At 39.0% G+C, this 288,358-nt stretch overlaps 1 protein-coding gene across 1 annotated transcript; it reads right to left on the bottom strand.

The window, feature by feature from the left end:
• Positions 1 to 81,760: 81,760 nt before the first annotated feature.
• On the bottom strand, positions 81,761 to 271,159 carry SPON1 (spondin 1). Its single transcript, XM_064715683.1, has 16 exons — positions 270,776 to 271,159; positions 264,335 to 264,441; positions 234,910 to 235,043; positions 212,553 to 212,626; positions 211,768 to 211,890; positions 207,525 to 207,673; positions 112,661 to 112,725; positions 94,412 to 94,613; positions 93,052 to 93,192; positions 92,636 to 92,711; positions 92,021 to 92,203; positions 90,502 to 90,672; positions 89,264 to 89,431; positions 88,071 to 88,235; positions 86,570 to 86,833; positions 81,761 to 85,454 (listed from the first exon to the last, which is right to left on the bottom strand). Exons 1-16 carry the CDS (start codon positions 270,996 to 270,998, stop codon positions 85,291 to 85,293), a joined length of 2,409 nt encoding a protein of 802 aa, XP_064571753.1. The 5' UTR covers positions 270,999 to 271,159; the 3' UTR covers positions 81,761 to 85,290.
• Between the last annotated feature and the right edge of the window lie 17,199 nt (positions 271,160 to 288,358).

The raw sequence follows: 288,358 nt of genomic DNA, 5'->3' as shown, positions 1-288,358 counted from the left end.
TTGCTGAAACAAATCTGTTTTTTGTAGATTAGGAAGGCATTGAAAATGTGATTATACATCCTATGGGTTTCCTGAGCTTGGCTGAGGAAGAAAGCAGAATCCTGCAGAGATTCTGGAGTGCTAAAATGGAGAATTGCTAACACAACATACATGTTAGCTTCAAGGCGTTGCTGATGGGCTGTGGAAGGATGGATTTTGGGTCTCAGGAAGGTGTGCCCCATGAGTGCCATAAAATTAGATTTTTGCCCCTGTTGTTGGTTGTAATATACTCTCTGTGCTGCCATGGTGGAGCCTCTCCTGCCTGCTATTTTGCCTTGAAGTAAAGATTGGTAATACCTGTCCCAGAGAGTGCTCTGTTGAAAGGAATCTCGGGAAGGGGACACCAACAGCGAAGCAAACTACCCAAGCTGTTAAACTTCAGGTTTGAGCAGCAGATTTTCTCTGCATCGAGCTACTTTCTTATGGCTTTCATGGCTTTACTTGCTTTGATATGACTTTGATGCACTTGTTAGGAGAAGTCTATAGAGGTCACTTGTCTCCTTGGAAACCAGAAGACAAAATTACTCTAGTTGTATCTGTATTTTGATATAAATAAGCTTTTTCTTCTCCAAAGGATTGCTACCTAGACACTGAAGCATTAACGATTTTGTAGTGATTTTCTGTCTCTTGCAAGGTTGAGGGGGTCTTACAGTAGAAGAACAATCACAGCACTCTTAATTGACCATCTCAGTTGTACTATTAGCTTCAAGCATCTTGCATTCTAATTAGAAATCAAAGCATTGCAAGATGTTCCCTTCACCTCTTGCTCCTGATAGTTTTTGGAGTTTCTCTGTCTTTTTGTCCAGTCTTCAGTGCAAGGTTATTTCTATGCAAATGCTTTAAATAAAAACTTTGTAGAATATGTTCTTTCTATAAAGCTTAGACTTCTGTTGGAAAAGAGATCATTTCTAATCCATGGCACTGAAGCAGCTGTTGTTATGGAGTTACTAGTGCTGCCCTGCAAAGAGGAGGAACATGGGAAGGTGCTAAGAATCCACTAACTGTGGGTCGGAAACACTTTTAGCAGATAAAATAGAAGTAGTATATTTACTTTAAAAGATATAGTGTGACAAGTGATTTTTTTACCTAAGGGAGTTGTGGTAAAAAGCAGCAACTAGACAGATGTGCTCTTAGGAGATTTAGTCTCTAAGCATTTTATTTACTGGACTGTTTCTTGTACATTGCAGTGCTTAATGCAGGGAAAAATGACCACCTGCAGGGAGCCTAATTGATCTGTAGCACAACTGTTGACCTTATGATTTGGCTTCAGGCATTAGAAAGACGGCAGTGTAATAGGAACTTTCTTCAGTGCAATGTGTACATATACATACAGTGTAATGCATGTACTCTGAGGCAGAGAATTGCTCCTGCCGTGCCAAAAATTCACTTTTTGCTCTTGTAGTGCATCTCTGATTCCTCTCCACATGACACTTCTGGGGTGTCACATAGGTTACAGCAAAAGCCTGAGCTTCTCATTTCCTCTAACCTCTCTTCTCCTTATAGAGGGGAAACCACAAGGTTTGCTTCTGTGCTTGGCTATTACTACAACCAGAACAAATCCGTTTTTGGGACTGAGCAGAGCAGTGCATTGGGTATGGATTTTTGACTTGAGAAGATTCCAGGTGACCAGAAATCTAGTATGAAATTAATCTGCTCAGAGGAATCACGTGCTAGGACAGCCTGAAAGTCCTCCTGTTGAACAAACTCACACAGAACCTGTGAATCTCTGTGGGAAAGGATACATCTTCTGTTTTTCTGCAGATGCATTGCTGAATGTTTCCTCTAGCAACAGCCACTTTAATTGCCAGGAGTGTGTTGCACCATTCCAGAACAGCAGCTATGATTTTGCTGTCCCATGTGCCTCCAGAGCTGACTCTTTGACACATTGCACTTTATTGTGGGCTTAGGCTGTCCAACTGGCAGATTATTTCTCCACTACTTATAACAGTTTTGTAATTACTGCAACATGCAATCCACATTGTCTCTTGTGAAAATTCAGTCTCCAAGGCTGCTCTGTTCTGTTCAATTTCTGAGCTGCTGAAAATGAGGAAGAATTTCCTGCCTGGTACAGTGTGTGTTCCCTTTCTGCTCTTGTTGTGTGCCCCTATTTTCAATGGAGGCTGTTGGTGATGACAGAGCTGGAGACACACTGCTCCCAGCAGCATCCTGATTCTCTTTTCCTGATTTTTCCTGGTCAACAGACTTTCTCCTGTCCCCGTGCCAACCAACAGCAGTTCATCACCATAAATTTTGTGGCTGTGTCTGTTGAATTTCAGAAGTTCTGTTGTGTTCTGCTCGGAGCAGGTTGCTGTACAGCTAGAAATAGTTTGATGGGAAACTGAATCTGAAAGTGAATTTGGGTATTTGGGCAAGTTGTGTGGCACATGTTAGATGGCAAGATGGTTTTGGCATTGGAATAGCTTGCAGATGTGTTCTTTCTCTGACTTTATACCTCAGAACCTGATTTTTGGTAACTTTCGTGTGTCCCAATGAGTAATGGCTGGAGCCCAACTTTCAGTGCTACATTGGTTCTCCTGAAGGGTAGCTTTTAGTAATCTGAAACAAAAAATAGGAAAACTTTTTTGTGTCTTTTTGTGCAAAGCAAAGCTTGTTAAGGGATTTCTGTGTGTTCAGGTAAAATTATCCATGGAGAAATAGACATGAGTTTCTATTAGCATTTAATGTTCTGCAGTATTTTTCTCTAGTTAGCCATTAGTGAGTTTCAAATGGGCATGATGATTAAATTATGCACAGGGGTGGCCTTTTATCATTTATATGAAAAAGTTACTACTGCTTCTTCTTCCTGACTTATGTTACAACAAGGGATAACAAATTGAGTAGCACTGAATGTAGAAAGATATGCCTGCCTAAAACTTTTCTCCATTTTTATTCTCACAGAACATTTTGAGTTGGGACCTACAAGTATCTCCAAAGAGCAAGTCCTGACCCTGTGATGGTGTTCACAGGGATCTGGGGATGAGGGAGGAGATGAGAATGTTGACTCCATGTTCAGAAGGCTTGATTTATTATTATTTATATTATATTAAAACTATACTAAAAAAATAGAAGAAAGGATTTCATCAGAAGGATAGCTAAGAATAGAAAAAGAATCATAACGAAGGCTTGTGGCTTGGATAGAGTCTGAGCCAGCTGAGTGTGATTGGCCATTAATTAGAAACAAGCACATGAGACCAATCACAGATGCACCTGTTGCATTCCACAGCAGCAGATAACCATTGTTTACATTTTGTTCCTGAGGCCTCTCAGCTTCTCAGGAGGAAAAATCCTAAGGAAAGGATTTTCCATAAATGATGTCTGTGACATGGCCCTGCACAGGACACCCCAAGAGTCACACCCTGTGCCCCAGAGCATTGTCCAAACATTTCTGGAGCTCTGTCGGGCTTGGTGCTGGGTCACTGCCCTGGGGACCCACTGCCCAACCACCCTCTGGGGAAGAACCTTTCCCTGATACCCAACCTAAACCTCCTGTGACACAGTTTCAGGTTGTTCCCATGGCTCCTGTCACCTGTGACCAAGCAGAGATCAATGCCTGCCCCTCCTCTTCCCCTTACAAGAAGTTGTGGCTGTGGCGAGCTCTGAGTTCAGTCTCCTTTTCTCCAGGATGAGCAGCTGATGATGTCCTCAGCTGCTCCTCACACAGCTTCCCCTCCAAAACCATCCCCATTCTCAAGGCTTCCTCTGGATGTTCTCCAGTACCTTTATATCTTTTTTTCCATTGTGGCACCCAAACCTGCCCCAGCTCAGGGCAGAGTGGGACAATCCCTCCCTTGCCCTGCTGGTGATGCTGTGCCTGATGTCCCCAGCACAGGGATGTCCCTTCTGGCTCCAGGGCACTGCTGGCTCACATTCAGCCTGCCAAGGACCCCCAGGTCCCTTTCTCTGGTGCTGCTTTCCATCCCCTCATTCCCCAGTCTGTCTGTACAGCCAGGGTTGCCCAAACCAGGTGCAGAATCCAGCATTTATCCTTGTTAAAATTAATAAAGCTGGTGATTGCCCAGGCCTCTAATTTATCAAGATCTCCATGCATGGCCTCTCTGGCTCGAAGGAGACAACAGCTCCTCCCAATTTTTCATCAGCTCCCAAAATCCTGTGTCCAAGTCATCCAAGTCATTCAGAGCACAGGACCAAGGAGGGAGCCCTGGGGATCCCCATTAGGGGCAGGTAATGTGGTGTTTGTAGATTTTTAGATCATGTTTTGATGCTCAGCTCTGAGTTTGGGATGATATTTTCAAATGTAATGGATCTGAAGGCAGCCAAGTGCATGGCTGCTGGAAAATGCCATGGAAGCTTGCAATGAAAAAGCAATTATAAAGCAAAAGACTGCGTGTAAATTGTGCATGATCCAAATCAAGTTGAAACTGCCACAGATTAAGCCTTATATGCAGAATTTACAAGGCCAAGATAGAGACTTATCTTTTTAGGCTACTCTGGAAAAGAAGATCAAAAGCCCAAAATTTTTCACTAAATGCTTCCCAAAATAAAAAAGAACAAAATCTCTACGAACTACTGTCACAGCACCTAGATGCCTGTATCAGTTGGATTTTTCTCTAGGGAAACTGGAAAAGACTGTTGTAGGAAGTGGAGATTAGAGAATTTTTTTCTTTAAAAAAGCACACAGCATTGACTTGTTGTTGCCCTTTTTGAACTAGACATATAACTCCATGTAATTTAATTTAGCTTGCATGGAAATCAATTGTGAATTGTCTCGCTCTTTCCCAGTCAGTACTAAAGCGTTTTAATGGTTCAGGATTGATCTAATGAGCCCTGGAATAACTTATATCAAAGTGATTTGGGAAAGACTAATTTAATTTTTCTGTCTAATACTGTCAGGATTTTAGCCTGTTGGGAATAATCCTGGAAGCTGAACGGGCGCACTAAGTGGAGCTGAGATGGGATAATAAAGCCTTTACTGGCTGTAGGTGGTGTGATGTTCCTTCACTTCCAGATAAATGCTTCTGAGCATTCTTCTTTTCTGCTTCTGAGTTTTCCAGCAAAATTTCCAGTTTGTGTCCATGGTTCTGGTGTGAGTATTCAACAGCAGAAAGAAAGCAGTGTCAATAATAGAATTAAAAGGTGTTCCGTGCTAGAAGAGTGTTGAAATGATAATTTGAATTTCAGCTGAAGGTAAAGTTTGTGCTCTGCTTTCAGTTTGAAGTCAGCACTTTGTGACTGGTGATAAATATCTGCTTTGTGGAGGATCTCTACAGCTAGATGTATTTTAATGAATCTGTTTTTCTTTGGTGTGCACAGTTATATTAGTAACTAACTGCAGCTTGGCTTGAAATATTTTTATCCCATACAGAGGGAACTGGGAAAAGAAGCTGAAAAATAAAAGCAAACATTTTGTTCTAATACTAATGCACGGTTTTCTTTGGAGTTTATAAAAACACTGGAACTTTTAAATTATCTCCTGCTTAACGCTGTGAATTATTGACATGAGTCAAGTTTTACATGAAAAAAATTATCAGCAAGGTGGAATTTTCAACATGAAACGTTTTTGAGTAGTTGAGATGCTTTGGGTGTTTTACTGGATTAAGCTAACACTTTGGTTTTGAGAGATTTTGCATATCTCTAAAAAGGCTTTCCAGGAGATTGCAAGTGAGCTCGCTTTCCAAAATGCTTGAGGTGGGCACAGTTGAAATTAATTAGAATGTAAAATGTGATGCAGAACTTCTCATGTTTCCTATGTAATAGATATAATGTGCAGGAAAGGCAGATTAGGAAGCCCTTGTTCTGTGGAAAGGTTTTTACTCTGTTAAAACTTGGTGACTTTGATAAACTATTCATAGATTAAAAGTCTCTTGAGCAAATGCACATTTTTAATATGACCCCAAGGGATACGTATGAAGTTTTAATATTGTCTGAAAGAAATAAATTCATGTTATTTCAGTCATCCCCTCTTACTCAATTTCATCACTTGACGCTGTAGAGTCTGTTAAATTCTGAAACAACCAGTCGGTTCCAAAACTTCTGGTTTTTTGAAACAATGTCTTTGCCCAAATAGCATTTTCTTAGATTACTGGGGAAACCAGGGCTCCATTGGGGTGGTTTTCCAAACAAAGCAACTAATTTCATAATTCTTTCAGTTAATTTGCTGTAGCTACTGCAGTACTAGAAGGTAATTTACTAAATGTTGCACATCCTGTTGATCTATTGATTCTGTAAGTTTTACAGAAACTTAGAAAATACTCTAGTCCTTAGAAATATTAGATTTTTCTTTCTCATTGGTTTAAGAAGAGAAGGATATTGGGGCTGATTGCTAGAACCCATTTTTGGGTAATAAAAATGCTAGATTAAGTTGCTCTGTGAGAGGCAATGGAAGTGCTGATTCTACTTGCATTTTTTTAGGGGAAAGATACAACAGATGTTCAGGAGGGTGTTGGGAAACAGCCAGAGCATTAACATAGCATCCAGTTTCTTCTTTTGCCTTCCCATCTGAAAATAAATGTGGCAACAAGTGCAGCTATTTTTGCTATTTAACACAAGTCTCCTAGAGTAAGTTTGTTTGTGACTTTTTATAATTCGTCATGACTAGTCAGGAATCATTACATGAGAAATGTTATTTGGATAATGCTATTTGGGTTTTACTTAGACCAAATCTGAGCAGTGCATTCCTGGAACATGATAGAAGACCTCCAGAGCTGTTATATGCACATAGACCACCATTAGGCAAACATAAATATGAAAAGTAATTAAATATTAGAGCGTTTGCTGAAGAGTCAGGAGAAATATCTAAAATACTTGGACAATTTCCTGGTTTTTAATGAATAAAAAAAAGACCTTCCTAAGACATGCTGTAATATCAAGATCAAACCTCCCCATGCAGGCAGTTGGGTGCAGTGTGCAGTAAAGAGGTAGCAAATGTTGCAAGTCATCAGAATAAAGTGCTGCTCTTCATTACATTGAAATTAGCCTCTTTTTTCTTGTTCTGTTTTTGTTCCATTTCTTTAAGGCAATTTCTGAATCAAACAGAAGTGGCTGCTCCCAGACATTCAGAAAGCAGGAATTAAAACATAGAAGGTGATAGCTATGTTGACTTCAAAGTAGACAATGTCCTTGGAAAAATTTCATCTTGCCCAACTCCCTCTTGAGCTGTTGGCACCAGCTGTGTGGGATGCAAGCTGAAAAACTCTAATGGGAGATAACTACTCAATGCTGACTGATTTTTTTCCTTGTTCGTTTCTTTATATTTGTTTCTTAATTCTATCATTTTTAGTCTGTACTGCAATATGTTGACCCATGGAATGAGGAGCATTGCAAGGGTCCTTAACAGTTTTTAAGTGTGAAAGGGTTTTTTTTTTACTACATCAGTGATCTGTGCTGGACACTTATGGTATGTGGTTTAGAAATATGCATCATTTGAGTGCATGTGGGGAAAAATACAATTAAAATTGAAAAACACCATAATTTTTTGGCTCTAGCTACAGAATTTCTATCTCAGGAGTTAATAACTGGAGTTTTTCGTCTTCTGAACAAGGCTATGCTGAAGTAGTTCTGTATAGATGTGCAGTGCAAATGTGGAACATCACCAAGCTTTGCCAGAATTGAATGAGTCTCTGGACTTCCCTCAATCTTGTGGTTCAGTTTTATGTAGCCCTGAGAGCAGCAGGAACTTGGGCTTGGTGATCCTTGTAGGACCCTTCTAATCTGAGATGTTCTATGTTAATTTATGTTACTTTTTATTTTTGTTTGGCAGTGCTGCTTTTCCTCGGGCTTTGACATGAAATTCCTTGGCAATACTGTTGCCACAAAAATTTTGAGCTCTTGAGGATCTTTTTGTTTTGGTTTTTCTGTGAAATAGTTAATTAAGAAGCGAGATTTACTTTTGCAGGATGCAATAGGGAACAAAACTAAGAGTTCAGAAAGAAAATTTGATAGAGCTATGGAGAAAAAATCCCCAGGCTGATGTTCCAAGAGGCTTCAAAACAGATTGCCAGAAGCAAATTTTCTTAGAAAAGAAAACCCACCTTGGTTTTTGAAATTTGTTTCTTTGGGTTTTTTTTCTCTAAGATGCTCTTGGTCTCTGTTGGAGAGCATCTGATGAAAATATTTAAGTCTGTGCTGAGGCCATCCTTAGCTGGACTGCCTGGCTGTGTCTAAATATCCTTTTTTCATACCTTAATCTTTTTAACGCTACTGGATTTGGACGTAGAAGGGCTTAAAGAGAAAAGGATGGTGGGGAGAAGGAAATGGTGGTCACATGCCACACTTCCCAAGGCTGTCCTCTCCACATGGAGCCATGGATCTGGGATCTGGCAGGCTCCAGACATCCTGCATCCTGCCATCTGCCACAACTGGTGGAGTTAGAACAGTTTGTCCACTGCTCTGTCTTATTTTGAAACACACTGATGTGTTTAGGGGATAATTTGCTTAAAGTGACATCCGTGTGCAAAACCTGGTAACTCTGAGCCAGATGCTTTTCAAGATTATTTACATATCTGCTGAATAATTTTGGCAAGGGAAATAACTCGTGACAGTATTTCTCATTGCAAATTTGAACTACCTGGATTAGAAAGAAATAAAATTGTGTGGCTCTCCTCCTTGATGGGACGAGGCATAACTCTTCCCAATAGCAAGCAAAAGATGCTGTTGGTTTTTTCTGCCATCATTTTAAGGCTGTTCCTTGCAAATGTGTGCAGCTTCTCTGTCTTTTCGGTGGTGAATTCATCATTCCACATCCCTGACTTCAAAAATGCAGTGGTACTAATGTTAATAATTCATCTTGGGAAAGAGCATTGCAATAGCTATGGAAACGCATTTTGCAATGTACTGCCTTTGTAATTTTGTTATCACTCTAAATACCTACATTTTTTTTCTGAGTAAATATAATTAGAAGTATGTAATGGAGTCTTGTTAGGAAAAAACCAACTACTGTTGGGTTTTTTTCCCTCTTCTATTCTGCATTGAAAGCTTCTCTCTCTTCTTACCCCTCAATATTTTCTCTTCCATGTGCAAGAAAGATTTGGCAAGTGTATTTGGGGCTGACTTGCACAGGAATCTGCAGTGTCTTTAGAGTCCAACAGTGACCTGCTGGACCACCAGAAACCATCAAATCCTGCCTGCAGGTGAGCAATGCTTTATAATGTGACTAGAAATAATTGAGTAATTCGTATTTTCTGTACATTTTTACTTGGCTTGTGAGGAGCCCATTTTTGGTACTGAAACTGGTGAGGACAGTGGGCCCACATGTCCCTAAAACATGAGTTTGTTGTGGTGGGGCAGAATGTTTTAATGGTCAGAAAATACCAAATGTTGTTAAACCACATTCTCTGGTCACACTGCTTCTGTCTTAAGGCAGTAAAATTTCCTCTGAGGTGTGTGAGAATTCCCATTAGGTTGGATAATCATTGCAAAAAACCTACCATTGTGTTTCAAGCCTCTTTGATTCAGCGTGAGAACATAAATCTGTTACCTGTATTAACACAGGCAGGGATTTCAACAGGGGAGGTGAGAGAATAATGCAAGATCATCTTGTTCCAGTCCTTGCAGCTCAAGGCTTAGAAAGGCATCTGTTAAATGCTGGATGGAGATATGAATGCTTTGGAAATGCTCTTTTTTTTTTTTTTTTTTTTTTCATTTTTCAGACACCATCATCCTAAATTTCCTGGAGACATGTTCTGTTTGTCCTGATAGCAGAATTTCAAAGAATGATTGACTGATTCTCTTATTAAAGACTATGCCCAAGAGGAAAAAGCTGCTCAGTCTTTTGTCTGTCAGATTTTTTCGTTGCCTTCTATGTGTTTTTGTTAATGTAATGTAACAGTTTGTATTAATTACAAACTGAAGCTTTATTTCAAATAATGTATTTTTGAAGGTTTAGCAATGATGAGTGTTTGTAGTGTAGCACAAATGTAGGGTCCTAATGATGTTCTATTTTCTTCCTGCTGTTCAGCTGTGACCAAGCTGGTCTAGCTGAAGCCATCCCTGAAGAGAAACACTCCACAAAAAGAAATGGGTTTGGGACAAACTCTACAAACTGCTCCGAAATATTTCAGCTCTAGAAACTAAACACAACCCACAACCCTGCTAAGAAGGATGGTTGGGGTTTGTTGCCTTTCTTTTCTGGATGGCATGGAGCAGGATAGCTGATAGTGCTTTCCAGCTGAATATTACCCAGAACTTGGGGCATCTTGGGGTGCTTTGGGGCATGGGAGAAGTGTCAGAATCATGCTAAGTGTGCACTTTAGTCTGTTAAACTCAGTGCCCTGGGCACTTCAATCTGCTGAGTTGTGTCAGACAAGGCCTCGTGGCTGGCCCAAACCATTGGGAAGAAATGACAAATCCATTGCAAATCTTTTGTATGGTGTTGGTTTTTTGTTTGGCTTTTTTAACCATTCTCAGGCATTTACCTGATTAACTGGGGCCACTGCTTTGAAAGCAGATTTGTTTTATTAGAACGAATTAACAGTATGCTTGCTTGCTGCTCTGTTAAAAAGAGTCTGATTTATAGAAATGGAAGAATCATTTCTAAACCTGGATAGCTTAAAAACAGGTGTGTGTGACTGATTCTCTTGAAGCAATACAATGTCAAAAGATGAGTTGAAGAAAGGACAAATAATGTAAAGTGTTGAGTGCATCTTGTAAAACTCTTTTGGTGAAGCCCTGGTGTCCTTTTCAGCTCAAGCTTAGTTTAGCTCAATGTTCTGTGCTCTGAAAGGCAAAGATGCTCAAGATGACTGACTTACTAAATAGCACATCCTGTTGTGCTGGATCTGCCAGGGAAGAGCCAAACATTGCAAAAACGTTCACCAGCAGTCTTGCAAAAGAAGTTTAGAGAATTAGATATACGGGCAACTTCTGAAATTTCCCAGAAAGAATATCCACAACATAAATAAACTCACTAAGTTGCTAACAGCTCCTTCTGAAAGATGTAGCTGGTAGCAATTTGGTACTTTGAAGAGGACGCATTAATCAAAGTTTCATGAAGCAAAGTAAGTTTATAAAGAGGAATTTTGAAATATTCCAATCCTTTCAAATCTTCATTCACGTGCTTGGTAGCTGCTTTGAAAATTCTGTGGCTAGTAAAGGAGGCATAGCCATTAAACTCCAAACAAAGCTGTTTTATTGAAATTCCTGTTTCTATAAATAGCAAACCTACAGTGCAGCTGAAAGAGTTCAAACTTAAATGATTCATATAATAGTAAATGCACCTTGAGTTGTACTTTTTCAAGAATGCTTTATATACTATTAATTATGCAGATGGAGCAGTAATGCTTTGTAAGGCAATATATGTCTGCTGATTAGTTACTAAGATAAACCTCAGCAGTTTGGGGGGAAATACTGTCTAATAATGAGCCGTAACTTTTAGAAAATAAATATTAATTTCTTGCTTTTTAACACAACACTTTGTCTACTACATGTATGATATCTGTACAGGCTCAAAGAAAATTCAGGAGCCTGTGGAAAGTTGCTCAGTTAGTGAAAGGTAAATGAAAACAATGCTTTGGAAAGCAAACCCTGTTTGGTGGGGAGAGAACTGTCCTGGGAGAGACTGGAAATAAGATTGTTTTAAAATTTTCTGTGCATACCATCTGCTTAAGCACAAAAAAAAAATATTTCCTTTGCTTAATTTTGAAAAACATTTCTTTAGCTTCCCCAGCTCCTGCCCTTAATAGGCAGCAGTGTACATTATGAGGGATGGGCCTGTTACATTAATATCCTGTGGCAGTGTGTGGATTTAAAAGATGGAGTACATTGTTAACTGCTTAGAAGTTTCTCCCACAGGACAGATTTTGCTTCAAGTTACTGTACCAGTTGTAAGGAAGTTAGGTGAAAGTGAAGAACTAGCGAGGAGAGTAAATTTTCTACCTACACTCCAGCAGCTTTCATGCTTTTTTTATTATTTATGTCCCATGAATATTCTAATGGAAGTAAAGCCTGCTCATGAGCATCTGGGTGGGAAAGGGAGATGTTAGAGAAAATATTATTTTATACTCTGTCTCACCACTATAACTATTCAAAGAACAGTGTTTCCACCTAGAATAGTTTTCAATAAAAATTTAAAACTAAGCCAAATAATAAGTAAAAATTAATACAGAGTTAACAATCAGATGGCAAATAAATCCTGACAGCTTCCTTTTTTTGTGAAAAAGGACCAAAGAGGAGTTTGAAGATGTGAGATCAGGGTGTCTGGTCTAACATTTTCCAGCAGCACCGTTGACACAGTTTCCATCGGGAGCGTTTGTTTACCGCGGAAACGCTGTACAAAAATAAATCCTTGGGAAGAACAGATATTTTTGCTGGGTGTGCCACGAGCACGGCGTGGCTGTGTTGGTGCTGAACTGGGGCCAGGCACAGTTTATCTCATCAGCCCCTTCTCAGCTCTCCCTTTCTGGGTCAGAGCCCGTGCGCCCGGGGAGGGTGAGCTGCTGGAAATGCCACAGACACATCTCCTGAAAAAACCCTTTCCTTTGGGTTTTTTCTCCTGAGAAGCTGAGAGGCCTCAGGAACAACATATAAATAGTAATTACCTACTGCTGTGGAATGCAACAGGTGGATCTGTGATTGCTCTCGTGGTTGTTTCTAATTAACACCCCAGTCTCAGCTGCCTCAGGCTCTCTGAGACACAAACCTTTGTTATCATTCCTTCTTTTTCTATTCTTAGCTAGCCTTCTGATGAAATCCTTTCCTCTATTCTTTTAGTATACTTGTAATGTAATATATATAATAGAATAATAACTCAGCCTTCTGAAACATGGAGTCAACATTCTTGTCCCTTCCCTCATCCTGAGACCCCTGTGAACGCCACCACACCTGAGGTGGCCCAGCCAAAGGGAAGCCCAGGGGAAAGCTGTGCCCCTGCTGCCCTGAGGTACAGCTGGGGCATTTCAAATCTGGGCATTTGAGACTTTGAGAAGCGCTGGGTGATGCAGTCTGTGTCAGCCAAATGCCAGCTGTTCTCTGTATCCACTTGTGTAAGGGCACTGAACCCACTTCTGGAGTTGGAAGGCTTATGCCTTAAAACCCACGTTTGAGACTTGTGCACATCATTGTTTCCAGTCCTGCAAAAGACATGGCTGCACTGAAAATACTGATCCAGGGTCCTGATTTACAGAGTTTTGTTTGCTTGGAAGTAAGGGATTTGATCAGATAAAGCCCAAATGGTCCCTTTCAGCCTTAAAATTGTTCTCTGATTTTTGCTGTTGGTTGGATATGTTAACAGGAGGAAATGCTGGCTGTAATAATCTGTAGCATTTCAGGGATTTCTTAAATGCTTTCTGAGAGGCATTTAACATCTATCAGCAAGCACAAATAACTTACCAGGGTCTTTTATCCACTAATGCAAAACATTTCTTTGAGAATTCTAAAGCGAATTCAAAACAAACTCAAAACGGTTCTGCCACGGATCATCATCTCAGATCATTAGCTTGCTTAATTATGGGCTTCACACAGAACTCTGCAGCTCTCTGTAATGTTTTTGCACTACCTGTGAGCCTCTAGAAGTTACTCATGAATGGTTGTTTATCCAGCAGATTTGGAAAAGGGCTTTTTCAAACTGATCGTGCCCTTTGTGTGGGGCATAGAAAAGAGGCATATGGCTTTCTGCATTCTTCTGCACTGCACAGCTTTAATCTGTGTGTCAGATGAGTCTGGGAGTGTGGGATCTCAGCACCTCAGGACTGAGGTGCTGCGTCACCGAGACTACTCTTGGGAGGCTCAGGAGTCTTAGAATGTTGCTAGAAGTGTCTGGTGGCTGGACTTTGATCTTACACAGGAGACGACACTTGTATGAAGATAGGAAGATTTCACCAGAGTGAATGGTGAAGAGATAAGTCAATTAGAGAGTGAAACACAAAGTTTAAGATTTATGTACAGGGAGGTTTAGAGAAGTAAGATAGAAGAATTGGGGCGTGTCTTGTCTTTCTTCTTCTTCTCTTCTATCTTCTGTAGTGATAGTAGCACGTTGAGATTAGTCATTACTGAAAGTGCACCAGACAATAAGAATAAAAAGGATTGAGGAAAAATGATAAATATTGTACACGTAACAATGGGTATAAAGATAGGTGACTGTCCAGAAGGCAAGAGAGTGTGCTCATGGCTGACTGCTGAGCAGAGCTCTGTCGGGCCGAAAGAAAATCTTTTAGATAAACAATTAATAAACATAAAGACCAAAAGAAGAACTGAAGCCTCTTCTCGTCCTTTGATACGCGGGCTGCCCCAAAGCCACTCCGGGCCTTTCCAGGCCCTTCAAACAACCGAAAACCGGACAACTGGCGTCCCTGGGTGGGCTCGAACCACCAACCTTTCGGTTAACTGTGCTGTGCCAGGCAGTGCCTCCCTGAGCTGCTCTGGGGTGCCAGGGCAGTGCTTGGCGATGAGCTGTGCCCCTTGCTCTGCTCCGTGCCTCTGCCTCCACCCAGCGCCTCATCCTGCAGCCCTAGGGAATCCTCCAGGAGCAATGTCTGGCCGTGGTTTCCAGAGCTGGGGCTTCTCCCTGGCGCTGCAGTGCAGCAAAGTTTTCAGTAATGTTTGCACAGCGCTGCAAATGACGGTCCTTGGTGTGAGGAGGAGAAATAACCAACAGAGAGGAGAACAGGTAATCCTCTGCTCAGCTGTCACTTGGCTGTTGCAGAGCGTGCTGAAACTTAAATATCTTTAAGAGGCACTGTGGAAACAGGTAGTGCTATCAAATCCTTTGGATGAAGTGGAAAAAAATTCCCTTCATTTGAAATCTCTTGGCACCCTCAGGGTATCACGCACTGTGACGGTGTTCACAGGGGTCTGAGGATGAGGGAAGAGACAAGGATCTGATTCCATGTTTCAGAAGGCTGATTTATTATTTTATCATATATATTACATTAAAACTATACTAAAAGAATAGAAGAAAAGGTTCTCATCAGAAGGGTAGCTAAGCTAAGAATAGAAAGGAATGAATAACAAAGGTTTGGGGCTCAGGCTTTGTCTGAGCCAGCTGACTGTGACTGGCCATTAATTAGAAACATCCAACACAGACCAATCACAGATGCACCTGTTGCATTCCACAGCAGCAGATAATCAATGTTTACATTTTGTCCCTGAGGCCTCTCAGCTTCTCAGGAAGAAAAAATCCTAAAGAAAGGATTTTTTTCTTGAAAGATGTCTGCAACAAAGCACTCTTTCTGTATTTATGATCTTAAAAAGACCATGCTTTTAGGCTGCTGTTAAGTTATGCTTCTCTCTTTGGGAGTTTGATATTCAAAAGTAGGAAAAAATACTCTAAGCTGCACCATGGTTTTATACAGGATAAGTAGTTTAGTGCTTGTAGGCACGAAAGAATACAGGTAAAATAACTTAGGTTTTAATGGTTAGTTGTTAGGTGTTATTTCTACCAAGGAAAACCATTCAGGTGTAAACCTTGGGAAGCAGGAGAAAGAGAGGTCTAATTGTTATCTGACATTGCTCCAAAAAGAAGAAAGAAATTGGCCCTGGTGAAATGCTAATTGCATAGGCTCCTCCTGAGTGACACGTGGGGTGTGTAAACTTGTTGTGCAACAGTGTTTTCATCATCAGATGCCTGATGAAAATAGAATGTATGTGCAGCCATTCTAGAAAAAGACAGAAAGCGTTTGTGAGTTAAGTTTACTGTTGTGTAAAGACTTCTCGCTGTTTGTGAAATCCCTGTGCATTGCATTATAAACAACAGCTGAATGTTCTTCCCCAGCAGAGCTGTTGCTTTAGGGGTGGTTGAGAGGTGAAAAGGGCCATGAGTATGTTTGGTTCATGGGAGCCCTGCGTTTGTGCCACAGCTCATATTTCTCTGTGTTGCTTGCCCTGTTCTCAGTTAAATGCTCCACCTCAGCCAGATCCTTCTCTGGGTGCACTGCCTGCCTTAAATCCCAGACAAAGCGGATTTCTGCATCCCTACCCTTAAGTCTTCCAGGTTCATATTTGCTCCAGAAGAAAGATGGTGGCAGATTTTTGATTTCCCTTTTTGTGTGCAATTTTTAAAGGCTGCAGCAGAAACGACTCCTGCTGTAAGCAACCAATGATGCCCACCACAACGTTATTTTTGGAGCCATTTACCAGGAGGGAGCCCTGCCTTGAGCTGTGCTGCTTGCACAGCTGGGACACCTGTCCCAGTGCTGGAATTTGCAGTTTCCCTGGTAGGGAACACCTGGCAGGGGAACAAGGAACACCTGGAGGGATTCATGACCACAAACTGCTTCTCAAATCGTGTGCATGGGCATTAGGTGCTGCTGTAGAAGATAATGCAATGATTTAACTTTGAGGTGATATTTTCTCCTTCTCTCTGTCATCTGGTGGTGTTACATCTCATGTAAATTCTTCCTCCTGTGCCTTGGTTGCTGTCTAGAGAAGCTTCAGCCTTTGCAGTGGCCACAGATCCTATTCCTGCAGCTCACAGGGGATCTTTATCACATTCTCAGGAGGTGGTGCAGTGATTAGGCAGCTTTACAGGGAGGCTTTGCAGCCCTTTCAGCTCTGCTGTATCTGATCACTGGGTCAGGACCGTGCCCTGTGTGTTTAGAGGATGCAATAATGCACGCAGTAAATAGAATATTCTGAGAGAATTGAAAAATCCAGTGGGCAGCAGTAACAATGAGCCCCAACTGCAGGTTAAAAGCCTCTTCAAAACACAATACCTTAAGGAGTTGGAGTGAAAAGAGGAAAAAATCTAACACAATTTTCCTCTTGTTCATCATCATGAAACTTCAAGGAAGCTTTTTATATAAATTACCATTTTCCTTGGTTTAGCTGCAAAACAGGTGGAAATGCAGAAGTCCACATTAGAAATGATGTTTTAACTGTAAGGGTGCCAAGATTGTTTGCAGAGTGGAGAAATTCTGTCAAGATATTACAAGGTAATTTTTCTTAATCCTAACAAATTTATGGATGGAACTTGAAGGGTTGTAATTGCCCACGTGGAAGTAATTGTTGCGGGAAAATAGCTGCAGTATGTAGAATGTTTGTTTTTCTCCACATTTTCTCCACATCGTTGTCTAAACCAACAGTTTGCCAGTCAGTTAATCAACCCAAAAATCAATGTATGCTCTTAACCATTATTAGCAAACAGATGTCAGTTTTTTGTTTGTCTATGAGACTCAACCCCTTGGGAGTACTGTGGGTAATTATCCATGGATCAAAAATTGTCTTCTAACATGAATTGCTTTCATCTATTTCAAAGACTATTCAGTAAAAACTTTTCTCTCAATTCACAGGATATTTAAAAGCTCGCTGCAGCCTGAGAGACAAAACCAGAATCACAATGTGGATCCTGGGGACAGAAATCACTGGAAAAAGTCCTGAAATAATGCTTTTTTTCCAGGTAGGATGCTAATCCCATATCCTAAAATTATGTCAGATTAACATTACACGTTTTCCTTTCCTGAAACACTCGACACCAAAACAGTTATTTAAAGTAAATATTTGCCATATGCTATTAAATCCATGCATTTTCTCATTTAATAATTAATATTTTTATGACCAGCAGTGTAATGTCAGGAGTATTTAACAGTGCCAACTTTATGATGTTGATGCACACACCCATAATGTGCTGTGGATGGTTTGCCCAATTCCATTGTGGTATAACCTGAAAGGTCTGGGTCAGTCTTTGAAATATGAAGAAATTTAGGATGATGTTTATAGGATAAAGGAGTTATTAGCAACTTTTTATCTTCACAAGTGGATTAGAAAAAGCAGTTTTAGTGGGGCCTTTATTGTAAGGCTGTTTAATTTTGTGAAGGAGCAGATCTGTGTGTGAGAGCATCATTAAAGAAAAACCAGGGTGAACATTTCAACTTTGTTTTTAGGTTTCTCGGTTCAATAAAACCTAACAATGCTTCCTAACTTTTTGGCAAGAGTTTGCAGTGCCCAAGGTGGATCTGCTTTGCTCTGTTTGAAGTTGCAAATAGCCAAATGATATTTTGGATCCTGTAGCAAGTGCTATCTTGGTGCCCCTAGTTTACTATGGGTGACATTTTAAAAGATTTTACAGTGAACAGCCAGATGAGAAACTGAAAGGATTGGATTCTTGGCCATTATGTGCCATGAAATAAGAGAAAAAAATTCTAGCTGACAAGTGCAGTTGTGTTTAGACTTCAAGTGGGAATATTTCAAAGCAAATCTCTGCTCAGCTATGCATTTAACTGTGATTTTTATTTTGTTTGCTTTCAACACTTCAGCCTTTCATATAGAGAGATATATGTCACAACACAGTGATTAACAGCTGAGTTGTGGAAGTTATGGCAAGGACTGGGAGTGATTTTGTTCCCAGTGCTGAGAAATAACATCTCTTCAGCGTGGCAGCACTGCTTTGATTGATATTGAAGGTATTTTCTGAAAATACTCATTGACATCCAAAAATTTATAATTTAATATGTACCTTAAGTCATCAAAAAAGCTTCTCTTTGTACTCTGCTTAAAGCCATAACTCACTGTAATCTCAAATATATGCTCTCTTCAAAGACACTTCTGAGGCTGGCTATTGAATTTTGGCTCTGTTGGAGCTGGAAACACATTTCACATGACCACACTCTGCAATTCCATTCTCAGGTTATTTACAACATTCTTCATGCCCATTTGCCTGGCAGGCTTTCCCATGTCCCACTGCAGCCTGCCTTTTGAGCATGGCAGACAAACATTCTTTCTTTTATCATTTTCTTTTCATTTTTCTTTTATTATTTATATTTCTTTCATTATTTTCTTATTCTTCCAGCCTCCTGTGCTTCTCCTGTGTCCTGGGAGAAGCTAATGAGTCACCTCTCTGCTTTTAGCTACTTGGGTTTTCAAGTCACAGAGAGGTTTTCAAGTCCTCACACCCCCCAAAATAATATCAGGTGCAATGGCAGAGCACTCTCATGGTGCTGTGACATTTTTGTAATCTCTGAAAGAGGGAAGAGCCTTGAAAAAGGGTGTTTTTTTTGATGTCAAAGACTGTAATCTCACTTCTCCAGACACTGATGGTCTTCAGGGGATCTCTGTTTCAGGTCTGCAGTCTCTCAGGAGTCATTTTAGAGAGAGGAGAATGATAGAAAAGTGATGGGATAGCTGATAAAAGGGTCAGGCTGCATCACAGAAAGCAAAAAGGAATCAGACTAGAGAGAAAATCAGTAGATTCAAGGATGAAAAGATAAATTCGATGATAAAAGAGATAACGTAGGCATCTGGGGGAAGAGTAAACTCAGAGATGTGTTATTAGTATGAAAATGAAGAGAATATAAAGCAGAAATCAAATTAAATCAAATGGAGGGTGTCTAAAGAAAATCACCTGAAAACTGGGAAAAGAAAGCTAAAGAAAGGTGGTGCTGTTAGGCTCCAAAATGAGCTGTAGGGACCAGCTTAAAACAAGGGAATTAATTTTAAAGAATGTGTATAAAACTTTGAAAAATGGAGATCTTGCATGTTCTCTGGAGCCAGTGGTCTTGATGACCTGAGATCAGAGGCTAGACAGAGTTAAAGAATAAAATGGGGATTTATTAAATGGCCTTCAGAGGACACACATGGGGCAGCTCAGGAGCCTGGCTGGGGCTGCCCCCAAGATGGATGACAGGTGATGAGTTTTCACACTTTTGTAAGTTTTGGTCCATTTCCATATTGGGGTTAATTGTCCAAGGTAATGAAATCCCATCCTTTCAATTTGCTCTCCTCGACTCATTATTTTTTACACTTTTTGGGGCTGAAGCTGCAGTGGTGTCCTTGGGCTTGCTCCTAACTAGACTGTGAGGAGAACTTTATGTGAAATTCAGAGTTATATACCAAAGCAGTGCAAAATCTGGAAAATATGGAAGTGAAAACTTCAGGCATCAGTCTCATTCCATGTAAGGAATTCCTCTGCTTCCTGCTCCCCTGTCTGCCCCTCACTCCAGCAAGGATGACCTCTGTTCCTCCACATTGCATATGTTCTTCTGAGTTCTGTTGGAGCTGCAGCTTTTCCCCTTGTCAGTTTGTTCCTTTTGCCTTCTAAATATAGCTTTTATTCCTGTGAACATGCATTATTGGCCTCACACACTGCCAATGGCAAGAAATAGATGGGTACATAAAGAAACCGTGGAGGATTACAAAACCACTAATGTTTTCTCAGGTTAATTGTGTGAGAGAGAGTGAGCAAAATACAGTGTCTAGGCTTAAAGGAATGCTGCTAGGAATACATTTTTTAATTTGTATTCTGAACAACCCTGCAGTGAATGTTCCTGGCTTCAGGTATATTGGAATTTTATTTTTTCTGTGTAAGCCATTGACCCTTTGCTGCTGCAAAAATATTTTTTTAAATTAAACGGAAAAAAGGTAAATTTTATTTCTTTGAGTTTAATCAATTCATAGGAAACTTTATCCATTAAAATATATTTATTTGCACTCTGTCATTTTTAGTCTTCTTATAGATGACCCCCAAGTTTTATTCGCTAACTAAATACTGGTTAACATCTAGAACTGCTGCTGGCATGGGCAAAGCTCTTAAGTGTTTGAAGTTAATGCCTCAGATTTCCTCTATTTCTGTGCTAGGCTACTTAAGAACAAAAACAAGTTTCTGTGGGCAGCTTTACCCTGGGGTGAAGTTTGTGGTACAGGAATATTTGATTATTTGGGGCTGAATGTGCCTTATCCCAACCCTGTGGATGCAGAGCTGCCATCCTGAGCATTCCTGGGCAATCAGAAGTCAGCAGAAGTTTGTGAACATTATTAATAACCTGAATATTGATACTGATAGCTCCAGGAGGCAGATTTGCATTAAGGTGGAGGTTTTAGTCTCTATTACATAATAAGGCATTATATGGGAATGTTATAAAAAGTGTGATTCTTATCGTGTGATTATGCTCACAGCTAGAACTGTTTACCCTGAAGTCTGTTCCTCACTGGTTGTAATGGAAAAAAAAAAACCCAAAAAACAAAACACTTTGAAAATCTCAATATGGATGTTAAATTCTGCTGAAGTGAAGGGAGACGACCCACCTTTGTTGGTCAGCATCTGACTCCCTTTATTGACTTAATCAGTCACTTTTTATAACCGTGTTAATTAAGTTCATGCATATTGCAAAACCCGAGCTCATCATAGGTCAGAGATAACACACCAACCCCTCCTTTTGTTTTCAATACCAAGATTTGTGTTCTCAAAACTTACTTTTACTTTCCCAAAACAGCCAAAGATGGAATATTCACCTGCCATGAGAAAACTGCCTGATAACTCTGGTATGCAAGATTCTCAAGGTCTTCATGTTTGTCACTTTTGCTTTCCCATACCTTATCCAAGGACAAGATATTTACTTGTAATTAAAACAACCTGAGAACTTCTGCTGTTTACAGAAACAGGCTGTGAGAATTTGCTCCTCACAGCTGCCTTCTAAGCCATTTCTGAAAAAATCGCCAACAAAATTCCTTTTCCAAAGACATTTTGGCTTGGGACAGCGCTTTCTGGGGGAAAAACGACCATGCTGGATGTCACTTTGCTGCCTTCTTTGGGTGAAGGCTGCAGGGTGCAGCAGAGGAGGTTTGACAGCAGGGGCTACAAGCAGCAGCATCGTGTTTGGGCTCAGATACCTGAATCCCAGAGGCCAGTGTGAACTGGGTTTCTCCTCCAGTGAGCATCCATGAATTAGCATGTGCTGCAATTAAAGCAAATTTCAAGAGCTGCTTTATCAGTTCTGGTGTTTTTTGCTCTCATGCTCCCATTTTATGTTTGTGTTGGTGTTGTGTGCTCATATGAGAACACATTTCTTCTGCTGGCTTTTGAGGGCAAACTGGAGGGATTTTTATTTGTGCAGTCTGTGACAGAATGTGTTAACCCTACTCAAAGATCAACTTGAGGAAAAATTACTCTTTCAGTGTTGGAACCCTGCTTACTGAGAATTTCAGAATTTTTGTGCTGGCAGGCACTGACCCCCAAGAGATCACTGCATTTGACCTGAGGCTGTGGAGAAGGCTTCCAAAACGGAATGACAGAACTGGAATTGTGGGTGTGGAGTTTGAGTAGAAGGACGTAATGTCACAGGGTGGAAAACTTGGAGTTTAAGGTTTCAGACTACAGCATATATATAAAGCAAGATGGAGGTTTTAGGGTGCAGGCTGTTCCTTCTTCTTCACCTTCTCCTCCATGGGTTTGGGTGGGTTTGTGCAATTTGATAAAAAGTCCACATTGTGGGCCGTGGGTGGTTGGTTATTGGGTTAAAAGTAAAAATAATTTGGGTGTCATTTCTTAATTGGACAGTTTATTCTTAAAAGGCCTTGTAGAGAGGGAGATGCAGCTCCATTTTCAGTTTGTTAGAGTGAAGTGCTGTAGAACTCACAGTTTGTGAGACTGTAACATAGATAAGAACCCATAAACATCTGAGTCCCAACAAGAAATTCCATCTCACACATTTAATCCCAGGCCTGGCAAAAAAGAAGTTAAGACTCCACATTTCAGTTATATTCTTTAAAAACAAACAGTAAAGAAACTCCTTTGTGAAGGGTGTATCCAGGTGTTTATGAGCTACACTGTCATTTTCATTCCAGTGATGATTTGAGCCTGGGTTGGTCCCTGGATGCCTGATTCAACTAAACATTTATTTTCTTCCAATTGTGATGAAATTGCATCAAATATCAGTGCTGCTCTGCTGTTCAAGTCTTGGCTTGGGCTGTTTGCAAAGGTGCAGGGGTGAACCTTGCTATGAAATAGCACTGAAACACATCCAGTGCTCGTGGATTGGGGTGGATGAGGAGCTTGGGAGGCAAAAGTCCTCTGGTTGTCCAGAAAGCACATGGGGGATGCAGTTCTTGGAGGTCCAGATACAATTTTGATCTGGGGAGCTTAACAAAACTGACAGTTTATTTGGGCCACCTTTGCACCCTGCAGCTTTGAAAGGAAATTGTTGATGTTTCCCATTTAATTGAGGACAGAAATCTGCAATCTGAGAGCTGAACTGAAGTCATGAGTGCTGCTCAGGTGGTCAGCTTTTGGATAGCTGCTTCCAGGAAATACCTGGAATTAATAATGAAGGCTGCATTTCAGTTGCTCTCTGAGTGGTAAAACATGTGATGTTCCCTAAGCCCTCATCTGGTGATGAAAGCTTTTAGGGTCAGAAAGTTTAAAAACACAATTTGCTTCTTGATAGGTAGAATTTATGTCTGAAAACGAAGCTCATGTTTTTTGTTCTGGGAGAGCAAGTTCATTCTGCAGCCTTCCCTGCCATCACTGGGGACTGCAAAGGCCTCTCTCCCTGAACATGTGATGGGGTTTATAAACACTTCCAACACCTGGGGATTTTTGCATCTCCATTGCATTCAAGGAAAAATTGCAGATGGATTTATAAGTCATGCAGTTTCAATGCATAAATCCCATTTCCTTAAAAAGATCTGGCTAAGAAAGGAATTTGACTGTGCCTTAAGAGCAAAAAGTTAAATGGGAAAAAGATTTTAGTTTGTAGCAGTTTAATAGAAAGCACCAGCTGAGCCTGATCCATTTAAATGGCAGCAGCAATTATTGTCACTGCTGTTCAGGTAAAGCCTCAGTTGTTTAAAACTGTCCAAAAGTTTTTGCTTTAATCAGAAATGTAAAAGTAGCCACTTTGTTAATCAATGTGTAATGAAGGCAGGAACAGGGGAAGGTGCCAAAGAACATTTGGGAAGGACTGTGCTGGTCTGTATTGAGGTACTGGGATCTAATTTAAGTAATATTTGTCATTTATCTATCTGGTGATAGTGGTCATTGAAGGATTTCTTTTGGGTAGGAATTCTTTAAGGAATATAAACAGATCTTATTTGGTGGACTTTTATTTTAAATTAGTTTAAGAATTTTTCCGAAGACAATTTTCCCTTTAATAATGCAATCTAAAATAGAACAATCAAGTAAAATACAGTTATTCCAATTCCTGTGCCCATGGACTATAACTAAATTAACTTAACTATCTCTTTCCTAAAAAGAATTCCTAGAGATTTCTGCTGGAAGTGCTGTATGTCTTTGTGATCCTTAAAATGCTGGATTTATAGAAGGCTGCTGTGATTCTCCATATGACTTTTCTTTTAATTTGGGTTTTTTAAAAATCCCCCCACTTTTGCCCATATGCTGTCAGATTCTCCCTAAAATGTTAAGAACTTTGTATGCTTGTCTCTTTTCCCTCTGTGGTGACATTTTTGGCCTGAGACTGAGCTTTTAAAGAATACTCTTTTGAAGGACTAAGCCTTGGTGGCTTGCCAAGATTTTTTAATTAAAGCTCTCTTCATCAGATATCTGTATTTTCTTTGAAAAAATAATAATCTGCCAGAACGGTGATTTCAAAACTATATTGGTGGAGTATGCTTTAAATGTATGATTAGTTTTTAGGCACTTGAAATTTAATTTTACAGTTTTCTCCTACCCCTTGAGTTCCCTGCTGTGACTTAATTGTTACTGGCAGTGAAAATCTGCAATAATCTCAAAGACATCTGGTTCCCTCAGTTTTATTAACTTGAAGCAGACAGGAGCAGATATATTGCAGCATACCTATGCCTCAAATACTTGCAATCTTCAAGAATATTAATCATGTCTCATAAAAATGGCTCAGCCTTTTGTGCACAAACTGTTTAGCTTTCTTAATGTTGGGTAAAAAGCATTTAGAACTTGTTTCTTGTCTGAGCTGTGAAAATAACCTGATGTTAAAGTCACATGGGGTTGGAGAGCTACAGAGGGAGGAGGTAAAAATCCAGACCCTTCTTTTATTCATCCCTAGCACTCTTTTTCAAAACCCATCTAATTTCACCCTCCTGTATCTGCATTTTGTCTCCAATGCCACTATGTGCTGATATTTTCTGTAAATATATAAAATACTTGCAGATGTGACTGAAAATCTAATGGAAACAGTTGTGGTAAGCAAAACACATCATTTCTTAACCACCTTTTCAGCATAGACACAGATCATCATATAGAAATGCTTTGGCTTCCTGAGTTGTTGTTGTTGCTATTATTATTATTATTATTATTATTATTATTATTATTATTAATAATAATAATAATATTTCTAATTATTATTAATTAAATAATCGTGGGCTTCTGCTGGAAGTTTTGGAGTGGTTAAATAGAAATACACATTGAAAGCAGCATCACATTGATATATATATGTATGTATATATGTGTGTATATATATATATATATATATGTATGTGTATATATATCTATATATTTTTTTTAAAAAAAATTCTATTTTTTTTCCTAAGTGCATTGTAAAGCTCTTTGGAGTAATAAAGCATTTTAAAGTTGTTCCACATTAGGTAAGCTATATTTGTTATTTAAAACGAACAAATAATGTTGAATGGCAGCAGAGGGTTGTATCTAGTCTATAAAAGGCTGTGTTAATGAGGACTGTTGTTAGCACTCATGATGAAAACAAGCCTGTTTACTTGAGGTGTGAATCAAAAAAAAATAGGCAAAAAAATGTTCTGAATTAAAACAGACTCAGAACTATTTGATTTACTGGAGGAACAGGACTTTTGTTCAGGAAAAAACTCAAAACAAGAAAGTTGGCTCATCATCAAGGCAAGTGGGTTAACAGCTCAAAGACTTCTCTTTTGTTATAAGTTAGGGTGAAATACCAGATTCCTTATTTCTGTCGTGCATTTCGCTGTACATGATGTCCTCTTTGCTTTTGTGGTGTTTCAACTTGTATTTATTTATTGCAGAATCCTAGAAGGCCGTACAGCACAAGCTCTGCAGGAGCCATTTGGCTCCAGCACAACATCTACTTCTGCTTCCTTTACCTTCTTTTAATGTCTTTTGAGAGCTGCCTAAGAAAAATTTAGGGAGCAGAATTTCTTTGAGCACAGTGGAAGCCCTTTTTGAGTTTAGAATAATCTAAATTCTTTCTGTATTATAGGCATTATTCCCTGAAACCAAGTCAGAAATGGGAGAATTTAATCTGACAGTGCAAGAAGGGAGGTTTTGATGACTGCCCAGGTGTCCAGCTCCCAGTTTGGCCCTGACAGGACCCCACAGATTCCCAGTCAGGTTTTTTAGGACACTGCAATGGGAGGAAAGGTGGTTGGAAGCATTTGTGCTTGCAAAATTAAGGTAAATCTCTTGACAGTAAGAAATATGCACCAGTGTTGTGAAGCTCATGAGGGGATGGAGGGAAAGGCACTGCTGGGCACAGGTTCAGCATAATTTAATGGTTTGGGGATCTGGAGCAACCACTGTAATAATTTGCTCAAGTTTGACAGGAATAAAACTTAGGCAGGAAGTGTTACTGGCATTGCTGCTGCTTGTGTCCACTAACTCAGACCTTTAAACCACAGCAAAATAAATAAAATATAAAATACAATAGGATAAGAGCAGCAAAGCACGGTTCTGCCTACTCAGCTACTTGTTGCTGTAATAAAGCAGATGGAGAGGACAACATATTGAATTATTTTGTGTGCAGAGACCCTGATGCATTTTCCCCCATTTTTTCCTTTCCTTTTTCCTGATAGTGCTACCTCACAAATGCCATTTCAGTATCTACCAAATGTTGCATTTGCCTGGGAGAATTTACTCCAATTTTAATCTAATCACTGCTCACACATTGGAGGTGTCATGAGAGACTTTCTAAACATTAAATCAAAATCAATGAGAGACCAAACTTTTCTTCCATCTTTTCCTTCATTTGATGTTGTAATGATTGCTGCAGGAAAGCACATTTGAAATGAATGTGAAAATAGCTCTGTTCAAAGCAGCAGGATGAGTTTGGGATGGGGAACAGTTGAATCAGCACAATGTCTATTACATAAATATATTATATGATATAAGGGTATTATTATATTATAGTGTATATACAATATAATACAATATAATACAATATAATACAACATAATATAACATAATATAACATAATATAACATAATATAATATAACATAATATAATTCAATATAATAAAATAATATAATATAATTATATTATATTATAATATTATATACTATTATATACTATTATATATATTATAATATTATATACTGTACTATAATATACTATATTATAGTATATTAATGATATATGCCATATTATGCTATATTATAATGTATGCTAATATATATTATACTATATATTAATAACATAGTATATAACAATATACTATATTAGTACTATTATTATAGTATATTATTATATTTTATTAGTACAAGAACTCACTGTGTATTTTTAGAATTTTAAAGAAATTCAGAGCAATATTTTTAATAATGATCTGCTTCTGTGAAAGGTATGGTAAAGCCACTGTTTTGAAACAAATGGAAGATTGCTGAATATTTTTTAACACGGGGCTTAATTTTATTATTTATTATTTCCCATTGTGTTCCCTGCTGATTAAACTCCTGCATGAACTGTAGTTCAGAGTGTGATTTTTTTTCTAACAGGCATCAAACTGCTCTTTACTCTGTTTTATCTTCTTTTTTTTCCCCATAAAAGTGATAGGTTGAGATGTTGGCAGTGTCATATTTGGTGGAGTACAACTCATTAGCAGTCCTTTGAGATAAATCTCCAGGAGCTGTTGTGGCTTGGTGGTTGGAAATAAAAACGGATTAAGATTTGCTTCCAAAGGCAGGCAAAAATTGGCACTAACAGGTTCACAACTCTTGGTGTTGTGGCTTGAACAAACTCACCCAAATTAGGCTAATTCTCCACTGGGGAGGTTAATCTGGGATTATTCTGTATAATCACGGGCCACTTGAGGGTTGGAACGAGATTTTCATGCTGTACTTGGCTTTTTTTCAGCAGTGGTTCCCTTTGGAGGTAAACACAGGTAAGGAGATGGAGCAGGAAAAAATTCCATGTGCAGCTGGGAATGTGGGAGAGAGCCCATGGGGGTGAGGGCAGCAATTTCATCAAGGTTAAAGAACTCTCAGGAGGAGTGGAATTCCACACAGGGGAGGGACAGGCTTACCTGAATTCAAAAAAGTGAATAAAATGATGACACTTAAAATGATGTGGAATAGTTTTTAAACCTAAGTAAATATCTTTTATATTTACTTCATGTTATGCAGGCAGAATGGGGACTATCCAAGGATGCTGAACCAGAAAAACAGGGTTAACCTACTTATCAAAATGTTTTGGAAAACAAACCCCAGAAATAGTGTTATTTTTAAAGAGCAGAACAAGGGGGCTGCAAGAAGCAGGAAAACACCCTGCCAAGAGGTGAACCTGTGCTCAAAGAGGAAGATGCAATGGCTGGTGACTCCAGCAGGTTAAACATAAAAGAACAAGAGAGGGAAGGGGGGAAAAAGATGAATAATAAACTCATATTTTTCAAATACATCAGAATTAAGAAGCTAGAGAGTAATGCTGATAGATGATCAAGGTGTAGAAAGAACACTCAGAGAAAATAAACCCTTCACTTTTACCTTCCCTTTTACTTCTGTGTTCTTCACCCAATGTTATCAGGTGGAGACCTTTCCAATAAGATGGCATAAATTCTGAAAGTTTACACAGCTTTACATGTCAGTGTAACTGCTTACAAGTCCAAAACCACGTCTGCAAAGATATTCTCAGTTGTCTTTTATAATTGCCTTACAGCTGGGAGATAGCAGCATTTGAAATGTTAAAACTTAAATAATTTTTTATTAAGCAGGCTGGTTTTGAGACTTGTTATGTGTCTGTAGTACCGAAGTTTGAAGGCTGGGAATTGTAAATGAAATTCTGCTGCTGGGCTTTTTCCTGGTGTTTTTCCTTGATTGTTGTAGGGAAGGGACTAAATGAGGAAAAAGTGCAATTTTAATCTGTTCATTTGACAGTTACCAGACAGTTATCTGGTATTTGAACTGCAGTTACAAGCAAATGAATGGAAATATTTTTGATTTGTATGCTTTTATATATATATTTATATATATATATATACACACACACATATACATATATATAAATAAAAAATATTTTTATATTTTATATAATATATAATTATTAATTTTTATACTTTATATATACACACACACATACACACATATATATATATATATATATATATATACTGAGATGAAAGATGAATTTTTTAATGCTTATTTAACATGTTCAGAAGATCTCACCGTAATCAAATGCTGGAAATTCTTAATTCACATTGGCTTCATTGCTTTATCCAATATTAATGCTGTGCATCACCTGCTAAGGTAAGGAAATAATATTATCTGTGTCACCAGCAGTGGATAGAAGTCCAGGAGGACCTAAGGCAAAAGCTCTCAGTTATTTAGGGATCTGGGCAGGCCAGGGAATTTTCTGCACTGTTGTGATCCTGTTGACCAGGGAGCTCACAGATCTCTCTTGCTTTGTTCAGGTTAATACTGTGGATTTACTGATGCACATCTGCAGCTCAGTGACTGCCTTTGCACCAGTCAATTCTTACATATTCACCTCCTGGTAATTCCTTTCTGAAATCCATGTCCCATATTGTCTTCTACACCTCAGTAACTGCGCAGTGAGAAGAAATTGAGTAAAACTACTTTTTCAACTCCTTTGGTAGTTACTGTCTGAGTGACCACTGTCAGTGCTTTCAAAGCAGCATCAAATAGATTAATATAAATTATTGCCAGTGCTGGTTCAGCCTGGCCTGGCTCAGCACAGAAATGTACCTGGGGCATTCATAAAACCAGCTCTGGTTAATGCAGTCATAAAAACTGTCCTGACTGCTCTTCAGCCATGAATTTCTGCAGGGTTTTCCATTGCTCTACTCAGTCTCCCAAGATGAAAATGAGAGAGAGGCTGCTTTCCTTCTGCCCTGGGCTCTTGGTGGCTTCCAGATGAGGTCAGAGGGTCAGCTATTGATTGCCAACATGAGTGGGTGCTAAATCGATTGGGAAACTCGGGCACAATGAAGAGGTATAAAATTAAACCTTCCCCTGACTGAGTGAGCATGAATAGTGATAAGTGCTCAAGCAGAGGTCATGAGTGACAGAACTATTCACCTATGCCAGCCACTGGGATAAATTATGCATTTTCCAATTAATATTTAATAAATGTCACTATTAAATATGGAATTCAAAACCACAGCTAAGAAAACAGAGCCATCGTCATCTTCGGGCCCATTTGGAAGGAGTACATTATGAATGTTGGCTATGGAGTGGAGTTTTGAGAAATGAATTTTTCAGCAACCATACCAAATTTATGTGGGTCTAAATACCTCTGGAAGCAGAGCTCTTGTCCGGAGTAACTCATCATTCTGAAGTTCCCTGCTTGGAAGTGAGGCGATTGATGTTTCAGTTGTGCACAGACAACAAAATGAAAAGAGTAGAGGATTATTTAATCTGAATTTGAAGCTGGCTAGATTTCAGTGTCTGTGTTTGCCTCTTTTCCTCCAGCTGCTCTTTCCCCACCCCTGCATACCCTTCCCAAGGTGTGCCCATCTGCTGTCTCCTTGGACCGCTCTGTCTTCTCTCATGAGATTCTCATCTCTGTCTTCTCTCCACCTGAAATTCTCATGCTCTCCTCCCTTCACTCAGCAGCTCATCCCACACACCCTCAGTCCCTGCTCATCTGCCCTCTCTCTGCTCTCTGAAGAGGTTCCTGGGAAGGAATATCCTGTTTGTGGGGAAAGCAGGGTGAAGGCAATGCCAACAAATCCCCTGGAGATTCCATTCTCCCCTCCCTAACTCCAACTTCTTCTCTGAGGGAACAGATGGAACCTAACGGGGTGAAGGTGTCCTGCTCTCCACACAACCTGATGGTGATTCAATTTCATGAATAACAGTGAAAAACTGAATGTGCAGCTCCACTGTATGTAATGGCATCTGATGCTATATTTGTTTTGGTTTGGGTTTGGCTCTGGGAGGAGGGTGATTTTAAACATTTTGGACTGCCACAGAAATACCATCTGTAGCTCTCTCTAGGTTTTCTAATCCTTTCCAGGTCACTGATCACTTTTGGTGGGGGAGGTCTAAGCTGAAGAAACTGCACAGAATTCATCTCACCCTTAACACAGGATTAATGAAAAATGGAGGAGCTGTACCAGTGACAGATGCCAAATGCTCAATAAAAAGTTTGATTTGACAAAGGTTTTGTCACACAAAGTTCAGAAGAAGAAGGTTATTTCTTTTTTACACAGAAAACAGGAGTAAGTGTAAGAATGTAAATTTGGTTTCATTCCAATTAATCTTTTCCTAAAGGGAATCCTGGAAAAGTGGAGACAAGGCATGCAGTTACTACTCTATAACTGCATTAGTGTGTGGCTTCTTAACGAGCAACCTGAGGGAGGTCTTGCCTGTTGATTAATAGTTTATACTTTTAAAATGTGTTAAGCACTTGACTTCTTGCTCCATGGGGAATTTTACAGACGGCTGAACTTGCATCAGGGGAGCACCCTGATGTTAATTCAGTCTAAAGATGCTATAATGACCAGGGATTTCTTTAAAGTACCCTGTATCCCAAACAAAAAACAACAAACCAAACCAACCTTCAGTTGAGATGTTTGCATTTGGGTCACAAAATGTTCTTCATAAACTCACAAGCTGTTTTCAATGCACAAACCAATCTTTAGTCCAGGAGAAGCACCACCACCAGGTGGGCTCTTATGATGGTTTTACAGGAACAAGAGAGTAACAAGCAAGGGGGATTTTCTCTTTTCCTTTTCAAGGAGCAGCTCCTGGGTGGGATGCTGACCCTTTGCCCAGTGGGCAGCTTGTGGCACTGCCTTGCCTCTCATCTCTTTGTGGCCTGGGGGCTCTGCCTGAAGAGAACAGGATGCTGATGCCCAGAAGGCACCTCAGGAATGCACCCTCAGAGGTCTGAAACCCAGAATCCTGTCCTCAGAGTCCTACAACCACATGTGAGCCAAGCTTGGGAGGTGTCTGCTGTGAAACTGCTGCTCAGGTTGTTCCTTTTGGGTTTTTAGCATGGGCTGTGCTTCTGGATAATGTTTGAAAGCCTAAATGCAGGGGAAAATGCCCAACTTTACCCTTGGGAAATGTTACATGGATATGTGTATATGGATTTTTTCTTTGTTTCACTTTGTGATGAACAGAGTTTCAGAAGTTGAAAACCCAATTTTCTCGCGCTGAGCTTTGTTATGGAGTTGCATAAACCATCCATCATGCAAATTCCAAACACATTAAGCTAAGTGTTTCAGGCTAATTGACAATGTTCCATTAATTTCCACTGCTGAATAGGATCTGGAACATTTCTAATGCAGTTATTTTTCCTTCCAACTCGTGCATCACAACGGCCCTCTTAGTGCTGCTTTTGGTCCATTCTCTTCCAATTTTAAGAAAGATATCTGATACAGCAGTAATTTATCAGGTTTTTAGCTACCTGCCTGTACTAAAACCTGGGGAGTTGAGTTTTGTCTGCTCACAACAGGATCTTAAATTATTTCTTTCATTACCCTGCATTAGTCTGTTGTCTTGTGATAATTATAGTAATAAAAGATATATAAGGGTAGAGAAAATTGTCTGTAAGTCAAACTTCTTCTGTTGACTGTAAAGAGGAAAAGAGAGAATAGGGTCCAAACCAGCTGTTGTTGGTTTTGTAGTTTTGAAATTTTGCTTTGCCTGAAAATCACTGCCAGAGGAAAAGCTGCAGTGCTGAGAGGAAAATTATGGAGAAGTGGCCTTGACATTTAGAAAGTAGGTCCCAAGCCTTTTAAGTGATAAGTGAGGATGTAACTTCTTAAGAATGATGAATAGCCATAAAGGACATAATTGATTTTTATTTATTTTAGTTTTTGTACTAGCATTTTTTGATGCTGATTTGTTGAAGATCATGAATTGGAAATATGTGTTGGTTTAATGTATCCTTTTCTTCTTTGTGAAAGTCCAAACAGCTGCCACAATATTTGCAAATTTGTACATTGCTGCAACACCAACTCTTTGAATAAGGGTAAGAAAAGTTGATTAAGATTGGATACCATTCAAATCAGTTAGAGAGCCTCCAAAGGAATTTAGACCTGTGATATTATTGCTGAGAAAGTTAAAATTAATAGCAGTTTGTTAATGGAGGCCACGTTCAAGTAGTTACAGTGCAGTGCTCTGGCCGATCCCCATCAAGCTGAAGAAATTGGAAAAACAAAAATATGCTTTAAAACATTTTATTTTGCTAAAGCTGCTCATTTTGTTTAGCTTCTCTTTGAGATGCTAATGAAGGGCACAAAATAAGTAGCAGATCCTGATTTTCCTTTCCCTAACCCTGTTGAGTCGTGCCTTAACATACAATGGCCACATTGAAATGGGCTGAAATCAGTTACAGAATAATACAGAACAAGATATTGCAGAATAATATATTGCCCTCAGTAAGAATGGAGTTAAGCTGCAGCTTTATTAGCAGCAGTAACAGCAGTGTGGAGTTTATTTTAGTTATGGATTTCTCTGTAACATCTGCTGTGCTGGGCTGATTGGGCCAAAGTCTGGAGCTGCAATCTCAGACAATTTTGTCACTCAGTAATAAGAGTGAACAAATTCTCTGTTTGAATTGTGCACAAACACCTGAACAGTCAGTCACCTTTCTAGAAGAGAATAAATCCTTTCTGGGCAATGCCCAGCCATGTTTCTCAAGGTTAGAAGGGTTCTCTTGGATTGTGCTTTCTCTTTGCAGCACTGCAAAGGTGAAAAACCAAAGACAAGGCTGTGGAGACAAAGTTTTGTAACATATTTGTCATGCTAATATTACCTGGTAAATGAAGGTACTTACAGGCCACTGTGAAATTTTATTTGCATTCTTTAGCAATGCTTTACAAAGAAATTCTCCTTGAATGCTTTCAGGCTTTCGAAATTGTATGGATTTTGTGAAACTTCAGGTAAACAAGCTGAAAAGAATATTTTGCAGCTTGTCTTGTATGAAGGCGGGTATGGGATAAGATAGAGCAAACAAGATTGGCAGAGCTTTTGTACTATTTCTCTTCAAAAACCTTTAAAAAAAAAAAAAAAGGAGGCTGAGTGACTGAGTCATATTCAGTAGACCAGAAAGAAAATTTAATCTCCTTTGTACTGAAGTGCATGGATCAGTTACAATGGGCACTTCAGCAGGCTTGTGGGCTTCGGCAGAGCCAGACCTGCCCATCACTGGCAGCAGATTTGAGAATATCCTCATTGCCAGAGTTCTTCTGCAGCCCTTGCGAGTTCAGCTATCCCTCTCTGCTGCTAATTCCCCCCCCCTTGAAAACCAGGGTGAAACTTGTAACTTTCTGTTCAGATATCCAGGAATGCTGAGTTCCAGGTTCAAATGACCAGGAGCTGCATTTAAATTCAGCAAGACACCACTGGCTTTATCTCCTCATGGGAATGCAGGTGAACTCTAATTACCTTCATAAAAACCAATTTTGTGTACAAAAATAATATAGCACTGAGTAATTTAACAAAATTAATCCTTGTGTTGCATAATAAACTAAATGCCTAATAATAAACATAATTAAAAAAATAAAGCATAATAACAAACAAGCATAAAGCATAATAAACAAACATGCCTAAAAATAGGCATGTTTGTGTGTGTGCAGCATAACACAGAGGTAATAGAAACAAAAGTGAAACTTGTGTTCCACAGCTAGGCTGGCAAGAGCCCCCACCTGAGGCATCAAATACTCCCATAACACTTTGTGATTTCTCCAGGCTCATCAGCACTGCCCAAAGTTCTAGATAATGATTTCTGTGCTTCTAAAGAAATACATTATTTTCACTCAGGCATGTATGTATAGAAGTATTTTAAGCAGGTGTTAGGGGCTGAAAGCAGGTGACAAGCCCTCAAACTTATGGAATAGTAATATCCCTTCTGGAATATAGTTCAAAAGCTTCTCAACATGTTTGGAATCTGGCATGTTGGCCTGTTTCTGTGCTAGACACTTCAGTTACCAAAACCCTTTGGCAGAGTGGGTATATGCCCTGTGATATAATATGAACACGTAACACCACTCACTTTCCCTTTTATTCTATGTAGAGAAGAAAAAGCTTTCTTAAAAATTCCACCCTGATCTCTAGCCTAATTCACTCTCCTAAATGTGCTTCCAAACATTCCTGTGTAAATTATTCAGGAGGCTATATTCTCCGGCCCTGAATTTTGAAGATAAATCCTTAAATTTCAGATAATTGTTCCTCCTTCCCTCACTGGAGCCTGGTTTGTCCACAAACCAACTCAAACCCACTGTGCTTGCTGGTGAGAGGCTCTGTCCTCCTCTGCATTTCTGGGGACTTGTAGCCACATTTCTCCTCACAGGGAAAAGCAGGGCACAATTCTTCCCAAGAATATTTCTGAGATTCACATCCTCTGAACCTCAGAGGAAGGTAAAACAATTTTCATTTGCTGTGCCCGTGTTGTGCCACAGCAGAATGCAACATGGAGATTGTTCACCCACAGTGAGGGTGTTTTGTTGGTGTTTTGTTTCCTTGGCCTGTCAGGGCCAGGTGTGTGTGTGGGGCCTGTGGGTGACAGCCACGAGATTTTGGGCACTGTGTGCAGGGTTGGGTGCTTGGCAGGTTAATTTTAGATGTAATTTAATGTCAGAACCCAGGAAATCCCTCTGGCTGCCCTGGATGGCTCCAACCCCTGCCAGGGAGCTCAGAGGCCTTGGCACAGAGGCCAAGACCCCTGTGCCTTTGATCTTGACCCATGGAAAAAATTTCCAACCTTTATATGAGGATTTACAAGCCATGAAAGTTTAAGTAGAATGATAGTTAAGTTTGTCACAGGGTGAAAAGTAGAATTTTGGGGTTTTTAGAATGGGGGCTTGGGGTCCCAAGATGGAGAAGTTTGGTTGTGCCTTGTCCTTCTTTCTCCTTCTTTCTGGCCTCCATTTTCTGAGTGATGGTGGCACTTTTAGATTGGTTTAGAGTAGGAACACACTGTCTAACATAGGTGATAGGTATTGGAAAATAATTGTAAATAAAGTACACGTAGTTTTTAGCATAAAAAGACAACACCGCTGATGGTGGGCAGTGTGCCATGGACTGACCTCAGCAGGTCAGAGAAAGAATGTTATTGATAACAGAAAATAAATGTGACGGTGTTCACAGGGATCTTGTGTTGAGGGAAGAGATGAGAATGTTGACTCCATGTTCAGAAGGCTGATTTATTATTTTATGATATATATTGCATTAAAACTATACGAAAAGAATAGAAGAAAAGCTTTCATCAGAAGGCTAGCTAAGCTAAGAATAGAAAGGAAGGAAAAACAAAGGTTTGTGGCTTGGACAGAGAGTCTGAGCCAGCTGGGCTGTGATTGGCCATTAATTACAAACATCCACATGAGACCAATCACAGATGCACCTTTTGCATTTCACAACAGCAAACAATCATTGTTTACATTTTGTTCCTGAGACCTCCCAGCTTCTCAGGAGGAAAAAATCGTAAGGAAAGGATTTTCATGAAAAGATGTCTGTGACAAGTAAACAACCTTGAAGAGCAGAAAAGAAGAATCCTGACTCAGGCCACCCCCAGGTAGCACTGATGCCCCTGCAGCTCCCAGGACATGGGGTTGCTCTGTGCTGCCTGCCCAGCAGTGTTGTGCAGTTTTTCCGATTTCCCATCAGCAGAGAGGGAAATGAGTAAAATCATTCACAGCTGTGAAAGCACAGTGTTAAAACCTGGAACTGAATATTCATGCTGGGAATGCTACTATCATCCAGGCTTTTAGGGGCCTGCCTGAATGGGTGAAATGAATTCTTTTTCCATTTAACTCCGTGGCCAAATTTACTTGCTTTAGTGGGAATAGGATTAAAGTCTTTGATAACAGAATTTCCTGAGGAAGGAAAGTATAGCAGGGCCATGGACAAATCTAATAATTTTTCTGCTCTAATCATCTTATGCCTCAAAGAGGAACTTATACCCCAGGGGGGCTAGTATTTACATAATTGTAATTTATTGGGTAAAGATTTTCCTAACGCAAAGGAACATCAAAGTGTTTGTCTTTGTCAAGTTCCAGAACAATTTTGAAGTTCACATGGAAACCAAAGGTAAAGGAAAATATTCCTTTTAGACCAATTAGACAGAAATGGCATGCAATATTTGAAATCATATAGGCTGTTAGAGTATTTTTAATGGAATGCAATTAGCATTTTGTGATGAGCACTTATCAGTGCTGTCTCTGGGTATAATGTACATGGCTGAGGGGGTGGTTTGCTGGAGAATCTGATTAAAATAATTGGTGATGTGTTTGAGCGGGGTGCTTGTGCTAACTTTAAAGATAAGGCAGTGCTTGTGTAAAATGAGCTTTTCCTGGCATTAAAGTTCTCTCCAAAGAACAGCATTGGGTATTGTAATTTCAGTAATTCTACTGGAGTATATCTGTTTAGGTGAAATACTGATTGTTTATCTGTTACCTCAGGCTGCAATAACTCTAGCTGTGCTGCTTTTCAGTATGAAATTGTGGTGTTGTTTACTTAATACTTTCACACATCTTCCCTTAAAATATAATCCAAGTAACTCAACCTCGCAGTGCAGCTCAGCTTGCTGTACAACAATCTCGAGGTGTTTTAAAGCCATAAATTACTCAAGCTTAATTGATTTAGCTTCCCAAAGATCTGGGAACTACTTTGCTGTTTCTGCAGGCAGGAAAAAAAGAAGCAATGGAAGGAAAATAAGCAATGGCTTAGGAAACGGCGCAAGATAGATTCTCAAATTCAGCCACAGGCTCTGGCATTCAGGTTTCCTCACAGCTGCAGCTCATGGGTTTTCAGTGTTGAGAACATCAGAAGGAGCTGGTGTTTGCTGTAAGGACAGGAAGGAGGGCTGTTGTGGCCACAGCTCTCTTCACAGAGAGCAGCAGGCACAGCTTCCCAAGAATTTTTCCTGGGAAAAGCCAATGAGAAGCTCAGAGAGAAGAAGAGAAAACAATTCTTACCTCTATTCGCTGCTGCTGTTGTTTTGCACCTGGGGAATGCTTTATATAGATTGTTTAACCCAAGGTGATTTGGTTAATTGGACATGGGTGAAGGGTGTTTCGAGTGATTAGCCAATTCCTCAAAGCTGTGTCCTGGCTGTCTCAGGCAGTCATGGGTTTTCCTTTAGTATAGTATAGTACAGTATCTCTTTAATATAGTATAATATTAGTGTAATATAGTATAGATTTAATAAAACAATTGTTCAGCCTTTCTGAATCCTGGAGTCAGAGCACTTTGTTCCCAGCACTGGGGGCTCCTGGCAATGATAGGATGTTGGGAAATATCTTTTATTTTCATGAGGAACGGCAGCAGAGAGCCCAAGCAGCAGATGCAGGTGGCACAAAGGAGCTGGGAGCAGCTGCCCAAAGGCTCTCAGCCTGAAGTGCATTCCCTTCTGTGAACCCTCAGGAGCTACAAGGGGAAGGCTGGAAGATTTGAAATTTAAGATTTACACTTTAACCTTTTTTTCCATTTGAATGAGAGCCCCATGTTTCTATGGATTTAATACACGACATAACACCTGTATTGTATTTAATGCATAGCATAACAATAGCCTAAGAGGCTGGAACTTCTTGTGCCACAAAAGCAAGTAGCAAAAACATAAGGGGCAGTTAAGCTAGTTGAATTGGAAATAAGTTTGTTTCAACATATTCTTATGTGTTGGCACTTATTGAACACTTCAGTGTCAGACAATCTCACAGAAAAATAACTTTTTGGCTTGTACATTCAGCCCTGAAGGGGGTGGCTTTTAAATTTGCTTTATACTGGCATTTGCCCTAGGGACTTCACTGTGGAATTTCTTCTTTTCCAACTAAGGTGCAGAAACATTGCTATTGATTGGTTTATACTCCAACCTGGCCAAAGCCCTGCACATTCAAATATTGAAGGGAGAGCTTTAGATAAAAGAGATGCTATGCAATCTCAGAATCTGAAATAACAGGGGAAAAAAAAAATCTATTTTCTCTTAGTTTGAGGGCAGAAAATGCCAGCCTTCCTTTAACAGATTATAAATTGCAAACCAAAACTTTCTGTTGATAAGGTACTGTTCCCAAAAGGCTTTTCCCAAGTTTAAGCACCCATGCCATTTAGGATGATAAAAAAGTTCTGGTTTTAATGGATAAATAATGGCTAATCATCTACTGTACTCCATGAGTTACCAAGCAGAAGTAAAAATTTCTACATTTTCCTCTCAGGCAAGGGTTTTGTAATTTTTTCTGGGTTTTTTATTTGTTTGCTTGAGCTGTGAATTTTTTTGTTTGTTTTCTGTAACTCAAGTAAGTTTTTGTTTTTTATTTTTTTTTTAAATCTCACTGCTTTAATTATGGGCAATTCAAAACAGATAAAAATAAAATAGGAGAAAGGGGAATGCAAAAATTAGTAGTAAAGCTGTTGGAAGCAGCAAAGTAATGGTTCTCCTTTTACTTTGCTGCCTCCCCATAAAAAGGATTAGCATTTTCTAATGAGCACCTTGGAAGGAAGATGGTGGCTCAAGGACTCCTGGACCTTGGGACTGCACCAGATCCCATCCCTGGGTGGATGTGGGGGTTTCCAGAACAAGAATTTAACAGAGGTTCACAGTCTGCCCCAGCTCGAAAGGTTCAAGCTGCTCCTGGATGCAATAGATCTCTTGAGATTTGCTACAGAAAATTAATTAGCATTCATGAGAAGTACTGCAGGGGCATTTTTCTTCAGAGTTTAAAAGTAGCTGGATGATTGGGTTAATTTCTCAAACAGTGTATTTTCTCTCTAGTCTTGTTTATTAACAGAAATAATACAGTGGAGAGAAATTTCACTCCCTCAAACATTGTGCTAACATGTTTGCTTTGTTTTGTTATTAATCCTCTCCATGAAATGCCTGCTTTACATCTCAGTAGCGGCACCAGTAATTGCTGTTCCCAGTTTTATTTTCTCAAAAGTTCACAGTTAGTGACAAGTTTTCAGTGTTTTTCAAGGATTTTATTTGATTGGAACTCCTCAATCACCTCATATATGAAACACAGAACTTGAATTTTCCTTTTGCAGTTTATTCTAGTGGAAGATTTAAAAAGAAATGTCTGGCAGAAATAACCCCACAAGGCTTTGGCTGAGCCTTGATCAATCACATACTCTAATCAATAAGTCTCTTTCTATGAATGAGGCAGGGTTTTAAACGGACTCTTTTAAATGGCTGTGTTGTCAGATACTTATTTCCACACCTTCCACTTAATTTTACTTCAAGAAGAGGTTCAGGAGAACAGTCTTTGGGTTTCATGATAAAGTTTTGAGGAAAGATTTTCATCCTTTAACATAAATAGCTCAGGTGGTGCAGCACTAAGGAATGCCTTGCTTTGATTTGTACTAGAAATGCCTCTGGGAGGTTTGCATGCTGTTGGTAAGTGTTTTGTTTGGACACAGTAGTATTTTTGTAGCCTTGACAAATCCTCAAACTTGTGATGCTTGAAGTCTGGCTTTGCCCCTGTGCTCCCATCCAGCCCTGACCCTCGTGCTGCTTCAGTCCTGCTACATGAGAGATTGACTTTTAAATTATTGTCTTCGCTGGCAGAATCTTGAAGTGACATTTCTGAAAAATTTTGTGTTTCCTCTGTATGACTGAATTATGTCCAGGAAAAGCTGGTAGTGGCTAGAATAAAGGAAGGACTCCCTGGAAAAAAAAACCTGGGATTTTCTTACTTTTCCACTACCCTCTGGGTACCAGCGGCAAAATGTCATTTGGACTGGCTCTTCATGATATGATGCCTCAGGTTTAGCTTTTCTATTTTTCACATTCTGTGATCTTTAGTGGGTGGGTCTGGGCTTCCCATTCAGGGATGGTGAGCTCTGTGCACAGAGCAGGGAGACAAAACAATTCCTGCTCCAGCTGGGCACCAAGGACAAATGATCCCAATCTCAGCCCCAGAGCACAAACCCCGTGGGCTGCAGAGAGAAAAACAAGCAGGGTGGGAGTGCCTGGGCTAAAGCTGGAATGGGACAATGAACTGCAAGGTGCAAATGGAGCAGAACTGATCCCAGGGAGAGAGCCCGGGAGCGCTCCTGCATTTTGGGGCCATTTTGGTTCATCTTGGGTGCAGCCCTGGCTGGGCTCTGGTGCTGCCCAAGGTGGATCCATGGAGGAGATGCTTTGAATCAATCCCTGCTTTATCCTTTAGCTCTGTCCAGCCCCTGCTCTAGGGCAGCCTGCACAAGGCATCAGATGCAATTGCTTGTAAATAAGGAGACTGCAGGGAAAAGGGCATAAAAAGTATGCAGAATTCACTATTTACTAATTATTGATGGAATTATTGTTTGGGTGTTGCTTTGGTTTTACCTTCTAGCATTTATTTTAGTGATACATTAATTATCACTTATGTCTATGTATTCTGACTTATTTCACTTTTGGAAATCTCTGTAATTAACATGCTTTTTAAAAAAATTAAATATCAAAGTGCAGCCCTTTTGTCTTCCAAACCCTGTGTTATTCTCTTTTCTCTGCCCTCTGTCTGTACTTTGTGTGTGTCCCTTCTGGGAGGGTGTTTTCAGCAGGCCCCTGGTGGGATGCACAGCTGCCATGGATACCAGCAGCACAAGATGAGGAGGAAATTATCAGATACTGGAAGCAACAGCAATAATGGGTGAATGTCCAATCTTGTACGAGTGTAAATTGTCATCCTGCAGCTTAGGTAAACTGTGAGTGTATCAGAAATTAATTTTCTGCCTCCTCCAGGAGCAAGTTTGTATTTATGTACTTTTAAATAACCTTGGGTTTTATTTGTAGGAAGAACAGCTTTTTTTCATGTAATGACTCCCTTTGATATTAGATTTCTTCAGAAATTGCAAACCCAGTGGTAGTTGCTGAGGTTTAAGCCTGTAAATCAGCAGGAGGAGCTAGTCAGTGAATTGGAGACTTAAGTGATGATCCAGAAGAGCTGTGATGTGTTTGCCTCCTCAGATGCTGAGAAGTGAATGAGTGGGGAGCTGGAGACACAGCCAAAGTGGGATGTAAATATTCAGAGTTTGAGATGGCAGCGCTGACGTGCACACACAGCACACCGTGTGAGCAGCCTGCTCAGTGGTGGGGAAAGCAGAAACCCCTCAAAGCTTGAATCGGGGGTGAGGATGTTGCTGCAGAGTTGTGCCATTTTATAACCACAGTAACATGCTTAATTTCCCTTGCAAACATTAGCATTTTTGCTAATGACATTTCTGAAGAAACTGTTGTGTCATAGACATCTTTTATAAAAAATCCTTTCCTTAGGATTTTTCCTCCTGAGAAGCTGAAATGCTTCAGGAACAAAATGTAAATATTGATTATCTGGTGCTGTCGAATGCAACAGGTGCATCTGTGATTGGTCTCATGTTGGTTGTTTCTAATTAATGGCCAATCACAGTCAGCTGGTTCGGACAGAGAGTCCAAGCCACAAGACTTCATCATTCTTTCCTATTCTATTCTTAGCCAGCCTACAGATGAAATCCTTTCTTCTATTCTTTTAGCATAGTTTTAATATAATATATATCACAAAATATTAAATCAAGCCTTCTGAAACCTGGAGTCAGATTCTCATCTCTTCCTCAACCTGAGACCACTGTGAACACGGTCACACTGTTGGGACAGGTCATTTCAGCTCTGAATGAGGTTAAACGGCCTCATTTACCTCAGCCCATTTTGTAAAGAGAGAAAAAAACCCCTATTTTTTGTTATTTCTTTCTCAGAGGCTGTGGGGTTTAGGCAGCAAGGAAGCAGATTTAATGCTTGTTTGTTGTGGGACTCAGCTTTTTCTGATAATATATAGGCAATTTACACTGCATTTGTTTCAGTCAGCCTCCTCTGTGTACAGTGGGATAAACTCATTCATTTTTTCCATCGTGGGATTTTGCTGCCCTTAAAAACAGAAATGTGGATGAAATGTCCCACAATACAATTGAATGAGTGGTTTTACCCCAGTGGAAGTGGTTTAACTTCCTCAGATCCTGAGGAATGAAAAAAGAAAACAAGCATGGACCTTCAGTTTCCCCAGCTCACCACTTTGGGACTGAAACAAGTGCAAACATGATGCCTTGTGCAGGCTGCCCTAGAGCAGAGGCTGGACAGAGCTAAAGGATAAAGCAGGGATTGATTCAAAGCATCTCCTCCATGGATCCACCTTGGGCAGCACCAGAGCCCAGCCAGGGCTGCACCCAAGATGAACCAAAATGGCCCCAAAATGCAGGAGCGCTCCCGGGCTCTCTCCCTGGGATCAGTTCTGCTCCATTTGCACCTTGCAGTTCATTGTCCCATTCCAGCTTTAGCCCAGGCACTCCCACCCTGCTTGTTTTTCTCCCTGCAGCCCACGGGGTTTGTGCTCTGGGGCTGAGATTGGGATCATTTGTCCTTGGTGCCCAGCTGGAGCAGGAATTGTTTTGTCTCCCTGCTCTGTGCACAGAGCTCACCATCCCTGAATGTGAAGCCCAGACCCACCCACTAAAGCAGCACAGATTGTGAAAAATAAAAAGGCTAAACCTGAGGCACCAAGCAGGGAGGATTTGGCAGGCTCCACACTTGTGCTCACAGAGGGACTCTGAGATGAGCTGCACCTTAGGTGTTCCCCACCTGCAGAACCTGTCAGTGGTGAGAGTTAAGTGGGGTGGATGCAGCACCAAGACAGTGGCTCTGAGGGCCCTCAAGCTCTGCAGAAATCTCTGAGATGTGATTTAAAGCAGCTTCACTCTGTGCTGTATCTCATTGCTCAGTGCACAGGCAGGAGCAGGTTTGGTAAAAGGTACTGGCTCATCTGTCAAAAGATGTGTTTTGAGCTTAAAGCAAGGCTTTGGAACTTAATTTTTTTTTTCCCTTCTGTTTCTTCCTCTCGCTCCATTAGCGTGCTGTGCTCTGAGGGCCAGGCAGGAGCGTCCAGCTCAGCCTGGCAGGGCCTCTGGGTACAGCTGGGATGTGAAGAATGTCCCCATCAGCACAGCAACATCTTTTTAGCCACACTTAACATTGCTCAAGCCAGGCCAAAGTGCCCGTGAGAGATCCCAAGAGCAGCTAATGTGCAGTGAGGATTGAGTCACAGGGAGGCTGTAAAGTCTCATGGAATGGCTGCAAGGGTGCTTTCAGAAGCAATAAAGCTCAGCATATGTCAGCAGGCTTGAAAAAAAAAAACAATCCAAGCATCATCTCATGCTTTTTGAATCTCCAGAAACTGAGTCCAGCCTCACTGCACACAAGTGATGCCCTTTGTTATCCCTTCTCATCCTCTCACACCTTCCATGCAGAGGGGAGTTTCTTTCACTTGTATTTATTTAATTTATTTTATTTATTCTGGCAAATATTTAGTCTAAAATGTGCAGCACAGGGAGCATGTTTTCATAAGTCTACATGGAGTAATTGCAGCAGGTAGACAACCAGAAGGATTTGGTGCCATTCACAGTAAATGTGTAAAAAATTTCAAGGTAGCCCTTTGTCCCCCTAGCATGTGCAAGCTGACTTTTAGCAGCATGATCTCCTGAGAAGGTCGTGTATACAGGCAGCTAATTAGGAGATCAGAATATTGAACATGTGAATTAAAAAGGGTGACATTGGCCTCAAAGATTGAAGTACATCCTTTCAGTTTATTACCTTACAGCTGTCCCCTGTCTTTGCCTTGTGGTTTCTCCAGTCAGCCTGGAGGGAAAAAAGGCATAGATAGCTTGAATGTGTGTGGCAAATGAGATGTGCAGTGATTTTTTGGCTAGCAAACTGAAGTCTGATAGCCACATGAGAGAGATGAAAGACTGTCATTTGCTGTTCAGAGCATTTTCAGTGAGAACACAGCCTCATTATATGGAAGCAGGAACTGATAGACACAGGAAGGTAAAAGGGCTGGAACTGGAGTCTAAGAATTTTGAAAAAAATATTGCTTACTAAATATGATAAACCCTGAAATGGTTTAGAAGAGGGAGAACAGTTATTTAAAGCAAATGTGTCAGATCCTCAGTGAATAGCTGGTATAGCTCTAAATAACTTCTGCTTCAGAAGTGTTTCATTTTTCAAGAAGGACTGTCTAATGTGACAGTCACTGGAATAAGGCTGAAATTGAGGATGTCAGGGAGACGACTGTGTGTATGTTGGAAGCGTTGCTGATGATGCAGTGAAGAGATGTAGGGGGATAGAACATAGAAAGAAATCTTACCCCCTAAAGAGTTGCAGCTGAGACAATTATTCAGGATTAGGAGCAGGCCTGATGTTAACAGGCCATACCTGTAGGCAATAAGAAGAGTGTTGTAAAAGTGTGGGTTGGTTGGTTGAGGGGAGCTGGACTCAGTTGGCTGCTGTGAGGACAAGGAAGAGTCAGTGCCTGGAGGAGCTGCCTACAAGAAACATCAAGGAGGAGCCCCAGGCTGGACCCAGCACCCCAAATGTGCCTCCCAGGGCTGAGCAGAGGGGCAGGGTCACTCCCTGACCTGCTGGCAATGCTCTCCCTGAAGCACCCTATTGGCCTCCTTGGCCTCCAGCACATTGATCATAATAATTTGCAAAGTTACGGATGGAACACAACAAGGCAAAGCCACTGAACAGATCTCTGCCTGATGTAAATCAGCATAGCTCCAGGAAAGTCAAGACAGGAATACTAATTTGTGTCACAGCTGGTAGTTTATTTTGTTGAACATGTATTTTACTTCTTTATTTTCCACGCAGGATCAGAGTTACTCATCTGTTCATCTCTGTACTCCAGCCAGGATTCCCTCAGTTTGATAATCCTTCATTTTTGTGTAATATCTTAATCACTTCTGATGCAATTGCTTAGGATGTTGTGGCTATGCAGAGGATTGTAATTTGAAGCGAGAAGCAAAGCAGCTGGAACAGAGGAATTCATAGTGGTGATACTGAATTTTTCACTCTTTTTCATCTCAGATGCTTCATTACTTTGGTGATAGCAGTAGAGAATATGGAATGTGGAGAATGAAGCCTCTGTCAGGGTGAAATGGCAACCTGTGGCAAAGCATCAGCAGAATTATGACAGAAATAATTGGTTTTGAAATGTTGAAATTTAATGGGGCTATTTCTCCTAAGGCTCTTTCTTTTTTTTTATTTTTTTTTAATTTGGTATATTCCAAGCAAATGCCTCCAGACATAGTTACTGTGGGATTAAAATCTCTTTCCATAGTAACTGTTAAATATATAAAATGCTGTTGTAATCTCTACAGGGAAGCACATTCAAAGCAGGCACTGGACAGGTCATAAAGTGGCTGCTCTCAGACCTTTAAACACAATAGAGTTATTTACAGACATTTGTTCCTCTGAGGAAACACTTTAGACCTCAGTCCTCTGATGTCAGACTGGGTTAGTAACATTTGATCTATCACAAATCTCTGAGGTCTTTTATGACTGGTGCAATAATAGATGCTTCATGTTATGGCACAGGATTGTTTAAAAAAAATGGCTAAGTACTGAAAATATAGTAGAAAGTTTTGTATTTCTATTATGTGTTTCTGCAGGATGGGCAGAGAATGGTACTTTAGAGATTTACATAGCACAGAAGTGCCCTGGGACTATGGCTAGATATATATTATATATATAATTTTTATTTATTTATATATATATAAAATTTACATATATATATAATTTATGTATATATAAATATATGCATATAATATATTGTATATACATCTATATATTTATATATAACATATAAATGTAATTTTTATATCTTTATATATTAATATTAATATATAAATATTATATGAACATATATTAATAATATAATATCTTATAAATATATATTAATATATGTATTAATGTTTTATATAAATGTATGCGTATATAAAGATAATATATAGATTTATATATAATATATTATGTTATATATATAACATATTATATATATTGTATATATTTATATATATATTCCCATTTATTTTGGATAAATAGTTAATTCAACAAGGTATGCTTTAGGTCATCACCAAAAGCCATTGCTATTAAATCAAAATTATTCATAAATGGGGGTCAAAAATGCAAGGTTTTTTTCCCTTTTGAGTTGTGCTTCATTTTTAGAGCTCCCAAAACTAGGCTTTAAGGTGAAAAGAGGCATTGATTAAACAAAATGCGATTTCCAGAAACAAATTCTATTTGTTTCCATGAATTTATTTCAGCTGGAGCAGAGCTTTCTGTTGGGGACAGACACAGGTGCTGCCGGTGGCAGGAGATGGGAGTGGGGAGTGTCTCAAATTACAGCTCGCAGGCGGTTTCCAAAGTGCTTCATCCTCCAGGTGCTTTTAGCTGCTCCCGATTCTCCTGGGGGATTCTGTGACAGCTCCAGGGCTCTGCCTGCCCAGGTGACAGGAGAGGCACCTGGCAGTGCCAGCTCAGCCCTTTGCCTGCCCACGTTGCCCTCTGGCATCACGCACTAAGCCATCCTAAACCAGAATTTCTCTTCAGCTGCTGTTTTCCATCCCGATAACAGGGTACTGTGAGCTCTGTGTAAACTGATTATCTGCCCCTCGGGCCCCTCTTTTGTTTGTGCTCTGTAAGCCCTTACCAGAGGCTTTTGTTTCCTGCAGATGTTGATTGCATTGTGCTGCATCAAAAGGAAATGATCTCTGCCCAAGCTGGATTTGAACGTGCTTTTACTCCCTATCCATACAATGATTGTTCTTGATTCCAGTGTCAGCCTTCAGGAACACATAATCACAGAATGATTATATGCAGGTGCTTTTTTAGGAGTTCTGGGTGTCAGAGGTACACAGACCCAAATCTGACCCTCCATGGTTTCGAGCCAAACATGTTTTATATTCTATTTTACATATTCATTATTAAACTTACATTGTTCTATTGTGTGCATTGATTTCATCCAAGCAGGGATTTCTCATGATTCCCCTCAAACCCCTAACATATTTTCTCATGACTCTTTAAACAATAATTATATCTAATCACATCCAACAATTATACTGTTTATTATATATTGACTACACAGGTGCAGTTTCACTTGATCTAGCAAATACAAGGCCTAACATTTCCCAGGGCCCTACTAAGCCTAACTTTCTTTCCAACTCCCTGAATTTTCTATGATGTTAAAATCTTTTACTATCACCAGGAGAGGAAAATTAACATATATAGAGCCAGTCACCTTTATGTTTGCATGATTCTTTAAGCAATAATTATATCTAATCCCATCTAACAATTATATCATTTATCATATACTGACTACACAGTTTCACATGATCTAGCAAATACAAGGTCTAACATTTCCCTACTTTAACATTTTCCCAGGGCCTACCAAGCCTAACTTTCTTTCCAACTCCCCGAATTTTCTATGATTTTAAAATCTTTTACTATCACCAGAAGAGGAAAATTTAGATATATAGAGCCAGACACCTTTATGTTCATCTGTCTGAGCATGAGCATCTAGTGTAATACTTCTTTGGACTTTCAGCGAAAACAGATTGAATTCTTTTTCTCTTTTGCCAGGAAAAGAAATTGCAGGGAGTTATGTCCTGAAGAGCTTTAAATCCTTTGGTTGAGCTGAAAAGCAGCATAAATTTGTAGATGATAGATGGCAAAGGGATGCCCAGACAGCAGTGGATGGTTCAAACTGCTCTACCTCATGTTCTATCACACCCCCACAGAAATGGAGATGGTGACAGGGGTGGATGAGGTGGGACTGCTAAAACACAAGGTGTGGCTGAACCCTGAGGGATTACAAAAACAGAACTGCAGACTGAACGAAGGAAACTTTGTAAAGATCTTAAATGCGCTTCATTTTCATCAAAAAATTCCCATATTTTTTCCAGCTCCTTGCCTGGCAGCACTGAAAGCAGCTAAGCCTTGGAGGGCTTCTCCCTGCTCCAGAAGAGCAGTGCAATTTCTTTTATTGGTTTGCTTCTCAGATGAAATCACAAGTTGTGTGCTGTATTGTGGGAAATGGATTTGTAGACAGTTTTTAGTTTGTTTTAGATTTTTTTATATAATATGTGTCTGTATGTAAATTTTGAGAAGAAATGTTGATTCAGAAATGTTGTGGAATAGGGTAGATATTTTTGAGACAGAAATGGAGTTAGAAAAAAGTTTTAAAGGACAGTTTTGTAAATAAGACTAGATATTTTGGAGAAATAGAATTATGAAAGATGTAGTGAGGTTTATGAGGGGTAGTTTTAGATGATTAGTTTTAAACTATATAGTATGGTGTGGTAAAAAATGGATAGGTTTGGAAATTGTTTATAGTGTATTGTAATTAAGAAATAGCTTCTGATTATGATAGTGGGGGTTATAACATATGTATTTTCATTTTTTTAGTAAGATCAAAAAGAGAGTAAAAGTTTTTAAAATGTTTCTTAGTTACTTTAAAATATTATCCAGCATTGTATCATAAAAAGTTGATAGGTTTGGAAATTGTTTATAGTGTATTGTAATTAAGAAATAGTTAGCTTCTGATTAGGATAGTGTGAATTATAATATATGTATGCTTTAAAAGTTTAAAAATAGAATAAAAGTTTTTAAAATGTTTTTAGTTACTTTAAAAGATTATCCAACATTGTATCATAAAAGTTGATAGGTTAAGAAATGTTTATAGTGTATTGTAATTTAGAAATAGCTTCTGATTATGACAGTGTGAATTATATATATTATTTTATTTTTAAATAAGATTAAAAATAGAATAATAGACTGTAAAATGGGGAAAAAAGAATAATTATGAAGAATTTTGTATTGAAACAATAATAATAATATATGGATATGAATATCCATTTATATACATGTATATGTAATAATAATACGTGGATATGGATAAGTATATATTTGGATTAACAGACTGCAAAATGAGGAAAAATAAAGAATTATTAAGAATGTTATATTGTAACATCAATGATAATAATATATGGATGTGAATATCCATATATACAAATATAATAATAATATGTAGATATAGATAAATATATAAATGGATTAATAGACTGCAAAATGGAGATAAAGAATAATTATTAAGAATTCTATACTGATTGTTAATAACAACATATGGATATGAATATCCATATATATGTGTTATATATGTATATATATGTGTTAACATATGGATATGAATAAATATATATATGGATTAATAGACTGCAAAATGGAGATAAACAAAGAACAATTATTAAGAATTTTATATTGAAACATTAATAATATATGAATATCCATATTTATTTACGGATATTGATATATATATATTATATGTTGTATATAATAGATATATTGTCATATAGATGACAATATTTATTATATATTGCAATGCAATATATATTATAATTATAATATATATAATAATGCAAAATGAGGAAAAAGAATAATTAAGAATTTTATATTGAAACATTAATAATAATACATGGATACAAATATCCATATATATATATGTAATAGTAATATATGGATATATATATGGATGAATAGACCGAAAAATGAGGAAAACTAAAAATCCACGTTATCTTGAATTTAAGTGTTCCAACACTTTTCAGCACTGATTGTAGAAGCACAGAATCCAGAACCCAGAGTGTAAGATGGTTTCTGCACGAACTGCAGTTGTGTTGGGAGAGGCGCTGCAGAACAAGGCTGGGCACATCTGAAGAGCATTTCAAGGCAGCAGGAGTGCAGCCCAGCCTGTGAGCGCCTACTTTGAATGAGTTGAGAGACAGAGAGCAGGGATGGAAATGAACTCATTGCCATGGAATCAGAGCCCCAGGAGCCTGGCTCTGTGCACATATCCCTGCGCCATCTGCTGAAGCTTGGTACCTTTGGTGTGTGTTAGGAAAGTGCCCAGAGTGCACTCCTCCTAAATTGACTGGAAGTGCAGGCTGTGGAATGGTCTTTGATGTGGTGTTTGAGCCTCAGTTCAGGCAGTGAAACAGCAGCAGGAGCCTCTGGAGATGATTCTGCCTCCCTCCAGCACCTGCAGGAGTGTGAGCAGAGGGGGATGGAGGGGCTGGGGAGGGCACTCGGTGTCGCTGCTCTTGGGGCTGTGTCCTCATGGCAAGGCAGGATCAGCAGAGCTCAGGTGGGAAAATGCATCCAACAGAGAGAGGGTTTTGCTCAAGGCATCCCTGGGGACCTGTGCCTCAGCAGTCTCCAGCTCCCTGTTTGTGTGCTTCCCAAGAAACAGCCAAGTTGGTGTCCCAAAAAAGCAAAAAACAGTGCTGGGGCTGTGGGGAGACTGCAACTGATACCTGGAGAATTTGAAATTCAAACTGGGAGTTGATTCCTCCTGGCGTTACCTGATGGTTTTTTACTGGGACCTTCACTCACCCACCGAAATATTTCAGCTTCCTGCTTCATGGCACTTTAAAAGCTGGTGCTGGTGTTTGAAGTTGAACTCAAAAATCTGAGTCCTGGTAAGCGTTTAGAAAGAAGTGTTAAATACTCCAAGTTTGAGGCTTTATATTAACAATACTTATGTGAAATTAAAAACTATTCCTCCTGATGGCTTTCCTTTATGGCAGAGCTCGCCCTCAAAAGGGTAAAAGGGTTTTTGAAGCAATATGATCAGTACTTAGTTTTCAAATTAGAATATCTTTTAAGGTATTTATTGATATGTTTTTAATTAATCACCTCATGATTTTTTTTTTTTTCAGGCAGACTACTTCATAAGGGAGAATTTTATCAACAGATTGTATTGCCAAACCACAGGAGCTTTGCATATTGTTGTGGTATTTACATCTAAGTTCTGCTAGCTGTTAGCTATTTCTTATTTTTTTACCCGGATTTTATCACATTTTTTGGTTCAGAGTATAAAAATTGACAATGTGAAATGTTAAACCGAAGATTGAATTAATTGAAACTTTTCATTCTCAATGCTTTTAATTTTAGTAACGCAGAAAAAAATTCCAAATCCAGAGTCTTAGATCTTCTCATCAGAAAAGATATACTTCTCAGTAATAGGTTGTCAGGTTTTGAAATCTTTTGAGTGCTGGGGGAATATGTACTGAAAATAATCAACTAAACTGGTTTTGGCCTTATGAAACCAGTCTGTCATGGGAAAGCATTTCAAAATACAAGAGGATGCTTCACCAAGGTGGCAGACAATGTTGTTGGTGCTGACATGTTCTGCAACCTCTCTGCTGAGTATGAGCTCTTACACCCAGATTTCATGCTCTGGAGTAAGGATAAAAATCCTTTGCATGCTCAGAAGAGAGGAGGATTGAAATCAGGGTTAAATTGGCATAATCAGGGAGCTCAGCTGTGTAATAGAATAAGAACTGTGTGTAATATGTGTAATATGATAACAGGGAGTGATGTAAAGTGTTCCCTTCTCCATTCTCTCACAGATCACTGCTTCTTCTCTGCTGGGGTGTCATGTCACATCTTTCCTAGGTTTGCTGGAAGTCTCTTCTCCCCAGTTATTTGTTATTGAAGCTGATCTAGCTTTAGCAAAAAGAGTTATTCAGAAGTGAAAGGTTCTTGTTTTGACATGCTTTCTCTTAGCCTCAAAATCTCCATTTTCTGTTGTTCTGAGAATAAAAACACTTTGTCAGCTGCCGAAAGCAACCACCCAGTGCTGCTCTATGGTGGGTCTGATTTATTCTGCTGCCTTGTGCAGAGCACTCTGGTGCTGGCAGATTGTGGCAGTTCAGGTTTGGTGTGGAGAAGGTCAAGAGCCATCTGGTCCTGTGATAGGGTTTGGTGGCTGCAAGGATGTCCTCTGGCCACACTAAAATCCACTAAAAGTGCAAGGATGTCCTCTGGCCACACTAAAATCCATTAAAAGTTATTTGTGGCATCATGGAGGCCCTTGGTAAAGCCAGACCCAAGATTCTGAGAGGAGGTGTTTGTGTGATGTGTGTTACTTACATTTCAAGGTGCATTGAAGTCTCCTGATCACAGAGAGTGGCAGGCTCTGGGTGAAGCATTTCAGGATTACCCATGGCATAAAATGAGGACTTGCCTGGTGGTGGGGGAATGAAATTGTATCCCAAAATTCACCATTGCATGTTGTGGCAGTCCAGGTTTGGTGGTGCGAAGGAGGTCCAGAGCCATCTGGTCCTGTGATAGGGCTTGGTGGCTGCAAGGATGTCCTCTGGCCACACTAAAATCCATTAAAAGCTACTTGTGGTGTCGTGGAGGCCCTTGGTAAAGCCAGACCCAAGATTTTAAGAGGAAATGTTTGTGTGATGTGTGTTACTTACATTTCAGTAATGTAGGCTCTGGGTGAAGCATTTCAGGATTACCCATGGCATAATATGAGGACTTGCCTGGTGGTGGGGGAATGAAATCGTATCCCAAAATTCACCATTGCAGGTGGTGTGGGATTCTGCCCCATCCAGCACCGCTGCTCCTGCCAGGCAGGGCTGACTTTGCTCAGAGATCACAGAAGGGCAAACTCCAGCTCTAGGGCCAGGGCAAGCCAAACCTACAGAACTGAGTGCCACAAAACACTGAATGGCAATTTCAGTCCATTACTTTGTCACTACTGATTGGCGCTGGTTGGGTCGGTGCAGGCAGATTAAATGTGAGAATGAACGAGCAGAGCTACAAGGAATGGCATCCAGAACCTTCCAGCAGCTGTACTCACTGCACCAGAGCCAGAATTTGATCAAATCCTCTCTTTTGTATCGTTGGAGTGTAGGGAAGTTTTAAGATGACTTGAACAGAAGGTCCCATTGTTTTTGTTTGAATGTAAATACGTGGATTATTTCCTTTAAGGAGAAGAGAATGTTATGTTTGTGGTTTTTTTCTGTTTGTGTACCGGAAGACAGAATATTGCATAAATATTGGCCAAGGCAAGCTATTTCTGATCTCTGCACTCCCATCAAATCCTGGATGTTTGTCATGAAAACCAAACCAGCTATAAATCTGTTATATTTATTGCTTTGCATAGTTGCAAAGACAACCTCTACTGAAAACCCCTCCTTGATAAGTAATTAAAAATTGACTCACTTGCTCATCCTCTTTGAAAATATCTTTGTAGCTCATTTCTGAATTTAATGAGCCTGACTTCAAACTAATTCAGGATTTAACAGTTACTTTTACTGCTGAGAATTGTCAGCAGCAGCCCTGGCCAGGCTGTTGGTAGGAGCCATTTCAGCCTGTGCAGAACTGTCTAGCCCACACCTCTGGCTCTTGGTGCTGACAGTTCTTCTTAGAACCTGCTGGTTTACACTGATTTCTGAGCTTTCAGCCTTTTTCCTGCTTGGTGTGTGTCCATGCCCATGTCTGTAACTTGCTGGAGGTTTCCATGAGGTCAGTGCACAGGAGAAAAAAGGTAAAAATGAACCCCTCTGCCTGTGTGCATCTAAATAATTGTGCAGCTTTTCAGTGCTTCACAGATGCAGGAGTACATACATAAACTTCCTAACGTTCACTCTTCCTCTCAGCTTCCCTGAGATGATGTGACACGATGTATAAACTTCAGTGACAGTGTCTTAAAACTGAAAATAAACCAAAAGGAATCAGGCAAATGGAAAAGGCAGGGTTTCCTGCTGGTTTAGTGAAACTGATGTTGCTTTTTTTTTGTGCGGGGGGGGATTTCATCTTTACTGTGCTATCATTGGCCTCTGTTAACATACTAAACTTCGCACTTAGTAAATTTAAACTTTAAATGTAGTAAAATTAAACTTTAAATTTGGTAAATGAGGCTGAGACTGACATGTTGATCAGCTCTTTGTTTTAAACACCTTTGTGTCTCCAGCTGAAACACAGCCTGTAAGGAGAATAACGACCTTCACTCAAAAATTAGGTCCTGTTTTAACAACTCGCAGCTCACATCTCTTTGGGATCCTGCTCCAGGTGCATGTGTGGGAAGTCAGGTGTGTGAAATGTAAAAATCAGGGGTTGTTAAATGCTGGGGATAATATTCTGCAGCATTTTAAACAAAAGATGTCACTTGTCAGGGCAGAGGAAGCACAGTTGTGTCATTTTTCTTTTCCTTGTTGCTCAGGCAAGGCTGGCAGGCTGTGCTGGAGAAAATAGCACAGCCTGAACATTTTTCCCATTGCTGGGAGCAGGAGACAGGAGGAGATGGGTTTAGGATCTAATGGAATTGAGTTTTTCTAGTGTGCTTGTGCTCAGATGGTTGCTAATGTGACAGCAAACTGTAATTCCTCTTCCTATTTGTTTCTGCATAATAAAGGGTGTTTATCAATTTTCCCTAATAGAACTGCACTAAAATGAAATGTAAAAAAATGGAGTACATGATTCAGCACGTAGAGAGATGAAAGTTGGTAATATTTACTCTAACTGTCCCTTTAAAATGTATTTATTAGTAGGAGAGTCATATGTGAAAATATGAAATGAGCTTGACTGGGGTTTTTTTAGGGTTTTAGGGTTTGTTAGTTTGTTTTGTGGTTTTTTGGTTGTTTTTTAAAATATATATTTTTTTGCTGATTTTCTTCTTAGTGTTGTATGTGTGGCTCAAATGTTCTAAGCTCAGAGTGAACTTAGTTGATCAAAAACTGGCTGTACAAGGTTTTGTGGATGTGCACACACAATGTCCTGACTGTGGTGTGCTTTTCCTGCTGGGATCTGGAAGCAAACTCACCAGGACATCCTTAATCCTTGCTCTGCCTCCCCTCTGCCGTCTGTGCCTGGCTGATGTGTCTGAAGGCCTCTCCTGGCAGAAACAGAATCTTTGTTCTCCTTTTTGTTCAAAGGAAACTTTGCTTGGAGAAGTATTTTAATTTTGTTTCAGGGACTAAAATGAGTTTGGTTCTTTCTTTAATAAAAGAGGGCTTCTTCAATTGTTATAGTGATGTCAAAAGCATTACAACAGTTCACCCCAGACTCCATAATTTATATAGCTGTAAAATAAGGGTTCCTTCTGTAAATGGGTTTTTGTTTTCCTTGGTACCAGCTTTTTCTTGCACAGACTTCAACAGTTCCACACTCACCTTTGTCAAAAAAATCACTATGTTGTTCCTGAGTGGAAATGAATGTTTGTCTTAAGTAAATTGTAAAGTGGGTAGCTGCAGGATTTCTTCCAGGCAATTTGCTTCCATTACATACAGAAGAATCACATGCTAATTTGTATTTTTAATATAAACACACAGAGCAGGCTTGCAGCAGTCAGACTGTTCCCAGGATGATCCCTGCCTGCATTCCTGCTGCTAAAGAGCCAGCAGAAAGGGACAGGAGCAGAAACAGCCTCTCTTAATTTTTCCAAAAATGCTCTTTGAAGAAAGATGGATTTCTTGTCTTTGTTGTCAGACCTGCCTAACAAAATACAGCTTGCAGAGAGCACACAGGATGAGCTCCCCTTGCAAAAGAAGAGGTTGTGTGATTTAAAGCTGAAAGTTTAGAAAGTGAAATGCTCTTTTAGCTGAAAGGGGGGAAAATGGGCGCTGCCTGGTCTGGGTTTGGTGGCAGCCACCCCTGTGACAAAGGTGCAGGGCCTTTGTCCCATCCTTCAGTCCCCTGCAGGGTTTGGGGCTGTGCTGATGAACTTTAGTGTGCTCGGTGCCCTGAGCTGTCTGGCTGTAGGAGCTTTGGGGGGTAGCACGGTTGGGATGGACAGAGATGAGAGATCTCTGAAGCCAGGGCTTGGAAATTTGGGTTTATTGCCAAGGGCCTGGGTGCAGGGCCCTGCTGGGATTTGGGGTTCATTGCAAAGGGCCTGGGTGCAGGGCCCTGCTGGGATTTGGGGTTTATTGCAAAGGGCCTGGGTGCAGGGCCCTGCTGGGATTTGGGGTTTATTGCCAAGGGCCTGGGTGCAGGGCCCTACTGGGAGCTGCCAGGCACAGCTCAGAGCAGGGCCCAGAGAAGAGAGGGGTAGAGAGAATCAGAGGGAAAGAGCGTAAAAGGGTAAGGGAGTAAAAGGCAAGAGCTAAGAGTGCGAAGTTCCCATTACAGTACCATAAATCATCTTCTGTGTTGAATATTCTAATTCTCACTAACCAATCTAGTACAAGATACAAATCCTACAGCATTTACATATAGCCTATAGGAATCATTCCATTACTGTGTTACATTTTAAACCCTAAAAACTCCTCTTTGGGCCCCTTCTGCCGAGCTGTAGGGTCTGCTCTGACCCTTGGGCCTGTCTGCAAGGAGAGGGAGTTGTTCCATCAAAAGGGGATCACCTTCAGCAGCCACACCATTGTTTTCCAGTTATTCAGTAACTAAGGTATCTGACAAAGCTTTCATTTCAATCTTGCTTGTAGTTTCCATATTCTCAAAATCTTTTGCCAGGCAATCATATTTATAAGGCTTTCCTGTTTCATCTTCCCCAACATATGGCAGTTCATAATCAGGGCAATTTCAAGATCCAGATCTTTAATCAGAAGGAAAGAACCCTTCAGAAGAGGCATCTTGAGTGAAAAAGAACTTCTGGGTGGTGATTTATGATCCACTTTGTGCCATGATAATCTCACAAATTAGAACTGAAAGTGTTGGGGATTACTTCAATTTTTTAGATTTTTTTTTTTTTTTTGTTTCTTTCCAGAAGCAAAAGTGCACCATCTCTTCCATGCCCTGAAAATGCGCATGAGAATTTGAAAGAGAATATCAGATCATATAACCAATGTAAAAAAACCATGATATTTTAAATTATCAGCGCATTTTATATAATGTATAACCTTATTTAAGCCAAGATTTGAACAAAAGTGATATAAAAAGCAAATATGGTGAGCTGGGTGGTAACAAAAAGCCTGAAAATTATATTTTTCCAGATTCCCTGTATCTTTTGGGCTTTTCCTCCAGCCCAGACTCTCATGGGTTCCTTAAAATGAAATTTCCTTGCATGAAACTAACAGAATTTCCTGAGTCCAGTTGATACAGTCTTTATACAAAGTATTCCCCCTCAAATTAGATTAATTCCAGCAAGACAATTGAGTATTTCTTGTGTTTCTGCTCTTGAAACCCACTGGGCAGTTTTTAATCAAGTTTCATGTTGAATTTATTAATTCTGCAATCAAGTCATCAGCAAAATTTCCAGTATGCTCTGACAGAAAGAGGGACAATCTACAGAGATCAAAGAAAATCATAAAAATTGACATTTTTAAACTATGAGCTGGAAAGACAATGAACTCTGCATTACTGACACAGCTGATCCCCAAACCTCACAAAATTTGCTCTTATTCTGTATAAGTAATAGGTTTTGGCAGAATTTTTGTTGGAGTTTTTTTTATCTTTGTTTGTTTTTAAATAAATGAGTAGAACATTGCCTGTTTTTCCTTAGCATCAAGGGAATTTTAGTTCCACTTTGTTTTCATGTATTGTGAACTATTGCCTTTACAAATATTGTAACAAACAAATGTATTTTGGGGTTTTGGAGCTCTTATTCCACGAGTTCTCTTGTATTTGGGTGTCCTAATTAACACCCCAAATGAAGGGAATGAAGAATATCTGAACTACACCACAGTGGTGACCTCTTCAAGGCCCCAAACAAAAAAAAATCCTCAAAAACCAAAACCTAAAACAAGAGAAGCAAACAAATAAAATGCCTAAAAAATCCAAAAATCAAACAAAAACCCAAAAAGATCAAACCAACCAACCAAAAAAAAAAAAAAAAACCCAAAAAAACCAAACAAAACTAAAAAGCCAGAAACAAACATCCCAAAAAAAAAACCAAATGAAAAAGAACTAGAAAAAGACCCTCAGCACTGTGTCACTGCTCTGTGCTCTAAGCATTATCTTCTTCTCTTTTCTTTGACAGAGTAAGAAAAAAAATCACCCATCTTCAACAGAAGGCAGAGTCACAAATCATCTGTTCTTCCTCCATTTTTTCCCTTGCAGCTCTTAGCAGAATTTGAATAAATCTTATTTCTGAACAAAAAGTAAATTGACTGACCAAAAATGTCAATTCACCTTCCATCAATGGATTTAAATAGTGAAACTATGCAGAGATTTCCCAGTGTTTGCACACCCAAATTAGTAAATGCTAGAAATGCCAGCAATAATGCCAGTTCTTGGCCTATTTACTTTCTGTATTTGAAATCCTGTGTAACCTTTGCTGAAACCTTTCAGGATATTGAAGTGGTCTGAGTTTAGCTTCCTTTGTCTCAGGGATTGCTCAGCACACAGGTTTCCCTCTGCTCTTCCAGCCTTCAGAAACTGCTTCATTTTTTTTTAATTTTTTTTTTTTAAACGAAATAGGGACATATTCATCCAGTTTCCAAAACCAAAACTTCAAGGAAAACCACTTTAAGAGCAAAACTCTTGGATTCCTGGCTTAATTCAGCCCATGCCTGGGCTGGGATAAGGGCAAAAAGAAGGAGACCCTCCAGTAAAATAACAACATTGCTATAAAGTAGGAAACATCTTTTTTTGGGTTCTTTACTCTTTTTATGAATAAATTTAGCAAAAACCGAAGAGCTCAGCAGAAATTACAATCCTGTGTAATTTCAAAGTACCCAAGTCTTGGGTACTTAGGCAAAAGTCTGGAGGTACAACCCAAATCCTTTTTGTTCACACAGGATTGTGACTTGGATTTGAGCGTCTTTTCCAACCTAAGTGATTTTAGGACAGGTTCTTTATTTTATTACACCACCTGGCAGATTTAGAAAGTGCACTGAAGCTGTGAGGCTTCCTAAATTTTAATTTTTGTCACATCTGAAAAGAAAGAAGAGTCTCCAAAACAGAGATAGCACAGCAGGAAAAAATCCCACATCCATCTAAGCACGGGGACCGAGCGTACTGAAGTTTTACTGCTCTTTAAATTCAGCATGGTTGCTTTTTGGAAATTGGGATAATTAAGCAGATATGGCTCCTTTGCATATTTTTATTATTCTAAAGCAGTGCAGTGGCAGGGCACTGCTAGTTTAATGGGAGAGCTTAATTTTAAAGAGGATAAGATATGGAAAGCAAAAATATATAATTTGTACTTCATCAAATTTTCCAGCTTTATTCCTCTTCTGTCCTTTTTATAGTGTGGTTTTAGCAGTAATAATAAAAAGGGAAGACAGGCACATGTGATACAGTTATAGAGGAAGATATTGCTACCAAAATTTAGTCCATGCACTGACTTTAACACAGAAATTTGAGGAAAATATAAACATTATAATTCTGTTTTTACACTTTAGGGCTGTTTCATTGTCTAACTCCTCAAGTGAGAGTATTTGTTTCAATATAATCACCTTATTATTAACGACACATCTCTTGAGCAATTGAATTGCCAAATTAATAACTCCCACTATATAAAATTGATATAATGAGTGCTTATCTTCTTGTACATACCAAGCAGGCTGGCCTTAATTTTCTATCCTTTTTTTTTTCCTTTTTTCTTGTGATTACAGTTTTATTGCAATATAAAACCTTTAATTAGAGGAAAAGGATATGATTAATATGACATCACCATTAGGAATAGCCAATAAATCAGTGTTTTCTCTCAAGAAGTCTGTAAAACCATTAGCACAGTTCACCTCTGTACATTTGTGTGAATGAATTGGGTGACACCACCCTTTCCCAGGTTTGCTGGTCTAGGTAATTGTACTCCTCTGGAAAGTGCCTTTCCTTCCAGCTCTGTGTTTGTGCAGTGCCCAAATTAAAACCCTTTCCATCCTTGTTTGGAGATAATATTTAATTCTCTAAAAATGCTGGTTTTAGTGAACTGGAGAGAAGGCACAACTTGGTGCCAAGCCCAGAGGCTGGTGTGGAACCCAGGGCAGGGGTTCAGGGGGTGATGCCCAGGGGCTCTGCAGATCTGCCCAGCGCAGTGGGATGCTCTGTGCATTCACATCCTCTAAAAATCCCTTGGCCCAGGATTTTCTCCTGGGAAGCTGAGAAGCCTCAGAGAAAAAGGAAAACAATGATTATCTCATTTGCTTCTCCTGTGTTGTGCTCATATGGAATGTGTGGGAGATTGTTTAACACAGAAATTTGAGGAAGATATAAACATTGTTGACAGGTGATTGTTTCATTGGATTCTGCTGTGAGTTGTTTTCACTTATTGGCCAATTGGGGCCAAGCTGTGTCAGGATTCTGGAGAGAGCCACGAGTTTTCATTATTATCTTTGTAGCCTTCTGTAAGTATCCTTTCTGTTTAGTATAGTATTCCTTAATTTAATATAGTATCATAAAGTAACAAATTAGCCTTCTGAGAACATGGAGTCAGATTCATCATTCCTTCCTTTCTCTGAGGGCAACCCAAATACAATGGGATGCTCTTCTGTTCTCACCTTCATTTCCAAAAGTAAATGATTTCCAAATTGCTGCTCTCTGAAAGCAGCTTCCTGCACATGGATGGAGCTGCTGCTATTTGCCCATCATATTGTCTTATAAATAATAATAATAAAATTACAGAGAGCTTACATGGAGATTAAATGTGTTTCCCCACAGCAATATGAATATTGACTCTGGAAGGCTCCTCCTGCCAGGGCAGAAACATGCAATTTTGTTACAGCCTCAGAGGTAAATACTGGTATTTGAACAGTGCTCAGAAGGAATAATGAAGTGTTTTAGTGGCTCTGTGCTTCGTTTCTGTAGATTCAACAATTTCTGTGAATTTTGATCAAGGAGAGGAAAGCCTTCTCTCCTTCAGAAAATATTCAGTGTTTTAAATGTGGGAATCCTACTGCAGATTTCCTGAAGATTGCAAAAATCCTGAAGATTTACATGATAGGTTTCCATTTATATGGGATTCTTTCACATAAGAAAGTTTGAATTTTTGTTATACTTTGACTGATATAAATTTTGTTATCTTAAGTAACTGTCAAAAAATGACAGAAACAATATGCAGGTGGAACCTGGATTTCTCTAGGAGGAAAAGCAATCCTCAAAACTGTTTCTTTCCTCCACCTAGAGGGAACACAGAGTTGGAAGAAAAGCAGGAAGACTGGATGGAAGGGACATTGCCAAAGGAGACAGGAGTTTCATTAGTGTATTTCACTAGACATGTGTAACAATTTTATGTCTGTAACTAAATCTGCCACAGGAAAATACACCACACAACTTGGAAGAGAGAAGAACAGGTTGTCCTGATTTACAGTGCAAGATCCTGGTGTTTTAGGGGTGCTTCCACCCTTCAGCTGGAGGCAGAAACCGTGGGGAATGGGTCACGGAATGAAGTAGAAAATGGCCAAAGGCAAGAAGAGGTTAAAAACGAGGAGAGCAGGAATGAGATCCAGCGAGGAGCTGGGCACAGGGATGCAGGCACAGAGGCTGGTGCAAAGGGACATCTCTGGTGGCTCTGTGACCTTTGGCAGAACATTTCTCATTCCAGGGCTGCTTCAGCTACACCTGGGGATTTCAGAATGGGGATGAGCTGATTTCCAAACGGGATCTGTGTCATACCTGGACAGCCCTGGGCTCCCCAGCTCACACAGCTCTGCCTTCCAAGGTAGGTAACTTGTGGTGCCTGCTGGGGGGAGGATGAATTTGGGTCTGAAAGCTTTCAGAAGCCAGAGAGAAAGTGCTGCTGAGTGAAAGAGCTTTGTGTGGCCTTTATTCCCTGATGTAGGACTGGGAACCTTTGAGGTCCCCTGTGTTTTGGGGGCTCATCCTTGTGACAGAGGTGTGGGTTAGCAGTGTCAGACCTCAGGGACAGGTTCAGGATATGGCATCTGGGATCCCATATGGGATCTGGGAAATAGGTTTGCTGTTCAATGTTTGTCCAGTTGTCAGCAGCTGAGGAGCACCTGGATAAGAAAAGTTCTTTTACTTTTCTGATCGAAGGGCACGGATGGGAAGGAGCTTGTGCAGCAACAGTATGAGCCTCTCTTGTATCCTCAAACAGCATCTCTGTTCTGTACAGTGATAATGCACCCTTATTGAGAGCAGAATTTGATTCTGAAACTCATTCTGCAAGATGACAGGTATGAGGAAAGAGAGAGTGATCCTAGACAGATAATAAAGACAGGAGAGCTGTGCCAAATCATGTTCCAGAGAGAAAATTGTATCATAACATATTGCACACGTTGCATGAAACCTGAAAATGGATTCCAGTGAGCTGCAGTGAGAATGTCCCCTGGCTGGAGCTCTGGGTGTCACAGTGCCCTGCTTCATGCTGACCCCCAGCCAGCATCCTAAAAATCAGGGCAGGGCAGTGGTGAACACTGTTTCTTGAGAATAGCTTTTTTCTCCCCAGATTGAGGGTTTCTAAAAAGAAAATGTGTGTGCAAATGCACAGTTCCTCTCTTGTTGTTCCCCTTTCCTTGAACTCTGTTATTTTCAGTATCTTTTTCAGTCATTGTGTCTTCAGCTTTTCTAAAGCCTTCCTTATTCTGTTATTTCAGAGATAATCCCCCTCCCCCAAACCTACTTTTTGCCAGCTGTATTCAGCTACTGAGAAACACACAGAAGCTCCCATTGCTAATCCCTGTTTGGAATTATTTATCTTTAGCACCTTCAAAAGCTTTCTGGGGTCGTTAAAGCTCAGTGGTGCAGCCACATTGCATTTCAAATCCAAGAGCCCTTTGTCCATGGGTGGATGGCAGAGGGTTGTTTCAGTCAGGGTGCTGCTGAAGATGTGGGTGCTCTCCTTGGGGCAGCCCTGACCGATACAGGATTTGGCTAAATCCTGCTGCCAAGGGCACTCATTGCAATAAAACTATGTTTTGTTCTGGTGTGGCATTTCCATCCTTTATAAAACTTGGCTGAAACTTTGTTTGCTGGGTTCTGAAGCGCTGTGCATCCTCACGAGGGCATGGTTTGCTGTAATGACTGATGTGGATAGCGCTCCTGTATTTAAATATTCAGTATGGAAACATTCGTGTGGGCAGCATGAAAACTTTCTGTGCACTTCAAATAGGAAACAGACAAAAACATATGCATTTGATTTACAGAGAAGGAAAAAAAAGGAAAAAAACCCAAACCAAACCCCAAAAGAGGTCCTGCAGCAATGGTATGAGAATATTTGAACATTGGATGAGTGACTGGGTGCTACGAGGGGAATGTGAACTGTCTGTGGCTCCAAAAATGCCTCTGGTTTGTGCAATCCTGCCCTTGGCACCCATAAGCCAACCCCTGTGTGTGTTGAACCCACCCTATGAAAGGCAGACAGTTGGGTTTCCAACAAATATTTTATTTCTAAAACACACTGATTCCTGCTGCTCATAAAGAGCTGAAGGATGCAGTGTCTTCACAGTCAAGTATGATTGAATTTCTGATGTATGCACAGCACACCATGATTTTTGGAGATTTTTTTTACTTGTCTACTCCTATATTGTCTATGGAAGTCACAATATTTAACGCTGTCTTCACTGTCTTCTAACTTCTATGTTAAATATAAATATTCAATGCTGTCTGCACTGTCTTCCTGAACCTTCCTTCCACAACATTACAACCTGCTTTTTCAAAGCAAACCAACCTGTGAAAACGTTGGTAATGCCAGAATTCTGGATGTTCCTACCACAGCAGAGAGATTCCCACCTCCGCCTTCTCAGTTTGGCAGGAAAAGTATTCCCTCATTTGCTTGGTGTGATGAAAGCTGCCTCATCTCTTCTCCAGCCTTCTGAAACCAGTGTCTGTAAAAGAGCAAACCATGTTATGGGCCTTGAGATTGGGTGGTGACACGGGCCTCTTGGTTTGCAGTGGTTTTTCGTTTATGCAGCTGTAATTATTGCCTGGTGCCAGCATTTTGCCAACGCTGTGACAAATGGCAGTGGGGAGGGGACAGCACCTTGTTCTTCATGAGTTCAGTCTCATGAGTCACATCCTGGGAGGCCCTGCAGCGTACAGATCACCTCACAGATGTTAGACTGAATAAATATGGATTTGCTGCACCCCTGTAGTGATAAGGGCAGCTAAAATCCCTGGCTGCTTTAAATTGCACCTCATTTCTCCCAGGGAGGGAGAATTTAATGAAATTGTTTAGCAGATGAAGCATTATAGAGATCCCTTTAGACAAAATGAATGGCTTTAGCTAATACTGTTCTTCTGAGATGGAAGAGAGCAGTGAATCCAAAAGCATCATGTTTAATCTCATCATTTTCCTCTGCTAAAGGCTTTCATGAGTTATTAGGTGAAGTTATTTGGATGGAAAACATGCACATAACAGATGAGTGTTTCACTCAAGTATGTAATTTAGGTTTTCAGAGGCACCACGGCTTATGATCCTGCCCAAAATGATGGATTCACTCAAAGGGGTTGAGCTGAAGATACTGTTACATGAATCACCACCAAAATCCAATTGTGCTGGAAATGGGGGAAGTTTGTAGAATGTGAGGATTCCCATGTACTTAAAAAATATGAAATTAATCATCTGAGCATGTTTTCCTGCAGCCCTGCAAGAGACATTTCAGGGTTAGAGAGAAAACACAGCTTCCTTGGAACAACATCCAAGGGAACAAAACAGAGTAGCTGGGAACTTTTTGGCAGCTACAAATTCCACTTTTCCGGATTGGGCAAAGGTGAAATTTCTGCCACTATTCCACCAAAGCTGGCAGCTCCCTGCAAAGCCTCAGCCCTGCAGCTGCATCTCCTGCTGGTGGCACAGAGGAGGTGGTGGCTGGTGGCAGCAGGGGACGGATGTGCCTGCAGTGGGGACAGGGGGACATGGCCCAGCTGGGCTCAGCAGTGTGGCTGTGGCCACACAGCAGCACCCTCAGGGACATCAGGAGTGGTGTTGGTGCGCGGGGGCGTGAACGGCCCTGGAATCCGGCTATCTGGTGAGGGGCGAAGGCCAGGGTCCCTGCGCATCAGAAAGCAGCCCCCCTCGGCGGCTTTGGCCTCGGGCTGAGCTGGGGGGATAGCTCGGAGCAGCGCGGTGAGAGACGAATCAGGAGGCGACCACTTGCTGGGGGTAAACTGTCGGTTTATTACAGAAGAACCAACAAGGAGGGGAAACACCCAGCAAATGGCCCCGAACAAGGGGCAGGAGAGGGTTTTAAGGGAAAAGGGGGGAAGAAGGCAGGGAAACCCAGCTATCCAATAGAAATACATATTTGGAGGTACGAAACATAACTGATATACCAAAGTAACCAACTGTTATAAATCATAGGAGGGGCTCCGGGGCTACAGCCAACCATACCTCCCAGAGAAAGGAAAATTCTCGAAACCTGGGAGGAGAAAAAGAGTGATTGACTGACCCCAAGGAGGAAACAACTTTCACTTTATAAGAGAAACCAAGGGAGGAGCAGTTTCATTTCCATAGCAACATAACTGGCAGGGTATAGCAGGAAGTAATACAGAAAATGGGGGGAGCAAACTAACGAACTTAAGAACACACCACAGCATGTTGGATTAATTCAGTGAGAGGCTGAACAAAGCACGTGGGAGCGCGTGTGTGTGAGGATAGAGACTTTGACAGAGGCTGGGTGTAGGTGCTCTGGTTTGAGAGTCTGAAATCTATCAATGCTTTAATTAAAATGGTCTGCGGAGCAGATGAGGAATGGATCAGCACCACTCTCACAGGAGAAACAGCACCAGGATGGACATAAAGCAGCTGTGGTTCAGATTCTGTTATTTTCCGGTGCTTGTTTTATGCTCTTATATGGACATGAAAATAAAATCTTTATTTTATTTTAGAAAAGAAAGATTTTATAAATAAAATCTTTATTATTTTATATAATAAGATTAATATACAATATTTTATTATAGTATAATAATATAATAATATAAAAATATTATATTATATTGTATATAATATTAAAATATTATAATATTATATTGTATATAATATTAAAATATTATAATATTATATAACATTATGAAATAATAATAATAGAATAACTTTGTATATTCCCTTTAGCATAATATAATACAATATATTATAAATAATATAAATATATATATTATATATAATATGATATATTATAAATAATATAAATATATATAATAGATAGGAATATATATAATAAAATAATAATAATACAATATACAATGTGATATCATAATATATAATATTATAATATTATATACTATATAATATTAAAATATTATAATATTATATAATATTATGAAATAATAATAGAATAACTTTGTATATTCCCTTTAGCATAATATAATATGATATATTATAAATACTATAAATATATATAATAGATAGAAATATATATAATAAAATAATAATAATAAAATATGCAATATTATATTATTACCATATAATAGTATAATATTATATATTATATAATACTAAAATATTTCACTATTATATATAATATTTATATTATAGTATAACATTATAATATTAACATATAATATTATAATATTATATAATAGTATAAAATAATAATAATAATAATAATAATAATAATAATAATAATAATAATAATAATAATAATAATAATAACAACTTCATATATTCCCTCAGCATAATCTTTCCCTTCTCTTCCCCTGCCCTCCCAGTGGCTGAATTCTTTGCAAGAGGAGAAAATTTTGCTATAAGTCATGGAAACTGAAGTAGATGAGCCCACTGCTACTTGATATATGCCAGGAGAAAAATGGATGGAATCAATTTTTTTCTAGGATTTAAGACACCAGAAGAATAACTTACCTGCCTTTTTTTCTGGTAGAACTATGAACTATTCCTTCAGTTCTTCCCCATTACGTTTTTCAATATTTTATTGTCTCCATGCTGATATTGTTTTGTGAAAAGAATTCTCCACCTTTTTCCTAGTAAAGTGTAAGTTGTGGTTCTGCTTTTAAGGCACTCAAGATTTCTACTTAAACCTGTGTTGCGTTAGAAGAGCTCAAGATTTATCCTCTCCTTTCTTCTCTGATCACGTCACTAGCTGGATTAAAAGCTCTTGTCTGGTATAAAATCTAATTTTGTTTCATTGGTGATGACACAAACCATATTTACAGGGGTTTGGCTATTGCATGATATCATTCTAGGACAGCCTAAAAATATATCCTGTCACAGATGTAGGTTGATGTCAGAGAGGGGAGGTCAGAGCCAGGGAGTGGGTGGCCTGAAACGTTGAATTTTTGTTAAAGCAGAACATCTCCACCACCTCCTTCCTCAGGCTCTCACCTCTCCAGGCTTTCCTTCTTCTTTCCTCTTCCCATTTTCCTTGGAAGAGCTGATTTTGCAGGATTGGACCATTTAAACCCTTCGTGTTTGCTCACAATTTAACATGTTTACAAAATATACTGGGTCAAAACATAGACTGAGCAGAGCTGGCCAAAGACAGAAATGGATGTAAAAAATCAATTCTCTAACTCTTAGTAGGACCATAGAATGACCTGGATTAGAAGGGACCTTAAAACTCACCTTGGTTTTTGTGGGATCCAATACCTTGGATTTACTGCACCCCTGTAAACTTATATAAAAGTTTTGTGATATTTTATTTTTAATTTTTTAAAGAATGGTGTAGAACAGGTTCATCTTTGCTGGTATTCCACACTGGAGTCAGTGAAGTTTTGCCAAGAGGCCAAAACTTGCTTTTACCTCATTAGGATGTTAAAGTTAAGGAGTCTATAAACTGTCAAACAAAAACAAGCTACCAACAAAAACAAAATAAAAACCCAATAAACAAGAAAAATAAATCCAAGGCCACAAAAAAATCAAGTGTCCAACACTGACAATGAGATGTCCTGGGGTGGGAGGAGGTTGGGAATATAGAAGAGCAATAAGATCTCCTGGCCTACCTTCTCTTGGAAAAATGTTAAAGAAATAACCCTTCTCCCTGCAAAAAAAAAATTAGTGACTATAAATTAAATTCCAAATTACATACAAATTATGAAAACTCTTTTTGTAGCCACCAAAACTGGTCATGGTATAGAAGCAGAGCATGGGAGGGCTCTGCACTTTTCTGTGCTCCTGTGTGAAATAAAGCCATCCCTGTATCAAGCATGTGCACAACATAACAGAAAACCAAAGGATCTCTAGAAAAATAAAATCAAGTGATTTGTGAGTAACATCCTCGTTTTTAAAAATTTTTGAAAAATATCTGAGTCATCCTTGGTTTTGCCTGTCAAATCACTGGTGCAAGGAGATATTAAAATGATATTTATTATGCACTTACTCTGTTTTCCCCAGCCATTTAAATTTATTTTCTCACATCTTTGGCATTTGTTACACTTCATCCTTTTTTTTTTTGCTGTTTGTTTCCAACTTTATGGCCAAGTAAAATATTAGATGATTGCTGTGGGGATCCAGCACAGATGGCTCAAATCCTGGGCTCAGCAGAGGGCTGTGGAGAGGGAGTCTTGGTCTTCACTGAGCCACCCCATGGAAGCTTCTCCCTCCTCCATCTGGAACCTGCAATCCCAGCCCTTTTTCCTCAGTCCTGGGAGAGCAGCTTGGAAGCTGTGCCTGCTCCATGTGATTCCTCCCTGGATTTCCTGCCTCCTCCCTTCTGCCAGCACAGCCTGCAGTGCTCCCAAAGACCTTGCTTGGTTCTCGTGGCAGGGGAAAGGTGGGGCTGTGTCGCAGACATCTTTTCATTAAAAATCCTTTCCTTAGGAGTTTTTCTTCCTGAGAAGCTGAGAGGCCTCAGGGACAAAATGTAAATATTGATTATCTGCTGCTGTGGGATGCAACAGGTGGATCTGTGACTGGGCTCATGTGGATGTTTGGAATTAATGGCCATTCACAGCAGAGCTGGCTCGCTCTCTGTTTGAGCCACAAACCTTTGTTGATTCATTCCTTTCTATTCTTATCTTAGCCAGCCTTCTGAGAAACTTTTTCTTCCATTTTTTTGTATAGTTTTAATGTAATATATACCATAAAATAATGAATCAAGCCTAACATAAAGTCAGATCTATATCTCTTCCCTCATCCTAAGATCCCTGTGAGCACCATCACAGGGCTGCACCTCTGCATGTTTCTGTCCCAGCTGAGATGACAAAATACAAAGCAACTCTCCATTTTCAGAAGGCTTCAAACCTATTTTTATTATTTTTATTTTTTTCTTATTCATTCTTATGAAACTCCTGAGTCTCACATAAAAAGAAGGGAGGCTTTAATCTCATCAGGTGGTGGGCTCCAAACTTGTTTGAAATGGATGGAGTTTCTGAACTGTTTTGTTGAAATGTGAAATGATGAAATTTCTGTGTTGCTATAGTATTGAATTTGCCCTTTCAGCATTTGTTCTGCGGGTATTCATTCATTCATATCTTTGTTTGAAGGTTTGTAGTGCTTTGAATCTGTGTCCAAAAATACTATTTTGATGGACACCCAAACTGAAACTGTTGTTGCTGCACTCCAAATTCATCATATTCATTCATTAATATATGCCTTAATATACCAGACTAACACAGATTGCTATAATATAATATAATATAATATAATATAATATAATATAATATAATATAATATAATATAATATAATATAATATAATATAATATAATATAATATAATATAATATAATATAATATAATATAATATAATATAATATAATATAATATAATATAATATAATATAATATAATATAATATAATATAATATAGTATTTATATATATAATATATAAATATATATAAATATATATACTCTTAAATATATTTTATAAATATATTAGAATATTTGCTAATTAAATATATATTTACTTATTTATATTTATAAATGATAGAAGTAGTGTGTTTCTCTTCTTTATCCTTCTTCTTTCTTGGTTTCTATGTCAATGACCTCAGTAGGAAATGCTTTCAGGGGTAGACATGGATCCTCTTGTCAAACTTCTCTCTGGCTCACAGCAGTCACTCTAAAACCTCTCCCACATCTTTTACCTCCAAATTCCTGTGAATCAATCCTGCAGGATAAGATAAGAGATAGATAAGAGAACAAACCCCTCACATGCCTTAATTTAAAAATCATGAGATTCATGCTGGTTTTTTGGTTTTTTTTTTTTTTTGTACTGGGAAGGTTTGTTTATTTTGTGTGGCAAGCTGCTGAGATAAAGTCCTGTTGAGGAGGGGAGGAAAAATTTTTGGGGGTTTTTTGTGCTGCAATTTTGCCTGCTGTTCTCAGTTATTATCTGCGAAGTTGTGAAATTCAGTTAAATCATTTTAGTCATCTCTTGGCTGCTGGAAATGTATAATTTGGAGAGATAAGGAATTATGAAATTGTTGAAAAGTTAAGTATCAGCCACGTGAATGTTTTGTTTTTAGACATTTTCTGCTGGGTTTATTATGCAGCCAGACATACACTCAGTTTCATAAGGCTTCCAGGGAGATTGATTAACATTTCTTTAAATCTTGAAACCCAAAACAATAAGAGAGGACCCTGAAGAGTTTCTGAAAGAGCAAAGAAAGCACAAGAAATGGTCTTTATTTCCCCTTAGTGAAATCTTGCTGAAGACACCAAGCACTTTGGCTTCTATAGACTTCACGGAGATGAGAATTCACCCAAGTGAGGCCTGACAAAACACCAAAATTACCTTGAGACCACTCAGCCATTATTTTTCCTGGTAAGATTTTGGCGGAAATATTTTTCTAGTGCTGAACCACCACGTTCTTTATTCTAAAAGGGCTTTTTGGAGGACAAGGAATGTGTAGGCTCTTCTGCCCTCTGTTGTGGCAATGGCTGTAAAATGCCAGCACATGGCACCACCAGCCAGGGAGCTGTTTGGGGAAAAAACTATCAGGAAATAATCTCTGTCAGGAAAATAAAACAAATTGCAGCTGTACATAACAATATAATGGCTCAGAATTTAATTATGAAGTAAAAACTCCTCCCTGTTCCTGTCCTTGCACTCTTCATCACCAAGCTCTGGGTTTTTGTTATTATGGAAGTTCTATTTCATATGGAAGCTTTATGTATTTCTATCTTTTATATTCTGTATGGAAATTATGTTTTGCATTTTTATGATTCTTCCTCTGCATGATGGGTGCTGCCAGGTGCTGTTGAAGCCACAGCAAGGTGTTCTGTGGCAATATCAGTTCAGGACTATTGGTGCTGCCCCAGTTTGTCTCTGCTCCAGGGCAGTCACGTGCAGCCCCCTCAATTTTCCTTCCATTTTAAGCCAGAGGGGTGCCCAGAACCCAGTTTAGCCCCCAAAAATGCTGTGCCAGGTGGGGTGCACTGGCAGCCAGCCAAAAACAAGGAGGTGTCAAGGCCATTAGGCCTTTTCATCCACCCGGCATTTCATGATGTGAAACCACGAGCTGAAGGAACTGTTTCATAATTATGTTGATCACTAACAACATTCACAGCTGCATTTAATCCAAAATGAAGCCACTGTCGTGTTTAAGCCCCACTGAAAGGGCAGAGTGAGATGTTGAGCAGCTGGGAGCCTGCTGCTGGTCTTGTGTGTCAAGAGGAGCTGCAGCACTCAAAAGAGATGGCTCACATATGGCAGTAAATCAGCAAGGACCCAGCCAGAAACCTCCCCAGAAAATAGCAGGGAGCAAAAATCCATGGTTTAAATAAGTAGTATCACACAAATATCCACTGTTCATGCATTAAAAGATTTACCAGCCAGTATGGGGATGACTGCAGTCTAACTCGGATCTTTAGACAATGAATTTTTGTTGTTTTGGCAAATTGGATAATAATATAACAGATAATGATAAAGAGTAAAATAAATCCAGAGTTGTACATGTAAAAGTATTGTGCATATCTGGAAAGTGTTACACTGGAGGCACTGGAAGGATATGAAAGTCAGAGAGTGTGTCTGAAATGTGAACTTCCAGTACTTTCCTGTAAGTACGGAGAACATTTCTCCTCTTTTTATCTTTTTCTCTTGGCTTTTGGTGGTTTTTAGTCCTTCCATGAGTTCCAGACAAAGCCAGCCTAAGTGGGGGACAGGTGTAACTTCTCAGGGCTGAAATGGGGAATAGCAGAACCATTAATCACAGGGCAGGAGCCCTGGGCAGGGAGTCAGAGTGCAGTGCCTGGCAAGCACTTTTCTGCAGATTGCTTGATAACCATATTAAGATTGATCACACAGTGCTGATCTTTTAGGTGATGGGAGCTGACCCACTTTTAAAGGGGGTTAATTTGCAATTTCACTGTACCAAACAGAGATAACATAATGCAATTTACTAACAGGATTCCAAACATGCATAGCCTTAACCCTGTTTTGGGAAGAAAGTATGACCAATTCACTTTGTCAGTCCTGTTTTCTACAGGGAAGGGTCCTTTTCTGCAGAGGTTTTCAGATATTGTTGTATTGATTGTTGTATTGATATTACAGTGTAATAATGTCATTATTACACTGAAGAAATACCTAGTGAACAAGAAAGGTGTAAAGACCTATTGCATAATCTAAATACCAGAGAACAATGCCTGATCCAACCCACTCCCTGACAGGCAAAAATGTGGGAAAAGAAATTGCTGACAATTCTTTACAAATATATTCTCCCTGCTAAATCCTAAGACCCTGCTACAATGCATGGTGGGGTGTAAAAACTAATTGTGACCAGAGCAACACCTGATGATCTGAGAGGCCTTTTCCACAATTCAATGTTTCTATATTCTTTTAATGAATTATTGAAATGCCTGAACAATCCTACATATGTTTTAAATTGGTACCATGACATAAAAATTTAGATTAATGCTCCTATGATCAGAAACTAGAATTTGAAGGGGGAAAGTGTTAAGGAGAAAGTGTTGATGTTAATTTATAGTAGTCATAGCAACCTAGTTCTTGCCTTTGTAGCATTCTGGTCTTACTGGATTTGAGGGGAGGGAAGGGGGATCAGCTTTTGTTGTATCACAAGCAAAGTTTGTTCTGCTGACGCTGTGCCTTGCTCTGGCTTTCCTGCACTTCTGTCACCCAGCTCCCAATTGCTCCACCATAATCCCTTCATGCCAGCAGGAGCAGCTCAGGAAAAACAAAATACCCAAAGGAGCAGCTTGAAAACTGGGGGCTGAGCAATCAAATTCCTGCTGGTATTTATGGGATCCCTTCTGAGAGGCCTGCCCCTTCCAAAAAAATCAGCAGGAGGTTTCAGGTGCCTGAGCTGTTGCTGCAGGGATATTCTGCGGGCGCACACACCTGCAGCTTAAGGGTGACAATGGTGATGGTTTAACAGTTGGTTTAACAATGTTTAAAACTGTTAAACAATGGTTTAACAGTTCGGGTTCTTTTTGGATCTATCAGTTCCTGAACAGGGTGAACATTGTCACCCTTAAGCTGAACAGTTCCTTCAGCTTAAGAGTACCAATACTGATGGTTTAACAGTTCAGGTTCTTTTTGGATCTATCAAAGTGACTCTGCTGCAGAGCTCTGTCTAAATTGAAACCTCACTCTCGCCTTGGCTGGGTCTGACTAACGAAGACCTTGCCCCTCTTTTCAATTTATTGAAAGGGGGAGAGGACCCAGGTTCTCCTAGGGCTATTACCCCAGAGGCACAGAAAGCTCTAGAAGAAGTTCTGATGGCAGTGTCCACAAGACAGGCCAACCGATGTCGGCCTGACCTGCCATTCAAATTTATCATCTCAGATCAGCTGCCACACCTCCATGGAATCATTTTCCAGCGGGAGGAAAAACAAAAACACCTAAGGCAAAGGAAAGACCTAAAAAGGGCCAGGACCAGAGGGACCCTCTCTTGATCATAGAATGGGTTTTCCTCAGTCACCAAAGGTCCAAGAGAATGACAATGCCCCAGGAGCTGGTAGCAGAACTGATCCAGAAAGCAAGGACCCGGATCAGGGAGCTAGCAGGATGTGACTTTGAGTGCATTCACATTCCAACTGAGTTAAAATCGGGCCAAAATACTAAGAAAATGTTGGAACAATTGCTTGGAGAAAATGAGAGGGATGGTGAGTCAGTCCCAGGCCAGAGCTGTGATCAGCAGGAGCCTGAAGGGCCCCATCAGCTTCAGTGCCGCCCTACCCGCTCAGTGTGCCTCAATTTGTGTGGCTGAGCCCAAAAACACCCGTTCCAAAAGGGCTCTGCTGTTTCAGGGGGAGCTCTGCCTGCTGCTGCTCATCTCCCAGCGCTGCCTGGAGCGCGAGGATGCTGGGGAAGAGCAGAGGATGCTGCGCTGCAAAGCTGCTCCGATGCTGCCGCCTGCAGCCGCGCCGCAGCAGCTCACGGAGCTCCATCCTGGGCTGCACACTCAGGGTTTGTCTGCACATCCCTCCTGGAAACACCTCCAAGCTGCTACGTGAAGGAATTCCAGGTATTGATTGCAATTATTTTTTTTTCCTGGAATGAATTAAACACAAAAATGGTGCATCTGGAAAGGTAGAACTTGGGTTGTCCCCACTTAGAGAAGGTTTGAAATGCAAACCCCCAAAAATTTCGTCTGACAGCAAACTTCTTCAGGAAGGCAAACTATTAATTATGAATGTGTTTTAAATTATAAAGAATAGAAATGCCAAGCTCCAGACCAGTTTTGATTGGTGGATTTTTTTTTGTTTGTTTGTTAGTTTTCAATAGTTCCTTAGAATAAATGCAGCACTTTCTTTCCTAGCAATAGAAAAGGAAGCAAATTTTGTGATTCAACATGATTTCTCAGGTGTCCTGTTATCCCTACAGCCACAAAAGGATTTATGGAAGTACAGCTCTGCTCACAAATTAACGACTTTGCCCTTCTTGAATTGGGGCGGGCAGGATGCTGTCTGTAAGCCAGTGCATACCATAAATTTTCAGCTAATGGTCTAAATATAACCTGAAAAAAGAAATCTTGGTGAGAAATCTATTATTTTAAAGGAATGTTGAGTTGGCTGGAAGTTATGTTTTACATTTGAAACTCTAAAATAAGAAAATCAGCTTTTAAAAAGTACTTAAAATAAAAATGTTAGGAGTATTCTTTGAATACTGTGTTGCAATCACCAGTGAAAATTTGTATCTTAATTAGCAGAGCAGTGTCTTTTACAAATTAGAATTAGTTTGTCAGCAGGTACTTGGAATAATAGGAGTACCTGTTGCTCTTATTGGAAGTGAAATTGTGATTTTTTTAATTGAAAACAATAGAAAAAAACAATATTTAATAATTGATGTTTTTTGATAAAGAGCTTGAAATGTTCTGCTTTGTTAGGTGACTCATGCTGAAACCTTTTTTAAATTACATCAAAATAGACAAGGCCCTTGTCTTCTTGACTTGTAAGATGATTCTAATTTAAAAATGTACTTTAGTGTGAATAAAGAGAAAAAGCTGTTTTGAAACAGTTAGCTCATTTGAAATGAAATCATACATTTAAACTTTTTAATTTCAGCTGCAGCAAAATGTTTCTAAATTGGTACTCCCATATGAAGTTTTTCTAAAGTTTTGTTTAACCTCCAAAAAGATTGATTTCTTTTTTTTTTTTAAGGTTCATTTTCCCTTCTCTGATTGAGAGCTACAAAACTTTCAGGGAGCACTGAACAAGCCTGAAATCCCTGCTGGGACAGAACCCAGCCTTTGGTCCAGCCTGCTTTGGTTCCAGTGGGATGTTTTTGATGGAGTGCATCCTAGCATGTGCTGCAAATCCTGCTCACAGGAGGGCAGGGAATTGATGCTGCCTGCAGGCTTAGAAAATGGCTCTGGACGTAAACTGGATGGAATAAGTATTGCAGATTTTCTTATTTTTGCATAATTGATGATTACTGATGATAAATGGTGAATGGTTCTTTGCCATTTTTCAGTGGTGTGGGGGTCATTACATGTGACAGAGTAATTATTCTTGGGTGCCTCTCCACAAAGAAAGTGCTTCCCATAGACTTTTTAAAAAGAAAAAAAAAACAAAAAAAAACAAAAAAAAAAACCAAAACAAAACAAAAAAAAAAACAACCAACCAACCAAACAAACAAACAACAAAAAAAAAAAAAAAAAAAAAAAAAACAAAAAAAAACAAAACAAAAAAAAAAAAAAAAAAAAACCACCAAAAACCCCAAACAAACTTTCCAGACCTGTAAGCTCTGCTTTATCTGAGCACAGAGGAGGTTTTGTGCAGGTAGAACTGTGTGATGGAGCTGCCCACTGCACTCAAATTAAGCAGGAGAAGGCTGGGGCTGCATTTCTTGCACAGGCTCCAGCAAGTTGTTCAGTTTTTTTGGGCAGTTCTAAAGTGTTTCCGCCTCAAAAATACTTATCTTTATACAATATCAGGGAGTAAAATAATTCACCACAACTATAAAAGGTGCTTTACTGTCTCAGTACTGGACACCTTGCCCGAGAGGAGACCAGGTAACAAAGTGACTTCTGAGCCACAGTGGCCTCAAAATCCGATCTGTAATTCCAACCTTGGGCTCAGCCAGGATGTTTTCCTCCTTTCCAGCCCTCAGGAATCCTGGCTCCAGCCCCAGCTCCCCTGGGTCACTGTCTTGGTTTGAAAGGACAGGTGTCTGCTAAGGAGGGCCGGAGCCTCCCTTGAAATGGAAAATGTAAACCCCCTCCCTCTGAATTATTGCAAATTTGAAATTAAGGGGCTCTCAGGCAAAGATATGGAAGTAGGAATAACAGTTATTTCCTAGGAAAATTAAAAATACAAATGCAATAGTACAAAAAGAAGCAAACCACTGCCAGAGTGAGACCCTGCCCTGCTCCCTGTGTGCCAGGGGGTGTCCCAGCCCCATCCATGGGGGCTCAGCCCTCCTGCAGTGCCAGCTGTGGCTCTGCTGCAGCAGGGATCCTGCACAAGGGGGGAGTTTTCCTCTGCAGCTCCAGGGCTGCTGCAGATGGGCCTGGGCTCCCTCTGGCCATGCAGGGCAGCAGAAAGCTGCTCCTCTGGCAATGCAGGGGGCAAAGGCTGCTGGGGTGTCCCAAAGCTCAGATTGGATCCAGGTAGGAATGCTTGGCTCCTCCCCTGGGCGGAGCATCTCCCCATGGGATGCTGGGATTGGATCAGCCATGCAGGGACACTCACTGGCCATTAACCAAAGATAATTATTAATGATTGGCCCATTAACAGCAGAGATCTCCTGGAGGGAGGATTGGCTGTGGGAGAGATAAAGAAAAACATTCCCCATGGACAGCAGAGAACTGCCCCAGCTCTGACAGGTGGAAACAGAATAAACACCTCCATTTCCAACTTAAGACAGTCACCAGTGCCTTGTGCAGGCTGCCCTAGAGCAGAGGCTGGACAGAGCTACAGAAAAAAGCAGGGATTGATTCAAAGCATCTCCTCCATGGATCCACCTTGGGCAGCACCAGAGCCCAGCCAGGGCTGCACCCAAGATGAACCAAAATGGCCCCAAAATGCAGGAGCGCTCCCGGGCTCTCTCCCTGGGATCAGTTCTGCTCCATTTGCACCTTGCAGTTCATTGTCCCATTCCAGCTTTAGCCCAGGCACTCCCACCCTGCTTGTTTTTCTCTCTGCAGCCCACGGGGTTTGTGCTCTGGGGCTGAGATTGGGATCATTTGTCCTTGGTGCCCAGCTGGAGCAGGAATTGTTTTGTCTCCCTGCTCTGTGCACAGAGCTCACCATCCCTGAATGTGAAGCCCAGACCCACCCACTAAAGATCACAGAATGGGAAAAATATAAAAGATAAATCTGAGGCATCACCTTCACCCTGGCACAAAAACTGAGGGATGCCTGGCTTCAAACCTCCCCTCCCTGACCTCCCTTGCAGGAGTGTTTGAAATCCTGGGCCTCTCCTCTTCCCTCTGCCTGGGCTGGAAGATTTCTGCTTCTAAAGATCAATAAAACCACTTTTTTCCTGAAGGAGAAGGCGAGGATGCCTGGCTGGAAGAGCAGGGGACAGGTGTGGCAGAGAATACCAGAGTTTTATTGTGGCTCCTTTCCCTGTTGTCCCTTCCCAGCTGATTTGCACCCTGAGCGTTCCTGAGCGAATTAAGGAAGGCTGGGACAGGATTGCAGCAGCCGTGATGCAGGGAGAGGGCAGCTACGGTGAGAAAAATGCTGATTTAGAGCCTGAGAGTCCCTTCCCACGGTGATGCTCTGCTTCCTTGCGGTTTATATTTTGTTAGGTTTTTGGGGTTCTTTTTTGATTTTTTTTTCTTCTTTTTTTTTTAAACCCACACAGGGCTGTCTGTGTTGGCTTCCAGTGCCACCTAGTGGGATGTCATTTTATTTCTCCAGAAAAGACATTTCAAGCCTTTTTGTGTGTGGTTGCATTGATCCTCTCTGTACACTGTGTCCCCCAGGAATGAGCAATTTACAGACATTTATCCTCATTTCTAACGTTTTAGGTGTGTGTAAACTGTAAAGTTGAGATGTAGCAAAAAAAATATATGTATAGTGTATACATATATAAACATATGTATAATGTATACATATATAAACATAGCAAAAAAGTATAGTATTGTATGTTTGCAAGTAGATTGATTGACAAAAGTTTCTTTTCCTTCAGTGAAGACATTTGAGAATGAGTACAAATATTTTGATTTTTTAAATAGTACAGCTGCTTGTTTTCTCTGGGGGTACTGTTTCTATACTTGTGCACCTTGTTTTCTGTGTATCTTTTTTTCTAAGTACTATAAAATTATATTTAACATTCATAACCTTTTATGCACTTTGAAATCATGACCTAGACCATTTTCAAATTTTTTTACTTATAATCTGTGTGTTTTCTAGACACTGCTTTGGTTCCCTCACTGCCCAAGTGATCTTAAGGATACTCTAAGTAAAAAAATTCTTTTTTTCCCCCCTTTTAACTTCTGTGGATAAAGCAATATGTGATACCATATAAAATATGGGATCTGTTATTTATGTTTTTACTTGGCTCAAGGCTTATGAAGGAGAATAAATACTAACCCCAGTCTCATTAGTTGTATCTCAAAATGTTACTTAAGGAGGCTTTGTTGAAGCGCCACTGGCTGCTCCTTTGTATTCTCCTTGTAATATCACAATATTTTTGGCAGCACCAGTGGAAAGGAGAGCATTGCCTGGAAAGGTTCTGTGATTGAGCCAGCTTTGCTCTTTTCCTTTGTATGCACGTGCTGTCTCTCTCTATTTCAGATAAAAACCACTTCAGGTACAGCTGGTTTGGGGCACAGCAAGCACATTTGGGGTGCTTTTTGCACTTGGGCCAGGTTGGGGTGGGTTTAAGGCTCTTGGTCTTTCTTTGAAGTGCGTATAATTTAAAAGACCTATCTCAAAATACCCTGCCATGTTTTGCTCCTCTGGAATGTGATGTGGAGAATTGTTGACCCAGCATGTGAATTGTTTTAATTTGATGATCAATCCCAGTCCAGCTGTCTTGGGACTCTGGTCAGTCACAGGTTTTTATTATTCATTCTTTTCTAGCCTTCTAATGTATCCTTTCTTTTTCTAGTATAGTTTAAGTATATCATATCATATATCATATCATATCATATCATCCTTCTGAGAACTTGGAGTCAAATTCTCATCTCTCACCTCATCCTGGGGACCTCACAACACCACAAATGCACCCATCAGTTATTGTTGGAACCCTGGATGCTGAGAATTTTAAACTTTCTGTGCTGAAAGGCACAGACCCACAAGAGAACACTGCATTTGACCTGCGGCAGTGGAAGAGGCTTCCAAAATTGATTAATAGCACTGGGATTATGGGTGTGGAGTTGGTTAGAAGTGTGTAATATCACGTGAAAAATGTAAGAGTTTGGGGTTTTTGAATATAGAAATAAATATGAAGCAATATGGAGGTTTTAGGGTGGAGGCAGGTTGTTCTTCTTTAACATCTTCCTTCTTCTTCACCTTCTTCTTCCTTCTTCACGGGTTTGGGTGATGTTTTGTGATTGGACAGCAAAGTCTGCATTGCAAGCTTCGAGTGATCAGTTATTGGGTTAAAAGGGAAAATAATCTAGGTATCATTTCTTAATTGGACAGTTTAGCCTTAAAAGACCTTGTAACAAGAGATTGTTGGCCATTTTGTGCTTTGCTAATGGAAGAACTCACCGCTGTCAGGCTGTAACATTGATAAGAAACAATAAACACCTGAATCTGAACGTGAACTATTGTCTCAGGTGTAAGAGCCTGAATGAGGGATGTGGGACTCCAGGGGCTCTCCAAAATGCAGTTTATTCCACCCAAGAACATTACAGCAGTCCAGGGTGGTGGGTGACAGAGCTGTGCCCACAGCTGTCAGCTCCAGCTGCACCCTTAGTCGAGGTTACAATGCATTATATACTTTGCTGAGCATCTTAATACAGCAGAACCAATCTATACCTTAACTATTATCTATGGCCCATCATAACTACTATAATTACCATATTCATGTTACTGTTCTCCAGTCACTAAAAGTTAGTACATTACAGTTTAAGCTAGGAGTTGTTTTTCAGTTTTCTTGCAGTGGAAAATTCTGAGACCTTTTTTCTACTTGCAACATTTGCTGACTTGTTTGCCTGTGCTGTCTTTCTGCTTGGTAAAAACATCTTGTTTGGGGTGGGTTCATCCTTTGCTCTAAGCCATAAAAACCCCTTCTAACTCACACACCCTTTGCCTCCTTGGTTATCCAGGAAGACTGGCTCAGCAATTCTTTTCTTCTATATCAAAACTTGCTTCCATCTCTATTCCTTCATCAGAATCCACATTTAAAATCTTTCTGGTAAGCACACATATCTGTGAGACTTTCTTGTCAAACTTTCATCCTTGCCAACACTCAGGTGCCTTCAATCCAGACCCAAGAGCGACAGGAGAAGGAAGCAGAGAACCCACAAGTCATGGCACAAATTGTTCTGTCTTTTGGAAAGACAGAACCCAGCATCACTCAGCTCAACAGAATTGCTTTGTTTTGCACAACTGAGTCCCAGGGTTGAAAGTGTTGCAATAAAAATATTAAATGGGTTTACACATGGAGCAAAGACCCCTAAAGTGACTTAAACGTGGTAGTGAGGAATTTAGGGATTTTAGCATATTTCAGTTACTACCTCCAGCCTCCCCTCAGCCTGGTTACAATTCAGTTTTAGGTCAGAGGGGTTTTTGTGAACACACTGGTTGCTTTTAGCTGGCTGCAATTGTTACAGACAATTGGATTTCTAGAGCAGCAGCATTGCTGTGTGGCCCCCTCACCTCCAAAATTTCTGGGTAATTTTCAGTGGCACACTCGACCCACAGTGTCCCAAAAAAGTCTTCCATTAGCACAAAAAATCAGTCGAAAGTTTCTCAAAATCTCAGGCTTTTTGAGAGCTTAATGATTTTTCCTTTCATGTACCACCAGGCTTTAAAATAGTGTTCTTTTAAATAGTTTCTCTTTTATTAAAAACCGACAACAGCAACAAAACCCACATGAGAGTAATACACAAATACATAATGTGATGTTCCTAAGTTACCCTGTGATTTAAAAAGAGAACAAAGTATTTGACAAAGACCTTGATGCAAACACCTTCCAAGTAGAAAGAATGACTGGTTCTAATAAAATCCACTGACTCCTGATATCCTGTGACCTTGAACAGGAAAATGTAAATAAGAACATGACTTGACTCATATTAATAAATGTTTTTTTGGTGTACATAATCATATAAGTTGAACAGAATCTCATACGAGTGTAAAATTCATAGTAAAGATGTCTTTATTCCAAAATAATAATAATAATAATAATTATAATAATAATGTGTTAGGCAGACAGCTACAAAACATCTACACAAGACTTTGGTAAGAAATGTTCATGGTAGCTTTTTTCAAAATTCCACAGCAAACAAAAACAACAAAGGAAATCTAAAATGCAATCAAACAAAATTTTGTTTTACTCATGTGTTGCACAAACAGAGTCCTACTGTACATTTGTTAAGCCCCTAACTTTTTTATTATGTGTAAAGATTCTATCCTTTGTATATTAGAAAAAAAAGGTACTGACACTGCTAGGATCTGGTAGTTGAGGTCTACAAAACTGGTGTGACATCTGTGCTTTGAGTTCAGCAGGATTATTCAGGACATCAGAACAATAACAGTTCTTATTTTTATTGACTGATAACCAGTGCCTATTACACTACTAGAAAGTTTACAGTAACAATGCAAGATTTCTACATATTGTATATCAGAGCTTTTTCTCTTTTTTTTGTTCTGAATAGAAAATCAACCTCTTTTTTTTTTTTTATTTCCTTCGTCTGTTTTTGTTTGTGTTTATTTTGTTTTTTATACAAAATGTAACAAGCCTAAATGTTTCTCATGTATCAAGTTAGAAGAAAGACAAGAGATCTGTAAAACGTTTCCACAGAAAAACAAGTGTGAGGAGCTGAACAGAAGCAGGAGTGGTCACACATCTCTGACCCGGTGCAATTACCTTGTCATTTCATCTGTTAACAAGGTGGGGAAAAAAAGCAATTTGCAACATTCAGAACTTTAATGAGCCTAAGAGAAATGACTGGAAATCACACTGAACAGCCTCCTAAGAGAGAGGGGAAAAATAAAAAGGATTTGGAGAATCAAATTAGTAAGAAGCACAGAGAAAGGAATGCCAGGTTGTTTCAATGGACAATTTTGTGGGCAAGTTCAGAAAAGTGGTGTATGTTTTCTGTAAGTGTATTTGCACTATGTGGCCTTTCACAAAGGGAGTATTTAGTAGACAAAACAGCTTAATGAACTGGAACAAATGTGAAAATGAAAATACAACACTGGGTTTCACTGATTATTTGCTGAAACAGGCATGGTTTTGCAAGATAAGTTTGGACAAGTGGTTGATGAGATAAATCTGGTTCCTGAACTCAGCCAATTTTTTCCATTCAGGAGAAACTTCTGTTCCCTCTGCCCCAGGCTCACAGGTCCTTCAAAGCCTTTCAAAGCACTCTGCCACACATTTTATGGCCAAAGTTTACATTTCTGAGTGAATGGCCTCATTCAGCTGGGACACCCTCTGTCAGCTCAGCCAGAGATGTGGCCCTGCCCTGGCATTGACCATTGTGGCTTTTCTCTGCAGTTTCTTTACCCAAAATATGCTCAGCTCGTCGCTCCTCCAGCACCTATATCACTCAACTTTTTATTTTTTTCATTGGGTTTTCTTTATTTTTGGTCATACAAGTGAAATGTAAGGTCCTAAGTGAACTACTGAGGGACAAGTCTTGCTGCTATGCTGGAGAGACATAAACTGCACGATTTTTGAACAGGCACAAGGAGGCAAACTATCTGAATTAATATTATTAAGTGAGCCGAGCTGTGCAAAAAGTAAAACGTTCGGTTTTAGCATTAAACTTTGCTGTATTCTTTTTTTTCTCCTGGTTTGGTTGGCTATGGGTGTGCACCCATTTCATTTAGCAGCAGCAGCAGGAGAGGGCTCACACTGCCCTTGGTTCCATTACTTCCCTGGCCTTTCCATACCTCCAAACCTGCAGAAAGCAGTAAAATACCTTGAGAGGGGGTGGGATGTGGTGGCTGTGGAAATCCTGAGCAGCCCTTGCAGTGTTCAGTGGGGAATTGCTGATGAACAGCCCCACAATTGATGCCACCAGCCCAACGAGCCTGTTTGGGTACAGAGCATCCCCAGGGTGGTGGTGGTGGTGGGGAAGATGAACAGCTCAGAGGGCCCTGGGGCAATATTTAGCAGCAATATTTAAAACCCAGCTGTCAGGTCCTCAGGGCGGTGACCAAGTGCTAAGGGAGTGAGAAAATTACTTAAGGCTGGTTTAGAGACCATTAAAACAAATTCTCTCCATTCATTTCTCTCAAGCTTAAGCATCAACAATCTTTATTTTCAGTGCACTGCTCTTACTTCAGAAGAGACATAGGGGTATGCTGCCTTGCCTGGGCCAAGAGGTAACCCATCACCTTCCCCTCTTAAAGTTAGGTTATTACAGGAAAATAGAATTGCAGGAAAAGATTGTATTCCATTAGCAAGTGGGGCCCAAGGGTCTCCCTGCTTACACCTGACTCTGTGTGGGAATGAGTTAAACTCTGCAGGAGATGGGGTAAAATAGCAAATAGAAGAGTTGAGGAGGTATTTCATCATCTCAGGCAGTTTTTTAATCACTTAAGTAGTCAAGGAGGGCTTTTAACCTGGCTAGGATATGCACAAATGGGTAATTTTCACAAATTTAGTAATTTTTAGATTACCCTATGCTCTGAGTAAAAAAAGACATAAATGACACTGCTGTAAATGTATTCTTGTGCCAATCTATAATCAGGGTTGTTTTAAGACTGTCATTGTTTCCTTTCAGAGGCTCATTTCAATTTTAAGGGATGCATGAGAGCCTGGCTCACCTTTTCTCTACCATTTCATTATAAACCTGTCTCCCTCTTCTGTGAATGAAATCCTTGTGAAACTGAATCTAATTTTTTGTGTCCCTCATGTGGAAGACATCCTGTGGCACAGCTGCTGCAACCCTCTGGACCAATTTCTACTAGTTCTGTGTCCATTTTGAAAGGCAATGGACTGTACACATATCATGATATTTGCATGTTTTCTTTATGTGCTGTCTTGACTGTGATTGTGTGGTGGTCAGACATCACTGTTGAGCCACAAAAATTATTTCCTTTTTAAGTTTTGAAGAAAAAAACCCCTTCTTTTGTGGACCACAGCATCCATGTGAAGAAAAGTGTTTAGATTATTATAATAATAATAACTATCAGCTTAACCCAATAGTGTAAAAAGATAAACATGCACCTTTAATGTTATTGAACCAGCATTACTGACATAACTCCTTGGCATAGTTGTGTAATCACAGAGGCACTGCTTTGGATTTTCAAAATCAAATCTAGAGAGAAATCCTCCCACAGATGAAACTTCCTGTCACTTTAACTTAGTTTTGTTAATATGCATGCATCCCATGTCTTTACAAGTGGTATTTCTATATGGCTATTCCATGTCCACAGATGTGTCTGTATTTTAGTTAAATAACTCACCATGACTTTACTATTTTTATGCATTAAGGGCTGGCTGGAGTAACAAAGACTTACTCTCAGCATAAATCCGTGAGGAAATATTTATAAAATATTTTTCTTGCACCAGCAAGACTAAAAAGCAAACCACACTGCAAAAATGAAAACTAATATACACTTTATATTTTGTTGTTGTTGTTGTTCTAAAAAAAAACAAACCAAGGTTGACTTTCCATTTAGCTCAGAGTGCATCACTTGGAACCTTGTGTTTTGTTAACAAGGATGGACATTACATGCTCTTAGCTCCTTTTTGTCCTTGCAGCTGGTAAACTGAGTGCTTTTGGACCTCTTCTTTACCATCATGTAGCGCTCCTGAATTCCCCCTCCACAGAGCGTAGAACACTCTGTCCAAGCAGTCCATGGTTTCATCCTACAAACTGAAAAAAAAAATAAAATAAGTGATTTGTTAAAATTTCTAGTAGTAGAAACCCATGCTAAGTATAAATAACCAAGCTGCATTTGTCAGACACTGGAAAAAAGTAAAAAGAAATTTAATATTTACATTAAAAAAGACAGATAAAATGATGAAATTGTTAAATGTCAGACAAGCATAAGCCACAACTTAGCAGTAATTCCTACCCAGATAGTGTTAATTACACCACAAGATATGTCTTGCTGATTTGAGGAATCAGTACTTGATGATACTGTCCCCCTTTGAAAAAGCAGTTTGAGCAGATCTCCTGGAGCAGCCTGAGTCTGAATCAGACTGCTGAGGGGGAAATAAGTTCAGTTTTGAAATTCAGCATTGGATCCAGGAACAAATATTTTAACTGTTTGAAGCTAACAGGATGTAAAGATTGCCACCCAGATTGGCAGAAACTGCCATCAGTCCTTTGCCAGGTGTAAACTTTTTCACACTTTTGTGTGGAGTAGCTGAAGTATTTTTAGTGCTGGGCCATGGACAGATGTGGGCCTTTCTCCATGGTGCCCTGAGCTTAGGCTGGGTGATTTTGGTGATGGGCAAGCAGTGCAAGTGGCTGTGTTTTATTGACTGAAGTGCTGAAGGTGCTCTCACAGAATGTGCTGGAGCTGCTCACAAACTCCTGTTGATGCCTCAGGGTTTGGTTTTCATATTTTTCACATTCTGTGCTGCTTTAGTGGGTGGGTCTGAGCTTCACATTCAGGGATGGTGAGCTCTGTGCACAGAGCAGGGAGACAAAACAATTCCTGCTCCAGCTGGGCACCAAGGACAAATGATCCCAATCTCAGCCCCAGAGCACAAACCCCGTGGGCTGCAGAGAGAAAAACAAGCAGGGTGGGAGTGCCTGGGCTAAAGCTGGAATGGGACAATGAACTGCAAGGTGCAAATGGAGCAGAACTGATCCCAGGGAGTGCTTGTGCATTTTGGGTTGTGCTGCCCAAGGTGGATCCATTGAGGCCTCTTAATAAATTCGTGCTCTATTCTTTAGCTCTGCCCGGCCTCTGCTCTAACTCATCCTTCACAAGGCACCACTGTCATGCAGAAAACCCCTAAAAGTGCTTTCACACTCACCTGGATATTGCTCACTATCTAAACTCTTCTTGGCCTGTTCGCTTCTCCTTTTCTCCCGAGCCTCCTTCCAGCGCCTTTTCTCCATCCCTGCTCCCCTCAGGCACTTCCTCACCCTGCACTTGCTGCGCTGCACGGTCTCAGGGCAGGCTGCTCCCCCAAACTGGGGCTCTATTTTAATCATCCTCGTCCTGATCATGTGGCCCTTGCCACAGGAGGTGTTGCACTCCGACCACTGGGACCACTCCGTCAGCTCGCAGTGGATGGCTGCAGGGAGGAAGAAACACAAAAAAGAATTACACCAAATCCACAGAAACACACAGGTGTGCCTGATGAATCCTTGCACCCCAACTACACTTAAGCCTCCAGTCTTCCCAGCAATTATTTGGAGGTTGCATGTCAGAATTTTCTGAGTCCATTCCTAGCAGAAGTGTTATTTGACACGCTCTTCGATTTCTTCTTCGAGAGTGGTGCTGGCAGATCGCTAAAATTACAAAGAACATATAAATAATTCTCCTGCGCCTTCTTCAATTTTCCCACCCATCTGTCTGTTTTGTAATGAAAAGCTGCTGAAAATTGAATTATATTTAAAAATAATTTGCTACCTCTGAGATCTGAGCTTTGCTTTGCTGGCAGTGTTATGCAATAAGCCACATTCACTAATACCATTATATTTTAAAAGTCTTCATCTTTCAGCACTGCTTAACACTTACAGCCCCAGTGAATAAAAATCAAAATGATATTTCACATTATTTAAGAAAAGCTGAATGAGCAATTACAGTGTAAAAGCCCTTTTAACCCATAATTTCTGTGAAAAATAATGTAATTTGTGATAAAGCCTCACAAACCAGCTGGAAACAGGATGCCAAAGGCAATCATATCTCATTCATTCAGCAGTGCCTTAGGCTATCACACTTCACAAAGACTGAAAAGCAACCAGAAATTTGCTGTACCCAAGAAGTGGGGGATTTTAATGAAATAAGGTAAAAAAAGTCTCTGCAGCTGCCTCCACCCCATCCAGCAGCAGGTTGCAGAGTGATACCATTCAGAGGTGTATCAAAGGTGGAGAAAGCCTCTTTTGTGCTCTTTCTGAGCTGAAAGAATCCCACAGGTGATTTCAACTCGTCTTTCCTTCTTTCCTGGCACACTGTCTGCATTTGAGTGATAAACCAGGTTTTATAATTCTGACTTATTTCCTACTGGGGAGTTGCCTGGAGCCACAGCGTGTCAAACATGCAGAGCTGGATTCCCATAGAAATATTGGGAATAAGCATGGGGTGATGTAGGGCAAGCTGAATTTAAGACACAGTCATATTTCAGCTCTCAGTTACTGAAAGTGTATGATAATTATGATGATAACAATAATAATAAATATTTTTTTAAACAATGCACGCTTGATACCCCACCTATTAAGAAGTGATGCTGAGAAGTGGTGATGGAGGTTTGATCCATAGATTTTGACACATAATTATCCTCCCCTTCCCAGGGAATTCTCCAAACTTACGGCATTCTGGCAGCATGCATTTCTCTGCTTGCTCCAGCTCCTCGTTGCAGTCTCCCAGCTCAGCAGCAGATTTCAGCATCCTCTGCCTGGTTCTCATTCCCTTCCCACAGGTTACGCTGCAGTCACTCCACTCAGACCAGGGAGACAGCAGGCAGGGGATGGTATCTGGTAGCAAGTAAAAATGCAATTAATTATCTTATTGCTAACAATTTATTCCTATAAATAAAGCATGAAGGTATAAATTTTGAAAATAATACAGGTGGAAAATGTGCCATGTTTTATCTGTCATCAGCCAATTATGCTTTCTTGTCACAAGCTGAATGGTGCTGCTGAAGAAGCTCAGAAAGCTTCATATTAAATTGAAAGGTTTGCTTGATTTAAATATCTTTGCTATCTTTTCCTGTATCTAAGTCATATCTCCTGGGTCTCAGTGCATCTGGGGAATAAATAGTTTAAGGAGCTATGTTTCAATACCAACTCCTGTAAAGAAAAAAAAGAAAAGGATTGTTGCAGTGAATAGAACTGTAAGTCAACTTAATTTAGTCTAACAAGTGAAATTTAATAGATATTTAATAATTTATAAAATTATTATACATATTTTATAATAATTTATAAATATTTATAAATAATAATACTAATTATTATTTATTTATTATTTATTGATAATTATTATTAATTAAATAATAATAATTTATAAAAATTATAAAATATATATTTAAGAATTTAATCTACCAAAAATATTTTAAAAATTATCTCTGATGAAAATGTAACATTTCATAAGAAATTAATAGTGACAGTAAGGGTGTGGCTGGCTGATTGCACAAAAGAAACACCTCAATTTCTGACATTTTCAGGGGTTGAAAGGAGAGGGCACTGTTTCATGTGTTTTATTCTAGCCTTATGGTCAAATATACATAACTCAGAGTTGTTTAGGTATGGCTTGCTGATACACACACCTCTGTGTGGGTCATACAGCAACAGGACACCACTGAACATTTTTTATTGAAGCTCTCATCCTGATAGTGAATGTGCTACCTAATGCACAGTGCCCAAGATTTTTCTCCCAGTTTTAGGGAGGACAAGGAGAAGCAGCATTGCTGCTGGCTTAGCTGTGTTCTTTGTGTGCTGGGGCAGTGTGTCAGAAGGGTTGTTTGTTCTCAGAGCAGGGGAGAGAGGAGCTCCTGGCCACTCACGGCACTCGGGCATCATGCACTTCTCTGCCTCCGTGGTTTCTGCCTTGCACATGGATCCATCAGCAGGAGTCATCTTGATCATCCTGTGCCTTCTCTTCATGCCCGTGCCACAGCTGGCGCTGCACTCGTCCCACTCACCCCACTCTGTGACCAGGCAGCTGCTGGGAGCTGTTCAAAGCGGGCAGAGAACATTGCTCATCAGTATCACAGCATCAGCTGGGTGGGAGGGACCCCCAAGACCCCCGTGGAGTGCAGCTGCTGGCCCTGCACAGGGTCATCCCCAAAAATCACACCGTGTCCCCAGGAGTGTTGTCCAAACCCTTCTTGAAGTGAGGTTGGTGCTGTGACCACTTCCCTGGGGACCTTGTTTTAGTGCCCAGATGTTTTCTGATATGCAAACCAAACCTCCCCTGACACGACTTCAGGCCATTCCCTTGGCTCCTGTCACTGTCACACAGAGCAGAGTTCAGTGCCTGCCCCTCCTCTTCCCCTCACAAAGAATTTGGAACTGCACTGAGGTCTCCCCTCAGTCTCCTCTCCTCCAGGCTGAGCAGACCCAGTGCCCTCAGCCACTCCTCTCATGGCTTTTCCTCTGGAACCTTTACCACCCTAGTGGCCTCCTTTGGACACTCTCCAATGGCTCAATAACTTTTGGACACTCTCTAATGGCTCAATAACTTTTTTTTCCATTGTGGCACCCAAACCTGCCCCAGCACTCAAGGTGGGGCTGCCCCAGCTCAGGGCAGAGCGGGACAATCCCTCCCTTGCCCTGCTGGTGATGCTGTGCCTGATGTCCCCAGCACAGGGATGTCCCTGCTGGCTCCAGGGCACTGCTGGCTCACATTCAGCCTGCCAAGGACCCCCAGGTCCCTTTCTCTGGCACTGCTTTCCATCCCCTCATTCCCCGGTCTGTCTGTACAGCCAGGGTTGCCCAAACCAGGTGCAGAATCCAGCACTTTCCCTTGTTGAACCTCATGTGGTTGGTGATTGCAGAGCTCTTTAATTTGCCGAGGTCTCTATGCAGGGCCTCCCTGCTTTTGAGAGAGTCAGCAGCTCCTCCCAGTTTTGAACAATCTGGTAATTTGCTTTGTGTCCCTTCCAATCTTGCCTCCAAGTCATTTATTAAGGTATTGAAGAACACAGGACCTAAGATGGAGCTCTGTGGGACCCCAGTAAGACCCATTTGGGCAGTGCTCCTGCTATTGGCTGGATTTTTTGAGGCTGAACGAAATACTTACAGCATTCCTCGTTTACAATACACTTCTCAGTCTCCTCAGTGGGCACTTTGCACATGGAGCCATCCTCAGGGAACTGCTTGACGTATCTCTCCCTGGACCTCGTCCCCATCCCGCAGGAGACGCTGCAGGGGGACCAGGTGATCCAGTCAGACATCATGCAGGTGGAGCCATCTGGAACACAGAGAGTGCTCAGGGGTGGCATTGATCAATCCGGTGCCCCCTAGCCAGGGAATAATGTGTTCTGATTCCACAATTCAGGAGGCTGAACAGTTGCTTTATTAAGCTAGGCTATATTACACTAATGCTATACTAAATGACATACTAAAGAGATACTGTACTAAAGAATAAAAAAAACCTGTGACTGTCTGGAGACAGCCAGGACACACAGCCTTGACCCAGCTGGTAAATCAGCAGAATCCAATAACCAAATCACTTTGGGTGAACAATCTCCATAACACATTCCACATGTGCCAAACAACAGGCGCAGCGAACAGAGATAACAATTTTTTTCTCTTCTTCTCTGAGCTTCTCACTGCCTTTCCCAGGAAAAATCCTGGGAGAGAGTTGTGCCTGCTGCTCTCTGTGAAGAGAGCTGAGGCCACAGGGATGGACAGAGCTGCTGCCCAGTTGTGTGCAGCATCCCTCCTGTGCTGCCTTTCCCACTGTCCTCTCCTCTGTTGGAATGCATGGAATAGAAGCCTCTCTGAGTCCCTCAGGGAGAAAAAGAAATGCAGGGTTTGAATCAGAACCTCTAGAGAAGATGAAATATATTAAGCCACACACACATGAAATAAAAGGATAAGTTTTAATTTTAAGTAAATAGAAATATATCCCAAGTGCCTTAAGAGACTGTTTTAGCTAGTAAAAGGCCCTAAAGCCAATTTTAAAGTTCAGTAACTTAGCCCCAGGCATAACAAAAACATAGCAGAACATTGCTTGCCTTTCTAGATAGAATAGATGGAACTATCCAGGTAAATATATAAAATTATGTACATAGATTTGGGTAAGAACTGTCACTACTTTCACACATTAGAATGGCGTAAAAAGAATGTTTTAGAGTCGTGTTTTTAGCTGATTGGATAATTTATAAATAAAACCCCTGTACTGGGGTGCGAAGAGGGAAGATGAAAGGAAGGAAGAAGAAGAAAAAAGGTGGGAGCTGCTGCAGCTATTTCTGCTTTTAGCACAGACATTGATACCCTGAACCCCTCGCCTTCGAGACTGATGTATTCATGCAATAAACAACTTTACTACTCCCAAAAACTGTCCCTTTGAAGACCCAAAACCCACAAAACCTCCACAGCATCCCTCACTCCTCTCCTTCATCCTTCTGTGCCCTTCATGCCCTGACACAGCTGGCTTGCAGAATTCACCACAGGCAGCTGCCACTCGTGTTCTTCAGCAATTTTCTCTTGGCCACCACCCGAGCCATACCACAGCAAGTGACATCCCTGAGAACTTTAGAGGAGAAACAAACTCCACAAGGCATTCCTGTCCTCCACCTTCCCCTCCTGGTTACCTTCATCGCTGCAGCCTGGGCCCATGCAGGGCTGGAAGTCCTGGGTGTCTGGGCAGGGCACGCTGAGGTCCAGCTGAGCTTTGAGCATCCTCTGCCTCATCCTCTTGCCCTTTTCACAGGTAGAGGAGCTGCAGGCTGACCATGGGGACCAGTTTGAGTATATGCAAGTCTCAGGGGTGTCATCTGAAAAGTGAGGAAAGGCATTGACTGTTAAAAATGGTCTTTCATTTTCTTCCTTTATCTTGGTTGATGATTACTTTAGATTCCAATAGAATACATTATTTCCTTCTGCATTCTATCCTCTCCATTTTAGCCCAGAAGAAAAAAAATTTCCAACTGCCAACTTTCTTTTAAAAAAAATTATTTGAACCCCAAAAGTCTTCTCCCTTTTATTGCCTGTATTGTTGTTGTCATCTCCTAGATATACATGCAATTTCTTTTCTGTACAAGGGAGAGGTAATAGAAGAGACCAGAAGAGAAGAAAACCTAAATCACTGTTTGACAGTGAGTGGAATTTTTGTTCCTAAGTCAGTTTTGTAACTTATCTAGAAGTGACAGCAGAGACTGGAACGAAATATAAATTATTAGTAGTGCACAAATTAATTTCAAACGTACCTTCTTCTTTTTCCTCTGGTGCTAGATCTGCCACAATATCATCTATGTTATCAGGAACGATATTGCACTGCTCCCCCTGCAAAAAAAAAAAAAAAAGATTTTGAACAGTGAAGAGAGGAAACTCATCCATGAGAGGTTAAATCAGTACATTGTGAGACACTGCTGTGTCTGCAGCACCTTTTTTCCTTCAAATTCCTAGGTGTACATAAAGAAAATCCCCAAATAAGGAAATGCAACAATTGCCAGAATTAGAACTAACACCTTAAGACAGTTTAAATATTTTCTGCCATTATCTTTGCTGTGGTGTTGGTTAAGGAGTGTAGATTTGGAGGGAAGGTGGAGAAAGAATGGATTGGTTTTTTTGGCTACAAAGTGGATTTTTGCTTGCTTGAGAATTTTGCTTATATGAATTCTACCTTTCGTGCGATTCTCTCGATGACAACTCTGGCCACCAGCTTGATAGATCCTCCTTCTGGATCATAAAATGGGCTTTGAGGATGATCTAGGCTTGTAAGAGGTCTGATCTTCTCCTGAGGCACTGTAGGTTTGTTAGGAGACTGCAATCAAAAAGAAAAAAAAAGTGTTATAAAAGAAAATAATAGTTAATCTGCGGAAATTAAAAGTTCTCTGAAATGCTAAACTGCAAAATTCCAGCGTGAGGTGAACAGGGTACACTCATACTTAATGGTATGGGGATTTGTTTTGTTTTAGGGTTTTTTTGTGAGGTTTTTTGTTGGTTTGGGGGGTTTTGTTGTTGTTGCTCTGCTTTGCTGAAAGAAAGAGTTGAAGTTTCCTGTGCCAAACAGAACAGCTGGCATTGGGGTTGAAACAGCCCCACACTGGAGCTGACGATGGCCCTGCTTTGGTCTGTACCAAAAGGTGTTGGAGATTTTTTCAGGGATGGCCTAGAAGGCAGCTGTGAGGAGCAGGTTCTCACAGCCTGTTTCTGTGAACAGCAGAGGTTCTCAGGTTATTTTTAATTACAGGTAAAAGTGACAAACATGAAGGCCTTGAGAGCCTTGCACATCAGAGTTCTCAGGCAGCTTTCTCATAACAAGTGGAAGTTCTATCTTTGGCTGTTTTGGGAAAGCAAGAATAATTTTGAGAACCCAAATCTTGGTATTGGAAACATAAGGAGGGGTTGGTGTGTTATCTCTGACCTATTGTGAGCTCAGATTTTGCAATATGCATGAACTTGATTAACACTGTTATAAAAGGTGACTGATTGATCAATAAAGTGGAGTCGATGGCTGACCAATGCAAGGTGGGTCGTCTCCCTCCAACTTCAATAAAAAGGCACTCAAAAGCTTGGTTTATGCAATAAGTGAATTTAACAGGTGAACATAAATGAGAAATTCTTTACTGTGCTGTGACCAAGCCCTGGGAAAGACTGGCCAGAGTGGGTGCAGAGCCTCCCTTACAGGGGCCATTCAACAGCTCTACAGAACCCTATTACCTGCTCTAGGATCACTCTGCTTAAACAGGGAGATTGGACCAGATTGGACTCACTGTGCTTCTTTCCAACCTTACCCATTTTCACCCCATTTCTGGGGTAAAAAACCCCAGGTGGACCTCACATCATCCCATGAGTGCCAATGCTGAAGGAGCTCAGGCAACACCACCGAGGTGTAGTTAACATCTCTTTAAACAAATAGTCTTTCATTTTAAGAAAAAAATCGAGTAAAAAGTATAAAAAGCATCACAATGGATCAAACTGCTTTCCTAATGCACTGCTGTGAGGGGATAATTTGGATAAATGAGAGGCAGAGCCCAAACCTCGTAGGTGACGCCGCTGTCGGTGCCGGCATCCCAAGGGATCAAATCCTGCACGACCTTCTGGACCCAGCCGCAGTCCTTGGTGCAGAGATCCTCGGCAGAGAGCCCCACGTTCCAGTCGGGGCTGGGGCCCAGCATGGTCAGGAAGGACATCAGGTGCCGGTGGCGATCCACGGAGAACTCAGCAGAGGGAGCAGCTCTCCTGCAAATGCGCGGCAAGAGCGTCAGTGACCGAGCCGCAGCGAACCGAAGCCAGAAAGCTGCAGCAGCATCACCCAAGCAGTGATTGCACTTCAGTACACAAAAGAGATCCAGCGTGGGAAATGGATTTGTAGAGAATTTTTAAAGTTTGACAGAAGGTTTACATAGTGTGTATTTGTATGCAAACCTTGAGACAAGAAACGTTGATCTAGAAATGTTACGGAATAGGATAGGCATTGTTGAGAGAGAAATGGAACTAGAAACAAGTTTTAAAGATAGGACTTGTAAATAAGATTAGATACTTTAGAGAAATAGAATTACCCCTCATAAATCCTACTACAATATATCTTTAATAATTTTAGATTATTAGTTTCAAAGTACTTATACTATGGTATAGTAAAAGTTGATAGGTTAAGAAATGTTTGTAATGTAATTAGGAAATAGTTTTTGATTGTGATAGCAAATATATGTATTGTATATTAATTACAACATTTGTATTGTCTTACCCTTCACATGAGACTAAAAATAGAATAAAAGTTTTGAAAACACCTCTCAGTTGCCCCATCTCTGGGTCAGAAAAGAACTCAATTCGACAACACAGAAATACAGAGCTGCAGACGTGTGCTTATGTGTTAGTGGGATAATAATAATAAAGTATCTGTCAAAACACTTGCAAAAATTAGGGCTAAAATGACAGAGAAATACCTTGATTGTTTTATCCCTGCCCCCAAAGCCAATATGAGTTTCAATGCCAAAAGTTCTTGGAAGGGCTACTGTGTGTGCAGAAAAGAACTCTATATTAAGAGAACTCTATATTAAGAGTGAAATAAAACCATTCCAGTGGCAACGAAACCAGCCCTGGCTGGAGGCTCCTGCTGGCAGGTGAGGAGCTGGAACCCCTCAGGGCGTTTCTCTCATGAGCAACAACAAATGCAGAATTATTTAAAATACTATTTTGCTAATGCTGTTCTAAACTCTGGTCTGATGTCACAGCAAATTTTCCCCAGCTACAGGACTTGGGTTAATAGAGTCAAGTCGAGGTTTTGTTGGTTTCTTTTCTTTTCAGTTTTTGCCAAAATACACTGGTTCAGAATGGTCTACAGACCACATTTATTTTAAATGTGAGATGTTTTTACAGTCCTTATTTGTCCTTTCTTTTTTTAGTTAGGTAACCAATAATAATGCCCCTGCATGCTTACCAGTGCACAGACACTGCTCTACTGTAGTCATAAAGAGTTTATTCTTCCTATAAATGCTTATAAAATGTGGTATTTATTTGTGTTTTTTCTTTTTCTGGCTCAAAGTGCTCTCAGCACATTAAGAAAACCAGAACAGCTCAAAGACCATGATTTTTCAGTAGCTATCATGAAGTTTCAAAAGTAAGATATCTAAAAGTTAGCATGTTTAGTTCTTCACTAGGCAAGTTGAGAAGAATTTGCTAATATGTAAAATGTTCTGGCCACTTCTGTTCCAGAGTCTTTAGAAGTTGTTTCTGTCCTACTGTGTAAATTATCTTACGTTGAATTAAAGACTCTGAGCAGAAGAGTTGCTAAGTATTTGATGTCATTAATCCTGCCTTTCCCAGAAAGAAATGCAAATTACTTCTTTTTTTTTTTTCCCATTAGAGATAGAAGTCTGATTTCAGTTTGTCTAATGCAAAGTCATAAAATAATGAATGACAGTATCAACTTCCCTCAGTGAATGCAGTATCCTGATATATTTGTCAAGCACAGAGCTGTGATTAGTGTTAAAAAGCCTATTAACTGACTTCAAGTAGCTAAAGGATTTACTGCATTACAAGGGTTTCTTAGAATTCCCTACAGGAATTCTATATTTCAAACAGGGTAAGCAATACACTGTAAAAATATCAGAGAGATGTGTGTTTGTGTAGCTGATGTTTAGATGGAGAATATGTCTAACATGGACATGGCAAAACATCATATTCATCATGATATTAATTTAAATAAAAATATTTTTGTACTTAAATTACATCTATTATTTACTATAATATTATTATTTAGTATTAGTTATATTTATTTTTATATTATATATATTATTTATGTATAAATAATAATATTATTTAAATTATAACTATATCAGTGTTGAAACCCTGTTAAGGAACACTTCAGGGTGAGATTCACTCTACCTCCAAGACTTTGGATGTGTTAAATACCAGTAAACTTGAGCCTGCCATAATTTTCCAATTCAGACCACTTTGCCAAAAATCACCTATCTTCTGCTCCTTTGTTAGGGCAGATAACGTTGTGGCCATTTTATCCTGTAAAAAGTTAAGAAAGAAAATAAAAAATTCATAGAGGACAAATGGAGGCTTCTGTCTTCCTCTTCCTCCCTTTCCATTTCCCTTCTCCCTCCACTCCTGTGCAGACATTTTCCGAATGCAAACAGATTTGACAAATTTTTGTAAGGAGTATGGATCCTCACTTGAACAACAGCTGTTTAATGTTTCCCAACATCCAAAATCCTTCCTGAGCTGCTGTGATTTCAGGGAAATGGGCTGATTCAAGGCACCACCCATAACTTCTGCCCAGATGTGGGGATAGGCACAGACTGGGCTTATACAACAGGAAACTCTGGGGGCTTTTGTGAGCTTTTTAACAATCTGATAAATGCCAGCTCTTTCCAGTATCCACATGAATGACAGATTGATGAAGCTGGCAGGAGCCTCAATTCTTCCTGCATCCCTCAGCAACACATCTGGCTCAAATGCCCTAAGACTGCACTGTGGATCTCCGTGAAGGAAACAAGTGCAAAAATTTATTCTGTACACCCCAAACCCAAATTTTTCTTCATTTTTATACCATCAACACCTTGGATAAAATAGGAATTCAGATCATCTTTTTCCTCTTTCAAAATTTTAGAAGGTGTTCTTCTGCAACAGGTTGAGCATGTCTGGTAAAGCCCACAGGAAAGCCTGAAGTGTAAATAACTTGTCAATTTTCTGCAAGGCACAAATGTGTTCCTTTTCCTTCCCCTGTACAAATAAATGCCTAAAACCAGTTGCAAATGGGAGCTGCAGAGCAAATGCTGGCCATGAGGAAAGTGCCAGGTGAGAGCCCCAGGGACAGGAGAGCCCTGCTTGCCCTGGCTGAGGCAGGCAGTGATTTCTTCTTTTTTTCCTTCCCATTTTTGTGTATGTGTTTTGGACTGTGGGGTTTTTTTGTTTGGGTTTTTTTTGTTGTTGTTGGTTTTTTGTTGGTTTTTTTGGGTTTTTTTTTTTTCCCCCTTTTAAGGCTGAAAGAGCACAAACATGATTTTGCTTGACAAGTTTTCTCCCCAAGTGACAACTTAGTTGCTATCACTGCTGGGGGTGGGGGTTAAGGAAGTCTTTGACAAACCATCAGAAAACTCAGCTTGCTGCAAGACACGTTTTTGAGTGTTGAATCAATATTGTTGTGTCCTGCTGAGGTCCATGAGAAAGGGAAGAGAGCACACATATGGAAGGTGGCTGTATAGAGTTGCTGAATAAAAATAGCAAAAATAATATTTGGCACAATAAAACTTTTGTGGTTACTTTTGGTTTGATATTTGATTAGCAAAATAAAAGAAGCAAGCAAAAGAAGAAGCAAAAGGCAGGCTAAGCATATACTCTTTTTTTTCTTTTTTTGAGGTAATAAGACCATTTATAGGGTTGAGATTTTACCCCTTGTTGAAATTAAATTCTAATTCAGGCAGTGTTATAGATTTTATGCAGGGGGAAAAAATCTGATATATACTGACTGAATAACTATATGGAGAGTAAGGTTGTTGGAATTAGCTGACACCTCTCCAGATTTTTTCACAGAGCTATGTTAAGGTATAATCACCCTAACCCCATTCTTAGGAGTTTATGAAACCATTCTTAAATTTATTTGCGTGTACCAGGATCTGATTTCACTTGTGCCCAGGATGGTGCAGTTGCCTTTTCAAATAGGAAGAAAAAAGTGGAAACACAGAAACTATTCTGTTTTCTATTTCTGTTTAACAAAGTCTGATCAGAGGCACTGGGTTGAAAGCACTGTGGACCACATTGCCACTGCTTTCATCTCAGTGGTCCTGATGATCAGAAAACAGTTTAATTTCTTTTTTTAATTAAGAGTTTAGCTGATGACAGGACCATGAAAACTGAGCATTTTCAGAAATACCAAGTGAACTTTCCATCCCAGTAAGCAAAAGTAACATCCTTCTTTTTTTAGACTTGCACTGCATCACAGCTACAAATCCAGGAGGAACATTCCTATTTCTTCATTTTAGAACCTTTTGCTATTGATACAAATAATGCTGTGAGCATGGAAACAAACTTCCCACCCTTGAGCTTCCTACCAGCAGCACTTACACAACACCTCTTTTACTGAATAAACTTGAAAGTCAGAAGATCCTGAAAAGTGAAGTGGCTTCAAAGAAAAGAAAGGAACACAATTAAGATCCCAAACTGAATGGAAAACACCCTTAGAAGTCTGGAACTAACACAGAAAATTAGATTAGATGTTGTTTAGATGTTGTATTACTGAGAAAACCATTTATGAAGGGATGGAAATTACTGTTCCTGCATGGACAACAAAGTTCTATGCACAGGGATCAACACCTGACCACAAACCCAGAGTCTGAGGTTTGTGCCATCACCCCAGGACAAGGCTGCACAGGAGGAGGATGAGGAGAATCTTCAGTTCTGATTAAATGAATGGTATTCGGCTATTGAGTAATTTAAACATGTGTATGTTCCCAAAGGGCTAGGGAAAGGAAAGCTACAATAACACGAGCACTGAATCAATGACATTTGATTGACATCCACAGAAAAAATTGCAAAGCACATTAATGTCAACCTGTTGGTTTCTCTGAGCACCAAACCAGAGGGGGTGAGAGAAGGAGCTTGGCTATTTTATTTCATAGGGAAAGAATGCAGAAAGACAGAAAACTTCTTATACATCTAGCACACAAAACCCCCTACACAACAACCTCACACCTTGCTGTGTGTCAGCTTTTAAACTGAGAATGTTGCTGTAACCAGTTAAAAAGGGTGGATGTGGTACTGCATATTGAAATTGGGGATTATATCATGACCACTGGCATTCAAACCACGGATCAGAACAAATGCTGCTCTAAAACATCAATTATCTGAGGGTTTTTAGAAAGCATTACAAAAGGAGGGGACTTGGTGCACACATGCATTTCAGGCATTTTGATATTGTCCTATAAGCATGCCTGGATTGCTACTGTAGATAATAATGATAAATTTACTCTTTAACACATCAGCTATTTGATTTAATACTTTCCTTCATCGATGGGCGTACCTTGATGATGTGATTAACAAATGTGAGCAGGTTTTCTACGCTGCAAGAAAACCTCAGGTACCTCAAGTTAGGACTGCAGCTTCTGAAACTGAGGATTTTTTGGTGTGTTCTTTGCAGTTTGTCACAAAAGAGGTGTGCTTATGGTGCTGGCAATATTTACTCCTGCTTACAAGAGCTTTGTGCACCTTCTTAGATTATTTCCTGTGCATTTGCAACCAAACCATGTTTCAGGAGTCACTGGATGGATTCAGGAAATTTCTCTTTGTTTTTCCCAGGAGCTTTAGGGCTACAAATTGTGTGCCTGGAGTAATTACAGCTGTGTTTGCACAGGAAATCCCAGCGGTGTTGCAGGAGCACCGTGGCTGTGTCCCTGCAGAAGCAGCAGAGGCAGAGCAGCCTGAAATCATCCCAGCCCGAGGTCTGGTCCTCTCCACCCCATTAACAGCATCAGATAAACAGCACAGACCTGTTCATGACCTGGTTAGCAATCAACTCTGATTTGCCACCAGCTTAACTCATTCTGAGTGTTAGACCACAGCAAAATCTCCTTTTAACCAAAGCTACCATCCAGCCCATGGTATTGATGGTTTCTTTAACAAATGGCACCATCAATATTATTGACTGGAATACCTAAAAAAAAATGTGGATACTCCTTCAAAATCCTTTGTAGAATTTGAAAGTAATACTGTCCTACTTCCCAAACCCATTTAATTTGCAGATATCCTAAGATGAGAATTGCATTTTGCACTTCCCCAGTTTCAGTATAACCTCCTAATAAATAAATGCACATTCCAGTCCATCCAGCATCCCTCTCCATCCAACATGCACATCCCTTTTGGTGTCTGGAGATGGGAACTGGACTAAATGTTTAATTACCATTTCATTAATAAAAAAAGTGCAAAGGGGTACCAATTAGCAGGTTGAAGTATTGCAAGCAGAGTTGTGCTCAGTAGAAATTGAAGTGGCAAATCATGGAAGTTACTGAGTATTTACACAGGAATGAGGATCAGTGAGTGCACGTGCAACTGCACGGAAATGATGCTGACGTGGTTACTCACCATTTTATAAAGGGAAATTATTTGGCTCAAGCAAAGACAGCAGATGGTTGGGAAATAATCATAAAACTGTAACTACCAATGGGAGGAACGTGTAGGGAAAGAAAAAAGGCAAGGGGATGAGATGTTTTGCAGAATGGGAGGAGGAAGTTGGATTTAACTGGATGGCCTTTAATTGCCATGAACAATGAGTATAATGTTCTTGCAGGGATTGTTCTTAGTTAATTCTTTCCTATGTTTTAATACTCAATTTTTTTCCTTGCCTAGTGACATTTGAATTTTAAGTAGAAAGTAAATGGTGACAGAAAATGGAGCTGCCATATGTGCTTGCTCTGACAAAAAAAAAAATCTATACTTTTTTTTTCTTTTCCAACAAACACATATGTTTTTACCTATAACTCTTTTTTCCTTGAGATTGGATTATGAATTTCTTAACGTGGGTGTTGGACCATCTGTCAGACAATGAAGTTTTCCTAGGTCTCAGTAATACCCTTAAAAGACAATTCTTTTCTGTAAGTGTGATGTAGTTTTTGGATTTTTTAGTCAACAAATGTATATAAAGTTATATAAATGTATATAAAGTTATATAAATGTATATAACACTAAATGGCACTCAGCTGACAAGGATTCAGGTAACAGGGTACTTCACAATAGCATGAGAATGGATGCCAAGAGAGGCAGAAATTTGTTGCCTTGAGCTCCCAAAACACAACTCAGCAGAGTTTTGTCCTGATGTCTGGGAAAAAAATAAGAGACTGAGTTATCTTCTCATTTAAATGGAGCTCTGTAGAGAGCATTAAAAGAGAGCAACCAAGTTTTGAATGTTGGGTTCACTAATTCCTGTAAAGTTCCTGAAGTAACAGTAAAATGGAAATTCAAATTATTAAAGATTTTATCTTACATTAATTATCCAGATATATACATGCACTTTGAGCCCAATCTCACCCTGTCTCAAATAAAAATGCCTGTTATTCTAGATGGATTTTTAAAATATGTATTATTGCTGAGATACATCTTCTGAGATTTTTTGGTGTGGACAAATATATCTACTTTGTGGGACAAAAATAGAATTTATATTTAAAGAAACCCTAAATAGAATTAGTTTTTTTCAAGATGAAAGAAAAAAGAATTTGCATTCAGGTCCAATTCTTACACGAAAGCTTCCATTTTGAAGACAGAGCCTTTTAACAAAAGTGCTTTGATTAGGTTTGCTGATGGATAATCTGTTCATTCAACAAAAATGCATCCAGCTGTCAGGAGTTCAGGGACTCAACCAAAGCTGCCAAAATCAGACAGGAGGGGACACCTGAGGGTTTGGGGTCCGTAGGACAGGACACCAACAGTGGGAAGGAATGAGATGCAGCAGGAAGGAAGGATGGAGCACAGGGAATTTTCTGACATAAAATACACTTTAACCATTAGCCAAATGCAGAGCTGGAGCACTCAAACTCTTTCACAGCTCCAGAGAAATTTATGTATTTTTCTTCATGTTATCAAAAGGCACAGCTGACTTTTCCCCTGTATTTTGTTTTTTTTTTATATATATTGGATTGTCCTTTCTGCATTACCGTTCCTGATTAGATTGGGGGTTAGATTCTATTTTTGACAATATTAAAGCTTCACTGGATGAATCCCAGTTATCTATAAAATCATAAAAGGAGAAAATATCTGAGCCAGACACATCACTGTGTAGCCATAGAAACAAGAGACTCTGTCTGGCCTCCTGTCATTTTGTACACAAAACCCCCAAACTTTGGAAATGTTTCATGGTTCCACACTGTCATTTTGGGGAAGGAAACCTAATTTCCAGCAGGATTGACAGATGTTGGCTCTTACCCCATTTTAGGGTAGGCAGTGACAAGGGAGATAAGGATTCCTGGGGGGGAAAAGACCCTCCAGAGATTTACAGAAATAAAAAGTAAAGTCACAGCCTGTAGTGGCACCACTCAAACAAAATGTGGCCTTGCAAGAATAAAAATAGCTGCTGTATAGGACAACACATTTGGGGAAAAGCAACAGAAATCTTTGCAGGCCCTCATTATATTCAATTCCTGGGATGCATATCATGAAGACACTATAGTTAAGATGAATTTTAATGCTCCAGTTCCACATCCACATTCATAAAAGATTACTTTAGAAAGATCAGGACATCTTATTTTCTTTTTTTTTTTTTTTGACATATCTTTTTGTGGGAGTGGGTACCATAGAATGACTAGAAAAATCTGGAAGTGTTAATTGCTGCTTCCAAAGCTTATAACTGGTTCTGTCTGGTCTAACTGGTTCTATTGAAAATCCAAAGCTAGAAATACTACTTTTTAAAGATTACACTCATCTTCCTTTCTGAGGAAAGAACTATGAAACCAGAGTTTTTAAAATACAAAGCATTTTCAGCATCACTGCACAACACCTGGTGAGGAAGCATTTTTGCCACACAGCTATGGCAAAAGTTCTCATCCAAAATTTGAGTAGATAAATCTGAACAAGAATTATGCTTTAGTTAAAGTGCTTTCTTTTTCTTTTTATACAAAATGTATTTTTCCTCTGATAAATGGCTTCTTTATGCCTTTGTTATATTTCCTGAAAATGGTTTTACTTTAAAGAAGTTAGTTTCTAAGGAAATCAGCTTGAATTTAGCTTCTTTTTCTTTAGTTTCAGGGCTTCAAGATTTATTATTTTATGTGTAATTGATGCAAGGAAAACATCATTTTTGTGATAAAGAATGAGGTTTTCACATTTACACCAGTTTGTGCATTACATAAATTCAGGTAGGTCCTGATTATGTCTGGCAAGAGTAATTCTGCCAATAATTCTGGCAAGAGTAACTCTGATACAGGTCTCAAATGCCAATTCACATTTTGGGCTGCTTTCCTCCCCTTCTTCCTGAACTTTCACCAAAGTACCTCACTTTAAACTATTAGAAAATTTTTCATTCCTGAAAGCTTCAATGCAAAAATGTCTCCCACATCAGCCTGAGCTCTGCATTCTGATTCAGCTCTCTCTGCAATTCTTTGCATTTCGCTGTGGCCTCTGCAGAATTTGTGTCCATCCATTTATGGCAGCTCAGATAAGGTCAGGCTCTGAAGGAATAATGAGCCACCAGATGTTAGCAAGCAATCACAGGAACACTCAGATTTCTGTGCATTCATTAAACTCGGTCAGATTTGGAGGAGTTTTTCAACTCGCTCATTGTCAAGTCATTTTTCCAAAGGAAACACAAAACCTCAACAAATAAACAGCTATTAGAACATTCTAAACACAAGTAAAACAGTGTGTTTTCCTCTAGCTTGGCATGAAAATTTCAATCTGCATTTACCATGCAGGGGTTTAAGTTTAGACAAGACATACCTCACACAAAATCTTTTTATAATATTCCCAGGGAGCCTGTTGAAGGGAAAATATGGCCCATACAATACAACATTACAACTTTTATTCTTATAACAGCCTAGCTGGAGCTGGAGAGAGCCACTTAGGGAATTTAAAAAATACTTTCAAGCATCTCAAAATCTAAATCAACTCATCTGTCAAGAGAAAAGCACATCATAACTCTTCAGGAAAAAAAAAAAAGAGTATTTTCTTTTAGGATAACATAAATCCAATGAGGTGTCAAATATAACCACATTTCACTCATTACAATGGCGAGCCTCTGAGAATGAATTTGCAGATCACACAATTCATCAGCCTATTCCTGCTTTCAGTTCTTCATGCCTTAGCTGCCAGCAGTTTTTTATTTCCTTTTATTCTTCGTTGTTATCAACGAGATGGGCTTGTGCAAATGTCATTATTTCCCTGCTGCAGGTTCTGCTTCCCTGCATGCAGCTGCTGGTGATGGCAAGGGTGTTCTTGTGAATTCAGAGCAGCCCAGGCACGGGGATGATGCTGCTCTGATGGCAATCATTTATATGTGATTTATATAAAAATCACTGGGGTTTTTAGCAACTTTCCAACCAAGTGTGGCCAGAGACCTTTAGTTGATGCAAGCTGTTAACTGCAATTAAGAACATAAGATGTTTTTGCCCCTAAGAATCCCTAAAGGTTCATCAAAGTTCACTTCAGGCAATAGTTGGATTCTACTTTAAGAGATTATGATGAGATTCTACTTCTATTATATTTCAGTTTTAAATCAATCATTCTTTTGAGCTGTTCACACTGTCCACTTTACTCTAAGGAGTGATGCTGCTAACTTTATACCAAGAGTTAACACTCTTTGTTTTTATTTAAAAAAACTAAAAGGTAATTCAACCCCAGGCACACATAGCTGCTCAAATGCAGCTATGGAAGGATATAAAAACTTGGAAGGCAAGAAAATGCACCAGCTTTACTATTTTAACACTACAGAGGAAGTGGAAACCAGATGAATGTAGTATTCACCTAGGAGAAAATGTCCAACAAGTAGCATGAAAAAAAAAGCATTATAAGGAATATAAGAAGGACCAATAAAATATAATCTTCCTTATTTTTATATAAGCCTCTGTTGACTCTTAGTCACACAAGAAAAAATTATCCACACGTGATTTATGTTTCAGCTCATTAGGTGGAACAATGTTTGCAATCAATTTGTATAACCAATTATCAATGACATCCAGTGCAGAGATGATTAAAGGGCTATGATATGAGCTTTGCTCATCCCTTTGGAGACAACACCAAATATAATTATTTAGACAATTTAGACAATGCCCATTACAGCTGGTTAATTGCAGTTCATCTGTATTTTGCCTTTCTGAATGCCATTTAAACCCAAACACGAGTGTGCATGTTCAAATGTGGGGGTTTTGTTGGTTTTTATAATCTCATTTGGGTAGTCTGAGGACCTGATTAATTGAGCAGCTGAATAATTTACTCATTGCTATTGTACATTTTTATAAATTACGTTCTGATACCAAAATCACCTTTATTTATGGGCAGCTATTTATTTTTTGCATGGCAAGCCAGAAAGTGATTTCATCCCTCTTAATGGGACAGCACAACTGAAAACGAGCAACCAACCTCAGAATTTACTACCCTAATGCAAAACTAAACTTTTGTGACTTCATAGTATTTTAAAATAAATAAAGGCCCAATTTCAAATATTTTAGGTGGATGGGCAGGAACTGGTAAAAAATTTTGGATAAATTTTAGTTTGCAAGCCCTGAGGAATTTGGTGTGAAGGCAGCTCTGTGGGAAGGCCATTTAAGGTACATTTCAGCACAATTCAGCACTATCTGACATGCATTAAAAAATGTAACTGGCATAAACTGCTTAATTATTTGAACCTGGGCATTGGTAATAAATAACTGCAGTGGACTGTCTCAAAATTAAAACACAATATAAGGGAATAAGCAGCTTGCTTTTACCAAAATCTGAGGCAACAATTAAACAGGGGAGATAGAGAAATCTTTTTTTCCTCCAGTAAAATCACTGATCAAGGCCACAAATCCACTCTGTACATCTGTTTCTTTTTCCTCCAACAGTGTCCACATTAATCTCTCCAAAATAAATCATTTCCAATGTACGTAGAACAAGAAGATACTGATTTTGATTTCAGCCTACAAGTATTTTTTTAATATAGGTCTTACTAAAAGAAAAATGCCAGTTTTTGTTGTGATTTATATAAATCACAACAAAATAAACATAAACATAAACATAAATATAAATATAAATATAAATATAAATATAAATATAAATATAAACGTGAGTGTAAACGTAAACAGAAATATAAATATAAATCACAACAATATATAAAATACGCACATATTTTATCCACATATGCAATTTTGAGAGAAATAGATAATTCACATGGATGAACTGGAAATTAATTTCTCTAATTCAGCAGACAGACAGATAAACAGATCAATTACCTAAATCCTGAAAAATAAGATTAATTCTATCAGATTTTCTGAAAATCTTAAAAAGATTCCTCAAATCACATATTTTGCAGGACAGCACAAAAAGAAATGTCTACTTGAAACTTTGATTCAAAGAACTACTCCATTATTTTGAATTTAATGTAAATGTTGTCATTTCCTCCAGTTTTCAGTGGAGAACAATGAAGCAAGTAATAGAAAATCAATTTCAACTGGATGTAAGTAAATTATAATTTACTTTAAAAGTGCATCTTTGGCTGAACAGCAACTTTGTGGTTTTGAAGTTGAATTCAGTAAATACAAGCCAAAAAAAAGGAGACAAATCTCAGTATTTTCTTTTTAAATTTACCTAATTCATGCACTCTGTTTTAAGTACTGCAAAGGAATTCAGAAGAAAAAAGAAGGTGGAAATAGAGCCAGACATTTCTGTTCTCCAGGAACTGAATGTGGGGTTTTGGTTGTATTTTTTATGCATACGGTAATGTTGCTAATAGCTATTTTAGTATGTAAACACCTCAGGAATTGAATTAGGAGTTTACAGGAAAATAAATGGAGCTTTTTAACAAAGAAGAACAAGATGAGGAGAAGAATTTTATTTCATTTCAGAAGACAGTAAGGAGTTCCAAGTCTGACCTAGGACATTCTCTGTCTAACAACATCACACAATCCAGTGATCTCAGTGTGGAGGCTGCTTTAGGGAAAAAAAAAATATGGGCACAGGATCAGCAGCAAATTATGGTGAAGTAAGGAAAAAAACCCAGCCAAACTTAAACATTTCAGTAAAAAAGGTAAAAAATAAAAAAAAAAGTTTTAAAATAACCTCTTCACCACGAATAGATAAATAAATAAATACATACATTTTATTTGTTTGTTTTAAAATAAAATTAAAATAGGAAGCAAACCAACACAGAAGGCCCAAATATACACATCTGTGGCTTGGCTTCCAATTGCCAAATGCTGTAATGGAAATTTATTGATCCGAGCAAATCCAGTGCAGGATCAAAACCTCTGCTGAAATTTTTTTTGGCAAATGGTGACAGAAGAATTCTGGAAGATTGAAAAGCCTTTTATTCAAGAATAAAGGAAGGAAAATGCAGCTGAGTATGTCAGCATTTTTCCCCTCTACCTTGTATGATCTGTCAGATCAAACTTATTTTGGATCAGGGCAGTTTTTCTTTTTTCCATCAACTTTCTATAGATTACTCTTTGATTTCTGGAACAGTTCAAGTCACATTACCTAGAACAATGCCAAAAACTCATGCTTAGGAATATGCTGTCCCATTTCCTGATATCCTCCATGCCAACCAGGAAAAAAAGCCCCAATATGTTTGCAGTCAGATAAAAGACATCAGAGGTGTGCAAAACTTGAAATGGAAAGAGGTGGATGGGATCATTTAAGCAGATGATGAGGTAACCAGACCAACTTATATAAATATATAAATACTTAGATATAAAAATATATAAATAGATATATATAATATAAATATATAAACACATAAGTCTATAAATTATATTTAAATACTTCCATCCATTGGGTTTATATGGGACAAGGCCTCCTTTTCTGCTAGGCTTCACCAGTGCTTATTGGAGCATTCTCAGGTAATTTTGAAATAAATGGAAAAGATTCCTTGAATGGGTGAGGAAAAGTCAGATCTGGAAAAGCACAGGACCATGACTGCTCACACAAACAGCAGGGAGAGGGGAAATGGGAACAGGGGGGACAATGAGGAAGAAAAGGAGAGATTTCTAAACTTCAGATAGTTCAGAATGGAAGTAAGGAAAAACGCCTTTCACTTCAAGGTACATTGGTTGTAACTAAAAATGGACTGAGGCAATAAAAAGGTTGGAAAGAAAAAGAGGCTTTGCATCAAAGAAAAAGAATAAAGTGAGAGAGAAGTAAGAAAATCCTTGTGTACACTTCATAACAGCTAAACTCTTGATATGTCAGGTACTCTCACCATGCTGTTTGCCAAGATAAAATATCTTGAATTTTTGCATTGAAATATTTTCTTTATAGGTTGACCTACTAAACTTTAAATTTACATACTTGAGAATAATTTCCACCCTGTATGGAATCCATGTTTGTGTTTATCAGTGGTAGGCTGTACATGGAATTTCAGATTCCACAGTGTTGCACAGAGCTACTGGCTCACAGGGAATACAAAAGAGTGATTAGACCCAAGAATTACAATTCAAATACCTCTCCTTTCGTGTCTCAATGGTGATGTCTAGATTTGAAATAAAAGGAATAAAGGAATAACAAGTACAGCCAGAAAAAAAAACCAAAAAAAAGATGGCATATATTTTGGGAAAGGGAATTTGAGGGAAAATTTTAAAAAATACTCCCTCCCAGTGAATTTGATGCATATTAACTTTAAAAGTTCTGCCGCCTTTATCCCACATTTGTCTGTCATGGCTTGTTTATTTCACAGGTGCCAGATATGCAGATTTGGCCACCAGTGGCACTATCTGGTTTTTGATGTATTTTATCCTCCACACCGCCAAAGGCCAACGGTTTGCAGCTGGGTATGAAAATCACATTTTGACTCTGCCTGAAACGCGGCCCCGAGGAAGGGGAGCAATGGGCTGTGCACTTGTTTATACAAGAAAGATAAGAAAAATTACTTTGATTTGACAGCGTGCTGGAGACTGATACCAGTGTGCTCAAGGAAGTACTTCAAAGCCAGAATTGCAGACACAAGACTTGGTGATTCAAATATCAGCAACAGCAAAAATGTTTTATTACTCGGTCTGGCACTCATCCTTCTCGTGCTACCAGGGATGCTCCTTCAGTCAGGGAACCATCAAAAACTGGCTCACAAATATCACCCAAAGCTGTCTCCTATACAGGAAAACTCAGGAGAGTTTTCTGCACGCTGGTGCCCTGAATTAGGAAACTGAAGTGAGGGTAATGAAGAGGAGTGAAAGGAAGAAAAGTAAAAAATGGAAAACAGTGACAAGGAGCAGGCACATGGAGGAGAGGATCCACGCAAAACAGACAGTGAAGTTTGGCAGGATGTATTTTCCACATTATATCACACTGGGAGATGACATGGAATCATGAGGTAAACTTTGAAGTGAGAGCAGGCTGAATTTTACAACTTTTGACACTACAGACCTCCATAAAAACCACCTTTTATAATTGCTGTGAAGCACATTCAGGAGGAGTTTTATGCTGTTCTTATCGTGGTACATTGCAATGCCACTTTGGCACCATTATCACACCCTATTATCCATTACATACATAACACAAAAAATGAAATATTCATGACTTTTAGTCAATTCTTGATTAGCAAGATGGTTGTGCTGTGTATAATAATAGAAAAAAATGTTTATCCTGAGGAGTCATTATTCAGCACTTGCACAGCTCTAATCTAAATTCCAAGAAGGACAAGCCACTAAAGGAAATGTGCAATTAACCACAGTTAAAGGATATTGAAAATGTTGTCTTCTTGTGAAGCTTAGATCATATTTTTAAGTGGAATCAAAAAGCAGGACACCATGTCAAAATATGATAAAATAATATTGTTTAAAAAGCCAAAAATCAAACACTACCTGTAAAGTGAAGGGTTAGGGGAACCCCTGCAGAGCATTTGAAAGCAAAACCACCAAGATTTCTTCTTTTTGATGTTACTGAAAGGTGAGAACTGCCATAGAGAAAAGGTAAGAATTGACTGGAAAAACATGTGGAGGGTGTTGCAAAAACATTCACAGGCATTTCTGTGGAAGAATCTGCCTAAGAAAGATCCTGAAGCTGTTCCCACTCAGATTTTTCTGCAGTTTCTTGGGGCTGTATAAAATTAGGAATAATGATTGGAGCAACACACTTTGATTAGCATTAATTTTTGTGATGTAATACATTCAAGCTGATGCACTGAGACTTTGGAGCTGGAGATTCTCCCTCCATCTTTCTGTGAACAAAACACAAACCTGCTCCAAGTTCCAGGTGGAATTGTTCACTTTGGTAACAGAAACATCAGGCAGAGGTGTTGCTTTGGGACTGGAGTGGGAGTGAAAAAATAAATGGCTTTTTTGAGATGGAGAACTCACCAGAGCAGAACAATGGAAACGGTTCCATTTTAAAGTCTTAATTTGGAGGGAATGGAAAGAAGGCAGCAAGGAAAAAAGAGCAGCTATCCACAGCTGCTCCATGGCAAACACGACCAAATCCAAATCCTGGAGCTCCAGGACAAGACCATGAATCAGGAATGCCATTACTGGGATTACACAGGCCAAAAAATCCCAACCTGCAGCTCCTGTGCAGAACCTGCTGTCCTGTCTCAGGGCTGCAATATATTCCAGGGATGGAAAATCCATCTCATGCTCAGGTGAGCTGCTCTCAAGGTTCGTCACAGTGCTAAAGTCTTTTCCCACACCATTTCCTTGTCATGAATTTCCTCAGCTTTCACGCTAGGAGGGATTTCATACTTTGATATTTTGGTGTTGGCTTTCTTTTTTCATTTGTTTGTTGGGTTGTGGTTTTGCTAGATTAAAGAGGGATCAGTTATCAGAAATCTTTTCACTATTTAAGCTGAGCTTACCTCCTAACCTCTTTTTCTTTTTTTCTTTTTTTGCAGAGGGGAAAAGGATAAAGTGAATGGCTTAAGTCCTAAGCTGCTTAAGAGTTTCTAAGCCCCTTTAGGGAAGGGGATGTTTTCTGAAAACTGAACTCTTTTGCAGGTTTGTTTTTGTGGTTTTTTTTTTTTTTTTTAACTAACCTTCAAGTTTCCACATGCTTTCTGAAATACAGGTGACAAAATCAGACACAGTGCTTCACTACCTGCTCCCGGGAAACAGAAAACAGGACTATTTTTCTGTACAGTCTTGCATTAAACTAATTGCCCTGCTCCTGCAAGGATTTAATTGACTGTCAGCTCAGATCCCTTTTACTGTGTCCACATCTTTTCTCACTTCTTGTAGGTCTCACTCATTTGGGCTTGGATAATGAGCATGAACTTTGGGCCAAGTGTAGATAAATGATCCAGGAACCACCAGCCCTGCTCTGACAGCTCCCCTGAGGGGCCACCAGGAAACTCAAGAGCATCCTGGAAGAGGAGTTTTCTCCTCTTTTCTGCTGAGTGCTGGAGAGCCCAGAGCCAGGACCCTGGGAAGCAAAATTCCTGCCTCACTTGGTGAAAGAGCCGTGGTTCAGGATCAGGAGGCCATCACAGGGGGTGTTTCAGATTGGCATTTTGAAAAATTAGCCCTTTGAGAGTCTTTTTTTTGTTGGTGCTTGATAGAAAGCAAGGACAGAAAAATTGCTGTTAATACATGACAGATGTACAGATAAAAAGTGGAGGCTGCTGCTCTGGGCAACCTAGCACACCCTGAGAGCATGTGAGATGTGTAATTTATTATCCTGATGCATGCAAGGATGTATGGAAGGATGGAAAGGCTCCATGGTGGATGCACTGCCATCACAGAGTGTTTCAGATTGGCATTTTGAAAAATCAGTCCTTTGAGAGTTTTCTGTCGGTGCATCAGGGTTTGCTGTCACAGTGCATTGCACAGAGTGTGAAATAGGATGCCAAAAATGCTGTTACTACATGCAGAAGAGTACAAGATATTTGAGAAAACATTGAATAAACATCACTGTTTATGTGTGGAAAGCACAAACTCCATGGGATAGTCCTGCTGTCACAGCTAGCCAACCAAAGCATCTAAAAAATGGAGAGATGCTAAAGAGGAAGAAAAGAGATAAGCAGATGTGGGGGAAAAACCCCAAAACCAACAAAACAAAACAACAAACCAATCAAACACACTCTACCAAAAAAAAAAAATCAAAAACTCATCTATCAACAAATGTTAGGTTATTTCTTTAGCCAACACAAAGCTCTTGAGACAGACAATTCCCTACTTACTTACACATTCAGAGGCTGCCAGGCTGGCCACTGTGCCTTGGCCTTGATGACTGTCAGAACCTCATCACTCTGTGGAAAGAGACAAAGGAGATTTTTAAAGGAGAGCAATGTGTTTTACAGCAGAAATAAAAAGTGCAGGGCACGAGATCAAGCTGTGACTATGAGCTTTAAACACCAGCAGCAGCGGTTTGGCATCACCAGCTGAGGGAAAGCTTCCACCAGGCATTCCCAAGCTTGATACACAGCAAGGACAGAAAAATTGCTGTTAATACAACATCAGCACCCTGTGAATATGTGTGATGTGTTATTTATTATCCTGATGGGTGGAAGGATGGATGGATGGAAGGATGGAAAGGCTCCATGGTGGATGCACTGCACTGGTGGCACGTTTTCTTTGCTCTCCATTCATGCATCTGAAAATCACAGGGTGGAATGCAGCAGCCATCTGTGGAAGCCCACAAAGCACCAACACAAAGATTATTTCCTAAAGTCTGCTGCAATCCTTGCATCAGCACTTTCAAACTCTATATTGCTACAATAAACTCAGGACAAAAGCATTAACAAGGCTCAGGTGCCCCAAAGACATCTATCACACTTCTTCAGAAGCATTTTCCCCTTCTCCCTTAGGAATCCACACCAGTAATTCACCTGGAGGGACACAGAGTTCACAGCTCACTCCCATGATTTCTACTGTCTTTTAAAAATATTTCCCAATTAGACCAAGAAACCCACTTCAGGTATTGCCAGTAATTGGCACTTCCAGCAGAGCTGACCTTTCAGTTTAGTGATAACAGAGCCATTTCTTGCTTGATAGCAACAGTTCTGACAGCCCAGACCAGCCCTAGTCCATCCACACCCCAGCTCAAAGAAAAACAGGTTCCACTGGTTGTCTCAATATTCCCTGAGTCCCTCCCTTCACCAAAGCAAGGACATTGCAGAGATCATGGGCCCTCTCTGTGACACAGGAATATAAATGTGACATGACCTCTCCCTTAGCCTGAGTGCATGGAAAAGCCACTTCTTTGGAAATCACTTTTATAAATGCAGGCGCCAGGAAAAATCCTACACGAAGCGTCCTGAGCTATGACAGCTGAAAATCCAACTTTCCAAAGGCAAGTAAGTATAAAGATTTACTGAAAATCAAACTCTACAAAGGCAAGTAAGTATAAAGATACACTGAAAATCCAACTTGACAAAGGCAAGTAAGTATAAAGATATTTTACCAAGCTCTCACTCTACTGGTAGAGGTAGAAAAAAGAGGATTTTGTGCTGGCAGGGAGCAATCACACAGCAGGCAGATCCTCTGGGGCAGGCACACCCTGGGTGAGCAGCACCAGCCCAACCATGCAGGAGAGATTCAGCACATCCAGGTTCCTCTAGGGCCTTCTTCTCACCTCCACACTCACACAAGTAGAGAGACTGTCACTCTGATATTTTCTGAAAAATCCTCTTTGCCCAGGATTTTCTCCTGGGAAGCTGAGAAGCCTCAGAGAGGAATGAAAACAATAATTATCTGATTGCTGCTCCTGTGTTGGCTGCTTTGGAATGTGGCTTGGGCATTGTTTACCAACAGGTGAATGTTTGATTGGTTCCATGTGAATTGTTTTTTATTAATGACCAATCATGGTCCAGCTGTGTCAGATTCTGAGGAGTCACGAGCTTTCATTATCATTCTTGGTAAGCCTTCTGATGTATCCTTTCTCCTTCTTAGGTATAGCTTTATTATAGCAATATAATATAATGTAATGTAATTATAATATAATGTAATGCAGTATAGTATAATGTAATGTAATGCAATGCAATGTAATGTAATTGTAATGTAATTGTAATGCAATATAATATGATGCAATATAATATAATATAATATGATGCAATATAATATAATATAATATAATATAATATAATATAATATAATATAATATAATATAATATAATATAATATAATATAATATAATATAATGCAACAGTGTTCACAGGGTCTTAGGATGAGGGAAGAGATGAGGATCTGACTCCATGTTTCAGAAGGCTTGATTTATTATTTTATGATATGTATTATACTAAAAGAATAGAAGAAAGGATTTCATCAAAAAGCTAGCTAAGAATAGAAAAAGAAAGAAGAATGACAATAAAAGCTTCTGTCTCAGACAGAGTCTGAGCCAGCTGGACTGTGATTGGCCATTAATTACAAACAACCAATATGGGCCAATCACAGATGCACCTGTTGCATTCCACAGCAGCAGATAATCAATGTTTACATTTTGCACCTGAGGCCTCTCATCTTCTCAGGGGAAAAAATCCTAAGGAAAGGATTTTTTCATAAAAGATGTCTGTGAGAATAGAATAGAATAGAATAGAATAGAATAGAATAGAATAGAATAGAATAGAATAGAATAGAATAGAATAGAATAGAATAGAATAGAATAGTAAATAAGCCTTCTGAGAACATGGGAGCCAAATTTTCATCTCTTTCCTCATCCTGGGGACCTCACAAACACCACAGAGAGACACTTTTGCACTGAAAGTGGTTTAAAAAGTAACTGATGAAACAAATTAGGTTAAAGGTTTGAAGCTAAAAGATGTTGACTGTCTCTGAAAACAAAATTTTCCTTAATTTTTAGTTTTCCTTGTTTCAATATCCTATCCCTTTCCAGCCAGGCACATCTTCCTTTACTTACCTTGAAAAGAGATTTGCATTCAAAATTACTAACTCTGCATTTTACATCCCAACAAAAGTCTGCCATGAGCATAGATGGTTACATTTATTAAAGTCACGCACTGCTTATCTAATAGGAGGCAGTAATTATGTCACTGGTATCAAAATCAGCCACATCTGAAAGCATTTCAACACGTGCTGCTCAAATTAAAAATTAACACCAAGAGCAGATGAGCAGTGGCCAACAGCTCAGGAGCAAGTGCAGAGAGAAGGAAAGAAGGGGCAGTGCATGGTGCATTCAGACAAGCCTGAAAAAACAATTAAAATAAAATAAAATAAAATAAAATAACCCTCCAGCTGATCCCCATGTTTTTGAGGACAAACATGAGAAATTTAAGCAGCCCAGGGAAACTGATGTTACCCAGGAATTGTGAACAATCCATGGATGGAGAGCAATCTATGGACAAAATGCTGTGCTTGGGTTTGCTGGCCAGCCTCTCCAGTTATAATTATTGGCAGATGGTAAAAGCTGAGAGGATATAAAATGCCTGAAGAGAAACCCACAAATTAGTAACAAATAACCAGTTGATGCAACCCAATTGCCTTGAAAAACCAACTGCACAGACTTTACAGTAGAGGCAAAACCACCACATTTTGTTAATATAATGAAAATATAATTTTATTAAGATTTTCTTCATGCTTGCTGTCCTACATTTGTACCCATTTTACTTTTCATATCCCAAAATTTTGCTTTAATTAAAGTAATTTAAGTAAGCAAGGTCTCAAATTTCCACCAAAATATGGAAAAGAGAACTGTGATTTTTTTCACCACGGTATGTTGCAAGTTGTCATCAATTTTGTATTTATCTTGGAAGAAATTATTCAAACTAATGAAACTCTTACATTTTGGCAGAGAAAACCACATTGTTTGCAAAATGATGGAGTGTCAAAATGTTTCACTGTCAGAAGTTAAAGGGCAGGGCACCAATTCTCCTGCTTGGAGCTGATGAAAATCCCTCAAGTGTGGTTGGACACAATCACTGACAAAACTTGGTTTTTCACCCAAAGCCGCTTCTGCAATTTCAGTTACAAGTACAATTACAGGACTCCAGCTTCCATTCGAAAAGAATGGCTCCTTCTCTGCAGGCTTCAAACTTGGCCAACAAGTCCAAGTGGAGCCAAAGCGGTTTCCAGGTTGACTTCAATTTCATTTGGATCGTGGCCTAAATTAAAACATGCAAAAAATTGCAAACAACTCTCCTTTTCTCCACATCCACTTTCTACACTGGTGTTCAAGCTGGGGCTGTTTGACTCAATAGCTGTCCCCTATAAAAGCACTGCTCTCCAAAAAATCCTAATGGCATGATTTCAAAAGGTTGATAATGTCATTCTGATACTGACAGCCTCACTGTTACTCTGAAGTTGGCAAAAAATTAATCCTTTGCTTTCCATGCATTTGTTCCTGCAATGTATAAATGAATGCTCATGCAGAATAAAGTAATTAAATGACAACACACAGAACCCTGTGGTATAAAAGCACTGCTAAGTTAAAACCTTTTACTGCGCACCTACAAAAGATTAAAAGCATTTCCTCACTTCAAGAACAGAAAGTGGGACATCGCTCAAAAAGGCAGCGTTAAAGACAGAACTTGATTTGAAGTCTTTCCCAACCAAGGGGACTTAAAACAACACTTCTGAAGGGTAAAATCCATTTTAAAAGTAATGAAAGCTTTCAGCAAAAGTTTTAAGCATGATCTGAACACCTTTGGAGTGAAAGAGAGATTAGTAGGATCTAGAAAGCCTTGTAAGTTATTCCATGTGCTCCTGCTACTTTTTGGTAACCATCATGGAAAAGCATCTACTCCATACTATTTCCAAGCCAATTTTTAAAGTTTTATTACTATTTTATCTCTGCCAAATAATGTTAGAAGCTACCAGTGTGCAGATCACTTAGCACTTTGCAATAATGATATGGTTTGGATCAGCTAAACAAATTAATGTGTTATCTGACATCAGAATCAGAGCCAATGAACTGTGGGAATGGAAAACACCTGGTTTGGGCCAGAGCTCAATTTCACCCATTTCATGCTGCTGCTGCTTGGCATTCATTCCATTGTTTTAGAACTGAGAACATTTAATTCCTTTCAGAACACTCCTCACACTATCTGAATGCCTTTCTATCCACAGTGAATTCATTTTCACAAGACCCTCAAAAAGTGGGAAAAAAGCAACATTATCTTCAGCTCCCAGATGATGAATTGAATGTCTTCTGGAAACAAACCTACATATCTGAGTTCTAAGATAGCATCTTCCCCTGCAGGATCATCCTTCCCCTCAAAAATAATTTGTTATTAAAGGAGAAAGAGATAAAGGGAGCATGAAAAAGTGTATTGCACAGTTCTGTGGGGAACCAAATGCTATAAAAATTAGAATGATGTAGTGCTTTGGAGGGATTGTTGGCTGCTCTTAAATATCTGATCAGTCTTCTGTGATTGGTATAAATTGTCCTTATTCCACCTCCACTGTGTGCAAACACATAGAAATCACAGAAAATATTTAAAACCCAATCTTGCCTTTAAAGAATTAAATAATACAAAATACCTGGTTAATTAATGCCTCACAAATTAAAGACTCCCACGGCATAATACTCCAAGTAAGGCATGCTTTCTCCTGTTGATAAAATCAGTAGAAAACTTTCCTAGCTCAGTTTTGCAGATGTATTTGAATGAGAAGGGACACTGATGTAGGCTCCTTTCCGAAATCAGTAAAAACTTCCAAGGAAAAAGGAAGTTGGTGTCTTTTGTGATAACAAAATATTTCTGTGATAAAAGCAGAGCTGAAATGCTTTATGATATATATTATATATCATAATGAAGATATGTTCACTATGAAGAGATGTTGCTAGAAAAGTATGCACAACTATTAGTTCTTTCCAGTTCTTAAAAAAATAGCATTTTTGAAAAGGTTAAGCTTTTAGTCACAAATTGCTTCATTTGAGAGGGGAAAATAACCATGATTCAAGACAAAGACTTATTTTTATCATCTGATGGCAACTAAATTCTGGTTAAATCTACGACTGACTTAGATTCAGCCAGTAGCACAGGTTTGGAATTATCATAAGCTAGAGCAAGAATGCATTTCAGCCAGTGGAATTATACCAGGATTGTGTTTGACCATTTTACTTTGACTTCTCTGTGTTTATGACAGCAACTTTGTGGCAGCTGAGAAAATCACACATAAGATATATAAACGTGCCTGAATGGAATTAATTTTTTGATCACAGTACCTACAAATTCAATATTTCCCTGAACAAATAGCTGTTTCTTTAATTGAAAAGTCTTGTTTATTTTCTTCGAAAAATAGGTAATGCCATTTCAGGGAATACAAAATCTGAGTTTTTCAGCTCACCAATTATAAAAGTCTGGGGGAATTTCCAGGCTTTTAATAATAAACAGTCAATTACTAAAACCACAATTTTGGGCTTGAGATAAAGAAATACTGCCGGGGTGAAACTGAATAAAAACAGAAGGAAAGCTGAGCATTTAAATCCATTTCTGAACTGTTACTGCCTGAAAACATCCCTGCTTCAGGAGAGCAAATAACCCAGCACCTCTGATAGTCCCAGCTTAACTGCTGTGCTGTACAGGAAAGCCTTCCTGAACTGGGTACTTGGCAATTTTGTATTCACTTTTACAAAGAAAAACCTCTCTGTCAGATAATCAGGCTGAGAATTTCCCCCAAATGTGGTTACTGTCCATATTTCCCAGAAAATATGGAAGTAAGTGTCAAAGCTTCACCATTTCAGGGTGCTGACTGCACAGATGTCAGCTGACATTGTGTGTTTTAAAAATAAGCTTTCTGAGGGTGTTACAGGAATTATAACTCCTGACTTTTGGAAAAATTACTAGGATGGGATGCAAAAAGAAGTGTGTTCATTGTTAATCTGGGTTTATATCCCAAAAGCACAGGCTCACTTTGCATTAACAACTTGTGCATTCCTGTCCCACAGGGGTGGAGGTTTCAGGAGGTGAATGTGGGCTGGAATTGATAACAGAGCTGTTGCTAATGGCAACACTGAAAATCAGAGGTGCTGGTTTGTTTGCATGAAGGTGCAGTTACATAATCTGGGGTGCTCCCAATAAAGCAATAATTCATGTTTTGCACAGTACAAAGCTTAGCAGTGTGTGTTAATGAGCCCTAGGTGTGCTCGGAGGATCTGAGCTCTCATTTTCTCTGCCTGAGCAGATTCCTTAGAAAAGAGGAGAAAAGAGTCTCCCTCAGGAATCCAGTTCTTGATTGCATGTTGATTTTCTACTGCACACTCTGCTTCGTTCTACATCCAATGCCTTGCTGTCTCCAGCACCACAGAAACATTCTGGGATCCTAAATCACTTTGCCACACCCAAGGGAAAAATCCTTTTACTACAGTTCAAAATGCCTACTTTTTAAAGGGGATCAAAGTAGATTTTGGAGCTGACCTTAAGTGGTGCAACTCCCACCCTCTGCTTAATATGTTTATCCAGCACACACCCTTTTGACCTCCTTCTGTCTCAACTTTCCCAATTCCATTGATCCTTTAGGCCAACCTAGCCTTTAAACCTAAGTGCTGTAAAGCTACTTCTATTTTAAACTCTCAAAAGATTGGACACCAGAAGAGAAATAGGGGGATAAAGGCCCTTGACACCAATCCAACACATTCTGTGTGCAATAAAGCAGCTGCATGCAACTGAGTGGCAAGACAAAACCTGCATTCATTGGAGATAAAGATAAAACTGGTTTAAATCACCAGTTTCACATCCAGGTAACTACAGCTTTTTTTTTTTTTTTTTTTTTGCTCAGGCTCCTTGAAATAGTTTCAAAACAGGGATGAAAGCATTGAGACAGGCTCTGGGGCATGCTAGGAATAAGTGAAATTCAGCTGCTTAAACAGCAGCAGGAAAGCTCAGGAGAAGGCTGGGTCTGCTCTGAGAAGCAGCCCAAGGATTGGGGGCACAGAACAATTCTGTCATCTGCTAAATGCTGGCACTGAGACTCCAGGTGTCACAATTATTCTTTCTGATGCTTTGCTCACACATTAGCCAAATGCAGGAGCTTGAGCAGAGGAGAAATAATTATTTGGCTAATAGCAAGGGATTTTAAATAAGACCAGCAAATTAGCTCAGGAGGTGAGCTTTCCTGACCCTTGATAGCACTTTGACAAATCAGTGTAGGGGTTTTATTCCATTCAGGATGTACAATAAAATTTTCTAAATGTGCTTTAGCTGCTGTACAGAGGCAATCACAACAGCTTTATTGCCCTTCAGTAAAGATAACGTGCCTAAGCCACCCTTTACCATTTCTTAAAAAAAAAATCCAAACCAAAATTTACCTAAAAGCCCAGAATGAATATAGCTTTTTAGCAAGTTAAGGAATCAAAGACCCATATTTTCTGCAGTCTGGAAAGGACTGTTCTTTTAGGGAAATCACCTTTCCATGCCTTGCCAGCCCCCAATCCATCCAGTAGAGCTCTGCCCCATTAACCCATTCCCCGGCACAGCACAGCCTCAGAGCTCATGCTGTGACATTCCCCTGCTTCAGGGTGTAATGACCACAACACCTGGGGCTGGGATTGGGGATAAAGTCATTACATCTCTGCCAGGACTCAGGAGAGCAGGGCTTTAAGGAGAAGGAATGTCAGGAACCTCTCCAGGAAGTGGGGATGTGTCCATTTTTGCCGTCAGGGGCTGCCTTTACCACCTCCTTCCCTTGAAAGCAGCTCTGTGTGCCCTGTGTGACTCCTGGGGCTGTCTCTGCATTCCTGCACAGGCAGCAGCTCCAGTCTGACAGCCCTGATGCTGCTGGTGGACTCTAATTCTGCCTCAGCTTTGCTTCTGCACCCCTGTGAGTGAGGACAGACAGACAGACAGACAGAGGAGACTGCACTGCCCAGCCTGCAGGCAGCCCTGGCTTTTAGAGCAGTGGGGAGCTTTTGTTTTTCTCTTACAGGAACTCCCCTGCCCTGTTTGCCAGCAAGGATTTTAAAGGGGGTCTTTTCTGGAGCCTCTCCCTGACACTTTTGTCTGAGCCCATCCTGGTGCAGTAAATACTCAGGTGGGCTTTGCTAAACCACTGGAGCAATTTATTGTGATGGTTGGCACAGGGGTCTCAGGTTGAGGGAAGAGATGAGGATCTGACTCCATGTTTCAGAAGGCTTGATTTATTATTTTATGATATCTATTACATTAAAACTATACTAAAAGAATGGAAGAAAAGTTTCTCAGAAGGCTGGCTAAGCTAAGAATAGAAAAGAATGAATAACAAAGGTTTGTGTCTTGGACAGAGTCTGAGCCAGCTGTACTGTGATTGCCATTAATGCCAAACATCCACATGAGACCAATCACAGATGCACCTGTTGCATCCCACAACAGCAGATAATCAATGTTTACATTTTGTCCCTGAGGCCTCTCAGCTTCTCAGGAGGAAAAATCCCAAGGAAAGGATTTTACATGAAAAGATATTTGCGACAATTTATCATTTAACCTTGTTAATATTGTTGCTTCTCTCTTGCAAAAAGTGCATCCCCCCATCCATATCCACAACAGGGGCAAATCCAGAAACTGAGACTGGCCCTGAAAATTTCCTTCCTGCTTAGAAATTTCAGTGGTCTTAGCATGGGTAATGTTGTCATCCATCTGGGGGGCTCACCCTTGCTTTCCAGCAGTTAAAGAGCAGGGAAATGGCATTTTGTTGTGGATTTGTTTGGGATTTGGGTGTTTGTTGGTTTGTTTGCTTGTTTTTGAAAGCAGTTTAGCACTAACTGTTCTCCCAGAGCAGTGAGATAAAGGATATCTCCCTCCTACCTGTTGCTTAAAGAGCTCCAAGTATCTTTACATCAGCTAATATAACCACACTTTCCATGTGCTGCTGAGTAGAATTAATATTAAAAGAGGAATTACGTAATTCAGCATTAAATACTGTAGGAGATGTTACTAGAGTGACATCTGCACTCAATATAATTAACATACTAGGGAAGAACTATTAATTCCACTGCAGAAAGTGCTGTTTGGGTTCCTATTTGCTTATTTAGAAATGCCAAAACAGAAGAGAAGCTAGGAGTTAAACCCTGGAGCCACAATGCTGCATGTCACCCTGTAGTAACCAGATATAAATGGTTGTAAGCCAGACATGAAGAAAGGTGTTTGTCTTAAGGAACATCTCTAAAGTGCTCTGCAAAACCCATGCACATAAAATTACTGAGTGCAGCACTCATGTAGTTATTTCATTATTAGAATAGTTCTAAGTTAAAGACCACGAACAGAGGCTTGCATTCTAAAAGCAGGAATCTGCCATGTTGCATTGTACTCACAATGTCAACTCTAAGAAATTAATGAGAAACAATTAATGACAAACCTCACTGCAGTGAGGTCAGGATAAACATAAGTATTTCAGTTTTAGCTGTGAGATACCAAAGACCTCCAGGGACATGCCCCAAGGCTGCTACCTCACCTAAAATGCTTATTGTGAGGTGCATCCTTTGCTCTTTCAGTGGTTGCTTTGAAATCTTAAATTTCAGAGTAAAAATTTCAGTTGAACCCTGAATTTAGGTTTAAATTTAAATAATAAAAACCAGAGTTTATTAATAATAATAAACAGAGTTTAGCTGTTAACCATGTTATCATGAAATGACACAATGCATTCTTATGACACGAAACAGGCATTTTAAATATTGCATGGCTTGTTCAGTCCCAAAAAAAGCCACAGTAATTGCATGTTTAATAAACCTTGGTAGTTCTCATTCCCATAGTAGAGTATCTAGGTCTATAGACCTGTTGTGATCATCTCTTTTATTCCTTTAGGTCTTTTCTAGTAACTCTGTGATCAGCATTGTCCAGTGATAGAACTGTGCTCAGTTCCCTTAAATCAGGGATACCATGTAAAGACATTTATTTTCCTTCATCTTTTACCTTCTCTCCCTCACATCCTCTATCATACCAGGCTCCTGCTGAGGGATTTGAACACTGAACACCACCAATATTCACTATTTTATTTGTACAGACCGCTCCCCACTGAAGTCCAAGATCCAGGTGTTTGGCCGCTTCACTAAAATCTTTTGCTGTCCCTTGAAATAAAATTAGGTTGTTTTCTTTTAATTAATCTCTAAAGAGATTAGAACAGCCACCTTATTGAAGGGCAAACTTCCAAAGGGGTTAATAATTGCAGCAGCAAAGCCTGGTAAATGCCATATCTTATTACCAAGGCAGTGCTTGGACTCTCTCCACTGGAGTGGCTTTAAGAACACATCACCCTGTGTCTAAATCATAATGAATGTTTTCAGCATTCATGTTTCCAATGCAAAAGCACCCAAAATTCACAGGGTTGTCCCTTCCTGCCTTCTCCTGGCACTGCAGTTGCACACTGAAACAAACTGAAGGAAATGTTCCCTCAGAAGAGAATTGCTGAGTGGTTGCACCACAGTGAATGGTGGGAGTCTATTAAATATGCAATTACTGCCTCATTCTCTCAAGTCTTACGAGCCAATTAATAGCACTTTTTATTTTCGTGGCACCTTGCCTCAAAAAATATTAAAATGCTTTTAAAATGACAGAGCTCTGGAGCTCTCCTGTCGTGCACACAAACTAGAGAGAAGCTGGCAGAACAAACACACCAACTACAGCTCAGGAGGTATTTTTTCCAAGCAGCCTGACAAACGTCTGTCTGTCTGTCTGCCAAAGCCACAGCACTGACCTCAGCACCACGGTGACACCACAGGCCTGGCCAGAATAAGCCTGACAATGACACTGTCCCTGTTCTGGTGTAAAAAATCTGAAGAAGTGACACAGGTAATCAACCCACAGGTAAAGGCAGGGACACCAAACTTTCTCTCCTACACTGAATGAGCTGTTGCTCCACTTTCTGAAAGCCAAACCATCCACAATCAATCTGAATTTGTGGCTAAAACATTGATTAATCCAGCAGGCACAATCGAGTTGTCTGAGAAACCCATTAACTACATTAATTTTGTGTAAACTAACAAACAACTAAGAGTAATTTATGGCTCAAACCACACTTTTCACAAAGCCAAAATCCATGTAAAAGCCAGCTAAAAGGCACACTGTAAACCAGACCCTGAGCAGGCACAGCTTTGAAGAGGAAATGGATTTCCTTTGATATGGACCTGGCTAGAACTGACTTATAAACCAGGACACTTGTCTAAGGAAGGGACAGGAAAATTTTAAACACTTCCTTTCCCCCAATACCATCCAAAGTGTTGGACACCTGCTATCTCTCATGCTATTCTTGGTTCATTGAATTATAATCTATGCTTAAAAAAAAAAATAGCCTTCAATAGAAATTTATTTCCAACTATTAATTCACCCTCATCCATCTCTACCCCAGTCAGAAAACAAGTGACTTTTTGCCACTCCATCCTGTCTTGACAGTCCTAACATCAAAATAAAGTTTTCTGCACTCCAGCAGACTTCCTACAGTGCTGTTTGCTGTTATAAAATCCAAACAGATGACCCAACATTTCACATGAACCCAGTAAATGAAATAAAAGAGAAGACAGAATATGATCCAGAAAGAAATCCTGCAGTCAGGGGAAAAAAACCCAAAATCCAATCTCCAGTAAGATCTACTCTGATGGTCAGGAAAATATAGAAAATATCTGCAAAGTCTGTGACCCTAGATCCAGTACTCCAGGCTGATGAACAGCTCCTGCTGTCTCACATGGTCTTTCTCCCTCACCACCCAGCTGATTAATTAATTAATTAATTAAACAAAGTCAGTGTTCAGACTTTAGAATTACCTGCAATTTTAAGCAAATCTCTTCCTGTAGACTTTCCTCCCATCAGACAAACATTTGTGAAAACTCTGGGAACAAAACCCACTTCTACTGAGCCAAGGTTTAATGCTCCGAACCACCCAGCTTCAATTTCTCCAAAATGTTCTGCTCATTTTAGAAATGAAAGCAAATCTCCTTCTCAAAGATCTGAAAAGATACCAATTGCTCCCAGGCTTACACCTTATCAATTATTCATTTTCTGAGTCAGAATTGCTCTGTACAACAGGCAAGAACATTTGAAAAGCCAGATATTGTTCATGAATAATGTTAGTTTCGTTCTGAAATAACGGGATTCTACAAAAGTTATGACTCTTTTCGAGGAAGGTGCTACATGCTCTAAGCATGACCAGGTGAATCTGAATTTAACACTTTATGAAAGATGATCAGACTTCTGAAGTAATTAGGATTTTTTACTTTCCGCCTGCTTTATGTGTAGTTCTTTGTACTTTTTGCATGGGCAGGGATCTCTAAACTGCTCTGAATGCCCCTCTCTTCCCAACCAGTCCCAATTGTATCAATCTTCTCAAAGACTTCTCTTAATCACTGCCTCCCATGGCTCCACAAGAAATTACAAAAAGCCTTAAACATTTACAGGTTCTTTTGCTTGTTTCAGATCCACATTTCTGCTGCTTTGTTCTGCACAAGTCTTCTACAATAAATCACCCAGCATTATTGTTCCCATGTGGGTGCGTGCCTTTCATTTTTGTGATCTAAAATCCAACCATCTTATTGACTGCAGCTGCTTTTAAATACACTTTGGTGTCAGCGGTGATTTACTTTTTAATTATTTTATTTTAGATGAGTGGTCCTTTTGTTTTTCTAATAGCTGCTTTAAAGGCAGTGTTCAAATAAATGAAACTTCAGCATCTGAGCAGGGAAAGCTAATTCACAATTCCTTAACGAAAGAATTTCCTACAATAACATTCCTGATGAAAACATCACCACTCTTCCCAAACGTTTTACATTTCAGTTGGATGACAAAGGGCATCACTTCCTTGAAGTGGGTCCTAGCTGAGCATTCTTGGGAGATTCTTGCTAGAAAGAACAGCAGGGACTGTGCAAAGATTATTTCTGTCGCTTTTCCAAAAGCCTGAGAGACGGCTTTACTGGTTTTTTATTTCAGCCACGAAGCCAAGTCCTGAATCAAATGCTCACCTAAATTAAAGACTAGGGATTGGATCTTAGGAGAAGGTCCTTTTTTGGCCTCTGATATATGTATGCAATTTGTCTGCAGGAGCACATTTATGCTGCATCTGGGGAAATACTGAACATAGAGGTAAGCTGGTATTTCTCCAGGGAAAGATTAAAATCAGTAAAAACAAAAACACACAATCCACTGCAAAAATGCACTCGAGGCAATGGAAGGGGGAAGCAAGAGTACATTGGTGAATGTGGAAGGTTCAGGTTTATCCATGTTCTGTTGAGGTGATTTTAGGAAATACTTCATGAAAAAATATCCTGGGAATGCACTGCATATTGTTTCTTTCACACATACATGAAGTATTAGATATTAAAAATATTTACGTAATTCTACAAAACATTTAATGGACTTTCATGACATACAAATTTTATGATCATAAATGATTTAAAACTGTCCACCAGTTCCAGGTCAGGTAATTTCAGTTTCTGTGCTGCTGGCCACTGTTAACCTGGCTGAACAGAGAACGAGGTATTGCACATTTTTTAAAGTTTTTCTTTTTAATTGAATGTGAGAATTGAAAAGTAGCCAAATGAAATTTGTGGCCGCTGTTTCTTCTGATTGCAGATTTAAATATTTATCTGCATTTCTGAGGATAGGATCTAACTTTTTTAAAGACAAGAGGTCAAGCATTTGTTCTTGCTGTGATCCCTCACTAGTCTTGAGCAGGGAGCTCTTGAAGAATTCAATCGTACAGAATTCCAACTCTGCAAGCTTTGGGTTTGCATCTGTTTGCTTACCTAGGCAAACGAGGGGGGAGATATTTAGGGCCTCCATCACTCTGCAGCCCACAGGAGGCTTCGTGTAACCTTCACAGTGCCAGCATTTCAGAACCTCTACCACCTACATTCCACTTAATTCCATTATCTTAACAACAACATTAGCTCTGATGTGTCACGGGAGCCTCTAGGGCCTAGAAATGACTTATGAATTAATTATCAGAAGCATAATCGTTAAAAAAAATAAATTTGAACATCATGATCTCTCATTCTAATCCATTAACATGCTAGGGGTGGGGGGAAGGACATTCAGCAAATTTTCATGGCCATGTTCACAGATTTTTATGCCAGAACTACACACTGAAGGTGAAAAAAGATCTTTGTTTGTATTGCAGTGAATACAGAATTTCAGTCACACAGATTTATGATGAATACCATAATGAGGGGTTGTATTAAATGGGACAAACATATCAACAAAACGTCATGGATTTTTTTGCTAGTCATATCAAAAGTCAAAGGCAGGATCCTATCTCTGTGTTTGAAAAGTTCCTGGAGCATTTTGGGCTCCCAGCCTAACAAAATAAAATGGATGCATTAAGCAGCTCACAAGGGTTTGTAACTTTTGTGCTTTTTGATGGTCTGGTTCCACATCATGGTCACCCATGATATTTCAAGATCAAAGAACCATCTAGGTAGATGTACGAAATGGGAAGAGATTTGTAACCAGAAGGTTAAGAGCTATGGCAGATTCTTGAAGATCACATCCTATTCTCCCTTTTAGTAGGCCACATCTGGATGTTCTGAACAGCTGCAAAAATGATTTCACCTTGATTCGTTTAGAGAGGAAAAGAAGTGAAAGGGAAAATTCAGAGAAGTACTGAGGTTATTGCCGACATCTGTCTCAGAAAATTTTAAAAGGGAGAGAAACAGATCCATTTGGTTCAAAGTGATACCTGGGAAATATATTGCTATGGATTTCTGTGAGTCAAAAAAGGACCATTCATGAAGGAGATTAGGAAAAAGGCACAATAGTCTTCAGCCTCCCAACTGGAGAGCCAGTTGCAGTGGGACATGTTCCCATCTATTAGTCTAACTTCCAGATCTCACAGAAGACAAAGTCTCAGAAGGCAGATCTAACAGGAATCACTGTTATATTCACTCAAAAATTTACATTTGCTTGTATTTTAACATAAGGCCTATGGATGCACCTCTGCTCTCTTGAGAAGCAAGAGGCCCATCTTTGTAGAACCTACAGTATTTATTGTGTTTTTCCAAAAACTTTGTAGAACCTCCAGTATTTATGGTGTTTTTCCAGGCTGTGAAACTGAAATGCCTTACAAGTAATTTGGCCTTGGAAAACCCAGTTTTTAAAATCACCACAAGCTGTTGTTGCTATTAATAAGGTGAGACTGAAGGAAGTCCAAGATCTTTATTAGCTTGCAATGCTGGAAGGTGGGATTTTCCATTTTAGTGGGAGATGGCTTTTCTTAAAATAACTTCAGTGAAAATAATCAATTGCTTTTTCATCCTTGGAGCACAATTTCTTCTGGAATACATTATAGCTTCAGGAGTCATTTTGTTAAACACAGCACCTGAAATAATCCCCTACTGAACCCACCCCATGGCTGGGGGTCTGTGGGACAATCTCCTCTCAGCAATGGCAGCTAATCAATTAGCAGGGAACTGGTTAACACCTTCTGCAGGCTTATCTGCTCATCCACACATTGCTCCTGCAACCTCTGCCTCAGGGGTGAGCTGTATTTTATCTCCTGGAGGTAAAAAGGACTTGTTCTCATCAGTGTGTGCAGGGTTCCCGAGAACTAAAATTCAGTAAGAGCTTATTTATCTAAGTGTTTGACATTTCTTGGCTGTTTTGTAAGTGAGGGCCCAAGCACAATAAAGAATATAATACTGTTATCTGGTAAGAACTTGTCATTTATTCATTATACTCACATATCTGTGAGGCAAAGTTCTTGTCATAAAGTTCTTATTGTCTGGGGGATGGAGAAGTGACTCTTGAATTACAGCTGCTCTTGTGCAGAATAATGTGCAGTATAGTACTTCTAACACATTGCCTTAAAAAGCAAATAACCATCCTTACAGCTTGAGAGATTATTTTAGAAGAAGCAGATCTCTGTTCAATGAAATAACAGAGCACTAGCCATTAATAGTATTTAAAAGTTAGTACTACTGATATAATTCGGCTATTTCATCTATAAAACATAAAATAAACTTTTCAATAACACATTTTAACCTGCAGTTAAAGTGCTGTAATTTCCAACAAGCATTCAGCCAATCTGCTGTGCAGCATAAACACGTAATTTTATCAGGAATTACAGCATATGTGAGTGCTTTTATTGAATTGTTTGTATAAATAGGGCTCTGTTTACACACACGCACGATGGTATTTCAAACAATAATGAATAGAAAATGCTTGGCTTCCTTTCTACTATATTTCACATAAGAGCTGCATACATGTCTTCATTTAAGTATGTGCCTTTCTTTATCTATTATAGCAATTTTTTTTTTTTTTTTTTTGCAAACTGAACATTTATAAGGAATTCCTTCTTTTTGCTATGGGAGCATGGAAAACAGCATGCATGAAAACTGAAAGTCTTTATGGGAAACAGCATGCATAAAAACTGGAAATCTTTATATCAAGTGAGAATGATTTTTAAAGAAATAATGAAAAAAGATATTTATTCAATGAACACATTGAATCAGCGAACATCGAGATTTTTCTACTCTAAAATATAAAGATGCAGCTTTTGTATCCACAGTTCAGATCTGCAAGTCCTGGTGTAGTTTTTCATATCATAAACCCACAGATAATCTGTGCATGAAACAGAGGTGCAAAGATACCCTCACACTAGGCACCAGACTGATAACTGAGCCTTGGAAATGGGCTCTTATCACATTAAGACAAAGAAGAAATATTCATATGCAACCACACTAATTGAATAAGAGATCCAAAAATGAAAATCAATATACCAGTGGTCTAAGGCAGAGTAAGAGCAGAAGTTTAAAGGGTGCAGATGTCTCTCTGCTGCTGAGCAAAGACAACTGGAACAGGGATTTCCAGGAGGAGTGGATCTGACCTGGGAGGCTTGTATAAACATGCCACATGCAGTGGTTATCAAAACAATATTGTCAGCTGGAATTAACCCTGATAAATTCCACTGCCTTTATCTGTGGAGCCTCATTCCTATTTACAGGCTTTTCAGTTTTGAGTATGTGCTGCAGTGCAGAATGAAATGTGACTTCCTTCTTTTTGTTTTAGATACTTCCAGTAGCATTAAAAATGCTATCCCTGCCACCTTGCCTGAGCTAATTAATATCCCAAAACATGATGAAAACACCCCAGCATGAGTACATTAACAAGATGGTATTTGGTCTACAGCGAGCTGTTGTACACTTGCCTGATGCAAGAACAAGCGAGTCTTTTGTTACTGAAATATTCACATCCTAAGCACTAAAATCACTGCTTTATCCCATAATACTGCAGTGATTAACATGAATTAATTTCACACGTTGTATGAGAGACATAGCAACTTCATCTTCCTGTTTCAGTATTATTCTCGTCTACTGGTTCATGTGCAGGTTTACCTGTTTCATTACTCCCCTTTTCTCCCATTTATTTTTAACATCCTGTTGCTTTTTCACTTGATAGCTGCCTAGGGCATGGATTATCTCTGTCTTGCATGCCTATAAAAATACAACACATCTATACCTAGAGGCCCTGGTCAGGCCTTTTAATTCACTGCTGCAACAGCAAAAAATCAATAATACTTGGTATAGTGGAAATGAAAGAAGGTTTCTATATGTGAAACCATTTAGGAATTAATGGCCTTGTAGGTATGGCAACACAGTCCCTTCCTGATTCCCTTGCTTTGTCCCTGTTGATTGTCCAACAGGATTTAAGCTGAGGGGCAGGTTATGGTTTCTTTCTGCAGGATAAATTAGTTTGTGCACATCTCTTTGCTGCCAGAGACAACCAACTTTAAAGCCAGTTTGGGGATTCGTGCACGAGGCTGCGACCACCAAAGAGCAGGATAGCCACACACACAGAGTGTGTGTTTCACTGCACAGAACCTGGCTTGGGTCATCCTTGGTCCCTGGTTAAACTCCTGTGGCTTTGGAGTCACCTCAGGTCACTGCAGGCGGCCCATGGTGTCCAAACCACTGCTGCTGCAGAGAAACCTTCTCTACGTGCCTTATTCCCCCACCACATTCCTCCTGAGCCACTGCTCAGCAGCTCCCTGTGTGGACAGAGGGATTTTCAGCCAGCCTAGCCCATCAAAGCAGACCTTGTGCTGTTAAACACCAGAAATTGGGCCTGGCACAAGGAACACAAGGTTTTGCCACATCATCTAAAGCCACAACCATGTGCTGCTGTCAGGAGTGACAAATTCCTGTCCCAGAACCATGAACACCGAGGGAGAGAGGAGCAGAAAGAGAGAAAAGAAGAGCACATTTAGATTAAGGCAGTACATCAAAGCCATGTTAAGGCAATATGTTATCTCATCCTTTCGTAGTGCAGCCTGTTATTCCTTGTGAAGAGGTGCTCATAGCAAAACAGGAAATTTGGAAAAATGTCCAAGACACTGGGACAGTGTCAGGAGTGACAAGTCCCTGTCCCAGAACCATGAACACTGAGGGAGACAGGAGCAGAAAGAGAGGAGAGAGAAGAACACATTTGGGTTAATTGGGTTAAGGCAGTATGTTACGTTATGCTTTCATAGTGCAGCCTGTTATTTTTGTTAAGTGGTGCTCACAGCAGAACAGGAAATTTGGAAAAATGTCCAAGACCCTGGGTAAATCAAGGCATAATACCATTACAATTTTGCAGCGAAACAATCCTAATTTGCTGAAATCAAAAGAGATTGTAGAAATACATATTTGTTTTGATGAATTCCTTCCAAACTCGGGCAGATTTCTGCTGGAAATTCACTCTTTTTCCCATCTAGAAAGCTGCTTGGGGAGCTGGGACCTCATTTAATTTGCTCAGGGCTGCTACTTAAAGTCCTTAAAGCCCAGGAGCACACTGCATATGCTCCTAACAGGGACTCAGCTCCTCACTCCAGCCATGATTTTAGGATTGTTTGGCTCCCTGCCATGGAGTTGAAATGAGGTTGATCCTCTGCCTCTCCAAGCTGCCTGCTGGCTGTGGCACTGTAGTGGTTTTGGTTAGTTAATCTGAGATTTTTTTGGTTGATGTATCAATGAGTGTGGTGGGTTTAGTGTTGGATAATTTTTAGTGTATTTATTACAATGAGTTTATTTATTTGTTGCCGTGATATAGGATTAGGACAAAGGTCAAGTAGGTTTAAAATTTTAAAAGGGTATAAAGAAAAATTTATCAATAGGCAAGTAAGAGTAATAAGAATTACAATAAATTTTTTAGATTTAAAAATTTAGTTTTTAGATTTAAAAGAATTTTTCAGATTTTTTTCATCTTTAACATGTATTTTCCACAAAAACACATACAGCCTTCTAATAATTAAACCCTTTACATTATTGCTATAAATACCTCCCATATAAAACCACCACAGGCAGCTGCCCAGATGAACAGCCTGGGGAGTTGTGGGCTTCTTGCAACACTGGGAGCCTCGCCTGAATTTGGGGCTCTTCCATTTCCCTGGATAATTTTCCAGGAGTTGAAGACAGCCATTAGTGTCTCACTTTTTGGGGAAACAAGCAAGCAAACAAAAAAGCCCCACCACAGAACCGCCCCACAGAAATGGAATGAATATTCCAGTCCACTGGAAATGCAAATATTGTGCTGCTGGACATTGATGTGGCTGCCTGGTTATTTTAGGCCACTCTGAGTTCACTCCCTATTCCAATGGCCCATGGACATCACAGTGAGTTGGCTTGCTTTGGCTGGGTGAGCTAAAATACTTGAGATGCTGAAGGAGCATCTCAAAACGCTTCACACATTTCACAAAATCATGCAAAAAAAGTACTTAGGAATGCCCCCTCTTTAAAAACACTACCCTGCCTCCATATATCCATAGCTTATTACTGTTGATGAGGAGATTAAAATGCAAAAAGAGCTCTTATTAAACAGAAAATGTAGTTTGGCTCCATCCTTAACCAAATTAGCACCCTAAATAGGATTTCTAAGTGCATTTTAAAGAGAAACAGCTGTTATTAAGCCACTAGATATTTTGGCTTAAAATTGACTAAAAAGTAGGCAATAGTCTCATTTAAATAGCACGCAAAAGAGATGTGGGAGGCAGGATGATTATCTATATTATGCATGACTGAAAAGCAGGCTCCATTTCTGTCTCTTTGTGCATCTAAATAGTGTGGAGACACACAATTAGAACGATGCACAAGGAGGAGGTGTGAGAGTGGCCTTGCTTTGGAAGCTCTGTGGGGATTTTCAGAAGCACGTGGCTCTGCCTTGCACGAAGACTGCACCCTGCCAGCCAAGCCCAATTTTCATCTGTCCTCAGCCAAATCTCATATATCCATATCCAAGAGGTGCCAAGCACATTTCTGGCTAGGGTTTTTGAATAACCCATAGTTGTAAAAAAAAAAAAAAAAAAAAAATTTGCTCTTGAGTTCTGCTGATACATTCTGCTGAACTTAAACCCAGCAATAACTGAAATCTAGGGTCATGGCAATTCTGAAGAAAAATGCCCTTAAATGAAGCAATGACTAAAGATGACCTTTAAAAATCCCTATAAAATCTAATTTGGATTGAATACAATTCAAATTGGGTTGAATACAACTTAAGCCAAATAGTACTTTCAGTACTTAACCCCACAGAGTCAATTTTCTTTATATGTTTGCAGCAATATACAGTCTAAATAATGTTATTTGTATGGTCAGGTTATACGTAAGCATATGGAAAGCTACCTGAAAATCTGTCCCTTAGAGAATGAGCTAATTAAAAAAAAAAGATGTGTAAACTCTGCAGTTGTGAGCACAGATTTCCTATGAGTAAAAATCTTAACCCAAACCAGTATTTCACAATTTTCATGTTGGAAAATTTTCTACTGCATCCCTCTGCCACGAACAAATGAAGCTGTTTTACCCTGTCAGCCCAGACACCACCATTTATCACATTTAAATGTAAAATTGCCTCAAAAGAAAAAAATCAGGTTGAATGTTGAATAGGAAATGAGTTACATTCATAGATCCTAACAAATGTGTGCATGCTAAAAGATGTGTTTTGTTGACAATTTTTAAATATTCAGCTCCCTCATTTGACTCCAAATCATTCTGTTCTCTGAAAAGAGGTAAAAAGCTTTCAACTCTTTTAGTCTGAGAAAAAAAAAAAAAATAGCTGAACTCTTCAACTTGATTCTTCTTTATTCCAACCTTTTTAAAATCCACTGAAGATTCTTTTTTTTTTTTCCCAGCTGGTCATTCCCTGAGTAGCAGAACACAACCTCCTCTTTGTTCTGCTGTGTGACTGATTAGGTTGTACCTGGCTGGTGAAAATGAACATTGATTATTGCTGTGCACTGTGTTTAGAGCACACTGTCCCTGCTCAGCTCCCTGTACCCACCATCCATGTGTGTCCCAATCTATAATGATGGAAATGGATGCAGGGAGGATAAATGGCAGTGCTGCTCACACACAGAGATCTCCACAAATGAGATGTGTGTGCTCCAACTGGGCTGTCAATTAAAACATCTTGGATGCTTCCCCCTTGGCAAAGGGCTGTGCTCAGTAACATGTTTATAAACAGATTTACATAGCTTTTCATATTCTATTTTTTCCCAGATGATGCAGCAAAGATTAAAATGCATTAGTGATGAGCCATACATTAAAATGAAATAAACCTCCCAATTAAAAAAAAAAAACGTAGAAAAACAAACATAATAAAAAAGCCAAAGGAGTGGAAAAAAATAAACCATCAGCCATATGCTGAGTTAGAAAATATCTGACTTGTTGGCAGCTCCTGTGACTTTGCATAATTCCTCTGACCTTAACATAGCTCAGGGACATGGAGCCCTGGTAGGTCTAAGACTGAAAGACTGCAAACATCCCCCAAAGTCCCTTTTTACCACATTTATTTTTTTTTCTGTGTGGAATGTTCTTTCAGTCTAAGACCGAAAGAGTGCAAACATTTCCCAAAGTCCTTTTTTACCACATTTGCTCTTCTTTCTGTGGGGAAATTTCTTTGCCTGCACACTCAAAACTCTAACCAAACACTGAAAGAGTAGGAAGGTTTTGAGGTTGATTTGAGTTGTATTCAGCCCAAATTAGGTTTCATAGGGATTTTTTAAGGTCATCTTTAGTCATTGCTTCATTTAAGGACATTTTTCTTCAGAATTGTCATGACCCTGGTTTTCAGTTATTGCTGCATTTAAGTTCAGCAGTCACTTAACTGTAATGTTGTTTTTTGTAGTGTTTACTACGTTGCTACATTATATTAGACTGCTCTATGACAATCCCTTATTGTTTGTTACAGCATTCCAGAAACACCCCAATGAACTAAGGCTGCTTTCCAGCAATAAAAAAGCTGCAGGAAGATGCTGTGCATCCATATGGACTGAGCCACCACTCACAGGCAGCACTCTGAAAAATGTTTATAAATCAAAGTAATGGCAAAAATTTTCCAGCTGTTGCAGAAAGGCTGGCTGGTGTGAGAGGTTTTCCCTTTATTCCATTCTGCAGGTGGAATTATGTTATTTGCTAAAATCTAGGGGTTGCTACACTCTCCTAAGCCCCCAGAAGGCTCTTTCCACTCTGAGGATGCCAGAGCTCCTTTAGGAACCTCAAGGAGTGACCAGGTTTGACAGTTCTTGCCTGGAGTTATTGCTGATTTCTCAGCTTTTGTCACTAACAGCTTCCATTAGTTCACCTCAGAGACACTGGATAGATGGAGTAATTGGACCTTGGGGATTTTGATGGCCCTCTTTTTTTTTTTTTTCAATTGTTCTGATCAATTGAGTAAATTCCAGCTGCAGGGAACAGCTGGGTTGAGGATCATTTTTTGCCTGACATAAATGACAAACCAGGAGAGCACAAAGCTTCACCACACAGCACTGGTGAAAAACTATTAACAGACACGTCCTCAAATCAGCCACTGAACACATCTGTAATGCACATCCAAAAACCCAACCACTATCTTCTCCACAGCAGCACTTCTGAAAGTGCCCTCCCTGATTTCAGAAAGACGCAAGTCTTTCTGAAGTAGTTCTTTTTGTCATTATATTTCAAGAGTTCTATTGTCATTACATTACAAGGGTTCCATATTACCAGAGTTTTGTACCTCCCTGATGTTTCCTGTAGGCAGCTCCTCCAGGCACTGACTCTTCCTTGTCCTCACAGCAGCCAACCAAGTCCAGTTCTCCTTACAAACAACCAACCCACTCTTTTATAACACTCTTCTGATTGGCTACAGCTGTGGCCTGTTAACATCAGGCCTGCTCCTAATCCTGAATAATTGGCTCAGCTGCAACTCACTAGAGGGGCAAGATTACTTTCTATACCACCTTTATTTACTCATGTTCTATCCCCCTACAATTCCCCCTTTTTCTTTTAATTACAGAGTTGCAGCATTTCTAGAAGTACATATTCAAATAAATTAACATTATGACACATTCATCTATTTCATTCAGAACCAATAGTTATACAGATGTTCAGACAACATATTATAGTATGAATATATATATTTCTGAGTGTTGGTTCAGTTTTGCAGCTTTTCTCAGTTTGCAAAGTACCTATCTTCAAAATCTTTTATACTCGTATTTAACTAACACTAATAGCTGCAATTGATATATTTCACCAATAGTTTAGTATTCAAGTCCTTTTCCCAAATCCATGGGGTCATATAGTTTAGTATTTGAGTCCTTTCTCCTGAATCACGTCGGGATCACCATTTGTTGTCACTATAGTGCAAGAGTTCTACTGTCATTACACTGCAAAGGTCCCATATTGCTAAAGTTTTGTACCTCCTTGATGTTTCTTGTAGGCAGCTCCTCTATCACTGACTCTTCCTTGTCCTCACAGCAGCCAACTGACTGCAGTTCCCCTCATCCAACCAACCCACTCTTTTGTGACACTCTTCTTATTGGCTACAGCTGTGGCCTGTTAACATCAGGCCTGCTCCTAATCCTGAATAATTGGCTCAGCTGCTACTCTCTAGGGGGCAAGATTACTTTCTATACTACCTTTATTTACTTATGTTCTATCCCCCTACAAGTTCTCTCCTAAATGTAAACTGTTCTCGTGTGTGAGCAGCCCCACTCTTCCTGGGAACTAAAGATGACCTTTACAAACTGCAACCATGTTTGCTTTAAATGCCTTTCTTTCTGGAATGACCAATAAAACCAGAATAGCCTCTTTTTGATACTCTGGAGAGTGTCAGGTTAAAAGTGGAACAATTAAAAAATGCAATTAAAAAAAATCTTCAACAAGGAAATCAAAATCTTTCACCTGATGTATTTTCAGACTGCTGACTGATTTGCTGTGGAAATAATCATATTTTTAACAGCTTTTGGGTTTTGAGGTATGAACAGCCTAAAACATTATGAAAAGTAATGCAGTCAAGACCAAAACAATGACATTTTAGTGAAGGGAGATGTACCTGACAGTTAATTCTGCCATCAGGACATTACCTTGCTCAAACTGCAGCAGTATTCCTAAAGGCCTTTAGATGCTTTTCTCCCACCACAACCAATTTCTAAAAGGTAAGAGTAATCCTTTTCCATCCTTTAGAAATCTTTTGTACTCTAAGAATATGACATGCTTGGAAAAAGAATATTAGGTGCTTGGAAAATACAATCCTGAGAGGGACAATAGTGTCTTCCCCATCCCTGCTGCCACAAAGTGGGAAGGACAGGGAGGGACAGCACGTGGGTGGGAAGCACAGGCTGGAGAAATGGGCTTTGTAAAGTTCAAAACAAGGAAATACAAAGTCCTGTACCCTGGGAGAAACAACCCCATGTGCCAGTTCTTGGCTTCTGTTCTGCATCAGTCAAGGCCAGGATTGAAAGTGCTCAAGGCAATATTTCATGTTTGGACTCAGATGTTTATTAGTTCTTATCTATATCACAGACTTACAAAACCTGAGTTCTGCAGCATTTCACTAACAAGCCACAAAATGGCCCCATATCTATATCTACAAGGTCTTCTAAGGAAAAACTATTCAATTTTAAACTACACCTAACTTATTTTCACTTTTAACCAAATAACTAATGCCTCGTGTCCTGCAATGTTGACTTTTTTATCCAATTACACAAAATCACCCCAACCCATGGAGAAGGTGAAGAAGAAGGACCAGCCTCCACCCTAAATCCTCCATCTTGCTTTATATATATTACTGTATTCTAAACCCTTAAACTAAAACCTTAATTTTGTGACACAGGAAGAAATAATGGAAAGCATTGCTTGGAATTGCAGCAAATCTCATCCAGTTGTATTCAACTGTTGAATATAAACTAGTGCTGCTGAAAAACAAAGGACACTCAACAGCTCTAAATTCACACTTCAGCAACACAATTAATTTTCTTGTCAAGGAGAGGAAAAGTGATATCAACCCAGCTGCAAAAAGGTTACAGACATAGCTGTTGTCTTATGCTCATAATTAAATATTTCATTTACAGTTATTATCAAATGTTAACTAGAATATGTTTCTGTCAGCCTCCTCTAGGATTCCATTTAGCCTGCAAAACATTTCCATCAAAAAATCTATTGCCATTCTGTTGAAGACAACATTTTTCCTTGTATGTGACTGAAAAGAATTCTTCGGATATTTTTTTAACTCTAGTGTTTCTGAATGCCTTATTCTCACACCATATGGATAGGCAGGATGGATGCAGAGCACAAGTACTATTATTATTATTATTATTATTATTTACAGTACAACTAGGCATCTCTGTTCTTCTCTGCCATTACAAAGAGATCTTCATTTGATCTCAGGAACAATGCATGGAGGAACCTTCAGCAACAATCCGGTTTAATTTGGTGTGCAATTTGAGAATATTTTCAATATGTTGAAGAGCTGTGAATGAGCTTTGTTCCTTTGGCCCTCAGACTACCCAAATACAAAAAGCAGCTGGAAAAATCAGGTAAGTGTAACTCTTTCTTTCATGATCTTTAATCAGAATTAACTGTTGCCCCAGATCCAGGCAGAGGTTTGCACAGAAAAATTTGTGGTTTTTTAACAGCTTCAAAACTGCAATGGTTCTTACTGGAATGAGTTCCAGAATATCCAAGAATGGCCAGTGTTAGCTGGCTTTAACCTGAATTTATTTACATGGAAAAAAACTGAAAGATCAAATATTTCTAGCAAGCTAAACTAAATTATATAAAAATTTGTCACTTTGAGAAAAAGACATAAATTGTAGGTACCCAGTACAGCTGTTTCTATTCATATAAATTTAACAACAAAACATACTGGCTTTGTTTCATAGTCAGAGCTTTTGAACTGACATTTTAGTGCAGTTAATTATGAATTTTTAGTTCAATTTAATATATGTTTGGTCTTGTAGAAAAATTGTCAGTAGAAGAGTATTAATCATGCTTAATGAACTACAGCTCCAATGGGCCAGAAAACTCATTGAAATGAAACTGGCATTGAATTTACCAGAGCTCAGATCAATAAAATATTTGGAATTCCTCATTCTACTTCAGTACAATTTCTGCTATTACTCCCCACAAAATTCTGGTTGAACTTTAACGTGAACTACTATCCAATATATATCTCTCAGAAAAGCCTCAGATTTCAAAATCAAAGAGCTGCAAAGCACAATTCTGTCCTGATCCATGGCAACATGAAAAAGCACCTTCCAAACTGAGGCACAGCTGCAATACCAGAGGAAAATGCATATAAATATGTGAAATTCATGTTCAGTTTTGATGTGTTTGAAGGCCAGGCTGTCCTGGAGGTTTAAATGTTTATTAATGGAGTGGAAATGTTCAAGTCAATGTATGATTAAAGGCTGACTTGGATTGCAAATCTCCAGGTAGTGGAATGTTGTTTGAGTCCCTCTTGTGCCTGTCCAAAGAAATTCTCATCCTGCATCCATCCTTTGGAGAATGTCCTGTGGGGATGAAAATCTGCTGACAGCAGTGAGGGACTGAGCACAGAATTGGTGTAGGTGTCCCTCAGGGATGGGAAATCCTAAAACAGAATCCTCAAGCTGCTTTGAGTGTGTTGCCCAAATTATCTTGGCACTCCCAGCAGATTTCTTCAGAGAAATTACAAATATTACAAAGATCCCCTTAAAACTCCTATTAGTTTGTTTTCATGTCCTGTTATCACTGCTACTAGAAAGAAGATAACTTTAAAAAAACATAGCAAATGGGGAGCCACATCCAGCCATTTCACCAGGGATGCTAATAAATTTCCTCACTATGAACATCTCATTTGTATTCATTATTCTCTGTGCCAGATGGCAGTTTGTAGGCTATTGCACAACATAATGATTATGGACTACCAATAGTTCAGACATTTTTACTTTAAAACTGGGGTTTTTTTCCCCAATAAGCAGCCATTCTTTCTATAGGTTCCACAATGCTCCCTCAGGTATTCTCTGTTCTTTCACTCCTTCATTACAGGAGAACTGAGAAGGTATTTGGTTCTCCTGTAATGAAGGTATTTAGTTCCTTTCCTTGTCAAAGGAAAATGAGTTTTAGCAACAGACCCCTCATGCCGTGATCAGCCGTAGTGGATTCTGCTCTCCCTTCAAAACCTTCCTCTAGAAAATATCCATACTGAGAACTTGTGCCTCTGACACAAGATCATTCTGTTGATTTAAAAGAAACCATGAAAGCTCAGAAATTGGTACAATCTGTGGGGAGGGGGAGCTTATGTTGGTTCCTTTGGTATTTTTCCTACTATCCTATCTTAAACCTTTAACTGCTCCTTAACAATGAGGAACTGATGCATGTGGACAAAAATAAAAAAAAAGCACACTAAAAAACCAACCCAACAACAAAAAAAACCCTACAAAACAAAAAAAAAACAAAAAAACCCCACCTCATTAAAAAAAAACCCAAATAACCCTGACCTCCCAATTTACCCGGGGAAATAACACATCTATATTTCTCACAAATGTTCTGCCAATGGGTGACTGTAAGACAACAATAAAGAGATAAAAAAGCCATCAACAAGCTGGAGAACATGAAAAGGTGGCATCATTTCTCTAACACCCAGCCCATCACCAGCCCAGGCCTGGCAGCACCATTCAGAGCAAAGAAATAACTCAACCCCCAGTGCCAGGGGAGCCTTTGTAGTCCCAGAAAGCAGAACAGAAGAGATAATGAGATTTGCATTGTGCATACTCGACTATTTAAAAATAAGTTGACATCAGCAACTCCTTTTAGTGCAGCTTGTGAAGAGCTACAATTCTTGCTAGCTGCCCATTTGAGCTGGGATCCAGGAGCTCAAGTGCTCTGACCCACTTCAGTGACCTTATTTCCTGGCAGTAACAATTAGAAATATTTACAGACACTCATGGGCTTAAGCTTGAAAAGGAGATATGATGAATTAGTGAGAAAATCAGGTCTGGTCCTCAACTTGCCCTTGATTTTCTTGATAAAATGTGGTTTTCTTCAACAAATAACTTGGAGAGTTTTGCCTGTTTTATACCCACACCATACCTGGAATCAGTAAAAGGATAAATCCTGACTGTTCATCTCTGGGAGTTCCTCTGTCACCCAAAAATGCTGAGGGAACACAGAAATACCACATTTATGGCACCACAGAGGGGGACAGGGTCACACTGGAGGCTGTCCACAGAGTGGCTGACTTCCTTCTTAATATTTAGAAGTACCAAACATTGCATGTAAGGTTCAAGTTAGATGTTTTTATTTTAAAAAATACCCAGGCAAAATATCATTTAATGTTGTAATCATGTCTCTCTCCTGTTTTATTAGAATATATCTTAATGATTTAACTACAGAGACAGCACAGGTGGCCACAAGTTGTGGGGAAGGGGGGGATTGTGAAGCCTGTTTCCAACTGAATTGGCAGAAAGTCAAGGCCTGTCAAAGCAGTAAGTGCAGCAAAACTGAAATTGTCAGGCACTCTTAGTCACTGTGTTCATGTGCTGGTGCTACTGGAAGCATTTAAAAGAGGTGTCAACCACTGCTATTTAAAATTACAGCCCACGCTGCACCCACCCCCTGTGGCATTCACACTCTCTGGAAAAATCCCTTGGCCCAGGATTTCTCTCCTGGGAAGCTGAGAAGCCTCAGAGAAAAAGGGAAACAATTTTATCTCATTTGCTTCTCCTGTGTTGTGCTCATGTGGAATGTGTTTGGAGATTGTTTATCATAGGTGATTGTTCCATTGGATTCTGCTGTGAGTTGTTTTGGCTCTTTGGCCAATCAGGGCCAAGCTGTGTCAGGGCTCTGGAGAGAGTCATGAGTTTTCATTATTATCTTTTTAGCCTTCTGTAAGTATCCTTTGTGTACTCTTTAGAATAATATAATATAATATAATATAATATAATATAATATAATATAATATAATATAATATAATATAATATAATATAATATAATATAATATAATATAATATAATATAATATAATATAATATAATATAATATATATTATATGATGTATATTATATAATATATAATATAATGTACGTAATATATAATATATATTATATTATATATTATATATTATATATTATATATTATATATTATATATTATATACTACATAATATATGCTATATACTATATATTATATACTATATACTACATCGTATATATTACAATATAGAATATATAATATAAATACATAATATAGAATATAGAATATATATAGTATATAATATATGAGATATAGCATACTATATAATATGGAATATATAATATTTAATATATAATATTTAATATGGAATAATAAATTAGCCTTCTGGGAACATGGGGGCAGCTGCCCCATTTCTCTCCCCTCGTCAGGGTCACTTTGATCACTGTAGCCCCCAGCCCACTGCCACCACAACAACGGGGAGGAAAACCCACCAGGCTGCTCCACACCAGGGTCCTGTGCTCTGCAGCAGCTCTGGGAAGGACACAGCTCAGCTTCTGAATTTTGGAACATGCAGAACAATGCTCCCCTGGCACAGCCAGATACACACTGGGCACGGGACACTGAAGAAAAGCATTTTTAAAGGCTACAAAGAGATAGAAGAACTATTTTGTACGTGGATATCTAAATATTTTTTGTTAATTATGAATTTTTATTTCAATTTAATATATGTTTGGTCTTGTATAAAAATTATCAGTGGAAGAGTATTAGTCACATTTAATGAGCTACAGCTCCAATGGGCCAGAAAACTCATTGAAATTAAACTGGTATTGGATTTACCAGAGCTCAGGTCAATAAAATATTTGTAATTCTTCATTCTACTTCCATACAATTTTTGTTATTACTCCTCATCATTCTTATTTCTTCATCATTCTTTCTGATGCTGAAGAATTTATTTCTAAGGTGTATTATTCTTCCTAAACAATCAGTGACCTCACCGAGGAAGATTTCTGAAATGTGTGCAAGGAAAAATAAAAAAGGTTTTGAGACTCAACCCATGCCTGGAGCTGCCACTTATTGAGGATCCTACAATCTCTAACTCAGTGGCAGTGCAAAACATGCACTACATTACTGAAATATTCATTACCCCTATTTTATTATGTAATAAATGTAATATTTTTATGTAATAAAGTAGGGGTAATGGTATTTCCCTAGTAACAAGAGAATATGGAAATTCCTTAAAAATTGGTACAAGAGACACTTGCATTTTAGAAGATTATAAATAATAGATTATGTCTTTGATCACGTTATTATTAAAATTAATACATAAAAATGCTGTGTTCTCAAACCCAATACTAGGGAAAATTATAATTTGCTGACACAGATAACATGCTCTGATCTGCAGATTCCCTCCTTTCCTAGTTCCCAGCTAAGGATGAAGCTTCAGCACACAGCTGTGTATAACCACAGAGGCAATTGGGAAAAAAATATATGGAAATTTTGATTAAAATTTTCATATGATGCAAAATTTGGCAGCGTGCTGCAGAAAGTCAAGAACAGATCAGCTGTACTGCGAGGAACACTTGTTTAGTTTGATTCATTCTCTGCAGAGGTTTATAAATATTATATATATATATATAATATATATATAATATCTTATATATTATATCTTATAATTATATAAATTTCACATATAATATATATTTATAAATATATATTATATATAATTTCTATGTTCTATTATATTTATATATATATATATATATATATATATATGAAGTATATGTTATATATATGAAATATAATACCTGGATTTTAGGAACAAAGCATGTAGAATATACAATCCAAAGAACAGGACCCCAGAAAAATAATTTTGGAAATGGCTTAGGAAACTGCAACTCATTCACTAGGATGAGCCAATAAGACTACTAATTCAGACTTTTGTGCATAATCTGGTAAATAACAAGCAGGAAAAGGGAAATTACAGTATTTGTCAACTTGTTATGTGGACAAATGCTAGTAGTGGCATTTAAAAAAAATTAAAAGAAAAAAAGTGTGAGGGAGAAATTTTTTTTAAAATGCAAAAATATCCAAATAAGGTAAAAAAGACCCTTTAAATGAAAGATTTAGTAGACTAGATTTATCAAGCTTCTCTGCAGAAATGTTATGGAATTAATTGGTTGCTGTTTTTTACACCTTAACAGTGAAAATACTTCAGATAGCAGCTAATTCTCAAATCTGGTATGCAAAAAAACCCCGCCAAAATGAACAAGATCTCAATGGCTCAAGTAAGAAAAGCCTAATTATTGACCCTGCCACTTTGGAACAACCTCTCCACCTCTAAATAAATTAGAAATGTAACCTTCTCACTTGCAGCTCTTTAGATGAAAAAACCAAGGAGCTCCTGGGTGAAGCAATGACAAAAGTAAGAGGGTATTTCAGGGGCTGGCAGAAACACTGATGAATTGAAGTCATCAGTTTTTTAATTAGGCACTGAGATGTGATGGTGCATGAGTTAGTATGATATATATATATCATTTGGAACTGGGTAGCTGCAAATAAAAAGGCATGACAACATTTTCTGATAATGATAAACTATCAGAGATCAACATTAGCACACAATTTGCTCACAGGATGGTGTTTAAAACAGCTGCAGGGAGCCAGACTGGCTCTGCTGTGGGTCATTCAGCGGGGTAAATAAAAATAAAACATCTGTGAGGAAAGGTAAAGAGAGGTTATGTGAGTGATTAAAAGTGTGCAGCTGAGAGCCCCTCTAGGACAACAACTTTCCCAATGACAGGGCTACCAAAGCTGGCACTAGCAAAGACAGAAGAAATATTCTTTTAAAGCTTTGTAGAGATCTGTAAGGAGAAGCTCAGGTCTAATTGGGCACTCTGCAGCTTTCTGGCCTGACCTTTTGGCCTGTGAAGTCAATAAGCCATTGGAGTGGGTATTCCTTCCCTCCCCCAAACTGACCAGATGTCCTTGGGAGGCAGAGATGCCCACATCCTTTTCACAGAACCCCTCCTCAGAGTTCAGTGACAGCTGCTGATTTAAGTCCTTTAGGTATTTGGGCGTGCTGCTTTTCCCAACCTTTCCTTTTTTTGCATCCTATTTGATGCAAAAATCTCTCACCCACTACTACTACTCGACTAATCTTAGTGCACAGAACCCTTAGGAATTGATCTAACACGAATGTTCACATTTTTTTTTAGCAGAGGAAAATAAACTAATACTCTTTAAACAGAAACAAATGAAGTGGGAGAACTCCCACTCCAAAGCACCACCCTGCAAGGCTTATGGCATTCAGCCACTGGATGGAAATCACCTTTTCCAAGAATTAAAGGACATAAAGCTCATGGTGCTCAGGTTCTAAACTGACAGAGAAACCAGGTACGACCCCTGACTGACTTTTGAACATGTGGTTGCTGTCACAGGACTCCACAAAACACATTAAACCATTCAGGGGGAGATAGGCCAAGTCTGTAGAAAAGCAATTAATGGGAAAAAACCATGCATAGTTTGGGAAGTCATTGTGTTGAATTTTTTTTGTTTTGTTTTGGTTAAATATCTGCACAGTGCCCAGCATTCTCACCCAATATGTTATTGCCTGAAGTTGCAATGTTGCAATAAGGGATTTATTTTTTTTTTAATTGCATTTGGAATTCAAAAGCAATGGAATAACTGCAATTGATGCTGATGGATGGAGCACACCTCACCTAACAGCTCCTTTGGAAAGAAACAGCATCCAATTCCTCTGCTCTTTCTCTCTCTCTGATTTACACTGGATCTTGTTTTATCACAGGTAAAATGCAAAAATTGTTCTCTCCAATAAAACAGATATATTCTCTGAATCCTTCTAAGAAACAATAACTATTTGAAGAATCATTTACCCAAGAAGAATCTAGTGAAATTAAAGCATCTCTCTATACTACAACACTATATTTTTTCTTGGACAGCCACTAACTAAATTAATTACCTCGCTGCTGAGTTAATTAGGTAATATTAGTACATAAATACCCCAACTAATTATTCTAAGCTAATAAAAATACAAGTGCTGTCAAACATGTCTGACACAACTGTATATGTTGAATGTAAATTTTCCCATTTGCTTCCCAATCCAAATTTAATTAAAACATTATAAATATCAGTCATTCTCATAAATGAGTTTTATAGCATCACAAGCTAATCATTCCAGAAAAATAAATTAAAATACAATAATCCCTTGCATAATTATACTGCCAGTTAGAAAGAATGAGTTTAATAAACAGCTCGTCAAGTTCCGAATTTTAACGTGAAATGTTCACCAGCCAAATAAGTGTATCTGCAGCCTAATGGCCTGAAAATGAGCCCATAAAGATATGAAAGAAACACACTTTTTTATTGGCCTCCTAATTGCTCATTTGGGCTACTTCTTTCCTGTTTTCCAAGGAATGATTTTTATGGCATTAGTTATTAATGCAGACAAACGTTATCAGTAAGGAAAAATCATGATTGCTGTCAGCTTTTGGGGGTCCTCAATACTATCAAGTATTATTTTATTGTTTTAAGAATGAAGACACAGTTTTATTAGGTTTTGTTATTTAATGGCAGTGTGATTTACAAGAGGAAAATTCAAAGGTTTAGGCCAATACTAGTCACAATTCAGGCCTAAATGCCCCACCTAAAAGCTTACGAAATGTAGAAGAGCTGAAAATAAAAGCTTGGTAAAAGCTATTTAAAGGTGGGGTGGTGATTATGGGTTGCCTTTTTCCAATGCATTTAAAAAGAAAAAGAGCTTTTCTGACAGTTATAAGTTCATAGCGAAGAGCATGAAAAACTCTTCTTTCTTTTAGGAAGATATCTTGAAAGTTTGCAAAGAGAACAATATTTTTTTTCTTTCATTAAGATCCCATGTGGTGGGTTATAGCAGTTTTTTCAACTTATCTCTGCACCCACCATCTAAAGAATTAAACAAAAAAAAAAAAAAAAGGAAGAGTTAACAATAAAATACTACCTAAACTAGGGAAAATAGACCTACCAAAAATACAATTAAAGAAACATTTGGAAATTCCTGTCATACCTGTCAGGAAAATATTAAATACATTCAGCAAATAGGTTCAAGATTTTCATTAGGAGTTTCAATTTCATTATCTAAACGAATAAACTATTGCTTGCATCTTTGTGTAAATTAAAACAAATTAATTACTTCACTTTGAAAGAATAAAGTACAATCCTTCTTGTCCTTATCTTCTTTATTTCTGTCCTTGTCTCATCAAATGCTATTTCTGTGATTCAAGAAGCTTAAATCTATTTAAAAAGCCAAACACATTCTCTGGTTGTCACTGACATAAACAAAAATAGGATTTAATTTTTTTGCCAGCACTGCTGAACTTTTCAACTTGTGACCTACTCCTGAAAGTTTTATTCAATTTTTCTAGAGTGTGGCCCTGGGAGCACGTTGCAATACATCCCTTCCCCTCAGAGCCCAAATTCTTTGTTTGCAACTTTATCACAAACCCATCTTTATGAGCATTTTAAGCAACTGTTTTATTTCAGCAAGAATATTATTGGCTCATTAAGAATCTGAGGATCGGGGGACGGAGCAGAATATTGACGGTGGCAATATCAGGGCAGAAAGATGGAACTTCAAGACTTGGTGCTCACATTAGCACACAAAAGCAGTAAGAAAGGGAAGTTGTATGTGCCAAGGTAGTCAGGTTTGAGTCGTAACTATTGGTGGAGTTAAGGAGGGGATCTACTCACTACTTACTTACCAAAGCACGTGTGGTAGTTTTGCACAGGAGGCATTCACGGTAATAATGCAAAACTTCCAACCACTAAAAAGCTACAAACACCTCTGTGGAAAAACACATGTTAAAGACAAAAAAAACCCAAAAACTTCCTCTTTCTGTTCCAATCAACAGAAAAGTAACAAAAGCCCAGCCAGGTGGCCCCTGCAACAAGCCCAAGCCTTCCTTGGCCACTGGACAAAAAGAGGGGTGGCCACAAAGCCAAAGCAAAACCAACTCAGCCAAAATTCCACCACCATTACCAATTAACCATAACCATTAACAATTCACCCACAACCAACAGGCAAGAGAGAGGAGAGGCCATCAATGCCCCCCAGCCACAATTCCTGCCACAAATTATTAAGCCCAGCCAAAATCAAGTAAGCATCTGCAGGCCCCTGGCGAGATATTAACTCAAAATTTCCCAAATTTCCCCATATTTCTCCGAACAACTATTATTCATAAAGTTTTAAAAACCACAAAAACCTATTTTCTCATGAAAAAAGTCTCAGTAAAATTAGCAAAAAACCCCTCTCTCCCTAAATAAACTAAAAAAACCCTATTTAAAAAATAGTAAACTAACTAAAACTAAGTTTTATTTCTTTACATTATCATTATTAATAAAAATTATTAAAAAAATAGATCCTAAAAAAATTATCTTAATTCTTATTACTTTTTCTTTTAATTACTACTAATAAATTTTTCTTTATACCCTTTTGAGGTTTAAAACCTATTTTATCATTCTTCTAATCTCACATCCCAAAAAACAAATAAATACATTCTAATAAGTACATTAGTAATTAGCCAACACTAAACCCACCACACTTATTAATACATTAACAAAAAAAATCTCAAATTAACAAACCAAAACCACTAGAGCATGTCAGCTCCTAAGCCAAAAAATCCCAAATTTTATTTATATGTTGTAAAGAGCTATCAATGAGGAAGGCATTTGACCCAAATTTATTTGAAACGTGCTCAAGTCATTAATCTTCTCCAGAAGTAAGGCTTTTTACCACCTTCATAAATTTGCTTTAAGACAACTTCTAAACGAGCATCTTTTTGAAAGCAACTTGGAAGCAATGAAGAGATGACCAAAATCCACATGTCCCTTCTTTCCAACCCCCAAAGTTTTCTCTGACATGAAGACCTGTGTTCGAGCTTTGGAGAGATGCCCTGCCAGTGGCAAAACTGTGGAACAGGACTTGTTTTGCCTTTTTTTTCAGGACTAAGAAAGATTTGCCTGCTTCAGTTTTTTCTGTTTTATCACCCCAAGTATTTTAAACTCTCCAAAAGGGCTTCTACTTCTCCCATCTTTTCAAAAGAGAGGGAAAAAAATAAGAGGTGAATGGAAGGAATGGAAGGAGAGGAGGAATGAAAAGGGGACTTGCAACAAGAGCATCTCAGAGGTGTTCCTGTTTTGTAGGTGTCCAGAAAAGAGAAGAAAAATAAGATTAAGATTCAGAGGAGTCTTATTTTTTGCTGGTTTTCTGCATTCACTTCTGTGTAGCTTTATGCCAAACTTTTTAGACACATAATATATAAAGCTGGACATGTGAGTGCCCTGAATCCTGAACCTCATAGCAGGGGTGGGAAAGCAGTGGGAATAAAAAGGATATGTTTATTTATCAGTAATAAGCACAACCTGTATCTCATCATTTTTCTGACGACAGCATCTGCCATATTTCCTTATTGAGCACGAGAGCAACTGGGAAATACAGACTATTTCCAAACTGTTGCAGAAAGTGCACCCCTGATTTTATTCTGAGTTTACAGAGTTAAAAAATGTAGCAGGAGATAAAGATCCCCAGAGTGAGGCAGCACCAGACTTGATTTCACTTTTCATTTCACTGCCACTCACTTTTCCTGTGATTGTCATCTCAGGCAGAGGTGGGGAGCCAAATGGGGAATCCATTTTCACTGGGCAGATATCAGTACAGTATCTGCCCTACCATGTATTTATAAAAATCTCCCTGCTCTCCCAGGAACCACTGGAGCATGAAATAGCTGAGTTACAATAAGTAAGAATTTCTGAATTCCTGGCATAACTGGCTAGACTAAAACCCTTCTGCAGAAATTTGGTAAAAAATATTCTAGCATAGAGCAAAATAAGTAGCTTTCATTTTGTGCTACTTCCAATACTGTATATCTGAAAAATGTAAAAAGTATTTCTTATATTATTTTCTGTTTTCTAGTTATACACAAGTCCTGCATACATATATTTTTAGAGGTCTTTCCCTTTCACTTAGGTGATTCAAAGATTTAAGACAATTCTGCTGCCCTGTGTAATCACTGGCATGAAAGAAAAGCAGCACCTGAAAGACTTTTCCTTGCCAGACTGTCTTAAGCTGAGATCAGTTTGGAGCTCAGTTCTGACAGGATACATTGCCCTTATTTTCCAGACAGAAAAAATTCACTGGGTGAATTTTCATCACTTCTTGGTGATGAAGTTTAATTAGTAAGGACTAGAAGGTTTCCTCTTTTTCTTAGTGCTCGCTTTTATACAAACTAAAATATTAGTCAGATTTCTATAGTACATCTGCTCAGTAAGAACAAGGAGAAAACATTATTTTCCCATTTAGCATTATTATTTTTAAATGCACGAGGACTACAGGAATTGACATTGACATTTTCCTTTGAAAAAGAGAACTTCCCTTAGAAAACTAATTTATTTTTTCCACCAACAATCATCTTCTTAAATTGGTAATACTGAATATACTGGTCTGATTAATCCTCTAAGAAATTCTGATCAAATAAAAGTCTGCTAAATATAAAATACAGTCAGCAGCTATTACATAATACTATATTGCATTATTATGTTATAATTAATTATATCATATTGCATCATTAGTAATTATAATTTTTTTGCATGTGAAAGATGGAGACCTTCCAGTCCTTAAGTTTGGTGTTAGTGGGCAGAGGAGCAGTGAGAATCATTCTCAGAGGATGCCCAGCTGAGCTGGGGATTTTGTTTTCCTTATGCAATTCAGTTTTTCCATGTTAAATTTCCAGAAGCGGGATGACTTTCACAAGGCAGAGAACAGCAGATCACCAGAATTTTTTAACATTTTTAAATATTTCAATATTGGATATACTGGTCTGATTGTCCTAATCCTCTAAGAAATTCCAATCAAATACTAGTCTGCTAAATATAAAATACAGTCAGCAGCTATTACATCATAATATATTGCATTATAATCTTATTATATATTATATCATATTGCATTATTAGTAATAATAATTATTTTGCATGTGAAAGATGGAGACCTTCCAGTCCTAAAGTTTGATTCTCACTGTTCTTCTGCCCACTAACACCATTCTCAGGGGATGGCCAGCTGAGCTGGGGATTTTGTTTTCCTTATGCAACTCAGTTTTTCCATCTTAACTCTCCAGAAGCAGGATAATTTCACAAGAGTACCACCAGAAATTTTTTAACATTTTTAAATATTTCAATATTGGATATACTGCTCTGATTGTCCTAATCCTCTAAGGAATTCCAATCAAATATAGTCTGCAAAACATAAAATACAGTAGCAGCTATTAATATACTATATTGCATTATAATTATTATATATATATCTTATATATATAAGTATATATTATATCTTATAATAAAATATATTAATCTATATATATTATATGTAATATATATTATATATTAATATATATTATATCATATTGCATTATTAGTAATAATAATTATTTTGCATGTGAAAGATGGAGACCTTCCAGTCCTAAAGTTTGATTCTCACTGTTCTTCTGCCCACTAACACCATTCTCAGAGGATGACCAGCTGAGCTGGGGATTTCATGTTTTCCTTATGCAACTCAGTTTTTCCATCTTAACTCTCCAGAAGCAGGATAATTTCACAAGAGTACCACCAGAATTTTTTTAACATTTTTAAATATTTCAATATTGGATATACTGCTCTGATTGTCCTAATCCTCTAAGAAATTCCGATCAAATAAAAGCGTGCTAAATAGCTTTGACCAGAAAATTAAAGGTGGAGGAGGAGGAGCCGCTCTGGGCTGTTTCCAGCTGTCAAGCATCCAAAATGACCGTGGCCAGCTGCAGTCCCATCCTGGCTCTTTCCTCGACCTTCCTGCAGCATCTCAGGAGTGGCAGGGATCCAGCAGCAGCACAGAGCTGCTTTCCTGTCTGGCAGGGATTTGTGCCAAGCCCCGAACGAGTCCCTGCCCTGCAGGAACAGACTCCTCCACCTGCCTGCTCTTGGCCTGGGCCAGCCCTGGCCCCAGAGAGATGTTCCCTCTGGGACCAGCAAGATGCTGAAAATTGGACCTGAGCAGGAGCTGGAAACTGCAGGTCCTTACCGCCAACAGGGACGGGATGGCAGCAGCACCCTCCTTCGTGCAAGGAGTGTGTTTGGGCACATTTGGGGCAGTGCCAGGACACAAATCCCTGGAAATGTCCCTGGCAGAGCTGTTCTTGTCTTTATAAAAGCACTGGCATGCTGTTCCCCATGGACAAAGCCTCTGGAGGCACCCTCAGGCTCCCACAGGATTCCATGGGAGGAGCGGGAGACTGATGGAAATCTCCTCCAGTGCTTTGTACATCCTGACAAATGGAACACTTTCCTTGGAGCTGGGAGCAGCTGGTTTAACATTTCTGCACGGTGCAGATAGTGGGACATGCAAGAAAGTCCAAAAACAGGGATTATTCAATCTGGGGGAAAAAAAAAAAAAGGCCCTAAGAATGTCCAGTTATTGAAGTTGGAGGGGAGACGACCCACCTTGCGTTGGTCAGCATCGACTCCACTTTATTGATCAATCAGGCACTTTTTATAACAGTGTTAATTCACTTCATGCATATTGCAAATTGAGTCACAATAGGTCAGAGATTAATACCAACTCCACTTATGTTTCCAATACAAGATTTGGTTCTCAAAATTTTCTTGCTTCTCAAACAGCAAGATAGAACATCCATGTTATGAGAAAGCTGCTGAGAACTCTGTGTGCAGGCTTCAAGGCCTTCATGTTTGTCACTTTTACCTGTAATTAAAAATAACCTGAGAACCTCTGCTGTTCACAGAAACAGGCTGTGAGAATTTGCTCCTCACAGCTGCCTTCTAGGCCATCTCTGAAAAAATCTCCAACATCCAGTGTCTGAAAGCTGTTGAGGGAGAAATTCAGCCCTGAATTAAGGTGCAATTTTCTACCTGGAAGGCCATTAAATATGAGAATATCTCTGATGAGACAGATTTGTTGGGGCTTGAAGCATTTAGGGTATGATTATTTTTGTTCAAAATTGAGGGTTTGGAAAATTCTATGGCCTGTGAAAACAGATATTAAACAGGAAAACAGCTTTGCTACTTTCAGGTCACAGCCTCTGTTAGGATATCAAATACCAAGTTATTTGTTATGGTAGGAGCTGTGCAGTGAAGGGATTCTTCAGGTGAGATAAGAACAACAGATATGGAATTAGGGCTTCCTACTTCACTGTTAGCTGGCTTCAGCTGTATTTATTCCCTGTATTTAAAACTCCCTTGCATCAAACCTTCTGTCACCATCTGTGTGCCAAAACCCTTTAAGCCTTGTGCTCCACTGAGCTTTGGAAAAACCAGAGACAGAATTCTGACTCCAGAAACTCTTCTCTCCACAGATCCAAGTTACTGACTTTTCTAGACCTAAATATAAAATACATTCAGCTGCTATTACATCATACTAGATTGCATTATAATCTTACTATACATTATAATTAATAATAATGCAATATGATATAATTTTTTTGCATGTGAAAGATGGAGACCTTCCAGTCCTAAAGTTTGATTCTCACTGTTCTTCTGCCCACTAATCCCATTCTCAGAGGATGGCCAGCTGAGCTGGGGATTTTTTATTTTCCTTATGCAATTCAGTTTTTTCCATCTTAACTTTCCAGAAGCAGGATGACTTTCACAAGGCAGAGAATAGTGCATCACCGGAATTTTTAAACACTGGCATCTCCTCTGGAAGGCTGCCCTGAGCATTAGCTGTAAAGCTGTGGAGATGAGTTAGGAATTTGAGGATGCAAAGCTCATTTCTCAAACAGCCATCATCTCCCAGCTGATGATGCACCATTTCCCAGCACTGCTGTCTTGGCTGAATTCCATTTGGGTCCAGGCCTATCAGTGCCATTTGTTGGTTTATTTCAGTTTCCTCAGATATCCATCACCCTAATAACAGAGTTGTCACTTAATTACAAGTCACATTTTGTGTCATTTCTGTCTGCTTTGCATACACCATTACACTTCCTATATGGAAATAAAATTTTAGGGCAAGCCAGATCATTATGAGAATTTAATATAGAAAATGTTAAAAATTTTATAGAAAGTGTATCTCCCTTGCAAATATTTGCATTGCCATCTCACCCCAAACAGGCAGCAAATAATCAAGACACAGGCAGCAAATATCTTCCTTATTTCCATTTCCATGCCTTATTCTGCAGTGGCAATGGTGTTTCTCTGCCTTGCAAATAAGAACATAAACATGTGGAACATCTGGATGTTTAATGGGATGAAAGAGACAGTGGTTCCAAATTGTTCACTAAGTGAATGTTATTCCATGTGCCAAAAATACTTTGACAGATCCCCTTGAAACATAATTTCAATTATATATGCCTCTGCTCTGGAAAGCTGAGCTGTAAACATCCGACAGCTTCACTCAGTGAGTCTGCTTCCCTGGGGAGAGCAGAGTCCAATCTCCTGATTGAAGAATTAAGAAAGCATCTTCCTCATAATTCCTCTTCTCTCACTTAAAGATCTGAGCAAACTTGCGCCTGTCTGCCTCTTATTAACAGAAACATGCACAAATTTCTTGTCAGATATCGAGTTAGCCAAACTAACAAGGACTATAGCTCAGCAAAAGCAGGGACATAATCTAGGAAAGAATCAGATTGCTCAGTGTCAAGGACAGTTTCATTTAGTGCAGGGAAATATAGACATTACAGGCATGTGATGCACGCAAATTGCAAATTTCAAAAAAAAATTTTATAAAAACTTGCACAGCGGGTTGAAGGCAAAATCAAAAGACTGAATACTACAAATACATCTGTGAAAACTGTTACAGCAATGTATTGTGTGAATTATGAATCTCTGATGCTTCTCTGTAAATTAACTCCCTTTTTAGATGAGTTTTCTCACCTAGATATTCTCTGCTCACAGCTGTCATAGAAGCTTTGGGTCACACGTATGGCATGCCAGTTTTAAACTCCCTTTCCTTACACTTCAGATGTTCCTGAAATACACTGAAAATTTCCACTGAAATCCATTGAAATTTTCTCCTAGCACTCCCTGCAAATGAAGCACACAGAGCTCTACAGAGGCTGATTCCAGAGTGCACGCAGGATGAACCCGCTATCAAAAAATATGATTAAGACTTGCACAAACAATCTTCAGCAGTGACTTCTCTCCAAAGGCTGAAAGGTTTTTCTAAGGAATAGATAAGCACAAACACTCTTCATGTGAAGAACTACAGTGGCTAGGTATACTAAAAATATTAATTATAGCCCAATTTAAGAAAAGCATGAATATAAATAATTCTAGATACAATCCTGCTCAGAGGCAGTTTGGGCTGTGCACAGAGATTGGCCAAGCATTGGCGTCACTTCCACCACAGAGTTTAGGACCCAAAACTCAGGGAGCAGAAATTATTTAAGCCAGCTCAGCAGATGTTTCTTCCCAATCAATAGCTTTTGTTTCTGCCTAGAAGAGGAGGTCACCTGAGTGCCAGGCTGTTTTCCCAGCCCTGAGGCAGGAGGTGCTTGCTGCAAAATGCAACCCAGTGCTCTGAAGTGGGATCACAACTTCCTCTTCAGTCCACCCAGAGCTACACTGAAAATGTGTCATGAATTACAGATTGCTGTTGCCCCTGCAGCTGGGTGCAGGCACCAGGCAGAAAATGCCCCCAGCTCAGTGGCCAAAACAGGACTGGATGAGCCCTGAAAGGTGGCTCCCAAAAGGGGCTGAGAGACTTGGTCTGCACTGGTAAATTAAATATCAAAAACTTGACTCCATCACAGGCTTTTTGCTTCACTTAACATACCTAACTGTGAAGTTACAAGCTTAAAGAAGAATTTCTGACATCTTTACTCAGTTTTTAAAATGACTCGCTCATCCAGCAGCTCTTTCAGAAATTTGTTTCATTAGGATAGAATTGGTGAGGGAACAGAGGCAGAAAGAGTCCCAAGTCAATGGCTGCCCCCTCACTAAATAAAAAGCCCTGGATTAATAAGTCACAAATATGATCATGGAAAGTTTTGTCAGTGAAATATTGGCAAACAGTCACTTCTGTGAAAGGTGACTGTTTGACAATATTTCTGAATATAGCCACTATTATGCCAATATTTCTGAATATAGCCAATATTTCTGAATATAGTGAATAAAGCCACTTCTGAAAGGTGGCTCCCAAAAGGGGCTGAGAGACTTGGTCTGCCCTGGTAAATTAAATATCAAAAACTTGACTCCATCACAGGCTTTTTGCTTCACTTAACATACCTAACTGTGAAGTTACAAGCTTAAAGAAGAATTTCTGACATCTTTACTCAGTTTTTAAAATGACTCGCTCATCCAGCAGCTCTTTCAGAAATTTGTTTCATTAGGATAGAATTGGTGAGGGAACAGAGGCAGAAAGAGTCCCAAGTCAATGGCTTCCCCCTCACTAAATAAAAAGCCCTGGATTAATAAGCCACAAATATGATCATGGAAAGTTTTGTCAGTGAAATATTGGCAAACAGTCACTTCTGTGAATTAGTAACACGACCATAAAGCAGCCTTCAACTCAGGGATACTCTGTGGGTGTGTGTTTTATCTTGTTACCCTTGCATATATCATCAAGGGAAAAATACAGGAATTTTGGTGTATGGACAAATAGTTACATACATACTTCCATGCTCAGCAATGGCCCTCAGCAGCCTTTTAACACCTAGGAATCATTTCTTGGTCCCCTCCAGCCTTCCCCTTCACACAAGTGCTCTACCAGAGTTATTTACCTTTGAGTTTTTCTTACTTAGGTTTAACATCCCTTTGGACAACTCCTTAGCAGAGGCACCTGTTCAGCTGTTACTAAAAACTTATCAAAGTTTCTTCTTTCCTCCTTGGTACTATTTTTACCTTTTCTCTTTGTCAAAACTTGCTGAGGGCTCTGCTCTCTGCCTCATCACACCCTCCTCTGCCCAAAACCACACCTTATATTTGTTTGTCCTCTTTCACACTGCCTTGCAAAGCAGGAGTGGGAAGCACCAAGGCTGTACTTCTTACATCTTGCCTTTTTCTGGAAGCTAATTGTCTTTTTCTGGAAGCTAATTGTCTTTGCCTTCCCTCTATCACAGTCTCAAATTTGTGTGTTATCTCCTGCCTTTCCTCCCTGTGATCAGTGAATTGTTCATGGACAGGTTTGGCCTCTTAAAGGAAATAAAAAACCTGGAGAAACACCCAAGAATCCAGATTCTTACACTAGCTACTTTTCAGGACTGCCTATAATTACACCAACACATATTTTTCCATATAAACAACACAACAGCAGGTAAAAGATGCTGTGGAATCATTAATACAGGGAAAATGACATGTGAGCTCAGAGACAAGTAAAAAGAGGATTAGAAATTCAGTCAGGAGAACAGAAATCAGCCCAAAATAGCCTTTTCTGTGGTCTACCCCCTCCTCTTAAAATGAGGTCCATGAAATGGATAAGACTGCTCGTGGATTAGCTGCTAATGAATTGCCACAAATAAAGAGAAATTAAGAAAATCTTCCCATGTTAAGTAAAGAACATATATCTAGACCAGCAATTTGGGTGAGATAATTACCAAAGTAATTTTGTTAAATGGGACAAATGTACTATATTTTTTACAGCACTGCCATAAAAACCAAAATGTTATTTTCACTTGCAGAGAATCTGCCAAGAGTTCTCTTTGTACCTGATGAAATACCATACAACCAGCTTACTGAAAATCACTTGAAGGAATTTAAAGGCAGAATGATGACAAAACTGCTAGAGGGAAGAACAGGAGAAAGCCTGCTGTAAACATGAGAATATAATGGAAAGAAAGTATAAAAAAATCATGTAAGACTACTGTCACCTGGCTCTTAGAAAATCGAGCATGGCATAAAAAAATAATGATAATGACAGGAACAAGAAAATGAAATCTTTGTTCATTAATGATCATTAAGACAGAGGAAAAAAAGATTTGTTCTTCCTGCTATTACAGAGTATTTATCTATGCAAAGCATCATTTCCAACTGCTCTTCCTCAGCAAGCAACAACAAAATTCCCAAGGTCAGTTTGCTGCCCTCGTGTCCCACTGCAGGAACGCTCTTGGGGCTATAACTCAGATTTGGTCTGTCTTAAAAAACAACTCGAGTGAAACAAGAAAATTAGATATTTGGGAATCACAGGGCAGTTTTTGAGGAATTCATTGGAAATGCCAAGATAAATAGTGCTTGATAGTGACTGGTTAGTGCACAGGCATTCTGGGAAGTTCCACAACCAGCCTGGTGAGTGCACTTCCTCCACTTGGGAACCCAAGTCTGGAATTGATCCTTTTCCTGCTACATATTTTTGTGTTTGTGGGAGGGAAAGGCTGAGGGAGTTTGAGAGGGTTGGCTATGGTTCTTTCTTTCTGCTGCTCTTGGAAGGAAACTTTGCTTCCATTCCCTGTCCCTTCTCCAGAAACAACTTCCTACTCCCAGAAGTGCCACATGAAAGCTGTCACCTGCTGGGGGCTCAAATGCAGCTGTGCCTCAGGTCTGGTTCCCCAGACTACATGAAATTATTGGGAACAAGCAGCAAAATGGAGAAGTGGGGAGATTTCAGGGAATTGTTCTAAACCCAGAAGTTATACACTGCCACAGTTTCCACGACTTGTTTGGATTCTCTGTCTAAATTTTAGTGGCAATTTGGCTGCTATCTTCTGTCTAATTAGAACTAAATGTAGGCTGTACTTTAACTCTATTAATTCCCTTCATGTCATTATCTCAAGTTTGCAGAGGTGCTCAGCAGCATCTACACTGGTGCCCCTTACATAAGGTTCATTGCTTTTCTGAGTAATAAGGCAGGTTGGGGATTCAAGGGGTGATTCAGTTAGAGCTAAATAAGAACAGCTTAGATTAAAAGAAGAGACTTCTTAATTTGTGCTGCAATTTTTTCCCATTTGTATTAGCACTGCTTTTCCATCTCTCCTTTAATAAGATGTCTCTCCCTCCTGGTAAATATCTGTCTACGTGCAAGGACCTTTGCATCTATCTTTTTCTTGTCCTTCTATTTTTGGTGCACATCTGTTCCTGTTCTGACCTCAATTCTCTTTCATCTGGGGCCTAATTTTTTCTGAGTATTCCTACAGCCAGCTCTCCTCACAGCTGTCAGATGCCTTTTTTCTTGCAGATCCATGATGTTTCTGTTGGTGGCCACTGCCTGGACTCCTTCTCTGGGGTTGGTAGGGGAAGGCAGCTCTGCAGAGAGCCCAGACAAGGGGCAAAAACAAGCACTGCCAGTGTGGGCAGGTTCCAGAGCTTACAACTTGCTCTCTGTTTTCTCCTTGCACTTCTTTTGTGCTTTTCTGATACCTCAAGGTGTTACCAGCCACTGCCAACTGAGCTTGTTCGCATGCATGACAATAAATACCACTCCTGCTCCTTTCACAGGCTGTATTTCATTTCTCTGTGCATCAGTAATGAGGGAATTTGTTTTGTTCTACCTCATTTCTCCTCCTGGCAGCAGAATTGGGAGCACGAGCAGGAAGATGCAGGAAGGTCTTTACTCTCTGGCTTTTATCTCAGCCTCAGCAGCATTTGCAGAAGGAAGATGTCATACTATAGCTTTTTTTGACCCAGAGATGGGTCAGAGAACTTTTATTTTAAAAACTTTTATTCCATTTTCAGTCTCATGAGAGGGGTGAGATAATACACGTTATAATTTACACCATCACAATCAAAAGCCAGTTATTTCCTAATTACAATACACTAAGTGTTTCTTGGCTTCTCAGTTTTAGCCACACCATGCTGTAAATGCCTTGAAGCCAACCATTGTAGTGGGATCCACTACAATGCATCTTCCATAGTTCTATCTCTCCAAAATATCTAGTCTTATTTGCAAGGCCATCCTTTGAAACTTGTTTCTAGCTCCATTTCTCTCTCAACAATATCGGTCCTATTCCACAGCATTTCTAAGTGAGAATTTCTCATCTCAAAGTTTGTGTATGGATGCACACTGTGTGAGCCTTCTGTCAGGCCCTGACAACTCTCCATAAATCCATTTCCCACATTTCCCCCTCCCTCTTGGACAGAAAAACCTTGTTTGATGGCTTCGTTCATTTTTTGTTGCGTAACAGTGTCAGTAATAGTACACAAGGTATATTATTAACACGGTTACAATAACAACTAATGCACATAAACCTATTTTGTAAGCTCTTTTAGCAAAGGTCTAAAACTCTGTTTTTCAAACAATTTATCTAACCATGATCTATCATTTATTTCAATTTCATTTGTTGAATTTCCAGAATTGAGAGCACAGACAGGAAGATGCAGGAAGGTCTTTGCTCTCAGGCTTTCATCTCAGCCACAACGTTTGCAGAGGGAAGAATTTGTCCTCATGTCCCCAAGTGCATCCAGTGCTGCTGCCAACCCCAGGGCACTTTGGGGATCCTCCTGGCACTCAGCCCTGCCCCAGGCTCCAGTGCCCGTGGGAAAGGCAAACAAATCCCTTTGCCTCCCCCTCCTCATCCTTGCTGATGCTGTTGTTGCCCCGTTTGTATAAACTGATTTGGGAGAAAGTGTCGTGGTTGTGCAAACAAGGATCAGCTAATATAAATATTTTCCCCCTGTTTAGCTGATGTGTTCAGTGCTTTTGTTTCAGTCAAATTCCTGCGCAGTTTCAGAGGTGTGGCACAGTGGTGTAGCACCCAGATATATTAACATTTAAATAAGGCACTCAGGGTAATATATTTTAAAAATTTAGTTCAACAAAGCTACTCTGCACTCAATGCATATTATCCAAAGGCTGCATACACCTTTAGCAAATTCAGATAGCACAGTGAGCATGCCAGTTCTAGAAATTTCTACCTCTAATCCCATGTAATATTGTAAGAAAGAGGAATGTGCACTGCAAACACTGCTCAACTGAAATGTTAAAAATGATCCCTTCTGCTTTTCCTCCCTCTTAGAGCACAAAGAGAATCTAATTAACATTCTCAGTGTCTCTCCAGAATTCAATTCAAACTCAAAGTACGCTATCAAAGGCTTGAACATCAGAAAGAAATGATTTTGGCTATACATTAATTTAACTCTAGTGGATCCTCATGAAAAATGATACCAAATGCAGTTAAAAGGACTTTACTTGCTTTTAAGAGAGAATAATAAGGTTATTAGGGATTTTCTGTAACCTTTAAGCTGTCTTGCAATTGAGTATTCTCGTGTAACTTGGCAAATGCAGCAAATCACAGAAGCTCATGAGCAGACTTGTGTGTGACATTTTTCTTTTCAGCTGATCTTTTCTCACTGAAGAAAATTTCCTCTCCATTTTGTAAGAGACAAAATCCACCGGGATCTGCAATTTTTTAGGTTCTCTCCAATTCCACCCAATAGTGTCTTATATAGGTTTTGCATTCTTTTCCTTTTTCCAGAAAAAGAAATTTCTATGGATTGGATTTCAAGCCACCCTGATAGCATTTCCCAGCCAAATAATTCCTTCGGTGCAGTATCCTACACCTCTACTTTGCAGATGATAAACCAGGTTTTAGCACTGTTTATCTCATGCTCAGGGCTGCTGTGCCATTTCAGGAAATGCAGGATGCTAATCAGCTAAATTATAAAGAAGAAGAAAAGGAACATAAAGTTGTTTCATTCAAAATCCCCTTCCGGGCTGCTCTAAAGCAGACCCACCCACATTCAGCACAGTAAAGGAGTTGCTCAGTATCACCTATCAATTTTCTGGTTTATGCAGGCATCTTATTCTGAGCACATTAAAGCAGTGTTGATAAGAGCAAAATGGTTTACTTTTTTTTTTTTAAGTCTAGATTTCAAAGAAATGTTCTTAAGAAGGAAGGTATGCCTAAGAAGCAGTGCATTACCACAGCACTCTTATTAGCATTTCTTCAAAGATGCCTTCAACTTGGTCCTGGCTACAAAGACAAAATCTGCATTTGAATAAAGATATTCAAAATGAAGTTGAATATTGTTGGAGTCCCACAGAAAAGATGGACATAAGCCATAAAGCTGAAATGTAGCAAGAGAAAAAAAGAGACAGTAAGTGTGCACAGATAAGCAGCTCTTGTGTGTTAGATATGGCTTCAGAAGAAAATGGAGAGACTGCCTATGTTCCAGCAGCTTCCTACTGATCCCAAAAAAGCAAGGAAATTTCAGTCATTTGACTTGTCACCAATTACCACCAGAGCTAATGGCAAGGAGGTCTTGCAGTGTCTCTGAGTAATTACTGCCAAGTTCACTGAAACAGACACTCCAATATATCCAGCCCTGTGTGATGAGAGCCTGCTCCTTCACAAAAACATATAACAAACCCAGGGAGGATAATTATGCAGCCTCTGTGAGACAATTTTTCTTCATAAGCCCAGGCAACTAGGGCTCAAATCTCAATATGCTTCTTTTCTCTATCCTGCCTAGTTGGGCCAAATATGTATATAAAAACAAACATTCATCACAGGTTTGGAAATAACTTTTAAGAGCAGTGTCTTAGGTTGGAAATGGAGGTGTTTATTCTGTTTCCATCTGTCAGAGCTGGGGCAGTTCTCTGCTGTCCATGGGGAAGTTTTTTCTTTATCTCTCCCACAGCCAATCCTCCCTCCAGGAGATCTCTGCTGTCCATGGGTCATTCATTAATAATTATCTTTGGTTAATGGCCACTGAGTGTCCCTGCATGGCTGAGCCAATCCCAGCATCCCATGGGGAGATGCTCCGCCCAGGGGAGGAGCCAAGCATTCCTACCTGGATCCAATCTGAGCTTTGGGACACCCCAGCAGCCTTTGCCCCCTGCATTGCCAGAGGAGCAGCTTTCTGCTGCCCTGCATGGCCAGAGGGAGCCCAGGCCCATCTGCAGCAGCCCTGGAGCTGCAGAGGAAAACTCCCCCCTTGTGCAGGATCCCTGCTGCAGCAGAGCCACAGCTGGCACTGCAGGAGGGCTGAGCCCCCATGGATGGGGCTGGGACACCCCCTGGCACACAGGGACAGGGCATGGTCTGACTCTGGCAGTGTTTATTTTTGTACTACTGCACTTGTATTTTTAATTTTCCTTGTATAGAACTGTTATTCCTACTTCCATATCTTTCCCTGAGAGCCCCTTAATTTCAAAATTATAATTATTCAGAGGGAGGAGGTTTATATTTCCATTTCAAGGGAGGCTCCTGCCTTCCTTAACAAACACCTGTCCTTCCAAACCAAGACAAATGGGACCTAGAAAGAATCACGGCAGTGAATTCAACATTTCCACCAGAGGGATGCAATGTTTGCCAAACCCTGTGACTTAGTTCTAACATTGCTTGTGGGTTTTCTGAGATATTATGGATTAACTGATTAACTTATCAAACTAACAAATAAACAAAGTCTTATATTATGTATCAATCTGACCCTTTCAGCGTTTTTCTTCCAGAAAGACCACTGATAATGACAGCTCGCTCCCATTTTTTTAGCATCCCTGTGATGCTAAAAAATCCATTCATAACCTTTCTCAGTTACAATTCAGGGACAATGACGTCCTGTCATTTAGACACATCAGTCAGTCTAACCTCCAGAACATAACACCTACTATAATAAAGTTCCACATAAAATGTCTGCCAAGAATACATTGTCTTAATCCTGCCTGCAGTGAAAACCAATGAAGAAACCTGGATCTGTTTCAGCTTAACACTCTAGTACCATTCAGATGTCTCTTACAAAAACATGAATTTACCTTTTTCCCCCCATGCACTTCACTTGTTTATAAAATTCCTAACGAGTCTCCTTAGTGTGCTGTACATTTAATTTACCTCAGTTAATGCTTCTGTGGACAGCCATTCTTTTGTCCTTCATTCAGATTTCATTTTGGTTCACTTAAACTCTCTGAGAGCTCCATTTCATTATTTATCCAAATGTGTCATCCTGGCTTTTCACTTCCATTCTGCCAGTGGTTTATTTAGTTGTTGTTGAAAGAAAATATTAGAGCTCAAACATGTCTTCTCAAAATGATTTTGTAAGAAAAACCTTTCAGATAGAACATGCAGAAATTTTAGATGTTACAACCTAATTTTTTCAAACTAAACCTGTTGAAACATCAGTGGGAATAAGTGGTGAGTTCTAAATAGCTTTAGATAAATCTGACGCTGTAAATCTGGCTCTGACGTTGTCCTTGGCATAAAGCAGCTGCTTCAGAAGACAGATTCCCTGAATATTCCTATAAATGATCAAATATTTAAAGATGCCTCCATTGGCATAAGTCAATGAGGAATAAAGAATACTCTTTTTTTTTTTTTTTTGTTAACTACACACTGATTTTAGCAGCTGCTATTTGCTTATTATATAAGTACTTGGTTGATGGAAATGTCAATTTACAATGCAAAATTTTGACTGGTGGATTTTAATATTTTAAATTTCAAAAGGAAAAACTAACAGCAAGAACAAATAAAAATATCCCCACTGGAGCCACAGAGAGCAGGACATTAGAACAAATTCACACATAGCAGGAATAAAACTTTGTTTAACGTTATTTGGGATCAGGCAGGTGAAGCAAGCATTGTTTATATCCTGATTTCCTAACTTGAAGGTTTATGCCCGCATTCACATATCATTACACACCACTCAATGTATTAAAAAAAAAGTTGATTATAAAAGTCAGTCCAATATCCATAACAAATTTAGTCTGCACCAGTTAAATGTGAATGGGTGAGATTTACTTGGACTAGCACAGAATTATACATCAGGGCAAGAGCAAACCAAAAATTATAACTTCATCTATCTGGAGACCAGAAATTCAATGACTGAGAAATGCTGCACTATGACTCAGGACCACTTATAAAGATATATTGTCCTAACAGAAAAGGCAGGAATTATCTTTGTCAAATACCACCAGCTAACACTTTTCTTTCTTTAAGCAGGTTGGGCTTTTTTGGAGCTATCTTATCTCAAAATATGCAACTTTGAACATGCTCAGGAAGTAACAGACTGCATGGCAAATAAAGGAAACAAAAGCAGAGAGGTTTTATCAAGGGGGAAGGCACACAGGGATTATATTCTTAGTTTGGTGAAGGAATCAGCACCACTAATAAATTCCTCAGCCTCTGCATAGCCCTCCACAGGCTGAACCATTGGTCTGCAAGTCATGAACATCATATTAATATTTGCATTATTGCTTTTTATGAGCTGCAGGGACAAATGATAAAGCTGCACTAATATAAATATTTGTCACAACAAACTGTAACCAACATCACTTCATCACCCTCGTACTCCGCGAACGACAAACTCCATCAAACACATTACAGTGCCTGCTCTACATGGTTACAGAAAAACAAGAATAAAGAACTGAGGGAAAAGCCACGATTCATCTCGTGAGCTTTCCTCTTGTGGCTTAATACAATGGTTACCATGCTACCTTGTCAGGCTGGAGATAAATGGAGCAGTTGGAAGCTGAAGTCTAAAACAGTTTCAAGCCTGGCTGTGTTCACACATTTAGAAATGACTGGAAGCAGCCTGAGCTCAAGGAGAACTGAGCACTCTGAGAAAAGACATAATTCTAGAAAAAGCAGTATACTCTCCAGCTATTCTTTCTTTTATTGTCTTTTTTCCCCCCTCCTGCTGTTGTTGAAATGTTAGCATCAGTTGGCACAATTCCTGCTCTCTGCCTGCCAGCATTTCAGTAAAACACTGATCATTCTGATGAGAAAGATGAAAAAAAAACTATCAGGTTCAAACAGAAAGTTGTATAAAGTTCATGCATGATTCAGTCTCCTGTAGGGCTTTTTAGTCTATAGCATAAATCTCTAGAGCTAAACTGTAATAAAGAGCAAAAACATTGCAGGAAAATGAGTTCTAAAACTTTAAAGACCACGCTTTACCCTTGTTATTCACACAGAGCATTACCCAACGCAGTACAGAAAAAAAACCAAAACCAGCTATTTTCAAAACAAGCATCAGGGAAAATGTGAGTAGAGCATGAACACAAGTATTTTTAAAATATATGATCCCTGGCAATGCTGCACCTTTGGCACCAAAGTTTTTAATTTCCTGTTAGAATTCTAAATGTAGGAGGCTTGGATACACTTGGGTTTGTGGAGGTATGGCCCCTCAACATAGCAGGTGTCACCCAGCTCGACCCTCAAACTCACAATTTGGACTTCAGTGCTCCCTCCCAGTCCAGCCCATGCACCCAGAAGAATAAATCTGGGCAATCCTGCAGTGAATCACAGAATCCTCCTCCACAAAAGGCCAGGAGAGACCTCTTCATCTCAATGCAGAAGCAGCTCCAGCCTGCAGCACTTTGTCCTAACATCATAATACCCTCAGTGCCATTTACAAAAAAAAAATAAAATTAAATGGGAAAAAACTAAGCTCAAAATAATTTAGAAACAGGAGGCATCATAATCAGAAATGGCATAAAACTGATTTTCAATGAAAACCTCACTGAAATACTGCCTTTATCCAGCAAGTAGTTTGCAGTTCTCCCACTCAACTTTCTATGTCTACAATTCAACACATTCACAGGTTGTAACTGTTTTTAATGATTTCCAAAAGAACTGGGCTGCAATATGTAAACACTGATCCAGAAGATTTAATCATAAACAGGGGAATCATACTCTGAGGATAGGAATGAAGATAACTGATTTTCATTTGTGTGGAAATTAGCTGCTGGTAGGTAGCTTAGGGTTGGCAAGTTAAGATATTTTATTTAAAAACAAAATGCTTGCACAATAGTAGCAGATTCTTGATTTTTCTATTATTTTCTGGTGATAAAAATCTCTTCTGTGCCATCTTTGTCTATTGGAAATTGCACAACTTTAACTTAGGAAACTTGGTGAGCTTTTTTGGCATCTGTCCTGTTAAGTAATAAAATTCATTCAAATTGCAGTATTCAATGTTTATATAGCTGTCTTTGTGTGTGTTGAGTGGCTATATACCTACATGAAGCAGAAAATTAAAGATAAGGAAGATGAGAAGCTCTGAGAATCAAGCTCCAATTTTTTTCCTCTCAGATGACACAAGATCATTTAAAACCTTAAGAGCTTTCCTCACAGAAAAGCTGTTCCTCTCCATTATACATAATCTGTCTTATACTTTCTTACAATGAGAGAAAAACATCCTAATTGTATATTTCCTCAATATGTCCTTGCTCCTTTCAAATATGAATGAAACCTGAGGAGGAGCCTCTTATGTGGTGGTACCATACAGGCATGTGACACATCTTTTCAAAACTTGGAAAAAATTATTTATAAAAAACCCCCACATTATCCAGCTTTGATTACGTCCTTTAGGTGTCTGAGAGTCTTAAACAGACCTCTCTCACCCTTACCTTAACCTCTCTGTAGATTTGAATAAACACATTAAACAGACACAAAACTACTTTTCTGAGTTGCAGTAAGAACATGTAAAGTTTGTTTTTCTAGTTATACAAAATGTCTTCCATTTATTTATTTTTTTTTTACCCACCATGAATGTCCTTAAAACCACAGGCTGATGCTGAGCTGCCCTGCAAGACATCTCCCCACAGTGCTGCCAGGAGAGAGGCTGCCAATTTGGCCAAAAGGCAGCTGTTCTGAAAGCTCCTCCAGGATAAGATCACTCCTGGCTTGACAGGGATTTGGGGCTTGTGGCTTTGGAGTGGAGAGTGAAATATTGCCGTGAAATATTTCACTGCCCAAAGGGCTCCTGCTCAGAGCTGCTCCCCAGTGCAGAGATTTGCTCTCCAGTTTTGCCTGGGGTAAAGCAAAGCTGATGCCTGCAGAGCACCTCAGGCCGTTTTTGGTATCCTCTATGCTGGCAACACAAATGGTCATAACGTCAGTCAAATAACTAAAATGCTTTTAAAAGAAAAAGAAATAATTTTAAATTATTACATGTGTAAGACCTGCAGGTTGCCTGTGAGCATAAAACTTCAGCAAAAGGAAAGACACACAATGCTTCTTGCAGTTATATAAGAAAGTTTAGGGATAGATAAACAACTACATAACAAAAAGGACTGTTTTAAAGGCTCTGTGAGTGACTGCCTCCACTGGGCAGGAGCTTGGCTAGGAGGGATTGCTTTAGGATGTTGGTATCTGTTCAATAGCTGATCTCCTTGCATTTCCAGTGACCATCAAGGGCTGGGGTGGCACTGGGGATGCTCCTTCTGCTTTCAGCTGTGGGAACTGGCTTCTCCTCAGCCCCATGGGAAGAACACAGTGGGTGTGAAGGAATAGCAGAGAGGAAACTCCCATGGACAAGTGATGCCCAAAGTTTTAGCTTTCATATTTTTCAGATTCTGTGCTGCCTAGTTGTGCAGCTCTGAGCTTCATATAAAGTGTCACTAAGTTCTCTTCACAGGGGGCAGGCAAACAAAACAATTCTTTTCCACCTTAAGATCAAGAATAACTGTTACAAGCTTCAGACCCAAGAGCACGAACAACAGGAATTGAAGAGAGAAAAACAAGCAGGATGGGACTTCATGAGCTAAAGCTGTAATTGGACAATTAACTGCAATGTGCAGATGGAGCAGAACTTATAAAAGTGAGAGACTGTTATCTTATTGAAAAAGTTCCATACCTTCTTGGTGATTTCTCATGGGCATCTCCTCACAGCACAGCCAACAAACTCCAGCTCCCCTCTCACCCACTCTTTTATAGCGCTCGTCCTCACTGGACACAGCTGTGGCCTGCTAAGGGCAGGCCTGTTCCTAATCTTTGGTAATTAGTACAGCTGCAGCTCCTCAGGGGTGAGATTGCCTTCTGCACTAGCTTCATTTTCTTACATTCTATCCCCCCACAAACCTTTGCCTTGTTTTGTTGATGGGACCTCAAGGATTTCCTGAATCTGTCATGGTTGGACCCCAGGCAGCAGCCAAGCCCCAGGCAGCTCCAGTGGGATCAGGGGAGAGAAGGCGAAGGGGAAAAGCTACAAAACGTGTGGGTTGAGATAAGGACAGTTTAATAGGGGAAGCAAAGGCCACACATACAGAAGGAAAGGGGAAATTGGAATTAATTCCCTGCTTCCCAAGGGCAGGCAGGAGTTCAGCCTTCTCCAGGACAGCAGGGCCCCATCACAGGGAATGGTGACTTGGGAAGGACAAACACCATCACCCCAAATGTTCCCCTTTTCCTCATTCTTCCCCCACTTTCTATGACACCACATGGTCTGGAATGTCCCTGTGGTCAGTGGGGTCCCCTGTCCTGGCTGTGTCCCCTCCCAGGCACCCCCAGCTCCCTCACCATGGGGCTCACAGAAAGCAGAGAAGGCCTTGGCTCTGTGCAACAACCACAACAAAAACATCTCTGTGTGACCAGCCCTGTGTTCAGCACAAATCCAAACACAGCCCCACAGCAGCCACTGCAAAGAAAATTAACTCTGCTCCAGCTGAAACCAGCTCAGCCCAATATCACATTCCGTTTCATCCAGTTTCAGAATAGGAAAAGTTGAAAGTTAAAAGATTGGATAGACAAGAAGGTCTAAAGTGCCCACCACAATCCCCTTCCCCTTTTCCTTCCAATTCCTTGGTGGCAAGCCAGTAAAGGATTGTGAATTCCAAACAACATATCCACATGAGAGAATTTCAGGGATAATATTAGTGTTTCTGGAGATAATCTCAGAAAAATCACAGTCTCTGCTACTTAGAGATTGGCTTGATAGATCTAAAAGGATGATTTTACTTGTAGCGCATATCTCCTCCTAAACAGGCAATGTGATTACCCAGCACTGGATTTCCACTGTAAAATTCAACTTTCTTTCCCATATGGCAGTAATTGCAGTGCAGGATCTCAGTAGGCATGTAAAACAGAGAGTATAATAAAGACATATAGAGCAGGCAGGCTCTGCCAGCTCTGGAAGCACTTCTATGCAAATTGAAAGCTAAAACCAGAATTTTTAACTGAACAACACAAGTGCATTCTCAGGTTTGGGAATCAAAATGAATGTAGGTATTTAGTTTAGGTCTATCTGTGTATGGAGCAATCATCTCATTGCTTATTTTAAGAAAATTATGTGTAATTCAGATTCTAGATAATGCAACATTATGCAAATCTTAATAAATGTTAAAGGAAACAATGCTCAATCTGGGAAGATACTGGCTATTCCAACAGTTTTTCTCTTCATTCTTTAATTTGTCACTAACATTGAATCAATAAGGTAAAGCTCAAGGAATACTGAAAAAAATTAAGAAGGGGAAGAAAAGGAGATTGGTGCAGTTGATTTTTTCTTTTGAAGCTTTTACGTCAAGAAACAAAAGAGCAGTTGAGAGAGAAACTATTGAGTCTAGAGTGACCAGAAAGTTAAGGTTTTACTAGGAAACAGTAAGGGCCATGTGAGCCAATATAACTTTTTTATGTGCAGTTATGATGAGAATTTTTTTAATATATATAAAAACAAGGTCCATTTTTCATCCGAGGTTCTACTGGGTGTGTTTAGAGTGGCATTTGTGCAATAAATTACTTTTTATTACTTCTCCTTGCTGTTAGCACTGCAGTGCTTCTCCAGAAAATGAGAAATATTTTACTTTATCTCACATACTAACACAATTCTTAGTAAACTCTACTATTGGTGCCATTTTTGCACATGATGACATGATGATACCAACAGTCTGAACAAGCCTCAAGTGATATTTTGGTCTTGGTACCATTTTTCAAAACTGGAAATTTAGAACACCATGGAAATGTATCTTTCTAGATAAACCTTTAAACATTTGTTTGCTAATAAAAGCTGCATGTTTGCTGTATGACCTACTCAGCTTTTCATTCAGTTTTGTTACCAGACATTTAATTTTTCACAGGTAAAGCCAAAATTTTAGGCTCCTATTTTGATAACATTTTTTGTAGTGTCTCTATAGATTGTGTTTCATAAATCTCTGGGGAAAAAAATTGCCTCCAAAATGACAGTCATAATCATAAACAACTGGGAAGAAAACCCTGACATACATTTTTTTCCTTTAAAACTTGTTGTAAAGAACTAAAAGATTTAGTACTCCTTTAACTCAGTCTCTTATCTACCACAGGTTCTTTTTCCATTTCAAAATCCTTTCAAAACCTTCCTAAATCACCTTTAGTTTGCTCATTAGAGATAGATGTTTCCTCCCTTAACTTCAAATGTTAAACTGAAGATGTGAATCAGAAAGTCTGCCAGACACATGAGATCCTGATCCTTAAATATTGATCCACAAGTAGATCTTTTTCAAGCCATGAACATAACTTCCTAGGAAATTTTGTACCCTTTAAGATGGTAGGGACAGAAAGTTGTCATTGAATAACATTAAGTGTAAAAATTGCTTTGTTTCATACTATCAAACCTATTTTCTCTAATTCTAAAAATACACAGATGTAGGAAATGCTTGTTACAAAGGAAGATACCTCTGAATTGAAAAGATGTAAAGTATTATTACAAACCTTCTCCTGCTTCTTTAAATCTTTCCAATACTGGAAAAAAATAAAAAAATCAGTAAAGCACTATGGCTTTGATTCTTCTCTGTAGAGGTTAGTTCAGCTGTTCCACCATAATTGGTGCTGAGAGCTCAGAGTTCACCATCCAAACATTATATTTATATAATATATACAAGTATATACAATATATATATAAATTAGTGTGCCATGAAGTAAGAAAATAGTAAATCACAGTGTCGCTTCATCTGTATTGAGGAAGCCATAAATTCCAAGCAAAGGAGGAGCTTTTTGCTTCTCATATGTGTGGTGTGCTCGTATGGACAGAGAAATTTCTCCTGTGCTCTAAGAAAATCCTGCAGCAACTCCATGGGGGAGCCACGATGTTCTGCTTGTTGGAAGAGAGTTTGCTTGTTTAGAAACCACAGAAATTCATCCCTGGCTCTGAGAGTGCTGCCTGCTTGCAACAAGCTCATTTTATACTGGCACCGTTAAATTCATTTATTCAGATGGCTCCGGGCTCCACAAGCAGAGCCTCCCTCCAACCTCCCCTCTGCAAAGTGAAAACAAAGAGCAAATAACTGAGGGTGCACAACAAGAATGAGAAGTACTTGAAAACAATAGCTGGTTAGGCCAGCAGCTATTTAAAATATTAGTAAATCAGCATGTGGCTCTGCAGAAGATGACATTTAAAGCCTCTCCCATTCTCTTCCTCATTTCTCATTGTTCTTTCAGAGGCATGGAGCAGTCAAGAACAGCATTTTTTTAGCATTAGGAAAGAGCTCAGCTTAACTGGGAGCTCAGGGACTCCTCAAGCTCAGGACAGATCATTTGTGAATTTGGTGAGACAAAAGAAAAACCTGTATTTCTCAATATGGCACCTTCTGAAGAAAACTTCTCTTTCTTTTTTCTTTTCTTCAATAAACAACATTACAAAGTGAATTCTGAGATCTCAAGGAACCCCATTATGACTTGATATATTCTTATAAAGGATACTCCGCTTCCATCTTCCTAATAGGTTTATGTACCATAGTTTAAGGCAGCACACACACAATGAGCATAAATTGTTTACACTGCTCTACAAATCACTGAAGGAGTTATAGATAGTAAAGGAGTAATATACATCAAATTAGCTTGTAAAAGGCAAGGCAAATAAAGGATGAATGGAACAGCAATGCAGAAAAATAAGCCTATTACTACTGAACTCAGTAGTAATATCTCATTTAAATGTACTTTAATTAATACCACTCCTTGAATGCCTGTGGCAACTGGAGCAAACAAACAGATTATGATGAGGTGCAAGTGTTTTCCAGCCTAAGTAAATCCTCACATGATTTTATTTATGATGTTTTAATTGTCTGTGAGCAGAAATTGTTACTTTTCATTTTACTACACGCCCTTAATTTGTTCCTGACTTTCTAAATATTATTTCAGCAGCAATGCTGGTAGAGAAAAACATAACTTGAGAAAAACATAACTACTGAGGGCAGCTTACCATAAGTGGTGCTGTAGCCCCAGAGTAGGTGGTGGACAGCAGTCAGATAAGAAAAACAGAGCCAGGCTGCACAAAACATCTCCAGGGCAAAAGGTCAGACAGAAAAATTCTCTCAGGCTTTTTCTTTCAAAAACAATGCTTATATGCTCTGTGGTGAAGTAATTAAGAAACATTTTTTTGCTAATAGCTTTCTCCATCTATTAGAGGCTGGTACTCTGCACAGTAGACTCCTTATAGCATAATTTTGCTCAACCCACTCATGATCTTATTTCCTAAATATGGCACTGCAACAAACTTAGCAACAAGCCCTCTCAGCAGTAAGTAGAAAAATCTATTTTGATAAACTGACTCAGTTTAATTTTCACACTGCACGAGGAAATATTGATTTCCTGCACATTACATCATTCTTCCTCCGTGGCAAAGTTTACATAGATTGCTGCATATTTGCATCTTCCATAAGCCAAGCTCTAGCACTAAGCAGCAATTTAACCAGAGAATGCATAATTCAGCAGCTCCCCAAAGCTCCTTGTTCACAGGCACATTACATATGTTTCTGCTTCAATTCAACACCACGAGGATCTTTGATAGACAGGCGTGTTACTCCTGCAAATTTCCACACAGATCTGATACACATTTTCAGCAATCACTTCTCCTGGGATGTTCTTATTTGGGTGATCTGTTCTTGCCTCTTGCAGCTCTGAATTCCCAGCTACCCTGACACTGAATCAAGACTGAAAGGATTTTCACACCCAGCTGGTGGTTCCCCAGTAGGAGAAGCTGTGCTGTGTGAGATAAATATCTGCTTGAACAACTTGGTCATCCTAAAATCCCACCCAGGATTCCATCTGTCATTGCATTCCCTGCAGAAACTGATAAAGAAGGGGCAGACAGCAAAGACAATAAGTTCCTTTGAGTCCATGGATGCTGGGATCCATTTTCCCAACTGTTTTCCTTCTCTTTTGGGCAGCATCCCAGGAATTCAGTGGGCTGCACATATATTTCACTTTGTCACGTCCGCTGGAGGTTTGGAGCTGGTGGATGGAGTTAAAGAAGCAGCAAATAATTCACTTCAGTTGAAAAGAGAAAATAGGAGACAAGGGGAGCTCTCCTGAGTCGCAATGAAAACAAAGAGGTGAGGGAAGTTATCTTGATTCTTTCAGATGCCCAGCTTATCAACCTGTCAGAGGCAGTGTGGTAATGAAACTCAAAGTCCTGAAACAAGATCAGCAACTGGAATGAAATACAGCCCTAAGAAATGGGACCATTGCTCTGAAGATTTCCTTCATGTTTAACTGAATCTTCACAACTACTCCTCTGCATGGGGCATTTCTGCTTATTAAATACCAAGTGGAGCAGTACTCAGTGCACCCAATTCTGCCAAGCCACCCAGACAAAACTCAGGCTATTTCTCTGAGATCACAGGTCAAGCCTATAAAATTTTCCTTTTATTCTTTCCAGGAGACAGAGATTATATAAGATCCATCTATTCTGTTGGCACTGTCAGACCTCTGCAATGCACAGGTGCTTGATGTATGGTTTTAGCTTTCCAGACGTTTTGATACCCTGTCATTCCAATAAGCTATTGAGATTGAAAAGTGAATTGAGAGGAGAGGGGGAAAGTGCCTCAGCTCCTCTGACAGCCAAGAAGAATTTCACAAATGCTCTATTCCCACTGAGCTATCAACAGATAAGCACAAGCTCCATTCCCATTCAGCCGGCACCTGCCCTGTCACAGGAATGAAGATGCATTGTCTTCTTGGGAGCGGCATGAGAAAATGTGACAAAACATGAAGAGTCATCAAGAAAATCTGCATTAACCTCTGTGACTGTAAAACACTCTGCCTCTGCAGCTTGAGCTCAAACCCACACAGCAGTGCAAACAGGATGGATTTGGGCAGAACTGCAGCAGCATGCAGCCCTTTTGAAGAGTTTCAGATCTGGGTGTTTGTGAGTTTGTGCTCACTAATTATGTCTGCTGGATTAGATGTTATCAGGAGACTTTGTCTCTTTATGAAGATGTGCTGGTTGATTTTCATGTTTTGCATGGTTTGCTCACACACAGGGCTGCTCTGTGTGGATTGCCCTGTTTAAAAAGAATGAGAAAAAAGGTATTTTCATAGCTCACGTGAAAGTGAAACTGCATTTGGTTATCCCCAGCTGCAGCTACTGAGCAAGGGTCTCAGGTGGGCAGATCCACACACAAAACCACACTCACAGAAAACTCCAGTGTGTCCCTGGGAGAACTTTGCAGTCTGGCTCAATGAAGGCTCTCAGTGCCATCTACAACCTGGCACAGCCCTGTCTTCTGACACAAGCAGACCTCTAAGAACCTGCCACACAGAAACATCAGATTTTCATGTAAAACATCGAGACGTGGGCTTGAGTAAAAATTCATTGTGATGAAATAAAACTGCAAGATGGTTTCCTCACATGAGGATGAAACAAGATTTTGCTTTATGTTTTTGTTTAGGGACACAGGCAGCAATAGGCAATGTCCTCCATGGCCACTCTACACAGGATTTTACTGTATATGGTTTTTAACTTTTAACTCCTCTAGGTGCAGATGAAACCCCACCCACTCATCCTCACACCTCGCCATTCCTGATGAGAGCTGCTGCATGCCACATGCAGAGTTCTCCTAAAATATCCTCAAAAAAAAAAAAAAAAGTCACAAGTAATTATTTTTATGTTGGGCTGAAAACAGGAAATTTGGATAGTCCCTATCAGAGACCAAGCACCAGGAAAAATTCCTTGTGGAGTATAGCTCCTCCAGAACTTTACACTAATATTTACACTAAAAATTTTGAAAGCAAACAAATCAAATCAATTTTGACCCCTTATCTTCCTGAAACACCCTTGGAACCCCAAGAATTAGAGCTCCTGGGTTCTGTGAAATTGGATTTTTGTGTTAATTTTTAAATTCACAGGAAGAAGTCAGTCTGAAGCTTGGGATGTTTGTCCCTGTCACCCTGTATATAAGAATCAAACCTTTTGGTGCAATTACACTTCTGGCAAACTTTCTAAATCCAGTAATTCCCCCCTGCAGCTGCAATCAGAAATGTTTTGAGTTTATAAAGATCAAGTTTAAGCCTTTAGAAGTTGGAGTTATTAGCTAAAAGATCCTTTTTAAGATGGGTATGTATGTGATGATTTTTGATAATAATTGTAATAATCATGATACCTTGCTTGTTTCAATGTGTGCAGAGATTAATTAATAAGGATACTAAAAGAAGGTTTTTTGATTGAAAAGAGAAGGGGGAGATTTTGGGACACAAGACAGGTGATGGACTTTGGACCTGGTTAGCATAAGAGATTTGATAACAGGATGCCTGGGTGGGAGCAAACAGAACTTTGAGGATTAAATCAAGATTGCAAGAGGATTCAATCAGAGAAAAGAAAATTACATCAACTTCTGCGAGCAAGAGATGTTGTATAATGCATCAGTTTGTTGATATGATGATTAACCGTATCACTGTAGTAAAACATTACTAGCCTTCCTAAAATAGTACATAAGCAGAGGTATTCCACAATTAATTTGTGTGGCATTCACATTTTCTGGAAAAATCCCTTCACTCAGGATTTTTCTCCTGGGAAGCTGAGAAGCTTCAGAGAAAAGGGAAACAACAATTATCTCATTTGCTTCTGCTGGGTTGTGCTCATGTGGAATGTGTTTGGAGATTGTTTCATTGCATTCTGCTGTGAGTTGTTTTCACTCTTTGGCCAATCAGGGCCAAACTGTGTTGAGCCTCTGGAAAGAGTAACAAGTTTTCATTATTATCTTTTTAGCCTTCTGTAAGTATCCTTTCTATATTCTTTAATATATAGTTTAGTTTAGTATTCTTTAATATAATATAGTATCTTAAAATAATAGATGAGCCTTCTGAGAACATGGGGTCAGATTCATCATTCCTTCCTTCATTGGGGCACCCCACAAATAGAATAAATTTGGATCCTTTTGACCATCTCACAGTCTCCCTGTGTTTGTTTTTATAGCTGAGGAAATGGTGGGGAGGGGACAGCAGCTGTGGGCTGTGTGCTGCTGCAGGGCAGGATGAGCCAGCACTCACAGCTCTGCCCAGAGCCCTTGTGAATCAGCCTTTTCTGCTCAAAAATTAACTGTTTCTGCTCAAAAATTATCTCTGCTGAGTCCCCCCACCGTGGCAGGGGCACAGTGGGAGCCAGGGGGTCACAGGCACCCAAGCAGTTGCTCTTTTGGGCCATTTTGGTCCCATTTTTCCTTTTGTTCCTTCTGAAGTAATCCTCGCTGGGATGATCATATTGGATCTGCTCCCCAGGGTGAGGATTAGCACAATATCCTGGCTGAGCTGCTGTAGGAAGAGAGGTGATCTGCTCAGGAGCAGATAGGAGGATTAAATGAATAAGAATTGAAATTAATTGCTAAGATTTTGGCAGGCAGATTGGGACAGACTACGGGAGAGGTGTGGGAATCTCCCTGAACTGGTCATGAGGGCCCCAAATGCCCTCTAGAGCTGCCATAAATTCATTAGCAGGCAGGGTGTGGGATCTCAGCAGTTCAGTCCTGAGGTGCCGAGCCACCGAGACCACCCTTGGGGGGCTCGGGAGTCCTGGAATGTTGCCAGAAGTGTCTGGTGGCTGGACTTTGATCCTACACAGGAGACGACACCTGTATGAGGATAGGAGGGTTTCACCGGGGTGAATGGTGAAGGGATCAGTTAATTAGAGGGTGAGACACAGGGTTTAGGATTTCTGTACAGGGGGTTTAGAGAAGTAAGATGGAGGAATTGGGCGTGTCCTGTCCTTCTTCTTCTTCTTCTTCTCCTCCATCTTCTGTAGTGATGGTGGCACTTTGGGATTGGTCATTACTAAAAGTGCACTGGGCAATAAGGGTGAAAGGTATTGGAGAAAAATGATAAATATTGTACACGTAACTTGGGTATAAAGATAGGTGACCGCCTGGAGGGGAGGAGAGTGTGCTCATGGCTGGCTGCTGAGCAGAGCTCTGTCGGGCCGAGAGAAAATCTTTTAGATAAACAATTAATAAACACGAGACCGAGAAAAGAACTGAAGCCTCTTCTTGTCCTTTGATACACGGGCTGCCCAAGCCACCGGCCTTTCAGCCCCAACAGCCGAAAACCAAACACAGGCCTTATATTATAATATTATATTAATATATAATAGTTAATATTATTTATATGTTCTGTCAAGATGCCTTAGGGACATTGGAGCTGCTCTGTGCCACTGCTGCCATTTCCTTCACAAAAATCTGGAGAGGCTTCCTTGGTGCTCATACACAACAATGGGACACAGGAGAAAAATATCTCAGCTGGGATAGCTCTGATGGGATAAAGCTCTCCAAATAAACTTCCTGCTAAAGGGAAATCTCCTTTACCCCAAGGATTAGTGTTGGGGCCCTGGTTGCTGAGAATTTTAGACTTTCTGTGCTGACAGGCACTGACCCTCAAGAGAACACTGCATTTAACCATAAACCATAAAAAAGTCTTCCAAAATTAAATAATAAAACTAAAATTATAAATAAATAATTTAAATAAAAATATATAAAATCACATAATAAAAGCTGTAAAGTTTATAATTCTAAATATATATAAATAGTATATATAAAATATGTAATGTATAAATATAAAATATAATATATAATAAATAAAGATAAATTTATAAATATTATAATTTCTATATTTATAGATAATATTCTATATTTATATAATTTTATAATTTCTATATTTATCATATTCTCTATTTATATGATTAATATATTTATATGTATAAATATATAAATATATAATATAATATATAGAATTTATATAACAATATATAAACAAACAATTTTAAAAGCAATAACGAATCTTTTTTCACATTCTTCATAAATTTAAATAATATATAATCAAATTTTAAAATCCACTTAAAACACAAATAATTAGTTATTAAGTTTAAAATAAAAATAATTTAACTAATTAAAATAATTTAACTAGTTATTTTTTAAATAAATAATTAAATATTTTATAATAATTAAATAATTTTAATAATTATTAATTTAAAATAAAAATAATAAAATTTAATAAAATATTTTTAATAATTAAATAATTTTACTAATTTAACTAATAAAAATAATTTAAACTAATTTCTGAATCAGGCAATTTATCTTAAAAAACCTAATTAAAGATACAAAACTGTTTCATAATTTATTAATAAAATACTTTAAAACTCACAACTTATAAAACTCTAATATAAATAAAGCCAAATAAACATCTAAATCCAAACAAAAAATAGTATTTCACACATTAAATCCCAACCCTAACAAAAAACCCCAAAAACCCACAGAGCAGGGCTATCATTCACTGAAAGGAAGCTGTTGGCAATGCATAAAATTCTCCTTGCAATGATCTGAAAATGGACTTTTCACTTAGTTACCAACAGACCCTTTGCTCACTGGGCTGGTTTCTAATTTTAAAACCAAGAAACTGCATTTAAATTAATTAAAATTAAAAGACAAGTCAGTCTTGGAATAAAACCATAACGATAAAAGTTTTGTCCTTAGGATCATTGTCCCTGATGCATTATAGTAGATGTGTAAATTGTTTTAATGTGCTTTTATTAATTTAAACATTGTAATTGCATGACGAGATGAAATAGTCTGAACTGTCAGATCTACTCCTGACAGATTCTCTTTTCTTTTATTTTCAATAGATTTTCCTTTTCCTCTTGATATATAAAAATATTGCATACAAGTTGGAAAATAATGAGAATGTGTTCCTTTTACTTTTGTTTCAGTGCTAAAACGAAGCATCAGTAGGACTAAAATAATAAAACACCATCCTTACAGCTTATTTAGCCTGCAGAACTAAACAGCTTTGCTATTTAGAAATTCAGTTTTTCACTGGATTAGATGCAGGGTTTGTCTTATGCTTGTAAAATTTGATCAGAATTCCCTTCCTTTTATTCCAAAAAGAAAACAATTTCTTGTTTCCCTAGAGCATGCCCTGACAGATATTATAAAATTTCATTGATTTCCATGTTTATTATTTGGTAGTAACAGGACAGTTAATTCCCTGCATTATAAAAATGTAATTAATGCTAATTAATCCAATGGGTTTAAGTTCTTTTGAATTACCACACCAAATATTTGGCATATTCAAGTTTTTCCTAATTGTATCCTAATATATTAATTATTTTACAAGAAAGCCTCATCCACCAGTAGCATCCAACTTTCCTATTTTCCTAATATTTAATTAAGGATATTTTACACAGTTTTTTTACTGATCAGTGGATTCCTCAGTATGTAACAAGTATCCCAAACCCAGAATTATTAGCAGCTTTTTTTCTTCCAGTTTATTGCAATTAAATCTTTAAATTTTATTAATTTGCACTGAGCATCAGCCTGGCAGTCCACAGCACCCTTACAGAAAAACAAGTAATTTTTGGCACTTGGGTTAATCCTACCAGGCACTCAAATAACAAAAAAAAATGTTCTATCTAGAATATAAAAAGTGCCAATGCTAAATAAGTGTTTTGGAAAGGCATAAATGTGCATAAAAGCTGCATTTACAGGTAGTCAATAATCCTATTAGACCAAGTCTCTGCTGTCTCTTCTAGAGAATCAGAATGAGTCCCACCTTCAGTAAAGAACCCAGAGGAAAAACAACTTTATTCTGGTAGGTAGGGCAGCCTGTATTTATGGTCTTAGACAAAATTAAAAGTATATATATATATTAAAAAGTGTATATTAAAATATATATATATATATGATAATAATATGACTTTTAATTTTGTATACACCGTGGGGTGTACTCCAAAAGGAGAATCATGAAGAGAGCAATAGAACTTTTTTCCAGTTATTACATAAAGAAATAAAGTTTCAGTGTGATATACGACAAAATGGGGCAATTAATATAAAATGCAATAGATAAAAGCAGGAACAGGATAGTTACTATTCCTATGAATACTGGAGTAGGTAAAAATAATGAAGGAGAAAATAATATTTATTAAAGGATAGAATGGGAAAATAAATAGGATTGGTAGAGACTTCATGAATATTAAATGCTGCACAGGGAAACCTGGTGTTTGAAAGTGTCAGGGGCTCTCTAGAGCATGATTAAGTTATGAAATGACCACTTAAAACCAAAATTTTAAACCTTGTCCAATGTGAAGATGCTAGGAAAATAAATATTTCACATACATTTTCCAAGACTCTCTGATTTGAATGTTGGCAATAAGGATGGCAGTACAAGATATTTGTTTTTTCATTTAATCATAAGTGAAGAGGAAAAGTCTCAACACCAAGAGTGACATAATTTTAGGTATACTCAGCATATGGAATAGAAAACAGTAGCAAACCTGAGGTTCTACATTAATGACCAAATGAGGAAAATTTAAACAGCTGAGAAAATGAGATTTTAATGAAGAAATGAACAGGCTTATTCTAATGACCCGCAATGTTTTAGATTTAACCACCAAAGCAAATCATGGATTGGTTTAAATCAATAGCTCACTACAGTTATATTTTTGCACTCCCTGAAACCTTGATCCCTAAACTCAACCATTTAGAGGACAGCCACAATCCAGTCACTGGGGACACTTAAATATTGAGAAATATTACTGGTATATCTGCAAATTATAAGATGACCCAAACATGCTGACTAAAGAAATTTACATTTGTTACCTGAAGCACAAGAAGCATAATAAAAGCTGAGCTACGACATTAAGATTTGGGGTCCATAATTTTGCCATTCTGTATTTTTGGAGGTAAACAGCAATGTTCCATAATTCTTCAGAATATGCAAGGAAAATGGGAAAAGTTTTGCTGTTGATGCATGGAGAATTAATGAAGCCAGAGAGTCACTAATCTGTTTGATTGGTTTGGAGGCAGTTGAGGAATCCACATGTCAAACTAAGAGGTTCTCTGGCATAAACCTGACAATACCCATTCCATGAGATGGTTGAGATCATCTGAACCAGCTCCATTCCTTCAGCACAAGGACAGAAACCACCAAAAGCATTTTCTCTTTTGGAGATTTGAGTTTTACTACCTGAATAAAAGGCTGAGAGCCCTTTGGTTTGGCTGGGAGATGGGTTTATTTTATCTCAGCCCCTCTTTCCAAACCAATTCCATGATAGGGATTCATCCTGAGCTGACAGACCTCTGACTGCAAGGGCAGCAGCTGCTTCTGCCCTTCAGCAAAGTTCAAAATGAGATTCTGCCTTTATTTATAGAGAAAATTGAGAGCGGTGGAAGACATTCTAATGGCTCGAGCTCCACTTAGAAATATGAGGGGGGCAAAGCAGGAATCCTTCACTGACACTCCAGGAAAGTGTTTTATGTTGTTCTGATAGGAAATATTAACATAATACGTGGCTGAACGTGACTACAGCAAGAAGACAAGCTCCAAGTTGGCTTCGCAAAGCAGAGAGCCTGAAAGGCAGCATCTCCCTGGGTCGTGCCCTTCTCTCAGAGGAAGGTAATTCATCAGCATCTTCCTCCTCTAACCTCCTGACAATCTTCCCTAATTATCTCCATCCGACACAAATTTGTTTTCACTTTCTACCCTTTGTTCAGGCTTGCTCAGTAGTTTTCAGATTTGCAGCTGACAGATGAACAGCACCATCACACAAACTGCAGTTTCTTAGGAAACCAATCTAAAAATGAACATCGAGGCTTTTTTAACCGCATCAGATATTTTAACCACAGTGTTACAGTTCAAGATCCATGCTAAAGAAGTGTGACAAAGAAAAACAAGCATCCAGGCCCTCCGAGAAGCTGAGGTCTCATTTGTGCTGCCATGGCTTGGCCTCTGTAATTGATAGGTGCAGAACACACTACGTGCTGTGGGGAATTTAAAATTCAACAGCTTAAGGAAGGGGCCACAGTGCACTGAAATATATGTATTTATAACATTGGAGCCAGCAGGAGGCAAGCTGCTTCCTAGTCATATTTTACCCTAAAATACCTTGTGAAGAATGCAGGGATTAGTCTTGGGTTTAGAGACTTGTTTAAAGAGTAAAGAAGGGTGTAAAATACGGACAGATGGGAGGTAATATGCAGTTGAAAATCTTGCAGTAATATCAAAGCTAGTACAGCCTTCAAGGTCTTACTCAAAATCTCAAGGAGTTGGGTGACTTTTAAATTTTTCTTTACTCAAAAGAAAAATCCACTTCTTTTATTTGTAGCCCAATAACTGGAAATGTGAATGTATAATCAAAAAATGACCACTCACAGAAAGAGGAAGTTTCTAGTTCTTCTAAACCTCATTTTCCCCTATTCTTACAAATTGATTTTAAAATTATGTTCATGACATGGAATGATTGGTTTCTTCCTTTTTTTTTTCTGGTTAAAATTGTGTATTACATTAGGAGTGTATGATTAAGAACAACATTATTTGTTGTGGAATATACAAAGCAATATATAGCTTTGATAGTAAAAGATAGTAAAATTGTGAAAATAGAGTTAAGGCATTGGATAGTTATAAAGAAAATTCTATTTATTCCAAGCAGTTCTATTCCAAACCATTAACAATTTTTCCATTCTATATGATCAGATAAAACCAGAAAAACCTACAATGGCTGCAGATAATAAAGGAATAAAGGTGTTTTACCCCTAAATTACATGGCACAATGAAGTTCCATGACCAAGGACTTCTCATTGTTTCCCTGTGAATTACTCTGAAGAAATATTTTAAGAATTTGAAAAGTGTAAAGATTTCTGAAGAAAAAGCAACTTCATTATACATAAAAACACATATTTATATAATTTTTTAAAAAAAATTATTTTAATATTTACGTTTTAAAATGAACCCTCACATTTCACCTTGCAGTTAATGTTGTGTCGTGATTTGCCGAAATGAAGAATCAGTGATACAAAACCAGACAATAACATTAATTCTAGCTGTAACAGCAGAAAAAAACTGATTTTGTAAAGCACCTGAGAACTCTTTTTGAAATAAAAGCAGCAGCTCTGGAGGAAAATAAAAGGTAACAGGCAGCTCCCTGAATAACGCTGACCATCCTCCTGCTCAATCTATAATATCTGAATTTCAAGTACTATCATGTAGCACATTGTTAGAGCTCCTATTTTCTTTTTTAACTCTCTTCGTGGATTTTGTTAAATCAGGAGGAGCTATGTATAACTCAAAGGTTTATTATCCTGTTCTTCGTTTTTTCTTGTAATTGAGGCTTTTTGACAAAAATTCCTAAATATTAAGGTTCACCTTAGACTATTTCAATCTTGCTTCAATTACCTTCATCTGTTGATACAGCTTGTGTGACATGGTGAGAGTATCACTCCCTGGAAGTTGCTCATTCTCACTCAATTTTGCAATTCTCTCTGGCAAATTGTTGCATTAAGTGCATTTCCCACCATCCCAACACGAGACCAGTGCAAAAGCTGTTGTGCACCAAGGGGTCCCATTTGGAAAATCACTTTTGTGCTTTGAACCAGGCTCACACCTTTCAAATTCAGCCACACACAGTCCTGGCACACCCAAAGCACTGCTACAAAATGTAACCTCCCAGTTACATTTATTTAACTATTTTAGGGGTGGGAAAAAAGATGTGTTGGACATGAATAATGCAAAACACAACATTTCTGCACAAACACTGAGCTTCCATTGCTGCATCAAGGCACGCTCTGATTTGAGATAAAGCCAGAGCTGACTCAGAAGAAACAGGTGATTAAACTTCAGTCTAACTGCTCACTAGTTTTACATTCAAAATGCTAATTGCTTCAAAAAGAAGATGGGTATAGCAAAATCTAAAGAAAAGAGTGAAGGTATAGGTGGCATAAATACCCGAACTTCACACTGGTGGCACTTTTATGGTTCAGCATTTTTATGGTTCAGACTGTTTCCTGGGAAACATGTCTGAAAAAAATATTCAACAGCAATTAGGTCCACAGATTTATGTATGTTTAGAAATTCCCTGTCAAGGAGGAAGATAAGGTATTTGAAGTACTGACAGGTTCTAGCAGCCAGACAGAATGGGGACGGATAAAGGCATGAAAATTTGCTGAAGTCTTTTAAAATAAAGTAATTCCTCACACAGTAGTATTAATGTCCTACTGCTGTTAGTCTGCATTGTCAGCAAACACCTTAATGAGGAGGTCACAGACAAGCTGCTTTATTCTACAGGCACCATTAAGCCTATTAAATTTATTCCCACCTTATTGACACAATTTTGCATTTGAAAAGCGGCGACCGGTGGCACGAAGCCGCTCAAAAGTTATTAACATTTAAACAAAAGTCTAATTTCACAGGAAGCCAGAGGTTCTGAGGGTCAGTGCTAGTAGGGAGGCATTTATGCAGTAACTTTTCCATGGGAAAGTAAAACCCTTTTCTGTCTGTGATGAGAGAGGACACAGGTGTAGGACCAGGCTGATCCTGCGCACAAAACCAAGGGGGGATCTACAGAAATTCTCCTCTCATTCTCCTTCCATGCCAAGAAAAATCAGGGCTCAGTGCTGGCCTCACCTCTCTGCTTGATTGAGGGTGACAGGAGTGGCACAAGTGACACAGAAGCTAAAAAGACTTGATGATGAGGAGGAGAACACAGAGAAAACTTTCTTGTGCCGCAGTGGCAGCTAAGCACAGTAAAATTCTCGTGAGCCAAGAAATTAAAAAAAAAAAAAAATTCTTCCAATATATACAGCTCTTTTTAAATTGCATTGTCTTAAAATTGTCAGGGCTATCAGGTCTGAAATGCTCTCATGGGAGATTCAAACAAAATCTATTGACATTTGCAGAGATCTTAATCTGAAATTGTGTCTGGCGCTGTACAAGTTGCTTCTTTAAAAAAAAAAAAAAAAAAAAAAAGACAAAACCAAAATTGCTTGACTAACCAAGACTCTTTTCATTCTGTTTTCTCCCAGGCTTCCCACTGTTGCTTGGAAATAATGTGTGCATTGGATAAAGAATGGCTTTCAAGGTAAGGGAGAAATGTTGATTGTGGAGCAGCAGCACTGTAGGCAAGGGCAGATATGCAACTGTGATTCGGAATATTTGTTTGGGGGGATCCTGCCTATCAAAACTCCAAGTGAGTTCTCTCAACAAAGTTTGGGAAATCTGCTGTTTTCCAGTGTAATTCTAATTAATGTGACACAAACCTAGCAGTTTACTGCTTTAGCAGGACCAGTAACTGCCTTCCATCACTCTCACAGGGACCTCATCTTCCTCAACATAAATTTTGTTCCAGAAGCCAAATTTTTTTTGCTCCTCTTCTACCCCACATAAAATCTCTGGATTCCCAGTGTTGTTTTTATAAAAACAACACTGGGAATATTTTTGTGTGCGATATTTTTCATTCATATTCTTTGTGTTGGTCATTTCAATGCATGAAATGATGGAGTAGAAATATTTTCTACTCCATCACAATTAAAAAAAAAACAAACAGTTTAGCAAAAAACCCATAGATTTAGGAAGATAATCAGAATCTGTCAGAAATATTATTCTTTAAAATAAAATATTTATGTTCTTAATTTGAAATGTGTGGGTTTGTTTGAAGTCACTAATTCAGTGATGGCACCAGTGATGGTGCATTTTCGGATGCTCCTTTGAGCACCTTACATATAAAGTACAATACAACAGCAAAACTGGGGAAATAAAAAATAAATAAATAAATAAATTTAAAAAATAAAACAGGGAAAAAGAAACTAAACAAACAAAAAAAAAAAACCAGAAAAAAAGCAGTCTATTTTACCAGCATGAAATCTTGTGAAATTCTTAGAATGAATGAGTAAAAGAACCAAAGATTTCACAAAAACCCTTCCAATAAACCACTTTATCTGTGCACAATTCTTCATATCTACATAAAGATAAGAGCATGTCCTGTGCCTCAAGATTTACCATAAGAAAAAAGAGATTTTGAACTGAGACTGCAGGAAACAGCAGAAGCAGTGGTCAACAAATAAATCCTGCAGATAATGTATGACTATTAAAGGAAACCAAGCAATTAATGAGACAGGCTTGGGTTTCTCTCTCCCAAGTCCTAAGTAATTACAGAGTGGGGAAAGAGCAGAACCATATCCAAGAGCCATGGTGTGCTGTGATGCAAATAAAACAATTTGGAACCCAGGAATTAATAAAGCCTTCATTTGTGTCACATCTGAAATATCTAAGCAATATAGCTGGCTTTAATTTGACATTTCTTCCGAGGGCATATGACAGGGATTTAATTAAATCAATACATTTCTCCTCAATGTTAAGTATCTCTTTTTTTTTTTTAATGTCTATACTTTCATCTTGACCATTATTAAACTCCGTAATTCAAGTCAAGTAAATGTGAAAACTTAAAGGAAAAGCCTATGATAAGTAGACAATTATGTACAAGGTTGGGGGATTTTTCTATTTTTAACCAGTATTTTTATTTTGGAGGAGAAAACTTTAACAGCTCAAACTTCTTGAGCTGTTTTTTAAGAAGGAGTATGCAAGGCAATAAATAATTATGGAAATAATATGATCAATTCACTAAATTTTTTATGAAAAACATTTCATCTTGTTTGCAAAATTTACAGGTGAAATTTTGAGAAATGTGTATAAGAATACCCAAATTGCCAGCAGGTGAATGTTTTGATGGACATCCTGGAAATTTTATCGGAATTAAGGACAAGAAATTGTCCTACATAACTGTGACAGTGGCTTCTTTCTGGGACAAATGTCCTTTAAAAAATGTTATTTATTTATAAATACACCTGAAGAGAGAAACTCTAGGATTTAATACTGAGAAGATCCTGGTTTAATTCTGTGGATGAAATTGTGCGTGTGAATCAACACCCAAAGACCAAACATCCACAAAACTCACAGCATCACACCACAATTCTCATTTTATGGTCTTGCTCTGTAAAAGCAGAGCTCCAGAAAAAAGGAAAAGAAAGGGAACAAAAGCTCAGTTCCTTACTTGGAAAAGAAAGAAACAAGATGGGCTTCTTGCTCTACAGGAAAGTACAAAATCTCACTGGAATGGGAAAAAAATAATAAATCCTCACAAGTACAAAATGGAAGGTATGGATGCAAGAGCTGGTGGTTCCCCTCTACCAACAACCAAAATAGCTGCAGAAAAGTTTATTATCAGGGCCTACATCAGACTGGACTAAGTTCTTGTAAACTACATTCTTGATTTGAGGATAATGTCTTTTTCAAATAATTTTATCTCTAAACTAACTTCATCTACAACCAGCTTCTGATGAAATTTCCCCACAGGTACGAGTCCTTGCTTTAACGTGAAAAGGCTCCATCTACCCATTCCTTAGCAACCAGTCTACTCTGGGTATAAAGCAGAATTATTTCCAGAATCCAGACTGACTGCAGTGATCTGTGTTGTTCCTGAGGAGAACTTAGGATTTTTTTTTTATCATTTGCAAAACAACTTTTCACCAGTTTTGCACCTCCCAAGTGCAGCATAAAGAATGTTTCTTTCTTTCCTGTGTATTTCCATTTGGCCCAATCAGCTTTTTACTTCAAAAGATGAGGAGTTGCATGGTTTTGTTGGCTTGTGTTTTTTTTTTTGTTTGCTTGTTTTTTGGTTTTTTTCGTTTTTTTTTAAATTTGCTCTTGGGTCCTAAATCAAGGTGAAGCAAATATAAAAGGCATTCTTCAAAAAAAATATTCTGCATTCATCACCATTGAAATAGATCAGGTAAACCCATCCACCTCAACGAAAACAGGATTAGGAAAATAACCAGGCTGAATTATGCTTTTAACTTTAAAAGTGATCGTTGTGTTTACCTCTAGAGAGCATTCAGAGATAAATGGCTGCTATTAAAGTGATGATCTCATCAACACATGGCAGCCTTTCTCTCCTCACACACTGTGAAGAAAATAGAATTATCCTTCTTCTCGGAACCCATCTTATTTCCTCATGCCCCACAAACTGGGAGAAACGAAGGCAGCAGCATCAAGTGTGAGCTATCATGGAAAGGACAGGTGAAAATCTTTTCCTTCACATTTGCAGATGAGAAAAAATTTTAATAGGATTTTAATTATCAGAATTAAATCTCCCTTTCCCCCTCGAATGGCGACAGAGTGGTTTTCCCTCTTGCCTTAAAAATATTGGAGTGATCCATCTCCCTTTCACTCCTGCATGGGATAATCGAGAAGAGCTGCCCACATTTCCTTTCTTGAGGATGAAAATCACTTTGCAATGCCCTGCAAGGCTTTGCAGGAGCACAGACACCACTGGCTGCCACAGGGCATCCCAGAGGATTTCCTCAGGGAATTCCCAGAGGAAAAACTGCAGAGCCCAGCATGGAGGGAAGCAATGGCATGGCCACAGACAAGGAATCACAACTGTTTTCTGCCTCAGCACACCTTCCTGTGTCCTCAGACAAAAAAAAAATAAATAAATTAGAAAATATATTCTGCATTACCCATCCTGCTTAATGAGTCAATATTCTCACTGACTCCTGAGCAACAGCTTCCCATGCAAATCAAACTTGCTCTTTCACCTCATAATTGGAGTTTAGCCTCAAGCAACCCCAAAAGTCATGACCAGTCAAAAACAACATTCAAAGGCAGTGGACGAAGAAAAGACCCCTTGACTTCAGTTTTTACTTAAAACTGGCACACAATGCTCTTCTTTCACAATTCAGTCTCAGAGATAACACACAGTTATCTGTGAGAGACATCAACGTGAAAAACACTTATTGATGGAGGTAATGAACTATTTCTGCAGAGGAACCAGGAAAATCTTTACCAATTTATCTGTCCCTAAATTGGCCCAAAGTTTAATTTCCATTTTACTCTCTGAATTATAACATATGGAAGGCACTTAACCACTCTACACCAATAAAAACCAAGTTGCCTGAGTATTAGGAAATTTATTTTCTTAAATGTCTTAACATGCTCTGAAACCATTAGATGAACCTTGTGTGAATAGAAAATATTACTGGGTATCTCTGTGGGAAAGGAATTCTTGTTTTAAACTTGCCATCCAGAACTATGTCATCAGTTAAACAAAATGTATAAAAAATTATAACCCAGCCCCTCCCTCTGCATTTTGATATGCTTCACCAACATGCACTAAACGAATATATTTTAATTTATTCTCCCAACACAATATGGAGGGGATGAAAAATCTCTTTTTTTCCAAAAAATATATAAAATTCAGAGGAGAAAAGTGACTATCCCAAGAAAAAAAAAAAAAATCAACAATGTGAAGCATAGTGGTGGCTCAGTAAAGTCTGACACTATTGCCTAGCTCCAAACTGGATATCCCTTTATTTTTTCTATATTTTAAGGTCTTTCTTCTTAATCCCTTGAAATAACTTGGGTCTACATGAGGACAAATGGAAAAGCAGTGAGGCAGTCTAAGAGGAAAACAACAGGTAGCCATCAGAACTGCTGCCCAGCTCAAAATATCCACCAGAATTCAGCTCATTCCATGCCAGCAGCAGGTTAGAAAAAAACAAAAATATCTTCAGCTGTAACATGGAGCTATTGAGAGTTCATTGCTCCTCTCAGTGTTCCAAATTCCAGATATTTTGTTCTTAGGTGAAGTTTGGCTGCAGGTGCTTCAGGCACAAAGGCAGGGCTCTGTTAGGTGGACAAGACCCAACCTCTTCTGCTCCTAAAAATTAAATTTTACAGGATCACAAAAATCTATTGTCTCCTTTAAATGACAAGATATTTTTGCTCCTTTATATCAACCAGAGCTGTGGCATAGAGGTAAGAAAAGCCATTAATTTAACTGTCATTTGTTGGAGGGGGCTGGTGTTTGTGTTGTTATTTTTGCTTCTTTTCAAAGCCACCAGCACATGGAAAAAGTTAGAAGTTTTAGCTGCCATCTGGACAGTCAAAACCTATTAGAAGTATACAGGAATTCATATAATTTACTTGTAAATTTAACAGTATCCTTTTTTCAGTATACACTTGCCAAAACAAACTGGAACAGAAACAAAGCTTGCTGTTTCTGGAACAGATGTTGCAAAGACATAAAGGCAAAAATAAAAACTGACTTGCAAGCTAGTTTATTATACCTTCCACAGAAAAATAACCAAACAGGGTGAAAACTTTTCTCATGTAACATTATGGATGGATGAATTAATGGCTTGCAACTGAATTCTTTCACTTTGAACATCTATTTAAAGAAAAGGATATGTACCTTTCAAACTCTGGGAAGTTCTACAGTTAAGTACAAAAGAATTGGCCAAATAATGGGAAACACTCTGGGAGAGGTTGAGTTGTAGGTGCTCTTTGAGAGAGCCCTGGAATACAATTTCAGAAGTTGTTCATAAATGTTTGCTAAAATGCTTTTAGTGCAAATATAGGAGGATTAGAAAGAGAGAGGAGATGGAAAGCAAAGGTAGGACTGAACAGGTAAAGGACTAATTTCCTCTAGTTTGCACAACAAAAACATGAGGAACAGCAGTGCTGTTGCTGAAAATGGCAATAAGTGTCAAAGGATCAAATTATCTTGATTATTTATTGCAACCATAATTCTGTAAGGAATTATATAAGGAATATAATTATTTTTCTCCAGTGGAGTTCCACTGAGGTGATCAAGGCACTTACTACAGTTCTGTCAGAGTCTTTGGCAGGAGGGGACTGGGGCACAGAGATGGCTGCAGTTGTGCAGTGCCATAACCATAAAAAGCCATAAAAAGTTGTCCAATGCCATAAAAAGAAGCCATAAAAAGTTGTCCAATGCCATAAAAAGGCAGTGGAACCAACATAAGGAAGGCAAGCAGGGCCTCCAGGATACTGATGGTGACACTGGAAGAGCCTATCCAGGTAAGCTGCCCTCTTCTGAAGATCTGACAAGAGTGACACACATCCAATCACACTGCTAAGCACAGCACAAGTAATCAGCTAATTATCTGTTTTACATAATGAGCCAGGATGTGCTTCCACCCAAGGAAAACTGCTAAAAGGGAGAAATAGCATTTGCTAAAAGCATCAGAGGGGCTGTGCTTCCAATCAATCACAAGGCAGACCAAACTTGAGAGACATTAGCACCATCATTTAAACGAAAGCAATAAACATAAGCTAAAGTATCCCAAAGCTTTTCATTATAATTCCGAGTGTTATCAAATTGTTAATTACTTCAGTAATCTCAGGGCAGGCAAAAAAAGTGGCCCAGAACCAGCACTGACTGAGAGATCTCACACTCAGTAAGAATCAAAACTAGTGAATATTGATACTTTTCACAATGTATGGGAACACTGAAGCTTTGGAGCCACAACAATATTAATAAAGAGATAATCAATAAAATAAATCTGGCTGCAATTTCTCCTGATAATAATTACTCAGTCGCTAACATCAAATTTTATCTAGCTTGGTGAGTAGTAAATATGACCCTTACTGACAAGACCAGCTTTGCAGTAATGCTGCTGCATGTATTTTATGTATTTTATACCTGTTAGCATTCAATTACAAAAATAAAAGCATCCTATGTCTTCCTAGATGCCCTTTGAAAATTGCTTTTACCATTTATAACATTCTCTTTTTCTCCCTTAGAAGAAGAAAGTGTTGGAGAAAAGTAACGAGGAACTACAGTGAGTAAGGGAAGCATAGCATTCTGCAAGCCTAAATTTCTAAACATAAAATTTGGGGTTTGTTTCTTGATTGAACGCCTCTTTTGCAAATGCAATTTATGCTTGCACATTGAAAATAAGGTTATTTCATATTTTTGCATACTCATGTTCTCCACTGCTATTTGAATAAGAAATGTATATATATATATAAATATGATCTTTGACATTTTAATTAAAACCTATTAAGAAGTCTATAGCAAGCCATAAAGACTAAATTGTCACCCTAATTTTAACCTGCATTGCAACTGTGTCATGAATTCATATAACCATGGATAAAAATCTCTCACAGAGAAGAGCATGGGCTAAGCAAAAAATTCTGGGCCTGACACCTAATTAAGATAAACACTCCCCTGATGAAGTTCTTCACGTGTTACTGTGTGTTGCACTGGTTCAGGGCTATATTTAAGGGACCATTAAAAATGTACCTGAAGGCAAAGTCAATCTTTATATTTGACAGCATTTTTTGCAGTGAGTAGCAAAGTGAATATTTTATTGCTTTATGATCTAATGACCATTCTGTTTAATCTTAATGGAGTAAAGATGAGCAGGAAAATATGCTTAGGGGATATACTAATACATCAATTATGGAGAGTGGGAAAGTACTTTAAAAAAGTATCAGTAATCTATTGTAAATGAATATCTCAATAAGCACTCCTGGCCACAGGCAGAGCTGAAAGAGATGCATTAAAAATCTACTCAGATTCTGCTCATTACAGATATGTTCTTCTCAGCTCTTAAGTAATGCAGCAATCACATAATTAACTTTTCAAAAGAGAAGCACTTAAAACAACTTGTATCTATGGAACACTGCAGGCTTTCTCCTTATTTTGCTCACTGAAAATGAACTTTTCCATCTACTTTCCTTAGCAATGTTGCAAGAGCGGCATTTCTCCTGAAGGTACTGCAAAAGTATAAACACTATTCCATAAATCAATCAGACACTAACTTTTGGTCAAAAAAACAGGTTAAAAAAAGATTAATAAACTCTGATCCTGCTTAACTGAAAACACATTATCCCATACAAACATGGATATTTGTCTGCCCTGGAATTCCACCCTGAAATGATGACCTGAATTTTACATGGGAAGGTTTTAGCTTCTTCAGTAATTTTGTTTTAGACCTCCCTCCTGTCAGAGGACATGATTTGTCCCAACCCAAAAGATCTGTACATCCCAAACCCACATGCCAGCTCCAAGGAAAAAAATTACAGAACTTTCCAAGTAAAATCCCAGGGCCTGCTGTGAAAATGTGAAAGACTGATTGAAGTGATTAAAGTGATGAGGATCTTCTCAACTGATACTACATAAAGTAATTCAGGGAAAGATGCCTCTCCAGGAGCTCTCAGGACAGAGAACTCTGGATTCTGATCTCCATAGAATGATGTCACTTGGAAGGAATGGTAAAAATCATCTCGTTCCCATGGGCAGGTGTCAAGTTTTATCTTCTTTTTTTCTCCAGGGTCAGGATTAAATGTGTGAGATGGAATTTCTTGGTGGGACTCAGATGTTTATGGGTTCTTATTCTACAGTCTCACAAACTGTGAGTTCTGCAGCACTGCACTCTAACAAACTGAAAATGGATCTGTATCTCTCTCTACAAGGTCTTTTAAGGATCAACTGTCCAATTAAGAAATGACACCTAAATTATTTGTAGTTTTAACACAATAACCAACCACCCATGCCCGCAATGTGGACTTTTTAAACCAATTACACAAAACCACCCAAACCCAAGGAGGAAGAGAAGGAGGAGAAGGACGAGGAGGAGGATGACAACGATGATGAGGATGAGAAGGACCAGCCTCCAACCTAAAACCTCCATCTTGCTTTATATACATTACTGTATTCTAAACCCTTAAACTCTTAAGTTTTCCCCACTGTGATATCACACACTTCCATTCAAACTGCACACCCACAATCCCATTTCTGTCATTCCATTTTGGAAGCCTTCTCCACAGCCTCAGGTCAATGCAGTGATCTCTTGGGATTTTGTCTACAGGAGCCACAATGATCTGGATAAATCACCTGTGAGGCTCCTGAATGAATTATCAGCAATATCATTGACATGGATGTGATGTGCACTAATTCTGCCCAACATTTTATGGAGAGAGAAAAAGAAACAGGAAATATCCAAAGTGGCAGCTGACAGATAATTTACTGACAAGTTTTTTAATCTTATGAATAGTTGTCAACCACGGGTATAGTTCTTTTCCTATATAACTCAATTGAAACCTTTTTATTTGACTAATAATATAGCAAACCTTAATTTCAGGGAGTGATTATTAAAGTGAATTTATATGGGATGTAGAAAAATTGCATTTCCGTTTGTGAAATGAAAAAGCCTCCCTACTACAGTTCTAAGAAGGTCCGTGTGGGGGATTCAAATTCCTATACATTAAAAAAAATCACTTTTCACTATTCCATCAACACAAGCTGTTTCCTGGGTATTTCAGCACAAAGTCTTGTCATATAGCTTAAATAACCAAGAGCTTTTATTTCTTTGCAGCATTGTGGATCTTTATAAGCCAAAGAGAAATGGAGATATAGCAATAAACCTCAATGGCATTTTTTTTTTTTAAATTCCTGGATGCCTTTCTTAATCTAAAGGCTGGGGAGATGTGTGCATCTTGGATTTGAGAAAGCAAAATATTCATGGCTGTATATTGATCAATGACAAAAGATTAATAAAAGTGGAAAAGCTAGTGATGCTCAAGCAGATTTTGTGGATCTGGTTACATTTTTTATGTCTAGCTATAGACTTTTGATGTAGTTTACATGGATAAGAAAATTATAAAAAGTTTTCTCATGCCTAAACATTAAACTATGTCTATTAAATGGCCATGTAGGTATTTGTAAATCATACACATTTGTGTGCACACACATTCCACTTTGTGTATATTGCTTTTAGCTGATGATGACAAAGACCTATTTCTTCCTTTGGTTTTTGTTTTAAAAGCACCAATCACATGGTGAAGTTTTCAGCAGAAAGCACTGCACACAGCTCTGGAGGAACAACAGCAAAAAAAATTCACATGTTCTGAAAAGTGCTGTGAGAAACCAAAGCTGTGAGCGTGCAGTAACAGCAATGATACAGCTGAGTATTTAAACTGAATTAATTGTTTTGGAAGAACACTAAAATGTGTTTTCATGTTCTGAAGCACAGATGTAAGGAACAAGAAACATTGCAACCAAAGCTGTGAGTGTGCAGTAACAGCAATGATACAGCTGAGTATTTAAACTGAATTATATGTTTTGGAAGAACATGAAAATTTTGTGTTTTCATGTTCTGAAGCACAGATGTAAGGAACAAGAAACATTTCACTGCAGAGTCTGTGGGTATGAGTCAAACTGGATTAGGAGTAAAAGGTTTTGCCTTCCACCTTCTGCAAACCCATGGCTGCCCATTCTCCCTGTCTTCATTCCTCCCACCCTCACAGAAAATTGGCAGTTCTGATTAAAGTATGCTGAAAATTAAATCTTCAAGAAATCATCCATTCTCTTCCCCCTTCCCTCCACTATCAACTAATGTAGGAATATATATCCAAACAAGAGCACTGAAGTCCCATCTCAAATCTACCAAATTAAACCATCCTAAGGCAGAAATGCACTCACTCTTTGTGAACTCTTGCTTGCTTTACAGGTGCATCTGTCAGATATTCAATAAACAACCCCCAAACCTGCAAATAATGCCAATAATTGATCTGGCTTGTGAATTAAAATAACATCATTAATCGTGGAGCCCAAGTGTTGATTAAGTCTATCATTTAAAAATGCTTCATGAACTCATTCTTCTTTCCGTATTTCAACGGAATTCAAAAATGGAATTTTAAAAAAAGTCTGTGCTCTCTGTTGATACTTATTCTTAAAAAAGATATGTTTTAAGTGTTGAATGCACTAAAAGCATTGAAAGTATTCAAAGATTTGGTTATAAAAAGAGAGAATCATTGCATCCTCAGCATCTAAATTACTATTGCCAACTTACAGGGGAATATAGCACGGACAGCAATTTTAAGATGCATTCCATTTCTGTATATAGAACAATTCATGCAGTCTCTTAGCTAATTTTTTTATCCTTTCCTAAGATTGAGGAGTATTTTACAGAAGAAACCATGTTAAGAGGTATACCCTGATTTGTCTAAGCTTGATGAATTCCTGTATTGGCAAGGTCTAAGGTGTTTAAACACCCCTGGGACAAGTCCAGATAAAGTGGTGGCCTCTTCTCACCCAGAAAGAAAATAAACTTTTCAGGCGTTTATCCAGGCAGAGAATCAACTTCCTTGTTGTGCTACAGCGTAATATCGCCCTTAAATTTCCACATTTTTATTTGAAAGCAAATTTTCTGTGGAATATTTCTAGTTATGAATATACCTGCTTTTGACCCCAGTGTTTCAAATCATTTGCTAAAATATCGGCATCAAGCAGTGATGTGTGTGTCAGTGCAAGGAACACAATCTATACTCCTGCCTCCTTTCCAGTAACTTCTGCATGGCCTTTTTTCCACAGAATGTTCCTGGAGTAGCAGGCTACACCCCATGCCAGGGGTGCATTTATTTTTATTTATGTTTAAAATAAATAATGTTTATTATTTAAGTGAGGGCATTTACGTGAAGAATTCACGGCTGAAGCAAGAATATAATTAAGCTGAGATGAGTTTCAAGGAGAGAGCTGAGGGAGAATCCAGAACCATCATCTTAAAAGGAATCTAGGGAGTTTGTGACCAGCAGTTAATTACAAAATCAGAAATTTTCATCCCAGCTCTGTGTTAACCCTTGAAGCTGTTTCAAGTCTTACAGATATTCCAGTTCTTAAATTCATGCATGTGTTATTTTCCATCCATATTTGACTGGTGAACTTCAGGGAAACACACAGTCTGCAAGCAGGTCATTCTTTCCTGAGCTAAAGACTACTCAACAACATGAACCACTCCCCCCTACTGAAAATAAATATTCCTGCTTCTGGTTTTGACTGACAGAAACTACAACACATTAGAGTCCTTTTGGATTCAGGCTAGAAAAGCAATCTAGGAAAACACAGTTAAAACTTCACTTAAATACTAATGAATATCCTCCCTATTCTGTGTCTTGAACCAGTTGATCCATTACATATTAATAGAGATGTAACATAATACCTGAACATTTCTGCTCTCTGAACATTAAATAAATTTAAAATCCGTCTCTGGGGTCTAGTACTCTGTGAAGAGCTGTCTTAGAAAAGGACACAGGCTAAGAAATGTTCATGTGGATCATGTTTGTACATGGTATTTTTCTAAGTGTTCTGCTGAATTTTAAGTGGAAATAAGCATTTGATAAAGAGTGACAGTCCTGAACTGAGGTTCCTAAGCAAACAACCCCCCAAAAAAAGTTAATCCCAGGGTGACAGTCTTTGCATTGCGGGTTATTTCCTTAGTTTTTGTTTATGTTGAAAATCTGTCTGAGTAATTAAGCATTTGCAAGGCAAATGAGCTGTAGGACTCTTCAGCCTCAGCTGTTATTGCATGCTGTTCCTTTGAACAATATTTACCATGCAACAAGAGAGAAAACAAGGAAGATCCTGTGGTTCCTGACAAACGCTGCTAATGAGGGTTCAGACCCTTGTTCAGCCTTTGCAGCATCTCCTTCAGAGGCACTGAAAGCCACCAGCTCCTCAGCCACTGCATTTTAATTACAGCTCCAGCCTCTGCAGAGCAAAGCACTCAGAGGGAAATCGACTTGCCCCTAATTTGATTTTTAGTGGTACTCTGACCCTTTAAAAGCAGACTTTGCTGAAGCCCACAGGAGTCTGGGCAGGGTCTCCCTTCACAGGAGGAGGAGCCCAACCATCTGCTCTGCATCCTTGGCAAACAACTCAATTTTATTGGTGCTGCCTCTTCTCCAGTTTGTGTTACTTAACATTCTGCTGGTGCTGCTGCAAGAGAGCTCCTGAGCCCCTCAGAGTCACTCAAATGTCAGGATTTAGGGCAGCTATTCCAAGCCAGGATAGTTGCAGTTAACACAATTAATTTCCCTAAACCCAAACCAGGATAGTTGCAGTTAACACAATTAATTTCCCTAAACCCAAACCAGGATAGTTGCAGTTAACACAATTAATTTCCCTAAACCCAAACCAGGATAGTTGCAGTTAACACAACTAATTTCCCTAAACAAAGTCTGCCTTTGGAGTGCTGAACTTCTGCCATCCCTCACTATCAGCAGCACACAAAGAACCATCTGCAATTCTCATGTTTTAAAAATACTGCAGTGATAGACTGAAGGAAAATAATTTGAAAATAATTTTGTCACATCTTTCCACTGGATGAATCTGCCGCAGGTAATAATTTTGTGGCAGCAGAACAGCGTGATGAGATCTAACTGCAAGAAATGAAAAGGCAAGATATTTTAAAATACTAAAATTAGCAAGTGATGTTTGGGACAATCATATTGTCCCAAACAGGTGACATTCTTATATCTGTGTGCTGGAGAACTGAAATTATTGCATGCCACCCAAAGGGATGGATCTATCAGGATCAAGTGTTTCCTCACTTAGCATTGCTTTGCTGCAATCCAGACAGATATCAAAGAGCCAGAGGAAATCTCCACAAGCTTTGGTGAACCTGTCAGCTACTACAGAGACTGGAAAAAAGGCAGGAATTTTGATGGGCTCCATTTCCACACAATTTAGTATCAAACTTCACTGAGAAGACGGGTCTTTGAGTAAAGCCTACTTTTTTATTCTTATTTTTCTGCAAAAAAAAAAAAAAAAACTTTTTTAAGCTCTTTTATTCAAAGAGAACCTGATTAGTGGATTTTACTGAGAAAGTGTGCTTCTCCCTGTTTTATCAGAAATTGAGGGTCTGTGATGATTAGAAGAAAATAAGCAGCAAGGCAAATTGAGGTAAAAATGAAGGAGAAATTAAATGTTGATCTAACTTAACACCACAACTCATTGTTTGGTTATGCAAATCATTCAATATCAATTACTGGGTAATTATTCAGAGGGCAAAAACTCAAAGACTCCCATAAAATTTAGAGGTGTGAAACCTCTGGAATTCATTAAGCAAGATGAGAGCTCACAAGGTGAAGTTTTAAAAATCAAGGTGCCTTATTGATTAATCAAATAGCAATGGTTATTAAAAGCACAGAAAGATGAGAGCTCACAAGGTGGAGTTTTAAAAATCAAAACTTATGATGCCTTGTTGATTAATCAAATAGCAATGGTGGTTAAAAGCACAGAAAATTAAAGCAAAAGAAAAGAAAAAAAGGTTTGGTTTTCCAAATATTATCTCTCCCTGTTTATTATCAGAAAGAAAGCCTTAAGTTGACAAGGGATGAGGGAAGGCAGGAAGAAAAGAAGAAAAAAAGGCATCATTAACTAGAAAATGAAGAAAAATTAGAAAATTAAAAATGAAGAAAAAATTATTAGAAATTAAGGAAAAAGGCATTATTAACATTATCAACTACTATTATTAAATAACCACTATTTTGCTAAAGTTTTGACCAAAGGCTAAATAAAAGTTCAAAATTACATTCTGCCTGGTGTTCCAAACGAGGGAGAGGACCAGAATAATAAAAAAGACATTTTTGTACAAAATATTTTATAGAAAATATGTTTAACACCTGCCAGCTCTCACAACCCTACAGACAGAGGAACCACACATGGAGCAACTGTGGTACAAGGACTGCGCCCTAATCACTGAGAGTTTATTCAGAGGACTCCAATTTTTCTATTCGGTTTTTATTGGCTGAGCTGCTTGAATCTTTCGTGTTTTGGCCCAGAAAATAATACACCACTTCAAAATGGTTTGTCAGAAGCTAATTTTGTGAAAGACTCATTATCTTCAAGAGTTTTTAGACTAGCAAAAGGTGTTTTGGGGCACAGAAGGCAGCATCAGTTCATTTCTTATAAGGGAAGTGCATCTTTATGATCATGAGATACTAAAAAAGAATGGAGCTGGGATGAACATTTTTTTTGTTTTGTGTTGTTTTTTGGGTTTTTTTTTTAAAGAAAACAACACCAACTGAATCATTCTAATTACAGTTTCCAACAGAAGTTTATTATAAGATGGAAGCCCCCCTGGAAGAGGTGTTCTGAGCCATGTTGTATGAGTTATTTATTGGCACATAAAGCTTCTCTTTATGACATAAGTAGACAACTATTTCTTTCTGGCAGAAATACTTTATGAAATTTAGCATGGTACACAAGGGTTTCAAAATTTCTAATTACCAAAATGCCAGAGATTTTGAATCATTATATAAGGCACATCTTCCAAAAGGAAAGCATGATAAATCTAGGATCTAGCCTTTTCAAAAGGCGTTAAAAAAGACCATAATTCACAGCAGAGGTGTATGCACAGAGTGCAGAGGAGTCTGACTGAGCAAACAGAAGCCTAGAAGCCAATTTACGACCGAGCAGCTTGATCTGTCCAGAATTAGAATAAATACCCCATTAAAACCATGCTGTCAGGCTGTAACCAAAGTGGAAAGCATGCTGGGACAGAGTCCTGCTACTTCCCTGCTACACCAAATCCAAAAGCACTGAATTTCTGTGGGCTTTGCACAGAAACCTGAAGGGCTTCTGGAGGAGCAGCAGCTGCGCTTTTCACAGCAGCCTTTATGGCCACAACCATTTCCCTGCCTTTTCCACAGGGAGAGGCCTCTGAAACCTGGATGGGAACAAAAAGGCCCTCCCAGAGGGCTGAGGAGAAAGGGGCTCTGTGGGGATGTTGGTGCCATGCACTGAAGGTTTGGGCAGGCCAAGGTGAAACGTCCCAGGTGGCCAATTCCTTCCTCAGCAGCAGGAATACCAACTCCAGGTCATGGCAAAATAATCTCAACATCCCAGGTGCCAATTCCTTCCTCAGCAGCAGGAATACCAACTCCAGGTCATGGCAAAATAATCTAACATCCCCTGCCAGCAGGAATACCAACTCCAGGTCATGGCAAAATAATCTAACATCCCAGGTGCCAATTCCTTCCTCAGCAGCAGGAATACCAACTTCAAGGTCATGGCAAAATATCTCAACATCCCAGGTAGCCAATTCCTTCCTACAGCAGCAGGAATATCAACTTCATAGAGATCACACCACAGATGAAGCTGAACAAAGCTCTGTATGTTTTTAATTTTCTAAACATTCGAGTACAAAACCTGATCCACCAATCCTTTAAGCACTTTACAAGCAAAACTAAAAGAAAATCCTCCTATTCTAATTAGAAACCCTGAATCTAGACAGATTGAAGGTCCGTTTTTGATTAATAACGTAAAGCAAAAAGTATAGTTCTGTATAAGTCTCTACAAGTGCTAGAATTAAGTAAATCCCTGCCAAAAACGTCAAACCATAGGTCATGGCAAAATAATCTAAACATCCCAGGTGCCAATTCCTTCTACAGCAGCAGGAATACCAACTCCAGGTCATGGCAAAATAATCTCAACATCCCAGGTGCCAATTCCTTCTACAGCAGCAGGAATACCAACTCCAGGTCATGGCAAAATAATCTCAACATCCCAGGTGGCCAATTCCTTCTACAGCAGCAGGAATACCAACTCCAGGTCATGGCAAAATAATCTGAACATCCCAGGCGCCAATTCCTTCCACAGCAGCAGGAATATCAACTTCATAGAGATCACACCACAGATGAAGCTGAACAAAGCTCTGTATGTTTTTAATTTTCTAAACAGTTCGAGTACAAAACCTGATCCACCAATCTTTAAGCACTTTTCAAATAACACACAAGCAAAACCAAAAGAAAATCCTCCTATTCTAATTAGAAACCCTGAATCTAGACAGATTGAAGGTCCGTTTTTGATTAATAACGTAAAGCAAAAAGTATACTTCTGTATAAGTCTCTACAAGTGCTAGAATTAAGTAAGTCCCTGCCAAAAACGTCAAACCATAGGTCATGGCAAAATAATCTAAACATCCCACGTGCCAATTCCTTCCTCAGCAGCAGGAATACCAACTTCAGGTCATGGCAAAATAAACATCCCATGTGCCAATTCCTTCCTCAGCAGCAGGAATACCAACTCCAGGTCATGGCAAAATAATCTCAACATCCCAGGTGCCAATTCCTTCCTCAGCAGCAGGAATACCAACTCCAGGTCATGGCAAAATAATCTCAACATCCCAGGTGCCAATTCCTTCCTCAGCAGCAGGAATACCAACTTCAGGTCATGGCAAAATAATCCAATTCCCTTCACTTCTCTCAGTGCCCTCCTCCAAGGAAGGCCAAGCCACCCATGTTGTCACTAATTTTTTAGTTCCTCTCAACAGAACACAGACTGAACTATTCCAACAAAAATATCAGTTTTCCCAGTGCAATTCCCAGCATAATTCCCAGGGATTTTTAGGTGTTTCCTGGTCTCTGAGGTGAAGGGTTCAGGGGGAATTTTCAGCTCTTCTGTCAAGCACAAATCACCTGAGTTGAACCTCCCAGGCTGGCAGGTTTTACCCTCCCTAAGCACACTAATTCAAAAAGCAAACTTTTGAGCTTGTTTCAGTAAACACAATAATTTGCCCAGTGCTATAATAAAAAAGTGATCAATATCCTGCAGGTTCCTCTTTGTAATTCAGGTGATTTACCAGCTTCAGGCAGGAAAATCTAATGACCCCATTCTTCTGTGGAAGAATACAGCACTGCCTTACAAAACAGGTCATAAAATGATAACTATTCAGCTGAAATACTGAAATTACTTTTAAAAAAATCAATCAGTCAGGGTGAATCCAATGAGGAATTTACTTTAATTTTTACTGTTCTTTTTTTTTAATTTAAAAAATCCAAATCAGGACTATTTTGTAAAGATAAATGTATGGATTCATAGCAATTACATTTTTTTTTTTTCTATAGAAATTTTTTGCTGTTTCAGGTTCCTTCCACCTCCAATTCACAGACACAATTTAAATTATCCTGTGTCTAAAAACTTTACAAGCATCTTCCTGGAAAACTGAACTTGTTGTTCTGAAAGGTCTGGAGGCACACTCAGCTTTCATCTGAGGATGCTGAAGACAATCTAAAAAGTCATCCCACTGACTGACATTTCAGAGGGCATTAAGCCAAACCTGCAAGAATGTCACCTGTGGCTCCACAGGGAGCAGAGAGTGTGCACTGCATTTTCTGGAGAAAGATGTAAGCTGCAGAATATCACTTACCTTGGTTTATAAAAGAATTGGTGGCAAAATGGATATTTATTCAGAAGTAATTAGGCAAAACCAAATAATTTCACTAAAGGTGAGATGTTTTAAACAATGTTTCTATTTTAGTCTTTTTTCATCAGCCTAGTACATGAGATTTAGAATTAGACTTTACTCCTTCTGATTCATGCTTTAACCATCTTATTTGTTTGTTCATGTGTTTAAACAGAGTAATCCCATTTTGAATGCAGAATTTCCCTTTCAAATTCTGCATCCATTTCCTATGAGCCAATTCATAGCAATTACAAATATGTAATTGCTACGAATTCATATAAACATTTATCTTCACAAAACAGTCCTGATTTGGAAATTTTTAATTAAAAAAAAGAAAGAAGAGTAAAAATGAAAGTAAATTTGTCATTGCATTCATCTTGACTGATTGATTTTTTAAAAAGTAATTGCAGAATTTCAGCTGAATCGTTTTATAGTTATAGTTTTTAATAGTTTTACAAAACAGGTCATTTTATGGCCTGTTTTGTAAGGCAGTGCTGTACTCTTCCACAGAAGAATGGGGTCATTAGATTTTCCTCTCTGAAGCTAGTAAATACAGAATGCAAAATGTTCATGCTTGAGGATTTTCCATTTAATCATTATTAAGACACTTCTTAACAAAGCTCCTTGAAAGAAAGACCTTTGTTATTGTTTGTTTGTTTATACCTTGTAAATTTTTGGTAATACAACCCAAAAATAATTAGAATTTTTTCCTTTAATCAAATCTCGAGTAACGTCAGTGACAGATGCTGGTTACATAAATATTATCATTGTTAGAAATGAAGGGATGGGACTATTTCTGGGTTAAAAATGATTTCTTGTTTAGATAACATTACTTTTAGAAGTTGTGAGATTTTTAAAGGCATCAGCTGTTGGTCATAGTTTAAGAGTAGTCACAAGTTTCTTTGTTACAATATCTAACTTTTTTAACTAATAGACAGTTGTCACAGGGTTTATTTTGCTTTTCTATTATTACCTTTACTTACTTTTGCTGTACTGTGGCTACTTTTATCTAGTGGGTTTCTGTCTCACATCCTTATAAAAGTTTTTATTATAATTTCTAAACTTTTAGCATATTTTATACAATCACACCCATAGATTCTTTATAAACTCTTTCCTATCTTACCTAAAACAGTTTCTTACTTTCTTAAGGCATATTCTTATTTATAACTATAGAAACATTTATGATTTTTCTGCTTCATGTCTGTGTGTTGTGTTAAACATCAATTTAAGCATCTTCTGAGGCTGCAGATCAAATCTTTTCGTGTTTGTGGAAGTCTCTGCTTTTCTGATTCCCACAAAATTTTTCACCTAAGAAACTGCCTACAAAACTCAGCTGACACACAGCAAATTCCCAAATCCAAGTGTGGCCCTGGAAGAAGTGCACAACCTGCAGTGAGTGAGCTCTGAGTCCAGGCACCAGAATTAAACAAAAATTCCCTTTCCTGTGTTTTCAAGAACATCAAAGCTGCTTGGAGAGTGATTAATTTAATGAATTGCATCCTCCCATCGACACAAGGCTGGCAGGACAGCAGAGAGTGGAAAAAAAGGTGAAATAAGAAATGGAAAAGGAGCAAAGAGATCCTGAGGTAGATTGGAACATGTGGGGAAGGAAACAACATTAACAAATTTCAAGGCAGGTGGGGATATTGCAAGTGCAATTAAAAAGAGAAAAATACCAGCCTGACTTCAATGCCAGCAGATTCGCTCCTGGCATTGCTCTGCTGTTGTGGTTGCAGAATTTTACCTCAAAACCTGTCAAAAATTTTAGTGCAGCTTAAGCACATGTTAAAAAGAAAAAAAAAAATCTCAAATAAACTCAACAAAAATGTTATGGCACTTGATGACATGCTGCACTGCTCTAGGTAAGATCCAGCTGATTGCTTGGATAAACTGACCCGGGAGAACCAGGGCTGGCCCAATCAGACACCCCAAAGTTGGAATCAACTGTGATGCTCACTAATTCCATGTTCAACCTCAGCAGCCCCCGAAGCTGCAGCCATTTCTCTATTTGATGCACTCTAAAAGTCACAATCTCCTCTGATTTAAATCCAGTGTACAAGCACATCCCCTCATTGCACATATGTGGCACACAATGACAAAGAAGCAAAAAAACAGAGACATGATTTCCATTTTTTTCCCCCCATATTCCCTTCAAATTCTCGGCCATTCTCCCAATCCTCAGCCTGACCTCTGCTTGCTCCTCACCCTACACCCTCCTCTGGCTCTTGCTGCTTCAGGAAAACCCCCAGTCTTTGTACAGCCCCACATCAGATGTGCCAAACCCCTGCTTATAAAGTATTCACCAAGGCTGCAACAGAAATTATCTTCCTCAATACAAAATTGCTGATTTTCTTCATTCCACGTGGGCCTACTACAAGAAAGTATTGATTTCCCAAGTAAGCAGCAAAAATTATAAGTTCCATGTGGTATATATAACATTCTGCTACAATTTTAATCCCTCTGGGTTTATATTGTATTTCTGGGATAAAATCCAGCCACTTTTCTGCATAGAAGCAAGGCCTATTTCTATTTCCAGGTATACCAAGGTTTATTATGCTTTAAATAGGCAATGTATCCATGATCACATTTCATCCCACGTTGAGATTGTTTTTTCCCCTTCTTATTCCTTTTCTATCCCTTTTATATATTAAGTTTTAAGCTGGTTTTATTTTATTTTTCTTGGCTTTGGGAGTTTCTTGTCAAATACACCAGATGTTCTTGTACCATGATTATATACACTTAAGAATCACAAGAAAGCAAATTAAATTTAGCACACAAAGCCTTTTGCTATACGAGTTTTTTCAAAACAGTCTTTGAGATTGTTTTATGCTGTTTATATAAATATAATTGAAATTTTTTTAAATCTCTCAGTGTAACCCTGTATACAACCTATCCTGGAGGTCTCAAAATACTGTGTTTTTAACCAAAAGGGAGAATGATTAATCCCCAATATCATCCTGAACTCTGCTTTTATTTTTGCTGACTTCATCCTCAGAAGTGTCAAATATAGGAAAGATCCACAGAAATGTAGAAAAAGTGAAGAAAAGTACAGAGGGTTTCATGCATGTTTTCAACATTAAAGGGAGATTATTTTCTTTGTAAAAGGGATTATTAAGGAAAGAATGCTTGTGCCACATAAATAATGATGGGCAGGGAAACACAGCAGTTTACATATTTGTATAACACAAAATGAGGCCATCCATCAAGAAGCAAAATGCAGCACTCTGCAAAGTGAATCTAAATTATAAATAATCATTCACTATTTTAAGGCAGGGGTATTGCTTGCTGTCTTCAAAGTTTTCTTTTAAAACAGTGCCTTCACAATCAAGCCTGAAAAGGTGATTTTCACTTTGCCACCTTTGATTTCTGCTCTATATGGCACAAGTTTATAATGTTCCAACTTACTTGTCCTTTTCTAGACCAAAACCCTTGCCAGGGTAAGAATGAATCAAGAGAGCCACACAGAACTCCTCCTGCACTGAACTGAGAATTACTCAGCAAAATTACATTCCCAATGACAAACTGTTAACAGGCCAAGGGAGGACCCTTTTATCGAAATTAAGCACCAAAAATGCACCTACCTGCTGTCGAATTTCTTCTTCCATCTTCACTGGGGAGCCCAGCTCTGCCACTTGCTTGACCCCTTCGCTGGCGTATCCCCCGTACTCCCACAGGATGTAGTTCTTGGAGTGGGAGCTGCCAATGATGGCAGACCAGTGGTTGGTGCGTCCTTTTCGGGGGGAAAACCAAAACAAAATAAATCAAACCACCCTCGAGGCAGCCTCGAACAATAATTCCTGACTTGTAATAAAGCCTGGGAGTCCCCACTTTTGCATGCGGCCACTTCTCACCGCACCAACACAAATCTTCAGAGCAGTGGGAACAAGGCAGTGACTGACAGAAATTGAGCTTGAAGCAGCCCCTCAAAACAAACAGGCTTAGAATAGTTTTTTGTCACCAAATATCTCACTTCAGAAAGTTTAAGTAACATTTAATTTCAAGCAACCTTTAATTTTAAGTTTCTCTGTCAAATATTTTTGAGAAGGAAACCTGCAAGGGAAGACTTCAGTGGTCACTCTCAGTTTTAAAAGCAAGTTTTCCTTACTGAAGGCAGTGAAGAAGTAAATTTTTCTGTATTCACTTCTATACTCACTGAGTTTTCTTGCTTAGATTTCTCATAATGTAAGAGCTGTAGAGCTAAGCAAAAGGATTCCCATTCTTGTTTCTTGCCTTGTTGAACAAAAAAATAATAATAATAAAAAAAAGTATAAAGAAACAGATGTTAGGGAAGTATGATGGAATTGAAATGAGCATTGAGCAGAAATAAGGAGTCACAGAAGTCCCACAGCCCTGGAAATGCAAAATGAATTCACTTAAGTGTCAATAACCTTCTGCAGATATATGGGCTTAAAGGAAAAGGGTGAGAAAATGAACTGCTAACATAAGCAGACAGTCTGGTAACAAGGCAAGGACTGCAGGAGATGAGGGAGTCAGAATGATGGAGTGAGACAATATTTATCGTTTCTCTTCACAATGCAAAAGGTAGAGAGCAGCAGTAAAAACAGCTGCAAACGGAATAAATGAATGAAAAATGAATAATGAAGTAAAGAAAAGGAATGCAAATTTAAGATGTGAGAGGTGGAACAATGAAATTGAAAAGGACAGTGCAGAGAATTGTATAAAGTCAGATGCAGGAACCTAATCATGGGAGAGTAGAAAATAGATTAGAAATAAAAAATGAACACCAACAGCAGGGGAAAGAAGATAGAAAAACGTAGGAAGCAGAATAGATAGATGAGGGAGATGGCCTGGCAGAGCAGCAAACACAGCCTTCATAGCTTCCCTAGTCCTGAACTTGGACCGAAATACACTTACAGAGCTCTGAATGCAGCAGTCCTGATGTTTTCAGAATCCACTAAAATGAATCAGTAATATGAGCAGAAAAAACCAAAACTAAACCTTCTCTCCTTCACAGCTGAAGAGCCTGCAATGTCAGGAGCTGGTTTCTTGATCTAAGATCTAGCAATTGTTCCTGAAATCCACAGTGGCACCTGCCAAAGCCCAGGGAGATGCTGTCCCTCAGCCCCAGTGGTGGAACTCCATCCTCTCCTCCTGGGTCTGCCTGTCCCACCAGGCCCCCTGAAACACAGCTAATGCCTCAGGGTTTAGCTTTTTATATTTTTCCCATTCTGTGCTGCTTTAGTGTGTAATTCTGAGGCTTCATATTCAGAGATGGTGAGCTCTGGGCACCAAGGACAAATAATCCAAATCTCAGTCCAAGAGCACAAACACTGTGGGTTGGAGAGAGAAAAACAAGCAGGGTGGGACTGCATGGGCTGGAGCTGTGGTTGGACAATTAGCTCCAATATGGAAATGGACTAAAACTTATAAAAATGTGAGATCTCGTGACCAAGTCCTCTTTTGCTTCCATCTTGGAGCCATCTGGGCCCTGCCAGGGTGTGGCCTTTGAAGGCACTGCAATAAATATCCACTTTATTCTCCTTAACTCCATCTAGCTTCTGTTCCAGCTCCTTAAGGCATCACAGCCAGTGACACTGAAAGTAAAAGATTTTTAAAATCACAGAAAATTTGTGGAGTTAGAAAGAAATTTAGGCTTACTAGGCCCTAGGAAAATGTTAAAGGTAGGCCCTGGGAAATGTTAGGCCTCATATTTGCTAGATCATGTGAAACTGTGTAGTCAGTATATGATAAATGATATAATTTTTAGATGGGATTAGATATAATTATGTTAGATCATGCAACATAAAGGTGTCTGCTTAAATGTAATTCCTCTCTGTGATGAAAATTTAATCAAAAATAGGATTGAAGAAGTTGTTAGTAGGGCTGAATTAGCTTGTATTTGCTAGATCAGTGAACTGCCCTGTGGTCAATATATATAACGTTTGTTGATGTGATTAGATATAATTATTGTCTAAAGAGTCATGAGAAACTATGTTAGAGGTTTGAGGGGGATCATGAGAAATCCCTGCTTGGATGAAATCAATGCACACAACAGAACAATGTAAGTTTAATAATGGATATGTAAGTTATATAAAGATAGAATATAAAACATGTTTGGCTCGAAACCATGGAGGGTCAGATTTGGGTTTGTGTACCCCTGACACCCAGAACTCTTCAATAAAACAGATGAATGCTTTGCACAAAGTGCATGCTCTTTAGGGGTTTTTTAAGCAAATTGGGAGATAAAGAAAAGATGTGAAATACAAAGTTTATTATCTGCTGTCTATTCCAACCTTACTGGTGGTACAAGAATAGAGCAAAAATTTTTATGTGGTGGCTTGCAAATAATTAGTGATTTACCACAATCCACAATGAATACCATTTTATTTTCATGTAATTACTGCACAAACTCAACATTTTTAAGAATAATGACAATGACTAGGTTTCCTTTTTGAACATCACTATATTTGGATGAGATCTTTCCCTCAGCTTTCAGAAATTTTAATGCAAAATCTGATTAGCTGTTATTGCTGTGATTAATCATGCAAATACCAAGTGGTTACTTTTTTACTTTTCCAGTTGAAGTAAAATATTGATTTAATTCACCATTTTGTAACTGGGGACAGATAGCAGGGAAACTATTGTGACTTGCTTATTTTCCATCATGCAGCCACACCTTTCATGAGTTCACCAACTTGGAAGAAAAAAAAGGGGAAAAGGGGAAAAGCCACAGTAACTTCCTAGCTTTCAGTCCTTTTCTCATGGCCTATTTCTAACCACCAGCTGAGTCCATGGAAATAGTGTACATAAAATTCACACTCAGCAGATATTTAAATCCTCCAGCAGCCTGAAAGAGCATTCCTGCAATTATTGGCTTTGCTTGTTTTATCTCCCCCATATTATGCTGACCAATAGGATTTGAACAATGCTGTGTTTCAAACCCAACACAAGCAACATTGCTTAGGCTGTTAAAATTTGAGCTGATACAAACCATATTTGAGTTATATGAGGATATTCTGACACTGTGACAGTAATAATATTTTTTTTCAATCAACATAAAAAAGCCTCTATAATAAACATCAGCCACAGAAAACATAACAGAGTTTAAAGACCTGTAAATATGACTCATATTCTTAATTACTTTCCTGGCCTTTTTTCCCACAGACTGTGGAGTCAGTAATGAAAGACCAAATGCATAATACACAATTTTGTAACTTCAGCTTTTTACAGATACTTGGGTAACTGCAGAAAGAAAACTTGCGACAAAAATACTGATTCTGTAGCTCAGACACTTAAAAACCCAGAGAGGCCAATTTCAGGTGTTTTTTATCTGGATATTCAACCAACAAAGAAAAAGAAGACAGAGTATTCTTAGATCTATATATACAATTAATATCCTTGGGCAGCGAGATTCAAAACTTACCAAATTTAACTGAAATAATTAAATATACTTTGAAGCAAAACAAACTAGGTAGATTGTCATGGCTGAAAAATCAAAATGTTAGTGTGCTGCCTGTCCTTTGTGGACTTTTTCTTAAAATCTCTACATTATAAGCCATTCTAAGCTTTCAATCAGAAAAAAAAAAAAAAAAGAAAAAAGAAAAGAAGCTTTCTCCCCACAAAGACATCTTGCAAACACAACCTCACACACATCTTAGCTCAAAATGTCAGGCAAATCAATAGAATGTGCAGGTAATGTAGAGTGCAGAAAGACCCATTGATTTTCAATGCTGAGTGCCAGCAGGATGCCATGCATGTCATCATTTACTCTGCTGAGCTGTAAATAAGTGATGCTGTGTCACAAAACCTGCTCCAATCCTCCCCAGGGCCCCTGTGAAGTGCAAAGAAGAGAGGGATACTCACGTGGGAAATCTTTGGGGTGTGTTTTTTCCGACCAGTTCCCATAAAAAGTCAGCCTGTACTTGGCAGTACCGCAGGCACAGCAGTCTAAAATGGGTTTGTCAGTCACACCTTCCGAGGCCGAGTCTGAAAAAGCATCAAAGCACCCATTGAAAGTGGCTACAGCTCCAAACCAGTGGGGACAGTGAAGCTGCTGTGATAAATAATCCAGGGAATAAATATGAGTTAAACATCGGTTTGGTTTTTTTAAATTTGGTTTGCTGTTAGACTAAAGGACAAGCCTGAAATATCTGTACCATATTTATAAGTGGACAAAATAGTTTAAATCCACAATGTTCATTTACAATCATTAATATTTCAGTTATCTTCAGATTCAAAAGGGGTTTCTTTCTGGTTTCTATCCGATAAGGAAAAGCCTCAGCTGATCTCAAAACACAATGGGCTTGAAATTTCTGAACAGACAAAGTAAATGAATTCTCCAGCGGGATGCAATAACCAGGTGCAATGTTTAGGTTTAGGAAAGGATAAAATATCCCGGGATTCTATAACAGAGTGCCCTGGAAACCAATGGGTATCGCACAAAGAGCAGGTAAAGAATTGCAAGTAGCACTTTAGGGGGAGGCAAAGAAGATTTTATGGAGTATATGTGATAAGGAAGAACATAACTGAATGGAAGAGCCCAAATCTCAACCTGTCCAAGAACTCAAAATTTTAGTTTGAGACAAAGTGTTAAGAGAAAAATGCAAAACACAATGAGGAGGTCAAAGAGATATTTTACTTTACCTTACCTTGTTCACAGATTTTTTTGGTGAGAGAGCCCTCATCTTGAAAATAAATTATGCGCTTCTGCACAATACTGGCTCTACAAAGGGGAGGGAAAAAAAGTTTGAAACATGTTTATTTCTCAAAGAAAAAAGAAAATGAGTCATAAATGACTGCTAAGACATGGTTATACTTCCCTGCACTGACAGTACAACATGGGATTACAGATAAGATATTTTTATTTCAACTTGTATTTTAATTTCATCACATTTTACAGAAACCTTAAATATATTTACCTCCAAGGAAGTGGTCATAGGCAATCAGTGAGGACCTGTGCCATGCATTTTGAAATGCATGACAGACACCTGAGCATTCAATATTTCAATCAGATCTTATATTAAAATACTGAAGTTGTATTCAAATTCAGTCAAAAAAACAGCACAGCTATAGTGAGCAGCTGTTCATAGGAAATTACATGGCATTCTAAAAAGATAAGTACTTCTGATATATGACAGCAACTCAGTGCAAATATCACATAAAACAGAAGTTAGGAAAAAAGCTGGCATAAGGTAAAGTCTTTGAAAGAAATTCACAGGTTCCAAAAGACAAGCTGCTTTAAAATTAATTAAATCTGGAGTATTTTATTGAGGCTTATAGTTCAAACCAAATGTAAATTACTAAGCCTCGGTGCCTCAGTTCCTCATTTGAGGGGGCTGGATATATTTAATGCCAAATAAACTTTAACAACCTTCTTGGACCATCTTTAACTATATCAATTATATTCACATGAAAGCTTTATATTCTTTCCATAAGAAAACTAGATTTTGGTTCAATTCAAAGCCAATCTATGGACAGAGAGCCTCCTGAGGACAGCATGCTTTGGCAGCTGGCACTCTTCCTTGTTTACCAGCACAAGTACACATTCTTCCAGCAACATTTTGTACCATCACTTGTACAAAACACTAAACAGCGAGGGCCAATTTCTTGTCTTCCTTCAGTATTAGTCAAATAAATATCTTAATCTTTCTAGAACTACTTCTCACTCATGACAGGAGGAAAACTGAAAAGGAAAGTGAGGCTGTATGTGCTCAGATGTGTTGCTGCAGTCATATAACCCTCTTTTGACAACATCCCACCCATAAAATCATCAAAAATAAGAGGCAGTTTTGCTGTGCTTTCTTTGCCAAGATGCAAGGCCAGTCTAGGAGAGGAAGGAATCTTTATTTTCACCTTACAAAGCACCCGGGAGAAAACCCGGGTTTTGCAAACCTCTTAAAGCTGCATCAGCCTGGAAAGGGTGCAAAAAACTCTCAATCCTTTCTGAAAGAATCTTTTTCAGGGTTTCTAAGAAGAAATAAATGGGGGAAAAAATGAAACAAACACAACTACCAGAGTTACTACTAGGAAGAATAAGAACCCAATGGGCACCCTGTGACAGTGGCATGCTCCTTAATGTTCCCAGCCTTCAAACTGAAAGCCAAAGCCAAATTTAAGAGTTTTTGGGTGCTACACTGCAAGGAGACAGAAAGTGGGGGCACAAGAAATGCTGTGCAGATACAAGGAAAACCTCTCACACCATCAGGCTAATCACAGAGATTGAACCATGGAATGGGCTACACAGAGTTTGTGCAACATTCATCTCTGGAAATATTCAAAACTTGATGAGATCCATGCCTTGGCAACCTGCTGAGGGAACAAGCAAACTGATGTTCAGCACCTACTTCAAGCAGGAGAATGGACTACATGACTTCCAGAAGTCCCTTCCAATCTAAATCCTTCCGTTATCTTAATCCACACAAATACAAAATCAGCTGTTTGATAAAGATCTCAATTCTGCAGGTAACAAAGGTATTGTGGGTATTTGAGAAGTAGTTATTTTAGAAAAAAAAAAAAAGAAGAAAAAGAAAATAGAGAAAGATTGTTTGAAGCCTGAAGTGTACTTGTATTATTCTTTTTGCTGCAGTTAGCTTGTCACTGTAAAATGTCAAGGGAACAGTTCCTTTACTAATAACAAAAGCTTCACAGCTTTCTAAACCATTGTCTCTTCAGCTGTATTTGAAACTGTATGGTGAGCCAATAATTTAAATGGGAGGTTTTGGACTGATTCCAAATGCACCAGGATGGGCACATTATATGGCTACATAACTATCAGAAGCAGGCACAGAACTCTACAAATAATCAGAAATCATTTTAAAATATTAACTGTTTTAATAATCAGCTTCTAGACTGAACATAGACCAAAACATCTGTTCAGTGTATATGCTAGCTTTTATAGCTACTTTTTCCCCCTTTTTTTAAACATAATTTTTATGTTAAATTTAATTTTTATTCCATAAAAGTTCTGATCTTTGGACTAAGGATTCTCACCTTTGTCTTCAAGGCTTGCCAAAAACGGCTAAAAATAGAATGGTGAACTTCTAGAGAGAGGCAAAATAGCTTTTAAGAATTTACACAAGGTATTAATCTGTTTAATTTACATAAATCCTTCCCATCACTTCAAATGTCCAGTGCTGTCTGAACTTCATGGGAAAGGATCAATCCAATTGCTTTCCCTCTCATATTAATATATATAGGTGGATCTTCAATTTCTTGTTGGCTTTTTTCTCTCTGACTATCAGAAAATGATGGATAAAGGCAAAAGGAAATAAATGTGTCTCAAAAAACCTTGTTTGTTTCCCATTTTCTTCAAGCCAAGGCTTCTGGATCTGCACTTTTCCATCTCTAAACTAAGGAGCAAAACTGTCAGGTACAGGCACTTCTACACCTGGCAACACCTGCTTTACTGAAGAAAACCAACCAAATGAACTGTCCAGAAAGTGTCATTATTTCTGTGTTTCAGTTCTCACATGAAAAGGAAAGGATATCTGGTTGCTTCTGCAATGTTTGCTTTGGCAATGCCACTTTGGGATGTCCCTGTCCTGGCTCGGTTTGGTCAGACAACATGAGAGGGCAGTGGGAGAAATCTGCCTCAAAAGATTTCCATGGGATAAGAAATTCCCTCCGCAGCCCAGCTGCACAACAATTGCACCATCCTGCTGGGAAAAGCTCTGCCAAAGGCACAGAAATTGCATTTTGGGATATTAAGAAACAGGAAATGTCATAAACCATAAAACTTCACGCCAGCCTTGGGAATGCCCTAGTTCATACCAGAAACAGAGTCAGACCCCAGAACAGAGTTTGGGGTCTTTCTTTTTTCTTTCTTTCTCTCTTTCTCTTTCTTTCTTTCTCTCTCTTTCTCTCTCTCATTCTTTCTCTTTCTCTCATTCTCTCTTCCTCTTTCTTTCTCTCTTTCTCTCTCTCTTCCTTTCCTCCATAGAAACAGCTTTAGATTGTTTTCCTCACTCCCTTTTTCCAACCCTAGCACGAAAAGAAATACTCTTATTTTAAATTACCTCTGTGGGTGTAGTGATGTGACAAAAGAAGTAAGGAAGAGGATTTGTAAGAATTGTTCCTATGACATTTTCTAAGCTTACATCAAAACCATTAAGTACAATATTAGAGTTACACTTGAATAAAAAGGTTTTGTCAGAGCTGGTGAGGAAACTCCAAGTTTTACTTGGATGTTGAGAAATAATAATAATTTACTGAGCTGTAGATAAGACATTTTTCCTGCTCTATATTGCCTATGAGTTAACCTTGTCCTACTCTTCTAGCTATCAAAATTATTTTCATTAATTATTCCATGCCTCACTGATTTAATTACAGTATGATAAGTTGTTTCCCACCCAGAACAATTAAGAGGATGTTAAGTTTGTTTTCCTTTTTGGGTTTGTTGGTTATTTTTGGAGAGAAAGAATTTTTAAATATATCATTTACTTGAACACTAGAAAGTGGTGTGAAAACCATCAATTTACATCTGCTGTAATTTTGTTGATGCTATTGGGTTGTGTCATTCTAATGCATTATTTAGGATGTTCTGATTTTATTTCCTTCTATGTCTTAAAAATAAAGCCAGCCCTGTGTTTCTGAAAAGCACTTGCAAGGTCAGGGAAAGCAAAGACCCCCAGAAGTTTGCCAACAATATTTATTTCTTTTTCCAATATTTAGGAGAATTTTATTAAAAAGGAATTCAAATTCCTCTGGAAGTCTGTACAACCCTTTAGCCAATGGATGTACAGCAACTTTGACAATATATTTGACAACCACATTGTTCAAAACAATTTTCACTTAGGAAAGTGTGCTGGCTTAGCCAAGACAGGCTCCATCTACACCAGAATCTGCCAGCTGCCATCACTGACAAGGGTCAACATTCTAAACATTTGCAGCAAAATGTTTCTTATTTAATGCATAACTTAGAAGTTAAACAAAAGATGCAATTTCTGTTGTCATTCTGGGGGGTTTGTTCATTAATTTGTTTTTAAGTGTGTTGTTAACACAGGTTATTTAAACAACCCAGACTTGATTTTGATGTTGGATAAAACACAGTGAAATTAACATGAAGTTCACCAGTGGTGCCATAATTCCACATTGACATCCCTGCTTTTCTCCACTAGATTAGCCCCATGCAAAACAATCAAACGTGATCACTTCTGAAAACTCCAGCACATAAATACACACCAGAGTATCCTTCTCCAGCTTTACTTTTTCATCATTTCACGTGCACTGTCAGAAAATACAACTCAGAGAAGCATCACAGCAAAAGCAAAGGACTCTAAAGCTTTTCTTGCACATTTCCTCTTGCTCCCAAATCCTTTTGGTGTCTTCATGTCCCACTCAGAGCTGCCACCACACACCCACACAGGAGTAATTTGGCCATCATATTCAATATGTGAATATAACACAGCAAAAAGCTCTGGGGGAAAGCACAGCTGTACATGCTGCTGTCTTATATTTTCCCTCAGAAAATTCTCTCTGTTCTTTGCTTGAATGGCCACAGGACATAAATATTACATGGAAATCCTCGGGATAAGAAGTTGTACTGACATGGTAATTTCTGACAGGAATGCTACACCTGTTACTTGCAAAAAACAAATTTAAAAAAATAAAAAAGAAACTGAAACAAAAACGCAACATCACTTAAAGCCCATTGCTGTTCATGGGCTGTATCTTCACCAGGGATTTTGACAGTCCCCACTTTTTGCAGCAATCTCTATGAATTTCAGAGCTAAGCATTATAGGATGTAATTAGAGCAGATTGGATAGGACTGAGTGTTTGGAGAAAGGATTTATCTCATTATTCTAAGTAGTGCTTTTGTAGAGTAGATGGAAACAAACTACCAAAGGTGGGACTGTAAGCCCAAAGTCCTATTACCTGAAAACTCAGCTAACCAATGCAAAGCACCTGTGTGCTAACTAACAAATCCTAAAAACAAAATGAAAAATAAAGCAAAATAAAAAACACTTCTTGAGATGCAATTTATTTCTGCCTAAGGTCTGCAACCTTTGTTACACTCACCCACTGGCACAGGGAACTGAAATACTTCATTTCTTTGGGTGTTCAGACCATGCCCCCTTTTGCCAGCCTGTTTTACCTGATATAGCAGGTAGGAGGAAGAAATCAAACCACACAATAATCCAACCACATAATAATAATAGTAATAGTAATAATAATAGTAATAATAATAATAATATCCATTATTAAATATATAATACACTATATATAATATATTATATATAATTTATATTAATAAAACATATAGTATATAAAATATATAATGACACATAGATTAATATTACTATTGTTGTTGTTGTTATTGTTATTATTATTATTATTTTGCCATGATTGCACAGCCCACAAGGCCAGCTGAGACCGAACAAAAGCATCTTTTCCCTTTTACAGCATTGCTTTTAATCTTTATAATCCACACACACTCTCCTCCCCACTTGAATCACTTTCTCCCGCTCCAGGTTGGGGCAGTAAAAAAAGAAACACCACTTTTTTATATATATTTTAAAAAACCCCAAAAGCAAAATTTAAGCATGACTATGACTTAATGAAGCCAGAAAAAAAATTCCAAAACTTTAGGAAAAATTATGCTAATTTTTTAATATTTATAAAGCATGAAGTAAAAGAATTTGAAGATAAAACAAAAAATAAGAGCTGTCATTCTCCTGCTATTTTTTTAAAGCTGCCAGCTAGCAATATATTGAAATTATGTTTAAATGAGTAAATTATTTGCTTGCACAGAAAAAAATTTATTTGTCACAAGCAATATCCTAACAAAGCCTGCCCATTCATCAAATACTGCTTAGTGGATAGTCAGTAGCAGGAATCTAGATTGGAATAAAGTATTTGATGTTTTCAAATCTGAAAAAAAAAAAAATCTTCACTTCATTTGAATTGACAGGAGCCTGAAGGTGAGCTCCACAATTAACGGAACAAATTAACACCCACTGAAACAAAGATAACTTCATTTAATATCAAAATGCTTATTATTCCTTCTTAAAAGAGACCTTCCTGTTCTGAATGTATTTCCCTGAGGAAGTTTTTGATGCAGTGTCCTTAGCACTCGAGGCTGAGTGGAGCTGGAGCCATCAGAAGAGACTTGTCAGTTCTTTAGTGCAGCCCAGCCACAGATCTCACCTGTCAAGAATTAATACCTGAAACAGCTGAATCTCCTCTACCTGGGCTGTTCTGAGAGCTCTCCCTGACAGCTGGGGCTGCTCAGCCCACTGAGCATTCAGCCACATAATGCCAGGAGGGGCTGGGTGTTCACGCTGAAAGACTGGGGTGCAGGGAAATGCAAGAAAATAAAGGACCAATGACAGAGTTGTTACTGGTAACTCTTCCATTTCCCTCATTCTGAAGGGGCACTACATTGGGAAGAAGGCAAATTCAAATACATATCATATATTGGGGAAGAAGGCAAATTCAAATACGTATCATACATTGGGAAGAAGGCAAATTCAAATGCGTATCATATACTGGGAAGAAGGCAAATTCAAATGCGTATCATATATTGGGGAAGAAGGCAAATTCAAATACGTATCATATATTGGGAAGAAGGCAAATACAAATACGTATCATATATTGGGAAGAAGGCAAATACAAATGCGTATCATATATTGGGAAGAAGGCAAAATCAAATACGTATCATACATTGGGAAGAAGGCAAATTCAAATGCGTATCATATACTGGGAAGAAGGCAAATTCAAATGCATATCATACATTGGGAAGAAGGCAAATTCAAATGCATATCATACATTGGGAAGAAGGCAAATTCAAATGCATATCATACATTGGGAAGAAGGCAAATTCAAATACATATCATATATTGGGGAAGAAGGCAAATTCAAATACATATCGTATACTGGGAAGAAGGCAAATTCAAATACATATATATTGGGGAAGAAGGCAAATTCAAATGCATATCATACACGGGGAAGAAGGCAAATTCAAATGCATATCATACACGGGGAAGAAGGCAAATTCAAATGCATATCATACACGGGGAAGAAGGCAAATTCAAATGCGTATCATACACGGGGAAGAAGGCAAATTCAAATGCGTATCATACACGGGGAAGAAGGCAAATTCAAATGCATATCATACACGGGGAAGAAGGCAAATTCAAATGCGTATCATACACGGGGAAGAAGGCAAATTCAAATGCGTATCATACACGGGGAAGAAGGCAAATTCAAATGCGTATCATACACGGGGAAGAAGGCAAATTCAAATGCGTATCATACACGGGGAAGAAGGCAAATTCAAATGCGTATCATACACGGGGAAGAAGGCAAATTCAAATGCGTATCATATACGGGGAAGAAGGCAAATTCAAATGCGTATCATATATTGGGGAAGAAGGCAAATTCAAATGCGTATCATATACGGGGAAGAAGGCAAATTCAAATGCGTATCATATATTGGGAAGAAGGCAAATACAAATATATATATATCATATATGGGGAAGAAGGCAAATTCAAATGCATATCATATACGGGGAAGAAGGCAAATCCAAATATATATATATCATATATGGGGAAGAAGGCAAATTCAAATGCATATCATATACGGGGAAGAAGGCAAATCCAAATATATATATCATATTATGGGGAAGAAGGCAAATTCAAATGCATATCATATACGGGGAAGAAGGCAAATCCAAATATATATATATCATATATGGGGAAGAAGGCAAATTCAAATGCATATCATATACGGGGAAGAAGGCAAATCCAAATATATATATATCATATATGGGGAAGAAGGCAAATTCAAATGCATATCATATACGGGGAAGAAGGCAAATCCAAATATATATATATCATATATGGGGAAGAAGGCAAATTCAAATGCATATCATATACGGGGAAGAAGGCAAATCCAAATATATATATATCATATATGGGGAAGAAGGCAAATTCAAATGCATATCATATACGGGGAAGAAGGCAAATTCAAATGCATATCATATACGGGGAAGAAGGCAAATCCAAATATATATATATCATATACGGGGAAGAAGGCAAATTCAAATATATATATATCATATACGGGGAAGAAGGCAAATTCAAATATATATATATCATATATTGGGAAGAAGGCAAATACAAATACGTATCATATATTGGGAAGAAGGCAAATTCAAATGCATATCATATATTGGGAAGAAGGCAAGTTCAAATGCGTATCATATATAGGGAAGAAGGCAAATTCAAATATATATCATACATGGGGAAGAAGGCAAAATCAAATACGTATCATATATTGGGGAAGAAGGCAAATTCAAATACGTATCATATATTGGGAAGAAGGCAAAATCAAATACGTATCATATATTGGGGAAGAAGGCAAATTCAAATGCGTATCATATATTGGGAAGAAGGCAAATCCAAATACGTATCATATACGGGGAAGAAGGCAAATTCAAATGCGTATCATATACGGGGAAGAAGGCAAATTCAAATGCATATCATATACGGGGAAGAAGGCAAATCCAAATGCATATCATATACGGGGAAGAAGGCAAATCCAAATATATATATATCATATATGGGGAAGAAGGCAAATCCAAATATATATATATCATATATGGGGAAGAAGGCAAATTCAAATGCATATCATATACGGGGAAGAAGGCAAATTCAAATATATATCATATATGGGGAAGAAGGCAAATTCAAATATATATATTGGGAAGAAGGCAAATTCAAATACATATCATATATGGGGAAGAAGGCAAATTCAAATATATATCATATACGGGGAAGAAGGCAAATTCAAATACATATCATCTATTGGGAAGAAGGCAAATTCAAATGCATATCATATATTGGGAAGAAGGCAAATTCAAATATATATCATATATTGGGAAGAAGGCAAATTCAAATTGTGTTCAAGAAATAGCTGAAAGACCACCCTGCTTCTGAAAAACATAATTATGAAAGACAGATCAAATGAATCCATTAAGTTCTTCGGCACTATGAGGGTTGTTTTCAGCAAGCTTCTCCATTGTTTAACACCTGCTCCTGGCTAAGAGCAGTGTGGGAGCACTGCCTCCAGCTCACACAAATGTTCTCCTTGCCAAAATTCCTTGCAGCAGGCGTTTGCAGCAAACACTGCTGCCAAATTTTGGCACACAGGATTTTGGAGAATGCAATGGCAGGGAACTTGCACATCAGGGTCTTTGCTCTTCCCACATCAGCCCTAAAAATGCCAAAATCACACAACCTTCTCATGTCTCGTCAGCAGCCAACACCAGTGGCACTGGCTGCACTTTGGCTACAGCAGAGCAAAGAAATGATGGAGAAAGAGGAATTGCTAAACACATGAAAATCAGAAAAATACTCTCAGGAAACAGCAGTGTTGAAGGGTACAGAAACAGATTAGGAAATGGACCAGAAATTGTCCAAGACATGCAAAGGAAGGCTGAGAACCAAGCCCAGGCATATCTCCTTTCTGCAGCAGTGCATTGTCAGACTGAGGGTGTGATTATAATGAAATTATAAACATCAACCCCCCCAAATCACTCTGGGGTAATGAAACTCCTTGGAAGATTGTGGTTCCTTTTCACGGTGATTTTATGCATTTTCTGCACAACAACACGCAGCAGCAGGGGGAGGAAACAAACCCTACAGGCTCAAGAAGCTTTTTGCCTCAGTGGGGTTCCTGAAGCTGATCCGGATAAAGGTCAGCATTTCATAGAGGAAGTGATTACAACTGTGCTTAGAGGAGCAGGGATTAAGCAAAAGATCCAGGCTCTGTATCTCCCTCAATCACAGGGAGAGGGAGAGCACATGAATAAGACTATTAAAGGAGCATTGTGAACAGTAGCAAGCAGTAATGACGGGGATTAGGATGATAAATCACCCTTTATATTGAGAAGCAGGCATAGACAAGGTGCTGGAATTCATCCCTACCACATTTTATGGAACAAAAGTGCAGTTAATGAGATTCTTAACTTCATTAGAAAGTCCAAGAGGGAGATGTTTTAATGTGGATAATTGAGATACACCAAGTGTGATTAGAGATAGAGGAGGAAATAGAGATTTCATTGTTCAGAATTTGTGGAGAAAAGCCAGGATGCTCCTTCAGGCACCTGTATGGGAAACAGGTGAACCCATCATGGGTTTGAGACTGACAACCAAGCAGTGCCATCAAAACATTTCCAAATGTTGGTCTAGGCTTTGAAACTGAAGCAACGAGGAAAACAAATTCCCTGGTCTTCTAGACAAAAATATGCGGTGATTTAGCTTATTATAGTGGGGAGTTATTTGTTGCCACCAAACATTCAAACTGAAAATGAGACAGAAAAAACCTGCATGCTTTCAAAACTAAAACTATAAAATTTACAGATATACTGATGTGGAGGACGTTTAGAAAACCCAGATGTGTTCACTGTGTTGTGCTCCTGTTAGGGGACACTCTAGTGACACCTGAGTGACCTTCTCCTGAAATCAATTACCAACCTCACTTTCACTTAATCAGAAGGGAATTGCAGCCTGAATTTCTTATGAGGCGTGACTGGCCACTGAAAAACCAGAAAAGCACTTAGAACTTTATTCTCACTGAGCCAAGGCACTTGCTGAAAAAGACAATGCAGACAACACATATCCAAGTACCTGTCAAATTTGCCTCCTCTTCAGTTTAGCTTCATTCTACTTACTTGCCTGGACATATTTAGCATTTTGTGAGTAAAATTGTGTAGCAGAAACACAGATTACTATTATAAAAGCAGGAAGAATGGTAACTATTTGTGTTTCTTTGCCATATTGAAGACAACTTTTTGGCCACAATTAATTCAGAGAAATTAGATAAATGCCTTTCGTTAATATTTTGCTGTCTAAATTAAACCTGATGAGCAAGACAACATCTTTATGAGCAGTCATGGTGGTGCCTCAACACTTCTGCACGTGGAACATATTTTTTATATGAGCTTCTTGTATCATCAGGCATCTACTTCAGCCACCATTGCCAGGCAGCTGCATCGTAAGAGAGCACAAATTTATTTCTCTGTATATAAAACTGGTGTATATTCCATTTTCAGAGAAATCTATGGCAAGCAGCAGTCTGACAGGTAATCTGTAAAACTGAAATGAGCTGGTTCATATTAGGGTTATCCTGGGGCTCCACACACAGCAGTGAGGGAGCATCAAGCTCATTATATCTCTAATGAGCAGAGCTCAGTCCCTCCCTAGGCACAGGCCTGCAACCCAGACCTTTCTGCAGCAAATGAAACCCAGAAACCATTAAAAAAAAAAAAAAAAATCAAATGTGCTTTCTGGTGCATTGCAAGGCTTCAAACTAGATTCTGCTGGAGCAGTGAACTGATGGAGCAACAAATCCATTTCTTGGGGAAAGCAGGGAAAAAGCATCCAGGCTGCTGCTGTTCAGAGAGCAAAGATACTTAATGCATGTCTAATGATGTAGAAAAGATGGAAAAAGTGGGCACCTAATTACTGAAAGGAAAAGAAAGGAATGGCCCACCCAATTATTGGTTGAATTTAGTGTTTCAATCCTTTCGCAACAGCCCTGAAATTGTCAACGCAGGTAACGAGAAAGACAATGACAATCAATTCCACAGCAGGTTCATGCAAAGAAAAATTCCATTTCTGGGTGGTTTTTCTGCCTTTCAGAATTTCTAAAGAGCTGCAACAATACAAATAGCTGCTCCTTTAAAGGAACAAATCAGAATTGATTTTGTGGCGTTTTAGGTGAAGCAGAGAATCAAGATAAATAGAGTGTTCAGGTTCTGAGACCCTTCCTGAGCTCTTGGGGATTCTCCAGCTGACAAATGTAAACCCACATGAGACCTGAAAGACTGTTCACCCCAAGGAAGGATGGCCAGAATCCAGCACAAATTCATGCATTTGCCTTTCACAGAGCTGTGCTAGAAGTTGTAACTACAGAATGTGCTCTGGATTCCTGCAGGCACACAGACACCTCACCGAATCCTTACATCAGCCTGCTAGAAAAGTTTCCCTGATGGAAATTTCGTCCCATACCTGCAGTGCAGCTTACATTTAGCTGCAGGATTGCCCACACACCCTCACAAAACACAATCTTGAAACACTGGTTGTGTTGTGAGGAAGCAAGTGACCATTTCTGCCACATTTGTGACTGACTTAGACTTTGTAATGTCTAGGAACCACCAGTGTGCTGCAGGATTGAGAACATTCACTGCTCATCTGCTTCCCTCTATCTGGGGCAATAGACATTTTGAATAATGGAAGATCCTGCCAAAATGTTATAACAGCAGGTTTAGTTAAAGCCTCAATCACTAGGCACAGACTGGATAAAATCGTTTGTTACCAAAACTTAAAATTACACTACTTATCTTTTTAATTACCTCCTTTCATCACTGCTGTACTCAATTTGCCCTTCACATTCACTGATGTGCAATGAGAACATCACCATACTACAGTAAGCAAAACATATTTGAGCCCACTGGAGTGCTGATTTCAATAAAGAGACCAAAATCTCTTTATCTGTGACCTGCAGAAGCAGCATGACATTTTGATTCATGAATAAAATGCATATTTTAAAAATGTATCACATTACATTAAAATAAAGCCTTCAGTTCCTGACACAAGACAAATCAATTCCTTTACATGAATTACCATGCATAACTTCAGGCAGTTATAAAGAAGCTGATTTCAAACATTCAGTAATAAAAAAATGACAATGCTTCTGATGCCATCAATAGTGACACTCTGTATGTTTTGAAAGGAAATCAAATTATGACTATCACTATTATTTCTATTCCTTTTCTTTCTTTGTTTCCCCTCAGAAAATGACAATGGCCTTGAAGTCAAATTAAACATCTGTTTGCAAAATAAACCAGAGTGCTACTGACAGCTGCTGCCGAATGGCAAATGTCCTACAGCTGTCGGGCTCCTAAATTAACAATGATTTTCATTACAAATAGCAAACAACAAGCAAATTACAGAGCTGACTTTTTTTTTTTCTTCCATCCCACTATTTCAAATTTATGAAAATGCAGACTCTCCTAGAGACTCAGCCAGAAAGAAATCACAGCTTACTGTTTTATTTCCCCACTTGAGCAGGTAGCAAAAAGTCAGAGAAAATCAGATTTCAGAACATCCCTCCTGACATGTCTTAAATACTTTTTGGCACTTTCCTCTAGGATATGTAAATAGAATTAATAATTACTTGAGGATTTACCTTGCTCTGAGGCAAATTCTGTCAATAAGAAAAAGTACTGAAGAAACATTTTCTTTATTTTTCCTACATCTATTTGGATTTGTAAATACACAGGTGCAGGGGAAGCCTGATCATAGTACACAGTACAATCACCCAGGAAAGTCAGACAGAAAAGGCTTGGGCAGTTCATTAAAGTCCCTTCTGTCATCACTTTTTACAGGTTCCTCATTTATCTTCAGGTTAGGGGTCAGAAATTAGGAACATTAGAGAGAACTGCACCTCATTTTCCTCTTCACATGAGTTTTTGAAATGCACAATTTGAACCTGGAAGGAGCAAAGAACTCTGAGTGGATAGTGGTTAAAAAAAATAAAAATGGGAGTTTTAATTGTCCTGTGTGGTTTTGTAAAATGCCAAATTAGGGTACAGGTGAATTCTGACTGGTTCTGTGTTTGTGTCCACTGTTAACCTTATTAATTTTTTTTTTATTGAAGAATTTCCCCACAAAGTCTGGGGAAAACACAGCGATGATCAAAGATGTAACAGATATCACTTTCTTGTGATAAGGCATGTTGAACTTTTCCAATGCCTGAATCCCTACCCCACTGCACACCCATGCACAACCTTTTTCTTTCCTACAAAACACCTTGTTTTACATTTGTGAATAAAACAAAAATTATATGGAACAATGAAAGTAACCGCACATGCCTTCATTTTACCACAAAAATCCATAACACGGATTTTTTTAAAAATATGAATTATTGTAGACATTTTCAAGGTAGAGTGTAAAAAAGTTTTAAAATACTGTCTTCCATAATAAAGCCATAACTACATTCCCTCTGCTGCTAGAGAAAGACCATCACCCTTCTCCTTACCCTGTTTTTCTCACTGTTTTTCTGGTTTTGCTCTCCTTAAGGAACAAACCCATCCTTGAATAACAAAACCATTAAGCTGTTTTGCAACACTACATCTTTACAAACAAAACATCATATGAATGAACCTAACTAGATTTTATAGGATTGCTTTAATTATTGCACCATAAAATAGATTATCTAAAAGACCACAAAATTGTAAGAAAATCCATTTGTTACGCTTTCCAAATTCACATGTGATGTAAAAGGAACAATATTAAACCTGTGAGAAAATGAAAGTGAAATAAGTGAAATGGTGTTAAATGTAGATGTGTCAGTAGATCCAGGGGACTGCTACCATATATATTGAGATAAAATATGCTTTTTTACACTTAATAGTAGAGCTGATATGAATTAGAATCCATCTAAAAATGCAGTTTTCTTCTCTTTCTTCCTGCTACCATATATATTGAGATAAAATATGCTTTTTTACACTTAATAGTAGAGCTGATATGAATTAGAACCCATCTAAAAATGCAGTTTTCTTCTCTTTCTTCCTGACACAAACTCTCTGTGGGTGTTTCATTTATGAAATAAAATATACGTTTCTAAGTCAGTTTCATTTAAAAGTTTAAACTTTTGTCCTATTTGTTTAAAAAAAAATAAAATTGCTGGATGTAGACAATATTTAATTCACTTTTAAGGAACCAGGATAGCAATACAAGCTTTTCTATCCTGCAAGAGTTTATAAAAAGTCACTGGCCACTAGCTGCTCTTGAGAAAACAGGAAAAAATTGAAAAATTTGTTGAGTAATGCATAATAACCCAGTGTTGAAGGACAGTGATGGACCCAAATCTGCTCATTCCCAACCCATGGCCATTTAAAGCTGGGCCAAGAATGGGGAAAAATGAAGGCACACTCAAAGGATCTCACAATTGAAAATGGCACATTTTCTATCTATCAAAGGTTTGTTCTCTGGGCTGTTAGGATGCACAGAGATATCTTAGTTTGCTATCTTAATTGTGTAAAAAATACCTAAAATGTCTACATAAAACACTCTATTTCAGCTATGAAATAGGAGGCTGTACTGCTGCTATCTCTATCAAAAATGAAGTTCAGAAGGTGCTGCCATGTGGTAGTTAACTGGAAAATAAAGATTTTGATGTTTTTAAAAATAATAGTACAGAAATTATAAAAATTTCTCTGCATGCAGAAGACTCACTGATTCACCTAGGAAAAAGAATAAAGTTATTTATAACATAAAAACTTTTATCTTCTGTTGTTCCATAAACAGAGCCCCTTTCTAGGCAAGGAGGGCAGGCTGGTCTCTCTTTTTCCTTGGCTGTTGTTATTTATTCATAATGGCAAGCTGTCAGTAAATGCTTTACAGCTGTGCTCACTGTTAGCACTCTAATAAACAGGTAAACTGTTGACATGAAGAGTCTGCACAATCTGAGAGCGTGAATGGAAAAGACAGAATAACAAATTTAATACCTGATTCAAGCAAGCAGGGTTTCTAGTTTTGGTTTCTAGGTTTCAGTGTTGCTAGTTTTTATGTTTGGAAAACTTAGAGGCACAATTTTAATGTGAATTTCTCATGGTTTGTCAACTGTGTGCCACTTGTGCTCATCTGCTTCAAAAAAGTATCCCAACAAATCAAGGAAAATCCTGTATATTGGGGTTAGTAGGCCCTACCAAAAAAAAACAAAACAAAAAAAAAAAAAAAAAAAAGGGAAATTTTTTAGTGATTAAAACGTCAGAGAGGAGCAAAGAATCTACTTTGAGAGAACTATGGGGATTTTTGAAGGAATTTTGAATGAGTTTAGAGATGGGACCTCTGAGTTGTTTTTGATGAAGTTTATTTTCTTATCTTTTGCATAGGCAGGAAGGGTGAGTTCAGCTCACACCTTCACTGCCTGGCTCAGAAGGCCACAAGACCCTCAGTTACAAGACATTTTAAGGAGTTATTGACCAATAAAACACTGCCAACAAGGGTATTTATGGTTTTGACCCAGTCCTTAAATATTTCATCTTATGGACCCATACCACAGTGTGAGCTTTCTTAGCAATCATGTTATGACACACAAACCTACAGTGCTGCATTCTAAACTCCTTGTTTACCTTTGTAGCTACTTTAATTTCTATATCTTAAGTTCTAAACTTTCCTTTACTTAGCTGAAGTAAAGAAAAAGTAAAGCTTGTCTCTGCTTTAAGCTATAAATTCACATTCTTGCCTCTAGCACCCAAGTGTGGAAGCCTTTTCCAAGGTTTCAGATCAAATCCTATGTGTAATTCTAAGCTTCCACTTACAGGCCCAAAGCTCTGGGAGTTCCTTGCATTTTGGATTCCGAGAGAGAATTTCATCACCTTAGTCAAGCAACCTGAATAAATTCAAACCATGGCCAACTTCTCTTCTCTGTGCCAGCTCATTGATACTGATGAGAGATTTAGGACAAGCATGAAAAGCTGCAAACAAATTTTTCATCTGTAAATGCACATAATTCTTTGTTCTGTATTGTTTTTAAAATTCAGCTCTGTGATCATCTATCAGATGTTTTTACATGACTGGCAGCAGTTTCAGAAGCACTGCAGCTTCCACCCGTGTAAAGCAGTCTGGCAACTGGAACTTCTTTCTGTTGGAGGCAAATTTATGCAATATTGGTTTTGTGGGAATCATAGTAACAACACTTTTAGTCAGAAGGATTAAAATCCTATTTCAGAGTTATTCTGAGCAGCTCAGTTTGGCCTTCCTCATAAGCACTCCTCTTAACACAGGGTTGAGGGTTTGATCACATATTAATTTACACACCACAAAGCTGCTCTTGTGAATTTGGGGCCTTGTTACCCCGGTGCCTCATGCTCTGTTTCTGGCCCAGGGATCTCACCCTGAGTTTTGAGTGCAGAGAAGAGATTTGGCTGCCCACCAAGACAGTTTCAGGATGTAGGTGCAGTTCTGAACTCCTGAGGTTTTTATGACACTTGGTTCTTTTTTTAGTCTCTCCTACAGCACATTTCAGCGCGATGTTTACTCAGAGCGACAGGCCAAGTGACCTGAATGAACAAAATGCTTGAAGCTACAAGAAATCAAAAGGTCAATGTTCAAAAACTGGAGTTCCCTCATCCTCAGAGCTTTGAAGCTTGAGAGGAAGAGGATGGTCAGAACCCACAAGGAGGCTGGAAACTGAGTGTTGTATCCAAGGCCCAGACCCAGGGACTGGAATTGAATTTGTCCTTGTGGATATGACAGCTTTGCTCCAGCAGCACAACCATCTAAAAGATTTTGCTTGATATACACTGAATATGCTATACTTTTTATTTAGAAGCCTGCAATTCTTTAAAATTCCTCTGCTCTCTCATTACATGCAAACAAGAGGCAGTGTAATTAAAATCATGATGATAATTACATATCCAGGAAAACAAGAAGCTCCACACTTTTCCTCAAGAACTATAAAACATTTCCCTAGAGATGGCTCAGAACACATTGCCAGAAACAAACAGCAGAGACACCACCATGAAGCCAGTGCATTTCTGCAAGTGCTGATGGTAATAAACAGCATTTACAGATAGCAGATTTTAATTTGTTGGTTGTTTAAGCACGATATGTATAGCAGAAATAAATACCTTGTCTGCAGGAATTTTGCTGCATTTGCCATACAAGTCACATGAGTTGTCTGAGAACCCAATTAGTTCAGGAGCCAGTTGCAAACTGTGGTTTCTTCTCTGAATGGTAAATTGAATATAACTTATCTGCATGTGGCCATCATTTACTGCATTTAACTATCAATCTCAGCCTCAGCAGCAAATGCTAAAGGAGGAGAAGATAATTACCATCTCACAGGACTTGACTCTCCATGAGATCTACACCAGCTGACAGATTTACTCAGTTTGGATAGTAACAAGATCCTCCCTACCATGAAATTTTAATATGTGACAAGCTAAGAAAACTTGACCAAATTTTCCTCACTCTTGTGTTCTAGCACAGAATTCTAAAGGACTTGCAGGAAACTCCCTATTCTGTATTTCCCACCAAAGGGTCAGACCTTTACCCACACTCAGCTGAGACATTGTCTTGAGGAATCCAACAAACCAGATGAATCTAGGGCTCAAAGCAACCTAAAAGACGTGATTTTTCCATCACTGCTAAGAAGCTTTCAATAAACTTTTATTGTCCTTTTATTAGTCAATGGGACGAATTACTATTTGAAATCCATACTTTAGACTTTCCTTGTTTAACAAGATAAATTTCTATTGCTTGGAGTTGGTTTTTTTTTTTTTTTTTACAGAATTAAGCACAGCCTCTGAATATTAGCTGTCAGATTAAAAAAATGCATGTGTACTGTTCTACTTTTTATGAAAAGTAGAATATGCTAAACCAAGCATGAAAGTTTATATGAAGGAAAAGAAAGGTGCTTCTTAAAACAGTTTTCATTCCCTTCAAAAATATATTTAAACAGATTGACCAAGACAGGGTTCAAAACCCCAAAAATTTCTCTACTTCCCTGTGATGATACAAACACCACCAGGCTCTGCCACTGCTCTATTGTTTGTGTAATTTTTATCTGTATAATTGCACATTGCAAAAAAAACCCCATAAATTTTTCTCAAGAAAGATGTAACAGTGGGTTTTCAAGAGATCCTAAAAAGCAAATGCATTTTGAAGAGCTCAGAAACCTAGTTAAGTGAAGTTTCAACCAGAAACTTTTATCAGAAGAAGAAGGAACGACCTGGCCCTCCCATCTTGACGTGTTGGTGTGCAATAAATCACAAGAAACAAGGGAAAGAAAACAGGGAGAGAAATGAACATGGAAACAAGCAGGATGCGCACACCATGACAGCTTGGAAGGTCCAAATGGAAAAATAGGAAACAGGGCCTAAAGCTTGAGGGTCTCCCAAGCAGAGAGTAAAATAAAAGTTTTTTCTCTTCAGTGAGACTCAAGCACAGGCCTAAGTGTGTGGATAAATGGAGCCTCAGCTATTTATGCACCCAAAAAGCACATTTAGTGCTGGCAGTTTCAGTAGAGTCCAGAAGGATTCAAGCCTTTAGGGTATTTCACTGTCATCTCTTGTGGGGAATGAAGAAAATGCATCAATTATTCTCAAGTAAACAATTACTGCACAACATCATATGTTAATGCATTTTCTTCTTTTTTATCCTCACAATTCTAAGTCTTCACAGAGAGAAAGATGTTTAGAAAGCAAGGTAGTGACAATAAGTCAAATTTAAATACATTTTTTACCCCTAAGCTTTGAATTTTGCAGTAACTTAGCATTACACACAGTTGTGGACATGTCAAATGATTTAGGATCCCTTACTGAACCCTACAGGCACGAGTTCCCATTTTTCTGTGTCATTTTGTGCTGGGAAGGTGCCACACAAATCTGATCAAGTCTTTCCACCAAAGCTACCAGACTCCACAAACTGCAGAAAAAACCAGCTGTTCCCAAACCTCATTACTAGTTCAGGAAAATCTTCCTGGAAGACTCTATATTAGTTGTACCACTACAAAAAAATTGCGTTATTTGGCACTGAAACTGTAATAAGTTTTTATGGATCAGTTACGTTTAACTCGTGACTACGTTTAACTTTTCAATATATTGAAGTCAGCAGATGAAGGCTAGGGAAAAAAGTAAATCCTCATGATCCAGAACAGGCTCCAAAATGTTGCCATTCTGTTTTGGAAACTCTAAAACAAAGATATCATAGTCTGCAAGGATTGAAACAGATGTGTGTCATGGACATATTTTATGAAAAATCTTTTTGGCTAAGATTTTTTCTTTTGAGAAGCTGAGAGGCCTCAGAAACGAAATGTAAACAATGATTTTCTGCTGCTGTGGAATGCATCAGGTGCATTTTTGATTGGCCTTATGTGGTTGTTTTTAATTAATGGCCAATCACAGTCCAGCTGTCTCAGACTCTCTGGTCAGTCACAAGATTTTATTATAATTCTTTTTCTTTTCTTTGCTAACTTTCTGATGAAATCTTTTCTTCTAGTTCTTTAGTATGGTTTTAATATATCATAAAATAATAAATCAGCCTTCTGAAGCATGGAGTCAAGATTCTCACCTCTTCCCTCGTCCTGAGACCCCTGCAACCACCACAGGTATGTATTGAACTATTAAAAAAATATTTTCACTCCCATCACATACAGAAGAAAGAAAAAACACAGAGGGTTTGTTTCCTTCAAAGTTCAAGGTTTCAGAATTTTTCCATTATGAGTTCGGATTTAATTCTTCAATATTTGCTTTTAGATTTTTTCTTTTATCATCTAGGATAACCATGAAATAACTGTTTCTAATGCTGATGTTCCAATAATTATTTCTAAATAACTTCCAAAATTTCCATTCTATTCTATGGGAGAGGTCATAAAGAAGGTTTGTGAAGAAGGCTGACTACAAACTGTAACTCAAATCTTTACATGCAAAAGAGAAAATATGAATGTTCTTAGTGCCAGGAGTGATTGTTATGCATGGGCCCATGGAGGGCTGCACTGCAGCACAAACAAATGCCACATTTTGAGGTTCATCTCTGCCATCAGCAACTCTCAATAATTGTCATTCTTTCTTTAAATAGCCCTGAGCTGTTCCTTACCTCCTGAGGCCAACAAAGCATTCATTGGGAGGAAACTCTTATTTGTCATTTAATTTTTCCTGAAAGGTTCTTAACAACTTCCCTCCACTTTCCAGCAGCACACACACCCCAAAGACATCCACAGCACACTGTAAATACCTGGTCATAAACACCTTTGTCTCTAATTCCAATTCTATTTAGGACACCAATGGAAAAAAAATTAGATCTATCAACCTGTGTTGTTGAATAGCATTACTGGATTAAATTTTAAATCTTGTCTCTTTATAAAGCATCATCACCTTATTATGAATTTACTCAAATAACAAGTGCCCTAAGTAATCTTGGTTATACAGCTAAGAGGGGGTCAGTCCTGGGGGGAAGACCAAGGAGCTTTACTGATAAAAAGCTGAGCAACACTCAAGGAATCTTCTGGATTGCCAAAGGAACACTCAAAAAATTCCATCTATAAACATTACCAAACTTATTTCCAGGGTTTGTTTCAGCCTAACGTGCACGTGTCTGTGCCGAGCTAAAGAAAAGGCTGTAAGTGTATTCTTGAGCTGAAAAACCAATTGACAAATCAATTACAATTTAAAAAAAAACATTTTCCTGAATTGGTCTGAACTATCTTCAGCACAACCTTTGAGATAACATTTCCTTAAAAGCCTAAAAGTCACCATCCCCAGCACTGAAAATCCTCTTTGAAATACTTCTGCAGGGCACGTCTTAGCAATTTTTAAGGCTTCTCCCAGACATGGATTCAAAACAAGCAAAGGATTCCCAACTGCCCATGAATATTTGGCCAATCTGTCCAATTAAATACAGCAAACAAAGTCTTAAGAGACAGGACAGCATTTCTCTGGCACTCTTTAGTTCTACAGACTAATGAGTGACCCTAAATCAAAGTGAACATACATAGAGTTATCTTTATTTACTGCTTGAAAGGCATGATTCCGCATGACAGTGTGTAATAATAGTAAAATATCAGTCAATGATCACTAGGCCTAAAATGAAAGCATTCACCTCTAAATAAATAAATCTGGTTTTTCTGATAAAGGTCCATCTAGACAGTCATGACTTTGCAGAACATTTTTATTATCCATCTCAACAAAGAGCCTGTTTTTTACCCACCAGAGGAATGCAATTTTGATCTTAAACTTAAGAACTTTTAGGGGTTTTTTACGTGAAACTGAGGGCAAACAAGTTCAATTAAGGTTGCTGACTCAATGCTTATTGAAGGCTTGGACTTCCTTTTGAATATCGAGGCTTTAAATTGCTAACATTTCACCCTGCAAGTAGAACCAAACTTAGTAAAATGCATCCAAAAAGAAAAAAATAATTAAAAACTCCATTTTTTCCAATAAGTATTCAACTTATTAAGTGAATTTTACTTTAAAATGCCTTAAAATACTTACTTCAGGATGACACAGCCTGTCCCAGCGGGAGGAGCTGTCCAAAACACCTGGATGCGTGTCCTCCTCCTGGGTGTGCTCTCAGTCACAGCAACGGGACAATTGCTCATGAACTGGGTTTCTTCTTCGTCTATGATCTAGGCACATGGAAGGAGAGGAACAGGAAAAAGGTAAGGACATGCATGGCCAACACCTTCCACCTGTGTTTTGTCAGCTCGTGTTTTCTTTTGGGTGCAATATTTATAATTCTCTCTGCTCAGCTCAGCACTTCTTCAGTGAATTTATGTAGAACACGCAGACTGAAGACCAAAAGCTCACAAAATAAAGACAGAAGAATAAGTCAGTTCTGGGTAAAGACAATTCAGGCCTTTCTGAGCATCGCTGCAAATAACCTTTTTTTTTTTTTTTTTGTGGATCTTGATTACTGAGGTTCCTGTAAATATTAATGAACTGAAAATAATAAAATATTCATCATTTCAGATGATTGGGATTCCATTATTTAGTCCAAACTGCGGCTATTTTTGCTTTTTTGACTGATTGATTGATGGTTAACAGAAAAGTTTAAATGGTACAAGTCAAAAGCCAGAGAGGCAGATTTGAAACTGCTGTTCCAAGGATTTTACTCCAAGGTGTCATGTCAAAATAGCTTTCTCACTGCATATGTGTTTCATGGATGGTACTTTAAGCCTTCTGTTCATCAGATCTCAAAGACATTTCATCAGAAACTGTTAAGTTTTATCTGGAAACAGGCAATGCTCTGAGATTGCAAAATTTCTCTTCAAAATGCTCAGTGGTCCTGTTTCATTTGATGAAGCCACAATTCACACAACACTGGGTCAGCATTCAGGAAATTAATTACAAACCTTACCATTTTGAGAAAAAAAAAAAAGCTGTATTTATCAATTTATTGCAAGATTCAGCTCTGAAGGGGCTTTTTCAGAATCCTGGTTGTAACAACACACACACACAAAATCATACTCTTTTACCAATTAAACTATAAAAAAGAATCAAATCTTCTGGCAGCAAACATAAGATTAAGCAAGTGTTTTGACTAAAAACAAACAAACAAACAACCAACTCCTTTGCATTCTAAAAAAGAAAAAAAGAGAGGCAATATCTATAATTGGGCCAGATCTGCTTTAGTGAGTGGGCATCCTCCCTATCTCACCCAAGGATGTTGCCAACATTCCCAAACATTTTTAGCTAAGCCAACAAACATTTCTGTATTTCTGTGGCAGAATGAAGTGGTGCTGGCCCAGAGGAGTGCTGAGAAAGTCTCTTTAGCTGGTCAATAGGGCAGTGGCTAATGAGTTTTAAATTTAGAGCCATTAACACGCCTCGAGTTTTTTAACGCTTCGTAGAATCTGTGTAAGCAAACACAATGTGCACATTTGCTGGGTTTTAATTAACAGGAAACAGTGGGAAGTGTGAGATCCAGTGGTGGCTTAAGCTGACTGCAGAGTTTCTACTTCTGCTGGATACAATTTAATGGGTGTAAGTTGAGCACCAAGAAATCCCTGACCAACAATTCAGTTTCGGCCACCAACTGTAATTATTCCATCTACCTTATTCCTGCATCAGTGAGATAAAGAATAAAACTGCCTGCTCATCTCTCAAAAAGGTGAAATAAAGGAATAAAACTGCCTGCTCATCCCTCAGAAAGGTTGTCTCAATTATTCCACGACCATATCAATTGACCTTTTATCCCTATCTCACAGCAATCCATTCGCAATCAAAACCCAATTTTGGTGGCAGCTCTGAGGGAAGAATGAGTGATTTTCTACCATCTCATACACAATGAAACACTATTGCACGTTGTACAAAAGCATGGTAATTCCCATTGAAAAGGCTCTTAGGAGGTCTTCAGAATGTTCTTTAAAAGGACAGCTTTTCTAAAATATGGAAATATTATAAATTACTGTACAAATTACACTGGCTCCCTTGCCAGACGCAAAGTCTTGGATAAAAACTTTAAGAATGTGTTAAATCTAGGTCAAGATAATGTAATTACACGTAAGTATGAATAGGATTGATCAGATACAAGCTATTCCACAATGACCAACGAAACTTGCTCCCAATTCAGCTGAGCTCTTACCTGGCACAGGTTCCAATGAATGTTTCTTGAGAAGCCCAACTGCAATGAATTGGTGCTCTCCAAGTATAAAACCACTATTTTCACTTAACAAGACCTAAAGATCATTCCTCCAGCAGTCATCACTCTAGACCTACCTGTTGTTATCATATTGTTGTTATCATATTTCTAGAGCCCCATACCCTCTGGGTGGTTTTCTCACACAGAGCATTTCACAGCAGTGTTGTTCCTGCTTCTTCATCAGGGCTCCTCCAAGGCTCTCCCTGACCAGCCAACCCACCCAATTTTATCCCAGTTATCTTCATTAGCCACAGCTGCTGCCCATTTAGAACAACTAGGAGCAGGGCAAGGCCACTTATACAATACATATATCTTACCAAGACTCATAGGCCACTTACACAATACGTAGATTTTACTATGGCTCAAAGGCCACCTATACAATACATACTAAGACTCAATGGCCACCTATATTTCCCCCTTTCCTTTTAACAGTTGTACAAGTACAATACAGATAAGCCACCATGTCTCAAAGGCCATGTACCTCCACAGCTCCTCGACTCAAAGGCCATGTTTCTTCACAGCTTTTGGCTGTCTTCACCTCCACAGCTCTCAGCTGTCCTATCTTCCACAGCTCTCAGGCTGCATATCTCCATCACATCGGGGTCACCAGTTGTTGTTATCATCTTTCTAGAGCCCCATACCGTCTGGGTGGTTTTCTCACCAGCAGCTCTTCACAGCAGTGTTGCTCCTGCTTCTCCATCAGGGCTCCTCCAAGGCTCTCCCTGACCAGCCAGCCCACCCCCTTTTATCCCAATTATCTTCATTAGCCACAGCTGCTGCCCAATTAAGGACATCACAGCTGCAGCCCATCAAGAACAACTAGGATTGGGGCAAGGCCACTTATACAATACATATATCTTACCAAGACTCATAGGCCACTTACACAATACGTAGATTTTACTATGGCTCAAAGGCCACCTATACAATACATACTAAGACTCAATGGCCACCTATATTTCCCCCTTTTCTTTTAACAGTTGTACAAGTACAATACATATAAGCCACCATGTCTCAAAGGCCATGTACCTCCACAGCTCCTCGACTCAAAGGCCATGTTTCTTCACAGCTTTTGGCTGTCTTCACCTCCACAGCTCTCAGGCTGCATATCTCCATCACATCGGGGTCACCAGTTGTTGTTATCATATTTCTAGAGCCCCATACCTTCTGGGTGGTTTTCTCACACACAGCTCTTCACAGCAGTGTTGGTCCTGTCTCTCTGTCAGGGCTCCTCCAAGGCTCTCCCTGACCAGCCAGCCCACCCCCTTTTATCCCAGTTATCTTCATTAGCCACAGCTGCTGCCCAATTAAGGACATCACAGCTGCAGCCCATTTAGAACAACTAGGAGCAGGGCAAGGCCACTTATACAATACATATATTTTACCAAGACTCATAGGCCACTTACACAATACATAGATTTCACTATGGCTCAAAGGCCACCTATATTTCCCCCTTTTAACAGTTGTACAAGTACAATACATATAAGCCACCATGTCTCAAAGGCCATGTACCTCCACAGCTCCTCGACTCAAAGGCCATGTTTCTTCACAGCTTTTGGCTGTCTTCACCTCCACAGCTCTCAGGCTGCATATCTCCATCACATCGGGGTCACCAGTTGTTGTTATCATCTTTCTAGAGCCCCATACCTTCTAGGTGGTTTTCTCACCAGCAGCTCTTCACAGCAGTGATACTCCTGTTTCTTCGTCAGGATTCCTCCAAGGCTCTCCCTGACCAGCCAACCCACCCCCTTTTATCCCAATTATCTTCATTAGCCACAGCTGCTGCCCAATTAAGGACATCACAGCTGCAGCCCATCTAGAACAACTAGGATTGGGGCAAGGCCACTTATACAATACATAGATTTTACCAAGACTCAAAGGCCACCTATACAATACATACTAAGATTCAATGGCCACCTATACCTACCCATGTGCATTTGCATGTTAAATAAATTCCTATTCCCGTTGAATCCATCCTGCTTTTTCCCCAACAGTGAATGGAATCACAAGGAACCCCAAAACCAAATCCAGCAACCAAAGGAAGGAGTTGTGAGTAGTTATTAAAAGACAAATTTATGAGTTGCCTGCAAAAGCAGAAGTTGAAATATGTGCTTGGATTTTGGCTAGCCATTACACTGAAGGACATCCCTGTTCTAGTTGCAGCAAATGAACACAGAAATGGTTTTTGCACTTCCACTGCAGATCTAATTCCTTCAAACTAGCAAGTAAAGAGTTTTCTCAAGTATTTCTATTATAAACTAATTAGAAAGTTCTGTTTGCCTTTTAGAACACGATCCTGGAAGAACAGGAAGTGGCTGAGCCCCAAGGCTACATCATGATTTCCTGCATCACTAACCATCAAAGCAGAAGGCTTATGCAATGAGTGTCTACTGGAAAACACTGAGCTGAAAATCATAAGGTCTTCCAAAAAGCATTCCTTTGAAGAAAAACTGGACAGAAGCTTTCTCTGATGTTGACAGAATGAAGTACAGAACTCCTAAATTAGTTGGAAAGGCTCAAATGCAAGCTGATTTGAGATGATTAAAGAAAGTAATTTTACCATATATAATAAACACAAGAATTTTTCAAATTCTAGGATTTCATATAAACTATCTCAAATCTATTTGTTAAAAAGATGGGGGAAGGTTCTTTCTGTATCCATGGAGGTTCAATTATTTATAACAAGTCTCTTAGGAGTGATAAGAAGGGAATCCTGATTTATACTACAGGATTACAAATGACATGATATTTTAGGGCAGCGGATGATATTATTGCACTCCCATGTAGGAGAAAAGCAATAGTGTCCTGGCCAACTTTGGGGGAAAAAACAACCATGTAATACAATCCTGATTTTTTTTCTGGAATCAAGTCAGACCACAGAGGCGTGAAGGAAAGATTTGGCAGGGAAAAGGCACGCAGATTAAAATGTAGCATTTGCAAAATTACAGCTTCTAAACCCCAGGTTATCTGTAATGGGAAGCCTTACATTTTCAAGAATGGGCCAGCAAATTACCCACAGGTTGGACAAAAATCCTAAACCCAAAAAAATAGACACTTGGCCAAAGAATCTGAACCCTCAGAGGGAGGGATCTCTATGTGATTTATCCTTTTGAATCCAACAAATGCAGTAACATTAGATTTTAATATTCTAGTTGGGTTTTGGTGTGGTGGTTTTTTGTTTTTGTGTGTTCTGGTGGATTTTTTTTTTTTTGTAGTTTTTTTTTTCCTCCATGATGATTGTGGACCAATTTGGACCAATTTGACCAATTTACTCCTTCAGGAAAACTAGCATAAATCCCAAACAAGATTTTTGGAGTTAACTGGGATTCAAATGAGTGTCACAACAGGGAGAATTTGGCTGAACTTGGGTAAATCTACAAATATAAAAGTAAGGCTATTACAAGGGAAAATTTACCAGCTCCAGGCATTCCATGCTTATTCCAAAAACTGATGGGGTTGAGGACAAGTTTTGGGTGTTCCTGAAAAGCAGGAGTGGATAACTACTCAGTTGTTAACAGAAAAATGAACAGTTGGTTTTCTCAGAATTGGAACATTTCATGCTGACTGACAAAGCTTGCTGTTTCTGGTTTCTTTAAACTGTTAATCAAATAAACCAGGCAGTCATACTCCTTATCCTGAAATTTATACCAGTATTGGGAAAAAAAAAAAAAAAGTTAAAAATTTTCAAAACACCATAGATCACAAAGAAAGGGATTAGTGCTGAGTACAAAAGGAGATGAAGTTACATAAACCCTCTACTGGCTTGTGTCCACTTCCTTAGCTGGAACCACTGGCTAGGACCTTCAGCACCATTCCTTGTTCTGTGGACACATCATCACTTTCCACTCTCTGAAACAGCTGCACTCTACTGGAACAATAGAATTACAGGAAAGGAAAAAAAAATATAAAAGGACACAGTTAAAAGTTCACAAGATAAGCATCTTTGTGGGCAGATTTCTTCCTTGGAAGAGCTAATATGAATGTTGCAAAACTGTCTTCTCCTTGAGGAAACTTTCCAATTATAAAAAAGAACATTGGGTCTATGTAACAACAATAATATTTGGCCTTTAGGGATTAATCTAGAACAGAGGTTATTAGATAGAACATAAAATTAACGATGTACAAAGTCAGTTTAAAAACCCTGCCTCAAAGATATGCTTCACATAACCACATTCTCTGTCTAAAGCACACAGCATTCGTCTCAGAGTCTGTGCTCAGAACCAGAAGAATCAGAACTGGGATGTTTTATGCACTGTCAGTACCCAGTCTTTGTGCAGATCATGGTTCAAGGTTGTACAGAACTCCTGAGCCCTGCTGGGCTCTCTGGCCACCCTTAGCAATGCACCACAAGGCTGAGGCTGGCTTTAATATCCTTATATTAAATTATGTAATATATATTCATATGCATGTATATAAATAAACATATATTATAAAATATATTAATAAAAATGTAATTTAAAGTAATATAATATATATAATTAAAAATAATTCTAATATATATAATTTAAAAATATCTATTTTAAAAAATAATATAATGTAAAATAAGGTAATATAGTGTAATATAGTGTAATTTAATACAATATTATACTATAATATACCATACTATACTATAATCTACCATAATATACTATACTAAAATATAAAATATAATATACTATACTATTATATACTATACTATTATATACTACTATATTATAATATAATATATACTGTTATATACTATACTATTATATATATAATAGTATATAATATAATATTATATTATATGATATACTATACTATACCCTTATATACTATTATATTACATACTATTATATTCCATTCTATTATATTATATTATATTAATAAAAATATATCATATTAATGATTAGGGCTAGGATTTGATAAGGGTTAGGATTTGGCTCTGATAAGGGTTAGGGTTACTCTGAAGCACTGAAAAAAGTGCAGATTTATTGAAGAAAGGCAGTGCTAAAATACACCTGTAGATTGTCTCTGCGTTCTGATAACTTCTAGCCCAAACTCTATGTAGATCTCACACAAAGTTGCAATCAGAAATCAAATTGAGTTCTGTAATCATTACCTGAGGAAAAATATTTTTGCTATCAAGAATCTGCTGTGTTTTTTGCTCTGCAGTCCAAACAAACCTGAGGTCTTTTATTCCTGCAGGGCTGCTGCAGGGTCTGTTTCAAGGTGTAACTCAAACAAAATGAGAAATAAAGCAGTTCAGGGTGACAGGAGCCTGAAGTGCAGTGAAGATGCAGCACTACACACCACCAAACAGCTTCTCCTGCCCCAGCCTGGCTATGGGAACCTTAACAAAAACAGCTATTTCCTCTTTCCTTAATATGCATGAAAAGAGTAAAGAGATTATGTGTATTGCCAGAAACATGGTGACAGTAGCTTGACAGGATTTAGTAAATGTAAAATGTCGTACTGCATATTTTTCTTGCTTCAGAACCACTCTTAGTTAACTTAGAGCTCTAACGTGCTGAATTATAAAGCTTGCACTGAAAGACTTATGCTTGTAAAGTTAAAATGGCCAATTAAGGTGATGCTGTCAGTAAAAGTCAAGAGATGAATGAGCACAGACTGTTGTGAGTTGAGGCAGTTTCATCTTTGTTTCCCATGAAGTTTCCTCCTTGATCACAACACTAACATTGCTGGGAGAGCAGTTTAGTAAATTGACTTTATCACACTGCATGACTGGGGAGAGGGGTTGGTAGATAACCCAGTTTTGCCCAGATAACATTATTTTTATCATCTCTAACAGAGAAACTCTACCAGGCACAGAAAGCTGTCTTTGTTCTCATAGCTACAAATCACATTGGGCTCTTTCAGTAATTTTCTTTAAGTAGTTGCTTCGACTAAGGAAAATTCTTCCATTTCACATTTAAAAAGCAATTTGCAAACACTGATTTCCAGCAGGGGAAGGACAAAAACTTTTACAAATTCTGCCATCTTTTGAAATGCCTTCAAATATTCCAGCTTCTTAGCACATCCAGTGCTCTCCAGCAACGCTGGCCAGAAGCTGGGAATTATTTTGAACACTGGACTTGCTTTCCACACCTTGGCACACAAAGGCCCAAAGTGGCTCTTGCCAAAGAGAGTTCCCTGGCACGAGCATCAGAGCATACAAATTACTCCCAGCACCAGGAAACTGTGCAAAGGAACTCTGTGTGACGTTTTGTACAAAAGCAACGAGTCACTCTGTGCCTTGCATGGCAAATGGATTAAATTCATTCCCACTGCCTGCTGTCCCCTCCACACAGCACATTTAGAGTATTTGAAATTATGTGTGTGGATTCTGGGAAAGATTGAACATTTTAGTTCAAAGAAACTGGATTTTTGGCCAAAATTGGTGTACAATTTAATCAAGTTAGACCTAAAGCTAGAGTAAATTTACTGAGGTCAGACTCTGTGCTGACCAAGTCAAACACATTCATTTGTGGGTTACAGGTTTTTTTCATTATATTCAGGCAATAGCTAAAGAAATTGATTCACTTTTCTATGAAATGAGAGGGAGTTTTATGGTCTAAGCATAGTTTAAATTAGGAAGCATGAAACAGCAGATGAAAAAAGAGTAAATTTTACGATTGTAAAACGAAAATGAAGACATTTTACTACCAAAACTCTGCTCCAAGATTTAGGAAGCAGAGCTGTCCCACTGCAGCCTTAAAACAGATTCACAACCACTGAGGATGATGGGGGACACCGAGGAAGGCTGTGCAGTGGTGACCCTTAGCAGGGGAACAGGGTCAGCATCAGTCAGAGCAGTCCTCTGGCCAGCCCAAAACAGCAGCTATGGAGAATTAAATCCAATATTAAAAATAAAAAAAAAATAATTAAAAAATGGAGCACAGTCACTTGGAGCTCTCACAGATTTCTTATTTTTGTCTTCCATGTAATGCAGAGATCAGAGTGCCAACAGTCCTTCCAAGATGACAAAACTAACACACTCATTTCAGATGGGAGTATAACCACAATAAACCTCAACAAAGATCCATGCAGGCTTCTCTGTGTGGAATACTTCCACAGAGACATTATTTATGCTCAGTGTTCCGTTGTCAAACTATTTCAGTGTGAACATTATTTATTTGGCAAAAAAAAATAGCCACCACTCCAATCTGGTAAAAAATAGCTTTTGATAGATGATGTCTCCAGTGCTTTAGCCTGGGAGAAACATTGCTTGCTGAAGGGGATACTGTATTGAAATCAACAATTTCTAGATAAAAATCACTTGAAAGAAGTAAAAGTTTAAGGATTTTGTATAATTCTTATTCATTCTGTACAGTTAGGACATTTCACTCAAGTCCATAATGCACACATTTTTCTAGCAAGTGAGAAAACTGCTGTTAATTCCTAAATGTATTTCCCACCACCATATCCAGATACATGTAATGCAATCAGCTACCTCACATTAAAGAGAGCCTTCTAATCTGATTTTTCAGACAGATAAAAAAGCTTTGGGAAGTTGTTTAAAGAACAAAATGCTTTTGCAGCCTCATAAAAGAAAGTGATATAAAGGAAGGCAATGTGCACACAAGCCTGGACTGGACGTGAGACGTGACTGGGATTGCTGAGCAACCCATTCCAGAGCAGCCTGAGCTCCTTTTTCCAAACCAATATATCAAATGCCCTGTGATAACTTACTTGGGATGTCTAACAGCTTGTCACACCTCCAGTTGTTCTCAGGCTCCATAAACAGGAGTTCTTTGGGAAGAGAAATAAACCTGAGATTCCAGACCGTCAGCCTCTTCTGCCGTGCGCCAATTGCTCAAATTAAATGGAAAAGCAGCTTAGAGAGTCAACTAGAATTTAAGCCAGGGAAATCCATGGAAGACATGAAGTTGGAGTGGCCCCCTGTGTACCAAGCCTTTGTCCTGCTTTCGTGGAAAGAACAGCCAAATTCTATCAAAGATCTCCCAGCTCGGCGCATTGATGCTCACAGAACCCAGGAAGCAGAACAGAAACAAATCTGGCAGAGCTGCTGCAGTTTGAGGACTACATCTTCTACACCAGAGCACTTTTTCAGTGTCTCCAGGGATTGGGCAAGATACATTTAAAAGGAAATTTAAATAGTGCAAAAAACCCAAAGATAAGACCCTTTGTTTGTGAACAATTTGTTTATATTTTCATTTGGCTGCATAGGGGGATTAGAAGACAAAACTTATTTAGTTATTTCTCTTATTTATCCTGCAAAAACCTGAGATATTCTATTTGAAAAAGAATTAAGAATTCCTTCTAGCATTGGCTTGCTAGTCCAGGACTGCAACAGCATCATTTCTAGGAGTGCTAACACAGAACTTTTTAAAATTTTCAATCAAAAAACAAATCACAGAACTCCTTTTTGAACTTATTTCTGATCACCCTTGTTTGAAAAGGGACAAAACAGGGCTCTGGGCTTCCTCCCCAGACCTGGCCTTGTGTGTTGCCTTGAACCAGGGCATATGCATTTAAACCAAACTCTAGCAATGCATAAAGCACATTCCAAACACATTTTCCAAATCCACATGGTGAAGAATTCATTCAGATTCTTTCAATCTCAGCACAAACCAAAGATTTATAAATATGGACCTAAATCAACTTCCAGGTCTTATGCTAAGCGTGCAATTTAAGGCCATTAAAAAGTTTGATGCAGAGTGCTCAGTATCTGGCTCAACTGAATCCAGGATAAAGAAGAATTATGTTTATGGACATGTGTGTGGAAAGCTGAAGGACTCCCTAATTGCTCTGAGCAAAACTCAGCATTTTAATTTTTACTAAATGCAAATTGAAACCTTGTCAGCCCATTCTTAATTCATCAAAACAATGTGCAACTTTTCATACCAGTACCCCAGGATTTTAACTCAATTTCTGCAGCAACTCTTGTTATCTGCCTGAGCCCACGTGTCTTTGCCTCTGTCAATGCACAGAATTTTTTGCACAAAAATGCCATTTATGAATGCTTGAAGGAAAGTGCCTCCACTGTGACTAATAAATATTTCATACTTACTAATTATATTCATACTAATATTTCATACTTACTAATGTAAGGACCTCCAGTCACCATTCAAGGCCAGTCAATAACATATTTTAAATTCAGTGGTCCAGAACTTCTGTTCACCCTGAAAATGAGCTTCAAGCACTCAAACAATTAAGAAATTTAAGGAAGAAAAAACAAAAATACGCTCTCATGTTTATAATGCAACAATACTTGAGAGGAGGCATGATCCAGCCCTAAATCCACCATTCTTATTATCAGTTCTAGAAAGCCTGGCTAAGGACAGCCAAGGAAACGTGACCTTCCTATCAGAACAAAGCACAGGGGCTGGAGAGAGTCATTAGTGACTAATTACTGCAGCACAGCAGCTTCAGAAAGTTGGTGTTAAATGATACTGATGAGGTGTCTCTGCCATTTGAAATTAATTACGCTCTTATCCTTTGATAAGATTATCTTTCTTGTATTGTTGGATGTTACCAACATCTCTAGCCCCGTAATGAGTGATGTGGGTGCCAGAGAAATATTTGCTGTGGACTCACACAGAAGAAGACATGGACCTTATCATCTGCTCACACTGGCATTTCTTATTTACATTTCTGTGGCAAGGAAACCCAGGCTTGTTGTCAATTCAATTTAAAACTCAGGAACTGCCATTTTTATTTCAGGAACAAAATCCCAGATAAGAACGCAGTTGCAACGCCAAAGAAAAAGGAATATTAAATTTGAGGAGGCACATAAAAGATCTGATAAGGAAGAAATATTATACTGGCTGGTCAAACATATAAAGCTTGAGCACTGGAGGCACCTTTCTGTGTGTCAGGTGCTCCCTTCCCTGCAGAGGGATGATAAGGGGCTGCTTTCCTCCCCAACCATTCTCTCTGTACCATTTGTCAGAGCATTAATTGCCAGCCAAAGGAGCCTTTTCTAATTATGGCTTTGTGGAGTAAAAAGTGCAACGTGGGCTAGAGGGGTAGAGAGGGCTTCTCTACTAATATAATCAATAATAACATTATTGTAGAGATGGCACTTCTCTGCAATACAGTGAGACAACAGGCAGCAAAGTACAAAGGAATTGCCTCTTCTGCTCTGAGGGACACCAGAACTGATGAAGGTCATTTGAAATACACAGTAAAATGTGAGTCTGCACATTTTACTGGATCAGCATTTCTCAGTCTCTTAGCTTGTTCAGGCTTTTCATCTAACCTTCATTTTAGGAAACATTACACTACTCAGCACAGTGACTGTGGTGCCAAGAACAGCCACCTCACTTGGAGCTCCTGGCTTAAGAAGGGATTTAAGGATTACAGAAAATACATATTTTTAATAGCATTATTGTCCTGCTCAGTGCTGGAGCTTTAAAGCATCAGCAGCTCTGGCACATGTGCCGTTCCTGCTCCTCCTGAGCGTCTCAGTGCCAAAATACACAAAATATACATCCCACCCCAGCTCGAGCCCACGCCACACAAATTCTCGCAGCCTTTGGATGACTGCGTACAGAACATAATCTACTTCTGAGAGACTTAATCCACTGCTAAAACCACATTTACAGCAGAAACTCCAGTGATCTGGAACCACAGGCTTCGCGCAGATAAACTTAAGAAGGCATTTGCCTCCTTAAAAAAGCTCTCAAATCTTTTTTGCTGAACAATTTGGGTCAGGGATGCTGCTGGTGCAGAGGAGCTGCAGCAAGTCAGGAGAGGTTTCTGGCAGCCCTGACAGGAGCTGTGAGCACTTGAAAAGCCACCACACTTTTTGTGTGCATGTGAATGTGTGCCTGAACACCAGACAGAGTCGAGAGATAATAATCCAGGCTCTGGCTCCTCGTACTTTTGATATACTGATCAATTTAATGCACAGCTTCTCCAATTCCTGCCTTCCTTAGAGGGCATCACAGATTATCACCATCAAGCCTGACACTTTATAAAGTCAAATTTCATGTTACCTTGAGCACCCTTCCAGCAAATTAAACCTGCAGGCTAAGAGTTTGCAAGAAATCAAGAAGTTCAGCTTTCTCCCTTCCAGAATGAGAGGATTCTGATTCAGAAAGACACGCTGCATTCAGACAACGTAGTTTGGCAAAAAAGAGACTCTTGTGGCCAGAACAGATCTTTTTCAAGAGTTTGGTAAGCTCTCCTCAAATGCTGTCTGAAGTCCAAGCCAGTTAAGTGCTGAGAATAAAATAAAAGCTCACATTAAAACATGGTTTAGGCACTTTTTGGAGCAGTGTCTTGCACTAAAAGTTCATTATGGGAACCTAACAAAGACATGAGCACTAGAAAAGTAACTAAAAGCTTCAGTGGTTGCATGAGCCTGTGTGTCAGTGGTTTTGCTTGATTTTGGGGCTTTCTCTGTTTATTTCCAAAGAGGTTTTCTATTGTCTTGAATACAGCAATGTGTTTCCCCATGATATATTATTTCCCCCATTTCTGGAGGAAATAATCATGCAAAAAGGGATTCTGAAAAAAAAAAAGTAGAATAACAAAGAACTTTGGTAAAGGTTTCTAATAAAATTCTTAATCTCTTTGCAAATTTGAACAATTCCAAAAATAGAGCTGTAAAATGAAATGGCAGCGTCTCAAATTCTACTTCTACACATATCAGCACTGTAATAACTGAGCTAATCTCAGGGCCATACACTGAATGAAGTGTTCACTTACTGGTATTTCTGTATTACACATGGGCCATGAATTTTGGCAAGACCTTGGCATAAAACAATTTTTTTAAACCAAATAATAAAAGGCAGTGATTTTGTTAAATCTGCTTCTGACATTTTTTACATGTTCTAAATGAATTTCCAAGACAGGCTGCATAAGGGACAGCTGATTACTGAAGCTTCAGAGGAATCTTATATAAAAGCATTAGACTGAGTTTTCAGCTCCTGCTGCTTTGGCACATTTTGTTTTGAAATAACAGTTTTCTTTATATTACATGTTTCAATTTTGTGGCTGTGGATATACTTCCCAATTAAAAAATTGTATCCTCATCTTACCAGACATATGGCAAGAACAAAAAAAAAAAAAATAGAAAAAACCACAAATGTATATCAATCTCATTTCTGATGATTATGTTTTTACAGATTATAAAGCTGATCTATTTGAAATTTCATTAGGATGAATAGAAATTCTATACATGTAATTACAGACCAAGAGGGTGGTAAATAAATTTTCTTTTGGGGGTCCCTTGCAACTCAGCATGTTCTATGATTTTATTAAAAAAAAAATCCGCAGTGAGAACAATCAATCCACAAGAATGTGGTAGAATCTCCATCTCTGGAAGTTTTCAAGAAGTGGCTGGACAAGGGTCAAAATAACTAAAATAACTTAATCCAGACTCCTTTTCACATGAATGGTTGGATCAGATGCTATTTCAAGGTCCCTTCCAACCTACACTGCTCCATGATTTTATGACGTAGGCATTCAATGAATTTCTGCTCTCATTTTTTACATGCATCACAATTGCATTGTTGCAGCTCCTTGCCCTTTTTTCCTGCACGTGATCTGCTAGAGGTAGTTTTTCCAACCTGGAACAAAGCTTCTTTTCGGCCAGATGAGTTCATTTTCTCCCTGTGCTTCTCTCCAAAACAATTACACAGTGCAGCACCCAATCTGAGCGCAGACAAAACCACCTTCTCAAAGAGATGCAGTGTTGGTGTGTAGGAACAGAAACAGCTGTCCCTTCCTTCCTGACTCCCATGTGAGGATCTGAAGGGTGAAACTGTGAAAGTTTTTATCTGAGAATTGCGCCATGAGGGGCAGGAACAATCTAGCCCATCTATCTAAGCATCTGCAGCACATGAGCATGGAAGAGTGAGAAATAATTCACATTTTCATGGCATTCATGGCAACATTTCATGAATGTTGCCCTGCAGGTCAGCTCTAACTCATGAGGAGTCTCAAGCCATCTCTCACTCCTAAAGCTGAATTTTGGTGAAATGTGTGTCAGGTGTGAGGGATGATCAATCACACCAGTGTTTGTTCAGAGGCATTTGATAATTTCAACATTATTCTGAATTACTCTCAATAAATGTCAATGAAAAGCTGCATAAAGCTCAAAGTCAGCACCCTGGATCTGTTCTTTTTCTGTGCTTTTCCATCTTTTGGAGACTACTCATACACATTTTGCACAGGTACTTGAGAAAATAATTCTATAAGGAATGCAACTGTAAAACAACTTGAGCAAAAAGAATAAAAACAAAACCTGGTTCAGAAAGGAAAAAACAGCTCCTGTGATGGTCAGACACTCAACCACATCTAAAAGAAAAATTAATTTGCAGGAGATACCAACCCTTGATAAATGACAGCTACTCTCTGGAGTATGAACTAATTGGAGAAGTATTAAAATTAAAGGCGAGGAATCAGATTTAATAGATGAGATTCTTATTATTTCTTATTTTCACTTAAAAAAATAAAAGCAAAACAACACTTGCATGTTCTACAGAGCACAGTAGGCATTACACCATCCAGTTTAGTGATCCAAAATACATGTAAACGTTGCTGTTTCTGATTCTGTGCCAAGCAACAGGAAGAACTAAAACATAGCATGAATCCAAACACATTTATTTGTTTAAGTGACTAAGCCTGCTCAGAGTGCTAAGAGAGTATTTGGAGGGGTTTCATCACTTTAATCCTGTAGCAGGAAAGATTTGCTTATCTTTTTGATACATACCAGGACAACAGCTATTATTACTGGAATTGTTTCTATGGTTCCTACCAAATATATAAAATTAGACTGTGCTCCCCTATTTTAAAATCTCTGCATTATATTTCACATTCATGATTGGAAGGTTCCACATTTAACAAACACTTGTTATTTAAAGCATGGACAATATTTATATGCAAGGAGATGGATGATTATTGAAACATTCCTGACTTGGGAGGTGGATCCCTGAAGTTTGGTCATGGCTCAAGTCTGATATGTAATCTTGAGCAAGTTCCTTCAATGCTTAATCTTCTGCAAAGTGCATATCATAAATTTACATTCCAGGAAAATAAATATTTATGGAAGTTAGTTCTTGTAAAAAACTTTGGAGTCTTAATCAGAAAGAAAATATAAAATCATATTTGAGAGCTGTATTATATCCATTAATGTGCAAATGTGGAGCACTGACAAGGGAGAATCACTAGGACAAGACTACGTAAATTTAACTGGGAAAACATTCAGCTAGGATTTCTCAAAGTTCAAGAGAATTTTTCAAGTATCTTAATGAGCTTAGCATTTCATCCTCCCTTTATATGTTCATCATGTTTTTAATCCTGCAGCACTCCTTTCCATATTTATGTAAATTTAGCTTATTAGGCTCAGGCACATCCCAAGTTTTTAGAGGACGTGATGTGCACAGATGCAAAAACCCGACCAGAAATGGTGAAACTCCAGGACCAGCTTTTCCACAGCTTTTATCAGGTTTGCTCCTCCCAAGAGGAAATCCCAAACCTCTCTCACAGCCAGCAGAGAGAGGGCAAATGGGTTCAGAAGCCCAAGAACGCCCTGCCATGGACACAGTGTTCTTCCTGCCAGTGGAACAACATCTGCACCACACACACAGCTGCCTGTGCAGAACGTGGCTTTAATTCATCTTGCAAGTAATGCAATCAGTGGAACATCAGATGAACTAAAAGGAAAAAAAAAAAAAAAAAAAAAAAGGCAAATAGGGAGTTTTGAGAAGCTACCATATGGGTCTTTTCCATCTTTTGGGGAAATCTTGCACAATCTCTAAGAAATTATTGTTTGGACGTGAGGGATTGTAGTTAAGGCCATTATATAAGGCCAGTGTCTATAAATATATCAAACCCAATTCTAATTCATACAAGCACTTTGAACAACCTTTATGGGCAACAAAACTGGGTTACTGAAAGATTCTAAAGGAAGCCAAGAAACTTGGCACAGTCCAAAAACCCCACTGCAGCTAATACAGAAAACATTTATGATTATCTTAATCTGGGATTTATCACAATGTGTGGGCAGATTTGCTTAACAGGAGGGATTAGTGAGGGGGGGTGATTTACTGACTGGGGGTTTCTCATGGACTCCTCCATGTGGGATTCCCACAGCACCATGCAAAGAGAGGCCAGAGCAAAAGGACAGCAATAAGAGGCAAACTGCTGCCTTAGCAACCATTTAAAATACCTCCCTGAAGCTTCCAGAAGGCATTCCTCATGTAATGCTATAAAATAGGGAGCTCATTTTCCTAGGAAAGTACCTATTGCTCAAGAGAGATTGTGGTGAAAAGTATTTTTCCATTTTCACAATTTGTTTGCTACTTTATGTCCCCCCTCTCCTCTACTCTGTCTTCTTCCTATTTAAAAGCAGTCTGTTAGCTAAAATAAGTTTGTCACAAACAGGCTAAAAAGAGCAATAGCAGGTATAATTAAATCTCCCATACAAGCAGAGTCAACTTTACTCATGCAGCTGAAATTAGGAGGAAAAATTTAAAAAATTAAAAAAAAAAAAAAAAGAAGAGAGAAAATGGGTTGTAAGAGAACAAAACCCTAATGTGTGCCTGACAAATAATGAATAAATGCTGGCAATGCCCTAAGGAACCTCTACTACACTACTGACTGTATCAAGATATATAATCATTAAAGTTATAGAACACTGAGTAGCAAAGCTACCTCTTACACACTCAGCCTTTTAAATGTTTCTTTGGGAAAGAAAAGCAGGTTCAAATGAACTGTGCCCACCCACAAGGAGGAAAAAAAAGAGGCAAGAGCAGCCACAGTGCTCAATTCACTCAATAGATGAGAATAATTGGGGCCCAGTTCAATCTGTGAAGTAAACAGAAGCAGGATGAAGGCTTTTCAATTTACACCTACAGCCTACAAATTAGTGAGCAGTCTGGTAGGATGAGCTGGGGAGGGATTGCATAATAACCCTACCCCCAGCAACAATGCAGGGAGCAGGGAACAAAATGGTAGCTCTACACCAGCAGGGAATTTCCCTTTCTAATTACTGACTACTCTGAAAAGCATTCTCAAGAGCCAAACATCAGCTTTTGTGCAACTGGATCAGGAATTTCTTCTTTTTTCTTGATTTATTCTCGTCCCAAAATTAATTTCAATGTTGTTTTAAGAATCAAAAGTAACTATGCATAAAAAAATACCAAGCATCTTCTGGCAAATATTTGTTTGGTAAAATAATTATTTTTGTGCCAGAAGTTCAACAGATTCCCAATAATTATGGCTTGTGTAAACATCTTGCCTGTGTCAGTATTCATTATATAGTCACCTGTCTATAGCTACTGAAACCAAAAGTACCTAATCCAGAAAATTCTGGTTTTGCAGAACATGTTGTGTACATTCACATCTTGCCTCTTATACAACCATGAGAAAAGTGGAGCTGAATATATGACTTTCAGTTCTTCTCACAACAAGTAAAAAAGGAGACAAAACTGAGCAGAAGGGGGACGGTTTGAGATAAATAAGTTAAAAAAAAATTACAGCCCTTTTCTGAGGAACACGGTTTCAAGAAAGTTTTCTTGTCCCCTTTCAGTGATTGTTCATATGTAAATTTCCATTTTGGGAAACTCCCAATAACAGGTCCTTCCAGAGGCACAACTACTTGGAGCAGGAGTCAAGAATCATTTCAGAAAGCAGAACTACATAACTATAGTGGCAAGTGGGATGTCACTGTCATATTTTCTGAAAAATCCCTTTGCCAAGATTTCGTCTCCTGGGAAGCTGAGAAGCCTCAGAGAAAAAGGAAAACGATATTATCTCATTTGCTTCTCCCTGTTTTGCTGCTTTGGAACGTGGTCTGGACATTGTTTACCAACAGGGGCATGTTTAATTTGTTCCATGTGAATTGTTTTTAATTAATGACCAATCACCATCAGCTGTGTCAGACTGAGGAGTCAGTCACAAGTTTTTATTATCATTCTTGTAAAGCCTTCTGTCTGTATCCTTTTCTCTTTCTTGTAGTATAGTTTTAGTGTATCATTCTTTAATATAGTACCATAAAATAATAAATCAGCCTTCTGAGAACATGGAGTTAGATTCATCTCTTCACCTCACAAGTGCTGCAAAAGTGTGAAAGAACGGGCAACATTACACGGATTTTTTTAGTCTGGAACTCCAAATAGCCTCAACCTGGTCAGGGGAAAATAAACTTCTTAAAGCTAAATCCAAGCTTTGCTGCACAGTTTTGTGAGAAAACAGAAAGGAAAACAGAAGGAAAACAAAGCATCCTGATGAGAAACACGTCTGCAAAGTCTCCTGAGTAAACACTAGCACTGAAGCAAAACATCTGATGAGATTAGGATGAGAGGGCAAATTTCTCCGTTGTGTGAGCCCCTGCACATCATTCTGAGGACACCATTAGAGATTTCCACTCATCACTGCACGAAGAGAAACCACCAAAACCATCTCTGGAGGTCTGTGAAGACAAAGCACCAAAAGGCAAACACGCTGAACGTGCCAGAATCCAAGGATTTGCTCGTTTCCTGGGCAGGTCTTACATCATTGTGAGGCAGGATAAACAAATGCTCAGTGATCAGATGAGTAACGAGCCTGGGCTGTGAGGTCATGAGAGAGAGAGACAACACAGCAAAGACAAGAATCAGCTACAACTGCTCAGGGCAGCAGTGGAAGCTGAAACAACATCCCTGGCAAACACTGAGAGGTCCCTTCCATCATTAGAAAGGGAAGAGTTGAGAAGGAGAACTCTCAGGGCTAGGTCTGAGCAGTCTAGAGTCATGGAAGCTAAAACTATTGGCACTTGAATAATGCAAAAGTGCTTTCTGAATTCAGGAAGCAGCTCTCGAGACAACAGGCGTAGCGAGCAGCACTTTCAGTCTAGCAGCAATTAATTCAGCAGTGAGAACTGACCATGAAGCCTGGAGGATGGATTTTGTCTACAGCAGCCATTCCTAAATGAGTCAGGTAGGTAAACTCCTGAATTTAAAACAGCCATTCTGCTTAGGAGTCACCAAAACCTCTCAACAGAGTGGAGGGGGAAGAAAGAAAGGAAAAAAGAACAAAACCAAAACAAACCACACAAAAAAAAAACAAAAAAAAAAAAACAAAACACACACACACACAAAAAAACTAAATTAAAAAAAAAACCAAAAAAAAACCCAACAAAAACAAACAAAAAAAAAAAAAAACAAACCCAAAAAAAAACCCAAAGAAAAAATAATAAAAGAAGGACCACAATTTAAATTTATTTGGGAGACTTTCTACTGGCATCTGTGTACCCTCAGAAGTCCAGAGGACTGACAACAGGGTTTTCTTCTGTTATATTTTCTTATATATATTTTTATATTTTTATATTTTATATATAGATATATATTTATATTTTATATGTATTTATATTTTTCACTTTATATATATTTCTATTTTATATGTATTTTTTTCATATATATATTTTCTTCTGTATAACCTGGAGAAACTGTCAAGCGGAGCCTCAGCCTTTAGCATCACTTTCATTCACCCTCCTCCCCTCTATCCCCACTGTCCCAATTCACATGGTGGGAAAGGAAAACACATCATGAGAAAAGACTCTCAGGTGCAGGCACAATTCCATATGCCCATAGCCTGTCTTTGCAGGCTGGAAGCTGACTTCTTACGTGGAGAGAAGAGCAGGAATAAAGCCATTTTCCCAGAACAACCCTTCCTTTTGAAGTCATGTGTCATTCTGGGGGTAGCACAGGTGTCCAGCTCCACATTGCCAGGGTGAGGACTGCAGGCAGTGATGGCTCAGGCAGCAGGGAATGCCTGATAGATGCTCTCTAACCCGATGCAGAGTGGGAGTGCAAAGAACAAACTCCTGAAGGTCTCAGCAGAAAGGGAAACTGCATCAGAGGGAATTCTTGGGGCATTTCAGGAGGGGACAGGAGCTGAGAGGTAAGCGTGCTGATCTCTCTCAGCAGAGAAACAAACCAGAGCAACTGATGGCTGCCCTGGGTGAATTGTGGGTGACAAAAAGGGAAATCTAGGAGGGAAAGCATAATGGCAGCATTATAAATGAAGGAAGAGCTGCTGAATAGATGTTCCAGTGAACGTGGAGCCTACATACATCTGGAGTTATAACCCATGGCAGCTGCCATATGGCACCTGTAAAGCATCTGACTGCTGCCAGAGGGGCTAAATGTCTTCACTAAAATTTCACATGGCCCAGGTGGTCTGAAGAAAGATTATCTGAGAGGGGAATAACAATGAGCTGGGCAGTTTACCTAGGCTGGAAATAAATGGATATTTGAAGCAAATCCCCTTAGAGTCACTGAGACAGATACGTGCACTTAAACGCTGCCCGGGGAAGAACACACAGCTCTCACTGATTGACACAACAGAGTTAGAGGGAGCCAGGCTTGGTCTCAGGGTGAGACAATTGCAAATGCAAAACTGGCCTCTGGACTGCAAGAACCTGAACAGAGAACCCTCTTCAGGCATCAAATAATCCCAAAATCCCAAACCCCCCGAGAGCCCCAGAGTGGGACTCTGAACACTGATGTGCCTGAGGGGCAGACTGGGATCTGGGATCTGTAATTTCCAGTGTAATTTCCTCTCTTGAGGATTAAGTGTCAGTGCCAAATTCTAGGAAACAATTCTTTAATGAGTCCCTTTAGAAGCCTCTTAGAACCAGGAAGTCTTGCAGTTTAATGCCAGCCCAAAGAACAGAATAAACTAATAGATATTATTCTTGAACAGGGGATTTAATTAGACAATTCTGATATTTTACCATGACGTAATCTGGCTCTCATGCATTGGCACTGTGCAAAAAAAGGGCAGAAATTACACTTGAGATATTCCAGCTCTGATAAGCTTTGGGTCTGAAGAGGAGCCTGGAGTTTCAGCTCATCAGTCTCAAAAAGCATGCTTCCTGTTTTTGGTTTTACTGTTTTCAGAGGGTTTCTTTCATTTGTGTTTTGGCTGGTATTTTTCCAAAACAGAACTTGAATCATCACAAATTAAATATTTGTTTAGGCATAACCCTTTCCAAAAAACATAAGCTCTTACTGAGACACAATCATCATTTGAAGTCATTCTCAAGAAAAAGCATTTCCCCAGCAGACAAAAAAGAATTTTTTTTTTTTTTAAAATAAGGAAAAGAGGACAAATTAGATTAGATTAAAGAAAGAGGACTAAATATTATGTGGCCAGAAGTGAGATGGTTTTTTCCACAGCCAAGCAGGAAGATAGGGAAAGGGCAAAGAAAAAGAAATGTCAGAAGATAAACTAAAGCCAAATTAACTAAAAAAGTTGTTTTTTAAAGTGATGATAGTGATGTAGCAAGAAAACCCCCAGAAAAGGCACTCTAACAAAGCTGAGATAAGCAAGTGGACATCAGAAGAATGAGCCCAGCCTGAGAGACTGAATCCCATTTTTGTTCAGCAGTGAACTAAGTTACACTGCAAGTACAATTTCATATTTATTTCCTCTTTGTACCTGCGTTAGTAGTTCAAAGATCCACTGTCATAAAATACATAACAAAACAGTATTCAGAAATTTCTCATATTTTCTGATTTTGGCTGTGAAATGTTATGGTTTGAATCATTTATTCTAAAAGACACAGCAGCTCAGTGCACACTCAACAAGGTGTAACAAACCAGAGCTGCAAAACCTGGAAAACAATACCATGCAAAGATTTCTTTGTCCCATTCACAGCGCAAGATTAAACTTGAATAAAAATGTAAAGGAAGGAAGCAAAAACTTGCACAGTTGGGATCCAGTTTGGTTTTTCTCCAGCCTCATCTGTGGCAAATAATGACCATCAAAGCTGCTTCTGTTCTGCAAGTTCCATCACCTTTTACTGCTCTAAAGCAAGACATAACTACCTCACCTCCTGAGGCAATTTCTTAACCAAAATATTGCCTCTAAGTCGTTCAGGTTGAGGTTTTTCCAGTGTGCCAGAGATATTTATATTTAATCTCACTCGAAGTGTTCACATTTTCCAGTCAGCGCTAAAACTGGCAGTGGCAGATACTTTTTTGGGGATTTTTATTTTTAAGCTCATTTTTAATCCCTGGATATTAAAAATACAGAATCTGGAGTTCTGGAAAAAATGTGCGAAAGTGTTCATCAAGGTTAAACAAATCCACCCTACTAGAAAGGTGAACAGGAGTTTGGTTTTCCATCATAACATACAGGGAGTTTATGCCTAGAATAATATTTGCAGTGATCCTCGTAGAAAGGAAATTTGGGAATACTCTTGTAAATGCAAAAGTACAAGAGATTTAAATTTTACAGACTCAGAGTTCATGTCTACCTGCGTAGTCTACAAATTCTATACCTGGCATATTCCGTTTAAAATACTCCTGTAATTATAGCTTTGGATCATTACCTCCACATGCTTTTAGGCACTCAGATGACAGACTCTGTCTCAGTGATGAGATGTTGGGACAGGGAATGTGGGGAATGCAAACATGAGCAAAACTCTTGGAAGTTCTGGGCTTGTTAAAGAAAACTACATCAATTCATGCACCTCAGAATAAGTTATTTACAAAGTAGCCTGTTGAGCTTAAATTGGGATGCAAGCGAAAAAAACTCAAACATAACAAGCCTAAAAGAAAATCAAGATAACCCAAGTATACCTGAATTTTTATTATTAAAGGCTTAAAAAAATAATTGCAGTCATTAATTCTCTTAAAAACCATAAAGCAACCTTTGCTTATAAATACAAGAATAAATAATTTGAAATGGCTGAAAGCCTTTTAAGACTGCTTCTTTCAAAATGCACTGCATCAAGAAGATGTAAGATCCCTATAAAATGCTGCAACAGAGCATTAGAGGAGCTGCTTTTCCAAGAGGTTGTAAAAATACCTTTTCATCTAAATGCCTTGCTGAGCACATCAGTCAACTAAAGAGCACCAAAAGAATGGGGTGACCAAAACCAAAGGATGTGTCTGGGCTCTTGGTGCAGGGACCAAAGATAAAGGACCCCTTGCTCACCTTACTTAGCTGACTACTCCCATTTTCCTTAAATGTTTTCTTCTTCAGGACAGCCTCAAGCTTTTATAAATGCCACATCTTTAGTGAAACCTCCATTCTGGCTGCTGCTGTGCCTGCTCACTTTCTTACATTGCTTTTTTAAATTCAGCCAGCTAAACTAAGAATTTTTCTGGTTCACTCTAGAGCAAAAAAATTAGGCAAAAGGCACCTCCAGGGGAACTGCTATGCTGAAGGCATTTAACACTAAACTATCACCAAAATGCAGGTGGAAGATACAAATCTAACAAGTGATTATGCCAAAGGAGTATGAGGAATTGCTTAATTTTGAGTCTTTGTGATTCAGCTTATCATTGTACAGGATAGAAACAGAACATGTTTGCATACCATTTTATATATATAGAATTATTTATATATGTATATATATTATATATATCTATATTATGTATATATAATTTTATACAATTATATATAATTAAATAATTATATATAAATTATATATTTCTACATAAATTTACATATTATATATAAATGTATATATCTATATAAAATTTATATATTTTTATATTATATATAAATGTATATATTTATATATAATTTTACATATTTATATATTATATATTTACATATTTTTATATAATTAAATTATATGTAAAATTTATATGTTTATATATAAATAGTTATATAATTATTTTTATTATTTTTAAATATTTTATATTATTTCATTACTATTTGTAATTAATATCTTAATTTAAAAAAACATTTTCTATTTTTTTTTTAATTTAGTGTTTAATTACCAGCTATGTTCACAAATAGTACCATCTTTGGGGGAATGAATGGCATCCTGAAGGACATGATTGCAGTTCATAATTTCCTTGATAAATAGGATGAAGCTCTACATTTAAAAAAATAAATAAATAAAAAACCACAGACTGAGAGCTGAGAAAATCCTTCCTGAACACCAGGGACTCCAAAGCAAAGCTGGAACGAGATAGCCTACAATGAAAATATGAATATTTGAATAATGAACAGGTAGAGTGTGTTTGGAATATGAGGGGGGAATAAAGGAAACTTCAGACTACCTTCCTCATAATGTGTCAAGAAAATCCTTAATTCAGGAAGACAATTTCATAAGAGAGCAATTTAACCACGATTAATGAAGACTCAGTTTGGATGTTAGTAAAAGATCTACAAAGTTCTCCTTAAATTTCCTATTAAATACAATAGATTGAAGGGTTTAGACTTGGAGAGATGAATTTGTTCTTCTTTTGGAACACTTCAGAATGGATTGACAAAACATCCACCAAAAATTTCCTTGGAGTATTTATCCTTCCTCAGAGAACAAGGAAGACAGATGAGATGAGGTTCAGCGCTGCATTTCTGATATTGTACATTATTTATCAGACCCAATCTATCACCCTGCATGCATATGGTGATTCAAATGGCCTGTACAGACTCTCTTCTGCAGTCAGCCAGTGGTGAGTGCTGCCCTGGGGTTTCATTTGCCTTCCAAACGATTTGCAGACTGTTGCTAAACATTACAAAAGAGAAGGATCAGCAGTCTGCATGGCAAGAGCTGGGAATGGTTTGTGTAAAGAGGGCAATGAGACAGATAGCCAAAGCTTTCAGAGGGCCCCACTGAGCTGTGCAATCACTGCTGGCATAAGGAAGAGCCCTATTCTATATCCCCAGATTTCTGGGGCTGAATTTGGCATCTTGGATTCCCTAGCCATATTGAATTTAGCTATTTAGCACGTGTTTCTGGGAGACAAAGTGATTTATTTTAAGGCTGGATTGTGTCTTGTGTGCACTACAAGGACAAAAAACACCAAGGAATTGCATTGAGTAAACAAACAGTAAAATCAGATTTTAAAGTCTCATTTTTTCTCAGAGGAGAACAGATTTAGGATGGTGGAATCCACACCAAACATCTGCAAAGGTCTCAAGTATAGGGGTAACCAGTAAGTGTACAGAAAAAAAAAAAACCACCTGTCCAACCACGAATTTTAAGAGCTGTGCTATTTTCAGGATCACAACCCTGCAGCCTGATGATTAATGAAGACTGACTGTACCTGGTGACCTGCAGAGTGACACGGGAGCAATGAGCCATGAGGAGCTCACAGCAGCTGCTCACAAATGGGCTGCAGCACTGCCCCTGCTCCAGCTGCACTGGGACCCTGGGAACGGTGTAATTCTAAATTCCAGGTGTGCCACATCCACCTCAAAAACTCCACAGCAGCCCCTCTTTAAGAGCACATGCTCTTTCACAGAGCTTTGAGGCACTGCCCTCCCTGCTGCCCAGTCTGACACCAGGGGTTTGGTCCTGAGCCAGGTTTTCGCCAGGAAACCTGCTGTAATTCACAGTTTGAGGCACGTAAATCAAGAGTCTGACAGGCTCTAAGTCATGGAAGGAGAGCCTTGTTTGGTCAGCTCCCATTTCATGCCATTCTGTGATCACAGCAGGAAGTTTTCTGATGCTGGTGTATCGGCAGAATTTTGCCCGATGGGTGGCAAGAATGATGAGCAGGATTCCATTGTATCAGAAGGCTAATTAATTGCTTTATTATACTATATTATTCTATATTATTCTATATACTATTATTATACTATATTATTCTATATTATTCTATATACTATTATTATACTATATTATTCTATATTAATCTATATTGCTACGTCTAAACTGAACAACTGAACAAGAACTCCACTGAACAAAATCTCATTACTGTTTCCTGACTGACCGTCAGGACACAGCTTGATGAAGCTGGCCAAGAAAACAAAACACTCACACCAGAATCCAATCACCAAATCCCTTCAGGTGAACACTCTTCCCCAGTGCACTCCACTTGTGCACAAAAACAGGAGCAGCAAAGGAGATGAGGATTGTTTGGATCATTCTTTTCTCTGCTTCTCCAGGAAAAAACCTGAGAGAGAGAATTGTCTCTGCTCAGAGAACGTGAATCCCACAGCATTGCTTCAAGCAGTGCTCTCTTTTGACCAGGCTCTGAGCAGTGGATGTGTCTCCTCGTGGAGGCAGAGGTGCAGTCCAGGAGCAGCATTCAGTCCCATGCCGCTGTTAAGGAATTTTCCCTGAGCTCTGCTGCACCGTGTGAGCTGTTGGATGGCATATGCTCCATCTGAACAGAGGGAAAACAGAGCTGCAAGTGGCATCCACGTTACTGTACACACACAGCTTTTCCTCACTCTGCACAGCTGTTCAGCCACCCTTGGCATCCCCACTTTCTAATAAAAACACAGCGCAAACACTTGAAACAAACATCTTTTTTCTCCTGGTTGCTACCACCCAGCCATGGTACAAGGGACGTCTGTATTTACCACTGCAAGCATTCTTTGAATTCTTAAATGAGAATCTTACATCTGTATCCACAGAGGCAGAACAGGCAGACACCATCTGAATAAACTTCAGGGAGTTGTGCTAACGTGGGATGAGCATGGTGTTTAAACCACAGATGTACAAATTTAGTTATGGATAACTTTTGACTCTCCCCTCTGCCCATAAGAACACTGAGTTCAGATTGTTTAATTAAGTGCATTGTATGGGTTGCAATCTTCCCTCAACTGAGATCCATTGGGATTTTTTTTATCCATCTATAGACAATTTCCATTTGCTTCCCACTCTGCTAACTTCAAAATGCCTCTGTACTTCACCAAAGCTTAGTGAGTTTCTCAATATGAATTAGAAATAAAGACAAAACTCAGGCCAAATTTTTCCCATTAGCCACAGCCACAGAGATACTAACAACTGAAATGAAGAAATTAATGGTGATAAGCTTCTTTTAAAATAGATGAAACATCACTATTTCTATTTCTTAGCAGTAGCTGATCCTTCAATACCAGCTTATTCTTTAAAAATCCAACCTTATCAAAAGTACATATTAAAAAGATTTCTCCCAAATAGGAATTTGTTTCATTTTAAGGAAGATGGAGTTATTCCAACCTCAAAGAAGTTCTCACTTATTCTAGATTTTCTTACTAAATATATGAAAATCAGAGTCCTCTAAGCAAACTCAGCATTGAAGAAAACTGGGCAATTACTTCTTGAGTTTGCACATCAGATTTGCTACATACAAAAATCTAGAAGAAATTTAGGAAAATATGTTCATTTCTGGCTCCTTGCAGATCACCAAAATTGCAACTTGAGTATTGCCCTTGCAAACCTTGAAACCCAAGGCAAGTGAAATCTTTGCCTAGAAATCACTATCAAAATTATTATCATTATTATTACTCATACTGTAAATTGTAATCAATGCAATTCAACAATATTTATAAGCCTGGAAAGTCAAACAGCAAACAATACCTCATGTGAGAGCCAAACCTACTTACATTACAATTCTACAATTTCTACAATTTACAATTTCTACCTTCTTTCATAAACATTATATATTACTCCCATTTTCCAGAATTCCCTGCATGGAGTGGCTGAAAATACCAATTTGTGAATCATCCCTCTGGATTCTAATCCTTTTAATAACAAACATTTCATCCCACTGAATGTGTTCATTAAGTAAAGTACTACTGAGCATAAATAAAACAGCAGAATCTAATTTATGAATGATAAAACAGTCATTACAGCCATGGTAAACACTTCTCAGAGTCCTGTTCTGCATCTCAGTGGACAAAAATATCAAGGCAGAGAAACACAAAGGCCAAAATATGAATAGACCAATCGTGATATTCACTTTGGATAAAAGGTCAGGTGTCCTAGGCTCTAGTTCAAACAACTGATGCTCATTTTTAGCTGTAGGAATGAGGGGAGGAAAGCTGCAGTCCAGGTACAGGAGCCTTGACTCCTTGAACACACATGGTGCCATTGTCATATTTTCTGGAAAAATCCCTTCACCAGGATTTCTTCTCCTGGGAAGCTGAGAAGACTCAGAGAAAAAGGAAAACAATAATTATCTCATTTGCTTCTCCTGCGTTTTGCTGCTTTGGAATGTGGTTGGAGATTGTTTATCCAAAACAGAGGTTCAGGTTTCATTGGTTTCGTGTGAATTGTTTTAACTTAATGACCAATCACCATCCAGCTGTGTCAGGGCTCTTGAGAGAATCAAGGGTTTTTCATTATTATCATCTTTTAGCCTTCTGTCTGTATCCTTTCTCTATTCTTTAGTAATAGAATAGAGTAGAATAGAATAGAATAGAATAGAATAGAATAGAATAGAATAGCCTTCTACGAACATGGAGCCAGATTCATTATTTCCTTCCTGCCACGGGGGACCCTGAAAACGCCACACGCATGGAATTATAAAACACGCTGCGCTGTCCTCATGTCAACACCCACAAACATTTATGCTTACCAAAACACATTCTGCACTCTGCTGTGCCCATAAAACCTCCCTTTGAGCCAGGCAAACAGTAAGGAAGATTCCCAGGGGTGTAGGTCAGGGAAAGTTCTCTCACCTGGAACGATCCCGCATGGTCTTCCTCTTTGTCCCCTTCTTTCCCTTCCTTGAGGGCGATCAAGGTGAAGCCTCGGAAGTAGGCGGGAGTGGCAGCAGACAGCGTCACTGGGGTGTGATGAGCAGGGAAACAACAAAAACAAGCCATCAGCTGCGAAATCAGCCACCTGCACGTCGTTTCACAGCTTGAAAGGTGTGTGCTCTGCGTTGGCATCAGCCAAAGTTAGAGCGCTGACAACAGGGAGCCAAGCCAGACAGAATACAAAATGTTCAGTCCAAGTTTCCACATCAACTGAGAAACACTGGCATGAAATAACTCAGCTTTTTTCTCCTTCCCTCCACTTTTTTTTAAAACCAGATTGATAATCTGCTCTGATCTACAGAAGGGTTGTTTTGGTGGTGGGGATACACGTACATGGGGTTTTTCTACTTTGGGTTTTTTTCTTTGTGATGTTTTTGTTTGTTTGTTTGTTTTGGGGGGGGTGAGAGGGTGTTAGATGTAAAGGAGCATCCCTAAACATTTGATTTTGTGCTTTTTGTCCAGTTCTGAGCCCAGACCAAGTACTTTAGTGCACAGAAAGTCTCTCTGTAATGCCAGATGACCGCATTGCCTGCTCCAGCTCAGCTACACTCAACACAACACCCCAGCTTCTGAAAATGGGGGAATCTCAAAATACCCTTCCTCTGCTTCATCCTCAGGGCAAAAGAGGCCACAAAATTAAACTCCTGGCTGAAGCTGACCCCCAAAGGTTGTGCTGCCAGCCCTGATTGCCAAAGCAATCCCAGAGAGCAGCAAACACCCTCCTCCTTCACACACCTGTCCTGGGCAGGAAGGCAGCCCTGGATCCACCAGCAGAGCACAGGGAATGTGGGGCTGACTAATCTGATTTCACCGTGCCCAGCAGCAGGATTAAATCCCTGATTGGATGCCAGTGCAAGACAGCTTTGTGTGTTCTGTCTGCTCACTATCAGCAGCACCCCAGCAACACCTGAGTTCACAGAATTCCGGGATATTCTGGGTTGGAAGGCACCAACAAGGATCTCCAAACCCAGCTCTGAAGGGAATGGCCCCTACAGGGGTTGAAGGCACATTTTCAGCACCAGGCTCCAACCAGCTGAGATAATCTCAGAGTCCTCAGCTGAGGCTCTTTTGAGCACTGTCAGAAAGAGAGAATGAGGCAGAATTTCGAGGCAGGGCTTTTGAAATTACCAAACTCTCTTCAACAACTTATAAGCAATCCTTTCCTGAAACAGGGGTAAATTTTAGGGGAAAAAAAGTTATTCTAGAATTAAGCTAAAAGAGACAGAAAATTGAACTCTTAATGTTTTAAGCAGCTTTTACTTTAAGCATAAATTGCAGAGTCACTCATGGTACTTTATTGTCACACTCTCCAGCCCTGACAGGCACAATAAAAACTGAAGACCACCCACAGTTTTCAGAGCAAATTACAACTACCAGGGCTGCTCCATAGAAGAATATCCACAAGAGACTCCCTCTCACACAATTAGGCTGCAAGGGGTTGAATCACACTGCTAAAAATTACAGATTGCCCTTAAAAGATATGGATTTCAAAATATGCCCCAGAGTTCATTTGGAACATATGGAGAGCTCTTTGATCCAGAGATTCAGTAGCAGGAAAACATAAAATAGGCTAATTGAAAATATATAGCATTATTCAGCTGTATTTGGGTCTAAAACTCATGATGCCTGTACACCTAACTGTTTTGACTATATGTCAAAAAAAAAGAAAGGATTGGAGAGATTGATTTCAATTTTCAAACTTTTTTGTAAGTGCCAATTCTTTGACCTATAAACCTGCAAACACATGTACAAATCTGGGGTAGTGATAGGCACAAGAGGAAGTCCCCCAACTCTCAAGATTTTCATTCCATGGAACCTTATGGTGAGCTGAAATATCATGGTTTTAGGGGAGAAAGAAGATTTCACATACTCTGTTCCAAAATGGGGTAGCAGCATAATGCCATTAAAATTTCTGCTTACTTTACAAAGTATTGCTCCAATCCATTAATTCATTTCCTGCCCAATAATTAGCATGATTAGTCCAGTTTTGCAAACTTCTGCAGCTCTGGCTAAATGAGAACCCACAGGCAGCCTCTGAGCTGCAATAACCGAGAGCAGCACACTGCTGAACTCAACAGAGACGAACACATTACTGCTGCTTGAGCAGTGATTCTTAGAAATTAAACTGCCATAAAGGCCTTTTACATGCAACAAATTTTTCCATATCACATGCAATTAAAGACTCTGAGTCACTGTGAGTTAAAGGTTACACCAGAAACACTCAAATATGTGTGCAAGCAAGCAGAGAATCCAGCTGCGAGTTGACTCAACAAGTTTTCATTTTCCTCACCAAGTCACAAACAGCTTTCCAAATTCTAAACACCTACCCATAAAACAGAGAGAAGACCTGAAACGCTACAGAAACATCAGAAGGGAAGGCGATTCCAAAGCCTGACTCATAGTTTTTGAATGCCTGGGGTGAGCAGTGCCCCCGCTGCGGTTTGCAGTGATTTTAACCCCGGATAAATGGGAGGGAAGGATGCGCCCACCCCCAGCCTGCGCTGCTCACTCAGCAGCCTCATCCAGGCAGCTGGGCTCGGGAACTCACCCAGCCCCAAGCCAAACAAACCAAATCCAGCCCCAAACCCGAGCAATCCGAGCCCAGCCCCGGGGCTCAGGCGGGTCCGTCCGTGCGCGGCTGCTCCGGAGCGCGGTGCGGCGCACGGATGGAGCGGGAGCGCACGGAGCGGAGCGGTCCTGGGGATTCAGGGTCTGTGCTTTGGGATTCGCACCTTCGGGGTGTGTGCTTTGGGATCTACACCTTCGGGGTGTGTGCTTTGCTAGGCCAGAACGCCGGGCAACACCCGGGCTGGGAAGGGTTCTGTGGGTGCTCGGAACCAGGTGCGCTCAGGCGGCACCAGAGCACACGGGGATTTATCCCCAAATCCGGAGCTGTTCTGGAGTCTCTGCCCCTGCACTGGGAAGCTGTCAGAGCACATCTGTTTTTCACAAGGGAGCGGCTCTTTGTTGCATAAGAGCCGAGAGTTCTTGGGCTGAACTCGGGCGTTTTGAGCAGCAGCTGTGTCCTGCTCACACCGCCTTCACACTAATTAACTTTCACTGAACGATAGGAACTTCCTGCAAGCATCCGAGTTAAGGATTTCACTTTAAAGGGAAGATTACAAATCAGCAGTTACTTTTGTCTGCTTCCATCCCTCTGGCAAGTCTCTAATCACTGTAAAAGTTGCACTTTGGCACACGCCTTCAACACACTCCTCTTTCCCCAGCGTCCCAAGCTGAAGGTGGGGTGATCAAAGCACTTGCTCCTTTGGTTTCAGGCAGGAAATCTGATTATTCTCATCCTACACATCCTGTGTTGTACACTGCACAAGTACCAACAAACACGCGTTCCAAATTTCACCTGTATTTTGTGAAACGTGGGAATGGCTAATGTAGCTACAGAATGAGTGCTTGCTTGCAAAGTGTTTGCAAGAAGAAAGAAATGGAAAGAAAAAGACTCAACTCAACATTGTTTAGAAGAGAAGTCCCCAAACCAATGCAATGGAGCACAACATCTTAAGTGATCCCTTCCTCAAAAACTGAGAAAGTGAACTGACCTACAAGAGGAAATTCCATTAAAACCAGAAACAGCACGCACACAGAAGGTATATGTAAGGGTTATAACTATTCTAGTACTCCTTTTCTTCTTCAGAATAATCACTTCATGATATCATAGCAGAAAGTAGGTCTACTGCCTGTTAGCATGTGAAATGGGCACACTACTGCCTTTTCGTAGGAGCAAGTTTATTTACATTTCAATAGCACAAAACTCACCTCATTTTTTCATGGAAACCTCATGCAATCATTAATCTAACTCTACAATCAATGAAGCCAGGACTGAGTGTTTTCAAGGATCATTACCCTGCACCACCATCCAGATTCAGGCTCATCTGTGCCTCTGATGGAGCAGCTCCATCCAGGTGGAAGGTGCCCAGCAGGGAGGAGAGGACCTCGACCCTGGGATGGTGTGCCCACACACCTGGTCCTGCAGGGAGACATTTCTAATGGTCTGGCAGGAGAACGTGCCCTTTTTCAGTGCTGCCAGGCAGAGGAGGAGAATGCCCACCCAGAAAAGTGCCCAGGGCTGCTGTTTTCTACCACAGCTCCAGAGGTGGAAAACCGAGCCTTCACAGCTTCCCCCAGGGCTTCCCCCTCAGGGCAAATAGATTCTGATTGAGCTAAAGGTGAATAACTGCAGGGGAGCCATAAAAACTCTCTCAAACGGTGTGGAATCCTGATTCCCACACTGCAAGAGTTCTGAGATATTTCCTCCTTGAGAGCCTCAAGTGTCACATCCACTGATGGCATGAAGATAAATGGGTGTCCCTTCACTGAGGCTTTTGTGGAGCACACTCACATGCACAGATAATTCCTGGGTTATCCACCTTGAAAATACCAGTTTGCTCCAAGAGCCCACCAAGGAATGTGCCAAGGATCCAGATGCATCCATTCAGGCAGGGGCCATGGAAACAGGAATATCTGGCTCCAGTGCTAAGGAGGTTGTGCAAGTCGTCTGCTATGTTGCATATAGAGTAATTTGCAGATGAATAAATACAAACAAATAAAACCCCACAGACCTGATGTCTCATTTTTTAAATCATTAGTTGGATTTTCCATCCTCTGCATAAAATAGTAATAAAGTTCCAGTTGGACTGTAGAAATGGCTTTGAAAGCAAGCTCTCAAAACTTTCTGTATATTGCCAGTTTTAACTACTGCTATGTTACAACAACATTTATTTGTGTTCTCCCAAGAATAATTTATTTGTGTCCTTAAAGAATAATCTACACACCCCAAGGTGCCATCTGAGTACTTCAGTCCTAAGGATCAGAAATGCAGGCACATATTCTGTTCTACATTTTAACTTTTTTACTATTAGCTGTAATTTTCTCACTTCCAAGCAGCTATAATAGCCTAATGTGATTTTATTAATTGACTTCCTAATGCCAAGACCTAATATCTCCAGAAAATTAGTTCTGCTAATTCATCTGGGAGTTTCTTCCTACATTTCTATGCAAAAGAAACTTCTTTGGTAGATGACTGAAAATGTCCAGTAACGCTTTCACAGAAGTGAATTCCAAAACTTTTAAAGAACGTTCGTTTTTGTCACAATCAAAAAACTTAGCACATCTTTATCCTGCTTAGTAGATATACCAAGTTGACAGACCACATGAAATCTTCCAGACTCCAGATACCGATCCAAATGCCTGGAACAGCTATCCAGCTTGTGGGAAATGTGCATTTCCTCACATCGTGTCAAAATAAAACAGTTTTGGGGGAAAAAAATCAAATCAGTAGCATGCAAAGTTACAGAGTGGTGCTCAAAACAGGTGAACTCCTGCTGCAGATGCATTTCCCAGCCTTTGAATGATTATGCTACATGCACACTTTTTTCTCCCTATATATACGGAGATTCCCATGTTCATCCAATGGGAAAACGTTGCTCTTTACCCTGGATCTAAGAAACCCTTTGAAGGCTCTCCCAATATCTTTTTTCCTAAAAGTGTGTTAGTTATGGTACCTAAAAATGTCCAAGTTCTCTTTAAAGTGCTTTTAGAATACAAGATTAACAGTACGTTCCAAGCAGGTTTATTTCTGAAAGCATTATAGAGTGAGGCAGGAAAAGTGACCAAAACCTGTCTTTGCCTGTTAATTAGTAAAATACACCCAAATGTGCTTTGGAAGTTCATTCCAAGGACTGTGTGTGACATGCTCAGGGAAGAACGAATGCCTCCCTCCATCTCTTATTTACAGTGGTCGTTAGCACTGTCTCTGCCTCTTTCCTGTTTGAACCATCTGTTCATTTGCCCGGAAAAAAAAATAAATAAAAAAAAGAAATGGGGTGGGATAAACGTAAGTGGAAAATGTGGGAAGTTGGCAGCGTGCTGCATCATGTTTGCCCATATGCTAACTCATTATGTTAACATTCACATTTCAGGGCAGGAACGGTGAGCTCCGAGCTTCCTCTCCTCCCTGCTGAATGCCAAAGCTTCTCCCGTGCCCTGGGTTATATTTAAAGGGATGGGAAGGAATCCCACAGGAGCGGGTAAACGGGGGAAGAGCGAGTGCGCTTTGCATCGCTGCAACTTGCGATCCTGTGCGAGCGCTGAGCCTGTGCAGAGGGCTCGTAAAAGAAGGGAGATTCCTCTTAATGAGGAGGAGTGCTTGGGAGTAAAGTGATCCACCGAAACCCAACTCCTCTCGCTCGCCATGGAAGCAGCATCCCCGATAAAGTAACGCGTGGGGCGCATCGCACACGCCAAGAGGGATGCGGGGATGGCAGGCACAGCCACGCCACGGCTCCACAGCCCCTCATCCTCACCGTTCTCGCCAGCAAGGGATGCGGAGGATGCACAACTTACCCCGGTAACTGTTCCCAGGCTTGTAAAATTCCGGATCGCCCTCCACCCTGAGGCTGAATTCATTGTACCCTTCCCTCCGGGTGCCTTGCGCTCGCAGGATCCGGCTGCAATATCCCTCGGATTTGGCGGCTTTCTCCAGGGTTTCGTCGGGAAAACCCTTGGCCACCAAGGGGAAAGTGAGCGCCAGGAGCCGCAGGGCCAGCGGCTGCAGATGCGCTCCCATCCTCGGCGCTCCGCACAACTTTTGGGGGGCACGGCAGGGCCGGGCAGGGCTGGGCAGCTCGGGCCGAGCGCTCCGGGCAGCCCCGGCCCCGGTGTGAGGCTGCCGGCTCGGCTCGGCACGGCTGGGCTGGCTCTGCCGGCGGAGGGAGGGGAAAAGCAGCGAGGGGGCAGAGAGGGAGGGGACGGAGAGAGGAGGGGAGGAGGGAGAGAGAGGGAGGAGGAGAGGGAAGTGTGATCTTGCCCAGAGCCCGGAGTGAAGTGCTGGTTTGTTTTAGCGGCTCGGCCGTGTTTGAATTCACAGGGCTCGCTGGCAGAGGGGCAGGGGACGCTGCTGAGCCCCCAGCGCTGAAATCAATCACCCGCATTCCTGCTAAAGCCTGGAGTTACTGCAGGGATAACGAGGCTCAAAGAATTCCCCCCACATCCCCCTCCAGCCTCCCGTCCTCCTGCGAGGCAGCAGAGGTGATAAACATCACCGGCTGAACAGCGCGGACAGACCGACAGGAGCAGCAGGAGCGTCGCTGCGGCTCCTCGGGTACCACGGAGGGGACAGAAGGGACAGGGAGGTGGCTGTGCCACAAACACGAGGTCCATGTCCCCAGCAGCCTGTCACCATGTCCCCATCAGAGCCGCAGGATATGCGAGGGTGTGTGTGTGTACCCAGCAGCTCCCTGGGTACCACGGAGGGGACAGAAGGGGACAGAGGCTGGAGGAGGTGGCTGTGCCACAAACACGAGGTCCATGTCCCCATCAGAGCCGCAGGATATGCGAGGGTGTGTGTGTGTACCCAGCAGCTCCCTGGGTACCACGGAGGGGACAGAAGGGACAGGGAGGTGGCTGTGCCACAAACACGAGGTCCATGTCCCCATCAGAGCCACAAGGTGTGCAGATGTGTGTGTGCGTGTGTGCTCCTAGCAGCTCCTTGGGTACCACGGAGGGCACAGAGGGGGACAGAGGGGCACAGGGAGGTGGCTGTGCCACAAACACGAGGTCCATGTCCCCAGCAGCCTGTCACCATGTCCCCATCAGAGCCGCAGGATGTGCAGATGTGTGTGTGTGTGCTCCCTGCAGCTCCTTGGGTACCACGGAGGGCACAGAGGGGACAGGGAGGTGGCTGTGCCACAAACACGAGGTCCATGCCCCCATCAGAGCCGCAGGGTGTGTGTGTGCGCTCCCAGAGCTGCTCACCTCACCTCGGGCAGTGTGGGAGGTCTGTCCCTCCCAGCCCCCGGGAAATCCCAGCAGATGCACCCGGCAGAGAGCACGGCTCGTTATTTTGCCTTTACACAAGGCACGCTGAGCCTGAGTGACTTGTCTGAATCCACAAAAGAAGATTACAAAGGTGGGAGAAAAGAAAGTGAACCTAGACCCCTGGGGTCCCTAACTCCGGGGGTTTGAGCCTAAGATGCTCTTCTTTCTCTCCCTTCCTCCACTGCTTTTTGAGTGGAGGAGAAAGCAGGAAAGGGCTTCAAGCAGGACCTGAATACTTTGAGTATGACAGATGCACAAGAGGGCACAAATTCCTTTCCAACCCCCTTCTCCAGGACAGGACTGTAGCAGGTGGATGAACACAACTGCGTTTATGCACAGCTTCCAAGAAGCAGGAGAAACAGCAAGCAGCTTGAAGTCCTCCTGGACCCCACTAAGGCATCAGGTTTGCAAATTTTTGGGTTCCAAACTTACCTTTGGAAGTTGATTAGCAACTTCCAAATTGTCTACAAAGCAGCAATGTGCAATGCAATGCTTGGCTACACAACACCTGATTTTAGAGACCATAGACCTCAAAGATTTTAGAGACCATAGCATCAACCTCATGTTGTGTGTCAAATAAAGGTGCTTATTTAGGTGTCTGTGAGGATGCAGGACCTTTATTTTCTGAAAGATTACTTGCCCTTTGCTACTGTGTCAGCTTGTTTGTGTTTCAGTTTGTTGCACGCTTATGAAGAACTTAAATTGCCACAGCCTCAGGGGTGAGACTTTAGCTTTTGCTGCAGACCCAGAGCTACTGGCAATGTCCCTCCAGGTCTGAGAAGGGTGGCAGCCAAGCTCTGGTCCCAAAGTGAGGGGTAAAATCCCATTTGTGAGGACATGCTTGCTGAGACACACCTGCTACAGAGGCTGGGGCAGACTGCAGGGACTCCCACTGCTGAGCAAAGAGTTTGATCAGGGAAGGAGAAGAGGTCTTGGCAGGTCTCAGGAACAAAATGTAAACATTGATTATCTGCTGCTGTGGAATGCAACAGGTGTATCTGTGATTGGTCTGTGTTGGTTGTTTCTAATTAATGGCCAATCACAGTCAGCTGGCTCAGACAGAGATGCCAAGCCACAAACCTTTGTTATCATTCCTTTCTATTCTTATCTAGCCTTCTGGTTAAACCTTTTCTTCTATTCTTTTAGTATAGTTTTAATGTAATATATATAATAAAATAATTAATCAATCCTTCCGAAACATGGAGTCAGATCCTCATCTCTTCCCTCAACCTGAGATCCCTGTGAACACTGTCACAGGTCTCATTTGATCATGATCTTCACCTCATTCATTTATGAGAACAAGCTTTGCTTTATGCAGGTCCCTCAGCCAAAGATGCCTGTGAATTTGATTAATTTGATATTTGACTTCTCATTTCTTGTGCTGAGGTTGATTGAAAAGCAATTACCTGACTAAAGCATTCCTGACAGGAACTGCACAGGCTTCTGCACAATCCACCTTTGTTTTGAGCAAGTGTTGTGTTCTAACTCAACGCTCCTCAAAGTGTTTTTAGTCCTTTTCAGGTTTTGGGGGGTTTTATATGGTAACTGATTCATCAGCATCTATTGACTCTTAGCTTCCAGCAGATTTTGTGTCTCTTAGTATTTAATTCCTGAAAAGGCCTGGGCTTTTACTTCTGGTAATTTTTTTGTTCAAAAGCATTGTAAAGTTTCCTAGAAAGGCATAGCACAGTGTCTTGCTAAAAGTGAATGCTTCAACTTAGCAACTGATACAGACAAATTAACCTGCAGCCATGAAATGAGTAATTTGTTGCAGAGACAGTGTAGAGTATGGGCAATGTCATTAAGCACGGGCATCCTCGGGGTTTTCTATTTGTTCTACTAATTAGTGTGTGTTTGCCTGAAGCATCCAGCATGATGTATCAGTCAGAGATGCATGCAGACTGATGAGCCCAACCATCCATGGCAAATCTAACAGAGGAAGCCTTGCATCTGGGAGAGTTTCCTTTGTGCACTTTCTAGCATGAATAAAGTTGCTGTCCATGACTATTAGGCATAACAATCATTACTGGGATAATATTGCACCTGATGGAGCTGTAATGGTTGCAGGAAATTCTCTCTCCCTTCCCCCTCACTCCACAAATTGGGCTTTCCTAACAAACAAAACTCATTCCACAGAGTCAGCAGTTTTTCTCACTTTTTGCTTCCCCAGAAAAGGAGCCCATTTTTTCAATTGGCATTTTAGAAGGCTGCTCCAACTACTGCAGAATACCCCAGCATTCACTGGAAGATATGATAGGGGGAATTTAATAGTTTTTTTTTTTTCCTTCTGCTTCTATGATTTCAGTTAGTTGCTTGAAGTCTTGGGAATTTTCTGCAAAGCAACAATGTGCTTGGCTACGCAACACCTGATTTGAGAGACCATAGACCTCAAAGGAAACCAGTGCCTCAGGTAAATATATAAGCTGATTACATGAATATTAGACCCCTTAAAAGAGCCAGCTCTCAGAGCAAGAGGCCAAAAAAACCCAGCCAAAATAACACATGAGGGTGGCTGGTGCCCTAAATCTCACAACCATCAGGTGCTTGATAACTTCACTGGGCTGTAGGATTCACCTCCCTAACCCCAGGAGCTTTAGTATTTTCTATAAATAAAAGTTTAAAAAATAAAAATATATTATATATTAAAAAAATTAAAATACAGAAATAATAATAATAATAATAATAATAATAATAATAATAATAATAATAATAATAATAATAATAATAATAATAATAATAATGGGATACATCTCTTTCACAAGATGTCTGGAATGTTACCCACTCTTCCAACAAGAGCTAATGATTAAAATATTCCTGTAGAATGTCAGAGACAAATGGGTTTCAGCTCCTTGCTTGGTTTGCAAGTCCTCAGATCCTCATCTCTCAGAAAGCTGCTCATTGTGAAAATTTAAATCTTCTCAAAGCACTCTCAGTTCCACATAGAAACTGTAGGCTTCTAATGTTGAACTGATGCTGAAATGAAAGAAAGGAGATGGAGGGTGTTGCATCAATTAAATTGGATTTTCTGGAGACAGATCCAGGGTGCCTTTTCCTTCTCCTCCTCAGACATTAATTGTATTGAGAATTGTATTGGGATCAAAAGCTCTCCAGGGGTTCAGGTGGTCACCTACCATCAAAAGTTTGCACTAAGTGCACTCTGAATACCTCTGCCAGATTAGGAGATGTTCGCTGAGGAAAATGACCAAAAGTGACTTTAAACTTTTCCTCATGAGCAAAACATTCCCTTGCTCCCAGGTGCCAGGGCAGAGGATGCTGCTGTCCAGGCAAAGGAAGGAAGGAGCAGGCTCTGGATGCCTGGGAAACAGCACAATCTGCAATAAAACCTTCTGGGAGGGCAGGAAAGGCATCTCAGGATTGCACTTCCCAAGGTGCTTATCTCATTTTCTGACCTTTGTGTCTCACTATAGATTTAGCTATCAGTCTAATTTGCATCTCCCTCCTTTCCCACTGCTCCAGCAGCCACAGCCAGTTTTCCTTAAACAAGACAGAAACTCCCTCTATTGATTTAGATGGAATAATAACCCTGTTGCTATTAAAATCCCCCTCTACCTACAGCAAGAATGAGGCTTTTCTCACACAGTTCATGCTGTCTGAAAGGGCATGAAAGAAAGGGACCCAGAGATATCTGCTGTCCTATTAGACAAAGTAAAGAGCTTGGGAGGCACTTAAAATGATTTCTTACTTCTCTGTAGCACTGTTCTCCACTTCTTTTCTCTCCAGAAGCCAAGCAGTGACAAGTAATGACAGTAAATGTTTGCAGAGCTCTGTTTGCCATTTACACCACTTTACACCACTGTCAGTCAATACCATGTATCTCCAAAATTAAACTTCCCAGCAGCTCACTGTATTTGCCTGTTCAGTCATGCATGCCCTCTGCATATTTTCACACTGACAATGCAGAGAGTTTTCATTTCCAGGGCATTTTATAGGAATATTTTGTCCCTGACACGGTGGGAATAGCATCATGCTTATTACTGAAGGTGCTGAGAGAAACAGAGGCAGAGAGAGCAGCCCTGTGCAGGCTCCTCCTGGGCTCAAATGGGGCAAAACCTCAATGAAACTGGAAAACTGTGGGACAAAACACATGTTCTGAAATAGCAGAGAGGCTGCGAAAGATCTAGAAAAGTCGATCCAGCATTGTGGATAACAAAGGCAGAATGGGATTTAAACTAAGGCCGCTCTTGAGTGGATTTTTCAAGACGAGAAGTTGACAGAAGCTTATCCTCCACACAGAGTCTATTTTGGGGAGGAGGCTTGCTAAGGAAAGACCCAGGCTTCTTGGAACATTTAACTCAGGGTTCCTTCCAATATCAGAAAGTAAATATGCTCTTAAAAAATCTCTCCCTTTATCCCACACAGCTACTCGAGATCTATCTTGGGAATCCCTGAAAACTCCCAAGAGCAGAATAAACAACTGGTTCCTCCAAGCCCAGTATCAGCTTCATTTACCCCTAAGGAAATCCACTGCTGCCAACCTGGAGCATCACCACATTTCTATTTTGGAGGTCACATCCCCTGCAATTACACCCAGTTTTCTCCCTGAGCAGCCTCTGCCTTTAGGAACTTCCCAGTTTCCATGGACAGGGCAGAAAGAAACCATAAAACCTCCCTTTGAATTGCATCTCTGCTCCTTCCAACTAAGCCACACAATAACTCTACAGGCATTTGTGTTAATTTAAAACATCAATGCCAACCTAAAATTCAGCATATACTGAAGCACCTGTCACTGATTTTATGTGACTGCATGTTTTTCTGCATCTGCCTTGACCTCAGTGCCTCTAACCTGACCATATCTGGCTAAAATACTAATAGACAATAACCAGACTGAATTCAGCTTTTTGCATGTTCACTATTCAGCTATTCAGTGTTCTCTTATCACCATATTTTCCTCCCTGAATTGTTTAACACCTGCAGATTGGCTGCTGCTTTCACCTGTTCACCCTCTATTTGTATTTCTCCAAGACATGAGGTATGTGATAAAGTTCCTATTTTTTTCAGTAGCTGAGAGCTCTCAAAGTCAGAATATAAATGAAACTTTGCATACAGAAGAAAACCTTTATTTACCAAGTTTCTGGCTGGATGTTTTGCCAGGAAGAACATTAAAAAAAAACAACTTACACTGCCTAAGAAAATAAATGGTTTCTATCTAGACAAATAATTTATAAAAACACACTCTCCAAATTTTCTACATGACCATTATTTACTCAATCAATCTATCCTCTTTTCCAAAAAGCATTTTGATAGTGATATAGTAATTAAATCTTCAGTCAACTCTGGTTAGAATAGGTTCTAATTAGACTGCAAGTATGGAAGGAAAAGGTACAGTAACACATCCCACGGACACAACGGGTCCTAAAGCAAGAATGACATCATCTTCAGACTCCAAAAAAACCTCAAAACAGCAAAAAAAAAACCCAACCCAGAAAGTAAAAACAGCATAGACTCAAAGCCAGGCAGATAAGGGAAGGATGAAAAATTCTTTGGGATTTCTGGTGCTGAGCATGAAATCAAGACAGAAATAAACAAGAATGAATGATAAATATAAGGTGATACCATCGGCGAACTGGCTGACACATTTGGGAACAGGGGCTGCACTTCAAGCTGATATTGCAGAATAGGATTTTCTCCCAAAGCAAACTCTCTACAGCAACCTCCTGCTAGGTGATATGAATTTCCTTTGCCCCTGTTCTCCTGCTGTATTCAGCAGCCATTCCTTTTAAAGGAAATATTTACTGTACCATGCTAGACCACTGCATCTTCTTTCATCGTGAGCTGGCAGGTTTATTTGAGCCTCAGGCTGCCAAGTGCAGCACTCCTGTGGTTTATGGACTGCTGACACTTCCCTTACAAGACCCATTGTCCCTGGGAATCTGAATCAGCTACTCCTACCTCCAGCCTGATGGGAATTTAAATATTTGGAAGTACCATGAATTCTAAAGGGGGGGAAGTGTTCATCTGGCACAAGGTCCTACCAAGGACAGAGCATGGGCAAGCTGAGAATGCAGGACTGAGAGGAGGCTCTTGGAATTCCAGAATTCATCCTGCCACCACATCTCTCTGTAGCTCAGGTCCTTCTCAGACAGGGTAGCAGAACATCTCCAGGTAAAAACATCACCTAAGAACAGACAATGCCTATTATTATTGCAATTTGTTAAAGCTCTACAAGTATCAGAACATGGTTTCAAAGCAGCTTTGGCACAACGAAAGGGTTTTTTTGTAAGTTTTCTTTCAGTTTATTTGTGAAATTCAAATTATGCCAAGTATTGCTAGATATTCCTGTGGATCACCAGGAGCTCAGACAAAGTGACTGCCCAGAGAATCGCTGCAGTTGGGGATATTGGAAAAAAAACCCCAATAGTTCTCTAAGAAAGTTTCTTAAATCTCAGATTTCCAGCTCAAATATTAAAGGAGCTTTGGGAAATCTTCTGAAGATTTGCAGCCCCACATTGTTTTTATATCAAAGGAAGTTTTGTGTCTGTAATTTAAAAAGGAATCTAAACTATCTGACAGCAAGTGGGTGAAATATACATATATGAAGACATTTCAAATACAGATATTCATATACATGGGGGAAAAATCATTACACATTAAAAACTTACCATTTCTTGCTTGGTAAAGGGATGGAAGATCAAATAGGCAAAGGTATGTTAACAATGCACTTCATTGCGTGTTCTGTGGACATATTTTAATTGTCATCAGCATACAAGGCTAAAATTGCAAGCTGGTAATGCAGAACAGGGTTTGTGGGAGGAGGAAATATCTTTTCCCAGAGCAGCTGGTATGGCTGAAAAAAAAAATCTCCAAGCTTTCAAACACAGCAGCCCATCTGCAGGGTCTGAGAATGAGTTATCTTACAAAGCCAAGTGCACCTTCACAGTCATCCCTCAGAGTTCAGCTGGGCACACACTCATCAGGAGATCTCTGAGGACAGAGAGAATTGGTACCTGTGAAGTAAAGAGGATGAGGAAGGGGATGAAGAGAGGAAGACAGTGATGAGGGAGATATTTTAGAGCCTGCAGAATAAAGGGAACTTTGTGTGGGAGAGCAGTTCTGGAGAATGCCATAAAACAACATCTCCAGCAAGCTCCCGGGTCTTGGTGTCCCAAATTCTGCCACAGTTTAGTTTGCAAGCTCAGCTTTGGGAAGTATTTCCCGAATTTTCCTTAATGGCACGAACAGAGAGAGACAGGGATGCACTTTGCTGGGAAATGCTTGGGAATGGCAGCTGGGAGTGGTGTCCATGACGGATCTCTGTGGCATTTTCGGGGAGGAAATTATGAATCTGACTCCATGTTCTCAGAAGGCATATATATTATCTTATCTTATATTATATTATATTACTAAAGAATAAAGGATACAGACAGAAGGCTAAAAGATACTAATGAAAAACTCATTACTCCTCCCAGAATCCTGACACAGCTGGCTGTGATTGGTCATTAAGACAAAACAATTCACATTAAACCAATTAAACAATCACCTGTTGGTAAAGAATGTTGTCTTGGTTTGGAAAGACAGGAGTCTGCTAAGGAAGGCAGGAGCCTCCCCTGAAATGGAGAATGTAAACCCTCCCCACCCCTCCCAATTGCTATAAATTTTAAATTAAGGGGCTCTCAAGCAAAAAATATGAGAGCAGGAAATAACAGTTCTTTAATAGGGAAGGAAAAATAGAAGGATAAAATAAACAATGCAGTGAACTAGAACAACAGTGACAGAGTCAGAACCCAACCTGACACCCTGTGGGTCAGGGTGTTGGTGGCAGTCCCATTGGAATTGTGGCTGCAGCCCTCCTGCAGTGTGGAGCTGGTTCTGTTGGAGCAGGGGGATCTGTAGGGAAGGATGGATTCTTCCTCTGAAGATCCAGGGGGAGAAGAGGCAGCTGCTGTTCCTCTGGGGAATCCCATGGAGAAGCCATGCTGGTGTCTCAAAACCTCTGGATTATATCTGGGTAGCAATGCTTGGCTCCTCCCTCTGGGCTCACATCTCCCAATGGGATGCTCTAGTTCTTATCAGCCATGCAGTGACATTCAATAGCTGTTATCAGCAGGGAGGAGTGATTGTGGTCACTCAGAGAGATAAGGCAAAAGATAATCTGCCCTAGAGATGGTAATAGAACACATCTTGCCTTGCAATCTGGAACAAATGTCCAAACCACATTCCAAAGCAGCAAAACACAGGAGAAGCAAATCGGATAATTATTGTTTCCTTTTTTCTCTGAGGCTTCTCAGCTTCCCAGGAGAGAAATCCTGGCAAAGGGATTTTTCCAGAAAATATGACGGTGACAGATCTCCCCAGAGGCTCCCTGGGAGAGGATGTCCCATTCCCTGACACACAAGCCACCAGTCCCCGCAAGCACAGCCAGGACTGCAAGGTATCAGCAATTACTTCTATTTCTATTTTTTCTTTCAGTATCTGTTTCCCAGGTCAGGTTTTTGCCCGAGCAGACGACGAAGTCCAACAGGCTCCATCCAGATTTTGGTTCTGAAAACTGACAGAAATTCACTTGGAATGGTTCTGGATCCAGAAGAATTATCAAGGGGAATTCTGGACACAGAATTATTTATGCTGCTCTAACCCCACTGTACAAAACAAGCCCAGAATCCAACACATTTACAAAACATATATGTCTTTTTTTCCCTTTTTAAAATTAAATCACAGAAATAATGACATGGCATGGATTTCTAAAACTACCTCATGTCCTGCCTTCCCCTGCCCAAAGTATAACATAATATCACATTTCATCAGTCCCCTTCAGTCATTCTGATTTTTTTCATTACTTTGCACTGTCACATAAGAAAGTCAAGTGTAAAATATCAGTGTCCTAAAAAACCAAGTTTTATACCAATATATTTTCTTTTCTATGCAGATAACTAAAAGTTTCTGCTGTTAGTAAAATATCCTTAATTTGCTTCTTATCCTTCAAAATGCTGTTTCATTTCCCTTCTGACTCTCTTTCATTTCACTTCTAATCTCTCAAATAATGTCAATTAATATAATTCAGAAGCATTGTATTCTCCCTTAAGAACAAGTTAAACTACTTTTTAAATATTTGTTCTTTTTTTTGGTCAAAGTCAAGATTTTCTTAGAGTAAAACAATTTCACAAGAAGGTTATGATGAAAGTGTCTATGAGAAATAAGCAGTCCTTTACTCTCAAGTGTAAGGATATGAAGAAATTGCATTGTGGAACTGAACTACATTAATAACAGCATTAAAAATATTTCATCATCAATAAATGTACAAGTAATAAATGTCAATAATAAATAATTGGCTATTATGTAATATAATATTTTATAGATGTACATTATATAATGATGTATAATTTTTATTAATTAATAACATTATTGCTAATAGGTAATTTTAAATAAGTAATCACAAAAAGTTAATTTTAAATAATAACTGCAGTTAAAGTTACAAAATTACATTAATAAGAGCAGTTAAAATTACAAAATAAAAGAAAGAAAAAATTACTGCAATTAAAATTACTGCAGACTAAAAATGGCAGAGGCTCAATTTGCTCATTTTATTATTTTAGTCAGAACAAACTTAAGGGAAATGGGCCTGAAACAGTTGTTGTAGAAACTGCTCTTCCAAAGTCCTTATAATTGTCAGAAATCTTATCCAAAATTACCAGTCAAGTAAATTTGTGCTAAAATAAACATCATAACATGGCAGCTGCCCAAATTATTTGAATGAAGACCTTGAAAATTCTGAATTGCCTTTAAGGTTAACAAACAATGACACTATCACAGGGATGAAATACATTTACAGTTGGGTTGGTGCATCCTTCTCCCTTCCTTGACAGTTAAAGGATTTTATTAGTAAAATGTGTGAAAAAAATTGATTTTAATACTGAAAAGTTTGGTTAGTTCATATATATATATATATATATATATATATATAAACATATAAATATATATATTTATATATTTCTACATATAAATACATAAATTTATATCTAAAATATATATAATATGGATAATATATAATATAATAAATACAAATAAATAAAAATAAACATGTATTTATAAATAAATTATATTTATAGATAAATTATTTTTATTTATATAATAGATATATTTAATATAATATTATGTATCGTTTATATATTTATATATAAATATATAAATATATTAAAATATATAAATAAATATATATATATATATATATATGTATCCTACTTCTGTGTCCACTCATTAGGTCATTATTAAGAATGACTTGACAGCAATCCAGAAGCCATAAAGTGAAATTTTTAGTATTTTGTGAAAAGAAAGTCTTCATGTTCTTTCAGTCATTGATACAAACCATGTTACTGCTCACTCAGTTCCACAGGAGACCCATGTATGAAAAATTAATCCTAAACACAACTATTGATATTGGATCACAGGAGCAATCCTGTGAAACTTCAGAGCAAAGAATGCACTTATAGTTCAGGCTATAAAACTTTTAACAGATTATTTAGCAGGGTTAAGGTTTATAATAACATGCACAGAAGCACCTCTCTTGGTTTGTCACAAGCTAAATCCCAGCCTGATAGGACATTTTTGTTTTCCACTGTTTGATAAGGAAAAAAATAACCACATACAGTCTGTTCACTACAAGTTCTAGATAAGAGTTTTTGAAAATTGAAAAAAAAAAAACATTTGAAAAAGAAAATACATTTTAGCTTGTCCTCAGGAATTATTTGAAAATTGAAGCTGTCTAAAAACATAGCAAGATACTTTTGTGAGATATGTGCACAAAGGTAGTGGCATCAAAGGTGATTTAAACTTGTAACTATGGAAACCATATCCTTTTTTAAAAAGCCAAAGCCTGAGATTACTGAAATTGAGAGAAAAATAATGAAATAAGCTGTCTTCTTGACCTGGACATTTCATCAAAGGACAAATCACCACACAGGGAGGTCACTCACAACCTCTGAGGCAAAAACTGTCCCACACCCTGAAAATGCAGGCAGAACTCTTTTGGGATTCAAAATGAATTCCTGCACCTTCCAAACTCACTCATCCCACTGAACAGGGATGATGTCTCTAAAAGAACAACAAGTTATTGAAGCAGGAATATCTCACACACAGGAAAAATCTAAATTATACTTGATGAAATAGGACATTTTTGAAAAATTACTGTGGAATACTTAGAAAAATCTGCTCATGACAAAAGTACCTTGCAACACGAGGAGCAGCTGGAGACAAAATGGGTCACTCATAAATGCTTTTCTGCGAGAAAATTAGACCTAAAATTACTGCCTGGAGTGGCAAATTCTTAGAGTATTTCCTTTGATTGCAAGAATTTATGGTCCCATGCAGGTCCTCACAATTTAATTTATGCAATGTGCGAGGGCTCATAGGAAACACAAAGCAGGCTTGAATTACAACTGTATGTTGAAACATACTGAGGAAAAGATAAATATGAGTAGGATTTTCCAGAAACAGAGAAAATCCAGCACTTGATGATTTCTAGAGGAATAGACAATCAAAAATAAGGAACTGGAAGCTAAGAGTAAATAACACCCACCTGTGTACCTGGAGCTAAGTGAACTAGGGTTCTAATGTACCTTTAAAATTATATATTAAAAGAATTTCAGCTTTTTGAAGCCCATAGCCTGGTCATGAAAGACATCAGGGTAAGACTTGAGGGCCTGAAGCTGCAAAGTCATCAGCAGGATCTCCTGAAAGAATTTAGAACCTAGCTGTGCTGCATTTTTAAAATAATCTCATTTCTTCAGTGTTTCCTTTGTGCAAGCTGACACAGATACTAAATTGTGCACTCTTACACACACAAAGTCTTAACTGCTTTGTGAAAATAGACAAGATAATTTACCTTCCCTTTGTAAAGGCATCAGCATTTGCTACAGCAAGGGCAGGACATTACAACAGCTGATCATTAATGCCTAAGCATTCATTCAATTACCAAGAAAATCAATAAATTTAGCATTTAGGTACAGTTTGGATGGGTTTTTTTTCATCATTTCAATTTTTGTTCAAAGACAGAAATAAATGTCACACTTTGATTTTACCACACATAACACACTAAATAATAAAGGGTGGTACCTCTGAGGGTGCACATTAACCATTTAAAAATTCAATTTAAAAATTCAAAAATTTCACTCTGGAAAAAAAAACTAGAAACCCTTACAAGCTGGGGAAATATGGTTTTTAAGCAGCACCTCATTACTGTGTGCTCCTCAAAGTCTCATGTCAATCTGCAAACACAGAACAAGAACTTGATGGACAATATTTATAACTGATCTACAAAATGATTGTCACAGCCAAACAAAATTCAGTATAGACTGTAGGAACCAATGGCAATGTGAGTAAAACAAATAAAAAAATACAGCAGCCCTGAATATTTATTTGCAGGACTCATTTGCAGTATCTGAGTGTTTCTGGTGGTTTTTGGGGCAAGTCAGATGTGAAATAAAGGAAGACATGATTTTTACATTATCAAACTCAGTGATTATAGCTGTGAAGGCAAAAGATTCTCAGAAAAGAAGAGGCATTTGTGTCAAAGTTCCTTTGGGATAATTTTTAGGTCATTGTGGTCTCAGAGCCCCTCGGAGAAAGAACAGATTAATAATTTGCAATAATCTGAAAACGATGAAGAAAGTGCAGATCTGTGGCTGGAGCATATCCCATTCTGGGATGTGGAGCAGCCAGAAATGACCCCAAGATTATGGCCAAACCCCCTTCATATGAATATGAGGCATCTCATTCCATTCTTGCCACTTAAAGACTGATTTTAAGGCTTTTTCACATGTTTTTGTGCTTGGTCAGAAGGCTTGCTTGGAAATGGAAAGAGGGTACACCCCTCTGAAAACAGAGGCATTGAATCCACACCAAATCAAACCAAACATTCTTGAGGACATTTTAAGGAACTGTGTTCAGGAGCCTGGGTTTAGACATAAGGCTTAGGTGGTAAAATAAGCCCAGTAAAAATTCCATTGTCACTTTTTAAGAGGTTTCTGATGATTCAGCTGTTGCAGAATTGCATTTGAGCTACAAAAGATATCTGGACATCTCTTGATATTTGCATTTTTGAGCTACAAAAGATATCAAGACATCTCTTACTACTGCCTGTTCCCAAAGCTAAGGAAAATAACATTTTTCAGAAAAGGTGAGAATTAAAGGTCACAAAATGACTCAGTAGAGATGGTGAAGCAACAGACCAGTGTCCAAATCATCACTCTTTGCATATGATCATCTTTTCTTCTGATTTTTTTCTCACAGATTGCAATAAACAGCTTGACAACAGTAAAAATAAAAAGAAGACAACACTTGTAGCTTGTGCTAAAGAAACCTCAGCCAGTCCTGACCTAATTAAGGATATTTTTCAAGAGTGCTCCCTCATAATGAAAATATAAGCCTTCCCCTGAAATGCTGCCAGGGAAACCTTCCTCTGGGATTATAATTGTCTGCAGCAGTAGAGAATTAGACTAACTGGTGCCTCAAGTGGTTTGCCACTAATGAATTTGTGCTGCTTTGTTTCGCTTCTTGTTTAGGTGTTTGGATTTCTGTAGGTCTTCACCACTGTCCCTCCCCCAGAACATATGTTCTGCCAAATGAAAAAAAAAACGTATTTTGGGTTGTAATGGCAGGCAAATGCTCCATTATGTAAGTTAGCTCCTAAAACATTTAGTCTTGTTGCAAAGAGAACTTGAAGTGCACACTGAATGTTTGGAGAAGGCAGAAAACAGCACTGAATGTTGTCGAAACACTGAGGCAACAGAACTTTGGAAAGGATCAGATATTTTCATTCCAAAAGTATGTGCAAGAAACTAATCAAATTATTTATACCAAACTACAGAATGGAATGTTGTGCACAGCTTTGCTAAAAGTGGGATTTCCTCAGTGTTTTAAGGCTCCTCCTTCATGCCTAGCATGGAGAGGTGACTTGGGAAACACTTGAGCCCAGAGCTGTCCACCACCTCAGCCAGAGGCAGCAGGGTTGGGAAAGTGTAAATCAAAGTTAGAGGCATGATGAGCATGGCACCTGCAAGAGAAAATTGTCAGGATATTTTTAAATGCCCTGACAGGTTCATCAGCAGTCCCTAATTAACCAGAGAAAGCTGAAACATCTCCAGTCCAAAGGGGAGTATTGTCATCAGATTAAGAGGGATTTTACCTATTCTTTTAAAAATCTACCTTCTAGCATCAGATTTATTTTTTTTAATCAAATTACACCCTTTGGTGGGTGTATCTTAGGTCATGGCTAAGCAGAAATGCACATGCATCTGTGAGCCAATCTCTAATTTCACAATTGCACTTTTTCAGATGTCTCCTTCTCATTATTTTTTTTTTTTTTAAATACTAACAGGAGGCATAACTTTGTATCCTTCTGTTGTAATGTACAGCTCTGTACATTATTTATGGGTTCTGTCACTTCAGACTCCTGTACAGAAACGGTGCTAAATCCACAGGGTAACTCTGGTGCCAGAATTACAGAGAGTCTCAAAATCCTCAGTCAATGCCACCCACCCACCAGATGCTTAAAAGATGTCTGGTTATGAGAAACAACACAGAATAATAAACAACCTTAATAGCACAACAGATTCTTAAAAACAGGGCAATTCCAGGAGGAATTCATGCAGGAAAGCTCCTAATCAGAAAGGCTGGCACTTGTCTCCCAAGACACTTGGAATATGTGTGCCACATGCTTTGCACAGCTACTAGACACCAGGAATGGCTCAGTTTCATCAGAATATATTTCTGTTCAGTGTTGTTAAGTGCATATGGCAGCAGCCTCCTGGCTGGGTGGTGCATGGACAGGAATATGTCATAATTAAAGCAAACCAGTCTGAGGAGGGGCAATTAAAAGCGGCATCACTTGATGGATTCCACAGGGTCTGTTTGAGGGGAGTGTTGGTTTTTTTTTTAACTCCTATGAACCTTTAATACACGTCAGTTTTACAAAAGGTCATGAATGTGGTCGAAAATGTCTCCACCGGGTTGTTTTTTTTTTCCTTCTAATACAAATTGGTATTGAAATGAAAGAATATATTCACCTTTGTGAACAAGGTAAAGGTATAAAAACACTTCTGCAAGATCTCTGCATTTTGCTCCATAAAAACTCTCCTGCAAGATCTCTGCATTTTGCTTTGTGTCCCTTCCCCCTCTTTTTAGAAATCCTCCAACATTTTATTTCCAGGCAAAGCTGGAAGATGCTTGAAGTAACAACATTTAGAGCAGTGACCAAACTTTATGCTAACTTCCTTCAGTGACTTTATAAAATGTGATTATTTGTCACACAAAACACACACCAAAGGGAAAAACAGGGATCACAAAACATCATTTAGAAATTGTGTTTCAGTTCCAGAATTCACCTCATTCCAGAGAATCTCTTAATAAGATTCTGTAGACTTCATTCTGTGATCTCTTTCTGGGCAACCCCAAATTCATTTCTGCAGCTCAAAGCAGTGCTGGGGCAAGCCAGGTCATGTGCAAAGTGGGATTTGATTTCACTCTGATGGAGTTTGTGCTTAGCATGAGAAACACAAGATTTGTTTGAGGCAGTGCTTTAATTTCTAGGAACCAGAACAAACTTTCTATCTAATCTTTGGTCTTTCCAGATGAAGGTGTTCCATATTGCCTGAATTATTAATTTTGCCAAGATAGAGCCCATAGTTCCTGTATAAGTCTTAAGCTATAGAAAGGAATTTTGAGCCCCTACCCAGGATCCAGCATTAGTTTTTTTCCAATATATCTGTTTAAGCATGGCCTTGTCACTTAGGCTGACTTTGACTTTCAGTTCTTTCAACAGCAGGATGAGATACTATGAAGAAGCCAATTTACAATGTTTAGAAATACTTTATGACAATTTTATTATATATTTGCATCAGAAGTCAGTATTCCCACAGAAGTCTGTGGGCATAATTTCAAATAAATGAGCTGTTATAACAATAATAATTTCTTTTTCTTTTTTTTTTTTTTAACTTCCATTGCTATTTTTTAATTACAATTAAAAAATTGTTACAATTACTGTTAGATAAAAATAATTACATTTGTTCTCAATGTCAGGATTTGTAGGTTTCTGATGTTATAAGAACAACATAATTCATGTTTTCCCACTCATCAAAAAAACACCTTGACAACAATCAC

The sequence above is a fragment of the Zonotrichia leucophrys genome, chromosome 5, assembly GCF_028769735.1.
Source record: "Zonotrichia leucophrys gambelii isolate GWCS_2022_RI chromosome 5, RI_Zleu_2.0, whole genome shotgun sequence".
Classification (NCBI taxonomy): domain Eukaryota; kingdom Metazoa; phylum Chordata; class Aves; order Passeriformes; family Passerellidae; genus Zonotrichia; species Zonotrichia leucophrys.
Note: the sequence above shows the minus strand (reverse complement) of the source record. Positions and strands in the feature narration are given on the sequence as shown.

Excerpts from the sequence above, each read along its gene's own strand:
- SPON1 (XM_064715683.1), bottom strand. The coding sequence starts at position 270,998 with ATGGGAGCGCATCTGCAGCCGCTGGCCCTGCGGCTCCTGGCGCTCACT. Across the intron at positions 235,044-264,334 it reads ACCATGCGGGATCGTTCCAG|ATCATAGACGAAGAAGAAAC; the intron begins GTGAGAGAACTT and ends CCATGTGCCTAG. Across the intron at positions 211,891-212,552 it reads CAAAAAAATCTGTGAACAAG|ACTCGGCCTCGGAAGGTGTG; the intron begins GTAAGGTAAAGT and ends ATGCTTTTTCAG.